We start from the raw sequence: 288,358 nt of genomic DNA, 5'->3' as shown, positions 1-288,358 counted from the left end.
TTTTAGACCTAAATGTGTCTGTACTCTCCTATCACATCTCCATCCTCCTGCCACACTAAGATTGAAATGAATCCCTTCTTCAAAGATCACTTTATAGAAAAAAATCAGGCTGTGTTGCTTCAATTTTTATAAGGTTCACATTATTTGACCCAAATCTAGATGATTCCCTTTAGCCAAAGTAGAACACCTTACCCGTTAGAAACAGAACACATGGCAACCCATCTGACTGCTTCTCAGCTTAACTACGTTTGTGTCGGTGCCTATGAGAATGTGAGTCTTCCAACTCCACATCCTGCCTGCCCACGGGAGCACGACCTTCAATCAGAGCCACTAGAAGACCTTACATTAACTTTTGCAAAAGCCCACAAATCGAGTGTTCAGAAACAATCGTTCAGATATGTTTTCTTCTACAACAGGAAACGTATTATGTTCCAGCCTTTGTTTAACAGCTACAGCAAATTATGAAGGATTCTTCTTCTCAGTTTCATTAAGGAAAACGTTCATGGGAACAGTTAAATGTGGCAGAATTCTTAATGCAAGCGAATTCAGAGAATCTTACTCTTCGTGTACACATAATTTAGGACAAATCAGTTAGACTTTAGGCTTGCTATAACCACTGAATATATATTCATGCCAAATTTGAAGAAAAATCCTGAAGGACCAATCAGTTCCCTATTGCCAGTCAATATTCAGCTGTCAGAGTGACACAGCTTTGATATCATTTCATGTTCTCCGCATGTAACTGTTTACTGGTTCCCACACTGTCCTAGCTCATTCCACTCTTCCCCACCACAAACTCCTTTGTTCACTGTACTGTGAGCTCATGCTATAGGTATGCCACAGCAGAACAGGTTTGTCAGGACAAGTATTGCCTAGTAACTGGTTTTATTTACCCTGCTTCTTAGGACTAAAGGTTCTTCAGTGTAATGATTTATCCTTTTTAGAGAGGAACAACATTTTCTTCTAAGACTGATGTCAAAATGTTTGTGATTTTGCCATGAGACTACTCTTCTGAAAAAAAAAATTCCTTTCAGTCAACTTGAAACTTTCTGTGTATTTGAGTCACTTTCAGTTGTTTCTTTTTGGTGATGAAAATATTGTACAGTCTTGATATTAGTAACAGTGCCAAATGTGGGTGTTTCCCTTTCCCCAGACTCATCCCCCCCTCAGAGTCTATTGCTCAGTGATTAGCGCAGCAAAGCCCCAGGTCAGATCTCCTCTTTGCCATATGCCATTCAGCATAGGCCAGTCTCTGGGCACTGGAGCACTGTTGTGAGCTACTCTTGCTTTTCACTGAAGCTACTATTTTTGTCTAAAGTCATTTACATTCACCGGACAAAAGACTAAATTACAGCAGTCCCCCTCTCTGGTCACTGCCTGCCACCATCTGACATTTGCTGACGATACTAAGCTGGGAGGAGAGGCTGACATGCCAGAAGGCTGTGCTGCCATTCAATGAGACCTGGACAGGCTGGAGAGCTGGGCAGAGAGGAACCCAATGAGGATCAATAAGGGCAAGTGTAGGGTCCTGCACTTGGGAAGGAATAATCCCACACACCAGTACAGGCTGGGGGTCGACCTGCTGGAGAGCAGCTCTGTGGAGAAGGACCTGGGAGTTGTGGTAGACAAGTTGACCACGAGCCAGCAATGTGCCCTTGTGGCCAAGAAGGCCAATGGCATCCTGGGGTGCATTGAGAAGAGTGCAGCCAGCAGGTCGAGGGAGGTTCTCCTCCCCCTCTACTCTGCCTTGGTGAGGCCACATCTGGAGTGCTGTGTTCAGTTCTGGGCCCCCCAATTCAAGAGGGACAAGGAACTACTGGAGAGGGTCCAGTGGAGGGCTGCTAAGATGATTAGGGGACTGGAGCATCTCTCTTATGAGGAAAGGCTGAGGGACCTGGGGCTCTTTAGCCTGAAGAAGAGAAGACTGAGAGGGGACCTTATCAATGCTTATAAATATCTAAAGGGCAGGTGTCAAGAGGATAGGGCCAGGCTCTTTTCAGTGGCACCCAGTGACAGGACAAGAGGCAAGGGGCACAAACTGAAGCACAGGAAGTTCTGTCTCAACATGAGGAAAAACTTCTGTACTCTGAAGGTGGCAGAGCCCTGGAACAGGGTGCCCAGGGAGGTTGTGGAGTCTCCTTCCCTGGAGGTACTCAAAACCTGTCTGGAGGTGACCCTGTGCAACCTGCTGTAGGTGAACCTGCTTTAGCAGGGGGGTTGGACTAGATGGTCTCCAGAGGTCCCTTCCAACCCCCACCATTCTGTGATTCTGTGATCTTCTTGTCTTCTGGTGTTTAGAGCACTTCAGCATTTCACAGGAAATGTGTCAGTAATAAAATACTTTTTTATTTAAGCTCAGAGAAAAATAGGCTGAAATTAACACAAAAGTTCTTTATTTCAGTTTCATCTCTCCTAACAGAAAACGTCAGTGATTCACACAGCTCTGAGAGGGCCTTACATTTATGTACAAGAGAGGATTTTCTCAGCTTCTGGACTACACTAGAGAAGCTGCTAGCCCAGTGGTGTGATAGGGGATTTGTCCTATCACCCCAGGCAGCAGATTTATAGCACCCCAGGAAACAAATGTGGTTTCTGTCTTAGTTCTATGCGTGAATTATGAGCACCTTTTCTTCTACCCTTGTAGACAGGCAGCTTGTACTTGCATTTTCTTTACCTCAGAGGGGAGCTCGGTGCGATAGAGAGCACCAGTATCTGCCAGTAGTGGCTTTCTTCACTCTGCTAGCAGCTGGACTTCTCCAGCATTAAGGAGCCAAATCATCACTAAGGATAACTAGCGGACAAGCAATGTGATGATGTGGTATGCTTTATTAACTGGATTCATGTTTTATTAAGAGGGATGATCGCAGTAGAATGAAACTGGAAAAAGACTGTTCTTTAACAGCCTGCTCCAGCAGTTCAGTCACTCCTTGCTGAAGCATGTTGTGACTCTCTTATACAGTACATACCACTGAATTCAGCACACTGAATCCTTGACTAGCTTGATCCTTGACTAGCAAAAGAGTGTGAAAACGGACATAGCATACTCTGGAATGAAGCTGGAATGACATAATTGCACTCACATACAGTATTATCATGGTAAATACAATCACTTAAAGTCAGAAAACTGAACATTATGACACCCTTCTGTACATCTATGCCAACGAAACCTGTAATTAAATTATCAGGTATGTTAAGGGCTTTGAGTTAAAACATGAACATAAACCATGGTGGCTAAAACTCAGACTGTCCATACATTTGCTTTGGAAGCAAGGCTGTGAATGCCTCAGTGACACAGCTGTGCTGCTCTGCCATGGCTCCCCCAGGCCCATGCCCCTAAAAACCTGCAGGGGAAAAATTGAGTTATAAGAGCAGTGCATGTTCTGTTCAGCAGAGAGTCTTCCTTTTCTCTCTAGCCCAGCAAGCCCCCAGGCATGACAGACTTCTAAAAATGGAGAATGAGTGATTCATAAAAATGGAAAACCGAAGTAGGCCAGTAAATAAAACTGTTCAGCTACCCAGCCACAGTTTCCTATCACCACTGAAGAGATGTGTGTTCTTTGGCAAACACTTTCTAACCTTTAAACAAATATTTGGCTTGAAGGTTGGGAAAATACTGTTTTATAGCAAATACATGCCCATTCCCTATCACAAATGCAACTGTACCTGCCAGATATTGCCATAAATTAGCTTGTATTACGAAACCTACTGTATCTGGCAAACCGAGCACATTTGATCAAAATGGAGCCCAGTCTGCCATATATATATATATTAAATGGCTTTTCTATTATAGATGGAGGTACTCAGTCATTTGGAATTTGAGGGGACAAATGATTAAGTAATTGGATGGAGTTAGCCAAGCATACCAAATTGGTCAATGAGGTTCCTTGACCTCTTTTTCTGTAACGATGCTTAAATATATGCTGTCTTAGTGTAATGCAATAAAACATTTGTTTGGAATACCCCCTTCAAAAGCTTGTCTGCATTACATTCTTTCAGACAGTATCCATTACTAATTGCCATTGCTATTGATTTAGATCACCTTTTTCCTACACATCACTGGTTTACAGCAAAATAATACATTTTAAAGATACATTGATACTCATGAAAGGTGCTGAAGTGGCGGCGTAGGGACATGACAATTCTGCCTTTGCCTGTCCTTCTATCAATTAACTTCCGGATATACTGCACTGATTTTCTTCAGTTGCTCATTTCAATCCCCTCCCCTAATTTAATTGTGCTGTAGCCCTGTTCGGTGCTACAATTTATACGTATGAAGAAGGCACTCTGGAATCTTTTACCTTGCAACATTTTAGGAGTTCAGTTCGGGCAGGAAAAGTTTCTCTTCCTACCAAAACACCCAAGTGCCCAGGTGGCCCCTCCCCAGTTGTATGATCAGATGTACGTGAAGTGCACACACATGCACATGACAGACGCACATTCGTAGGCCTGAACGCGTGTGCACTCCTGGGATGGCATCAACAGCCTGCTTGCTCGGCCTGACTCATATGTACCTACCACGTCCCCCAGGTGCACTGTTTGACCAGGCATTCAAGCAGCTGCATTTTGCATGCATGAACACATTTACATTTTGATCAGGAAACAAGAGGGGGGCAGTTAAACCCCAGGAACAACTCAGCTGTAGCTGGCAGTGGGGAATGGGCCAGAACTGGATGAGCCGTTCTGCCAGGCCAGATTCGTCCCACAGCCTAGTGTAGCTGTTGTATAAAAGGAAATGTGACGCATCGTTTTAAGTTTCTAGCATGAAAAATTGTTTCGTGCCTTTCATTTTTCTACTTTTTCCTCATGTTAGTCCTTACAGCTTTGAAGGGTACCTTACAGCTTAAAATAGGTTGCTGGACTTGATTTACTCTGTCCGAACTCACTGGCTCAGCCCCACTAAGTTTCTAATCTACAAGCTCCTACTTTTTCTCTATGACTGTACAAGTTGCCACCAGCTGAGACCTGAAAAGGAGGTGGCAGAGCCCCGCAGAATGTGACCAGGGAGTCTCCTCTCTCTCCTCTACCAGAAGCTGCCTTTAGTAGCTTTAAAGGACACTTTGGGAAGCTATAGTTTTCACTGCTCCTTTTCACAATGTGAGGAACTTCTTTGAAGGTTAACTGTGTGATTGCTGGCCAGAGTTTGAGACGGATGAAGAAAGAACCGTTTGAAGTGAAACTTGGGAAGGTGACTGGTTCAGACCACACAGGGCTGGCTGGACAGCGCGTTTGTACTCATTGTGGACGCTGCTCTGAACACTAGCTGGGCACTTCATACCATTAAACAGCAAGTACCTCCAGGAGCACAGCACAGGACCAAAGCCTCATTTAGCTTGGATGGGATTTCTTGAGGTCACCTGGTTCAAACAGGCCCCATTTTGAAGTCATGTCCCAGTGGACCCGAGGGAGGACATTAATGCCTGCCATCAGGGTTCCTCCTTGAACGCATCACATCCCCGAACCGAAATTCACCTTCCTGCTTTGCACTCCTGCACCTCTGGCATTACCGACTGCCGCTTTGCCCAGCACCTTTAGAAATGTGAAAGTAAACCAAAACAAAACCCAAACTAGTGGAAGGAATTGCTGTTTTGGGGGTTTCTCACTGGGCGGGGGGGGTGGGTGGGGGGTGGGGTGGAGCAGCGAGGCAAGGACATCTCTAGACATTTTGGTGTGAAAAGGGAAAACAGGCACAAACGGGAGCACAGGAAGTTCTGCCTGAACGTGAGGAAAAACTTCTTTACCCTGAGGGTGGCAGAGCCCTGGAACAGGCTGCCCAGAGAGGCTGTGCAGCCTCCTTTCCTGGAGATATTCAAAACCCGCCTGGCTGCAGTCCTGTGCGATCTGCTGTAGGTGATCCTGCTCTGGCAGGGGGGTTGGACTAGATGATCTCCAGGGGTCCCTTCCAACCCCGACCGTTCTGTGATTCTGTGAAGGGGAAGAAATCTCCGCGCGGTGCCCGTCCGCACGGCACCCCGCCGCAGAGGGGAGGAGTTGGGGGGGCCTCCCAGTCGGCTTCCCTGGGGCCCCTCGCCCTCCCACTCGGTGACGAGAAACAGCAAAAGGGAAACAGAAAGAGAGAACCCGCCGTTTTAACCGGCGGCAGAGGCGTGAGGTGGGCGAGGCGGCGGGGCCGGGCCGGGCCGGGCGGGCGGTTGGTGGCAGCAGGCCGCCCCTCAGCCGCGGTACCTGCGCCGCGCGGCCACGTGAGCGCCACATCAGCGCCGCTCCGCGCCTTCAAAGTCAGCGGCCACAGCGAGGGCAGGCGGCGGCCGCACCGGCCGCGCTTTCCCGCCCCCCAACCCCTCGGCGGCGCGGCCCGGCCCGGCCTGGGGCGCAGGCGGCCCCGGCTCGGGAAGATGCTGCAGTCGCTGGCGGGTAGTTCCTGCGTGCGGCTGGTGGAGCAGCACCGCTCCGCTTGGTGCTTCGCCTTGCTGGTGCTGGGTTACCTGCTGTACCTGGTGTTCGGCGCCGTGGTTTTCTCCTCGGTGGAGCTGCCCTACGAGGACCTGCTGCGCCAGGAGCTGGGCAAGCTGAAGCAGCGTTTCCTGGAGGAGCACGCCTGCCTCTCGGAGCAGCAGTTGGAGCAATTCCTGATGCGGGTGCTGGAGGCCAGCAACTACGGCGTCTCAGTGCTCAGCAACGCCTCGGGGAACTGGAACTGGGACTTCACCTCCTCCCTCTTCTTCGCCAGCACCGTCCTCTCCACTACGGGTAAGGGGACGGAGGGCTACACGGCGCCGGAGGCCTTCCGGGGAGGCCTGGACCACCCCCCACCCCCTCAGGGCCGCCTTCCCCCAAAGCGTGGGGACAGGGCCGGGGCCCGCCGCCCCCCTCACGCCCAGGGCCGAGGGGATGGTGCCGGGCCGGCGGCCTCGCACTATCACCGCGGCCCTGGGCGTGAGGGGGGCGGTTGGAGTAATCGTTCCTTCCCAAACTCTCTTGTGCGAGAGGAATATTTTACGGAGGATGCGTCACCCATGTCTTAAACCCACTCTATTTAGCGCGAAGAAACAGATCGCCAACTCTTCCCCCCAACCCCCCCTCCTGCCGCCTTGAAAATTTTGTTGCTTTCGAAAATCCGGCCAGGTGCCCATCTCTTTCCTTGAACTCATAAATGCTTTACATGCCTTAAGCTCTTGGTCTGCTTTGCATTTCTTCCAGTTTGATTTGGGGGTGTGGTGGGTGGAGTGTGGAGTGTGGAACTGCTGACCTGGGTGTAATAATGAAGTTAAATTTGTTTCATATTTTACCATCAATCTCCGTTTAATATTTGCTTGTAAAAGACTAAAAGATAATGCTTATTTGCTTTCAAATAGAAGTCTTCATTGGTATTTTGAAAAGTTCGAGGACGCATTCCTTTGGCCATAGTTTTTATAAGCATGTATTTTTACAGCAGTCGCCTTTCACATAAGGTTGTAGCGGACAGCTTCCTCGTAAAGGATGAGTGCAGGCATTTCTGCTGGGAAGCTGGGCTGTGGTGATTTGAATGTGCCTCACTGAAATCAACAACAAAGCCTTCTCGAATAAGATAAGCTTTAAAAGAATCACCCTAAAATTAGTCCAGCCAAAGGGCTTTGAGTCTTGGCAGTACATTGATACTGCTATAAAAGATGCAGTGGTTTGTTTGTTTGTTTGTTTGTTTTTCTCTGTCCCCAAGTGAGCACTCTTTCTATTATGGGAAATATAATCAGCTGATATCAATAATGCCATTTAATAATTTACTTACTTGATCTTATTTTGCTGCTTCCTGACTGATTTCAAACAGGCAATGATTGTCCTAAAAATAGTTGTCATTGAGTATACAGATCAGGTTGTCCGCTTGTTATAAAGAGGTTGGCTTTTTAAAAAGATACAGTAGGGTTACGTGGATCCCCCTCCTTCATCTCCTGATCTTAGTAACTATAGTTAGAGTTTGTAAAAAGAGAGAAAGTGACAGGCTTGTGACAATTAAATGCTTTCAGTGAATAAACTTCTAAGTATTCAATGTATAGTAATACTATTGGCAAGAAAGGCATGGAATTGTGATAATACTTCAACACTGAATTTTTTTTTTTTTCTTTCAGTAAAACCATAAAGCACTTTAAACTTAAGGTGCTGAATTGACCTTATGATGTCTGTTTCCGTTCCTAATCAATTACACTGTCTGGTACTATAAAAGGTAAATTATTTTGTCCAAGAGCTATTTTTGAATTAAACTTATTTTTTCTATAAAATAACCCACCATTTCAAAATAAAGGGTATAAAAAAAAAAGGGTCCTGCTTTTCTCTGTGTTCCTAAACAGTGTAGTGTATGTCACTTCTCTCTTTTTTTTTTTTTTTTTTTTTATCATACAAAAATTAATCCACAGTCCCTCTGGTTTGTAATTTTTAAATCTGGCAATATTGATTTCAGATATGAATCAATCAAAAAATGTTCACAATCAGGACAGTGGGGTTGGGACTGAGTTGGTAATGCTAAGACACAGCTACGGGATGTTTGGACTCGGTAGTACAATTTAGGCAGAGGTACCTCTTTCCCACTGCACATCTGCTTAAGGGTGAGGCATAACCTGGCCCTGCATGTTTAGCTTATTTGGTTAGGGAAGCTCTACAAGGAAAGTGTTGAAAACACAAGGTACCATTGTCCAAATGGAAAACCGTTTAGAAAATTCCACTTAAATGGCATATGCTTAGAAATGCATGCATTATCATTATTTCTGCGAATTTCAGAAACTGAAGTTCATCTAGTCATCATTGATGTAATAGACCAGGCATCAAATGGTGGTACTTCCTTCTATGTTCAATAGCCCTTTGCACCTCTTTTAACAAAATCCATCTGTTTCTTGTTTTATGCAGTGGCTTTTAGCTTTACTTCCTATTTAATATAAATTAGAACTTGTAGAAGTAGACAAGTATAAATCCAGACCAATATAGTATCCTACACTTGCTCAAATTCTTCCCAGACTGCACAAATTTCTGATGAGGTGCATTTCCTTACCCACCCCACCCCCAATTTACTGTGCACCTGTGCAAGAAATATTTCAAGTCTTTTGAAATGATCATTAAAATTAAAGACAAGCAAGAAGCAGAATCACAGAACGTTAGAGGTTGGAAGGGACCTCGAAATATCATCTAGTCCAACCCCCCTGCCAGAGCAGGGCCACCTAGAGTAGGTCACACAGCACATCCAGGCGGGTTTTGAATGTCTCCAGAGAACGAGACTCCACAACCTCTCTGGGCAGCCTGTTCCAGGGCTCTGTCACCCTCACAGTGAAAAAATTTTTCCTTATGTTCATGTGGAACCTCCTGTGCTCCAGCTTGAACCCGTTGCCCCTATCATTGGCCATCACTGAGAAGAGCCCGGCTCCATCCTCCTGGCACTCGCCCTTTATGTATTTATAGACATTGATGAGGTCACCCTCAGCCTCCTCTTCTCCAAGCTAAAGAGACCCAGCTCCATCAGCCTTTCATCATGAGGGAGATGTTCCACCCCCTTAATCATCTTTGTGGCTCTGCGCTGGACTCTTTCAAGCAGTTCCCTGCCTGGTCTTCTCAAACAGCTGTTCGGAACTGTTTGAGGATTCAAACTGCTGTAATATTACAAACTGTACACCTGAAATGCCCTCTCTTTGCTGGGTATGGTAAGGACAAATGCAGAAAAGATAATCCTGGTACCGATGGTACCAACTAGGGGTTGCTTCTGTGCATAAGTGAAATAGCAGGGAGCACTGGGATGTTCCTTAATGTTCAGCTGACTGTGTCATTCATCATGTAAATAAATGCACACCTACCCCTTGTACAGAGGACAAGGCTTATTTCACAGCCTTTTAGTTTTCTATATAAAGCATGTAGGGAGAGTGTTTAATTTTAGCATCCCCAACTCCACTTCTTGTTCCTTCCCATCCTTATGATATTTTTTGCCTTCTTACTCACTAGAGAAAATTCTTGAAGAAAATGGTAAAGCCAGTTAAGAATTTGGAAAAAATCTTAAATGGAGGGAGTTTGCAAAATACACACAGTAAGGCAAATTGTTAATTGAAAGCAATTTATATTGCTGCACACATGGACTGTCACAGGACTGTCACAAGCTGCCTGAAGGACGGGCAAACAAAGGGCAGTGAAATGGACTGGGGGTGAGGCTTCAGCAGATTATAGCAGTGACTGGTAGCAGGTTTCTCTTCTGACAACTTTATTCCTCCCTGTGCAACTTAAGCAGTCATGCAGACTGCCATATGAGCAGTGTGCAAGAGGAAGCAATTTTGTCATTAATCATTGACAACATAAACACTACGAAAATACAATTGTCTGCATTTAAATAGCATCTGTCTTGGAAACTCTCTGTAATTATGACCTTGTGCACATCTATGGTCATCACTTGTCTTGGTGCTAGATGTCATGAATGGTGTTGCTGAAGCAGTTGTTTCTGGTTGGCTTTGTTGTGGGAGCATCTGTACAAATATGTGTTTTATTTCTAACAATAACAATGAAGTAATTTTTTTGCTCTCGCTCTCTCAGGTAGTGTGTTTTCACTGTTCTTGGCATGCTGTTAGGCTTTAAGTATGGAATACTGCACTACATGAATTGTAAGCACAGTGGAGTAAAAAAAAAGAAATTTATATTGGTCGTGTTGCAAGATAGGAAGAGTAAAGTGGCTTCTGTTGAAGGAAAACAGATAGGGAAGGAAAGGAGATGCCAATTTAGGAGCTTAGGGCCTGTAATTCTTCATGTTTGTTTTTGGAAAGAGTTTTCTCAGTGTAAGGATATCCCATGGCATTTTATTCAAAAGGACCATAAGTCTTATTCTGACCGTCCAGCTTTGAGTATTTTTGCCTCCATCACAAACATGGCAGTGGATTTCATTTAACTTTTGGATACCAGAGGGATGCTGAGAAAGAGCTTCTTTAGGTCCTTCTCTGTTGTGACAGAATTGGCAAGATACACATTACAAAGAAGCTGGGATAGCCTTGTCCTGATCTAGGGATTTGCAGAGGAAGGGTGGGGAGAAGTTGCATGTTCTATGATGACAATGCACGTTTTTCATTCTTTGGTTAAGGTCAGGCTGGACTCTCATCTGAGCCACAGGAGTCAAAACAGTGAGAGAAAGGGGGAGAGGGCTGTTAATATTCAACCACTTCTGAAGCCAGTGATGTGGTTGTCTGCAAGGTGGTTAGTGCATGTTAGCACCTTCTCCAGAAGTTAGCCTGTACTGGTTTCAACGTTGTGCAAGGAATGGCACCCATGGCCTGTAATGTACTGAATTCAGGTTTCCACTTGCTATATTCTGAAGAGAGTAAGGAACATCTGTGCGGTAGTTGTAGCTAAATGCTGACAGTGGCTGTTACGTTGAAACTGCTCGTTGAAGGAGTAGTAAAGAAACAACACGACTTTCAGGAAAAGTTTTGCATTCAAGTTAAATAGCTTATGTGAGTCTTACTGGCGAGCGATATGAGGAGTTAATATTAATGCATATATCATCTGATTTGTAAGGGTCTTCTCTGTTAGGTCTGATTCTCATAAGCATTGCTACTGACGATTGGCAAGAGAAACTAAACTATGCCTTTATTTATGTAAGGTAACAGGCTGGGGGACTGTGCTGGAGTCAGTGGAGGTACAGCAAAAGAAGGTGCAGTCTGTATGAAGAGACCAGGGAGAGAGAAACCTGTCAGTCTCCATCATTTTCTCCCCATTCTTCTGTCAAGAGTGGTCTTTCTTGCTTTTCTTCCCCCTTGGGGAACACACACCGCATCTAGTGCATATTTAGTGTGCAGTACAGATCTTAACAAATCCATGGAAAATTGGAGCACGTGGTGAAAGTGTCTTTGTAACGCTTTGCTGTAAGATTCCTGTGGTCTTACAATAGAGTCCTCAAGTGGAAGAAGCTACTTGGGTCTTTCATACCTTATAGAAGAATGTGAATTTAACTTAATTAGAAAAAAGATGCTTCACAGAGGCTTTAGGGAAAGCAGATTTTTTTTTTTTTTTGGTCTCGTACTTGAATTTAATGTAAAATGCATGTTTTATTTTGCTGGCCTCAGAATATGTGGCCTGTGTCCCTGAGGATGCCTATATTAGCTCGTTAATATACACTGAATAAATACATTTCATAATTCATACCAAATGTATGTCTAGAGACCCATCATAAGATTCTCTTTTGCCTCTTGTATGAAAACATACAAACTTTGTGATGGTTTAAACTCAGATCAGACTCACTATTAGTCACCTCTGATGCCAGCAGAACTGGAGTTTGCTACTGCTCAGACTGTAGGACTCAGATCATTTAAATAGGTGTGATAAATTGCAGCTGTTCACCAGGGTGGGGACGCCAAACTTTGTGAAGGAACTTTGTTTCTCTTTTAAGAGTTGTCTGTTACTTAGCAATGACACCTTCAGGAAGAGGTAATTTGGTGGGGATGATCTAGCAGACAAAGCGAGATTGTGCTGTGCTCTGCAACAGAGTGGTTTTTATACTGGAGTGCTTCTAAGAAAAGCAAAGGAAATTAAGTAGGTTGAGAAAGATGCCAGAGGAGAAGGATTGCATTCAATAGGCCAACTCTTTGGGCACTGACTTAGGATGTGAGAAACCACATTCTTTTCCCTCCTTTGCCTGGAGGGATTTGAAACTGTGCCCCAGCAGAGTGGTTGAATGCTACAGGGTGTTCTGGGACAGGGTAGTCGTAGCTACTGTCCCCGAGGCTGTCCTCTTCCAGATAGATCAGTAGACTGTCCCTGAATCAGGAGTCCCACCTCTCAAATTAAGTAGTATAAACACAAAGTGAAAGAGTCATTCTGTCTGCCTGTGTGTCTGCTTTCCTCTCGGGGAAAATCCCTGTGTTTTGTACGCTGTAGAGCAGCTCCAGACTTGCTGCTGTCATATTCTAGTCTGGCCCCAGGGTTAAGATGCTGTCTTCTGGGACGTGGGAGGTTTCAACGGAGTTCTGCTTAATGCCATTCTCAGGACAAGGATTTGAAATAAGGTTTTCTATCTGTCCTTAGGAAGAGGAGATAAAAAGACTACCATCTAGGGAAGCTATAAGAGGAGGTAAGATGAATATGTATAGACGAACACTGAGAAAGTAAATTGGACACTTCTTGTCTCCCTGTCTTACAACACAAAAACATGGGAACATTCAATGAAATAAAAAAAAAAAAATCACACTTAAAGCCGGAGAAGAAGGGACATAAAGTTTAAAAAAAAAAAACCAAAAAAAACCCCCAAAGAACACAAAAAAAACAAGTGAACCCACAAAAAAAAAACATAAGCCAGAAATCTCTTGTATGAATATCTCCAAAATACCTGTATTTGTCAAAATTAATGATAATAAACTTTTTGGGAAGGATATTAGGCTCTGTGCTTCAGGACACAAGCCACTTTAGTTACCAGGGATGACAGTTCCAGCTGACAGACCGGTCACATTATCTTGTGTGTCCAGGACAAAGAGACAAAGTTCTTGTTTTCTCTACTGAAGTAAGCAGTAGCGGAGGGGAAATCCGGGTCTGTCCTGTCCGGTGTTCCAGGCAGGGTGGCAGTTCCTGGTTTCTTACGTGAGTAGAGCAATCGGCTGTGCCAAACTCCTGCTTGTGATTTCTGAAACAAAGGGTGGCGAGAGTAGCCCTAATCCAATGTTTGTGCTTTACAGGCCAATGAGTAGGAAAAACTATCTCCTGGCAGAAATTGGAGAAGCCGTGGAGTAGCATGACTGTATTGTTGTTTGGAGCAGTGCTGGCTCCTGATGGATGGAGTGTCTCATACAAGCTCTGTCCTCACTGTTCCACCTGCCTTGCTAAATTCCCAGTGATGAGGAGCCAGCCCAGCAGCTTTCCACAGGTGAAGGACTGCAACTGCTCTTCTGTAGTCCTTCTGTGTTAGGTAGGGACATTCCTCCTCTACTAAAATAAAGAAAATCACAAAACAAGTCCATTGAACTCAGTAAGATACACGGAGCATAACTGGGATCAGGACTGAGTTACTGATGTTTTGCTCTGGGCTTATTAATTGACTAGTTTTTTGTAAATGTTACCTTTGCTGTTTCTCTGGTTTCTTTTCCAAATTTAGCTATGTTAAAATTACTTGCTGTTTGTCATAGATGGAATACATGGCCTCCTGTTGCTCTGTTATTATTTCTAATTATTACTTTCTTTGGCTTTATTTTGTTCTGTGATACTTATATCTTTATTGAAAGGAAGAGGGTAATCTCCCAAAAAATTGCCTTTCATTATTAAGTTTCTATTTGTAATCCTTTTGCAAAGCTGGAATTTTTATTAGCATTCTACTGACATCTCCAGATCAAATCCTAAGCTAAAAGTTATGCAAACTTTCAGAGCAGAGCTTCTAAACCTGAACAATCAAATCCTGCAGTTCCTGACCATTGCTGAGTAGGATTTTCAGTTTTATGTGAATGTAATTTAAAATAAGTCACCTTTCAAATCCATAGTTTCTCCTGTTTCCGTTTATTTGTTGGCTGGTTTTTGTTCTTTCTTTATTTCACTTTGGCCCACTGCATGATCATTTTAGTAACCCATGGGTTTTTTGGACAGAAGAACATCATAATCTATGGAGAAATGTCTACTTTATCTGCTGCTCCACATTAATTATAAAGTAGGCCACAAGCTGCTAAACCATATGAAGACCAGGATATTTCTTGGCATGTGCAGAAGTGGAATTTTAGCAATTTGAGAAAAAATAGGATACCTGTGAGAGTTTTGATGCCTTCAGGATTAAAGAATAGCAATATAAAGTTTCTTGGGAATTAGCTACCTAAATTTCTGTCTCTCTGGATCTGCCCTCAGCTGCTTGAAACTTACGATATCTGTACAAAATTCAACTGAAGTCCTAAAGTAGTTACTGATAGTGACCCAGAAGACCCCAGGAGAAATGTGTCAGTTTGCTTTTTCACTTAAGAACCTAGCTGAAACCTTAAACAGATTGTCTCTTATGAGGACAAGACAGTGATGTGGTCCTGGTTAAGACCAGGACTGAAAGGAATGAATGGAGAAAAGCTTTCCATGTGTCTGTGCTTCAGAAAAATATTGGAGTGGCTTTTGCAAGAACATATGGATTTTCTCTCCCCTGGAAAGAAAGAGATAAACATTCATCTCTGAAAACGGAGTACGAAAACTTCATTGCAGGAAAAGCGCAGATGAATCGAAGTGGTACACCAGCTGTCACCAGACCCCAAACATGTACTAACTGATGCTTCCTAGGTATTACCACCGTCTGTATCTAAACTGACTCTGTGCCAGTAACTTAAGCAGCTTTGGAAGGTATTACGGCATCTTTGAGGAACAGGGGGAATGCAGATGCAGAAGCAAGATCGCTTAGGTGAGTATTCTGTGGCAGCAGCTGAAGGAGGAGGTTGGGCTGGAAAACAGGTTTTGCCAGCAGAACAAGCGAACCCAGTAGTCTTCTGAGTATTGCTCCACTTGGGTGCAAGAAAGTAAGGCTGTGCTCTCTGACAGTCGCATACTATTTACTAGTAGAAACTATAACAACAGTTTTCAGTCTTTCTCCTGAAAATTGTGAGTCCAGACTGTTGTTATGCTAACAGGAGTATAGGCTTTTTGCATCTTTTTACTGTCCTCTACTACAAAGTGAAAACTTCTGGAGTAACCAGCACTTCTATACAGAATATTTTCAAGCATAATTTAAGACCATTGTAAATGCAGCTTTTGAGAGAACTGGTGCCATGAGACAGCGTTTTGTCATCTCTTTTGCTCCTTGTGCATTTCATGTTCCATACTCTGAATGTATTTTCTGAAGATGTTAAAAATAATTCCAGAAGCTAAAATGAAAAGGTTAAAATGTACCTCTGAGTTTCATCCTGCATGTAGTATCTGAGTACCTCCTTCTGTGTCTTTCAGTTATTTAAAGACTATTTAAATCAAATCAGCTAAATAACCTTACATTCTTTAACAGTAGCCACTTCGCAAATGGTTACTAGGAGTAGAAACAGGAGTTGGTTTAAGGGGGGGAGGAGGGAGACCAACCAACCGGAGTTAGATATTGAAATGATAGCGTTAAGGCATGCATTGTACCATTCTTTACTCTTTTTTTTTTTTTTTTTTTTTTTTTTTTTTAATAAGCAAATGCTTAATTCTAATGATAGATGAATCTACCTTCAGAATTCTGGCTTTTGCAAAGGAAAATTTATTTCAGGCAGCACTTAGATTTTGGGACATAGTTTCTTTGTGGTACCGGCTGTATGATATTGCTAGTTGTAGTATGCTGAAATGACAGTAAAAGGAATACTTTTTCCAACTTTACTGAAAGTATTTTGTTTAGAGGTTAAATATTCTGCATTCAGTGTTAACAGTAAAGGCGCTTCATTTAGGTGTAGTGACTATATGCCATTAAAAGAGCAGGTAAGTTACACATTTGCTTCAGCATGTTTCCTGCAATGTTGGTAAAAGCTGTGTTCCAGGTTTTTCATATAGAAATATACAGTGACACTAAAAGTATGAACACGTGGTCTGTTGAGGAAGGAAAAATAGTCTGCCTTACAGAGAATTATATAACTTCAAAGCCTGCTGGGAATTCTGTCACAAGTGCACATCTGCTTTTACATCTTTTTTTTTTTCTGTAGTAATGTGCCTAAAGGTGATACAAGAGTATCCTGAAGCTAAGCTAAACACAGAGTAGCAATGAAAAGGTCTCCTGCATCAAGGAAAAACCAGACAGCCAGCTCAAGGATTGTAACATTTACTATTGTTTTAGAAAGTTCTTCTTCCTTTTTGTTACACATGAGGGTTAAATACATACCAAAACTATAATTATTTCAAAATGTGAGAAGATTTCTCAGCATTAAGAGGCCAAAGTGATCCTTCAGAAGACCTCAAATGATGGCAGTGCTGACTGGCATGGGGCTTACATGTGTTTTTGTTTTAAAGCCTGTACTGAATTGTCTCATATGTGACACTTGGGTCTTTTACCTTCTTTGTTATTTTAAACCTACATGCCACACTATGAACACATATTTGGCTTGGTTGAGCTTTTAAAATGTGATTGGCAGGCTTAGACATTGCAACATGCAGTAGTAGTGCCAAAGTCCAGAGGTAAGCTAGAATAGGTATCCTCCTTTGTTTACAATATAATTTGAAAAGGGGTTTGTTACTTCAGAGTCACCAAGCGCAAAGGCAAGACAAAGATTCTGATTTAATTTCCTCCCCAATAGGCTGGCATTGTACTATACATGGCTTTAAGAAAGCTGTAGTGAAAAAAACCCTTGTGTTCAGAAAGTAGCAATGTGTTCAGAGGTCTGCTAAAAAATTAAGTAGCTTGGATGTTTAACTCTTGGGAACTTCATTGTACAATCCTGTATATCTCACTTCATAAAGGGGAAAAGAGCTCTAAAAATTTCTTGTTATATTTAAGATTAATGTGAGAAGGCCATGAAATCTCTACTCTGTATATTATTTAAGTAGCTATTTACCCAGCTGTATACTGTACAAGAATGGCACAGACCTTTCCCTTTGAAGCCTACAGCCTAAAGGAAATGAGAAAAGCCTTAAAGCAAACCAGAGAACTTCCGTGTCTTGTAGATTTTTGGAAGCTCTAGGCTGTATGACTTACTAATGGGCAATTAAATTTTAAACACTTCGCAGCATGTCTTGTTACATATTTTCATGGCTATATTTTTATTTAGTATTGGAATACTGATTCAGCAGTATAGCAAAAATGACTAAGGCTCAAAAACATATAGTTGTGTTACTGTTTGGAAGTCCTAGATACTGTGAACTGTAAGAGTGATGCCCAGAAATGAAAGCAAAATGCTGTAAATCATTTGAATGGTTAATAGTTAGCAATTAAGCTCTCTTATGTGAGGGTAAGAAGTTGTTTAATTTACCTATGTGCATTTGCACATCCGTTGAGAAAGTAAGGTCCCCAACCTGACGTCTGGTCCACTGCTGTAACTCCAGTTGGGCAAACAAAGAACTGTGAATGCTGCATGATGTTACATTGCGTGAATCAACAATTCATGTTGATAAGAAAAAAGTAAATCTAAGGGCAAACTCCTGCCTTTGTTCATTGAGTTGTGCATTTACGTTCATCTATAGTGCAAAGATAAATCTTTATCTTTCAGCCATATCTTTTGTACTAAGTTATACCTTTTGCAGCTATTTGTACTAAGTGAAGCCAGCTGAATATTCAAGTCATGCTTTCTGGAGGTAATTGCCACCTGACAGAATTTTGTATGCTACTTCGAGGAAAATGTCATTTACACAAGAAGTTATTATTAGCCATGAATCTCAACCAAAGCAAAAGATAGAAACTCTCAACATCTCAGAACAGAAGTTTGAGTTCCAGGTTTTAGCCTTGCATTATACCACATCCCTAGATGCTGTGAGGGAGATGGCAATAATCTTTCACATTTCTGAGGCATCTTTTATCAGTAGATCCTGAAGCATGCCCATACCAGGAACTGCTTTACTGATTAGAGCACTTTTATTATGGTCTGCATCTTGTGAGATTAGAGTGACATTTCCGTATGTATTTTGCAAAAGCGTGAACTAAGACAAAGAGGAAAAGCAGTCGTGAAAGGTCATGTAAGAGCCATTAGTATGGTTGAGAATAGGAGCCTGTGAATTCTGTCTTGCAGTTCTCTGCTCCTGGGCTGTGTTCCCATACAGTAAGCTGATTTCCCATGCTGTGGATGCACTTCAGCATGCACTTTCTTGCATTGGATATATTTTTTTCTTTAGTAATAGTTTTTATGCTCAGTAATATTAGAGGAAATTGCAGCTACTTGAATAGGGACTTACAGAAGCCATATCAAAGTGTGCAATACACATTTCTGTATCTTTTTTTCAGCGGAGACTCCAGAAATTTCCTTCTAGGAAATTGTTCAGTGGTGTACTATGTGTAGAACACGAGCTAAACATCAGTTAATACAGCTCACAGTTACTGTAACTGGCTTACAAATTCCAATCCTTGACAATTTCCAGAAACTGGATGTGTTCATAGGGCCAGACACTTGCAAGAAATTCCTGTCTTGAAAAGATGTGTTAACTGTAAATCTGCACATTGCTGCCCAGGCTCTTCAATGCTAGGTCTTTATTTTGGAATTGCCAAACATTCTACATTCCCCCTCCCTTTATATTGAGGTCTGAGACCTGCCACTTAGAGCATCCCACTTTCCTTAGAGAGTCACAGGTTGGATCTATCTAGCCTTTTTCACGTTGGCCGTGGTTTGCAAATGCAAGCACTGGCAGGAGGGTACTGAGCATGAGAAACCTTAGTATGACTCCGTCTTCAGCCTGGATGATTGCTAAGTGTTTCTGATATGCGTGCTACCTTAACATAGTGGGATTTAAGGAAATAGGACTCAAACTCATTGATCAGTGTTGACGGTGTTTGACTGATGTGTCTTGACATGGTGGGTCTACAATTGTGATTGGACAGTTGGAGCATTTTTGGTGAATTGTCCTATGATTTAATGCTGCCTACTTTTGTTATATATATGCAGGGCTCTCTTATTATGTTCCCAAGAGGTTACAATGATGTATTTTTTCCCTAGGAAAATCATCCTATAGTTGCAAGAATTTCTGGACACATCGTATATCCCCCCAAGAGACGTTTCTCTAACAAACTAAAGAGAGGTTCATTGTTTTAAAATCAATTGTCATTAATCTAAACAGACAATATAGTGTTTCAAAACCACCGAGCATTTAGGTTGCTCTGTCTGTATCTTTACATTGCTGGCTAAATGTGTTGTATCTGTAGTTTGCCTTTCTAAATGATACATCGCTTTATTTCTAGATAAGGAAAACCATCTACATTTCATCCTCTTATGAAGATAAACAGCATGTGCAATGACAATGCTGTTCTTTTATTTTCCTTCCTCTTTGTTTATTGGTGGGACATACAGTTGTGATTATCCTGGGTATCCCAATTCCAGTGTAACTAATCAAATATATGGTTCCCACAATTAGTGTTTGCTGTGCAGGGTGCCCTAAACATGTGAATGATGCAATAGGACTAGTGTATCTATAAAATTTGCTTATGGTTCAGTAAGCTAGTTCTCACAACAGTTGAAGTATTTCTCTATTGGGCCTCACAAATTAATGTTCTATTTTGAGCATGAAACTGTGAGTATATTCAGCTACGCTATATTCAGATGGCAGAGTACCATCAAGCATCATATTTAGGACTGTGATTTAGAGTTTAGAGTAAGCCATCTTATCTGAAAAAGTATCTCACTTTGGCCCTTGTGTAAATATTGTCTCTTAATTTCTCTTAATTGTTATATTTAAGTTAGAAATGAATATTCCAGGTGGAATATGCCACGTGTGAAAATGAAGACTGATGCACTTCAGTTCTGTGTGGTTTTGTTAGTTGCTTTAGTGGTTTTTACTATTTGTGTTAAATTGATTTGCTCGTATTTTGCTTTATGTGCTGTAGAATTCTTCATGTTTCTGAGAAATAGCTGTTAAAACAGAAGACAGAAATAGTATTTATTTGTATGCGAATACATTATGATGTCTGATTGATTTACATATGTGTCCTGGTTTCAGCTGGGATAGAGTCAATTTTCTTCCTAGTAGCTGGTACAGTGCTGTGTTTTGGATTCAGGGTGAGTATAACGCTGATAACCCAGGGATGGTTTAGTTACTGCTGAGCAGCGCTGACACGGCGTCAAGGCCTTTTCTGCTCCTCACACCGCCCCACCAGTGAGTGGGCTGGGGGCGCACAAGGAGCTGAGAGGGGATGCAGCCAGGACAGGTGACCCGAACTGACCAATGGGACATTGCATACAATATGATGTCATGGTCAGCATATAAATCTGAGAGAAGAAGGAGGAGTGAAGGCGTTTGCCTTCCCAAGTCACACTTGTGTGTGGCGGAGCCCTGCTGTCCTGGCGATGGCTGAGCTCCTGCCTGCCCGTGGGAAGTGGTGAATGAATTCCTTGGTTTGCTTTGCTTGTGCACATGACCTGCTTTACTTATTAAACCGTCTTTATCTCAACCCACGAGTTTTCTCACTTTTATTCTTCTGATTCTCTCCCCCATCCCCCTGGAGGGGGAGAGAGTCAGTGGCTGTGTGGGGCTGAGTTGCCGGCTGGGGTTAAACCACAACAGTATGAAATATTGAAGTATCTTACAAAGATAGGTGAGGACTATGTGTCTTCCTCTGCCAAACAACAGAGCTAATGCTAGTAATTTCCCTGACTTCCACATGCTAAATCAATAACAAGATTAGAAGTATAAATTCCTATTCCCTTGCTGTATCTAATAGATAACACTTTCTTCCATGGGAGGTTGCATTTTAATGCAAAGATGCTGCTTACAAATTTGATTTTAACTCCATAGCATGAAATGGCCTAATTTTTTAATGTTGTGTGATAATTCCTTACTGCCTACAAGACCAGTTTCGTTCACTGTTTTCATGCTCTGTTCCTTCTGATGGTGCAATAAAGCAATTTTTGTTTCAGAAGTGGAGGTGGGGAGCATACTAATTTGGTTTTTCATTCCCAGATGGTAGGAAGAACAACTGTGGCTCCTTTCAGTGCAAGAAATGATAACTTAGCAAGACCAGATAGGTATTCTTCACTAACTGGATATGTGATTAAAGCACTGCAGAAAGTGGCACTACATTGAAAGCTTTTGACACATCCCAAGGTGCATGTGGGATGGTAACAGGTGTAAATTATCAATTTTTAGCAACCTCTTCCCAGTAAACTGCACCAGGCTTCAAGTGGAATACTGTGCTGCGCAGGTGCTGAGCTCAGCAGCGGCAGCTGGCACATCCCTGTGGTACACTGTGCATAAACAAGGTCTTTCAAGTGGTGGAAGGCTGAAGTAATTGATAGAACTTTAAAACCTGTTACAGGAAAATTAGAGGGGGTGGGAAAATAGAAAGTTGCAGCATGAAATTAAACCATGGTTCAAGACCTTTTCCTGAAAGAAAAAAACCTCATCTTCTACCAGTCTCTTCAGAAAGTGTGTATCTTCTCAGCTTCACTGCCAGTTAGGTGCTAAATGTGTCGTAGCCACTAAAATGAGGTTTTCCATAGATGCAGACTGCCGTATCTAAAGACAAAATCTGGAAGTATTACCATTGTGTGAGACATATCACCTTTATGCTGCAGTCAAGGTGAAAGTCTCATCATACTTAGAAGACCTTTAGAGGTCCATTCCAACCCAATACATTCTCTGGTTCTGTGTACAAGCTACTGGCTAAATCTAGTCGATAAGGTCATTTTCTTTTTCCTGGTCTCTGCCAAAACATTGTGTGTAAAGTTTTTTTTCCTACTTTTAATATTTCAGGATGTGAATCCCAGGAAGAACTGCAGAAAGCCTTGTACCCCTTTCAATATCTTGTAGTTGGTGTTGACGTGCTTAAGAAAGCTTTTAATGAACGTGTTTCTTTGCTTGCATGTTAATCTTGGTGATCGGTGGCTTTAAAAATCCATTATTGTGAGAATGCTGCTGCCCAGGTGTTGCTGAATGTAACAGTGCAAAAACCCTTAACAAAAGACCAGCACAAAACTTTGTCTTGTTTTCTAACGTTTCTGAGGACTAACAATAAAGCTTTCATAATAAAGCTCATTCGTATTTATCTTTTATCAGATTTAAGATTCTGAGACTTACAGAGTTTGTTCTATCATGAAACATTCATAATAAAGTAGTCTGTTGGTGGGGCCCCTACTTTGATATGGATTTTTTGACCATCTGTTGCCTAGCAGGCAAGTAAACCAATAAAAGAGTAATTGGTATTTTCCTGGCTGAATTCTCAGAGGAGCCCTCGGGAAGTCTCACCTTGCTTTTGACCTGTTGGTTGGGTTTTATTCAGCAGACTCTTGTAATTTCTTTTTTTTTCTCCATTAAAAAATGAATCTGAGACAACAGGGAAAATAACTGGTGAAACAAGATACAGGTTTCTTTACTTATGCTATATCTTTACTAGAGGCAGATCTAAAGATGTGATGTTTGTTTTTTGCATGGGTATTTCTAGAAATGTGCTGTTATTGAAAGGTTTGTGGGAAGAAAAATATCCCAACACCAGACAGATCCTGGTTTGATTGCGCTTTAACTCTTATAGGGTTGTAAATCCAGGATAACACCAAGAGGATCCAATTTCTAATATAAAGACTTAAGGTTAAAAAAAAAAAAAAGTGCTGTTAATGTTGAAAAACAGCAACAAAAACCTAAACAGCAAACCCAGAAATACATGCATGTCTCTTGACTATCATCTGTGTTAAAAGTAAAGCCCGAATGCTTTGCCACAGAGGCTTATCAGACCTCTGCTTGCTGAATGTACTCAGATATTTAGTCTTTGCTCTTGCCTTGAGAACTGTGTGAAGCACATGGAAGACATGAAGTGTTTAATGATACATCACTTCAAAAAACATGACTGAAGTTGTCTGGGCTCTGTGGGAGCACTGGTCCAGCCCACACGAACCTCATGTCAGGCTGAAGGTTTTAACATGTCACAACAAAAAGGAGTTTCTCAATGGACAGTTCGGTAGGAGCTGTGTAGCTTACAGCTAAGGTTTGAAAAATCTGTTCTTGCAGGGTAAGCGGGAAGGCTTTGCCAGCTGAGTGTCTGGAGAACCCAAGCTTTTCCCACAGAGGGCATGTCCTTTCTAGAAGCATGTTTACTAGCCATGGAATGGAGTGTGTGCCTCGTGGAATCCTGCCACCCTTGTCTCACGTATGATAGGTCCCTTTTTGGTGGCAAGCAGTGTATGCTTCCGTCTAGACTCTGATGGAAGGGTCTAACCTTGGGTTGATAATGTCTGCTTTACTCATATGTAGTGTATCCAGGCAGGATTAGAAAGATCCGGTGTTGGGCGTTGGCATGAACGAGTGCTATCATTTTCCACTTAAAGTTATTATCTTTTGACTTGTATATCTCTCTCTTTCTCAACTTTTGTTGAGAAGAGGCAGTATTGCACCAAACACTCACTAATCATTATCTTGGATGTGGGAGGTACATAATAATTTCTGTACTTACTCTTTTTTCTGCATTTGGTTCCTGTGCAGTGGATTCCATCTACCGTTGTGCTGCTCTAGTACAACACGCCCTTCTATTCTGCAGTGTCTGTACTGAGCACTACTTTATTACCATCTCCACCCCCCGCCCCCCTAGATCTTAACTGCTGGTATGGGAGTGACTTCATCATTAGCATCACTGCTATACAGTTGTAATGGTTTTCACTTGCTTCATTAAATAGCAACTATGGATAAATACTGTCTAAAACAGCAGTCACTGTAAATGCTCAAAATGTTGCTGCTTGCTAGCCATTCAGTATGCCCACCAGACTGTAGTGTTTGCATCTGGCGTGCATTGCCTTGCATGGTGGTGTGAGAGAGACATGGACAAAGTTTCTAATGAAAGGAAGCATAGAATATCTGGGTCAGAATTAGAAAGTATTAGCATTTGTCTGTTTTGGCCTAGAGTTATATCTAGTTTCCCTTCACTTTGTGGAGCATCCTTGTATGTTCAAGTGACCCGCGGCTCAGGTAGCCTCACAGACTGTTAATTGTCATCATTCATCTTGCGGAGTCGTGATGGCAATTCAGAAACTATAAGCGAAAGTCTTTCCTACAAAAAACCTGGAGCCCTTCAGAAGTGGAAACACTTCACATATGGGGAACTGTGCTTTTAAGGCACTCTGGCATGGCCTAGCTGAACACAAGTGCAGAAGCTGATGCTAAAAAAGTGCTGTTAATTCCAGTTTCAAACTCTGAAGGCAGCTGAAGTCTGCTAGATTTCTTGGCTCTGCAGTAGTGTTTTGGTTCAGATCAAGAGTGCACTGCTGAAACAAATATCCAGATCATTCCCTCTTCCCACTTTTGATTCACATTTGTGGAGCAGTTTTGGAGTGTGCAGACTGGACTTCTCTTCAATTGAACCTGGAACAGGCACTCTTGGAGAGCAGTGAAGCGCACCTCAGCGATTACTGGGCATCCAGTCTTTTTAGAGTAGAGAAAATCTGAAGTAAAACCTGGCTTCCCTAAATAAAATGATGAATTTAGGTCCGTGCTACTAAGTAGCCTACTCTACAGCTCCACATTTACTGTGCTGTAATACTAATGTAAACGAGGTGACTATGCAATTCTTTCCCCCCCCCCATTTATTTTTTCTGTTGCTCTACTTACATAGCAATAGTCAAAATAATGGTTCTAGGCAGGAGCTGGAAGATACTTGCTCATTTAATTAATGACCAAATGATGCTTTTTTTCATTGCTTTCAGATGAGATTTTTAGAATAATATCTCAGCTCCTGTTGCAACCAAACTATTTTCGTATTTTAAAGGACTAGTTTTGCTGACAAGCCTAACAATACAAAAATATTTTCTTCATCATGACATCTTGTAATTTCTCCTACTGCCTCTGTGGGACTTGAAGAGTGTCAAAAATAATCACATTTTTAAAGTGGAAAATTACCACCTATAAATATATAATTTCCAGGAGTCCCCCTGCACTGACTGCAGCTTTTCTCTTGCTGATTGAAATAACAACAGGGTACTTGTACTCCTTTTTGTTTTGTCACTTGAATTTAATTGAAAAATGTTTTTAGCTTGTGTTTTTTATATTAGTGTTTGTGGATCACGAGAGCAGGTGAAGCAAAGCTATTTTTCATTAGTCTTCAAGAATGTGGGTTTTTCCTAGTCTATATTTTAATCTCTACATGAGAGAAAATATTTATACTAATTAATATGAAAGTATGTCAGAATTTGAAGAAATAAATAAAAGTTTATTTGTGCTTTATTGTCACTTGACCTGAATATTTGAGGTGACAACAGTTACTTCTGTGGCGTAATTGTTACAGAAAAAAATGGAGTTGGAAAGACAAGCTCAGGCTGCCATATCAATGTTCCCACCTCCTATATCTCCTATATCTCACATTTATATATAAGGGTGCACAGCAACCTTAATACAGTACAGGGTACAGAACAGATAATTCTCCAGCATCAGCAGCTGCGTTGGAACAAAGGCAACAACCATCTTAACGCATTTCCTAGCTGGAAACAAAAAGCATAGTCATTGGAGATCATAGAAATGGGTTAATGGTAAACATGAATAATGTAAGGATTTTCGTGCCATGATTTTGGAATTATAAAATCTTTTGTTGGAACTTGGGAGTTCCCAGGACTGCTAAGCTGCGGAAGGGGACAGCATATATCACTCTAGAAAATTGTAAGTGGATTTACAGTAGCAAAAAAAGATGCAGGAGTTGTTGTTACAAACAAATGTTTTCTATAGTTGAGAAAATAAATAGACACGATGTATGGTTTTATTCTGGTCCCAATTGTTAACCTCATCTGAAAAGACTTAGTGCACTTCCAATTTTCCTTGCGTAATTAATGGCCAAAGGAGAGCCAGCAACGTGCCCCAGCAGCAAAGAGGGCTAATGGTATCCTGGGCTGCATTAGGAGTGTTGCCAGCAGGTCGAGGGAGGTGATCCTTCACCTCTACTCAGCACTGGGAAGGCCACACCTGGAGTGCTGGGTCCAGTTCTGGACTCCCCAGTACAAAGAAGATATGGAGCTACTGGAGAGAGTCCGGTGAAGGGCCACTAAGATGATGAAGGGACTGGAGCATCTCTCCTATGAGGCATGGCAGAGATTGAAACTGTTCAGCCTGGAGAAGAGAAGGCTCAGGGAGGAGCTCATCGATGTATATAAATAGCTGAAAGGATAGGTTAAGTAATGACAATGCAGGTGGCAAGGAAATTTTTTTTATGCTGTTTTGGTAGCACAGTAAGTATACGATAACCAAAGAGAATATGAACAGTAGTGGTATTTATGGTGGGATATATGAAATGCTTTCATACAAGTTTTAGTTTCATTTTAAATATTTATTTATGTATTAAGTTCTAAATGCTTATTACATTTATTTTAAAATAATATTATATATACAAATTATTTGTTAAGTACTGAATTTTTAATGTATTTTTATATGGGTAATTATTTATTTTATTTCTATAGAAGTGATTTTCCACCAGAAGTGCCACCCTGTGCATACGTCCAGGTCCATAAGAGCTTTTGCTGGCTCTTCATGTGGGACTCCCAGAAAAGGCATGGAGATGGGATTGGTCTTACTGCAGGAAAGAGGATAACTTTTCAGAGGGCTAAGAACATACTCAGTAGGAAATTGGAATCATTACTCATTCTGGTCCCAGTGTGAGATGTTTGTTGTTTTTTTTTTTTTTTTTGATTAACAGTCACTTGCTTTCTGAATGTGGATGTGTTACATGTTGATATGTAGCTATATCCACTGTTATACTGGTTATTTAGGCTGACCCAGATCATATTAGTCAGAACAGGAACTGAGTATCTATATTTTGCCAGCTCTGGTACAAATCCGTGGGCAGTTTAAACAATACAAATGTAAGATCATAAAGCAAGCTGTTTATCTAAATGTATTTCAATAAATAGTGTGGAAGTATCCCTTGTCCTCATACAAACTTTTTCCCCAGTTTCATTCATCAGTGTCCTCTTTTCCCAACATCTGTGGATGCAGTTTTTAGCTTTGTTTCTTCAGGCAGGTCAGTATTGCTTCCCGTGCAGGAATGAATGTGGCAGACTTTATATGCTTTGCAAGATACAAATGTTCTGACGTACAGCTGTTTGGTAGAAATTGGTTTTGAAACTGGCTTTGAACATAGAAGCCAATATATCCGTGCCATTGTCTTGTTTCCTGGGTTCAGGTGTTGCTGACAGCGAGCCAAATGACTCATACAACCTTATTACTAAACTGACTATGTTCAAAGCCATTTCCGCCTTTCTTGGTGCAGCAGGTGACATTTGTGAGTTGATTGTATGAACCTGGTCCTTTCCAAGGCAACTCCAAATGTAGATAGCAGGACATTGATTCTGAGGAATCAGCAGGCTTTGGGTTTGATAACTAATGGCAGCAAAGGACAGTCTCAGAAGGAATTGAAACCGTGTACCATTAGTAGATACATGCAAATCAGTGTATTGGAATCTCTTTTTTTTTAAGAAGTCCTTTGACAGTAGAAATTGGCAAAACAAAACAATTGTATTCTGAGAAGCGATTAGGTGAGAAATCATTATGGAGAAGATCTAATCCTCATGGTTAATTTAATTGTTTAAATATGTTTTTACCACTTTTATTCTAGTGAGGTTTGAGGGATATATTATTATTGAAGGGAGCTGGAAGAGCACCATACTAAATCACCTCAGCTGGAAGTTTCAATCACTCTTACTGGTGCTGTGTGAGGATGAACCTAATGAACACTTTTGTTAGTGGCAAAACTGGTTTCAGAGGTTTGTGCCACACCCTTCATCACCTCCCTAATTATGCCGATGTAACTCTGAGGGCTCCACTGTAAGCTTCTATTAGTGAAATGAGCTAGGTTTCAAACAAATCTCCTCACTTTCCCCTTTTTTTTTTTTTTTTTTTAACCCAGATAATTTCATCGATTCAGTTTACAGCACCTCTTCCTCCTCCAATGCACACAAACCCAGTTCCGTTAGCTCAGCTGAGGAGGTAGCAAAATATAACATCCAAGTGGATTGCCTCTGCTTAAAAATGCCTATTGTAGTGGAATTTTTCCTCTTCTCTACCGTATAGAATAGCTTATCTCAGTCTGGCTGGAAATCAAAGTTCTCAGGTTTAACAAAACTGTGTTGGTGAACTTCTAATTTTTACCCCTTTTTAACATATAACTCTGTTTTAATGTCTTGTTTTAATGGTATTGCTGTGTCTCAAACCTCTGACTGAGTTCTGAAAAGTCTTTTCTAGCAGCACAGTGCTACTGTTTTGCACATTTTAAGCTGTGGACCACTTTTCATGTCCATTTACAGTCCTTTACATTCTTTTTTCTATCTGTATTGCAGGGTCGAAAGGCTTATGTGCAAAGATGTGCTAAAAGGCTGGTTAACTATTTGCCTATCAGCCATCTTTAAAGCTGGTCCTTCCCAGTGCACACCCTGTAGAAGCAGAAAAAGCAAAATACATTTTCTGAAAGAATTTGATTCTGAGCAGATGCTGTGGCACGTGTGCATATGCTGCATAATATAGCATACCTTTTTCTCATTTCTTTTAGTCTGTATGGTAGCCCAGTCAGCTGCTGTACTTTACATAAACCTCCTAATCAGCTACTTCAGTCATAATGTTGTTGGTTTGAGCTCTGTTGGGCAAGTTTCTGGTCACTTTGGCTGCTGCTGTTCTCTTCCTTGCAATCGAAAAAGTACTTGAGACTTCCTTGTGATCTGTCTTACCACATGGATCTACTGTCGCCTGACATTTCCTTTTTATCTTAGAAGATGCTAGACCAGTTATGAAGAAGTATGTATTTCACTGTTAAACACAGTGGAAAATGTCAAAGGTTTATAAAAATAACAGTGTAGAAATTATGTATATACTATCATTTGCCTTCATCATCATCATATTTCAGTGAGTCATGTTGCGCATGGGATGAATGAAAGATTTTTGCATAACTTTAATATATGGTATATGATTCACTTCATCTGGTGGGGCACTTTGAGATTACGACCAGACTTAAAGGGCTGCCTTCTCCTCAGGGACACTGACTAAAACCAGCAAAGGGAGGAGCATGCTTGTGGTGGAGTGCTGCCACATTCGGGCTGGGTGTTATGACTCTGCCATCTGCATGGGTGTGTGAGGGAGGACACTGGGTGTGCTGAAGATAACCCCTTCCCCACCCTGAGAAGTTGAGTGGTGCTGCGTAGGGCTGGTGGTGTTGCAACGGGTCACCTGGGGCTAGGGGGACCTGAGGGAGCAGTGGCTTGCCAAAACCTGTGGTAGAAAAGGGAGAAGAGCACTTGGCAGAGGAAAACAAACAACACAAAACCATTGACTGTTTAAGTCATGAAGGGAGAGGAGTGAGCTTTAATGCTGTGGATGGTGGTCCCCGTTCATGGGACCAGCCCATGAGAGCAATCACGGACAGCTGATGCCTTGGGAGTGTAACACAGGGCAAGAGAAAGAGCCAGTGCTGCAGCCTGCATATCCACCTTCCAGGCTTTGTCACCATAGCCTGGGAGATGCTGTCTGGGTGAAACTTTCCGAGGGCTGTGGCACCTGTGTTTGCCTGTTGCTTGGCTCACCTCATGTCGGATCCATTTACAACATTCAAACATCCGCCCTTTGGAGCAGCCTCTGGGGAATTCTGTGTGGAAGTCCAGGCTGGGTTATCACAACACAGAATTGCAGTATCTGCACTCTGGCACTAAATGCTTGATTCAGGGTCCCGAAAGACCTGTAAGGAGGCCACTGTTTCTTAACAGAGAGGAGACGAATTAATGAGCTATAGGAGGGATTGAACCATGAAGAGACAAAGGAGTGATGATACAGAACTGCTTAGGTTGGTCAAAGCAGTATCCGAGAAGGATGAAAGGAGGAAACACCCAGTGCCAACAAACACCAAGCAAGCACAGTGTGGAAGAGCAGTGTGAAATGCTTGCACACAATGCTGAGTTTGTCATAGGCTGTTATGAGTTGGACATTGTTGTAAGCTACCTAGAGACTCTGGAAAACAAAGTGTGGTGGTGTATAAAAATGGAGGGAGAAAATATATCTTACCTGGAATACAATGATCAATTCTGCATATTTACAAAGTGATCTAACAGGAACAATTAGATACGGGTAAGACAGAAGAGAAAATAAATAAAGAAGAGCTTGCTCAAGAGGGATACAAACTGCTGAAAAGTATAGAAAAGTCATGACCAAGACTTTTAGAAAGATATACAAGCAAAAGAGTAACTTGAAAGACAGTAAATGGAAGAGTAAATATTTTATTGAACATGTGTACCTCAACAGCACCAAGATCATATAAAAAGATTTAAGCATTTTAATTGATTTTTTAAAATAAGCAGTTTTGCAGACTATGAAGACATTCAAAATTACACCAGGTCAGATAAAGATCTGTATTTATGTAAACTTATAACAGTAGAAGTCCTCCAAGTTATAAGAGAGTGAATGTCTTTTAAGGGAAAAATCCCCGTATGTGAACAGAACTGAAACACAAATGTCTACATTTCGTGGGGTTTTGCTCTTTGTATGATCAATCAAATATGGTCTTATCTCAAGACACCAAGCTAGATGGAGCATTGATTTTATTTAATTTGGCAAATCCTACTGGTCTTGCATACGTTTTTTTTCTGTGAGCTTTTTTGAAAGAACCTCTAAGCTATGTATAGACTAAGAAGGGGTTATATGTGAGTAATATCCTTTATCTCTGGTGTCACTTTCCTTCTGAATTTGGGAAGGTTATCTGAGGGGTTGGTTTTTCAAAGGTCAGTGCTTTCAAACAGGTGATTCTTATCTGATATTTGCATTATACATGTGAAAATACAGCATTCAGTATATCTTGTCTGTCTTCATAATCAGTAGTGCAGTCATCAGATACGCTACATGGGCAATTTAATTCTAGTCACCCATAGCAAGTTTCCGTGATATAATAAAGAAATGTCTTGATAAGTAGTCCCCTTTTTGTGAGCATCCTTTTCTTCTAACAAAAATATTATCTTAGGATTGCAATTGTAATGCTTCTGAGTAGTGGTAGTTTCCACTGGAAAAGGCAAATCAGCATACGTTTTATTATCTATTATTTATGTAGAGCTAGCATGTGCTAGGCACTTTGTGGAGGAATTATAGAACGGAATTTCCCTGAAGAGGTTACATACAAAGAAACTATAAACAGGTGCAGGAGCAGAGATGGGAGGCAATAGAGTGCAAATGTCTGAAAGCAGACGTGGAGTATTTCATGCCTCAAATTTGTAATTTCCTCTCTTTTAATGTATGGCTCTATTGTTTTTTTTTAAATACTATTTTCCAGTGATGACTAAGATTATAGGCAATGTAAAATATGGATCTTTTTCCTCCCCACTTGCCATAGCCTCATAAATTGTGACTGTTTTAGCTCAAGCTTTTCAATATAACCATTCCCAAGCAGTGACGCTGTATCCTGAGTAGCAAGCAAACACTGATTGCTCATCCGTTGCTTTTGGAAGATGTCATCCTCGTACTGCTGCTGGTTGAGTGGAGCATGTATTCTTTCCTCAGTCTGAAACTGTTGATGTTCCTTAGTATGATAGTTCCTGTAATCGTTAGCAGCCGAGAGGCAGATACACAGTCCCCTCAGCTATCCCTTAAGGGATGTGACAATCTCACCAGAATGGCAGAGCAGACCTCAGAAGGTAGCATCTGCTTCAGGCACCTGAACTCATTCTGTGAAGTGGGAAAATTTCTGTAAGGGTTAACCAGGCAGACTAGCCTGAACACCCAGTTTAATAGAACCTTGTTGAAAACTTTTCTGTAGTAAAGTCTTTCTCATTCTATACCTTCCTCTGAGTCTGGGTGCATACTGTGTAGCACCTGGAAGGATAATGCCAGTCCTTCAGAAGGAATTAGGAGAAGTATTGGAGAAGTAATAAAACTCCTCCTCATGAAGAAATTAGCTGATTGCTGCCTGGGTCAGTGCAGAGGCTGGAATTAAATCACTATCAACAACCTGCTCTGTGCGTAATGAACCAACAAATGGATATATATTTTTTGGTATGCAGGATACAGATGTTTGGATTCAAGTTAATCAAAGCTTGGATTAATAGTACAGTGCAAACATGTTAAATTTATGAACGTAGAGCTTGCAGTGGACTTCCTAGGTCTGCAAGCTCAATTTCTGCTTGTCATGTATAGCCTCACAATACTGCACCATCCATCAAGTTACCAGGCTTCATCAGGCTCCATTTTAAACATAGCTGGGTTCTTTCCTCTGTACGGAAAGTGGATAATTGCTCCAAAACTCTTCTTTGGAGCTTAAAAACATTTTTCTAATTTCTAGACTGAATTTATTCATGCAACATCAAAGCTATTTGTATGGCAATATTATTCTTCATCTAAAGCATTTGTTTTCCCTTGGTAATACTTGTACGCTGATGCATTAACAGGGAGCTATCACTTTGCAGCCTTCATTCAGCGGTGCCAAGGAAGCCAACCACTTTTATCATCCTCTCATAAAATAATCTCTGTTCCCCTGATGGTTTCAGTAACCTTTCTCTGCTCTTCTTCCGGTGTGAATTCATTCTTTAAGGGTGGGTGTACAGAATAGGGTAAAGTAGTCCAGAGGAGGTCTGATCTGTGTTTGATATCTGACAGACTGCTATCGGTCAAATAGCACCCCTCTAGTTCTGCTTTACTGAAGACACCTTGATGTGATAGAGCATTGCAGTTGCCTTTTTTGTGTTTGTGTCACATGGGTCAGTTTTAGGTACTCTGTGATCTACTCAAAACACACAACTTTCTTGTCTTCCAAACTTGGAGTTGATTGTCAGTCACAAAATGCTTTTGGGAAAACTAAGCAACTGGGGCTGGTCCTCATATGGCTGTGAGACAGGGAAAGATAGAAAACAGAGCAGAAGAAATGCTTAGTTCTTAAAGTAGGGGTGTGTCTCGAGGGTTGTTCCTTGGAGGCCTGTATTAGGGCTTGTGCTGTTCAACATATTTGCAAATGACCTGGAAGAGGGAGGTAACAAAGTTTGCTAAAGACACAAAATTATGTAAGGCAGTAAGGATGATGGAAGAACCGCAGGACAACTGGGCAATAAAATGGCACTTGAAAATGAGTGCAGAAAAAATGTTAAGTCATACACACAGCAAAACTAGTCATAGTTTCACATATGAAGTGATAGAACCTGCATTAGTGGATCCCTGGATACCTCTGAGGGGCAAGATCCTGGGGTTCTGATAGACAGGTCCAAAAAAGTATCAGCTCAGTGGTAGTCAGAAATGCCAGTCAAATGTCCAACATTATTAGGGATGGAGTAGAACACAAGGTGAGAAGCCTTCTCTGCAACTTCATAAATCTGATTCAGCTGTGTCTGGTGTGCTCTGTGCTGTTCTGGTTCTCTTTTCTGAAAGTGGATAAAGCAAACAGAAGGTGAGCAAGAAAAAAAGCCACTAATTAATACAATTTTCTGGGGTTCAAAAGACTGAGCTTGGGTAAATTATTCATAATGTCATTAAAATTCGAATACAAATGAAGTTTGCTGTCAGGGTAGCTAACACAGAGAAACTACACCTCATGTGTTTCTTCTTTCAGACTTTGTACATTGTAATGATAAGACGTTTTGCCGGCCTTTCACTGTCTGGAAGTGTCTCTATGCATCTTAAATAAAAAGAACATTTCCTTTTCTTACTCCACTGGAAAACTTAAAAGAGCAATGCTTCTACTATTACATTCATTAATGTTGAGGGAAAATCTCTCATGTTCATGTAATACCTGAAGGAGCTTGCAGAGCCGCTGGTTTCACAGGGGAGCAGGTAGAGGGGGTTCCCAGGAGCCCTTGGGGAAGGCCTGCCTGGTCCAGCACTGCACTGGGCAGGCCGGGCAAGTGCAGAGTGAGTCCAGTTCAGAGATCAGAAGCAGCATAACCCTGTACATACTGAGCTCTGCCTGTGCTTCTCAAGATAGCTCGTTGCAGCAGCTCTGGAAAATGCCTCGTTGTACAGCACTAACGTAACCCGAATGAGCTGGCAGATTTGGGGCTGCAGAATTACTAGAGCCTGTCTGCACTTGCTTGGTTTGATATCAGTGTAAAGACTGCCCAAACTAGATTTCAGGAGATTTCCTCTTGCTTGCTGCAGTGAAGACAGAATACTCATTTTTTGGTTGGCAAACAGAAGAAAGCATTCCTGGTTTATACTGGATTTACTGTTCGGTGCCTACGATTTACGGTTAGAACCAGGCTGTCTGAGAGAATGTTGTTTGGCAGCGTAGCTGCTTGCACTGGGTACAAGTGTAATTGCACACACTTGTAGAATTGAGATTGCTGGCCATGATCATCCTGTACACCAGCAGATACATTCCTGCACTCTGAAGAGATCACTTGTCCTGGTTTGGCTGGGATAGAATCACAGCCCAGCCGTGCTGGGCAGGCCGTTAGCAGTTTCAAGCCAGGCAAGGCAGCTGACCTGAGTGAGCTACAGGTGTAGCCCATACCATAACGTCATGCTCATCATTATAAAGGGGGAAGGTTGGCTGAGGAGGAAGAGCTTCTGTGGGGTTCTTGTTTGGGTTCTCCTTGCTCCTGAGGACTGCTCTCCTGTCAATTGTGATGACTGGATATTCATTTGCCCAAGTATGACTCTATATCTCTGTTGGTATTGGTGTTATCTCATTAAAATCTGCTGTTACTTTCACCCACGGGTCTGCTCTCCTTTTTCCTGATTCCTCTTCCTGGTTGGTGGGGGGTTGTCATGTGATAGAACAACTGTTATAGTTTAGCCCTGAGTACAGGCTAAATGTAGACAATACTTCTAGTACATAAATGACTAGGCAAAAATCCAGCTACAGTGGTTAGATCCCAGGAGTTTTGCTGTGAAAATGTTTGTTCTGCTTTTAGATATCTTTGAATTACCATCTAAACATCTTGAGGAAGCACAGAAGTGTAGTGTGGAATGCTGATTATAATACTTCTATGTAATTTAACTGATTTTCACAAAAGGCCTTAAAGTGTTTTACTACAAAGTAGATCTAGGAATTTTTTTCTGAAGTATGGATTATTCCATTTGACAAGGTGGGTGAAAGGAGTAACGTTACTTTATAAAACTAAACAAAAAGGTCAGCAGGAAAACCCAGAATAAACCACAGTTTTCCTGGCATAGGTTCCCACTCATGACTAGGCATGACTTTCTTTTCAAAAATAAACATTTATAGAATTATATTCACAGTTTTGAAATATATAAAAAAAATGGCTTATTGCTAGTACTTAGACTTTGTTTGCCTGCTTACAACAGACCTTTGAACAGCATTTGTTAAGAATAACGGAATTCAGAATTAGCAATAGTGAAGTGACTATCTCCCGCAGTATAGCCAATATCAAATTGGTACACGAGCTACTTTACCTCAACCTGTACCTCCTTTTCTTTGTTCCAGGTTATGGACACACAGTGCCTTTATCTGATGGAGGAAAGGCCTTCTGTATCATCTACTCTGTCATCGGGATCCCATTTACACTGCTCTTCCTGACAGCAGTGGTACAGCGCATCATTGTGTATGTCACCAGGCGGCCCGTACTGTATTTCCACATTCGCTGGGGCTTCTCCAAGCAGGTTGTTGCAATCATCCACGCTATAGTCCTTGGGTTCATCACTGTCTCATGCTTCTTCTTAATCCCAGCAGCAATATTTTCCATTCTGGAAGATGACTGGAATTTTTTGGAGTCATTTTACTTTTGTTTCATTTCCCTGAGCACCATTGGCCTCGGAGACTATGTGCCAGGAGAAGGCTACAATCAAAAATTCAGAGAGCTCTATAAAATTGGAATTACATGTAAGTATCAAAGTTACCAGCTAAATAAAAGGCATTTTGTATATATGAAAAAAAAAAAAATTAGACTTTCCCTCTCCATTTTGTGGATGGTCACTGTTTTGTGAGCTGTCAGCTAGCAAACTGGGCATCATAGGTAGCTGTGCAAAGAGGAAACCTTTAAATAAGGTCAGCTTTCTTAGTTAAGAAAGAAAAAGCTAAAACCAGAAACCATTGTGCTAAACCATAGCTACTCAATCTCTTACTAATAGTAGAAAAAAATGCTCACATTACTGTAAGAAAATGGTTGTGAGCATGTTGGGATAGGATTTCAGTGCATCACAGAGCCAGGAAGATGATCTTTGTAACATAAGGTCATCTCAAGGTGAGACAACAGGTGGCCACAGACAAATCAAGGAGCAATGGGAAGTGAGGTAGAACACCAAAGTTTCTGACTCGAGTTGTAACAGAAGGCAGCTGAAGCTGGCACTGGGACACACCAGCTGTCAAAGAGAGACAAGGAGACCAAGATGGTAACAAAGCAAGACTATGAGTGTTAAATTTAAATTGTTAATTATGTTTGACACAGAAGAGAGGCACACTGATCAGTGATTTGATCAAAGTAGAGCTAAGAAAATCATCTTGTGTTGGCATTCTGAATGAATGTTTGCTGAGGGCAACATTCTCTAGTGACAGTGTTTTGAAACATCACAATTTCTGGTATGGCTTCAGTCTGTGCAGTCCTGGGTCATCAGACACACCTGTTAAAAGATCTGAATGGACAAAACAAACCTTTCCTGCCAGGTCCATTTCTTAGGCTGGTATGCATTTGTCTGTGCTCCTGTGCATGATCCAGCAATCTTAATGCAGGCAAAGTCTCTGTTAACTTGGTTTTGTGTCTTACCTAAAGAAAGATTGGGTCTTGAAATTTCATGCCTTGAACTAGCCAACAGAAAACTTTATTTTATTTTGCTGCGAGGCCTGTTGTCATTGTAGGAGATTTCCCCCCTCAACCCATTGTGTTTATCTTACCAGCAGTAGCTTTTAATTATTACCCTGCTGATCTGCAGAGTTGATTTGGGGATGCTAAATGATGGCGTAAATGGAGAAAGTCACGCGTAGTAAAGGCCTTGTAAAAATTCTAGCTGTTCTGGACACTCAAATTCAGAAGAAAACATTATGGCTCAGATTATCCTTTTTCAAACTTTAAAACACTTAAGAAATAAATTTACAGGAAATACTGAAAGGAAAATGTAACTTTTAGGCAAAGTTATGACCTTAGAGTATCCAATTTGAACAGTTTTTAAGGTAATGACTTTTAAATTATTCCTTTTTTTTTTCTTTCATGTGAACAATACAAGGAACCAAACAGGATGTATAAAATGTATTCGCTTGCTGAACTTAAATTTTTTTCAAGAAAAGTTTTGGAGTTCTACACCAAAAAATGGTTAATGGGTGCTACAGATTTTTCAAGAATTTTTAGGAGAACACAAGTCTTATTTTAAATCAAGTAATCAGCTGGACTGAGTTTCAGAGATAATTACAAAATTCTCAGTGCAGATTTATAGATGCCTTTTAATTGGCATAGCTTTGTCACTTCTTCCTTGCGTTAATGCATTGCTCCCATTTGATGTCATGAGAGAAAGCTTAAAAACAATTTGTAAATTTTAGCCGTAGTGCTGATTTAGATCAGTACCTGGTACCGTAATATTGATTTAATGGTGCACCTGGAAGGAAAAGGAGAGTGTTATTGCCAGTGAATAATCTATTAACTACAGGTGAAATACTTATGCTTTTAGGTAACAAAGCAGTGACCATATGTAGATTATAATAAATAATCTGTGTTGATCTTTCAGCACATTTAATGTTCAGCCTTTGGATGAGCATGTCGTATTAATAATTATATGCTTAGCTTCTGCTTGATTTACTCATTGAAACGTTAAAATATTGAAGTAGTCATGCTCCTCATTAAACTGAAATGATCAGTAACAGGGATCTAATGAAACATTGAGATTAAGGAATGCTCATTTTAACACCTTTCCTCAAATTGTAGATGTGTATGTTTTGGAGAGGAAAAAAACCCCAAAACAGCGCAGTGAGGTGTTAAGCATATAAAGTTCTGTTTCTGAGAGTCTCAATCTGAGAGCATTATTATTACTATTAAAAATCAGTGCACCACCAATGTCATCAGTAATGTCATTTAAGTAACACTTCCAAGTTTCGATAATTTATGTATGTTAGTAAAACATTGCAGATAATTTTCAAGGTGCCATCAGATAGAGCAGCTTTGTCAGGTTTTTAAAATACCAGTAGTAATTTTACAGTAACTTTTCATTTTGATTTTCTTGGTTTTGTACATATTTCTAGTTGCTTTATTTTTCCAGACATTTCAGGGTGTTGGATATCTTCATATAATATTAAAGCAAAGCAATTCAAAAGTTTTCATGAAATAGAAGTGATTTGTCCTGCTAAACTGGTACAAACAACAAATAACTGTAATTAGCTGCCATATTTTTACTTCTATTTGTAACATGTAGGAGTCTTTTGAAGAGCACTTAATCATGCAGGTTGTAAGTGAAGGAGCATGCATGTGGTAAATTTTAGTATTTTGTTTCATTTAATGCCTTTATGTATTTTTCTCTTGAACGGTTGTAAGAGAATTAAAGCCATAGCATTAATTTTTTTTTTTAATTGTGTGGTGTCTTGTTGATTGCAGAATGAAAAAGGGACAATAGGATTTGACAGTCCAAAGTGGGTTATAGAGCTCTGAAACAAAGTCACAAAGAAAACTAACGTACTATTGGGGAATGACAGGGGTGGGAAGAGTTACAGTTCCAGCCCCACTTAATTTGTTAATGATTAAAACTTTTTTTTTTTTTTATGTACACAGGTTATCTGTTGCTGGGCCTTATCGCAATGTTGGTGGTTCTTGAGACTTTCTGTGAACTCCATGAGCTCAAAAAGTTTAGGAAGTTGTTTTATGTGAAGAAGGACAGGGAAGAGGATCAAGTGCATATAATGGAACATGACCAGCTCTCCTTCTCTTCCATCTCAGACCAAGCAGCCTCCATGAAGGACGATCAGAAGGCAAACGAGCCTTTTGTGACTTCCCAGTCCCCAACTTCCAATGACAGCTCTCTAAACAATTAACGCAGGGGTATCCATACCGGTTTTTTGGTGCATTTATGCTACTTACCATAAGAAATAGAAAGCCTCATATTTTTTTTCTGAAAATATAAAAGCTGGAAGACTGAGAATTTAACAAGGATTTATCACTTGTGATGTAGAAAAGACTTCTGGGAAAAATGTGGGAATCACCCTGGGAATAGGGAAAAAATGTAGGGTGTGGCTGGGAACATTAGGCCATTTTACCTGAGGGATAAGGAGTTAGGTGTACCACTTTCAGAGGTGCCAGAGAAAAAGGCTTGCACAAGCAACTTCATCCATCTTTAGGAGAGTAGGCCTTCACTGACATCCAACTCCTCTAGTTGCATGCCCCATCTTGCCACTAGGTGACATAGCAAATTTTGGGATGTGCACTTTTGATTGTCAGAAGTGTAGTCACAGATTTAGTCCAAACACAACAAATATCTTAACCTGGAAAACATTTCCAGAGCAATATCTATAGATCTGCTGGAGAGAGAGAGAGTATCTAGATCATCTGTCTATTACCCAGTAACTTGCAGGTGCAAATGATAATTCTAGGAATGAGAAACAAGACTTCAGTCCCTCCTTTGCCCATGCCATTTACATTCAAATTTTCTACTTCCTTAAAAGGTCCCCTAATCGCAAGAAAATTATTGTCCTGAAGAGAGTGTGCCTTGAGTCTTCCATGCTGTTTGTCTTTGTATGAAATACTTTTGTAAACCCTGAGAGACAGCAAGACCAGTTCAAAGTGCTGGGTGAGATGGGGTTGTAGGGAAGGGAAACAGCTGCATTTCAGTCCTCTGTGAAATGGGCAGGAGTGGGTTTTTAGCTATGTGGAATGGAATGAAAAAGAGTCAGCATATGCCACAATTGGCATAGTCATGTGTGTATGCCATTCTTCTAGTAGATGGTTGAAATTTGTTCAGCAGAAGAAGGACTCAGTGCTGTTTCTTCCATGGTCCAACCCAATGGCTGCTCTCTGCTGAGCTGATAGGTAAATGGAGGAACAGAAATAGTGTCGCCTTTGAATGTTGCCCGTTTTTCTTCTTTTGCTTTTCTAATTAGTACTCAGAGCACTTTGGAGGAGAAGGGAATGTTTCAGGGCAAAACAATTTTTCAGTTTTTCATATGGCAGGAAAAAAGGGAGAATGTCACATTTGGTTCAGATGGAACTAAATTTTTTTCCCCTTGGGAAAAGTCACTAAAAAGTCAAGATCTTGCTCAGCTTCTGCAGCTAGAACCTCTTCGGCTGTAACAGGAAGGCGTTTTAGTCCAGCTACCAGTCACTGTGCTGAATGTAGTAGACCTCAGAGTGAATTTCAGTGGGCAGGAGATAAGACTTAAGTGTTTGTAGTACTCTTTTCTTCTGGCCTTAAGAATCTGCGATACAGGAATCTTGATAATGCTTTGCAACGAACAAAAGATCTGGAGCACAAATAGCCATATTAGGACAGCCTCCCACATAACAACAGAGTAGAGGAGAGCCTTTTCCCTGCAGCGCAAGCATGCCAGATTGCCTGTAATTTGGCTTTTAGTGTTTAGAGCTGAACAATATTTTACTGTAAAAGAAAAAAAATGCGGTGTGTCTAGATTTAGCGCACATGGGAAAAATACTTGAAAGTAAATAGCCCAAAATATACTGTGTTTGAGCTTAATTATAGCTAGCATCAAACAGGTTTTATATCTTTACTGGAAAAACTTACTTTATGGTTAAATCAGCTGAAAGTCTTCAATTAACATTTATATTTATAGAAAACCAAAGCTAAAGGTTTTGGTTGGTTTGGGTTTTATAGATTAGGTGAGAGCATACTGTGTTTGCATGTTCCCAGGAAAGTGGCTATTTTTATACTGCTTAAGTTAACACAGTTCTATTTATAATGAATGTTAGCCAATATATATGTACATATATACATAAATATATTTATATACTGTACATATATCATAAATCACCAGAGTTTAACAGACTTAGGAATTGCATTTTAGATTATTTTTTTTCCTCTAGGCTTCTCTTTATACAATCAATAATTGAAAACTATGGCATTAAAATGACACTGACATAAAATTAAGAGTACTGTACTACAAGAAACATTTATACTGTTTTTTTTTTCCAGTGGAATTTTATTGATTGCATTCAGTACCTTAAAATTCAAGATTGCTTTTGATTTCAGTGTAACATTAAGCTCTGAAGGATATGCACAGATGCTAAATGATATACAAAGTTAATTTTGCGGCGTGTACACAATTGCAAAATGTAGACACGTGAAGTGAAAGCACAGAATTCAAAGCAGAAGTGATAAACTAAGCAGTATACTGTCATGTAGGTGAGTATTTGTTATTTTAAACCTGAATAAAAAGTCTGGGTTTTGCCTGCCTGCACTATGAAGTGAGGAGTATTTTCTTTAGTGGTGGGTATGTGTGGATATACTGTCCAAAAATCCTGTCTGTGTTTGTCAAGATTGTGCATCCTTTAGTTAGCCTTCCTCAACTCAAGGAGGGACCATTAATGCCAGTGTGTTACCTAACCTTGATATTAATTGTAGCTTAGCTTTGTGTTGATTATTCCTATAGAAAAAAGGCATTCCAAAGTGTGTTTGGTTTTGTTTCAGATGCTGACTGATTATAGCAAATAAAAAATAGTGACATAACATTTATCTTGTCTTTATAACCTAACTACTCCAATATTTGAGGAAATCTGAAAAACTGTCATTTCAGGTTATCAGTACCACTGATGAAAATAATGACCTTCATTTCCTACAGCTTTTACATCTTCATGTGAAGACAACACGCAAGATCAGAATAGTTAAAACTGGAATCCAGATTAGAAGGAGAAAGATTATTGCGCAAGAACCTTAGTATAAAATGCATACCTCTCCTAGAGACAAGCTGTGAAGCGGGCGCGTGTAAACCCAAACAGCAAGCATGGGTCATAAAGCAATGGTGCTGAAATAAAAATTGCAAGATGGAGTTAGAAATATGAATGAATGAATTGTGCACAGAAGAGAATTGCCTGGGTCCTATATTCGCTCTCGTATTTTCAATTGATCCAGGCATATATCCCATTAATAGCTTTATTCCTATGCTACAGCTGACATTTGCCATGTTCTCTTTGTCTTTCAGTCATTAAATATAAATGTCGTTTATTATTATTTCAAGGGAAAGAACTGGCGGGCCAATCATTTGACTTGCTGAAGGCTGAAATGAGTGATTTTTCTAAGAAGGTAACTTCAGAGACTTGAGGGGTTTGCAGCTTTAATGCCAGCGCTACAAAAGTTACCTTGTTGGGTGTTTTATGTCAGAGTAGTTGCATAAGAGCGGGAGTTCTGGATTACGGTAAAAATCTATCTAGCCCAGTATTTTGTCTTTGGCTATGGCCAAGGGCAGACACGTGTGAACTTGCGTAAGGAGAGGGCAAGTGTATAGCAACAGGTCCTCAGAATATTCTCCTAGCTCCCAGTAGCATGCAGCTCTGGATCTATGATAGTGTCTAGGAGGTATGGAAAGTCAGTGTAGGTACAATGCATAGAAGACATGCTACGCCAATGTGAGTGCTTTCTGTTTTGGTCAGTAAGAGCCTGTTCTGCACAGGATCAAATGAAGATTACCTGTTACTTTTCCACAAAGCAGTTTCAAGTTAAGTGCTTTGCAGCAGCCAGGTGGGGTAGCACTAACGCTGTGACTTCATGGGATGGTCTCTTGGAAAAGGGAAGGAAGGCAGTGGAAGGCCGTTTATGCGCTGTTACTTGGACATTGTCGTCTTCTGGGTAGATAGGAACGTACACAGAACCTGATGGCTGATGCTAAATCTTGCAACTCCACATTAGCATTGGCTTTGTAAATAGTGGTCAGAAATGCACTGAAATGAACCATAAGTTGCTAAAAAATTACTGCCCTAATGTTATTCCATTATTATTCATTCTTCTAGATTCTGCTTTCTACTGAAGCAAAATAAAGTTACTGTAACTGGAGACAGTGTTAGTCCAGGTGTGCACTAGTACAAAAGAGTGCAATTTCTCTTCTCTGCACTAGTAACTGTCATTATTAAAGTGTGTATCAAGAAACTACCAGATAGTAAAAAAAAAAACCACCCAAACCCCTGCGTATCTTCACGTTGCTTGTTTCAAACAGAAACAGTTCATTTCTGAAATCACGGTGACTGGCTCTGCAAATTCACATGCTCGCTAAGGCATGTTAGGTACTTGATGTGTGTCATTTTTAATGCTTACAGTATTAGTCTCATCACTTCCTAAGTTATTGTTCTACTTGCTTTTTATCATGGATTTCCTTTTCCAATTATCTTCACGTTGCCACTGAGTGCTGTGATGCAGTTATTTTGCTGGTGATGATGCACGTTTGTCAGAGCCATTGCCGTAGCTGACAACGAGATTACCTCACAAGTGGCAGTTGGGGCCAAGTGTTGGATTTAGATAATAAGGAGGGACAGTGTGTCTGGGAGCAGGTGCATGGGCTGACAGCCAATGTCAGGACAAAGTCACCCTGGCAGACTGCTAAGTGACCACATAGTTTTCACTAGGCTTCATCGCCTGTCACCGGGAGTAAAAGGAAAATGCTTCCAGAGGAAGGAAGGACATTGCTAAAAGTCATCTGAAATGAAGTTCAATGGAATTAGCTTTTTCACAATTTGTCTGTGGTCTGCAGCTCTCTGTTACTTCAGTTGCATAGCATATATATACAGATCAGGAAAACAGTTTGGTGTTTCCCCAGTGTAGCTGGTCCCTGTGCTCCCTGAAGCAATTTATGCTTGTTATCATAACAAGTTTTCTTTCATTAAGTTCACTGAGTGTTCAGACCCATGAGCAGGAGTGTAAGTCAGCATCACTGCTGAAACTTTCCAGGGGCAGGTGCAGCTCAGGACACTGCCTGACCCTCGGGCTGCTTCTCTTTTTAGAGTCCAGGCTGTCTGGGAAGAGAAAAGTGAACCCTCTACCTGAAAAAGTGAGAAACCCAGTCTCCTGGGAGGCTGAAAGTTCCCCAAACCTGTTTTGTGCTAATCCCAGAGGTCTCGTAATCTTGAGTTTATAGTATCTGCAAGTATCCAGAGTAGCACATAGAACTGCAACTCAGTTTCTCTATGCCTAATTTTTTGAGACAGGTCAACCCACTCAACCTTTTGAATTTGTTTTCCCCATTTAAGAATGTGACTCACAATATTCACTGACCATCCCTAAGCGCTTGCTGGTACCTACCTGGGCCACTTCAGCAGGTGGCGAGGTGAGATTAAGAGAACCAGAACGTGTACCATCTGCCCTAAGGAGGAGCCGTGACAGGTGAGGGAACAAGTAGTCACTGGGAAAGCCCCATCCCTGCTCATGAGTATACAGTAACTTCAGCTGCAGCCACCACTAAGTGTACCAGTTTATTTCTAAAACTAGTTCTAACATCTGGCATATAAGGACTGTACGATTCATCTGGTTGTGCTCCACAAGTCAGCCAAAGTTCATGCTGCTAGTAACGTAGTGACTATAAAAACTAATAGCTCAACTAGAAGAATTAAATTATTTTGGTTTTAAGTGCACCGTTGCTCTGCTTCTGGGCATTATTTAGACTCTGATTTTATTCTGGCCTGCAATGCCACGTTATCCTACAACTGTAAAGCTTCTGTCTCAGCCATGCATGGGCAAAAACTAATTAGCATGCTTGCATAAAGGCGAACTGTAGTATCAGTTTAAATGAGAATTAGCAAATGCTAATGCTGCATTCCTGGGCTGGTTTCCTGATTATAGGCAAAGATCTGTTAAATTTGTTTAGTGATTGGCAGCTGTGATCTGAGGCATGCCTTTTGAACAGAGATGTAAAAAATATTGATGTCCAGTAATAAACCACAATATCACCTTTGGGATTAAGTCCCCCAAATGCTTAGTTAGCTGCTTTTGCAGATTAATCCTATTTGCATGGGGTAATTTGGTCTTGTTTCAAATTTAGTATGCAAAAATGAAAATCCACACTCCATTTAACCCAAATTCCTACTGCATGTTCAGAGAAAAGAAAAAAATCAACATGAAAGAAGATGATGATCTTATTTCATACCTCACCTCCCAGGGAGCTTGACCTAGTACTGCTGAACAATGCTCAGAGCTGAGAAAATCCCCTGGCTGTGCAGGCCCTCGCAGAGCATGGAGGCAGGCAGTCTTTGCCCCAGGAGGGCTTGCAAGCAACATCCCTGGCCTCAAGATGACGGGGCTGCCCGGGGGAGCGTAGAGGGGAGAGCAGCCTCCCTGGGATGCAAGGGGACAGACCACAGCTACTCTGAGGTCAAAGGTAAATAGCAAAGACAGCCAGTAAAGGAAGGGACATGGTGGGACTTGGAGGGGGCAGGGGGAGGCAGCCTGCTTCAGCTTCTCGGGAAGGACCTGGCCTGCTGCAGTGTGATGAAAGGAGTGAAATACTTTGATATGAGGATTATCAAAGGAGAGTGGTGGTGGTGCTTTTTGAAGTTACTTAACTTTTAATCTTCCACACTGAGTTGTGGGGGGCTTTGAGGTGTACTGCAAAGAAATACAGAGAAGTAGGAACTAGCGAATCTGTAAAAATTAGGAGATGTTGAGGGAAAAGATGCATTTCTGTCTTCTAAAGGCAAAAACGACCCTTGTGATGCTTTTCCCTGACACTTGCAGGACCCAAGATGCGTTGGCAGTGGCTGTATTAGAACAGATTAGATTTCCAAGTCTGCCGAACACTCTGTCCCAGCTCTCATCCCCTGTCCCAGATGCTAATTACCTTCTCTGTTAAAAATTTCCTGTTTCCTTTGTCTGGCTGCACAATTTCTAATTAATTGTTCCAAAAGCAGCATTTCTATAGAGTTTTGTTATGTTTTTGCCTGCTAGGTGACAGGCCATGTTATATTAGCTATCGGCTTGTCCCAAGAAGCTGAGCATCCCTCAGTGTCCTCTTTAATAGGTGAAGCAGGCTGAGCTCCCCTGGGTGCCGAATGCAAGCATCTTGTCGAAAGCTCAGCTCCTTCCTGGTTCAGTTTTTCAACTTACATTTTTCAGCACAGCGCTGAAACCAGGGTGCCACACTCCTGCCAGTGCCCAGGGTGGTACCTCTGCAGAGGGACTGGGCTGTGGCCATGGAGCAGAAAGGGGAGATGGCATTAGCCACCATGCCCCTACCACCATGCTTTCCATCTCCCTGGGGACCCCCAGGTTTCCCTTCATCCCTCTCTTCCCCCAGCCCTGTGGTTGCTGCAGCACGGGAGGTACTTGTCCTGCTAACCCTGGGGGAGATGCATGGGAACAGGGGAGAGGCTGTGGCAGCACCAAGTCGTCTCTGCCTCAGGTGGTCCGAGGCATCTGAAACAGAGACATAGATTTTAAACACAATCTGCTGCACCCTGTGAGAGCCAGGAGCTTTGTAGCGCCCCTCCAGCCCATCTGCCCAGCCTGCTGGGCAGGAGCTGTTTGTGTCTAGTGTTGACTCTCAGGATCCGAGAGGTTGTCAGATCTCAGAGAAACATGGGCTGACCTGCCAGAAGGGACAATTGCACATTTCCTTCGGGCAATCTCAGAGCGCTAATTTTAAGCAACTGGGGTAACTCATCAATCCACCTGCCCTCTTGGCAGTGCCTTGGGCATCAACAAGGTGCTGAGCACACATCTGAGCGTATAAATGCACCCTTGGTCAGGAGTGAAGCGCCTTGCAGGGAGGGTGTTGCAGAGAGAGGGGAGATGTATTTTTGTTAATTTCAGGGTACGGCTCCAAAGAAAAAAATAGTCTATTATGTTCACTGGAGCTGCTCTGGGGCTGTACTGTCCCCCTGTGATAGACGGTGTCCCTGTGATGTGCACTGGGGACAATTGTGCTGCAGCACCCTTAGTGAGGTCTGGCTTTGATTAAAATGCAGCTCAGGCTGCAATTCCCTTTTAGAGATGAGGCAAGAGACCTAGCTCTAGGATACTGAGGTGGGTGAGGCAATGTCCTGAGTCAGGCACCGAGGATCCACCTCTAAACAATCCAAAAACCTGTGAGTATCTGCCGAGTTACTGATAATTTTGATGGTGCGAGTATTGCTATCTCATCTTCTCACAAAGGAGGCTAATAAAGTCTACTCTTTTTTTTTCTTTGCATGTTATGCATTGAAAAAAACTAATCTCAAAATGTCAATAGTTTTTCCAAAGGTTTGAGTCCTGAATGCCCTTAAATGTGAGTTTGACTAAACAGAATAATGTATTGATCTGTACACAGACAGGAGACTGACACTGAATGCTTGAACAAAAATAGATCCACTGGGCAAATAGTTACCCGGGACTTTCTTCCCCAGCTGCAAAATGTAAACCTGGATGAAATACCCAGAGCTGATAGCTCGAGCAGAGAAGCAGGAATAAATGGAAAGCAGAGAACCCCAGTTCAGCAAGACCCAGGAAGGTCATTTTGCTGCATCTCGAGAAACAAGAGGATGTGTATGCACCAAACTGACTGAGCAGGGTAGCTAACACAACAATTTGCTTCTGCTATTTTTCTAACTTTTTATCCCTGTTACAATTTGCAGTCATCCTGTAATCCAGAGGGTACCACCCTTCTTGAATGCACTCCAAGCTTATTTTTATATGATATTTAGAGGCATTGCATCAGAATTACCGCTCCAATTTCAGCAAGTAGTTTTTCACCTCTCTCAAAAGGAACCAAGTTTATCCTGTTTATTCATTTTACAAACCCTGCTGCTCATAGATCATGGCTCTATCATGCTCTAGAAATGCAGCCATGTTCTGTCCCCTTCGTGTTTGTCCTACTATTTTACCAGAGATGAAAGTATTGACATGCCCAGTTTATCTGAGAATCAGAAGTGTATAAGAAACCTGGGACTTCTCTCTCAATCCCAAGAGCCCCCATTCAGCTCCTTAATGACAAACTGGTCTCTGAAGGACTATGAGGAAGCAAGAACAGGCAGTGAGCTGGGATATGAATTTCTGTTCCACTCTTGCTTAGATTCAATTCATATTCTCACCCCCACACAGCAGCCATAGTACAAATGCCCATGGAAGCTTAGCAATTTTAACGTGCATTTGGCCTATTTTACATCCAAACTTTAATGCTGCACATAAGCCATAGCATTAATGGCTCTTCTTCTATATGATACTGTTTAATCTGAAACATGGCTAAATGGATTACGGGAAAATATTTGTGACAGACTGGGAGGTGCTGGGTGAATATTTATCATCTAGAGGGACAAACTTAAAACAAATAGAGAGACTTAGGCTTCATATCAGCTGTAGGCATGTATTAAAGCCACAGCAGAGCTGTGTATGTTTTTAACAGGCTTAAGTCATACTCAGTTATCAGTCCTCTGAGAGATGCTGCTGTCAAGTGGTTTAGTCTAAACACATCCAGCGTGTTTAATGGCTGGGCAAGACTGATTCTGAATGAGGTTTTGGGTAAACGGTACTCCTGCTGAGGAGAAAAAGACTTAATGCCCATTTATGTTGGGGATTAGCAACTGGGAAATATTCCTGGGTTGAAATATATACTTTAAATAACCACTTCTTTGGTTATGTTTAAATGGGTTGTTACCTCTTGGGGTATTTATATGCAATGTTTTCTATTTGTTGTCACTTAATAGGATTTGGTTCTCCTGTTCTAATAAAACAAGAAAGCCTAGACAAGAATTCAGCTCAGGAAGAATACAGGCTGAAAGCCCCACTTTACAAATACTTGTAGTTTCTGTAGGTAAATTTCCCCCAAAATCAGAAGGTCTCTCCCACACCAGATGTACTGATGTGTGGAAATGTTTGCAGGACTGGACCTAGTCCAGGTCAGAGGAAAAAAGTCCATCAGTTGCAATGACTCCTCAATTACAGATGGCAATGGCTTTCTTCATCATATTCTTTTCTTCAGTTTCATGCTCTGTCAGCTGCCAAACATGAGCATCTTCTTCCATTGTATCTAATGCAACTTGAAATTTCATGGAACATGGCAAGCAAAGTTGTCTCAGCTGACTCCGGTGTCGGAGGTGGGGGGGCAACATGACACAAACTGGTGGAGTGCCTAAAAGTGGTCTCTGTGCCACTGAGGCATCCACGCACCTGGACCAACACCCTGTTGCTGCCTGCAACCAACACCTGTAGTGTCCTAAAGAAGAGTAAAAATCAAAATCAAAATCAAAATGCACAGTACCAAGCAAGAAAGAGAAAACCTGTCCTGAAGGCTGGGGATGACCAGGAAACCAGCCTAGCATGGAACTGAATCGCTAAATCTAGTGTCACAAAGACACGTGACTAAGTCTCAACAGCAAAAGAAAGACTAAGGAAAATGTGGACCCCCTGCTGAATGAGGTGGGTGCCATGGTTTTGGAGGATACGGAGGAGGCAGAGTTACTGAATGCCTTCTTTGCCTCAGTCTTTACTGCTAAGGCTGGCTCTCAGGAATCCCAGACCCTGGTGGAAAGGGAAGAAGTCTGGAGAAAGGAAGACTGCCCCTTGGTCTAGGAGGATTGGTTTAGGGGTCTTTTAGGCAAACTAGACACTCACAAATCTATGGCCTCTGATGAGATGGACCTGCAAATGCTGAGGGAGCTGGCAGATGCTATTGCTAAGCTGTTTTCCATCATCTTTGAAAGGTTGTGGAGGATAGGAGAGGTGCCTGAGGACTGGACAAAGCTAATGTCACTCCAATCTTTAAAAGGGGTAAGAAGGAGAACCTGGGAAACTACAGACCAGTGAGCTTTACTTCCATCCCTAGAAAGATGATGGAAGTGCTCATTCTGGATGGCATCTTTAAGTATGTGGAAGAAAAGAAGATTATCAGGAGTAGTCAGCATGGATTCACCAAGAGGAAATCATGCTTGACCAACCTTCTATGATGGCATGACAGGTCGGATGGATGAGGTGAGAGCAGCGGATGTTTTCTACCTCGACTTCAGCAAGACTTTTGACACTGTCTCTTGTCACATAGGTAAGCTTAGGAAGTGTGGGATAGGTGAGTGGATAGCGAGGTGGATTGACAACTGGCTGAAGGACAGAGCTCAGAGGTTGAGGTTTGTGATCAGTAGCACAGAGTCCAGCTGGAGGCCTGTAGCTAGTGGTGTTCCCCAGGGGTCAGTACAATGACCTGGATGAAGGGACAGAGTGCACCCTCAGCAAGTTTGCTGACTATATGAAGCTGGGAGAAGTGGCTGACATGCCAGAAGGCTGTGCTACCATTCAGTGAGAACCGGACAGGCTGGAGAGCTGGGCAGGGAGGAGCCTAATGAGGATCAATAAGGGCAAGTGTAGGGTCCTGCACTTGGGAAGGAATAATCCCACACACCAGTACAGTCTGGGGGTCGACCTGCTGGAGAGCAGCTCTGCGGAGAAGGACCTGGGAGTTGTGGTAGACAAGTTGACCATGAGCCAGCAATGTGCCCTTGTGGCCAAGAAGGCCAATGGCATCCTGGGGTGCATTGAGAAGAGTGTGGCCAGTAGGTCGAGGGAGGTTAACCTCTTCCTCTACTCAGCTCTGGTGAGACCTCATCTGGAGTACTGTGTCTGGATCTGGGCCCCCCAGTTCAAGAGGGACAAGGAACTAACGAAGAAAGTCTAGTGGAGGGCTACAAATATGATTAGGGGACTGGAGCATCTCCCCTGTGAGGAGAGGCTGAGAGACCTGGGACTCTTTAGCCTGGAGAAGAGAAGACTGAGAGGGGACCTTATCAATGCTTATAAATATCTAAAGGGCGGGTGTCAAGAGGATGAGGCCAGGCTCTTTTCAGTGGCACCCAGTGACAGGACAAGAGGCAAGGGGCACAAACTGGAACACAGGAAGTTCTGCCTCAACATGAGGAAAAACTTCTGTACTCTGAGGGTGGCAGAGCACTGGAACATGCTGCCCAGGGAAGCTGTGGAGTCTCCTTCCCTGGAGATATTCAAAACCTGTCTGGAGGTGACCCTGTGCAACCCACTCTAGGTGATCCTGCTTTAGCAGGGGCATTGGACTAGATGATCTCCAGAGGTCCCTTCCAACCCCAACCATTCTGTGATTCTGTGATTACTTTCAACTGAAACTCTGAATAACACTAAAGAAATTGAAACCCCATATCTTACACCATCATTTCCAAAATGGAGGACCATCCCTGTGTTCACACAGTCTCTTCTGTAACCTAATCTGACACTACCTTGTAACAGTCAGATACTTTCTCCCAGCAATCCTGTTCAAAGGCTGCTCCAGCACTTTATTTCTTAAAATTAAATGTCGTCTTCTCCTCTTCTTCTTTCCAACCCAATTTCTTTCAGGGTCAGTGTACACCTGGTTGATCTTTTATCTGAACAGAAAGAATTCCTCTCCCTTCTTGTATTTGTTGCTCAAATGTAATCCAACCCTCTCTCAGCCTTCTGTAAACACAGCTACACAAGACAGGCTATTTAATCTACCCTTATGAAACAGAGAGAATCACCTCTTGTTTCTCGGTAGCCCCTTTCCCATTTGTCTCTTTGAAAGGCAGGTGATGAGAAGTGCACACTGACAGCTCAATGAGGCTGTTGCAGTGCCTTAGACATGGCCAGGGCCTTGGCCTTCCCTGCCACTGTGGAAAACATCTCACCTGACACTTCCTAGATCTGCTGTCACATCCTCCCTGGCTGTCGAGTGCAGGAGGCTAAGCAGCAGCATATTGCTTTGCAGCATACCCAGATCACCCTCCTCCCCAGCATCCCTTGATAACATCTCAGCATGTGGCAACAGACCTTCTTCTTTGACCCCAGATAGATTATGCTACACTTTTTGTTCCATCACATTTCATACTTTTACTAGCCCCAGGGCAACCTCTGGCTATTTGTGGTTTGAGATACCTCTATGTACTAGTAACAACCCTACCAATTAATCTTCTTGTACTGTCCTCTTCACCCAAGTCCCTATGCTGTTTATAATTCTTGCAGTACATCCCAGCTTTACAAACAAATTCTTGTGAGTCACTGTACTGAATTATTCTGTAGAGATGAGGCCAACCAATCTATGCTATTGACTGAAATAACCTTTTTCGCAACACTCTCCATCTGTATGCATTTGTGCATAATAACCAGCTATTTCTATGATCATATTTTATAATTCTTTTCAGTGAATATGATGGGTTTTCTTATCTGCTGAATTTTACCCCTGCTCATTGATGAAATGTAACAAAGGAGACAAAAATACTTGCCATAGGTGCTTGAAAGAAAAAGGAATGCCTTGATGGATACAGAAACACTGGTTTTACGTGTCATGAAATACAGGATCTGACATGGTTTAACCTATTGGGTGTTTCTTCTTGTTATTCTCCCCTTTCTTCTGGTAAGAGTTGGCCAGACAGAGCCTGGACATGCTGCTTCCCAGGCAAACACTGCCTTTTGTTCATACAACTTCCAACAGGTCCCCAAATCCAAATGCCAGCGCTCCAGAGTTAAAGGAGATCCCCCTGCATAAGAGCAGTATGGATCAGTGGGTCTCACCTTCCCTTGCCTGTGAGAAGGGACTCTGCCCTGGGCCCCGGCTGGCCAGTGGCCCCCTGCCTTTCCATTACTTGGCAGGCAGGGTTGCAGATGGTCCAGAAATCAAACCTCCTTCCACGCCCACCCATCTCCCTGCCATGGTCCTTAATAAAAGCGCTTATGCCAGTTTTCTCAGAAAGGTCAAACATATGCTGGCTAACAGCTAACACGGACTCTTTTTCTCCCAGGAGTTTAAAGTTGCCGTGTGCCAGCTTTCCAGGTCTGCCAGCTCACCGCAGAATTTGCTTCCCGCAGAAGGCGGCTGCAGCTCCCTGTTCGTGCCGCTTTAATATTTCCTCCTCGGGGTGGGGGTTTATTTGTTTGTTTGTTTGTTTGTTTAATCATCTCCTGCTCTGTTTTGCCGAGCTCTTTCTCAGTGCTTCACACTCCCCCACTCTGTTCCAGTGCCTGCTGTTATTCTTGGCATCCAAATCAATGCTAACTGGTATATAATCAGCCTGTGTTTTACCGACCAACATTTGTTCCACTGTCAGCTTTCATTTCAGCTTCTGCTCTGATGCCAGTTACTGTTCTGCTCTCTGGAGCTCTGGTTGCTTGGCTGGGTCTGTACACCACTCTTTGGGCCACTTCTAATTATTTCCACATCTGTATCAGTGCGGCATGTTGCCCAGTGTCACATCCTCGCTTCTTACTAATCCATATACTTGGTCCGTTTCTACTCTGTATCTACGTGTCCTGGCTTTTACCTACCCTCTTGTTTTCACAGGTTCACGTGATTGTAATTCTGTCCACAATATTTCTTCATTTTAAGCCTAATACGATAAATTATTAAATAAATGGCTCCTGACAGGCACACTCATACATTATAAGATGCCAATTCGAGTGTTTTGGCATCGAGCTACTTCCTTACATTCTGCCTGTGATAATCAAAATGCTAAAAACCTATTTCACTCAATCCCCACTTTTCCAAATTTGTATTTTATTGATCACTAGAAGCATGTGCTGTGCTGAACAAATAGAAATGCAGCTTCCTAGGTTTTTATCCACATGTCCATGCTATGGTGGGACTAGATTGTGTAGATTAGACTTGATTTTTGTGAATAAGAGGCCACAATTAAAATAATCTTAAAGAAAAGCGGATTTCTGTGTCACAGTTCCTCCTCTCCCATTCAGAGCTCTGTCACTCACCTTTATAGACCATCTGGCTGTTTTCTAAAGAAGCACCTTCATACAAAAGCCACCTTTGAAAATGGCCCTCAGCCCCCACAGACAGCTCCAGGAGGTGCAGGAGCTTTCTGCTCTCCCAGGCTGCAATTGTGATGAGTGAGTGGCTGCTGCTGCTGGCTGGCCATAACACAGCAACCACCTGGGGCCCACCCTGTCACAGATGGGGACAGCAGGTGAAAGCCCTGGAGATCTAAGAATATTCAGTTGCTGAGGGGCTAGGAAGGCTTGTACAGACATCTTACAAACAAGTTAAATATCTAAAAAGGATCCTCAGTCCCTTCATGCCACCCACCACAAGAGTTCTTAAAATTTTATCCTAAATGCCACTCCCTTTGGTGTTTCTCCCAACTCCCCCGACCATAGCCGAGCTCTGTGACAGTGTACACTGATAGGTGTACTCATGTACACTGACAGGCATATTCACTCCTTCTTGCAGAGCAGGGTGCAACTGTGAAATACTGTATTTCTTTCGTATGAAGTATAGCCTGGAGACTGCAAACTCCATGCACAAATCTGTTCTGCCTAGATAGATAGCAGTTACTAACAAAAACTGTGTCAAGCAGTGTGGAAAGGGCCATGGTCTTTGGGTTGGCAGGGAGGGGCGTAGAGGTCATGATGTTAGATCTGTTGTTAATGAGGTAGGAGAAGTGAAGTAATGCAGACAGAGCAGGTGGGTTCATGTATTACCTGTTCTAATCTCTAGGAATCCTTCTTCTCCCATGTCACATAGTTGACACATTCCAGGCAAACTGGAGGACATGGCGTTTCATCATCAGCACACGAGAAACATCTGCTGGAAAGACCTGAGCAGCCAGGAAGGACACTCACACCAGAGAACCAGAATAGGACTTTCTTTTTTAAAAAAGTTTCCCCAATTTAAGAAGCAATGAGCTAAAACACTAATAATCAAAGAAGAATCACAATTCTTTCCTTTTAATTTTGTGAATAAGAAGAGATATAAGAGTGAACAGAGGATAAAATAGTCTAAAAGATATAAGATGAGGCAGTTTATTTTAAAATAATTAAAGATGACAGCCTGGATCCCAAGATAAGGAAAACGAGGATACAAAAGGAATCATCAGCTCTGTAAGAATCTGCCAGCTCTTTTGTGTAGCCTGATGTGTTTTCAAAACTAGACAGTATTGTCTGTGGGGGAAATACCAATGGAAAGTAAACAGAGTTGTAGGGTTTTTTTCAACAGATAAAGCAGATATTACCTTAAAAGAGGAGTTTATTATTCCTTAATGGACCAAATCCTGCCTCCAAATCACACTCAATTCTAGCTTTAAGATGTTGTCATTTTCTTTTGGCTAAACATGTTCGCTAACTTCAGTGGATTAAATGTGAGTGAACAGGCACATAGTGATCTGCTGAGCTCCTTAGAGAAAAAAGTGTATCCTCTGGGGTTTGGGCAGCTCTCCCTTTAGCCAAGCCCAGGCAGCTGGAGTAAGTAATGGTAATCAGTGTCTGGGTGGTGAGAGGCCTGTGGTTTGAAGGGCAAGAGCTTCTCCTCTGAGAAGGGTCAAGTTAGCTAAAAAGGAATCTACCAAAAATCTAAGCAAGGTGCACAGGAAAAACATCTGGTGAAACAAGTCCTGGCAGCTTTAGCTGTTGAGTGAGGACTTGCAGCAGTGAGTGATGGTGGCTTTTATTGGTGCTGCTGGAGGCAGCAGGTCTTAGCAGCCTCGCAGGCAGCCTATCTAGTTCAGTGCATCCATATATGTACAATCGCTCCGGCCTCACTCCTGGAGAAAGGTAAGACCCAAGCATGCATCTCCTGCTTGCTGCATCTTTCCCCAGCCCAGGGCTAGGGCTGTGGAACATCCTGGCCTGATCTGGGGGTGCAGCCACTGGTGGGGGGGATGTAACTGTTGCTTGGGGTGGGTGCAGCTGTAATGGACTGAGAGTGATGCTGGGGAGTGAGAAACTGAGACTAGGGAGAAATCAGAGGGCTGTGCTGGGAGCAAGTGTAAGCCAGTAGATCAATTTTCATTTTAGACTCTCACAAGTGCTGTTTGGAGACCTAGTGAAAAAGGCTGAACTGCCCTGGGACTAAAGCACGAATTTCCTATCTGAGGGGAAATAACAAGGCAAGGATAAAACTCTTGTTATGAGAATAGCCAAATATATTCCTTTGATCTAGCTGGGTTTAAACCTCATCCATATATTTATTAGCCTCCTCTTATCTAAGCCATATGCCTTCTTGCAGCTGCGTTTCCCTTATCACACAGCAGTGGAAATGGTTAATGGCTAAAAAGCATGTCACTCTTTCATATGCTTCATAAAATCCCAGCTGTCACCCATATCACTGTCATAAGTCTGTAACTGCTGTAAGTCCTGCTTACTTTCCACTTAGTTGCCCACTTTTTTCTCCTCCCAGTCTTTCCTTCACCCTTGTCCACGCTCTTCTCTGATCACCTCCTGCTACACTATTCCCTTCTGGGGATGCCTGGGCTCTTCTTTCCTCTCTCCCTGCTCAGTTCACCAAGTGAATGTCTCTTGACTTTCTGCCCAAGCGTAGCAACTTGAAATGTTGATTTACTTTGTAACATGTTTGGGCACAGGTGTTGCATGAAGTGTTGGCAGAGCAGGGGTGAGGTCCTGCAGGAGAACCCAGTGGAGCAGGGGCCTTCAAACGCTGAGCATGCGGCTGAGGGAGGCAGGAGAGGAGAAGGATGGGACACCAAGAGAAGAAAGACTGCAGACAGAGACCACGTGCCGAAAGGGGCCACAAAGGAGAAGTAAGATGCATGGAGAAAGGGCATTGATTTGACCTTTTGTAACTGACACGGAGAGAAGGACTCATCCCCTACAATTTACTGTTGCCAGAGACAGCTTCTAGAAGAAAAGTCCATAAATTATGTTGCTCTTCTTAGTAGGAAGATGCAGTCTTGAGGGGGATATCTTGCAAAACTTATATTCAAAGCCTCTGTGAGAGGGAGCTCGCTGGCAATGAAACACTGGCATCAGGCAAGCAGCTGCCTCTGCGCGCTGAGCTCCCACCCGAATTGCTGCTTTGAGACTGCCAGCTTGCAGGAACTGTCAAAGACTGTCCTCATTTTAGAATTACTTTGCATAACCGCTTAGTAAATGTTGTGTATTTGCTCCTGCAAGCCACCAATAGAACCATAAATAAACAGCTTTGCTCGCATGTGTAGGCCATAACTAATGAGCACCCAGTCACTGCGGTCCTTCCCCGTGTGACATATTGCAAACACTACTTGACTTTCCTTCACCCATGGCATTAGCTGCACTAGCTTGTTTGTGCAAAAGCTGACACACTTCATTTTGCTGTGCAGATGAATCCTTTAATTTATACCCCCTATTTTCTGATGTAAGACTTAGAAAAGCACTTAACACTCAAACACACCACTTTTAAATCGTTAAGAACTGGACTTCAAAGTTAAAGGTCATGCCTAGATGATGTGGCACTGGGCTATGAGAGGGATGGCGCTCACTGGCATAATGCAAATACTGCAATCCTTTGTGGCTTTCCCAGCACTACAAATTAGCTTAGAATATCTGAACTAGTTCAATTGTCACCATGTCCCCAGCACATCTGTTGTTATAGAACTATATTATTATCACATTTGTATAATGTAAGTGCTCTAAAAGGAGAAATCCTACATGTCTGAAGCTGACTGTGCAATGAATGGATGGTCTGACATTTCAATTTGTCTTGATCCTCTACCGGTAATAAGGGAGAGAAAGTGAAAGTCTCCCAACACCAGACATTATAATGTGAGTGTGCAGGAAAGTGCAGAAGTGACAATTCTCTTGTCACAAAATAACAGAAATACCATACCTTGTGGTTAGACAAGACAATGAAGGTAAGAAAATGCTGAATAGCTGCATTAATCAAGTTCCTACTTTGTTCAATGTACAAATGGGTCCTGCAGAAAAAAGCAAACCAAGAAGCAAAACAAAAAGCAGACAGAATCCTGTAATCCAATACATTGTTTGAACAAATTACCTCAGTTGCAGTGTCTCCTAGCATCCAAATAGTTCAACCAATATTACAAGACCATTAACGTCATAGGGTGTGTTTTATTACACTCATAATCCAAGAAAAGAGAAAGAGAAAAGAGATTTGTCACAGATGTGTTCAGTAGAAATTCTCAACCAAGGTAAATGGCTGACATGCCAGGAGATGGCCCGTCTTAAATTTATAGCACTTCCCCTAGGACTTTAGGACCAAATAGTGTCTGCACCACCAATGCCGTGCAGTATGCTACATATTTGGCGTAATGGTTAAAAGAAAGGCTTTAAATAAAAGTGATATAGCTAAACAGCATTTTGGAAACTGCTTTCAGTGTGGGAAAGCATATTATTTGAGTGACAGCACCTGATCGACAGAAGGGGCAGGGGAAGAGGCAAGGAAGAGCTGGATGTGGGTCTAGTCTATCTATTCATCACTTGCCTCCTCTGTACAGTCAGCATCACACAAGGCAGAGTCTCTCATACAATGGGTCATCATCTGCTGCCTACAGTCTGGGAGGAATTGATAACAGATTTGGGTTCTTCCTTGTGGTCTGGTGACTGGAAAAAAAAAAAAAAAAAAAAAAAAGTACTTGAATCTGAAAGGAAAAGTTTGGGTTTGTGGGTTCTTGACAAGACTGTTTGGTACGAAAAGTAATCCTGTTGTGAGGGGGAGCTCTTAATCGCCCTCTTTATTGAGTGTTAGCACATATTAGGACAATTATAAATTTGATCTTTTAAAATTATTTTAAGGGTTTGTTTTAGAAATATACTTTTAAAAAGTAACCATTTCTGAAACAAAATCATGTTCTTAATCCCATTTATATTTTTCTTTAATGTGTTCAAAACTAGCCACTTAGTTTGACCAAAATTCATAGATGAAGTTCTCCTGGAGCTTTTTTGAACACTGGGTGGGATATGGGAGATATCAAATAGCAGTTGCAGCTCCCGTTCCTATGGTATTAGCCCAACTGACTTAAAAAATGAGTATGAATGCCTCTTCCCTGGATACAGAGACTTCTTTTTCCATCTTTGCAATAGGAGAAGGGAAGCACATTAATCAGGCACAGCCACATTCTTGAGGGAGGGTGGTGTCACCATGGTACCCGTGGTTCAGCGATGGGACTTGCTGCCAGGGAGTCTGCAACCATGCCCAAATCAGGGGAAGGACCTAGATAAGCAGCTCCTTCATATGCAGAAAGGATCTGCATTATTGTGGGTAATTTCAAGAGTAAAGACACACAGGGCTATCCCTGCCAATAGGGGCAAAATACCTGTCAAATCTCTAAATACGATTTTTCCAAACAAGGTATTGCCACTGGCTCAGGATTATTCTGTGTCTGCTAGATAGAATTATCTCTACAATTTTTTCTAGTTTAATGATTAATTTCTACAGCTACCCATGAGCAAGGCATGATCACAGTACAGCTTCATGGAGGAAAACAATGTGGTTCTGGAACAAATAAGAAAAGCTGAGGGATAATGCTCATAGGGAAACGTGCTTCAGGGAAACTGAATGGGAAAGGGTTATGTCACAAAATATCTATGTTGATAAAGATTTATTAAATCTTTTTTTTTGCTATCTAAAAAGTGTCATTATTTCAGATTGATTTTACGGCTACGAGTACATATTTAACATCTATTAATATACCTATTAACACACATATTAACATACGTCTTTTACATATGTGTATGAATATATATGTCATTGCTATTTTTTACTTCCTTTTCAAAGATATTTGCATAATGGAAGCATGAATAGAAGGAGTATTTAGTCAAGTCATTGAACTGACAGGTGCAGGTATGGACCTGTCTCATGTTCTGTAATTTAAAAACAACAACAGTCTATGGCCAATCAATACTAAAGACAAAGTGAGGGACTGAAATCTGATTAATTAATGGATTTGTATTTTGTCTCCTGAGCAAAAGAGAATTACGCAGTATGCTGCTCTGATGTGCACTATTCAGGTATCTATTTGTGACAATAAAGAATCTGCCTGGCACTGTGTCAAAGGATATATAAGCAGGGCAATATCACATGAGCAGAAAGAGCACGTTATTTCTGTACAGGGTGATAATACCACCACTATAGGAATATAACGACCTGTTCTAGGGCTAGTACTCTTTCTTAGAATGCTTTGTAAAAAAGGATTCAAGAAAGATTTAAAAATGGGAGGAAAATGATATTGAATTTAATCTATTCGCTTGCTGCAGTAGAAGGTTAAGAGGTGACTTGATCATTGTGCGCGTGTATGTCAATGAGATAGGGATGTTTAGGGACAAAAACACACAAAAAAGAAATCTTCAGTGCTTTAATGATAACCTATCACATCTCTGTATTCCCTGGTCAGTTTGAATTCAGAGAACTTCTGCTACTTAGCCGGTAATCTACCAATACAGATGTGAACCAATTCTGAAATCCTCTTCTTGTCTTACGATTGTTCAAAGAAATATTAAGCTGTTAAACTAAAGACATCATGAATTAGGTAAACAGAAGCATCCAAGTATAAAAATGATTTATCTGTCCAGTTTAGAGCAGAGTCTCCAAAGACCATGCTTTAACTCTCGGTCTTGTTCAAACATCATAAATCAGGTTCAGTTCTGGACAAAGCCAAGCTGTCATCCTCCTGGCTGAAGTGTTTCCCTGTACTTTTAAAAGCTCTGTTTCAATGATTTACGAGAACTATTTGAGGCAGGGGGAAATGCTGCTATAGAAAATGTGCAAGTAAATTTGTAAGCTCCATCAACAAGTAGGTTTTTCAGAAATCTCTTTGAGTCATTAAGAGCTCCTGTTTAAAGTCTGTTTTGGAGTTGTGTAGGAAAATGAACAACATACAGATCAAAGTCTGAATTTTTTATTCTGCTCTTCTATGGTGAACTATTCAGTCTTGTTCTCAGTAGAATCAATGTTTGCAGTGTGGAACAAAGAAAAAAATTAGGGTACAGTAACAAAAGCATAAAAATTGCAAACATCCTTTTTAAGCACTCTGGTACTATTTTCTGCCTAATTCTTTAAATAAGCTTTTACAGGAAGGAATTAGTAGTGTTCAGAGCTACACTCTTTACTGTGCTGTGTGAAGCATCATACTGGTAAATGAAGGATTATTTCCCACGATAGTAGGGAAAGACAAGCAGATTGATCTGTGAGCAAACTGGGTAACAAGCAGCAGCTTTGGCTGAGCCCTGGTTGTCCTGGAAGCAGCAGGAACCACAACGACATGGGGAAAGCAAGGAGGAGGGAAGGCATTGTAGGAAATGTCAAATACTGAAACCATGACAGAGTAAGACAGGTAACTCAGCAGTGCTCTGAAAGAAGAGCGAAGGCCTGTGAGTCAGAGGCCTCAAATTTTTGTTTACTTTAAACACATACTTGTCCAGGGCTGGGCTCACTCCGCAGAGCGGGTCTGCAGAGACAGCTTGGAGGAGCAGGGGACAGCTAGGTCCTCATAAAATACTATCACCAGAGCAGTAATTAGCAGGAATTTGCAAGTGAAAGACTTTTATGAAGAGAAGGGGAGAAACTTGAAAGCAGTCATTAACTCAGGAGGAAATGGTTATTAAAGATTGGTCTGTGTGCCCAGGCATGCAGACTGGGGGCTGAAGAGAAGTCCCTAGAGACATGCTGGCAGATTCTGTAACATCTGGATGAAGAAGTAATGCAAGTGTGTCCCCTGACTGATGTCTGCTTTGTCTGGAAATGGTATTACTTCTATACAGTTAATTCTCCCTGACACCAGCAGCTTCTCTACACACTGTTCAACACATTCACTCTCTTTTCTGTCATCTTGGTGCAAAAATTCAAGTAACTTTAAAACCTATACCAGCTAATACAGCTCTACAAAATTTTCCCCAAATTGTACCAGTATAGATCCTACACACAACACATACTACATCTTAGTCAGATGCACGGAAAATAAATCCAAGCAACTGAAATGATTGCTGTAGGTTGTTTTCATTAAAGGTAAACTGTACATCTCTGATGTGGCTGGGTCTGTCAGAAAGTTCTGTTTTCTGCTATATACAAAATACAGCCTCTTTGAATATACATTTTAAGGCTCATTTTTAGGTGTTTTAGGCTCAAAGTTACACTTTTAGCCAGTCTACATTATTTGTGGCTGGGATCATTTCTCTACATACATAAATGTTTGCTGAAAGAATAGAGCAGATTATCAGCCTTATCTCATGTGAAAATGCTAGCTATTCGTTACACATTTTCAGTCTGATACATATGATACAATGTTAATTAAGCCCCTGCTACCTGTGCTTCTGTGAAAAGTGGGTCCCTGACGTTTCTTGCTGTCTTTCATTTGCAATTATGTGACCTCAAAAGGAATTGGCTTTTTCTCTTTCTTTTATATCATACAATTTATATTCTTACATTGCACAATGGTTATCTGCAGAATTGACATGATTGCTCTGAAAATTGCATCAAGCATGAAAGCTACAATTGATTTAAAAATGGTAACTATTCTCGGTTCCTGTGATCTCAGAGCAGGCTTGAATACACTAAACTTTTTTCTAAATTTACTGGGCATCTCTGTAGAAGTATTTCATTCACGGGATGTTATAGTTTTCATTTCCAAATTTTAATGGGTCTGTGACCTCCCATCATATCAGCTTGCAACTAATGGGAGTCGCTTTGAGAGAGTAATGGCTTCCTAAGTGAACCTGTGTGCTAAGATTTTCATGCAGCTTGTGAAGATGGCTCTGAGTTGCATTAACACCCACAGTGCACAAATAAATACTGTTCAGGTAGAGCACAAATTGGCTCTAACCCCCATCAGAGGCAGTCGCAGTTGCCTACCATATTTCAGATCTTCAGTCTCCTTTGTCCTATTCCTGACTCTAGCCTCAGCAGCTATAAACACCTGGGAGAGAGAAAAATTTATTAATCTAATCCCACCTGGATATGTGAGTCTTGAACAGTTTTGCAGAAGAACTCAGGCCACACACAAAGTAACTCAACAGGGCTGTTGTGACATCTTGTAGGAAAACCTTACCAGCTGAGTGAAATCCACCTGCCAGAAAGCCCTGTGGAGGCTTTTCATCGCATTATATCTTACACTTCAGGACCCCAGACAGGGAACCAGGGAGCAGTTAAAAACCTAGTGACTGGACTCACTTCTCAGTCAACACATCCACTGATACACTTAATCAAAACCTCCTGGCAAGCCCAGCTTTGCTGTATTTTTCCCCTTATCAATGCATGGCAAAATGACATCTCTATACTTTAGCATTGCCTCAGGCTTTGTGTGTCTCTGGTAAATGTTATGCTGCAGTTGTTGCCTGAGCTGCAAATACAGTGTGGTTGTGCTACAACTGAGATATTTCTCCCCCAGTGAGCTGCACTGACATTTTGATGCAATGGTCAAATGTGCAGTGTCATGGTTGCTGCTTTGTATGTCTTCTGGAATGGTTATTTTTTTTGGTCAGCACTTTCATGAGGGACAAAATTGCTTTCTCATACTGCTTGCAGAGCTTGTCATGGCACTGTTGCAGTAGCCATCTACATTTTCTTTTTGCAGTGGCTATGATCCTTTGCTTACCAGCCCAGATTAGCTACAAACTGCTAGCAATGGGCATTTCATGTTTCGTAGGTCAAACTACAGGTGTGCTTGTAATGTAATGGATGCATCTGGAAAGATTTTATAACCCCCTTTGGGTCATAATTAAACCTGCACTGTACAGTCCTGTATGTAAATTTGCTGCAGTAGGGCCAAACATTGTATTGATGGGACCATGTGACAACAGGTTCCTCCCTTCCTGCAATGGAGGTAACATGGGAGGTTGCCCCATAGAAATGTGGTGTGGTCCAGACAGGTGGGTGGTACTAGGACATCCAGAGAAGCAAAACCGTTGCTGCAATGAGAACTTTTGTACAGGTAGGCACTATGGGACACGGTGACAGCATTTGGTTGAGGAAACTTGGCTTAATCTCTGTTTACCTTTCAGAAACTCAACTAGGGAAAAAGACATAATTCAATGTGGAAGGACTCTTCTGGCACCTGGGTGAAAAGAGCTTCTTATGCCCCACAGGCTGTCTTATCTCCTCCTACCAGATGTAGTGCTCTGAGCACACCAGCTCTGGTCTCAGCTTTGTGTGCCTGACAACACGCTCTGACCAGCATTTTCAATCCCATTTGCTACTTTAAAAATGTCAGAGAGGCAGCAGTGGGCATAGTCTCGAGTGGTTGGTAGGTTCAAAGAAAACACTAAAAAAATTATCATCTTAGGATCTATAGAAGAAGGGAAAAATATTTTGGAATAAAACTCACATTAGAGTACACTTCGTACAACTACATATATTTTAAGAGGCTGAAAAAGCTTTGCTGTTGCTCTTTGTCTGGTTACGCTGCACCTCTTTTCTCTTAGGATTATCATACATCATACAAACATGCACTGAACAAACAACCAAGGCACTGCATGAGCTTGAAGAGGTAAAAACTTACATAGCACATTAATTACTACAAGCATTAATTGTTTGCAACACACAGGACCTGGTTGTCTGATGAATCTATATCCTCCAAAACAAAAGCTTACTGAAAGTTAGATAAATGTCTGTAAAGATTTCTATTACTATTACACATATAATACTCTGCAAGGATAAAAAATATTTTAAAAATTGTTTATCAAATGAAAGCATTTGCAATTGAGAATAACTTTAAAATCAAAATAGAATTTCTAGCTTTTTTGAACATACTGAAGTGAAACCAATGACGTAGCTTAGATTTCTGCTCTTCCCATGAACAAATAGTACTGATACATCTTTCACAAGTCATAGACTGTAATGTGTGTGGGTTTTAAAGTGCTGTCTATTTGCTAGTGCATGGTTAAACAGCATATACTTTGGACAGCTAACTTAATTTCAACAGCAGTGAATTAGCAAAGTTAGTCTGGCCTGAAACTCTACAGTGATTTGAAACAGATAGGATTGTTCTGCTACAAAAAAACTCACTTTCTTTCCTAAATTTATTGTGATTATTACAAAAAGAATATTGCTAGTATTGTCGACTGGAGTCTTAAATATTCTTGTTGCTTGTATTTAACAGTTCATTTTTTATTTATATGAATTCTGTTGTCTGAATTAAAGAAGAATGACAATGTTCACATTAAGTACTTGGCTCCAAAGAAATAAATAAGGAGCTGTGAGCTCTAATCTCTCTGCTTAACCAGATTTTTAGTCAGCTTTCATATCTTCTTCTGTTTTCTTGTCCTTAAAATAAGATCATTGCCTCCCATTGGCTTGAAAGACTCACTGGTCTTGGAAATATGAAGGACTGCATTCAGAAAAGCTGGAGAATGCACAGTCTCAAAAAGGCTTATGAGAAAGCGACACTAGAAAAAGCTATGTATGAAGGCATAATCTTTCCTTTCTGATTCAGGTTAAGGCTAATCAAGAAGATTTAAGTGTAATTTGTCTTTATCTAGATAGCAGTCTGACTTACAGTTTATACAAACTCTCATTACCCACCCTCTGCAATGTGAGTTAAAGCCCACTGAAGTCAGCAGAGGTTGGAGTAGAGCTTGTATGGATAAGAGGATTGTGGAAGAAAAAGTAGCGTCTGGCATGAGCTTGCCAGGGGAGCAGTACAGATCCTGTAGCTCGAAAATCTTTGTGCAATTTGTTATTGCACAGTCCCCATATCTTCCCCCAAAGTATGATTTAAAGTATTATTTAAAAATAGACTATATTAAGGCATCCACAGGTAACACGACAGTATTAAAATTTCACAGTCTGTCACAATGCCAAGGCTTCCTAGACGTTGCTGTTTGGCTTGTAAATGTAACACTACCTGAATGCGTTTCTCTAGCAGCATAGAGGCTACTGATGCTTGAAAACAGCTGAAGAAAATGAACTAAAGGCTACTTTAAGGGTAGTTTTCATTCTGCTGCTGGTCCCAGGCTAGATTAGAAAGTGTTATCTGGGCAAAACAAAATAGCCAGTAGCTATAGCAGCTGCTCCATACTGCTCACATCAGTGCCTTCGAAGTGGAAATTCAGATATTTGTGGCATTAGAGAGCTCTAACCCATAAGCTCTGTGGTCTTCATGTTCATAATATTAGCCCAATGAAACATGTGGAAGGGCAATCCTGAATCTAGAGGGACCTCTGCACATTATTACACACAGAGTTTTTCTGGTTTTAAGGAGTGCCTAGGTCAGTATGACTAGCCTGGCTCTTCGAGAGCACTCGGTGCTGTGGGTGCTAACACCCTTTGCAGTTCAGCACTTGGACAAATCGATCCCCAGGTCACATCAAGAGCAGCTTATTAGTGTGCGCAAAGAGTTATGGTGGGTGACTTGTGGCATTTCACAGAGTCATCTGTGGCTGAGGCAGCGACAGAAAAATTGTATTCTGGGTAGCATTAATCTGCCTTAACCATGAGCTCGTCATTTCTGACTCATACACTGTGTGCTTTCCAGTCCTACAACATGCACAGGAGTTGGTTTTAGTCATTTTCTTTGCACAGCCTTGATTCTGTCTGTGAGCAGATCTATCCTGGGAGCTGAAGGAGGAAGGTCCTGTGCAGAGCGCTGCTTATGAACAGGCCACAGCCCACAATAAAGTGTGTATATAAGCACACCACAGTAAAGCTGCAAGGGCAGTATTAATTCTCCCACTTGTTGATTTCCAAACGCTTTTCTTTCCAACCCTATATTCTTACATACTGTCTGGTGTATAATCATTTTAAGTACAATGTCTCACCTTCCCATACTAAAGAGTCACTGCCACATAAGTTGTCCAAAAATTAATTAAATTGTGCTTAATCAAAAAATGAAACCTGCACTGTCTAGGATATGCCAGTCAACTGCTTAATCTTTTCTATTTCTTGCTTGGAGGATTTGCTGTGTCTCCAAATTCCTGGTGCTGCTTCAAAGAGTACCATGAAGAAAGGCAATAAAATGCATCCAGGTATAATATTCTGTGCTATAGGCAGATGATTACCATTATACTTTAAAATATCTTTTTGTCTTTATACAGAACACATTACACACAAAATTAAGTATTATTTTTATATGATGAAGCTCAATGAAAACATGTGATGCAAGTATGGGCTTATACAGGCATGAAATAACTGAATGAGTCACACCAGACTCCTTTTGATAATATGACATTTTTATTTTTTTTTCACTTCAGACTGTCACAGCTCTTTAACTGCGTCCTCCCTCAGATAATGCTATTTGACAAAGGGTTCTTTTCATTAAAAGCCTTGTGACAAGGAAAAGTTATATTAAAATGACACTGGTAACAGAAAGGCAGCATGGTCCTTTATTTTGCATGTGATGCTGGCAGTTTGAAACCCTTGAGCTGGTCATTTACTTTGGAACTGGTTTGTTTCACGGCTTAAAAATCCTGGGGTTTTGCTTTCTAATGCCTTAAAACGGACAGGATAGCTTAGCTTACTGCTCCCTCAGAGGCTGGTGATAATTCAATTGGATAGAGTCAGACTCAAAGCCAGATCCCAACAGATTTCAGGAGAAAGCAGGTTGGGATGTTCACCATTTGGAGAGCAGCTGGGACACCCTTCCAAGGCATTTGCTTGACCAACACTCAGCTAGGATAGTCTTGAGGGAAAAAAAAAACCCATAACTTTTCACAAAGTTGCAATTGGACCTGTAGAAGAGAAGTGCCAAAATGCAGGACTTTCCTGGCTGAAGCAACCAGCATTTGGTCTAAGCAGAAGTGGGGACTCTGCATAAAAAGATTCTTACAGCCCACATCAATTCTGACTCATCCCATAGAAATGTGTAGAGATATTTTAACAGGTATTATGAGCACGTTTTGGTTTGCACACCTAATCACGACCCATCCATTTGGAGACCACTTGTTTTGTTTCAGGTGGTAAGGAGAACTTGATAGATAAGGTAGAAAACGTGTATATTGAACAGCAAATGCTTAAATACTCTTATGAATGCTAGTAAAAGGAAGTAACAGTCTTCAAATAAAAATAGACTATTTTCTCAGGAAGAAATCTGATCTCTGCCTATCTCCCAGGATTTCAATGATGCTTAATGTTTCTATCCATATCAATTTGAACACCATATTATGCATGGCCATTATGAAGTTGTCCCTCCACTTCTCTAAATTATTTTTATTATCCAAAGTAAAATACAGCTATGGCAATGTTTCTCACATATAGAAAAATAACACACACATTGTGTACCACCTTTCTTTTAGGAGATGAGAAAATTTTAAGTGTATTCCTGTTCACTAAAAATTGCTGAGAAGAAATACAATTCTTTAGTCTATTTTAAGGATTCTGACACAAAAGATGCTGAAGCTGGAAAATCCAAAGCCTTGGGACATGCTGCTCAAACTGTTTGAAAAACAGTTTTCAGTCCCCATACCAGTTTTCAACTGGTCTTCAGTCTTCATAAGTTTTCAGCTGTTAGGTACCTGGGTTCAAATACCAAAAGTGTGGATCTGAAAAGGAAGAAACCAGTTTATTAGATTGTAATCTTGCACATTGTCAGCTTAGAAACAACTAGCACATATAGGATTTGGCATATTTGGAAGTAATAATTGATATCATGGCAGAAATTCTGTTTTCTGTGAGGTGACATAAACGTGATTGACAGTCTGTGAGCATTATCCTGAAAACTCTACAGAGAAAAATACTTAAATCTAGGACAAATAGTTCCAAGTTCTCTTACATGGAGTTGTTCCCAAGATTGTATGGCTGCAAAATCTCCCCTGCAAAGATATTTGGCTCCATGTGCAGAGCCATGACACTGACATCTGTCATATCCCCAGGTGCTCCAATATGGAGGACTGGGGTTTTTTTCACTTTCCCAGGTTACTCACTTCTGAACACTCATTGTGACAGTTTTTGCTTGCCCAGATTGACGCTATTGTCAGAGCGTAAGTGAAATCTCACGGTTTGAGGCTGGGCCGGCCACTAACAAATGACAGACGCTCTCTATTAGCCCCTCTTCCCTCCCAAAAGGGAAAAGGAGAGAGAACAAGGGAGAGAGACTTTACGGTTTGGAAAAGAAAACCAAAACAGCTTTAATGAAATAATAACAATAAAAGAAAAGATAATAATAAGAATAAGGAAATAATTAAATATATACAGTATGTACAAAACCAATACTGAACCCAGCTCCCCCCACCCTGATGATGATACATCACTGCTGACACTGCAGGGCTGGCACTGGGGCAGTCCCAGGCTGGACTTGGCAGCAGGCAGGGATGGCATGTAGGAGCTGGACTCAGGCACTGGATTCAGGGATGCACGGATTGGGATCGACAACAGAAGAACAGACAGAGTCCTCAGATGTCGGCCATTGAAGGAGAGAGAGGGACTCTCGTGATCTCTCATCTTTATACTGAATATGACGTATAGGGGATGGAATACTCTGTTGGTCAGATTTGGGTCACCTGTCCAGTTTTCTCCTCCCTGCAGGTGTGACCCTTTTCACTCCCGGCACCCCAACATGAGGTACAAGATTTAGCAGTGACCTTGGTCACTATAAGAACAAGTATAAGCAAGGGCCTCTCTGCACACCGTTCCTTGGTACAAACTATAAACATCAGGCCTTATCACTGTCTGGAAAAACATGCTGCTGTTTCAGAAAATGCCATTAGTTAAAGGAGACTTAACTGAAAAGTTAAAGCACTAAAACAGAGTTAGTTCTGATTTAACTCAAACCAGGACATACTTACAGAGTACAAAATGCAGAAAATCATAGAGCGTATTGCACTTGTAGCTGCTGCTTTCACACAGTTCAGGATCTCTCCGTGTTCAGGCATTATTGCTTGCTGTCTGTGTTCAGAAACTACACCTTTCCAACTGCTTTGTATTTCTTTGCAAGTTTAATACACTTGATTAGTAACAGGGAAAAGCAGGTCTGTGTTACTATTCAATTAGGTCATTTAGTAATGCTTATTACTAGATTTTATGCAACAGTTTGACCATATATTTTTCAAGTTGGTAAAAATATGTATGTTTATCTATGTATCTGTTTATGTATACCAACCAACAGCTATGTGATACTGAAAACTGGAGACCAAGAAGAGCTCAACAGCATTTTAGGGGTATCTAGTATCTTAGAGGATTCTGCATCTTACTGGCAGACCTCCTAAACCCACCTGGTGAGCCACCTCAGCCTTTGCTTTATCTGTTTCAGATCCCCGCAGGAGCAGAAGAATTCATGACAGCCCCAGGGCCATACGGAGAGCAGGCATGAGGTCCCATGGCACCACACAGCACATCTGCCAGAGCTCCACTGCTCATCTTGCAGCCTGCTGGGTGTTACCTCCTCCCAGGTAACGAGAAGAATTATGTTTTCTCTAGTGACTTCTGCATCCTCTGTAATGTCTCTATGTGTCTCTCCTTGCCTCATGCTAGCTGTCAAGCTTCTGTCCCCTGTGTCTAGCATTGCACTAAATGAGCATGTGTAACAAGAAGTCTTGGCCTCATCTTACAGCTTTGAGATGTGTGGGAACACTGCTGCAGAAAGAAGCAGAGAAGGCAGAAAATAAAACCCTCTGATCACAGAAGGAAGCTCTGGAGATCATCTAGTCCAGCCACCCTGCTCAGTCAGGGTCTATTAGAGCACGTTGGCCAGGACCACATCCAGATTTGGTACAGTGTTTAAAATAAAGGCCAGAATACTCTCCAACATCTTTTAGAATAGGGGTGGGGTTTTTTTCCTTTTTAGGTTTCATGGCTAAAATGCTTCAAAATGCTGCAGGTTTTAGGGAGCCTATCCTACTAGCATTCACAGGGCCAGCCCAGAGGGCCCCAGGAGTGTACCAGACCTTGCCCTGCAAGGACACAGGGTGTCGCATAGATCAAACTCATACATTCTGGGTAGGTAAACCACACTGACCCTTGATGTTCATAGTCAAATTACTGGAGGCATAAAACTCACCTAAAAGTAGGATAGTTTAGTGCACCATCTGCCCTAAAGATCTCTTCAGACAGGGAGAAAAGGCACGGTGCTTGTATTTAGAAAAATAAATCTTTATTATTTTAAAATATTATAAAATAAATGGAAAGAATTAACCCTCTGATCCACAAAGTAATTTCAGCACAATGTAGAGACTGACTCTGAAATACTGTGATCCTTCTGAAACTGTGGAGGACCCCTTGCGAACCGCCACTGTGAAGGAACTGCATTGTGTGACTTACAGAAGTCAGGGAAATGCAAAAGAATGTCAAAGTGTTTCTGGAAATGCAAGCAGTTTGTATGTCACGTTGACATAAAAGTACATGCTCCTAAACATCTGTATGAATACACCTACAAACAAGAAAAGTGTTTGTCAAAACCTGCATCCTATGAAAGAGATACTGTATGGTATTCTGGAATGTATAGAATGGTTTAATTATGAATTAAAGTGATTGCTTTTTAGAAAAAACACCTTTTCTGTTTTCCTTGTCATGAGATGTTGCCATACTCTACCAAACGAAAAAGACCAGTCCTTCCACCCATTCTTATAGGCATATTTCACAGATATTCCTCCCATGCTTAGTTATTTTGGGGTGGGGAGAGCTGGTTTGGGGTGTGTGTTTGCATTACAGAATTGTAAAAATGGTCTATTTTAATAATATTTAATGTTAGTCAAAATGTTCTTTAATTTTGATTGTTCTTTATGAGGGAAACAACAATCTTCTTTCTGTGGAGCAGAAAGATGCTTTGAATTCCAAATATTGTAAGACTCCATAGAATTAATCCAGGAGATAAACTAACAAATTCTTCTGAAGACATTATTGTTACTATAGAAACATACCTAAATCCAGAACTTCATTTTGAGGTAAAAAGGGAGAATTTGCTTCATTAATCATTTTTACTCTCCTGTCATAGTTGGTCCATGGGGACCCTGGGAAACACAGTGCAGAGAGTCATGGAGGTATAAAAGTGTCTCCTGCCCTCTCCAGAAAACATAGACCAACAGCGATGCAAGCTGTTCTTCAGAGCTGGGGTTGAGGGGACCTTCCCTTCAGCCATCAGGTTGTGTGTTACAGAATTTGAAGCCAAAAACAGTCTTACTCAGCTCCCACTAAAAGCCAGCTACAACTGCTTTAAGATTGAAAATGTCAGCCTGAATCCCCTGTGAACCTGCAACGCTGTCACAGCCCTGTCACAGTCCAAAAGAGGCATTTTTTTTGTATTTAATGTTTCTTTATGCAGTTTTTTTCATTAACTGGTGGATTGCCCTGCTATAGAACATCACTGGGGCAGGTACTGTCATATGAATTTTAAAAGTGGGTGGACAATATTGTTACTAAAGTTTTATCTGATATAGGAACACAGGCTAAGTCCCAGCTTCAAAGAGTATGGGTTCTTTCTTCTGCCACTCCACCACTTTTAATAGCATTGCACATATGCTTCCACCTTGTCTGTTGTCATTTTCCCAAGAGCCATCAAAGGCAGTCCTCTGCACAGGCAAAACACCTCCAGGAGCCAGAACTGGTTTGTTATTTTCTTTAGGTACTATTTTAATGACTTTGTTACAAAACAACAGGTTGTTGGCCAAACAGAACACAGAAAGGCAGATCAAGAATGTGCCCAGGACGGTGCAGGGACCTGTAGTATTTTTGCTTCTGTCTCTCCACAGCAGCTTCCAGAAGAAGGTTCATGCAAGATGAACACCGATAATGTTGGCACCTGTGGCATCCCAGCTGGGAGCAAAGGCTTGTTTGCTGAGGTGACAGATGTGCTCTCTGGCAAGTGCATTCACTTGGCTGGAGTTTGCTGGATTTCGAAGTCACGAAGGAGTTAGGAGCACCCAAAAATGTGCCTGCTGAACTCCCCATTAAACTCTTTATATGCTCCCTGCAGAGTAACACAGAAAATCTTGTGTGAAGGCAGGAAAGGTCCTTGAGGTACAACTCCCTGAGGCTGAGTTGGAAAGGAGAAGCCACTTGCAACACCATTTCTAACCTGGGAATCTCCCAGCTTTTCCAAGCACCCAGGCCTATCACCCAGCCACATTCCCACACTCCTGACTTCGTTTCAAAGATAGAAACACACTAGCATGTGTGCTGGAAGATATCTGCACTGCACTCCATCCAGCCGCATCCTCAGCGTGGCTGTGCAGGAGGCCAGGGCTCCACATGGACCTGCTCAGTGGAGGCACATCACCACCCCTGGCGTCATCTGCACAATGATGGACACTGCGCTGTTCCAGAGAGAGCAAACTGAGCTGCTGACTACTCTTCACACATCAAGAAGAAGGTAAAATTACGTAAAATTACGCAAAAGCTGACATGATTTCAACCACAGTTAAGGTCTCTTGGAAAAATCTTTACAGGGTTTAATAAAGATTAAACCAGTAGACTGCTTGAGAAACTACTGTCATAACTACAGAAGTTAACAAATACCTTCTCTACTGAGATATTTCAAGAACACCAATTTAAAAATATAGTTGGAAGGATGATTTAAGTTCCCCATGGATATTCAGTAGACTTTCTAAGGAGATCTCTCAGGGAGAAAACCCATTAACTTTTTTATCAGACTCTCTAGGAATGTCCCATGAATTGATTAACATCTAAACCAGAAAGTACATGACTTTGCCTCTGTTTCCTCTGAAAAGGAGCTTATTTCTAGCCCTCCCCTGACTCTTAGTCCTAAAATCTCTTTCGAAACTTAACGGGGCTTTGTAGAAAAGATATTAAAAATTAGGTTTCTGCTAAAGTCATTATTAATAATCAAGTAACCAGGCTCACATACTTGCCTCATTTTTTTGTGTTTATATATGTTCTAATTTTAAGATAATAATTTTTATTAATGGCACAGAGGTCTATTGATTTTTATATGAATAAAAAAAAAGGAAGTGCTACCAAGTTGTAACATCTGAAATAATGAAGATGAAAACTGAAAAAATGAACACATTAATTTTCTTCATGGGTGGTTTATTGAAAATTACATTTCATGCAAAGTTAAAACATGAGCCTTCTCATTTGAATTTTTTTATATTTCTGGATTACAGAGGCCATTAATACTGACTTTTTGTTTATTTGTTTCCATGCAGACAGCTATGTTGCTCTCAGGCTCCTTGTTGGCAAAATAATTAAACTACCTCTTAAAGCCTTTCACTGTGAGGAATTTCCTCCAGCCCTTGAGTCAATTCACAGCAGTTCTTTGCACTCATTTGATTTTGCAACATTTGTTAAAAAAATAGTACTGGAGGTGACTGTATTGCTATATCAGCCTCACCAGCCCCCAGAGAAGTTTTGCCTTCTGCGGGCTTTACCTCAGCAGTCAGACCAGCCCCCTTTGCAATACAATTCTAACAGCTCAAGTTTGGCACATAGTAACCCATGTGGAGGTACAAGTGCCCTTTTCTATCCCCTGTACCAGGCTGGAAAGGGTTAAAAGGAGCTCACTTCCTCTTCTTGCCCAAATTGCCGATTAGGCACAGCTGCTCTAAAAGGGAGCCCTCCAGGCTCACTGAGGCCCAAGTGAGCAGTAGGTGAAGGTGCTGGAGGTTGCTTTGGAGAGCTAGAAGTGAGGGAAGCTGCTTGAAGAGCGCTGAGGGAAGGCTGTTGGACGTGGAAGGTAGGAAATCAGTCTTGGAGAAGGGTGAAAATTGAGAAGGGTTCATATGAGATCTGTGTGTAGGAAGTGAACAAAACAAAACCCATTGCAGGCTCTTATGAGAGGGGCAAGTGATCTTATTTTAAGGAAAACTGGTCTTTCTCACCCATGTTCTCTCATGCGTGTACGTATTGCTTGTGTTTTCACACCCATGTACTGTAAGCAGAGAAAGGGCTGCATAAGTAATGAGTGGCTAGGAGTAAAGGTGTGCAACATAGAGGAAAGGGATGTAGGCCATCCAGACTTTTGTCTTTCTTGTCTCCCACCTATGCTTGGGAGATCAATTGTCCTGGGCCACAGCGAAGTATTTTTTTTGTTCTTGGTGTTGTAAGGATGCTAATGTGTATGTCTGAAATTGTAAGCTGGGACTTACAAAATCATCTCCCCATGTGCCTCATACCAACAAAGAAGAGGTCCAGAGCTTCAGTCAAGTGTCATGGAGATGGAAGAGTAAAATGATAGCAGCTCTTGAAACTGCTGTTCTCTAGCAGCAGTTTGCTTGCCTAAACATCCTGCATTTAGGATCTTTGAGGTGTAGTGAGAAAGATCTTGATCCATGTCAAGGTTTTTGGGATGGAGTTGTGGGGCTCACAGGAGCTGCAGGGCTCTCCTAGGGCTGCCAAATCCAAGAGTTGAGGGCTGCAGCTTCTAGAGGTCCAGCTGCTGGTGTGAAATTCCCACGCACTTTTGCTCTGATATCTGCCAGTGACTTGTGCTAATTTGTAGCCTCTTATTTAGGGCTGGGTGGTGGGATGATGTGTGTCTGTGCCCCAGGCAACCCTGGGGGAGACTGAGCCCTGAAGAGCCCTTGTTTGGGGCTTCTGCCAGTGGCTATGGGAAAAGTGAGATGTCTGTGCCTTACTAGGCAGCACAGCGTTGGAGGCTCTTGGAGAAGGATCAGTGTGACACACGTGGGAGGTTGCAGCTCTGAGCCCTTCCTCAGAAGCAGTGTGATCAGCAGAATTGTGTCTCAGAAAGCTGCAAGTTGCTAACCTAGTGACAATTGGTGAGTATAGAACAATTAATTATTGGCATGGGTCCTTCAGCCTAACCTTGCATACGATCTCTTCCTCTGGCTTCATCTAGTAGTCCAGAGCAACTTCCTACACCATGTCCTCCCAAAACTTATTTGGCACATGGTAGTTCTGTGTGTGAGGGGCTGTGGTTTCCTTGCCCTAGTTTGCTTGTTTAAAACATACAAAATAAACTTCGCTTCTTGGGTTTTTTGATATTAAGAACACAATGGTGAAAGGCTGGATGTGAAAAGAAATGACTTCCAGTGATTATCAGTTGGAGCTAATGCTTTGTGATGAATCCCTGTTTCCTATGCAATCATATTGCAAGGTTCCTGCACTAATTGTAATCACAATTTAAAGATATTCAATTGTCAAATAATCAGAATAAACAATTTCTCAAACAGCCTTTAAAAGAAATACTACTTTATTTATTTTATAGTTTTTCTTTTCATAATATTTTAAAAAAATCATTGAATGAAGTCTTGTTTTCACCAGGGAGACTGGTTTTTGTTGGAGAGACAATTGTGCTGGAAACATTAGGCTGTGAAATTTGTAGAAAGGGTTTGCACAGATCCCAGAGACCTAAACTCATCTGTTGGGTCATGGCTTATGTTGTGTAAAGCGTTATGGTTTGCTTTTTTCCTTTGTCTTTCATAAAGCTCTAATAATGGTCCAGTTTACAAAGAATTGTACAGATCTAAGAATAAAGACATAATTGATTCTCTCATACGGAGAGGCAAACTGTATAAAGATAACTGACAACCTTCTAACTTCCCTACTTCTGAGTATTGTACAATTTGATTCAAGCAAAGTGTCTTCTCATTGGCTAGCCTGGAGAATGCCAACCACTTTTAAGTTTGTTAGTACTTTATCATTTTATGATAGTTAGTCACACCAGAGATAAAAAAAGGATATGTGTCTGCTGGTGAAGAATGTGTCTATAAACTCAGATAAAGAGAAAATAAGCCGAAAACTGACAGAACTGGAAAGGGAAGAACTAAGTTGTACCTGACTGGACTGTGTAAGACCCAGCGGTTCAGACCCCTCTTTTAGCGGTTACACCTCCCTTGCATAGCAGGAAGCAATGGAGAGAAATTTTGAAATAATGTGAATAAAAGAATTGGTCTGATGAGGTTCAAGGGAGACAACTGCATATACTGGGGCAGTAAGGATTAAATATTCTTGCCTGAGTGAATGTTTAGGGGGAAACAAAGATCATGCCTGAGACAGGTGCTGCTCGTGATGGGATGTGGGTAGGATACACGGTTAATCGTATGTTGAAGCTGAGGGTGTATCCAAGGCTTTGCCTGCATTCTATATGTATGGCCTCCACGGTCTCTTGCTGCTGTTAAACTGTTTCGCTAGTCAGGCATTTTTTTGAATAGTCTGTCAGACCACAGGCAGTACATTCTTATTTTGAAATTTAGACTAGAAGGGCCATGAAGTTCTAGCCACTACGTTGCACAGTCTGTAGACCCAAAATGCCTGCAGATGAGAATTCTGGATGTGCAGAGTACCTTGGCCAGTCCCTGCTGTTCTGGGGCAAAACGAAGACAAAGCCATCCTTGGTATTGCACCCAACTGACTTTTAGCTGTCCACACCTCCCCCCCCCCCCATTTAGCGAGGTGCATACAAAACATTATTTACAAGGGGTGCACAAACCTATTAGAAGCTGTTGTCAGTGTAAGTAAATGGGCATGCACTCCCTCTCCTACCCAAAGAGGTAATAAAGAACTACATACAGGGTACATGACAGAGATTTGTATTAAGATTTGCCTTTAAGATTTGTGTCAAATGTTTCAGCAATGGTTTTAAGCTTGATTTAATTCCCTAAATGTGATAGCAACTAAAAGCCATTGAGTTTTTCTAAAAAAACTCCTTTAATGCACAGTATAAAATACAGTAAAGATTGAACTACGTGGGTATGCGATTACGCTTGCAAAAATGAATTGCAACGAGCTTTTCAATTTATAGGCAGGAAATTAAGATCTGCAATTACGTGACAAAAAAATCAGAGCAGTGAAACTGGAATTTAGTTCTTTCTTTTTCTAGGCCTGCTGCCAGCAAACCTGACCTTGGCCCATTCTCCCATCCATGTAGCTCTAAAAAGATTTCTGGTGAGAATCCAGTGAGAAACTGGTGATTTGGAGACTTCTGAAAAGTGCATCATAGGCCAGAGCATGCAGTGGTATCTGGCTTTAGCACTGGTGAGCAAGAGGGCAATGTCCCGTGATACCTCAGCTCCTTTGCTCAAATGTAAGGTCTTTTAGGACATAAACATGTATTTTAACCACAGTAAAGCATCCCTAACACAGACAGACTATTTTAAGCTAGTTTTGGAATCTGCCCTGTTCTGAGGTGTGACCATGCCATATGATATACCTGTAGGGGGTGGGGGAAAGGACAAACTCCACAATCCTCCCTGTCCCACACCAGCCAAGGCTTCAAATTGCAAGCCCTAGAGGGTGAATATACTGAACCTCTTATGCTGCTTAATTATGAAAGTGTAGTTTACAAAACAGAGTACTGACACTAAAAGGACATAATAATACCAGTTTTATATAACCCTTTTTGATTAAATAATTTATAGAAAGTAAGGCTAAAAGAGAACCAAATTGATCCATGATGATTATTTTGGATAAAACATTTTAACAAGGATTCTATCTACAGTATTAATGTGCTCTTCATAACAGTGATACTCTCTATAGTTTCCTTTAAAGAATAACAGTTAGCTTTCTGTTTCTACAGAATATACTCTAGATTTATTGCATCTGTATGAGCACTTACTATCAAAGGGTATGATCTTCAGAGTAGGAAGAGTTGTGCCTGAATACTCGCAGTAGGAATTCTGCTTCAGCTGAAGTAACCTGCGGTTACCTTTGCGGTCATCTAACTGCAGACAGAGACTGGAAGACGGAGGGAACAAATGGAACAAGGTCTTTCCTCGTGAGAGTTGAGAGGGGCTGGAGCTCCAGCCTGCACGGGGCTGGAAAGGGGCTGCTGAAGGGAAGAGCTGGGCTGCCAGAGGAGAACTGTTCCCTGAAAATATCTGTATCTGGGCTATGACTGGGGATTTTATGGCAAAGGTCTGTTAGGCATACACTGAGAAATACTGATAATGAATCTAGGACAGGGTTTTCTCATGACAAGTAGAGAAACTCAGTTAATTGCTAGCAAAACCACAACCCCTAGGTCTTCATTTTAAAGCAGCTCTTATGAAGAGATACTTTTACTGACCTCTCGCCTCAGAAGCTGATGCACTTCAGGCACACTTCTAGCTTTCTGGAAGATGTTTTATGTGACCACTGAATATTAACTGGTTTGTACTACAGAACTGCAGTACTTAATGTTTAAGTGGATCAATGCCGATTCATGTTTTCAGTTACATAATTTTTATATGAAATTTCTTTGTTCTTGTGTAATTGTTTTCAGTAATATGAGAATAGAGGGTATTTGCGGTCCAAACAGTTAATCTTCATTAAGCTGGAAGGAAATGTCACTTATCACATACATAATGCATAACTGAGCTATAAAAGCTTTTGCATCTGTGATCTCTAACAGGTATGTTCTGTCTCACACTACTGCTAGTGTTATGGTTTACCTGGTTTAACAGGAGGAATTTATTAACAATTTCTTAATTGTCTCAACAATAAATATAAATATTCTATTTTTTTTCTCTCTGTGTTCATAGAACCTATAACTAGTTGCTACTGGAATGCAACTATTCCTGGTGTTAACAAGAAGTAGGATATGTATGTTCGTAGTACAGAATATTGAAAATTGAAGTATAGACGTTTCACGTGGAAAACAGAAATTGCATAATCTGTGTTAGTAAACAGGGACCTTCCAGAGGTCTTGAACTGTATTGCAAATAAGAATAGACTGCAGGTCTCCTCTTGCTCACTCCAAAGTCCTGCTTGTTTCCTCTTTGCATACAAGGATTTGATATTCATAGAGGAAAATTGGGACTGAGAGAGAGATGTATATCTCACCAACGTTGCCAGGTAATTGTTGGAGGTCTTACTCCTATCTGGAGTGAGAAGGAGTAACATAAACCTGTTAATAAGGCTTGCTTTGGCATGTGATCTGTGTGCCCAATGCTGACTGCAGATGCTCTGGCTTTCTATTGTCACTGTTGAGGGAACCATTTGAGCCCTAACCCATTCTATTTCAAACCTCCTGTTTGGGTAAGCTGCATTTGATCTTTAGTTTGGTTGGAAACTAAGAATTTTTGCTGTGTCTTACATGCTACAGTATGAAGTCAGTGAATACTGATCCGATGGAACCTCTCTAAGCAGTCTGCTTTTATTTTCCCATGCACACTGTTTTCTCATATTGCCCTCTCTTCCTGTGCTTCAAGAAAAGGAGGAGGTAAAATTGCCACATCTCCTTGATGTTGCTTTAACTTTTTTTTCCTCACTCCTGAAGACAGGTAATCTATAGAAAAGTATTCTGAAAGCTCTGTGAAGCCTGTTGAATGAGTTAGAGCTGAATTATCTTCTCAATGATCCTGGAGGATACACCTGACTCCAAATCTCAGCAATTCCATCTATCTGTCACTGGGTATGCTTACTGGGGGCTGCAACACCCACAGCCAGCTCAGGACTCCAGATAGCATCTGAAGCATGATGATGGAGTACTGAGCTCTTCCCTATGTCCCTTTCTGAATGATGAACTGCAGTAGGTGACTAGTGCTGAATACAGCAGTTCATCTTCTAAAGTAGTCCTAAACAGGCAGTAGTAGATGTACACACGAAAAAGCAGCTGACTATATTTTCTGAACTTCCTATCTTGAGAAAAGATATTTCAGATATCTATAAATACATTATTTCCAAAAGATTCAGGCAAACACCCCTTGTTTAGGTCTTAAGTGGTTTTTGGAAAAACTCTATTATTTACAACAAGCTCAAATATTAACTCTTCCATAAGTGCAGTACCTGCCTAAATTCTCCTCCATATTTGTGCATCTTCTATTTAATATAAAGAGTAGACAAAAACTTTAATACTAGAATACAGTTTGATTCTACTGTACTCTAGCAGGGCTTTTTAATTAAAATTAACAACTAAGCAACTCGGAATTAGTAAAACAAAGTTTAAATTTTTTGAATTTATTTTTAATCTAATGTGCTTTGAAAATCAAAACTTGGATGCAATCTTTCCAGCTCCAGAGTGATGATATTTGAGCTTCCAGTTCAGGCCAGGAGAGGGAAAAGCTATGTGGTGCTGTCAGGAAAAAAATTCTATATAGGTTTCATTTTGTCCATGAGAACAATATTTCTTTTTAATGTCTCTGATGTGTATCGATATTTATAAATGCCAACTATAAAAAAAACCTTAGATTATATTTTGAAATGTGTAAACAGTCAAGCAAATGATTTCAGAGGTGTTAATTGCACCATTCATCTCAATAGGATTTTGGTGCCAAAGCTGAACAGCGATGGCCTTTTTAATTTTCTCACAGCTGATCAAAGCATGCAAGAAGAGAGAAATTCTGTTAATATTTTTAAGATCTCAATAAAATCTCACTTAGCTTGGACAAGTGGATGGTATTTTGGAAAATATTGCAAAGGCAGATCTGCTTTCCCTGCTGTTTGAACACGTTTTCTCCCTATTAATGAAAAGAGTATGCATGCGACAATGTCAGCCTTGATGTTATATCAAGTAAAACAATTCCTAGCATTCAAGTAGCTCAATACTCTTCAATACTGAAACTCTTTTCTGTTGATGGTCGAGTGGACAAGCATGGTGGGTTGACCTTTGCTGCACACCAGATGCCCCTCCAAAGCTGCTCTATTGCTCCTCCTCCTCGGGGGGGGGGGGGGGGGGGGGGGGGGCGGGGGGCGGGAAATATAATGAAAAGCTCATGGAGCCTTGTTCAGAGGACTGGAAGATCACTTGCCACTTACTGTTATGAGCAAAACAGACTTGACTTGGGGAAATTAGTTTAATTTATTACCAATCAAAAGAGAATAGGGCAGTGAGAAAATAAAAACTACATCTGGGAACACCTTTCCCCCTCCCTCCCTTCTTCTTGGGCTCAACTTCACACCAAATTTTCTCCCCTGCAGTGGCACAGGGGGATGGGGGTGGGGGTTGCAGTCGGTTTATCACTCATCGTTTCTGCTGCTCCTTCTTCCTCAGGGGGACGGCTCCTCACAGTCTTCCCCTTCTCCAGTGTGGGGTCCCTCCCATGGCAGACAGTTCTCCATGAACTTCAATGTGAGACCTTCCCATGGGCTACACTTCTTCATGAACTGCTTCAGCGTGAGTCCCTTTCATGGGGTTCAGTCCTTCAGGAACCAACTGCTCCAGCATAGGTCCCCTGCAGGATCACAAGTCCTGCCAGCAAACTTGCTCTAGTGTGGGCGCCTTCCTCCACATGTTCTGCCAGGATCCTATTCCAGTTCAGGTTTCCCAGCCTCCTTTGGGCATCCACATGCTCTGGTGTAGGGTCCTCCAGGGACTGTAGGTGCATAACCTGTCTCACCATGGTATTCACCATGGGCTGCAGGAGAATCTCTGCTCCAGTGTCTGGAGCACCTCCTCACCCTCCTTCACTGACCTTGGTGTCTGCAGCATTGTTTCTCTCATGTATTCTCACTCCTCTCTTCAGCTGCACTTGCTGTTATGCACCAGTTTTTTCCTTTTCTTAAATAAGTTATTACAGAGGCACTACCACCATTGCTGATAGGCTCAGCCTTTGCCAGTGGTGGGTCTGTCTTGGAGGCAGCTGGCATTAGCCCTGTAGGACATGGGGGAAGCTTACAGCAGCTTCTCGCAGAAGCCACACCTGTATCCCCCCAGGCTACAACAACCCAGCTATGCAAACCCAATACAACAACCACACAGTTCTATTTATCTCAAAGGCAGAGTTTGATTAAATTGTAAGTTGCTTTGAAATTAGATGCCTGGCTTCTTCAGCTTGCATTCTAACAGGACACAGAAAATCAGATGAGTTGCCTGATATATTTAATTTTTTTAGTGGAAGCAGCGTGTGCAGCTTTGTAAGCGCAGAACATGCAGATACTGAGAGGAGATTACCTGGAGTGCACCATGTGAATGTACTGAGAGCTGGGAGGAATCTCTGTGCTTGCACCTTCTATATACTAAGGGAGAGCAGTTCACAGCAGTGATGTGTTTTTCCTACTCGGTCGTGTGCTGAAGACTTATCCTTGGTTCTAGTTTCACTGAGCCAGTAAGTAAAAGCTGAGAGAGAGATCAGACTTGGGTCCTTCAAAAGTCACTGGAAGGGTTTGTGCAAGCACTTCTCACAAGACTGTTCTGTGCTTTGAGTGAGGGTACACAAACTTCAGAGAAAGCAATCATGACAGAACAAGATTTTCACCTCAAATTAATGTCTTCACTACTAAGCATGGTGCTGCTTTTATTTCTTAAGCCAATTGTAAAACCTCCTAAATACAATGCTACAAGTGCATGAACTCAGAATTGTATAGTTAAGTGTGCAAAGATAATTCTTATCTTTTTAATGTTCATTTTCATGTAAAATCCTTTGGTACTTGTTTACTACAGGTTCAGGAACTTTATCCTTTAATGTATTTAAAGACATCTGGAATTTATTTTTAATACAATGTTATTCAACTGAGTGATCCTTAAACATTGCTTCATGGTGCTGGAAACTTAAGATCAGTTGTTGATTGAAGTGCTTAAAGCAGGATTGCAAGTGCTGGGGGAAATAATACTACAGTGTTTTTTATGTCTGCCTGTAGTAGGCCCCAAGATAAAAGTGCAAGTTCACTGGCCACAGAAAATGGATTACCACTCACATAGACTTTAGCTCTAAAATCTGATCAAGGATCAGTTCTGAAGCTCTAATTGAGTTTTGTGATAAAGATGATGATTGAAGTCTTGAATGTGCAAGAAAAACAGACACTGAACTGCAATATTCTAGTAACAGCCTTTATTGAGCTGGTGCATGTTCCTCGATCTCAGCTGTGCAACTCTGCCTCTAGCTCACATCAAAGTCTCCTTGAAATCCAGAAGAAATATTGCTCCTCCAAGGGGGGCAGTAATTACATTTTCAGAACCTGGGTAGCAGACTATAGCCCCTCCAGAAAATGCAGGTCTGGCTATTGATTTTAACATGTCAGGACTGAGATGATGTTGTGATAAAAGCAGTGGAAGTGGGAGATCTCTTTTTACATTCAGTGTCTGCTGGAGGAAGTTCAGTTTCATTTTTTTTTTCCTAGGACAGTGCTGTAGCTGTATCTGAGATGCTTAGGAAGAGCAAAGCTCATCCAAGCAAGCTTGTTAGGTTCCTTTATTCAGGAACAGCCAGTAAGTCATTGGGGGAATGAAGTGAAAGCAGGAGAACACATAATCCTGAAACTCTAGACTGTCTCATTAGTGATTAGGCTACTCTCCAGTGCATGGACAGATGGACACCCTGTGTCCTGTTCTTTTTAAGTGTGAAATATTGAAAAAGTCCTGGGGAACACTACAGACAGGGTCATGAGAAAAGGGGCTAAATATAGCTCACTGCTATGATACATAAACGTGAAGCACTGATTTGGTGCATGTTTTAAAAGCACTGTCTTCACATCAGAATGGAGGCATGAGGTTTTCTGCTCTATCACACTTTTTTTGTTGCTTTGGATATGGAGTGCTAACATAAAACTGCCTCTTCCACAAGTACTCAAGAAACTGACGATCTAATTGTTTACACCATCATGTCCACAAGAAAGCTCTGGTTGGCTTTTTCCTAGCAGTTCTGGAGGTACTAGATGAACATCAGCAGCAGCACGATAAAAGACACATGACAGTCCCAGCCAGCCTGGGAATCACAGGGTTTTGTCTGTCTCCTGCCATATTTGCCTGCCTTTCTTAGGCCATTTACCTGTCATCTTTGTTCTGGTTCTTTGTTTTTATGCTTGGAATTTACCTTTATTTGTCTTCTCTGAACTGTTTAGCACTCAGATGATAATGCTTGTAATGAACTCTCTGCAATTAGTAATCAACAGGCCCCAAAGTACAGAGTTCATATTCCATGAAGTAAAAAAGTGCGTGGACCCAGATCAATAAACTTCACTTCAGTATTTGCAAGGACAAGAGCATTTCTGTTTCTGTATTTCTCCTTCCTTTTGCTGTAATAGTGGTATAGATATTACCCTCTATAATATGAGCCAAATCATCTAATTAACCTGGCACATAGTCTCCCCCTAGTTGCAGTGCCTTCATTCTGCACTACTTCTCTTCTTGCTATGGCACTGTGTTTAACTTTCATGTTCATGAAATCAAAGGCCAGCATGCACCACTATTTCCTCTCAAAGTTTGCAAGTCATGTGGGATAGGATGCAACCTTGAAAAATCTCTAATGAAAGCAGGTGATGTCCATGTGATTAAAGTCACAAACAACTGTCATACTGGTGGGTTACACTACCACACTGTGCAGGTCATTTGGCTAAAGGATTTTGCTGTTTCAGGAGATTATTCTCATCAAAGGTTGCATGCTGGGATGCACAAGTACACTCTTTTGTCATTTTGCTCCAAAGATCTTGCTCTGAGGCTCATGATTCCTACAAGTTTTCACAGTACTAGAGGTAGAAATTGCTCAATTAGTGAGCTCAGATTTTACTTTGGTGTAAGCATGGACCGCTGGCTTTTATGGTTGATGGAGTTATTTGATCTAAATCTTTGTATTTGGTCTAGTAGCCTCTGTCATGTTCTAGTTTACTCTAAAATGAAGGCTCAGGCTTTTTTAGCTGTAAATAGAGATTAGTGCCCACAAGCAGCCCCTTGACATACCAGCTAGGATATTAGTATGCAGTTTTTTTCACTGCAGAGTTGTGTTGCAGAGTTTCATGTGTGTGCACATGAGAAAAATCAATGCAGTCATTATAATCTGCAAAGCAGTGGAAAACTATAGATGCATGAACAACGGAAACCAAAGTTGGTATTCTTCTAATAGACATGTAGCTGATGGAGGGAAGAGGTTTGTGTTAGTGTGGTATTGTTCATTTTCATTCTAATGCTGAAATTTGTAGATACGGTTAAGCTAATATAATAACATTCTAAATGAATGAATAGAGTTCATTATACGGACAAGAAGAAATATATTTGCACAGAACCATAGTAATCTATCACGTCTTGAAGCTTGTACAAACAAGAAATTGTTAGGAGGAAGGAAAAAGAGGATGAATAGTAGTGCCACCAGGGAAACAGCTGAAAGTGCTAGTAGTTTAGTGTGGCCAAATGTGGCGGCAGCAGAACATTCTGCATGGAGCTTTGTGCTAAATTCACCTGTTCAAAGCCTTGCTTTTGCACCACCTGGAGGCTGTAGGCTTTTCTGAAATGAACCTCTCTAAACTAAGAGAAATATGTTTTTTTTTCACTTATGTCTACTGAGACAGCCTAGAGACTTGCTGCTATTTAGCACCAAAACTCATTCCACTGGGATCCTTTTTTTTGCTGCCTGTAGCCATTGTCGCTAGAAACGACGCTTTACAGAAACTCAGCACAACATTGCCAATGTTACTATGTTAAGCGAGTCCTAAATTAAGGTCCTCTTCTATTTCTCCTCTGTTCTTCCTGACAGCAAATTCTTGTGCTATTGTTTGAATGTCTGAATGTTTGAACTATTCTTATCTCCAAGCCTTTGACATTAGGTGAGCTCACCTGAGGAGACTATTACTTATGGATTTTTGGGTGGGGTTTTTTGGTTTGGAGAAGTTACACAAGATGATCTTCACTATAAGTGTACAGGATTAGTGTCAGCTCTAGTGAAAGGTGTGTGTTTGAAGCTTCACTATCATTCATTGGGTGTCATGGATTAGGTGCCAGAACTAGGAATTGGGCTTTCATTTCTGTTTCCACCACAAAGGTTTGGTGATAACTAAATCCCTCTCTCATGCTGTACTGTGACCATCTAAAAGATAGAGTTGAAGCTCCCTACAGTACAGAGAACTGCTGTTTCCGTAGAAGTGATTCATGGCTAGAAACTATTGTAGAAGTACCAGTGACATGCAAGTTGCTGACAATTCCCACCACCTTCTGAGATGAAGCATCCAGTGTCATACATCAGGGATCTCTTATTATTTGTCTTCAAATAGAATAGAAATTTAGGAATCATTTTAGCTCACCTTTAAACACATATTCCAAACAACTCTCTTTTGCAGCTTTAATCAGGTCCTTAATTACCCATGTATATTGCCTGTCAGTCTAGAACTAAGCGACCAATATGAAAGGAGATTATTTCGCTTCACAGTGAGGGAGCTGCCCCTGGGATGGATTTATGACTTTAATGAGCCTCATGAGGTGTCATCTTGTTGCAGATAAGCTAGGACTGTTAATTCATGTGGATAATGCTTGTAATTGCCTAGAAATTATTTAAACACAGTTTAAACATCTGGTTTCTTCAGAAAAAGGAAGCTTTTCTCATATTACTTTTCAGCCACCACCTTCCACCATTACCATGTTTAGAAAAGGAAAATCTAACACAAGTGTTTATGCACAAATAACTCTCAACTTTTGAACTGAGCTCATTACATTTGCATCTAATGATGGTCCACAGAGTTGGGGTGGCAGAGGGGAAGGCAGGAGAAGGCAATGATTTCTGGAAGCTTCTCTATATCTTGAAAATTAGAGCAGGAACTGTAAACTAGCCAGAATTAGAAGCTACACAGTGAATTACCACAGCCTGCAAAGTTTCATCTCTTCTCGCAAGACAAGCAGAGCTGGAAGTTACCGATTATTCTATGAAGAATGGAGACTCCCCAGCCTCTAGTTCAGTAAGAACAGGTGTTTCTCCAGGTTCTCTGCTCGTTGATGGAGAGAACAGCCTCAAAATGAAACCCATGTCACCCACCCACAAGTCTGCAGCACTTGTCAGTCTTGTTTCAAACGAAGGTAGCTCAGCATCCGTACTAAATGTTGTTATGGTGACAGTGGAAATCTAACACTGAGCACTGCATCTGTCTGCTTATCTACCACTAACGATCCTGCTGTGTACAACTTCAAAAGGAAAGGAACAAATGGGTTGTTTTTTAAAACCTCCTCGATGATCAAAGAGGAGAGAGACTACAAAACTGTCCTTCTACTAAAAATTTAATGCTTGAGTTTGATCCGAGGTAGAGGAAGGGAGGGTATATAAGTCTCTTTACACACCTCTACAGCTACATCCTTTGCTTATTTAGGGCCTCGTCATGTTCCTACAGAAGATGGCAAAAATGCCCTAGCCCCATGTGAACAGTCTCCAGTTAGGCCCACAGCTGGTACAGCAGCTTGGAGAATGAGCTGATCAATGCCATGGTCTGGAGCTAAGTGTGTGTGTGTGCAGACACACACACCTTGTTGGAAGGGCACTAAAAGAGGGTGAGAACACATATATGCTGGCACTAGGCAGTTTCATACCCCAGAATTGCACAGTTCACTCTTGTAGGAGTAAGTCAACAAGGAGAGAAGGGATGGAAAGAGTTAACAGGATTCAGGCAGCTCCTGCCCTGCACCTTGAGCAAGAGTAAAGGAAGATAACAGAGAAGTAAACAGGTGCAGACCGTTAGACACGGGAGGAACGCAAGCCTGCAGGACAGCACCAATGCGGTAGTGGCGTGTGAACAATGCCCATACACCAATCATAGCTTACTTAGTGGTGCGTGTGCTGATAGAGAAAAGCATATATTCATACTGAGACAAACAATAAATGTCTTCGGTTTATCCCTAATCGGAGTCCGTGCCCTTAATCTCCACACACTCTCAGGGATATTTTCCCATCCCTCTCTTCAGCTCTTACTGTCCTCTGCTTAACACTGGAAGCAATTGTGTCTGTGGAAGTAAATACCTTAAAAATCAATAAAATCAGCTGGTGCTTAGGAGAAGTATAGCATGAAGCTGGGGTGTGAACGTCTTTAAACTCAAGTTAAAAATGTTTATGGTGAACACCATAATTGCACATTACCTTTTTATCTCCAGTAAAAAATGGTCACAGCCATATGAGAGGTCTTACTTCCCTCATTTATCACATGCACTTTCTGTAAATCAGTTCAGTTGGTCTCTCACTAACTCTCCACTGTACATGTGCTTGTCGTCTTGGTTTGTGTCAAGCAACACAACAACACAGGTGGCACTAGATGAAAAACCCTGCTGGACCTCAAAGTGATGAGTGGGTGCTCTGCTGTCATCCTGCGTATTCCAGAACAGGGTAACAGAGGGCAGGCTGAACTTTGGAAGGAAATGGCATGCTGATAATCGTTACCACTGGTAGACAACTATAGCCCTTCTTGTCTGATGCTCAGCAATTTAAATTCCATGGTAATCTGAGTTTTTCAGGGGTTTTTTCCTCCCAAAGTTTTCTTTCTTGCTTCTGAGTAGTGGGAGAAGGTTCTATGTTTTTCTTAGTACTTTTTACTATTCCTTTGTGATTTTGCAGATGTTTTGGCATTTTGATGACTGCCTCTTGCCTGTGGTAAAATTGGAGCCAGGGAAGCAGCCATCAGCACTCCCCATCGCACACCCCTTCATTGCAGGCTGCAGGGAAATCTCTTCTGTGCTTCATTTGTATCTCTACAAAATGTCACCGAAGAATCTTTTCAAAAGTTAGTGCTACAAACTGCATGTCTGAAAGGTATAACACAGATAATACTCTCCAGAGCTCTGGGCTGGCTCATACATGACAGAGCTGATGAGCATACATGGGTAAGGCATGAGAATCAGAAATAACTTAATTTTATCAGATGAAATGATAGCTTAACTCTGGAGTGGGCTGAAAAAAGGGTTCATTCTTAACCAGAGAATGAGCATTCAGAAAAAGGAAAACAAGTCATTAACTAAGCTCCAGGATTTCTTTCTTTTCAATCTTGTTTGACAACTAAAATACAATAAAATGGAAAAACACAGAGGCTGCAAATAATGAGGTAGCTACTGACTAATGCAATACAAAACATTAAATGGAAGAATAGGAGCAAATATAGCAACATTTATTTAGAAATCTAATTCTGAATCTGTGTTTTTTCTCGCATGATTTTCGCCTGGCATGTGGAATTGCTGCTGCCAGTAAGCAATGGAGATTGATGCCTCCACCATGGAGAATAGGGATGGATATGGCCAGATTCATCCCTTGACAGATGTATGTCTAGCTACTTACATGCCGATGATGGAGGCTCCAGCAAACATCCTAAGCGAGGCACTTCTACAACAAAATATTGCTCAGTATTTAAATTGTAAGTTTTTTGCTGAGATGTAAGCCTCTTCTGTCCCGGGCAAACAGGAAAATGAATATATTGTCTCTTTCTCATAACAATTGCCTTTAAGGGATTCATATTAGTCTTCCACTACTCCCAGTCTAAAAACTACCGCACAGTGAGACTGTAAGGACTGCATCTTCTTGCTGCATCCAGTCTGTTTATAATCTGACCTCCTAACTTAAAGAAAAGAGATGTTACCCTGTGCAGTTCTATTGCCCACTGAGAATAAAATAGGTGAGAAAGTGAAAACAATTCCCCCTTTTTCTCCATTTGTAAAGCAGTAAGCGTCTCCTAAATGAACCTTTGTTCATGCTGCTGATGCACAAGACTGAAAAATAGCTTTCATCCCTAGGCTGCCTCATGGGGAGCGTGCATGGGGTTTTTTCATAAGCCTTTGCGATGATCTGGTGGTGTGCTGTCATGATAGATGCAGTTTCCCTTAATGCCATGAAGATTTTCTCTTCAGAGCGCAAGTGCACTCTGGAAGAACTGGGAGGCAGTCAGGATTTTTTGCATGTTTACTCCTAGTGCAGATGTTCTTCTTTCTGTTGTTTTTTTGTTTTGCAAGGTCTAGTTACTAAATGTACAATGGTCTAAAAAAGTCACCACTTGGATTTACTAACTGGCAAAATTGTTAAATAAGCACAAATGTTGTTCATGATCTTCATTTAAAGCTCTTGTTTCTGTTAATGGAAATTTTTCATCACTTAATTTGTAGAATTTTTGGGGTTTACTTGTCCTACTATCACAAAATACCTTAATACTAAAATAATATAAGCAGTACTGATCACAGAAGAAACAAGAATATTTAATCTTTAGTGGAAGATATACCAGAGACTAGGATTAGCTTGCTATCCCATGGATTATTACAATGTCAGAGAAATTGCTATTAATAACTTTGCATGTTTGTTGTACATCTCTTCAACTTCATGAGCAGAGCTGAATATTTCTATTGAGGTATTTTCATTTGGCTGTTAAGATTATGCTTAAAAAAGGCTTCTGTACACTACAATATCTCTGCTTGTGTATAATATTAAGGAGTGTTGTACCTGATAAAGCAGAGAACGCCCACAACTACTGGAGGAGAGAGGGAAGGTAGCTCTTTACTCAGCTCTGCAAGGCCAAGGTATTGTTTTATGGACTAATGCAGCACAAAGTAAACTTGAGGGGTGAGGAATGGCATGACCACCTCAGTAACTGCACGGTGCGAGTGGGCTTTTGTCTTGAATGGCATCACAGTAAGTGACAATAGAGCAGGTGGGAGCAAAAGTCACAAAAAAGGCCCTTTTATTTATGACCATAAAAGGAATAAACATAATCTCAGTCCATGATTGGTGCCAAAAGGTAGGCTAAAATCTGTTGAGATAAGGATTTACTTTGTTTTAGTAGAGAAACACCGTATTTAAGGTTACAAGACATTAATTTTAGTAGCAGCTGAGAGCTAAAACTCTTGGTATATATGTGTGTGAGTACTGGAGGATGGCAAACCACTACCCGCACTTCAGTGTTCAGGCAGTAATAATGGCTGTGTTTTATAGGGGCTATTTTAATTCCCTTTCAATGTTTACAAAAAATACATTGAAGGCAATAAAAAAAATCCCATGTGATATACAAAGGGCACAAATTACCTCTTCATTGCCCAGTAAAGCATAAAATGTTGCTTGTTTTCAACTTCTTAATGTGTGAAATCTTAACCGCTTCATCCATATATTGTGTAGCAGGAGAAAAATAAAATAAAAATTAATTATTCTAATTTTTCTTTCTTTAGCTGTCTGATACAATTAAAATTGAGATTTCTGGCAGGCATTAAAAAAAATCCTATTAGGGAAGTTTGCAATATCTTTATTTTTTCTATTTACTACAGATTCTAACTACAGAATACCAAGGCTAGCATTTTTGCTTATCTTTATAGCCAAATACTCAATTAAAAAAACCCACAGCAACCTGAAGACTGTTTCTCTCCCCCAGTCTGTCTCACAGGTCCTCAGTCTCATGCAACACTGTCATTTCCTGAAGTGCCATGAGGTCCTATAGCCGAGGAAACCTTTTTGTAATTTTTGTCTCTGGATTACTACTTCAAGGACAATATTTGTATTTCAAGACAGTCAAGGTAAGTGTCCGTTTCCTAATGAAGCTACCTAAGTATAATGTGATCTCTTCCTTACCTTCATATATGTTTTTTAGTTTGCCTACCATGTACTGCCTCATGTTTATCATGTTGCTAATATGGCTTAATTTGTCTTTGCTGGATTTTCTCACATTCCTGTATTTTCACTTAACAGGAATTTTGCAAGGGCCAGTGAAAGAAAACCTATATATAAAGGAAAACCTTTAGCTCAAAACCAACAAAGAGAGCCTAGGAAAAGGAATATAAAAATGCGCATTAGAAAAAACATCACCAACAAAGGAACACAAGGACCTACCAATTTTTAAGAAGTTTTTATGTGCTTAGCTTAAGAAAATTAGAAGAAATTAAGATACTTGCAATAAAATTTTCTTGCAGTCACTTTTCTTCTGAAAATATGATAGTGATTGATCACAAAAACTATGCTCCTCTTCAAAATGAGGGCCTACCTGTGAATTCAGAAGCTATACATTGGAGGCAATTCCATTAAGTTGGTGAAGTTTCACCAGCATGAAATAAATTAGATTAATTGAGCTTGGTGGATAACTTTGCCTTAAATTTTAATGACTTGAAACCAGTTTGCTTGTGCGCTTCTCTTTTCTGTTGAGAAATGCAACTGCTTGTGTCTACATACAAAACCCCTATTTCCATCTAGACAACCAGTTGTAAAGAATGTTTTAATTACCTGGAATGTTCTCTCTATGTGTCTAAGTAAATAATCTAAACAGTGTTTCCAAAACAGAAGTTTGAGATCTGTTTTATAGGCTGCTGTGTATGAGAATTATAACGCAATTTACTTGACAATATAGTTTTTGTAGTTACATGTGCCATAGATACATGATTTTAAACAGCAATGATATTAATCATGATCTTCACGATGTTTTTACAGGCATGACTATGCACAACTGGTGCTTCTCATACACTTTCTCCATGACTTTCTTAGCTGTAATTGCTTATACAGAATGTGAGGCATTGGTGAAAGTGGTGTGGGGGGTCTGTATCAATTATCATCAATAAAGTTTACCTTTAAACCATTGGGTGATGCTACTGTGCTTTCAGCTACTAAAAAAATGCCAGAGGATGTTAGCACATGCGGCCTTTTCCAAACTAAGCTTTTGTATCTAGCTTCCCAATCAGCATGCACAGCAAAATCGAGCTTGATGCATTGAATTACACAAGGAGAAGACGTATTATTTAACATATTGTTCTGTGCAGTAAGGAGCTCTAGCATCAATGGGCTGAGGGCAGGGCAGGGGGGGTAGTCTGGGCAGTTCAGGACTACAGCTTTTCCAAGGTCATCTTCTCCTGACTCAACCTTTAAGAATATGATTTAAAAGCTTTCTGACTTTCCTCAGCAAGTGCCCTTTGGCAGGATTAAACTGCACTGCTGCCAATCCAGCTCAATACCAAGCATGTTAATGAGGTGTCTTGGCCTTTTTATTAATTCTATAAGCAGGGTAGTCCATTCAGCAGTGACTGAGAAAGTTTAATCAAATAATCTCATTGTTCCAAATTTATCACCACAATAAAAGAATCTACTAAAGAAATACAAGATGGAAGAACTAATTTTTTAATGCTATATCATTTCACCCTAAGAAGCAGTGCAGCCTTGAGGCTCACAGCAGCACTAACATCTGCCCCTATGTGGGTGTAAAGTACATAGGGGTGTTGCTGCCCACAGGAGGGACATGCATAGCACCTCTGCAAATTGTCTGCCCATGGTTCTTATTATTACTCTCGCTAAAAACTTGTACTGTTAACAGATCTTTTTTTTTAATGAAGTCTTTTCGCAGCTGGAAAAGAGCACAGTGACATACTGTCTTTATCTATGATATGATGAAACACATCCATTGTAGGTGACAAAAAGTGAAGAGAGGACACCTTTTAGTATATTGTGGGGAGAAGTGAGATGTCGGGTGGTGTAGCAGAATATTTATAGTAGCCTCCAAAGTTATTTCCAGAAGATCTGGAAAAATAAGTGTGGTTAACTTATGAATAGGGTTCAAAATGTATATATGCAAGTAAGTGGTTATGCCCCACACTACAGAACCATATGGCAAAAGTGTAATGCCCCTTGATGACCTGTGCTCCCAGATCAAAAATTCAGCTGTGGGATTTTTAAGTTTCAGACACATGAGCAGCTTCAAACAGCTGCCATTAATTTTAAACAGTAAAAATTGCCTGTCAAATCAGTCTCAGAGTGTTCCTTTCTCTTCAGAAATCTCTCCTGCTGGGAAAGTTACACAGTCCAAGGCTAGTGACACATTTTCTGCATCAAAAAAATGTCAACTTTAAAAACCGCCTTGAAAATTAGAGCAACAAAAGTTTATCTGAAGTGTAAGAATTATCAAATTTTTCTTGGGCCTAGCACACCTTCCAGCAACTTTAAACATAATATGAATACTGTGCTCTAATTCACTAAAGCAACTGCCTTCCCTGAGCACGAATCTATTAAAAGTTTCCTTTCAAGTTCTCTCCAGAGTCCTTCATTCTCTCCCCTGCATCTTTGTGGTTATTGCCTTTTTTTTTTTTTTTTTCTTTCTCCCCCACCCTGCCCTGTGGGTTTTTATGGACTAGCCAGGGTAGGTAGCTGTTGCCATGCATTTCCCCTCTTATTCCCTGGCTGTTTGGCTCGCCTCTCAGCCAAACTCATGTGAAAAGGACAAACTAGGACCAATACACATACAAATACAGAAAACTTGCAAGACTAGTATCTAGTCTTTCCTTAACCTCTGGTTCGTATCCCACTATTTCTGGTACAAATTACTTGAAATGGCAGAATATGAAGGGATACCAAGGGTATGTAGAACACAGATGGACATTGAGATTCAAGCCTCTGGCATTTCTCAAAACAGGGGCTGTTGAAGAGGTCTGCTGTTCTGTATTTTCTGTCATTGACACCTCCTACAGTCCCTTTGGGGCCTCTTGCTGGAGGAAGGAAATGTTACTATTTTTCTGCTCTGCATTTCATTTTCTGATTTGTATTGGTAAGAGAGGCAATGGCAGGGCTCATACACCACCGTGACATGATGAGATGTCTTAAATGATTTTTTTCTGCACTTCTCATCTAACAATGGATAGCAAAACAAAAAATAGGCCTACTTTAAATTCCAAATATAAGAGGCTTCTATTTTCCACTGTGTCTGGCAAAGAAGAAACTGAACAGTTTATATTCAACCGCTTCAAAGTAGCAGATTAAAATCAGCTTTCTATAAAGCAGCATATCTCCCAGGAACTGGGACGCTGACTCTGTGTGTCCCTTCCTGACTATGACAGGCAGCTACATCATAATTTCCAGAGTTTTCCAGTTGCTTTCAGCAAGCAGACACGTCAGAAATTTTGATACTTGTTTGGTTTTGCCTGTGCATTGCAGGGGTCTCAGCACAATGTGGGAACTTGCATGAAAAATGCGCTGCAACTTGCCTTAAATTCATCTGGCTGCTCTCTCAAGCACAGTCTCTGTCTCTCCACTTGAGAGAGCAAGTGTGAGTCTGTCGAAGGTGGTCAGACTGGTTTTTGCTTGTTATTCAGTCTTGCATTTGGCCATTCTCTGCCTGCTCTATCAGTTTTTCTTGGTTCTCTGGGTTTATTTAAACCATTTGAAGGTGGTACTAAATATTCTGTAACACAAATGCAAGCAAAGATTATCCAGGATAGACTAGAAAGTTTCTAGCTATGAATGGTTTTGGTTCCTGATTCAAAATATTGTGTGTGTGAAATAGATTATGTTCAAAGTTGCACTCCTATTCAGTCTGAATAGCATACTAAATACAGTCCCACTGATTGAGCTGGAGCCGCTTTAGATATACGGTAGTGTTATATTCCTGTGGATGTCAAACCTGACCTCAGCTAGAGAAAATTAATAGTTTTACTGTACAAGCACTTCCATATATTATATAGGACTTTTCTCATGTATACTGTATTTCTGTCTAACACCCAAAAACCTTTGGGGTGGGAACATCTGATTAATGGCTCAGGTACATACCTTCAGTGCTAAGCATAAAAATACTAAGAAGCAGGAACATACATCAGCTACAGAAGATACAGTTAAAGAAGTACTTGCTTAAGGAGGAAGTTGGGTTGTCCTCTAAAGACTCAGTTCCTAGGGGTGATTTTTACGAACTGGAGGGAGGGAACATGTCAGCTTCATGTTGTCATTTCTGCAGCTGTGATTATTTTGTTGACCAACAAAGTATCTTTGCTATCTTATCCTATACTGTCAGTGTATCCACTAAATGTAAAACTCTTACCTTAGGTGGGTGGGAGAAATAGAAAATTCACTTACATTTCTTATGAAATTAGTAGAATTTTGAGAAGTGTAAACTTCCACCCCAGAGAAACTTTTGGCAAGCTAGTATTGATGTGAGGTGAAAATAAATACAATTTAAATTATATTTTCCTCTGATATGGCATCACGTTGTAGACAGCATAATGCTAATATATCTTAATGGCTGTGCCTTTTAAGAGCTACTATCAGTCAAGCATATAATTTCATGTTGTCTGGAAAAAATTAAAATTTGTGTATCTAACAGCACAGAATAAGTCACCACACTCTGGAATAAGTACTAGTTGTTACCTCGCTATAGGGTTCTGCAATTTAAGTAAATACCCTATTTCCGAACTATTCTGCATTTGGATGATTTTTAGGCGTTTCATTAAAGTCATGCACTAGTAAGAGGTTCAGAAAAACTATAAGTGGTTCCAGCCTGATGTTGCATACCATGCTAGGTGGCTCCAACCTAAACTCCGAGTCAAATCCTGCTCCGTTTTGCCCACTATTCCTTGAATAAGTATATACTGTTTAGCAAAAGTTATCTTTTTAAACTTGTTTCTTACTCTTAGTAGCATTGATTGGTGACAGCCAACACAGCTTCACCAAAGGCAAATCCTGCCTGACAAATTTGGTGGCCTTCTATGATGGGGTTACAGCAATGGTGGATAAGGGAAAAGCAATCAACATCATCTACCTGGACTTGTGCAAGGCTTTTGACACTGTCCCACATGACATCCTTGTCTCTTAACTGAAGAGACATGGATTTGATGGATGGACTACTCAGTGGAGCAGGAATTGGTTACATGGTCGCACCCAAGTCATGGCCAACGGCTCAATGTCCGAGTGGAGACCAGTGACAAGTGGTTTTCCTCAAGGATCAGCACTGGGACCAGTGCTGTTTATCATCTTTGTTGGCGACATGGACAGTGGAATTGAGTGCACCCTCAGCAAGTTTGACAATGACACCAAGCTGTGTGTTGCAGTGGACATGCTGGAGGGAAGGGAGGCCATCCAGAGGGACCTTGACAGGCTGGAGAGGTGGGCCCATACAAACCTCATGAAATTTAACAAGGCCAAGTGCAAGGTCCTGCATCTGGGTCAGGCAATCCCAAGCAGATACAGGCTGGGCAGTAAGTGGGTTGAGAGCAGCCCTGCAGAGAAGGATGTGGGGGTGCTGGTAGATGAAAAGCTAGACATGAGCCAGAGATGTGCACTTGCAGCCCAGAAAGCCAACTGCATCCTGGGCTGTATCAAAAGAAGCGTGGCCAGCAGGTTGAGGGAGGTGATTCTGTCCCTCTACTGTGGTGAGACCCCACCTGCAGTGCTGCATCCAGTTCTGGGGTCACCCCCAGCACAAGAAAGACACGGACCTGCTTGAGCAGGTCCAGAGGAGGGCCACAAAGATGATCAGGGGGCTGGAGCACCTCCCCTATGGGGACAGCCTGAGAGAGTTGGGGTTGTTCAGCCTGGAGAAGAGCAAGGCTCCAGGGAGACCTTACAGCGGCCTTCCAGTGCTTAAAGGGAGCCTGCAGGAAATGTGGGGAGGGACTTTTGATCAGGGAGGGTAGTGATAGGATGAGGGGTAACAGTTTCAAACTGAAAGAGGGGAGATTTAGATTAGGTATTAGGAAGAAATTCGTTACTGTGAGGGTGGTGAGACACTGGAAGAGGTCGCCCAGAGAAGCTGTGGCTGCCCCCTCCCTGGAAGTGTTCAAGGCCAGGTTGGGTGGAGCTTTGAGCAACCTGGTCTGGTGGAAGGTGTTCTTGCCCATGGCAGGGGGGTTGGAACTAGATGATCTTTAAGGTCCCTTCGAACCCAAACCATTCTATGATTCTATGATTGCTAGTATACTACAGTATTGTCTCTCCTCGTATTAAAAATCTTAAGTAGCTCCATAAATCTACAAATCCCAAATCATGTCGGATCCCATACTTTATCTATTAACATGTCCCATGCCATATTGTAATGTTTCAGTTTTAGCTACAATGCTTAAACATAATTAAAATAATATACACGAGAATTTTTACTGCATGTCTGCAGCAGCTGTTATTTTTTAAGAAGAAACATCACTTGCAGCAAGGTTTGATAAGATCCTAAGAGCTAGCTATATTAATGTTGCCTCTTACTACAATTTTGAAATGTCATCTTTATGAACATTTCAATGAACTTTAAAATCTTCACTCCTGTGTTTTCCCTCTTGCAAGATGCATGCTCACTTCAAGTTTGTCAGCACTGCCACCCAAGCTGTCCAAAGTCACTTGCCTGCATGACAGGAGAAAGCATTAACACCCATCTGTCATTTCATTTACACCTTGAAATGACAGTAGCTGGGACAGAATAAAACAGCAGAAAAACAGTCTTAACAATCTTTATGGGACAGGGGAATGAGATGGTTCTGGCATATTAAAGTGGAGACTTCCACGGCTCCTCTCTGGGGCTACAGAAAATGGGCAGCTAAACACTTCAGGGACAGAAACAAAATTTCTAGCAGGGCTAATGAAGCCCCTGTTACTGTGTACCAGCCCACGCTGAGAGGTAGTGAGTACTCAGCAGGTGTCGCTACTCAGCTGGTCAACAATGTCGCTTGCTTGGTTGTTGGAACCTTTGCTTGCTCTGGGACTAAAAACTTTATTTCAACTGTTTTCTCAAGCCGATGTGAATTAGTCCTGTACTGAGCTCAGCCAGCCCAGACTTGAATTTGTGGACCTATATTACATTATTTTTAGTACTCTTTGAGAATCTTGTACCTATAATAATGGAGGACTTTGGCACCAGATACATGCAGTATTACAGGCAATTCTCGGATTAAATCCTGTCCTTGTCCATCACTTAAGGCCAGAGAGAGCACGGGCTCTGCATATGGAAAGATGCTGGACTTTGGAGGCTTGACCGAAGACATTAATCCCATTCGTGCCTGTTGTTATCGCTACTCCTGCCCTGAATGCCCTAAAGAGACTTAAATCAAGCCAGTAATCAGTATCTGTAGATCTAGCAAGCGTTGTGTTTTCACCCTCTCATCTTTACCTAAATCATCCTTCTGCATTGGTTTGTGTACCTTGCAAGGTGCTCTGACACTTTCCAGGTAGGCAGTGTCAAACGCCTGCACGGTTCTTCTCTGCTGGCACTGCTGGATCACTCCTGTTCACCTGTATTGGATTTTGGAACTGATATCCTCAGCAACACACATTTTCACTTTCACAGGCTCAAATAAGGGTTGCATAGGAAATGAAATCAATTCAGTGCATTGTTTAGCACGTGTGTATTTAAGATGACAACTAGTTTGGCTTTCATCTGCTGGAGACTTTTTTACTTTCTGACGACGGTGCAGTGATCCTATAACATTACCTTCAGCAACAGCGAAAGATTGCATTCAACCGATACCAGCTCACTTCCACATTCAATACCTTCGTGTTCCAGTGTTCCAGGCAAACTGAGGTTATGCAGTGATGAAATGGAACAGTCCTTTCTCCTTGGATTTCGTTCTTTTTTCCTATGAGAAACATACATATACACAAAAATTTCCTTAACTTCAACTATCTCTGCTTGTAGATGATCAAATTTTGTCTCTTAACAAATTTTCATTTTTTTGGCTGCGAATGAAGTGTTTCTACAAGGCACTCATCTACGCTCACCCCGTGTCCCACCGAGGCCGGCTGCGGCTGCTCCCCTCCCGGCGGGTGCCCCTTCTGCCGGGGTACCCGGCACCCGCCCGTGCCCCGGCTCCTTCGCACCGCTGGGCCGTCGCTGCTTCCTAACGGGTGCCGGTCGAGGAGACACCGAGAAAAACGCTGCAGCCCGTTCCAGAGCCGCGCTCCCTCCGGGCGGCGGCCGCCCCCGCCTCGCACCGCGGCGGCTCGGCTCCCTCAGCGCCGGGGCCGCGCCCCGGCCACCCGACCGGAGCCCCGCCCCACCGGCGGTGCGAGGCGAGCGCGGGAGCGGGCACCGGCCGGGCACCGGCCGTCCCTCGGCCGAGCAGGGAGCCGGCGGCCCCCCCGGGGGGAGGCGAGGCTGCCGCGGCCCCCGCCCCGCCCCGCCCCGCCCCACGGCCGCCCGCCAGGGGGCGAGCGGCACGGGCTGTTGGCGGCCGCGGGGCCACGGGGCTCCCCCTGCTGGCGGCCGGCGGCAACGCGCGGGGCGGTGGGCGCGGAGCGCGCCCTGCCCTGCCCGGCCCCCGCCGCCGGCGCTTCGCAGGCGGCAGCGGCGCTCCGCCCGTCTCCTCGCCTGCCTCTCCCGCCGGGGGCCAGCGCCAGCCCGGGGACCCTCTGCCGCGGGGGCTGCCGCATCCCCGCTCCCTCACTTCCATCCTTCCTTCCTTCCTTCCCGTCTCTTACCCGGCCGGTGAGCGCCGCCGGCTCGCCCCGCCGTGAAGTCTGGGCGCCCCCCAGCCATCGCTGCTGCTCCCCATGGGGATCCGGGAGTTCCCCAACGGCTCCGCGCGGGGCAAAGCCGCCACCCTGTGAGTACCGCTGCGGGGACGGGCCGGGTGGGCTGGGAGGGACGGGTACACCCCACCTCAGCCGGCGGCGCTGCCTGCCCCCGGGGGTCGCTCCGGTGGAAGGCGGTGAGGAAAGTTTGCGGCGCCGCGGGCGCCGGGCCCGCTCACCTGCCGGCGGCGGTCCCGCCGCCCGCCGCCAACTTCGCCTCGGGCCGGCGGGGGGCGGCGGCGCCGGCAGCCACGACTCCCCCCCGCCCCCCGCTGACGCCCCTCTCTCGGCCCCCAGCGGCATGCGGCGCTCCCCCGATGTCAGCCCTCGGCGGCTGTCCGACATCAGCCCGCAGCTGCGGCAGCTGAAGTACCTGGTGGTGGACGAGGCCATCAAAGAGGACTTGAAGTGGTCCCGCTCCGTGGAGGACCTCACCAGCGCTTCCGTGGGGCTCACCTCCATCGAGGAGCGGATCCTCCGCATCACCGGCTACTACGGCTACCAGCCCTGGGCCGCCAGCTACAAACGTGAGTCCCCGACACGGCCCGGCGGGGGTGGGGGGTGGGGGGTTGCGAGGAGGGGGACAAGCACCGGGGCTTGGCGGGGGGGAGAGGCCCGCGGACCAGAGGGGCTAATAAGCGTGTCCGCGGGGGGGCTGATGGCTTTGCCCGTGGGAGAAACTCGCCCCGTGGAAGTGCTCCCGCTCTCTGCAAAGAATTCCCTGCCTGTGTTGCGATAGTCCTTAGGCAGTGGCTGGCTCACAAGGAGCACAGTGCAATGATCACCACGGTTACGTTCTGGTAAGAAAATAGGTCAAATATTTGTCTTGGTGTTGCAGACGCAGTTAGTGATGCTGATTACCATCTTTGTGACAGCTGTGTAAAAGCCCCAGCGCATTCATGCACATACTGTTTTCACAAGTTAAACATTATCAATGTGTCTTTCCGTTGTTTCGGGGGTCTGTCGGATTTTCACAGCACTTGGTCTGAGTGTTAAGCCTTTTCCTATGTGAAGTGGAACTGTTTCTTCCATATGCCTGCACTTGAGAAAGAAACTTCCTCTGATACCAATATGAAGAGGGACGTAGCTGTATTCCTCCACATATGTGGTTTACAAAGGAAGAGGTACCTTGAGTGGTTGTAATATATCAAGTAGTATTTCTGCATGTAGCACCCTGTTTCTTGTCCATCTTTCATCACCACGATGGCAACTGCATGAATTGGCAAGTCTTAAGAATAACTTACCAATTAACTGAAGTCATAAAAATATTTTTGTTGTCTTAATGTTGTTTGTAACATCACAGCGGTTTTTGTTGTAAAAAGGATTCTGCTGTAGCAGAAATCATTGCTTTCCTGGGAAGACTGTCTCTGATAAAGTGATTGTTTTCATTGTACTTTTCTAAGTATTAAGTGTAAACAGTCTCCAATATTTACTCGTGGATTATCTGTTTGGCAGTGTGCTTAATAATGGAAGAGAATGATACAAGAAAATGTGGTACACAGTTCTAGTTCAGTTTTTCTGTGAGGAAGAGCCACTCCTGTTTGCTTGATAATAGGACTTTACTAATAAATATTCTAAGACTCCTTCTGTAAGAGCCTTCTATTTTTCTTGATTGAGATTATGACAGAAATATCTGATATTTGCTACTTTACTCACAGGGAGTATGGGATTTCTCTAAGAGCAATTCCATTGCCTGGATTGGGACTATTCCTCAGAGTAGAGCTTGTTCAGGTCAGTTCACAGGATCAGATCATAGCTGATGCTAGACTGAGTTGGATGTTCATGCTTCTGTCTGACAGAGTGACTAATAGTCAAGCTGAAGTCGTGCTGAGCTGCTATGGCTGAACCCTCTGAAATAACAGAGGTCATGCTGGCTCTTCAATTATAACCTATTTGTTGAAATTTATAACTGTGTCTGGAAAAGTTAATTGCAAGCCAAAGCCTTCTATTGTAGTTATATTTTCTCTGGTAACTTGACCTGAATTACAAAATTACATACTTGAGTTGTAATGGTGGGGGATAAATACACAAAGTGTCTGAGTTTCATAAATGTATGTCTAAAAGTAATAGGTTATGTGAAGTTGTTGCCAATTTAAAATTTGAGTTGCTAGGAATGTGGAAGAACATGCAGAAGAAAAGACCCATCTCTAGCTGGTGTAATATAGCGTGGCTGAAGCAGAGCTGTGTTGATCTGCGTCAGCTGAATGCATATAAATGGGGTAGATCATGGAAAGTGGGAAGTTAGCTTTGTAACAGCCACTTTGAAACCTCTTTGAATACTCCTTCAAGCCAGGCTTCTGCCCAGTTTTGGGATATGGACTTGCCTCCTTGTGACTTTTCATTTAGAAGGCTTAGTTGGCCCACGGACTGTGAACAAACAATTTTTAAGTTCAGATTGCACCCTGGGTACTTTTTGTTATGTTGTGCATGCTTGTAGACATTTAGGTGCCGTTTGCACTATAATTATGGAGTGCATTAATAACGGACCTGCTTTCTGGAAAGTAAGTCCGTAGTCAATCTGGATTTGGTCTATCTCTCTCAGCGACCTTCTTTTTATTGTAACTAAATCACCTGTAGGGCCAGATCTGTTTTTTTCACATTGAACTGTATTCCTCTCATACTTCATTTAGACTGTTTATATATATGCATGTATATGTATGTATGTATATGTATAATTGTTTGAGACATTCAGAAAGCTTTTGCTAGTTTTCCCTCAGAGTTTTGTTTAAAAACTACAAGAGATAATCAGAGATAGTGTTGCCATGACCCCAAAACTTGCTTGGAGACTAGTTTTGTTGCAGTAAAAACCTGACCATTTAAAACACACTGGGATACCTCAAGGTTATGTACCAACTCCAGTATTTAAGATATTTATAAATTAGATGGAAAGAGGGGAGGAAGAAGTGAAAATCTGCTGAAGACACGAACTGATGTGGATTGCACAGAATGAGAAAGGACACATCATTACTCTAGGGAGACATGACCCACCAGGTGAATAGCCCAAATGTCAACAAATGACATTCAGTTATCACAAATAGAAGCCTCGTGTTTCCTGAAAATGCTAAAATTACCTGCAAAATTTCACATCATTACATCAGCTGGTGAGAGGGAATAGTTCGGGACTGTACACAGCTCAGGGAAGACCTCTGCTGTTTGACTGCACTTGCAAACCAGATTTTAGGAACTGGAATAATGTAACATACTTCTGTGTTATGATGCCTTCAGAGAATTTAGTGGTACAGCCAAGGGAAAAACTGTGTAATACTGGTTATCTCCTCTCAAAAAAGATTACAGAAGGCTCTGAGATGAGTAAAGAGAAAAAGTACAGACAATCTAGAAAGAGCCTCAAGAGTTTTGGCTGTTTACCTTAAAGAGGTTGAAACAAAAGTATGGGAAGTACTGACACATACTGCTCAGGCAGATAAAGAGGTGTTATTGTGTCATAAGAGAAAAAAAGGGGGACAGTCAATGAATCTGAAAAGTCATCAATTAAAAACTGTTAGAAAAGACATAATTTTGAAGAAAACATGTAATTTGTTCTTGAGATCAAGAATTCAAGGGTTTGTAATTGACAGCAGTGACAACACTGAATTGTAGTAAGTTGGGAAAAATATTGGAGAGAATATTAAACTTTGTTCAGCATTCACATTAGCTGCTTTTAGGCTGGGAGGGGGATGCTTCTTGAGGGTTTCTTGCACTTTTCTCCATAGCATCTGCCCACCTTCAGAAAGAGGATAGAAGTGTGTCCTGATCCAGTCCAGCAGTTCTTATTTTTCTGAAATTCTCACTATTGATTTTCAGGGTAACTAATTATGTGAATAACTGCTCTCCAGTCTAAATCAAATATTTGTATTTGTCCCATGCGGACTATTTTGCAGCATCTGATTTGATTTCTCAAATGCAAAGGCAGAGGGGAAGAAACACACGTAAGATGCAGTCAGATTGTCAAATCATACTCTGGTGCAGCTATGTCAAAAACAGTGCTCAATATTTGTGTAAACCTAGTTATCAACAAGAGGTATGTTAATTGACTTTAAAATTTTTTTTAATTAACACATAGGGACCGAAGATTTGAATTTAAAAAAAAAAATCACAACACAAAACACCACAAAATTTGTAGATCCCAGTGACAGCCTTTTTGTTGTATGGAGATCAGACCATTGTTAGGGCTATATTAGCAGTGCTGTTCGCTTCCATGAAGGTTAAGTAAATTACTGTGATTTCTGCCTCTAAAAGCCTGTGACTTAAGTTTAATAGCACAGACAAGTTTGGAGGTAAATAGCCGTATTTGAAGTTTCCATTTTGTGCCGTTATCAGTAGGAATTAGATTTCTAAATATTTTTAGAAGTGTAGTCCCTAGGATCTTTACTGTACCTGAGAAATACAGGTGTCAATAAACTCTTGAACTGTCTTGCTCATCTGTATGGAAGACTTGTCTGTTTTAATTATTGTAGCAATTGGCAGGGCTCTTGTTTCCACCTGAAATGTGCACGGCTAGCACCTTTGCCAAACCCTCATTTTTTCCTTTACATTAGCTAGGTCTATTTTGTGGTGATTCAATATCACAATCTGTCATTATGTGATTAGTATTTTAAATATATTCATGTGGGCTTGAGCCAGTTATCCCTATTTTGCAATCTTTACCTCTTCCTACGGATCACGTGCTTCTACTCCTTGTTTGAGGTTAGGCTCTTTCTTCTAAAACAAGGACTTTCAAATATCCTTAGCATGTATTCCTAAATACAGACTTCTTACGGGCAAATCAGGATTGTATGGGTCCCTTGCTTCCTTTAGACGCCCAAGAGACCACCTGACCTTCCACTGTTATTCACTTCCCTTTGTGTGCCAGATACTACTCTATCTGCAGAAAGAATTGACTGCAGTCTGTGGTTCACGGCTTGTGAACATACATTTCTATGACACTTTGACCTTGTGAATAATTCCAGGTTGTTCCAGTGATAACTTAAGTGGCATGTTGTTGTTCAGGTGAAAGAGAAAGATTGTGTCCAGTAACTGAAGTTCTCTGGCTCTGCTACTCCCTGCTACTTTAAATATTGGTTTCCTATTTTTAATGTTTCTTCATAGTTATTTCAACAAACACAAAATAAACAATACAGTTTTAGTGCCCACAATCTCAATGTAGTACTCATCAGCATGTAGCACAGTAGGGCTTGACCTGCACATGGAATTTAAGTGCTACAACCAATATAAGTAACATATTGGAACACATTGACTTACAAATATCCTGAACGTTTTCAGAAAGCATAATAGTCTTAAGTGTGAAAATGCCTCAGTTACTGAACTTTGCTAGCTTTTTGAGATAGTAGTTTAGTGTTGGCTTTAGCTAATTAAAAGTATGAGCATTGTACCCTTATAAATATCTGAGTATCAGTTATACAGCTAAAGACCAGTGTTTACAGCTGATCCCCAGTGTTCCTCCTCGTGACCTGCTTTTCATGTGCCATTGAATGCAGTAACTTTCACACTTGCCAAAAGCAAATCCAGTGGGGATACGAATCAGGATAAAAATATTAATGCTTGAGATTTGTGCAAATACTGTTTTCACGTATTTGCATCTGAGCAAGTGTCCTATTTTTTGAGGTCATACACAGGAATCTCCAGAAGTTCAAAGACAGAATTTGAAGAGTATTGTTTTCTCTGGGGAAAGCCATTTTCAGGCAAACTGTAAGTGATTAATTTAAAACTGATTACTTGCTTTCCAATACTTAAATACTGAATGTAATGCTCTTATAACTGGTGCAAGACTTGGTGGTATCGGTCACGTTGCTGTTCCTGAGGCCAAATAATTACAGGAGAATCTCGCTTTTCAGGTGAAAATATGGCGTAACCTCTAGATGCTTTGCTCTGGGAGACAAATTTGGATAGCTGCCCCAGGGTTGATCTATAGTTCAACCCCACCCTGAAGCTTAGAAGACAAGTAAATATATGTGCTTTATCTCTCTCTTTTTTTTTTTTTTTTTTCAAGCCAGGCTTCTGGTGTCTGAGGCCCTATTCTTTTTTTTTTGATGCTCTTCATTGGCAATACTAACATAACTAATTGTTATGCTTGCAAAAACAGCTGAGAAAACTTAGTGACTCCTACATGAGGTGAAAGAAAGCAATGGTAATGAATTGCATTGCAGATTTAAAAGTACTATAGCATTGTATTTTCAAATGTCAGCTATAGTTGTCTGCTGCAAGCTAAACCTGCATGTGGTTATACACAAACCAGGGATATTACCGATCCACATGACAGCTCACACAAAAGCTCCTCAAGCCATTTCCCCATATGTATAGTACTCACTGTAACTGAGAAGAACTGTCCCCAGAGACAGTCTGAAAATATTTCAGAGACCAAATCATAAGTCTGCAGTGGATGTCGCAGAATATTACAGGAGACATTTCTCATTGGAAAAGGAACCTTTGGCCCCCATGTACTTTAACTCTTTGGGTGGTCTTGCAACTGAGAATGAGTATGGAATAGCACAATTTGGCCACAGGAAACAGGGCAGAGGAGTACAGATGATGAATACTGAGCAGCTGCAAAGATACCACATGAATATTTAAAGAAAAAGGGAGATTAAAATATAGCGAGCCTTTTAGAAGTTTCTTTTTCAAGACAATTCCAATGGAGAAGAGACATGAGGGTTCTTTGGCTTTTGGCAGGTGGTAAGAAAAGTACTTTTTGACCAGTGCTAACCAGGTAACTGGTTCCTGTTACAATATAGAGCTTTATTAATCACAGATTTTAAGTTTTAAAATTTGTAATTTAAACTGGTTTACTACGCATTTTTAATTGTTTAGTGAATATTTAGTAAATGGTAAATGTTTAGTGAACATTTAGTAACTTGTTTACTAAACAATGTTTTATATTTTGTATCTAGTTTTCACAGTGAAGAAACTAAAAATTACCACCTACAAAATGCCCTCCCCTGCTTTTTTATTTGTTTGCTGTTTAAACAAATTAATTGGTTGTTTTCAGTGCACCTTTAATTGCATGTCATCTACAGTATGCCATTTATGGAAAGCAGTCTATGGGACAGCAATTATGGGTCTGTTGGCTTCCAGCATTCATTTTATGCCCTTAACAAATGCTAGCTCGGTAGAATATACTACTGACGTCTCCGTTGTGAAAACCAACAACGAAAGCTAGTTGTATGTCTTTGTAAAGTCAGGGCCAGTGTTAGCAGTTTTGAAGAGTGGTGTTATCTGGCATTTGAGACTCCTTTCTCTGGTGAACGGTATTTTTTTAAATAGAAATGTGAACATGTTCACTAATCAAGTGTGTTGAATCCATTAATAATGGATTGTTGCTAAAACCACAAACTAATGAGGGAGCAAGCTAATTTGTTTTAAAAGAATGTGGAGACTATCAAGAATTATGAACAAATGCTTATTTTTGGAACTACCTTTATTGGAGGCCCTTCCTTCATCAGGGTAAATTCCTGTAATAGTTCTGGGATGTACTGTGTGGTGTATATTTGCAACTTAAATCAATTATCTGTTTAATAAAAGCAATTAATTGCTTAAGATAATGGCATTGGAATCTGGCTGCAAAGTCTGTGCTAGCATACTGTAATATCACATACTATTGTGTAACTGGAGTGTTACTGCAACACAAAGCCACAAAAGGACAAAGGCTCTTGGTCCCAGATGTTTGTCCCTCTTGAAATTGCTTAGTACATCACCAGTGATGCTCATTGGCCTAATAGCTAATTTTGCCAGATTCTAGCTCCTGTCAGGCCTGTCTTCAAGGTGAGTTTTTGTGCCCTAATCTCTTTTTAATGTACTGAGGTGTTTGTGTTTCATATTCCTAGTGTAAATCAGAAGCTGCTGATAATTGCTGCCATTTACATGAGGTCAAATAAGCCTCAGGATAGAGAGAGGGATGGGAAAGTTACATAAAGGCAACTTTATCCCTTTGGCAAAGTGCCCTTCTCTGGAGCACCTGAGGGTGTAGTTCTGTCCCTCTCTCTCTTTTGGAAGCTGAAGCCATAGACTAGTGCTAGTGAATGATGACTACTCCAAGAACAGTAATACAATGACCATTTATGTTTGAAGAAAGAAATCTATCTGCAGATCATGGTTCCTGCCTAGGGAATAGCTAACCTTCATGCAATGTATCTTGTTGTAGAACCTGCTTCCCTGAGCATTTTTGATTCTCTGATTATCTATACTCAGCACATGTTATTTCATTCCTCAGTACATCCATGGAACAAAAAAAAATGCTGTGATTGCATGGAAGGCCATAGAGAAGTATTTGCTTTATGACCCACTCCATGAAACATGATATAGATAGGAGGGATGCAGGGGTGGTATTCCCTGATTTCCTTTTCTTTAAACTTTGGCAAGCTTGTGCTGCAGTCAGCCAGCTCCCCATATAAAAAAGTGAACGTGAGTGGTTTCAGACACCTCTATTTTTCTCTTGAACTTGAGGGCCTCATGGTATTTGTACCAGGTATGCCTTATTTTGCTTCCTGTCATTTTGTTTCCATGAGTATATCTGGCCAGTGTAAGAACTGGTTGTTTGTTTTTTTTTTTTCTGAGAAAAGCTGTTCCAGTAGTGTAGGAATTTAGGTGGCCTAACATTTAGAAAAATAAGGATGACTTCATATAGCCAACAGGATATAGTTTTATGAGGCAAGGATATTTGAATCTTTGAGCTTCTCCAGGACAAGACTCCAGAACTGGCTCCTAGGGAAATAATAAGGCCTTGATCTTGAAGTTAAATATTCTTTTTGCTTTGCCATAATTTGCCCCTGTGCAACAGTTTGTGAAAAGGGGCCTTATATGTCTAAAGGGAGCAAGATATTCAGTTTCAAACAGTGGTGCAAAGTCCTACCAATCCCACTGCAATAGAAATAATAGATGGTAGAGCTGATACCCCCAAAGGGTTTTGTCTTTTTTTTCCTTGACTTTTACCTTGGAAATTCAAGAAATTTGATGTTTTTCCTCACCATCTCTTCTTCATACCAGCTAAGGTACCAAAGTAGCATGAAAGTTGAGTTTGTTGTCCACTGTGCATGCATCCTAGAGGAGGCCAAATCATTTGAGTCTTAAACTTGCTGGCAGCTGTGCTGTTTGTGAGCCTTGTGGCGGTCTGGGGGCTCTACCTCATCCAGTGAAATACTCACTGCTTGCAGTGTTTGCACTGTGAAACAGGAAATACATCTTCATGGCTTTATGATTCTGTTGGCTCTCTTGCTCACTTTACGCAGTGTCTTTTGAAAGCTTTGAGACTGATTTAATGAAATATGCAGCCATTTATACTGGTATTTTTTGGGCAAACTAACGTGGGTAATAGTTTTATGGTAATCATGTTTAATTTTTCAGCTTAGACACTAGCTACTGCTTATGGTTTTGGGTAGCACTTTCTGTGTAACAGAAATTAATAACAGAAAACTTGGTCCTTGTAATTTGCTGAAATTATTTTTTGCTGTGTAGCGTTTAGTTTTGCAGTGTCCCATTGGCCTGTTAACTTCTCGGTTGTGGATCTTTCTTTCTGTCAGCAATAAGACATTTATAATGCAAATAAATACGTTTAGGTTTGATTTTCAGAGGCTAGTTAAAGAGAAAAAAATTACAAAATAATGTAAGAGTAGAAAAAGTTAGGCAAGAAACAAAACCCTAAAAGTCAGTAGAGCCAAGGAAAATGTCTGTAACTGAAGTTGGGAGTTTGGATCACGCTGAAGTTGAGCAAGAGGAGTGAGAAAAGAACACCAAAGGCTTTTTTTTACAGATTGTCTTCCTGACACTTCTACATTATGTGTTGTGACTAAAGGCCTCTGTTGTTCAGGATTTGTATTTCAGCTATTTCTTACATACATTGTAAGTGCATTCTGTGGGCCTGAATTTGGGAGCTCAGGTTTCATGCAAGCCAGAGATTTTGCCCAGATAAGGCGAATTATGGTGCATTCAGGACTTCAAAAACAATTTAAGCCATCTCTATAGTCATGGGAATGACAGGTGGGTCTTGAAAATGAAGGTAAACTCACATTTAATTAGTAGTGTAGGTATATTGTAGGACTTCTGCATCCAGCCACATAAACTTCCCAATATATAGGGAGTAAAGCCCTTTTTCAAAATATTCCCTTTTTCAATCTGGTAAAGTACGAGTTGGAATGAAAATTAGATTAACATGGAGGAATAGAGCTACTGTTCACATGGCTTCAGGGATTTCAGGAGGCTATCTGACTCCTGGATAGTTTCTCCATATATGAGAATATAAGAAGAGTGCACAAAGACATCTTAAATCACTGCATTCCTACAGTTGGATTGTAAGACTTATGATGATCTTCTTAGAACGTGCAGAGTAGAATTTGATTTCTGGTTTCTGCTCATAAAATAACTTCCCACTCTTTGGGAAGTATTATTTAATAAACAGCTTATTTATTTGCTTTTCTTCTTTCAAAGACAGAAAGAAAATATAGTATCCTTTGCTATTTCAGACTTTACACCTTAGTAATGTGTTGTTCAGTATCTGTAGGAAATTCTTTGTCTCTTACAAATAGTGACGTGAAGAGTTAGAGGGCTGTGTATGTGTTCTGACTTCATACAGGGCGAGAAGTAGTTTTGCATTTTGTAGTATTTCTCCAAATGGAAACAAAAATGGGCGGTAAATCATAGAAGCATGAACAAGTGTATTCTTTGTAGAGAAATGCATCGACAAGAAACATGTATTGAGCCTTGTACTGGGAGCAATACTTTGGACCTTCTGTTTCTGGCATGTGCATAGTAGAAGTTGAATCTCACTGGAAATTGTTCTGGCAAGCAATATTAGGTGTTCTGTATTTATTTCTAGAAAACTCAGAAAATGAAAAGATTTTTGCGTGGCATCTGTATAGGAATCTTTGCTATTAATATTACTTTAAAATGACACTCATATACCAGACAGTGTTTTCTTTCTGCATGTCAAATTCTTTTACATCCTACAATAACACTTCTCTAAAAGCACAGTATCTCGTGTCTACATAATAAAAATACATTGGAAGTGGGAATGATATCAGAATTGAAGCACAGATACAGGCTGGGCAATGAGTGGGTTAAGAACAGCCCTGCAGAGAAGGACTTGGGGTTGCTCATAGATGAAAAACTGAATATGAGCCAGCGATGTGCGCTCACAGCCCAGAAAGCCAACCACATCCTGGGCTGCATCAAAAGCAGTGTGGCCAGCAGGTCGAGGGAGGTGATTCTGCCCCTCTACTCTGCTCTGGTGAGACCCCACCTGCAGTGCTGCATCCAGTTCTGGGGCCACCCCCAGCACAAGAAAGACACGGACCTGCTTGAGCAGGTCCAGAGGAGGGCCACAAAGATGATCAGGGGGCTGGAGCACCTCCCTTGTGGGGACAGCCTGAGAGAGTTGGGGTTGTTCAGCCTGGAGAAGAGCAGGCTCCGGGGAGACCTTACAGCGGCCTTCCAGTGCTTAAAGGGAGCCTGCAGGAAACATGGGGAGGGACTCTTGATCAGGGAGGGTAGTAGTAGGATGAGGGGTAACGGTTTCAAACTGAAAGAGGGGAGATTTAGATTAGGTATTAGGAAGAAATTCGTTACTGTGAGGGTGGTGAGACACTGGAAGAGGTCGTCCAGAGAAGCTGTGGCTGCCCCCTCCCTGGCAGTGTTCAAGGCCAGGTTGGATGGGGCTTTGAGCAACCTGGTCTGGTGGAAGGTGTCCCTGCCCATGACGGGGGGGTTGGACTAGATGATCTTAAGGTCCCTTCCAACCCAAACCATTCTGTGATTCTATGAATTTCTAGAGTGTAAACCTAGACTCTCTTATGACTACCTAGGTACATACCATTTCTTGATGAATTTATTGCACAAAGGAAACTGAGAAATACATCTCCAGTGGAGCACTTCTGGCTCAAAATAATATATTATTGAACTCGGCACTTGTAATAATTTTGTAAATATGAGAGAATTAGAAAAGCTGTTGGGATGAATTCCTGACTCCAGCCGAGCCCACGGCACTTTTGTCACTAACTTCAGGCAATCCAGATTTCACCCACCAGGCTTAAGTCTGAGCTTGCCTTTTAAGCAGGCTTCGTGCTTTGTGTGCTGAACATTTGTTCCTAAGGCAACTGCATCCAATTACACCTACCCATATATCGTCTTTATTATATGTTCCTGAGCACTATTGAGAAGCTCTACTTTAAATTATAGAATAATTATTTCTTTTAATAGATGTGCAGTTTTAATTTTCTCTCATCTTGAGCTTAATAGATGTGCAGTTTTAATTTTCTCTCATCTTGAGCTTGGTATTTAGTTAGTACTTAATAGCTTCTCCTAACATGGGTAGAAAGCATCTACAGCAATTGAGAAGAGACCACTCTTTCTTCCCGTTGCCTAGAAAGCTGAGTGCCCAGAGCCCAGGTGCTGAAAGACAAAAGAATGTGTATACAGTCGTTTGTAGTTTTAGGTTAGGAGTTAAGGATTGAGATCTCTAACAGGGCATGCTACAGAAGCACTGGCATAGGAGAAGGTCCTCCAACAGGTCTGTTACCAACAGAAATTTTGTATTTTCCTAAGCCTAAACTCCCTGATTTTTGCTAAAAGCTAAATCATTGTTCCACTTCAGATGAGGATAGAGAATCCGCCTATACTAGTGTGGGGGACACTAGATGGGTCTGACGCAGGAGCCTTTTAAAACAGTAACAGAAAGGCATTCTAGTTCATCATTTGTATAAGCTATAACTTGGAAGCCAGTTAGGCTTTGATAGCCCTGACTCAGTCAGCTGAGGAATAAGAGCATATAAAACCAGACCTCTTTGCAAACATAGACAAAATGCAGTGTGCACTGGGATGGAATTACAGTGTTCCTGGAGAAATTTGAAAAGCTAAAGATAACAAAATGTTGTACGTGCAGCTTAGTTTTTTTGGTTATTGTTAAACTGTCCCACCACAAAGCCATACAAGTGATAGAATGCATCCTGAAGAAACTCCTAGGTAAAATTTAAAATCCATCTAATGAAGCTGGTTGATTGGGTTAGTGCATTAACCTCTTATTTCTTTGTTTTCAAAGACTGAAGTTGTTCAGTCTTCATGTTGGTAAAACTCTGACAGCAATTAAAGGAATTTTGCCTGGCTAAAACGGGCAACTAATGGTGTGAAGGAATACTGTGGTTCTGAAGGGAAGTGAGATTTCTGGTCTAACTGTGTTTGTAATAGGCCTGTGAAAGCTGTGCAGTTTGGCCGGCTTGGACACTCATAAAGCTCCAGAGAGTCACAGGAGTAAATTAGCCGAAGTATTTTTACAAACAGCATGCTATCACAAGGCCAGAGTCTGTTTTCCTATTCTAATGCCTTCTGCACTTTTCAAATGGAAGTGCAGAGTGGGTGGATCTGGTTCCAACTTCCAGCTGAGAGTATTCCTGTTGTAGCTGTGTGTTGATGTAAACGTGTATAGTAAATTCACTTCCAGCTAAGAGCATTCCCCTTGTAAACGTCTAGTGAATTCCTTTGTTTTCTTCACCTGGTTTCCAAGCAGAAGGCAGTTAGACAGCAGGTATTTGTAATCCTCCAATTATTTATAAGAAAATGATCCTTATTTATGCTAGGTGAGGACAGCATGAGAGCAATGAAACTGCCTTTCGATCTGGAGCGGTTCAAAACAGGAAGAGGTAAACCAGTCTCAGATATTGAAACAATTTGGATCTTGAAACACTTTTTTGGATGGAGGATTGTATTAGCCAATTGCATGCTCAGCTGTAGGAATTGTATGGGAGGAATAAGAGAGATCTAGATCAAGGTGAAAATTAGTTAATAGCTTGGATATTAACTGCTCTAGCTGAACTATTGTGCATTGAAGAATAATTGGAAGGTACAAAAACATCAACACATTGTAGAAAGGTTTCTTTCACTTGAGATTTATAGCTCTCAGCTACTACAAGGTTAAACAAGTCGCACTGTAATCTGCTTTGTGCAACAGCAGCTAGTTTTACTAAATGAAAATTGATTATATAAATCTGAGCTCAGTGTTGAAGCTGGAAAATTTCTCTGACAATAACCAACCTTGTAAGTCCTTATCTTTCTTGCTTTTTTGTTAGTTATTTCTAATAGAATGAATTATTCTGTCATTCATAAGGATGCTTTCGTTATTTTTTTTTTGAGTTAAAATTAGAGCAATTCTCAACCATTGCCTACTTTAAATAGTATTTCTCCAATAATTTTGCATTTATAAGCTTTTGGAACTAACTAACGAATGACGTTTAAACCTTATAGTAGTTGCTATAAGCTAATACCCCAAGTCTGTCAGTGTTGAGGAGGCATTTGGACATGCCCTTAGTAATACGCTTTAGCTTTTGATCAGCCCTGAAGTGGTCAGGGAGTTGGACTAGATGATCATTGTAGGTCCTTTCCAACTGAAACTATTCTATTTGATTCTACTATTCATCTCTCTCACAATTTTTATTATGTTAATGTTACATCATTAAAATATTAAGGACATTCTACAGTAACCAAAATCATAACCAAAAATAACCATGAGTGTAAGTAAAGCATCTGCTTTATGTTTGAAAGATAGGTCTTCAGTGTTTTTTATTCAGTTAAATAACAAGGGAGCTATATTTCCTTGGAGCTACTGAGTTCCAGAAAATGTCCCTGCAACTATTTGATACACAAGTTTCAAGCCTGCAAACTTACATATGAGTAACTTAAGCTGTGCAGCAGCTATGTGACTAAAATTATTCTTTTGTATATATTAGCTTTTAGGCTGATAGTTATTTGTATTGCCCCAAATAGCTGGTTTCTGCTCACTATGAATGTTAAATGGTTTTGAAAATACCAATTTAATATTCTTCACAACATAAAATGCAATTTTTGTTTGTCTGTGCTAATTATAGGCATCTAGAAGATTTCATTGTTGCTATTATATAGATACTATAAGTCAATTTGTGTGTGAATAAACCAAATAGTTTTTCTGTGCAAACAAATATTTCCATTCAGTGCAAAATATCTTAATTGTTTTGTCTTTTCCAACATAATCATTGATATGTGTTTTATTTTTTTTTCATCAGTCTGATCTTGTAATTTTTCCAGGATGTAATGTAACCCAAAGTAGTTCACAGGTGCTGAGCAATTAAGTTTGACTCAATGGTCTGTCTATAAGTAAAAATCCTCATGACAGAGTTTTTGTAGTTTATTTAATGCAAATTAAAAACTGTATAAATTAATGTTTTGATGAATGTTTCATATATTTGAGAAAAATATATTTCTCCTGGTAGTATTTCTGAGTGAGGAATTAAACCTTATAGCACCATGTTGTGAAATTAAGTCTTTGATATCTTGTTTGCAAGAAGCACCATTTCCTTAAACATAAAACCCTCTTCAAACCAAGTACATCATTCACTTTATTTAAATATTCTCTGTTGATTTCAGTGGAGTAAAGTATTACTTAAGCAGCACAAGCTTGTAGAATCCAGCTTAAAATAAGTAGCCTGAAAAAGATGAGTAAAGATGAATAAAGACAATTATTGGTTGTAGAGTTTTGGGGAAACAGCGTTACATTTTCAAATATCTTGCTGAAAAAAATAATTCAGATGTCCTGGATCCCAAATGTGGCATGTGACAAGAAAGTGTAGGTACCAAATTTTTTGTGATCAAATTTAACTCTGGGTCAGGTTTTTCAAAAAAGGAAGAATATTGTCACAAGCAAGTCTTAAAGACTTGTAGGCTATAAGAGACTTACCGTCTCTTACATGGAACACAAGTCTTCGTGTTCTTTGTAATCCTTACCTAAGGGACTGTCGTCTCTAAGGAGCCACTGTTAACCACACTTTATTTGCAAGTGATTATCTGTGATTTGACCAAGTGTAATGGGGGGAAATGGTGAGAAATTAATCTTACCTACTGGGAGGTGAGTCTTGTGGGAAGTTGTACTGTTGCTTTCTGTTTTCCAACCACTGCCCTTTTTGTTCAGGTGCTAGATTTATCCACTTTGCATAGGAAGTGAAGAGCAAGGGAGGGTTCTGTGATGATGCAAAAGTTTGGACAAAGATTCCATGAACATAGGACAAAATACTCTATACAACTTTCTTCTTTCTTTTCTCTTCCTGAAAGACAAGCCACTTCATTGATGTGACATACAGTTGTAAGTCTTCTGTGGATACATTAGCCAATTGTAATATATAACTGCAGGCAAATAAGAATCAGTCTTCCTAATTGCTCTGCAGTGTGGCTTGGGTAGCTGTCTAATGGCCTTACTAGTATAGACTTTGGCAAGGAGAGGAAACTGGCAAAGGCAAGAAAAAGAAGGGTACCAAGTTTTATTCTTCGATCAAACACACCAGTTTAGCAGTGTTTCATGTAATAAGTGCGAGCCAGCAGCAGTCTGGAAAGCTAGAAATAATTAAGCTTCAATTACCCAGACTCATTTTCAAGTTCTGCGTGGCTGGGCGGAAGACCGAGATCCCCAAAAATTTTGGTGAGTCTAAGTTCAGTTAACTTCAGTGAGAGTTAGATGCTCAAATATAAGGGTCTGTGCCTTAGATTCATCCTACTGCCTTGGGTTTCTTCAAGGTGTAGCCTGGGATCTGTGACTACCTGCATGTCATTCTTCTCTGAGAGAGACTTTGTTCCATATTTGCTCCCCAGCTTGTAAGTTGTTCTTTCACCCCAGCCCCTCAACTTCTCCTTCATTTCTGTTGTCTCCATCGCATTGACTAGTTTACCTGTCTTCTCTCTCAACTGCTGATGAATTTTTTTTCCTCATCTATTTAGGTTTCTCATCTGTCACTGATAGGTCTCTTTCTTCTGACAGCCAGCTGCACTACTAGCTGCAGTACTAGTCATGGATAGGTAAAGATCAGACCTAAAAGAAAAAGAGACTCAGACTTACAACACCCCGGGCACTGATATGCTAAAAAGAAAAGCTGCGAACATGTTCTGAATTTTCTATAAGAAGCCCAGAGATATAAGGTGGCCAGTGCCAGAAAGGCAGTTCTCGAAGCAGTTTGGGGAAAATGGCAAGGGGGAAGGCTGGGAAATCATGAGTTGTACCAGTTAATTTTAACATTTGAAATGAGCAAAGATAGGTTTGTAAATGACAAAAGGGGATTTCAAGTGGGTATCAAGCTGAAAGTCAGATTTATTTTTATGCTTTACAATAGGATCTGTATGACTTCTGGACACCAATACAAATATTATGGATATAAAGTAGTATCTGTCCTGCAGAGGAATACATTCCACAATCTGTGTGCAGTCAGTCATCTCCAAGAATGAAATGTTAGTAAATTATGTTGAAGCCCTCTGCCTCCTTTAAGCCAGCCTTTTCTGAAGAGCCTAGGCAAGCTGTTTGGCCTTCCCTCAGAGGCCCTGTGGGTGAAATGAGAAATGTCAGTTCAGAAAGCAAATGTCACATAATTCACCTGAGTTCTGGTTTTGATGTGCTGGAGTATCCGTATGCATATATGAGAGGGCAATTAACAAAAAAGATTTTGGCAGTAACAGAAAAACAGGGATAAAAATACGGAAATATAAGGAAAACATTCCGAATCAATTTAGTAAATAAAAAAAATACAAAGCAAAATAAAACACAAAGTAAAAGAGATTGTTATGGAAGTGTGAGTATGTGGGTGAGAATGCCATATGGAGCATTGGATTGCAGGCGGCCAAACTCGCATCTGTTGCGAGTTCTGTGAAAACTTGTACGGAAATAAATAGTATAAGAAAGACATTGAAGAATAGCAAAGGCACAGGAGAGGTCAAGAAAGCTTCAAACAGGTCTGAAGAGCTAGAACTAAGAAGAAAACTAGGCTTCTCTTCTATTGAAAATCTAAGAAGTGTCAGGTTATCTTCATACATTTCTCATACTCTTATTTAAATAGGTTATGAGCTCAAACATTAATACGTGAGCTGACTATACCTCCAGCATGTTTTGCTAAGAGGTGAGTGCTAGCTGGGCTATGTTGCAATTGTATTATTTTTGTTTTGTAGGTAGGCAGAGAGGAGAAAGCAACTTTACCTGAAATAACCAAACCAAAAAATCAGGCAGCCTAGTATCAGTCAGAAATTACCTTTGCCTACAGCCATAGAAATGCAAAAGAAGGATGTCAAGAAGATTCCTTCAAATTAAAAACTTCCTTCTCTCTATACTATATCCTGGGATATGATAGGATGAGAGGGGATGGCCTCAAGTTGCACTGGGGAGATTTAGATTGGATATTAGGAAAAATTTGTTACTGAAAGAGTGGTCAAACATTGGAACAGGCTGCCAAGGGAGATGGAGCCACCATCCCTGGAGGTGTTAAAAAAACGTGTTGATGTGGCACTTCGGGGCATGGGGGTGTTGAGTTGATGGTTGGATTTGATGATTTTAGAGGTCTTCTCCAACCTAATGATTCTATGATTCTGTAATAAAAATAGTGGCCAGATCTTGGTTATGCTTTTTGCTCACCTAATAGTAATGGGTTTTAAATTGTTGTTTGAGTATTTCCCTGACTTGGAGATTATTTGGCCAGCAAACTCGGTTGTTCTTGATAAGGGACAGAGAAGAGACACCTTTTCTATGGAAAGTAGATTTTGAGGGCAAAAAAATGAGATGCAATTGGATGATCTTTGTACAAGCAGCAAGTCCCTACATGTTGTTTTCTACTGACATTGTTTAGACTTGCCCAATCCTGTATCAGCCCAGAATCACAGGAATGGAGAGGATGGAATAACATAATGATGTGGTCTGTACCATCTCCAGATATGCTATGTACTGGAAATTTGGCTGAGAAATGTACCCTTTCCACACCCCTGCCCCTCTTTCCAGGTAAACTGTTCCGGACAAGGTAACACTGGAATCCACACTCCTCTCTCCTTCCTTTGTTTTGTGGCTGAGCCTATACGTGTGCAAAATCACACATATCCAAATCAAGATTGTAACCCTAATGTTACAGTGCTCTGTACTTTTTCATTGTTTTAAATATAAGCGCATGATTCAAACACATGCAAACCAAATACATGTGTGTGCAATGTTAGCCAATGCTGTTGGGATTTACATGTTACCTTGGTGAAAACTGTGTCCCTGAACAGAAAGAGTTAAGTTTTCTCGTAATAAGTACCCTGAGAGAACATTACGTAATGATCTGCACTGACATGTTTGGATGGTTTCTTTACATTGACTGATTGTTCTTACAGCTCATTTCCCCCTCCCTTTCTAATAATTTAATTCATTTGCTCGTATAAAGCCCTATTACTTTTGCACTGAATTTATTGTCTGTATCCCAGCTATGGATTTGTTCATCTAAGGCATTTTACAGAAGTCTTAATTTAGCCTTTTCTACAGTTGCAGCATTGAGTGTTGTAGTTTGACAACCAGTTATTTCAAAGTGCATACAGCACTCCTTGAGTGGTGTTCATAGAGAAATGGAAAAATGAGTAAGAGAATTTGATAGAAAATTCTATGTACTATGCTTTTTACCTGGGCAGAAGAAATAAGGTAAATCTCTCTAGGGAAAAATAGAGGGAAGGCATCAGAAAAGAAATTTGTGCTGTTTTTCTATGATTAAACTTTAGTCTGGTTTAGCTGCTGTGCTAAGAACTCTGTAAGCACCCACAATGTATTAAGATCACTGGCTTGGGTACTCGGCAGAATTCAGAGGGAGATTTTTTTAATGCAGGAATTGGAACATACATTGAAAAATTACTTCAAAATACTGCAGAAGTTTTTGTGACATTTGTGATGCATAGTGTTGAGCAGGTGATGGATGAAAGTGTAATTTGAAATAATGTGATAATACACTTATAATGAGAAAGTTTGAGTTTTTTAAATGACTGCCCAGTAAGATCTGGGGTCCACAAGCAGGATACTGTAGCTAAAAGACACAGCTTCAACTAGTATGTTTGCCAAACCCTGTCAGATGTGCTTATTCTGGGCTGGTACTCCTGCTAATTTAGACTTTCTAAAACTAAGACATAGCTCATTACCACTTGCAGCACTTCTTGCAGTGGTGTTACTTGTGGATGGAAACATAAGAATTGCCATGATTGCTATGGTCCATCTAATTGTTATTCAGCCTTCAAGGGAAGGCAAGGTTAGGCAACTCTGAGAAGGTGTTATAAGAGAACCTCTCCAGAAAGTTTTGGGGTTTTTTGTTTGTTGGTTTGTTTTTTTTTTCTGATCCGTAAGAGTTAGCTGGTAAAAATAGGAGTTAACATATTTAAGTTCTGGTTTTGAATGTTTTGGCAGCTGGTCTCTTATAGGTTCAGATATAGACTTAAAATAATCCAACAGCTTGCCTATGTGTATTTAAACTGCAAGATAAAAAATACTGTGCCAGTTATGATAAATGATATGGAATATTTATCTTTGGCCATGCAAATAACAAGAGACTTTATTGATAAGATTGTCATTTATTTACTTCAGAAGTCTCAAATAACTGAAAAGATAGAACAGGATTAGATGGTAACAGCAAGCTGATCATGACATGATGTTTTGTTAAGCAGTAAGCAAAGCTTAGCTACCAAAGTAACAATGAATAAATATCAGAATGATCTGATGTCACCCCCCATATGCCTTATACCTTAGGAAACAAACTTGTCTGAAAGAGGAACGCAAGCAGGTGATCCAGGTAAAGGAGTTTAACCTAAAGTATTTCTGTATCTTGAAAATTTAAAAAGTAACTATACTGATACCTAGACATCCCATATAGTTTTGATGAAAGACAGGAAGATGAAGAAGGTAATTTATAATTTTCTAAAGTATCAACAGAAGATACAACAGAAGATATAAGACTTACTTTGGTCTTGGTCTGTGTCTCATTAAATTAAAATGTGTGTGTGTGTTTCTGAAGCTGGGAGGCCTGTACAAAAGTATATAGTCCATTGCATGGGTATTCATCCACATTAAGTAAAAAACAAAACAGTCACATACTTAAGCTGTTGAAAAGTGCAGATAGATCTTTGAATGTAAAATGTAAGTAAAAGTTTAGTTATTCTATTTCACAGTGTCAAATTTGACTTTATCTTTAATGCAGTTGAGATTTTCAATTATCTGTAAGTGTGCTTGAGGTCCATTGTCTTATAGGATTGTTCCTAACCAGTTACCCATGGCATTTTAGGGTTTTGAAAAAAAAATGAAACATGGCAGTTGCTTATAAACAAAGTTTCCATGGGTGATTATGAGGTCAAAAGTGAATTGTCTCAGTGTAGTCTTACTGGTATTTTATATATAGGAACCGAATAAATTGTTTAGACAGATTTAATGAGTTTAATAGACTTACAACAAACTTCAAGACTGTTGCAACTGAACAAGGAAATAAATAAGAACTAACTTCTGACAGACTATTAATTGGGACTGACATGAAGCTGTACGCACCTGTCGATACTTGGTGGAATAAAAATATCAATAGAAAATGACATGTAAATAGCAAGTGTGGTTAGTAAAGCAAGGACACTTGTGGTTATAAGGCCTGTAATGTTAGTAGTTCAAAATTCTTCGATGAAGTATTTAATTCCAATAAAATTTGAATGCTTTTTTTTTTTAAAAAAAAGACAAGATCAAAAACAATTAAGAAAGAAATAGGAAGAAAATAACATTACTGTTAACTGGAAACACTGTTTTCCCAACATTAGAGCACGTGCACGGCCCACTTGACAGTGTACTATTTTGAATGACCCAGGCTATGCTAATCGTCTGCATCTTTGTGAGAAGTCTGTAACACAATGTTAACCACGCAACGGTGAGCAGTAAGATGGGTTTTGGCTTGTCCTGAGACACTTGTTCCCAGCCATGCCTTCCTATCCCGATATTTAGCACTGTGCATTGGCCAGGACTTCCTTTGTCTTGGGAATAAAAGTGCCTTGGGATAGTGCAAGGAAATTTAAAGCCTAATAGTATTTTTTTAGACATGTAGATACATTTCCTTGCATGTTAATATTATTATTATTAATTTTTTTACATAAAAATAATCCATCAAAAGTAGGTAATAGTCACTGAATGTGTCATAGTAAAATGGAAAAAAAAAAATGGAAAAAAGTTTCAGTGATTCTAATATATAGGGATTTAGTCCCTATTAAAGACAGAGATAAGTTGACCATAAACTACAAGGAATGTTACCAGATCAGACGTGTGATGGGTATGTGTTGTAAAGATTTCTTAAATCAGGTTAAATGCGAGGTAGTCTAAATAAAAACCTTTACCTCAATAAACTTCCCACTACAGGAAGAGTTGAAGAGTTGTGGATGAAAGGACAAGAAGGGTCTAATTATTTTAGCATCCACGGAGTTCTCCAGCATTTCTCTTATTCAGGGTTTTATTGAGGCAACCTAGAATTGGCATTGGTTTTAAACATATATTTGTGCATTGCTGAATTTTCATTTTAAATGGAAGCATACAGCTTAAACTCTTATTATTGTTATGCTTTCAAATGTATTTGCATCATGTTATACCTAAACCCTTTCTCCCGTGCTAGGTTTTTTCACATAGTGGAAACACCCCTTCAAAATTTCTCTTCCATGCTATCTATAAAAAAAAAACACCACCAAACCTGTAAACTGATAACAAGAATGAGTTATGAATATTGCTCCCAGCTGGGCCAGGAAATATTCTGTGATTTTTGCTAGTGCGTTTCTTCCCCAGTCCTGTTCTGTCTGTCTGCTTGTTATGCCCTCCTTTTATCCTGTTTAGCTTGTATGCTGTTGGGGGAAAGTGCTCTAAATAATAATGCTTTTGCTGTCTATAATCCTGATGATACCAGTTTAGCTGGATTCTGAACATTACCACAATATAAATAAGTTATGCACACTGTTTGTACTGCCAAGGGTCAGTGTGGTTCTTGTCTGACATGGGGAGGCTGCACACCTATAAACCAGTCAAATGACATACGTTGTGACATGGTTGGGAACAAGGGACTGTGTGTGGTGTAATATTTAATGGGCACTAGCTCAGAGTCAAACAAAGCATTTGGGTTCTGATTTTGCTGGAAAAAAGACATCTGTAGTAGTTGCATAAATGTTTCTCTTTTCTTTAACAGAAAAAAGTAATTGAGAGAACTTTCCTGTTTATAACATCTATAAATATGAGACGGGGTGTTTGGATTTGCCATGGAAGTTTGTTAGATCATGACTAGCAGAAGAACACTGTTCTCTTTTCATCTGTGTCCTGCGGGGTAGTTTTGGACCTTTACATGCCAGCTTGGGGGACATGTGATGCTCACATTGTGACGTGAGTGATCTCAGACCAGGGTGCAGCCTGGATCTTTGACCTGCACACTGCTCTGCAACGTGAGTCTTTTACAGATTTTTTTTTTTTTAAATTTTGTTTCACTGATTCCAAAGTGGCTATTGCATTCAGAAAGATTGTATTATGTTAATTACCAAGAAGTATTTGACAAGCCGTGTTCTTTCCCAGGGTGGAAGTGTGAAGTGCAGGAACATAAATCAATAGCGTCAAGCCTTGTGCAGTACAGGCTCTGAGATATGAAGTGACTAGTGATGGGATAAACAAGAGTCTCACATTTTTATAAGCGAACTAAAGCCTTCTTTGCATTCTCCATGAGTGTATGTTCAAGAAGAAGGGAACTACATTCAGTGCTGTCCTTGGCAGTGGTTTTTGTTAACACCTGCTCAGTTGGCCTGTGAACAGGTATGTGCAGGAAACAGCAGCAACACAGGGAGGGAAGTAAACAGCTTGACTGATGGCCTCTTCCATCTCTGGTTACTGATGATGATGTCTCCCTCCTGTATGATTTCTCCCATTATTTAATTCTTTTATCATTGCATGGGGAAGGGACCACACTGCACCAGGAATTAACTTCTGGGAGGATTTCTTTTCTTGGTGTTCTTGCTTCTGCAATGTGATGACATCTCCAAGGAAGGTGTCTCTCTTGTTCTGTATCAGGCATAACTATCCACTATATGATATGGTTGAAACAGATGTTTCTTACTGCATGTTCCAGGATTTTGATCTTTTTAGGGTATGGATATGCCTCCCGAGTCAATTTTTAAAGAGTTTTGCAGTGATGATACTGTGCTTCAGTCTGACTTAACAAGTGAGGGTGGGAGATGCCAGGGGTCTGGACAAAGGAAACTAACTTGTTTGATTAGCAGCCCAGCGTTGCATTTTCCTCCTTTTACAACAACAATGAAATTTACAAAACCCTGAAGCAGTCCTGGCTTTTCCTGTTATTTTTTAGGGGACTTAAGAGGTGTGTGTTACACATCTCTCTTGTGCCTTTGGAAGTTTACTGAATTGCCTCACTTTCTTGAATGAAATCGAATCATGCCTCAACTCCGCCACAGTGGGTTCTTGCCTGAATCTTATGACTGTTAGTGATGGACATGGTAAACTGCAGTAAATGTTCTTTTCTTTATATAGATAAATAAATATATAACTTTCATTATTTAAAGTGCTATGAAAAAATCTCTGAAGTCCCATTATGAAAATTTATGGGACTTCAATTATGCCTAAGTAAATATATTATAATCTATTTGGATGGAAAATTCCAAGTGCGTTTTTAAAACATATCAGTGTAACAGCTTTGTTTACTGCTGAAGTTTTAAGAAATGTCAATCATGAAAGAGGTGGAGGTCCCTGGCTGTTTAACCAGGACTGCATTTTTTTTGAATGGCTGAGCCCACTTTTGGTATTTGTAGTCTTTTCTGGGGGAGTGGAAAGAATTATCTGTTGATTGAATAAATCAAATGAGTAAGCTTAGAAGCTGAAGATCAGATTACAAAAACAAGTTTCTTTTCTGGTCTGTGAATGAAGATGCAGTGTGTGATTTTTTTTTTTTTTTTTTTTTTTTTAAATTTATTTTTTTTAGAGGATATATCCGCTCTAGACTCTCAAACGAGACAGTGACTGGACTCAGACCATTATCATAGTTCAATTTATATCAATAAATTAAGTTCTGTGTAGAGTGAACTAAATTCAAGATACGTTATGACAAACTAGCTTTTTGCCCCAAAGAATCCACTTAACTTAGGGTAGTTTAATTAAAAGTAACAGCAAAATTTTATGCTGGTTCTGCAATGCTTATATAAAATTGCTGATTTTATCCAAACCCACCATGATAAAACCATACTATATAAAAGGTTAATAATTGTTAATGTTAAGCAGCAACTCTATTAATAATTAAGATTCTGAATAAATTACATCACTATTTAAATGACTGTATAGTTTTATATTCTATAACTTGTTGGGGTTTATTTGGTTTTTTTTTAAAAAGTGATTTAAGAAAAACCACTTATGATCAGAACTATAATGCAGCTTTCATCTGAGGAAATACTAATTAGATTAAGATAATACAACATGAGAAAACAGAGCAATGTTAGAAGCCTATAAAGAAATTTGCATAAAGTGTTATTCATTAGATACTCAATGAAGTGATCAGGCAGCAATTTTTGAGCAGCAATGAAAAGATTGATTGGGATTTTTAGTTGTTTCTTTTCTGCATCTTTGTCATAAGACTATGGACCTCACTGACCCAGGATATATGGAAGCCAAAAATGAACAGGACATGTTGGAGACAGAACAAGACATTTATGGAGAATGGCTGTGTTGCTGATGTCAGTCTAGGTGCAGCCTCTAACTTGTTGAGTCCATGGGCGTCTGCTGTCTGAAACATATGTGAGGAGAGTAGTCACACTGTGCTTGCTCATGCTGTCTCCTATACTTTTCCACACGCATTTGTTGTGGCGTGCTGATCATACTGGCTTTTCCCATTGGGACAGATGCCAGCTGTGCCTTAGCAAACAAATCCCCTTCCTCTCCCTCTTTGTGTTTTATTAGTAAAAATGAAAAGATGAAGCTTGAAGATTAATTTAAAAATGTGAAAAGAGGGATCTGGTGAAGGGGGGGAAAGCATGGACAGATATTTGGACAGAGGACCCCCACAGCTCCTTGGAGGTATCTGGTGAACATTGCTGTGTAGTGCTCTGCCCACGGACATGACAAAACCACAGAATTGTAGAATCATTTAGGTTGGAAATGACCTTTAAGATCATTGAGCACTGGGACAGGCTGCCCAGAGAGGTTGTGGAGTCTCCTTCTCTGGAGATATTCAGAACCCACCTGGACATGCTCCTGTGCAACCTGCTCTAAATAAACCTGTTTTATCGGGGAGGTTGGACTAGATGATCTCCAGAGGTCCCTTGCAACCCCTCCCTTTCTCCTTCAGCAGTTCTCCGGCTGTATAGTCCCACAGTGAGATGGGACCTCGGGTGGGGAGGGGATTTATAAAAGCATAAGGGGAAAAGCACAGCCAGTATGTCAAGAGACTGTGGAGGAGCTGGCAGAGAGGCTGCAGCCTGGTGTGTTTGAAGTGCCTGTGCACTGAGGTCTCCCTTTGGGCACTGAAGGGGTTTCTTCTCTGAGCTCCCATCATCTGTGCTGGGAACATGTCGGGGCAACTGCCCCATGGAGGGACTCTTCAGTTCCTGTGCTGCATAGCTGTGGAGTTGGCTCAAGGTATGTGCCAGCCCGCTCCAGTGCCACGTGGGCCGCCTCCCAGCACTGAGACATCAGCTCATGTGTGGGTGGGATGGAAGAAAAAGGAAATGATGTGAGCAGAGCACAACCACGCAGAGGTGTTTCCACAGAGCTGTTTGGAGGGAGTGGGCTGTAGTTCATGAAGCCCACTGTGGAGGAGTGTGGGTGATGTCCAGGCAGACTCACAGGGCAGAGGTAGTTGTTGCTACTAGGGCTAGGTGTGACAATGGTTGAGGAGACTTTGCCTGTTTGCAGGGTTCTTTAGTTGGAGGAAATGGTTTCCAGATCCAGGGCACCACTTGTCTACTGGAGCCAGCAGTGGGAATGCTGCAGGTGGGTTGCCCTGTCAGCCTCTGGACTCACCCCTTGTGGCAGCCTTGATCATTTAAACCATAGTCTTCTTTCTCCTGGTTAAACTGGAGCACAGCATCTCTGATTAAATGAGGAGAAGAATCATTGGAGCAAGTAATATATTGCTGATACAGTTACACATTTAACACTAATTCTACAGAACATCGTCAGGGGCAGTGAAGTAATATGACAGGACTAAACCCATTTAGAAATATGGGCAGAAAAAGAATTGTTGAATTTGGAAAACTGCTAGGATACATCCACACTTGTGAGTTTCACTTGACACAGCTTCAGAAGAGTGATTTTCAACACAGATATTTGGTAGGAAAAGGAAAAGCCTGAGACACAGCAATACTGAGGGTGGTCTGAGAGTAGGAAAAATACTGTAGATGTGAATTTACAATGGAATATACTGATGGGAAAAAATGTGACTGTTCATGCATCATCAGCCCATCCTGAGAAAAAGGCAATTGATGCAATGATGGAATTGAACTTAATTGAACTAGTTTGTTTCTGGACGCTGTTTCTTTGGTATATTGTCAAACTTGAGTGAGCCTAAGGGAAAAAACATATTTGTGTTAGGTGGCTGTAGAGGACCAGCTTGTAAGTGAAGACTAGCAGAAATGAATATTTGCTTAAACATTATTTAGCTTGATTAAGAAATAAAGGAAGAAAGGACAGAAATACCACAGTGATGCTCTCTTACTTTAGCATTCACGTCTCTGGAAGTAGTAAAAGGACTGTCATTCTGCTGTTTTCCACATAGATTACCAGAATCAGTATTGCCTGAGAAAAACACGTTCAAGAGCACATTTGATACGCTTTTCTGCCTGTGAAGTATCACACCTATTGGAAGGAAGTGCTTCAGAAGGTCTTGCTGGAGTTGTACATCTTTGGTCTGCTGGCAGTCACCACATTATTTGTAATGCAGCTACTGAGCCCTGCATTGTGCAGGAAACTACCTTGAAGAGGAGTTGATGTGTACTACCAATGGCATGTTTAAAAAATAGACCCTGCACTATTTGCAGACATATAAATAAGTTGTGCCTTTCTGCAGGGTGTTATAAGTTATTAAAAGGCAGCGTAAGGAGTAGAAGCTAGAAGAGATTTATATCCAGGTGGCATGGGCTGACAAAGCAAATGGATCAAGGACATTGAAAGCCTGAGCAACTAAAGGAAAGAGTGAGCCTCCCTAGACATTTGCTGCAAAGAGCCAAGCTTGCTTTGTTTTCCAGGCCATTTAATTTAATGAATAATGACTTTTTACCCATAATCATGACTGATGGTATACCTCTTTGTCCTGAGGTTGAGACCAGAAGACGTTATTCTTACTGCAATCTTGCAGAGGTTCCTTATTACTTTAGTTCACTTCCTAACTAATAGTCAAGTCACTTTTGCAGTAAATGAGGCCTGTAAATATTGCAGTATAATATGCTAGAGCCTCTGCTGTGCAAAGACCCAGTTTCAGTGCCATGAAAAACATGTAAAAGGAACTGCGGTAGACTTAGAGATGGCATAGCTGACTTTTGTGTTTTGTTTCAGTGACCCTTCTTTCAAGGATTAGGGAAGAAGAGTGCCATAGTATATTCCCTGATTTCTGCCATGTGGGGCAGGAGCTGCATAGCTACCCTTATAAAAACCAGGAGACCTCCCTTCTGCCAATTGTGTCTGAGAGTTGGGCCCCACACATCAGAAGGCCGTTTCCTATCTAGCATGGTGAGACCTTGGAAAAGCACGATGTTGTCATGAGGACCTGAAAAATGTGATCCTGTTCCAGGAGTAGGAGCTCTTCTTTCTGTTGCATTCACCTCTTTCTGCCGCCAGGGGCATGAAAGACAAAAGCTCCAAGGAGTCAGTTTTCATTTGATGTTGCTTGTAATTTAGACCTGCCTCTTTGCCATTTACAAAATGATACAAAAAATTCCCGTGAAAGACAGGAGGAGAGAGGACTGGAGACTTTGAAATACCTTCAGAAGAGAAATCTGGGACATAAATCGTTGTTTCTTCACTGGGCTCAAACAAATCGTTGTCTCTTCTCTGGGCTTCATCCCAAACTGCCCCAACTAGCCTCTTTGTATGCTAGACTCTAGGAACAGTGATTTTCCCTGTGTCCCCTAGAAATATTGATATCTACAGCAGCCTCATCTGTGAATATTGTCCTCTGCTCCACTGGCACCAATCTATCTATCTATCTATCTATCTCCAGTTAACCTAGACTAGTAACTCATAACAGTTAATCTGTATTTAGCTTGACGTCATTGCTTTTATTTGAGATCTAAAGAGCATGTGTGCCTGAATGCTTATATCTTAATTTTCTTTTTTTTCTCACAACTATCAGCATGGGTTGCTTATATCACCATTTGGTGATAACTTTATTGATATTTTACTTTAGAAATTGATACAACAAAGGACAAAGAGAAGGATATTGCTATATTTACTGGACAGTCCAGTTACTCTAAGATATTCAAATTTTCTATGGAAAAGGTCATAACTTCTGAGCTTGTGAGTTTCATCAGAAATCATCACTTAGAAAAATTAAGGATGAAGTCAAAAACATTTGTGGGTTGGGTTTTTTTGAAGCAATCTCTGCTTCTGATAGACTTTCTCCTTTCTGAAGAAGAATATTTAAAATAAAATGCTCAGGTTTTAGCTGAAATGTGTTTCTAATCAATGGCTTCAGTTTTTAACGTAATTTCAAAGCTGAACTTGTAACTATGTTTGAAAATATGAATTTTGTTTTAAAGAAGAATCTGTTCTGGGTGGTTGTCATTAGAGTGAAACACAATAGTGGAAGGTTCTTAATTCAACCAACTGAGATCACTATTTGGAAATAATTTTAAGGAATATTTTGCTTGAATCTTACTCCATTTGTTTCTCTTTATCCTAAGGTCAGCAGCATAAATCTGCCTTTGGTAAGATTTTGGTGTACTAATGTTCAAAACCTAAAGTCTTATATAAATAGCTTTTTTTCTCTTATATGACATGTTTTGAAACATTTGCTTTTTCTTGATTTTTCTGTGGATTGTCTGAATCTGACTTAATCATGCATCAAAGTGGGCTTGTATGAAGAAGGCCTGACATGTTCTACACAATATCACAGGCAAAATATCAAGAAGCTTTGGTGTCCTGCATCATCTTGGAAGACTTAAAAATAAAAGGAAAAATAATGTTTCATACAGTTTCTTGCCTTGATCTAGTTTTGTTCCCATAAATGTCAGTGGTAGAATTCCCATGGCTTGCAGAGCAGCCAACACCAAGAACTTCGAGGGTGCAGAGAGGGATTTTCAAAAGCACTAAACAAGCACAAATTGGTCAGCTAAGTGCTCAGTACCCCTGAGGGAAGTGGTTATGGCTTAAAGGTGTTTTTAAACAAACAAACAAAACAAGTGCTTCCCTATCTTCCATTCACCTTTTCAAGCCAGTGACTGTTGTAACTTTCCTGAGCAGTTGTGTGAGGTTTAGGGCATATCTTAAACATGTTTTGTGCAGAAGTTTTAGATGTTGACACCCATAGCCTCCTACCCTATAGCAGGCTTGGCAAGAGTTAAGTATGTAAGCCCCCTCAGCACAGTCCCATTTGCAGTGCGCTGTCTTTGCTCAAACCCAATGTCACTGGCAGTTTTAGCTCAGATGCTTAAAATCAAAGCTTTGCATGGGAGTGAGTGAGCTGTAAGAGTGCATTTTCTTCTACTGCTGTGTGATAGGGCAGACAGCAGAGTGGGAAAAAGAACTGGAAATAATGAAATCTTGCACCACTGCAGCAAGATTGCTACAAAACATCTGCTAGTACTTTTAGGACAATTTGTGGAGGAGCTGGATTATTTATTGTATTGTAGGTGAGATTATTGATAGTGCATAACACTGCAATTGATCATATAATTGGTGCCATGTAGTGGTGGGAGTACATGTCCACATGGTTATTAATTGGGCTTGTCTGTTTTTTTTTCCAAGAGACGTTGAGATACTAAACAGGATTGAAATTATGGATGCCCTACACTGCCAATACATTTAGTCATGACTGTTACATCAATCATGTACCCTTTATGTTTCTTCATGTCTTGTACATGCTTTCTAGATGGAAATAGAATAACTTAAGCATGCAAAAAAATTTTTTGTTTATATCTAAGGAATGCCATTCTGCGAAGTGCCTTGTGATACAGGCCTGGTCCATGTGAGGATGAAGAATGAGCAATATGTCAGTCCCCTTTCAAACGATGCTCAACCTGTGTTTTTCTCCTACTGTTGTTTCAACTACTGTAATTTCAACCTACTGGCAACTCCAGAGGCTTATACTACAGTGCAAAGCTTAATTATACCCATCTGAAGAAAAGTGCCGATGAATCAGCTCTTCACCAGGCTGAATATTAAAATGGCTCAAAATAAGATATTTGCTGCATTTACAGATGTAAAAGATTCTGTAGTTGCTCAGCAACCAGAGAAGAAAAAGCAAACAGACAACACTGCTCTTCACTAGTGGTGGGGCGCATCAGTGCTTCATCGTCACCATCGGTAGTCTGAAATGGAAGACCACCTCTAGTAATCTAGGCTTCTGCTCAGGTGAACACATCCACCTCCTTCTGGACTTGTTGACCTTCGCAGAAGGCAGGCATCATTAGCTAAAAGATCAATTGGCTGTAGAAGCACTTGCACAAATTGCTAGTTGTGTAGCCAGCTTTTCTAAGGAGAATGCATGGAAGGGGATTGTGTCTGTAGAAGGTTCATTGGACTTTGAGGACTGTCAGTGCCTCTAAGCATTTAACTGGGCTACACCCATGCTTGTTGTTGTCACGTACCCACCTTTCAGGGTTATAATAATGCATCACAAACATCAAACCTTAATCTATCTGGCTGAAGCTCATTTCTTTTTATCCTTCCCCCTATGGACTACAGACCATTATTCCCTTCCCCCTTGCAGGATCTTTCCATCTTTTGGAAGACTGTTAACATCTTCACCTTTGTCTCCTCTCCGTGTTTCTTGCATCTCTTTGACTTCTTTTTGTAGCTCACCTTTGCTAGACTTCTGATCATTCTCATTATTTTCTTCTGGATTCTGTCCAGATGGTCTGCATTGTTGTTGACAGCTACTCCAGCTGTGACCTTACCTGTGCTGAAGATGTGCAGCTCCTTTCCCAGCTGCTGCAGTGCAAAGAGGGACCTGCTGCAGTCTTCTCAGGTTGCAGGTCTGCATGCCCACATGGCACTTGAACCAGCAGTGAAGCACATGCTGGTTGCTGTGCCTAGGCTCACACCTCGTGTAGTGCTCTAGTTGCTGGACAAGGAGGACACTGCAGGTGGGTCACTCCATGTGCCTAGGTGCACCCTCCCAGCCATAGCCTCACTGTAAAGCACTCTGAGCATACCGGTGCTAGATGTACCCAGTATGTCTCCAGGTCTCTATTTCATCACTGTCCTTCTCTTTATACATCCCAGACAACAGCATGATCTCATTGACTTCTGCTCACCTTATGATCCACAGCAGCCCTCATTGCTGTAGAAAAGCTACTTATCCTGTATTAGTGTTACTGGGTTTTCTCAGCAGCACTCAGGACCTTGCACTTAAGCTTGAACAGCATCCAGCCTTCCCATCAGAGGGTTGGTGAGATGGCACAAATGAAGTTGGTGTTTGTACAGCTGTTTCTGCCTTCCCTAGTGTAGAAATTGTATATTGGGTACCAAGTGAACCAGGAACGAGAAGTACATAATCACCCAGGGAAATTTATGCCACTGCGTAAGGAAGGAGAGAGAGTGAACCGTAGCAGGTGCCTAGCGATTCAGAGGAGTAATGCCAGATTCGTTTGCTCTGGCTTTAATCCCAAGGAACAGTTTGAGTACTGAAATGGTGAAAAATAATGGCGATTAAAAAAATTCTCACAATAAAGAAATGAGAATGAAATTTTCAGTGCGTAGGGAAATTCAGTATTGAAAATATGTTTTTTGCCTGCTTGATGGCTAGTGCATCTTGCTGTCGTTTTGTTAGGGTGGTCTGTAATGTGTGTAGAAAGGCTTTGGTCCACTAATGTACTTGTTATCTGATACTCCTATCAATCTTTCCTTCTTTGCTTTTAAAAATATATTAAGTTTATTTTTACTTTTTCCATGGTAGAATAATACAAAAAGCATACCATTGCTTTTTTTCCTTGGGAGAGTTCTTTTGCTGGTAAGGAGAAGAAACATAGAGAGGCAGTATAACTTTCCTAATGTTCTGGCTGGTACTTAACTAACTTCTCAAGTGGGTACTTGTTGCTGGCCCTGCAACGTAGTTATTCTTGTAAGTCTGTGCTTCATAATTGGCCTTTATATTTTCCCAGCGAATTCCTTCCACACACTTTCACAGCCTAGATAAAACTGATTAAAAAAAAAGAGAATCTTGCAGGCTTATTATTTTCTGTGTTTTATAAACTGAAATGTATAATGTCTATATATAAACTTTTCTAATTGTGAAAGCCTCACATTGTATAGAGCTTTCTAAACCTTAACATTGTGTAGAAGGGTTTTTCCGACAAACTTTTGGTTCAAAATGCTTGTCTGAGCTACAAAGTTCCAGGGCTTCATTAGTATCCATATCACAGAAACAGTACAGACAAAGCTGAGAAGTAAATGGTGTGAGCAGTATTTGTAGTCACTATTGCTATGCAGTGTCCTGCACTTCTGCATGTCAGGGAAGCTGATGATTTACAGCTCTCCAGCAAGATCTGCAGATGAGAGCTTTGGGGGTTGTGCTTCCATGTCACTTAAGTGCTTTTGGAAATTTTCATCGACATGTCTGAGTATGAATTCGGGAGCCTCTCAAAGGCCCTTAAACAAATATGTTCCATCTGTATTTCAGAAGTTCACCATAGCTCTGCTAAAAGGCTGAAAACAAAGCTTACTTTGCTTTCTTAAGTCTGTGCTGTTTTGTTGTGATACAGCTAAATCTTGTGAAATTAAAAAATAAAAAACTTAGCTCCTGATGCTGCAGTAATTATGAACATGCTTAATTTTAAGTACAGAAGCAGTTTGTGGAAGACTTTTGGAATAACTGTGTGAGTAACATTTCAGTAGGGCTTGTTCTGCCCATAGGGTTTGTTTTTGTTTTAAATCGAAGTAACATTATCCAGCAATAGCAACATTTAAGAAACACAGCATTTTTGATTTCCTTCATTATAGAAGTTTACCTAGAATTGGAGCAGTACAATTGTTCAGGTAATTTAAGGCTTTGAAAAAAATTAGATTAATTATTTTCTAGAAGTGAAGTAACTTCAAAAAATTGGAACTGACTCTGTGCAATCACTGCTCTTTGTTTTTTTCAGTCATTTCCCTCCTCTGCTGCCTTTGCTTTGTTTGCTGTTCAGTTCCCTGCTAGCCATCTTTTTCCTTGTCCACTCATTCCCCGTTTGCTCTGTTCTTTCTTATCTTCATTTTACTGTTCTGTTGCTGGTTGATGCAGCATTGCCAGCTCCTTCAATTTGCTTAAACAAACTGCACTGCAAAGCAGTACCTATCTGCTGCAGCTTTGATTTGAAAGTATGGGACATGTCGGAGGCCCTGTTGTCCTTCAGCATCGAGGGCTGGCAAATGTTTTAAGGACATGCTGCTCAGCAGCTGTGGCGTGTTATCTCTTATGACTGGTCAGCAGGATTTTCCCTCTAGACTTCAATCTGTAGGCTCATAAACACTTTTATAAAGTGTCTGGCATCTGCTCTCAGGAAAGTGATTCAGGGATAAGCAAAACCTGTGATGGTTAATGAGATTATTCATAGGTGGTTTTTAATAGGTGATCTTGTATGTTGAACAGCAGATGTAATTAACTGTACTTTCACCAACAGTGGAAGTATTCCAGCAGCAGAGATAATCATATCACATCCATGCTAGTGCAGACATACCTGGGGTGCTGCTGCTAATTTTCAGGCAGAGCAGTTTCCCTGGTAATTTTAATAATGTTGCCAGAAAGCTCATGAGGGAATTCAAGGTGAACAAGCAGACCTGCAGAGAGCAGAAGCTGCATTGTCTCCCAGCACAGCCCCTTTGCCTTGGCTCCAAGAGAAATAAGGTGACATAAGTCAGGGAGACCAGATGTTGCTTGGGACCTGCTGCTGCCCTCCAGGCCAGGGTGGTTCTGTGGATGTGTGAGGAAGAGGAAGGCCAGGCAAAGCTGTGGAGCTGGGGAGCTCAGCTTCAAGGGCACAAGGAGCTGTGCAATGTGCTCCTCTCCTGTGTGAGTTGTGGTGCAGTGTCTGCTGTCTTTCTGCCAAGAGGTCAAAGGGTCTCTCCCCAGGAGAAAAGCCATCAGGAGGGACTGTGAAATGAAGTGTAAACATTTTTCTAGTGTCCTGAAGATAGGTATTTATTCAGGTTAGTGCCCTCTTGCTGTGCCTTTGCTTTCAGATTTAATATTAATAATAGCAGTAATATTGAAGCTGTCTACAACAGGGGATGCACACAGCCTTGGTGGCTTAAAACATTTTGATTCAATTAAATTGGTCAGGCATCGCTATTGGCAAAGTAATTCGAGTGGGATTGCCATACGATTTGTCTCCAGCCAGTGTGGCTTGATGATTCCTGCAGACCTGAGCTTTGCTGCAGGAAAACCTGAGCAATGGTCATTTGTCCAGTGTGGATTGGGGGTGCTTTGCAGAGGTAGCCACCTTGCAAGAACTGATGCAAGCAAGTTTTGGTTGGTACAGAAAAGCCATACTCCTTTATATATTTGAATACAAAGGTAATTGTGGACTAGCCCCATATGCATAAAAGCAGCAATCATATAAAATGCAGAATGCAGCTTGAACTAGATTTAAAAGCCAGCAAATCCAGCAAGCCGGAAGAAAAAAACTGGTGGGGTTTTCATGCTCAAAAAGCCAATTAAAGCTTTGCAGAGCTTATAGAAGAGATTTAAGCTTAAAGCCTCCATGAAAGCTTGCAGAACATATGCCAAAGCAGAAAATTAGCAACAGTTTGCCATAGCTAATTCTTTTATCCAGGGTGAACTCTGTCATCTTAAATTGTTACTGTTTATAATCTGAATTGACTACACTCATTGGGAAAGGAAAAGCTGAGGTGGGGTAGATAATGGGGAAATACATAGGAAACTGCATGTGACGAAAGAACAAAAATAAGTAATCCTGATTGTCAGGTAGTGGCATAATGCCAAATTCAAGGACGATACCGAATAATTTTGCTTAAAACCAAATTCTTGTGTTGTAATTTGCCTGCTATGCCCACAAAGGGCTATAAATCTGAAGTCTTGTTAAAGCGTGTTTGTTTAGAAACAGTTTCCGATACCATTTGCAGGGGGAGAAGTCGATTTGTGAGAATTCATAATCCTAGCACTTTGAAGGATCCTTCTTTCTTCCTTGTGTTCTTCAAGGCGAAAATGTTGTGAACCACAAAATACTTAATAACTTTTAAAGGAATAATTTGTTGTTATGCAGGCTGTACCTCTGTAGAATCCACCATTGTGCTGCCACTGACTATATGGAACTGGAAAACGGATACAACCAGATGCTCCAGTAGGATCAGCTTTTCAAATAGATGATCCTAATTATTTTCAACAGTTCATGGGAGCAGTTGCTAATGCAACCAACCAAAGGTGTTTTCATTAGTAGCAGGTGTTGGAGGCATCACCTATGGCCAAAGATACTACCTCTGTTCACTGTGTGCACAGAGCCTAATACAATGTTTCGTTCCTCTTTAGACACAGCAAAAGTATGATTAATATTAATAGCAATAACAATATATGGCTAATAGAAGCATTTTTGCATTTTTGAACAAGTCTATTGGAAAAAAAAGTGTCTCAGGAACATTGTATCTCTGTGTTGCATTGTAAACTTTTCTAAAGAAAAATACTAAGCAACACGACTGGAACAACCCAAGGACAACTGTCCATATGGATTCTGACAACAGATTTGTAATGAGCTGGCTGAAATTGGTCTCATGGTCTTTCTTGTGACTGCTGCTGGATTTGTTAGGATGGATCATTGCTACAGATTCTGTGCTCACCCTCTGAGTAGCTGGAATAATTTATATCAATTTCAGGAAAGGCTGTCTGAAATGTTTTGCATTTGTTCTTAACACTTTTTTTATCAACAATTATTACAGAAACTCAGATGATCAGCCCAGAAGTGTTACTCTATTTTTCCCCGATTCTGCCACTCACTTTTATCTTTTTATTGTTAAAAATTCTTATCTATTCTCAGGAACTAAATGTTTAAAATTGGGTGTGCTGTTAAATGTTTGTTTCTATTTACCAGCTGAATTTCTCTCTTAAAAAATCTGTCAGGAAAAAAAAATCCCCTGATTAATGCTGGTTCTATTAATTTTGATGGGAGATGGACTTAGGAACTTACTTTCTAATTATTTCAATTACTGCTTTTAGGAGGAAAAGGAAAGACTAGGATTCAGAAAATGAGGTAACAGAACTGTGACTGAGATAACACAGTCAAGAATGAGTCTGGGATCTGGAGACAAATATGAATGGCCCAGACTATGGAAAGTCAGACATGAAGGCAGTCCTTGGAAAAAACAGCAGAAAAGTCTGGTTCTGGTAAAATATTCTCCCATTAAGAGCTAGAAATGTGGTCCAAGATTTATGAATCTCAGCATTCCTCAAAGTTAGCAAATAATGGTGAAAACCTATGTATGCCTCATGCTAATTAGCATGTGCTAATCACATATCTGGTGTCAGTTCTTTCACTAGTTAAAGTAACAGAATGATAGTGCATCCAGAAAGATTTCATCTGGCTTGATGAGTAAGGTTTCAGTAGGATGCTGTGAGATAAATTTTTTTCTCACTTTGTTTTCACTTTAAGCGTAGCAAAATACAAAGAAATGCTCATTTAAATTGAAATCACTACGATAGAAGAGTGGAGTAATTTTCAAATGCCAGAATTCAAGTCACCTGTACAACCTGGATGTGACCCAGTATATGTAGGTAGAGTCATCAGGGTCCCTGAATCTAGGCCACTGCAGCCTCAGCTAGCCAGTCAGTAGCTGGTTAGGTCAAAACAGTGCACCTTACATCATCTCCACGTGCTTTTACTCATCACTGGTCATAAAATACTTTTGATCTTCTAATTACCCTCCAATAAACTTTAGACCTATTGAAAAGTACCAAAACATGTGCTAGGAGAACACAACACAAGATAGAAAGTACTGCTCATGTTTTAGGTCCTGCAGTTGCTGAAAATTTGTTAGCTATATTTTCCATAGATGACAACCACAGAGGAGGGAAAAAACAGTCTTGATATTCTGGACCCAGTGTGTGGCATGTGAGAAGACACGTCAGCCAGACACATGAGAGATTCAAATGTTGCTGGGAATGCCCATGCTATACCCAGCTATATATGTATTTCTGTCTATAACCAGTCTCAGAGGAAATGGGAGACTAGCATGTTAGACTTGACAAGAGGAAAACTATCAGCTGACTAGGAGAAACTCAGAGAACTGATGAAGACAACATAAAGATGATGTGAACAAATGGCAGCTATCTACAAAAATGTTGCAGTTCTCCCCTAGCAATCTGAGCAGGGGTCTGTCTGCATCTACCACACAGTTGTGTGCTACATCTGTCTGTTGCAGCAGGACAGGAATAAACTGCAGCCATCATGCCATATGCTCCATGAAGCAAGTACACCAACGTCATTATATTTATTGAAGAGGTGCTAGATTTTCTCACCCCACTCATCTGCCTGCAGGACAGAAAGCTGAGCAGCTCTAGAGCCTGCATGCCTGTGTTCAGAAGAAAGTGGCTCAGGGCATTTATACAGCAGTGGATTCATACCTCTGTCCTAAGGTTTTACTACAACAGTGAGCTCTGGGAGGAGCTGATACTGCAGGCTTCCAGCAGCACCCTTCTGCTGAATATACTTCTCCTGTTTATATGGTACAGATAGAGCTGTTTCTGCAGAGTCATTGTAGCAAAATGGAGTTTTGAGCAGGTAAACTAAATGGAGAATTTGTTTAAAAGGCACATGCTGGGCTGGATATTATAGACAGTGTCCTGACCATCAGATTGGGTGGAAGGATCTAGCAGCAGCTAGAGAAGTGTGGGCCTGACTGCAGCAGCATGAAAGCAGTGAAAAGAAAAAAGCCACATCTCAGCATTCCTTATGTGGCATGCCTTGCAGCTTGCTTACATCCCTGTACTGAGTGCTGTGTTATTTTTATTTTTTTTAATCCATGGTTACATCTTTCTTTATAAATAGACATACAGAAGAACGTGCTTTGTTATTTACGTAGTTTTGTGTGTAAAGCCAATTCACAGCTTTAAGTAATCAAATATGTTCACAATGATATTGGTATCTTGAATATGAACCAAATGTTGATCATTCAGATTTTTAGTTCTCTTTTGGGAGGCAATTTTAGAACTTTCTGTGTTGCTTTGTTGTTTTTTGCACAGTTAAACTAGAGGTTTGCTAAATCTGACTAGTTTTGATATAAGTCGTAGGAAGTGATTTTTGTGGTTAGAGATGATTTTAAATGTAACTTGTTTGTTTAAGACCACAGCTGGAATTCAGAAATCCTTCTGATACTCCATATGACCCTGTCAGGAATAAAAAAGTAATGAGCCTTTGTGTAGAGGTTAAGAAATGTGTGTGAGCAGTCATATTTGCAGTCTTGAAGGTACAGTTCTTCGGAAAACTTTTTAAACTGAGGTTTTTTCCTGCCTTATGATTGTAAAAGTACTAATTATTCTAGAAGTGTAATAGTTGAATAACATTCAGAACAATTTTCCATTTCTGAAGTCTGAGTCTGTCACTGACAAAGTAACTGAATTCACAGTGGCATGTGTTTTGTATTTAAAGAAAACATCGATTCACTTCTTAACTTACCATATGCTGAATGATTACTTTTTCAGGGATGTGGGACAAACATGAGAACAAAAAAATTCCAAGAAACCTGTCCCTCTTGGAACTTACTCATTTCACTTTGCAGATAAATTTCTTAGGTTTTCTCGTCACAGAAGAAATGTCAAAGATAATAAACATTGAGGATGCTTTTTAAGAGGTAAAACTTTAATATCTTGCTGAATAAGAAGAGAATAAATGCTGTGTCTGTGGAGCTTATAGATTATACAGCTATGAGTTATTACAGGGAGAAAAAACTGGGTAGGAGTTGAAAAGCAAAATCCTCTGTGAAAAATGCAAGCCAATAATACAATGAATAAGGTGGAAGTTTTAGTTTATCAGAAGAGATTAAGGAGTATTCTCTTGAGCATATATGCAAATCTGTTGCATTAATCAGAACATGCCTGAAACTTTTATGACCTCTTTAGGCAAGAGAAGTATTGGGGTTTTTTAGATTACAGGTATTTTGATGTTTTATGAGGAAATTATTGCCACCAATTTTCAAAAATACGTGTGAGTGAGTGTAGACGCACTGGTTTACTGTAAATAGCAGAGTTTATGCTCCAGATTCTTGCTTTCTTTTGCCTGGGATTGAGTCAGGAGTAAATCACAACTGAAGAGAGTTTGGTGTTCTCATATTAGCATTCCCTAAATCTCTGTGCGTGTTGCAAAGGCAGTACATTTATGTTCTGTTTGCAGCCATCCTCTGGAAAGGTCCAAGAACAAAAGCAGAGTTTAAATCCACTTTTTGACCATCACAGACAGTACTGTGAAGGAACTGGGGATTGTGGTTCCAGTGTGTAACCTCTGTTTACACAGCACCCCACCCGCACTGGGTCTAACTCTTCTCTTGTGCTCGCTTTCGTAAACGTCCCTGTTTACAAGATTCTCCAACAAAATATTTTTAAAGAGAGACATATATTGTGCATCTCATCTCACCCTCCAGTGAAACTTCTATTTAGTGTAAACATCAGGCAAGTATGACAGCCTTCTTCCTGCAAAGAGGATGATGAATTCTGACTTCAGGGGGAAATAGCTCAGCTACAGTCAATGGCAAAGCTCCAGCTGACTTGAGCGGAACTAGGATTTGGCCCTCAGTGTTCATCTCATCTCAGAGTAGCTAAGGACACAATAAAACCTGGAAATCCATGTGTTTATGCTTTGCATTTCTTCATCAGAGAACTTTCTGTCAGCTCCTTAAAGCTATCTGTGGTTTTTTTCAGCTCAAGAACTTGAATTACTGCCATTTTCATGCTTGGAAAAACCCAAGGCTTTCAGTGTAGTCCTGCACTGAAAAATGAGTATGTGGCTCAGATAGGTACAGCCATGAGTGTTTGGTTTAGAAGTTAGAGCATGTTCTTCATTTTTGCTACTCCTGCCTGCCTTGCAGAGTCTATATATGATAGGGCAGGTATGCATTCTGTCCATCGTCATCAACACATCTTGCCTTTTCCTTTTCTTCTATAAGACTTCCCCCTGAACTCCAGTTGATAGCTCACAAATCCCTTTAAACCGCATCAGGTAACAACAGGGAGGTTGTACAATTCCAGTGTGGCTCAGACTTTGCCAGCAGAACCTTGGAAGGGAGGCAGAAGCCTGGGATGCTCCCTGCCACCACTGTCTTCTTTTCCGGACTGCGAGAGTGCATCTATCTGAGCTAGGATCAGAAGGTGTGTACACACCTTGGACCTCTTATTTCTCTCTCTATGCAACTGTATGTAGGCATCCGTGGCTCAGACCAAACCATGGCATGCATCTAATCAGACTGGAAACAGTTTCAAAGGAGAATCAGAGACTTCAGTTTTATCACAGGAGTTCAGAAACTAGGGCACTAAACATGAGGTATGGAATTAGAGGCCAAATTCTTTTGGTCCAGGTAGAGCTTTGGATGCTAGAAACTTGAAGTTGCTTTTCGTTAGCAAACCAAGTAGCCTTTGTCCCATCTGCACAAGACAGCAACTTGTCAGCTTTAACTTTTAAAATGTATCTTAAACATTTCTGAGATGTTTGTAATTTATTTTCATAGAAAGCTTTGAATAGGAGTTTATACAGGAGTGGATTATGTGACTGACAAGACTGTCATCTTTAAATGCCCTTTAGAAGTGTTCACAAGGAATCAATTTTATTCTGACTATTTGGATATATGGAAGAAATTAAGATTTACTTTTTTTTCCTTCAAAGGGTGTGTTTTGTCACAAGATCAGCAAGACAAATTCTTTGTACAAACCAACTCTAAAATAAATGAAGAACTTCACGTTTATTCCTGCTTTACTTTGGTTCCGTAGCTCTTGACTTGCAATCTAAGAGAATGGTGGATAATGCTTTGCTTTTTGGTGTTTTTCTCAAATTAGCATGCACAATTTGGAAGTACAAGTTTAAAATTTTTTTTTTTAAAATCCAGATACAAAACCCCAAAACTTTGTCCCATCTAGGTGCTGTCCATTTGCCTTTGACTTGTATGAAGTGTTTATAACCTGATTTTTTCCAACTCTCAGAGCATATAAGGAAGCATCATTTAAATTGTTTTGGACATCATTGGGACCTCTGCTGGAAAGAATGAACGGAGCAAATGTCAGTTGGGGAGGAACAATATGGCAGCAAATTATTGTTTTGGATGTTGAAATGTTGCAGATAGGAGAAATAATCCTTTTTTCTAAACTAGGTTTTTTTTGGAGAAGCTTGAGAGGAAGTGACCTTAATGAGACCTTGGCAGTATTTGCCATAACATTGTCCTTACCTGAAATGCTTTCAGCCTTCAGTGGTTTATTTCCAAATCTTCCTGTTTCCTCCTCCTTCAAATTACTCCACTAAACTAGCAGCCATGCTGGGTCTTACTGTCAAAATACTGAAAAAAGGTCATGCTCCTGTATGGTGGATCTCCATGTGTATATACTATGCTTGTTATAGGATGAACTTGTGGGATAGTAAAAGGAGTTGAATGAACCAGGGCATTTTCCTGAGAGGCACAATAGGTGGAAGTATATATGAATGGAAACTTGTGGCTAGAAGTGAACACTAAGGGAAAATGGGAGGAGAAGAGCTAAATGGATGCATTGCAGTGCGACAGAAAAACTTTTGAGTTAAAAAAAATACAGTAAAGAAGTCTTATTTACTTAAATCTCCGTTGGATAGCAGAGGAGGCTGGGAATGGGGTTTTTGGGGGTGGTTTGTTTTTGTTTTCCACAGGTATTCTTCTTTCTACCCTCATACTGTCTTTTCTTGCTTTCAGTCTCTGTGATACCAACAGAGCCTGTCTCCTTGGTGAAAATGCGGCAGGAGCTGAGCCTAGAAAATATATTTGAAATGCAGGCTCCTGGCTCCTCCCAACCATCTAGAGATGATTTCTAGAGAGCTTTGAGAGTAGGAAAAGTAAAATCATTCAGTTCAGTGGAAGCTGTAGAATCAGTGCAGGAATTAAGAGGAAATTAAGAAAGCAGAAAAGTGCAGAAGAAATTATTTTAATGCAGGTCATGACCTGTATCTAGCCATACTTCAGTTTTGGATGATGGTTTGAAATCACCGAGGAAACAGCAGGAAGATGGTCTGGTCTTCCAAGTAAAGTTTGACTTAGCACAGGAAGTGCAGAAGCTTTATGCATTTTTAACCTAAAGATGGTAAGCTTACAGATTAAGGGATGAATCACAACTCTTGGGGGAAGTTCGTGGGTGAGATAGACACATCAAAGTTTATTCACAGAATATGATTAGATCAGTGATTTTAAGCATTATAGTTCAATCAACTGTCATTGGCAGACATCAAGTTGGGTTAGTAATCTTACTTTTGGTGGGTACTCCAGTGGTGAATACCAGTAGGATAGGTGAATACCAGTAGGATAGGTTTACTATCTCTCCTTATCTGTGCATGTTAAATTAAATGAAAGAAGACATCTCTCACTTCAGGCATCTTTCTGTGTTTATGACTGGTGACTGGATATATTTTTAAAAGCATTTTATGATACTCCAACAAAAATCTGGGGGAAAAAAACCCACAAGTTTTTTATGTTATATTTGTGATTAGAATTAGACTGACTTGTGATAACTACCATAATATGATGGCCATTAATTCACTGATGTTTCAGAGAGATCTTCTAATGTACTCTAGGGTGACTTAAAGTAAGTTTGAAAGGGCCAGAAATCTCTGAATTTGTTTTAATGTGTTTCTAGTGAACTCTTCTGGAAAGAAAATCAGCCTTCTTTATGCAGGTAAAGTCTACTTCACTGTTTTGCTTAGCAGGAAAAAAAAGTGTTTATCGATTTATGGGGTTTTGGTGTGTATTTTCATTTTTAGTGTAATAGTTGATTTTAACATTTCACTGAAATTTTAAGCTGTTGGAATGAAATTTTGTTTGAATAACTGAAGAACTCTAGCATGGCTCCAGTCTTTTTGCATGCTACTGTATACAATTGTTCACGTTTCTGATAGGTCCAAGTAAATGAGTTTCTTTCAAGACCTGACAGTGGGAGGTATGTGTAAATGTGATCATAGACGAATGATACATTTATCAAAAACAAACTGTATTTTTCAATAGAAGTCTGGCTTCTTCCTGATAGTGTTTCTAAGGTACCTATATAAAATTTTTGGTCCTCCTCAACCTTTGTAATCATCTTGTGTATATGATGCCTTTTGAGGGCTTTCTTTTGAAAACTGACCTATCAGGATGCATTGTTCAACCGTTTGCCATAACTCTGAAATTATGTCTCTAGAGGCAATACAGAGCGGAATGTTTTAGTCTGTGCAAATCTGTCAAATTTTTTCCGATCCAAATGTATGAACACTGTAGGAAGTCCCAGATGACAGATACATCTACCCAAGTGTGCTGTTTCTCAGAGTCACCATTATCAGGTATTTTGAGAGCAAGGACATGACACACATAAAATAGGGATTTCCTTGCAGGGAATGACTTCCCTCTTCTTGGAGTTCAATTGCTTATGGTCTTGGGGTTTTGCAGTGGAGTACACCAGTGCCTCATGTCACATAAATGGGAGGAGGTGAATAAGCTTGACTGTGTGAAAAGGCAGAAGTGGCTGTGGACAGTAGCTGCTGGGTGAAATGTCATGATAGCAGAACCCCTTTTGAGTGTATGTCAGCCTCACAGACTGTTGAGTGTTGTGGCTCTTCCCTGCTTGGAGACCTCCTGTGCTTGAGGTGGTTCGCAGATGAGGCTCAGCAGCTCTACTAGCACAGGTAATGACAGGGCAAAGACAACTTAAGCACAAACTAACAGGGACCCTATTACTACCTATGCAAAATACTGCAAGCGTACCAATACATTTTACAGTCACAGTTTTCGTTTTCTTTATAGACCTGTCCACACATAAACACAATTACTTTTCTGTAATGATAGGCAGTGACCTACCTACATGACATAGACAGTATTTTTTTACATGTAAGTCTTTGTGGCTGGGTTTTTTTTTCCCCTGTTGCTTGAAATTACTCCTTAGAAACTTCACACTGCCTATTTCTCTTGCTGTTGATTTGTTCCCATGCTTCCAGTGGAGCCAAAACTTCAGCCCATTTTGTAGTTCTTTCCTTCCTAAAGCCATGATATAATAATTGATGCAGCCAACAATGTCCACACAGCTCTGAGAGTATGGTTTAACTTAATGCTTCCTTCTCGGACTGCAAAGATTTTCAGAAATGGAAGTCCACATATTGTAGCTATAACTTAAAGGGTGTCTGTTTGCTTCAGATTTTATTTTACTGTTTCCTGGCAACAGAGTGGTCAATATTTCTTGCCTTCGTATCTCTTTAGTAGGTACTTAGTTTTGGGAATACATTTCAAACCAGGCAGTGATTGTTAAATAGGTCAAATTTAGTGCAAAAAATGCATTCTTTTTAGAACATTATAAATTAATTTGTTCTCTTCCTTGCATAACTTCTCATCTTGAATACTTCTTATGTGCTATAGCTTCCACATCTTTAGCCAAAGGCAAAAGCCTAACTGATGTCTTGAAAATAAATATTTGCTGCTCTCTGTATTGTAGCTGTACAGAGTTAGTTACATCTCATCAGGAAACAAGTCTCTCAAATGCTGGTAGATATTAAATGTAAATGCTGCTGGATATTAAGTGTATACGAAGGGGTAAACCAAAACTCAGCTTCAGGTAAAAGCATAAAAATGTTCGCTATTCCATTGTATAGGATATGTCTGAATCTACAGTACTTGACAAAAGACTCACTTCTTTAAATGCTGACTTGTACCTTCTCTTTTTCTTTTTTTTTTTTTTTTAATGTTCAGTGGTCTTGTTTCTGCCCAGATCTACGGGTAGGTGAAAGCATGTGCATGCAATGTGTGGTATAGTTACCCTCAAGTATGTATTTTGTGTACAAGAAGAGCTATACTAGGTCATATCAAAGGTCCATGTCCTTCAGTATCCTCACTCCATTAATGATTGTAAACAATTTCCTAAGGAGGAGTAAGATCGGGGCAAGGCTGTACTGGCACCTCTTTTGAATACTCTGCTGGCATCCAGTATCTGCATCTCAGTGACTTCCTGGTCAAGGTGATGTTTATTATACCTGATAGCCTTCAGTGGAAGCTTTTCTATGAGCTTGCCCAATTTCCCCTTGAATTCTTGAAAGTTTTGCACATACCACAGTATCCTTTGACAAAGATTTCCACCAGTCTAGTACTAAGTAGTGTGTGACAAACCACTTCCTTTTGTTTGTTGTGAACCTGGTTCCTACTAGCTTTGTTTGACTCCTGCTAGTTCTTGCACAGGAAGAGGCAGTGTACACCAATCCCTGTCCAGTCTTCTCATGACATTTATTATTTGAGTAGGCCCTTTTCACATTCCCCAGTCATTTCTGTTCCTGGCTGAAGAGGTCTAGCTTAGACATTTTCATGTCTAGCTTAGACATATTCCTTCTATAGAAGCCGTTCCGTAGCTCCAATATCCTTTTTGCCCTTCTCTGAACATTTTCCAGCTCTACCGTTTCCTTTCTCAGATGAAGGGATGAAAACTGCATGTAGTATTCAAGGTGCAGCAACCACAAATTTGCATAGTGGCATAGTGGTGTGTTCATCTGTTCCCTTGCTAATAATTCCAAATACTGGATTGCCTTTTCTGCCTGTTGCTGAGCATTGAGCTGTTTTCATGATTTATCATGACCTCGGGAATCTCACTTCTGGCTGATAATGATCAGCACAGAGCCTTCCATTTTATGTGTGAAGCTAGGATTGTGTTTTGACATATGCATCACTTATGTGCATGAATATGCATGAGTCATTGGAAGTAAAGTCCCCTGTAGATATGCTGTGGATTTGTCTAGACTACCGAAGTAAGTCAAGATGAGTTTGGGGTTGGCTAGTACATTTTATCTGTTTTTACCCATCACCTTAGGGTAGTGAAAAATTAATACTTTCAACTAAGTACTTAGGATCCACTGGCGATTCTCCAAAATATGTGCCTCAGCTGGCTAGGAAAAAGATACTAACCTATATCATGAGGAAGAAGACGAAGCTTAGGTCATCACTGGCAGGGAAAACAAGTTAGCTAACACCAACCTATTCTGAGCCGCTTGTCTGTGTCTTGACAGATCCATTGTCTGAATATCTTTTGTAAGTGTCCATTGGTTGCTGTGGATTAGGTATTTCATTGCAATGATTTCAGATTCAATTGAGACAAAGAACTACCTCTTGTTTTTTCCTTTTTTAAGTAAACTTTGACCTTAATTCTCATTTATTCAAAATCCATGTTACACCACTCAGCTAGTGTAATGAAGGCTTAAAATAAGCATAAATGTAATTTGAAGCCCATTTTTTTCTACCATTGTTGTTTAAAATGCCTTTGATGTGAGTGATAATCTGAGTCCTTCTTTTGAACATGAAGAATATTATATTGTCTATGGATGAAAAACAAAAAGCACAAAGTATAATTGTATTCTTAAGCACAATCTGAGGCCATTTCTAAATGAAGTTTGTGTTACCGTAAAAGAAAAGAAGTACTGCTATTCATTTGTCTAATCTATACTCTTTTGTTCAGTTTCTCATTAGAAATTACACAAACTGAGCATCTTCTTCCCCTTTGAACATGTTTTAGCACAGACTGTTTTACTTTCCCACTCTTTGTTTTGATGTCTCTACAGATACAAATGTCTATTACTGTGAAGTACCTGGCCACATCTGCAAGTAATTTTCAAGCTTTTGAACCTTTCCAGATCTTTTCATTTATTAGTTGCATTCAGATTTGCCATACTGATTTTATTTTTGTTATATTGGTGCATGACATCCATTCAAACAAAAAAACACGTTATAGTGTTATTTGATGAACAGCTGGGTTGTCTTTTGTAATGGAGTTTGCCTTAAAACAAAAAAAGGATGAAGAAAATGTATTAACCCTTCCTGCTGAAAAGAAACAAAAGACTGTAGAGTATTATTTGTCTTATGCCCAGATGTCTAGGCACATAAATATGCCCTTGTATCTTTCTCACTTCCTTAGGACTAATCGTCAAAGTAAAGTTACTCGCCTCTACTTCCAGGACAGCTTATATTTTTTTATAGTAAATAGTCCAGCTTTGGGTGGACATTTTTATGTATTTGGAAAGAAGAACAAAAAAGTGAATCTGAATATTCTCTAGAATCCATGTATCTGTCCTCCTATACGAGACCATTGACTTCTCTAGTGAGACCATTGACTTCTCTAGCCTATGCTCCTTTTTCTGTTTTCCAAAACGTGTTAACATTTTACAAGTAGGAATGGAAAATCCTCACCTTGATTCCAGAACTGTCTGTAAGCCAAGGTCAGGGCAGTCTACTGGGCTGCACTGGAAAGCCGTCTCACTCTGGCTGTGCTAAGTGCAGTAACTACTGAGCCACTGGGAGCCACCACCAGCTCCTGCTGTGTCCTCTCCTTGTTTTCAGTTGCTTAACTACCTAATTTCAGGGCCAGTGCTAGTTTGTGTGCCCTGTTCTGTGACTCCTCCCTCTTTCTATGGACATGGGCTGGATTCTACTCTGAAAGCCCAGCATCGTCATATCTAACATCCTTTTGTGAAGCAAACCCTAACTACATTTTAAACTGAATTTAGAGAAATGCAAGTTAAAGACATCTTAAAGCCTCCTTGTAATGTCAGACTTATGTGATTGTGGTTAAGCAATAGTATTTGTGCCAACTTAGAGTATCTCATGAATCATTCAGATAGCTAATAATGGACAATCTGTATTCTGTAGATTGATCACAGATTTATTTTTTTTAATTCTTAGGGATGAGACGTGAACTCTGCTGGTACAGAATGTGTTTCATCCTTGTAGACAATAAAGGAGCTAAAAAAGCTTCAGACAACTCATTAATTCAAATTTCCAGGAATCAAGAATAAGGTGAAGCCTTTTCATTATGCATGAAGAAAACTTAGTAAGCATCCATTTCTCTCTCACTTGCTTGTTTTTTCTGTTGTACTCTTTTTCTTGAGGGAGCCCTGCTACTCTAGGGGTGAAGAGGACGTGTTTATCATTTGAAATAATATGTAATGTGGACTTCCAAATCATAAGCACTGTGTCAGCTGCACAGGCAGCAAAGTGGACAAATGCTTGTTTGCACCAAGGTGTTTCCAGTTCAGGTCAGAATACGATGTGGTCTCTGAAGACACTGAACTAATGGCTGGGTTACGGTATTGCATACCGATGCGAGTTGAGCTTCTCATCTCTAGCATGCTTGTATGTGGTAGGAGGAGGCTTTTGAGGACATCTTCCCCAGGGCAGAGGGCAGCATGGAGCCTTGTTGAAATTTATGGGCCGTATTACAGAGATTCTGGTGATGACATCACTGGCTCAAATTCTAGGCTTCTACCCCTGTCAATTATTTCAGCAGTTCTTTGTGGCCCCTTAGCACCACAAAAAAAAAAGCCCCAAAGGGTCCTTAAGCCACTTAGCCCCCAGTTTCTGGGTTGCATGCTGTCCTGTTTCTCTGGAAGCATAGCACCAAAGGGTACCCTTAGGTAGCTATTTCATAGTGTGAGGCATGCTCAGTTCTGCACTTCAGGGTGTTTCAGTACAGGTGAAAACAATGAAAGTTAAGACACATTTATAAGTAAGTAGCTTTACATATCCTAGGCAGCATAATTTAAAAAACAAATCTGGATAATTTGTATTTAGACAGGTGGTTAGAGTTTAGTCAAAACAGGAGAAGCAGTGTTGTGTGCAGTTATAGACCCCTTAAGTGCCCACCCCAGCCACAGAATTCCCTCCCAAGGAAGTAAAGGCCCTTCCAGATGCTGCCTCAGTTTCTATTCAAAATTCTTTTAGTGTCATTTCCACACAAAATACAAGGTTACATGAGACTAATAACAGCAAGAACCTGTTCCACATATAACTTCATATATGGTGTAACTTTACTTGCTCCTAGCTGATACAGTGAAGTTCTTACTAAGCCTGGGTTTGTTGTTTCCTCCATTTACATCTACAGAACAGTCTGTCTTATACCTCCCTGGGCAGTCATCCTCAGTGAAAGAAGACAGTGAAACATGATTTGCTTCTGACAGTGCCATAAAGCTGTAACAATTGTTCTATACAAACAGCGGCTCTCTGATTTACTTTGTGTTTTAGATTCACAACTCAGGAATCTCTAAAATTTGCTTCCAAATGTTATATATAGATCAATTTACTTTAGATATTTTATGAAAGTACAGCCAAGACTGTATTGTCTGCAGATACCTGTATAATCCTCTCAATTCTGAATGCCTTGAACACTATGAAAACAGAGGTTTCATCCACAATAGTGTCATTTTAGCTACACTCAAAATGACATAATCATATATTACTGAAAGTTTCAATGTCATTTTAGTGTCTTCTATATACGGCTGGATTTTAATCACTAAAAATAATTAAAACCCCCTCACCTTTCATTAGAGTTGCCTTGATAATTATGATTTGTAATAAAGGAGTAACTATCTCTCCTTAACCACATAAGTTAAATCACAGTGCACATCTTACTCCAGTGGGCTCATTCCCTTTTTAGGAGCAAGTCGCTCATGGTTGTTTATGAATCTATTCCTCAGCATGCTTCTAATAGCTAGATAATGCTGGTTTCAGCATCATTTCACAGAGAAACTTCATCACTGGATTATCATCTGTGCGTTTTCCCAGCAATGCTGCAGAAAAGCATAGACAACACTTCCCCTTGTGTGTGATCTTTTAAATTGCAGCAGGTAAGACAACAGCTACATAATGGTTGATGTAGGCCCTGTATATCCTCTTAGTATTGACCTTCATGCTATTGCTGGAATTTTTAGTAAATCTGAAAAGTAGTATGGGGATTAAAAACCCCATAAACTGCAAGTTAGAACTTGCTGGAGTCCACCTCTGTGACATCCATTTTTTCCTTTAGTTGTTATAGTTTCTTGTTAGCAATCAAGAATGTGTCTTCAAGTTTCTGCTGCTGTTTCAGCTTCCAGTGATTGCATAATCTATTGACCTTCCACTTTATCCTCAGTCCTTCGGTTCAGAATGAAACATGACTGGAAATTATAAAAGCAAAAAAAAATTTTGTTTTTCTTTTTTCTCCTCATTTCTGTTGTATCGTTCAAGGTAATTTCCTTGCCCGTTCTGCCAGCTTGCTTTGTGTCAGCAGTGTCTCTGTCTGATGATACACTGATATTGATACTAACCTATTTCTTTTCAGAGGGAGAAGGTAGAAGTTTGTAATTCTCTGCTGATCTAAGTGCCACATTTTATTTTATGTCCTTTTATTATTATGAACACATTAGGGGAAGGGTTTTGGACTTTGTTCTGTGTTTTGGCATTTTAAATGTTGATTTAAACATACTGATGGGGGATACAGCTGGCATTTGGTGAGCCGACTCTTCATGGCATGATTTTTACCAAAAAAATCAACACACTCCTTCCCTTGGGAGGTATCAGTAGCTTTTATGTGTGCAGGAGAAGCGGCCAAATGCCCTCAGCACAAAAGTACCCTTTAATCTCTTACCCAGGAGTGGATTGTTGAGGTCAGGAGAAGTTTGCTTCAGCTATTGCTCACTAAATTTCAACTTCAAGATTACAGAAAGGGAGATCTTCATTAATGGATCGGGTGGGACCATGAGATTTATCCCGTCTCCATTTTGTACCGGAACAAAGTTAATTTGGTCTAAGAATTTTGTATTCAGCCAGACGGCCAAAGCTATTAAATGACATCCATGAAGTAACACTCCTCTATCCGTTCTGCATGACAGTGAGCTTTTAAAAGTCTTTTGACAGGAAAAAAAAATTCCTCTTTTTAACATGAATGACCTTACAGCCATGTAGTGTTCTTGATTTAGGTCAGATTTCAAATCCCTTAAACATAATCTAATGGCTGTTTTATCACCAGTCTCCTGGAGCTGAAGTTAATGATAGTTCAAATCTATGATTGTATGTATGAGCTTACTTAATATATCGATAAGTGATTTACCTGTGAGTGCCATCTGTGTTAGGAGATTCCTATGAGCTGTACCTGAGTATCTCAAAAAGGTTAATAACTGAAGATTGTAGTGCCAAAATGAAGTTCAGAGTGGAGGTGTGGAGGAATAATGAGCCTGTCTCCCCTGCACTCTTTTCCTTGATACATCTGTGACAATGTATAGTAGCTGAGGGTCTATTTCATTAACTTCTGTGTCAAACAATCTCCAAAAGCCTTATTTCATAACACGTTGAAGTAGCAAAGACCATCTCTTGATTAATAATGTTATTCAATAGATATTCATTTCAAGGTTACATTAAAATGAATTTATTATTGAAATTAGTGTTCTGAAATGTGAGTCCAGGACACACAACCTGCAAGTGAGTTGGCTTCATATCAAACAGAATAATTTTTCTAAGCCATATGTATAGTTAAGCTTTCAGCATCCAAACCAATGTATGTACAAGTTAGCCACTTTAAACCTGTTGGAACTGGTTGTGCATAAATCATATGTCTTAGAGTAAGCAGTTGTGTAACTGGGGTTTTAATTTTTATTGGAAAATAAAACTCCAGCAGTTGCAGAAAGTACTCCTCGTTTTGATCATTTGAATTGTTCTTGGGCCATCAGAAAAGTTGTTCTGCCTGAAAATGTAGTATCAGCTTTCAGCTGCTCAAAGCTGTAAGAAAATGCTAAATACTTCATTGTGTTTTAAAACTTTTCTTAAAATATTTTCTTTGCACTTACATACTTTGTTGCCTGTTAATACAAAATATTTGGAAACTAGCTTGAAAATACTGAAAAGTTTTGCTGGATATTATTGAATTGCTAATGATAGTTACTAGTATGTCGATTTATAATTTTACTAGGTTATTAATGTCCTTATTCCAATTTGCATTGCAAGACAACTTTGTATTGGTGAAAGTTAATTTTTGATCTTGCTTTGCCTTAGACTTTACTTCCTGATGTTTATAAAATAACTGGAGGACAGAAAGCAAGGTTTCTACTGAAGTACAGAATATAAGTTAATTTATTTCAAGTGATAGTGATTTTTTTAAAAAAAAAGAAAAGTAATTCGAGTTAGTTTTTTAGAGAATCTGTGTACTTTGTAAGCCCCTCTATAAAAATTGACCTGTTCTAGATGAAATTAAAAAACTGAATGAAACAAGACCTCTCTTGATGAATTTTACTTTCATTTGGCCCTATTTTGGAGAAATTATGTTAGCTTAAAAACTATATTCCTGGCTAAAATATTTTCTTACAGGTAGTGATTTCTTAAATATGCTTAAATCAAAATGAGGCCTAGAAGCAGATGCATAACTTAGCAGTCCCAGTTTGTCATGTTTTTTTTCAATCTGCTAGTGTTACAAGTTCAACTAACAATGAAGGTCACTTGTAATCAAAGGTAATGAAGGAGAAAATAAACTTATCTTTTATTCAGAATATTCTCGCTTTGCGTATATGGTTTATAAGATGGTTACCCCATGCATTCAATAATTTTCCACTCTGATTTATGGGAGATTTTTACAAAAGAAATGGGAAAGAGGGAGAAAATGAGAAAATAAATAATACTATTGCAGATACTATCTGGAGGAATTAGACTTAAATTGTAAGTATTATTTTTTTCCTAAAAATATCAGTAAGATTTAAAATTCACCTTTCCTTTAAAACTGGTCTATATGTAAACATTTTTCTCTGTTCTTTCAAAACAGTGTCCTTTCTTGTATATTGTCCCAGGTTTTAATTCATGAGCTGGCCAGAGTTTGTTCATATATTTTGTAATGAATGTGTATTTTGCAATTTTAGGGCATTGGGAATCTGATCAACCTATAATGTTTCTATGCGTATCCCAACCTTTACCCAGTTGTTAGTTATGAAAATAAGGAAGACATCTTTCTAATGCATAGAACAACTATATGTTGCTTAACCTTGCTGTTTGGGTAGTATTTCACCCAGAGTTTGGGTGAGGAGGAGCTGGCTACATCCTAACCTGAGAGGTACTGAGGTGATACCTCTGGGCTGTGGGTAACAAGCAAAACCAGTAGAAATTATGCTGTACCTTCTGAATGAAAAACTGAAGTAATTTTTTTTTTTTTCTCAGACTGATGATTTAGTAGGTTTGTTAATCTCTGTGAGCTCAAAAATATGGTTTCTTTAATTGCCATGTGGCACAGGAGCATCTGGCCTTTGCAGCAGCGGTAATAGTGGTTTGTGGTGTACAAGTGTGTGGCTGTTGTTCCAGCTTCAGCACTATACTTCTTTGCTCTGAGGATGGGGTGTTTGAGTATGTGTTGGTGCTGTTTTGAAGGGGAGGGCTGAGATAATCTTGATCTGCCCTGCTGTGGATGGAGCATTAGTGACACCTATGGTTTGTCTTATCTAGGCAGTGCCCCTATAAACTCCTGTGGAACTTTCTGAAATGTTCATTGTTTAGGACTAGCTTCCAAAACCCTGATTCTGCCTTTTTCTACCTGTTTTTGGTTTTTAACTGGCCATCCATTACATCAGACTGGGTCATTGGTCAGCAGATGGAAATAAAATTTTTAAATGTGGTCTCTCTTCCAACAACTGCAGTGCTAAAACCAGCCAGAGCTGGGAGGAGGAATATTTCCTTGGTTTAAAATGTTTTTTTTATAAAAAGTCTGGTTTGAAGTTTGAAGTGTTAGAACAAGTCCTTGTCAAAACAGATTAGTGAGTGTGGAACATATGAAGCTGTCAACAGGGCATTAAGATATGAAAATGGCCATGCCAGTTCAGACCAGAGATCTGTCCAGCCCAGTATCTTATCTCAAACAGTGCCAGCAGCAGACTGTGAGGGCAGAGTCACAGACAGGGCAGGCAGCTCCCCAGAGTGTTCTTCCCAGCTCCCACAGGCTCAAGGCCTTTCCGAAACATAGTGTAACCTTGTGTTCGGCTGCGTTTGATAGACACTGTAAATGTGTCACAAAGTCCTGTCTGGGCATCTGCCCTGCAAGAAAGCTTGCATGTGTATTAGGACACAGCTGGTCACTGAACCCAGTCTGCCCTACAAGGAAACTTGCATATATATATGTGGGTTAGGAGACAGCAGGTCACTGAATCTAGTCAATCACTGTGAGGCATGGTCCGTGTGCCCAGGCACTGCTGTGTTTGTTGACACTGGCTTGAAGATTCATCCTTGTGTTGTATTTTCCAAGAGTTTTTTAAAAAAAAATAAATTTCTTTTTCTTATAATGGTATGCATAGATGTCACACCCTTGTCTTCAGGACTTGAATTCTGGACCTTGCATGCTTTATTAGATTCTGGTCACTTCAACTTCAAGTACCTCCAGACAGCTCACCCTCTTTTGTTCACAATATAAAACCCAGCAGTGGGACAATGCGCTGTGGGACACTTCCCCCCCCATAATTTGCTACAGACTTAGCGAAAAGGAAAGCCCTGTGGAAGCTGAGTCATACCAGGAGGAGAGCCAGCTGGCTGGTTGGAAGTGACTGCAGCTTATTGTCTAATACACGTTAGCTAGTGCATCTACACTGACTGCAAAGACAACCTACCTGGGTAGACAAGTTCATAGCTGCCTTTCTCCTTCCCTAGCAGGGAGGATGTGAGAGGGAGAGGATTTGCTTTAGTCTTTTCAATGTAAACAACACCAATATTTTGTCGATTCTGTGAGACACTTGGGAGCTACTGATTTTGCTTTCCTTTTTTCAACTGCATGTCTCATGTCCATTTTCTGCTCCCTGAATTGGTGGGAGAACATATTTTGAGTCTAGTAGGGAACGTGAATAGGAAGATCCCGCCCTGGTTTTCTTCTCCTCCTACCTTCTCTGGTAAACATAAAGGATGCAGCCATCTTTCTACATTGTGTGCACACACAGAAAGCAACTGTACCTTATGTACTTTACACATCTGTGCAAAAGGTGTGTAAGGGGATGGAAAATATGACATGAATGTTACATTCACTTTTCAAGGTGGATATAAACTGCTTTCAGTGGTATAAAGCACAAAGGCATCAAGAGTCAGAACTTAGAAATCTGAAAACTGTAGTGGAAACAATTAGCCAAGTATGCACTTAGATAAAGGTGATTCCAAGTTGAAAGAGGCTCCCTCTCTGGAGTACTGCTGGAGTCAGAAATATCTTTAAAAACAGAAAGTCTTTTCTAAATGTGACCATGCTTCATTCACTTAACTGTTTGTGACATCTCTTTATCTTCAAGGATCCCTCAAATCCTAACCCTGACACTGTGCATTCATTTCTTGTTAGTCAGGGTCTGGCAAAACATTGGTTACCACCATTTCAGAGACCATTCTTCTCACCTTCTTTGGATTGAAAGGTCTGTTATGCTGTGATTTAACGCTCAACCATATCACGCTCATGTTGCACCTATAAACTACATTATTGAAATTTTTTTCCCCAGTATTTTTGGTGCTTATCTCTGCAGCATCTGAAGCATAGCAGCTTTTTACATTGACAGAAAACCTTTAAGGCAGTGTTTCAGACAGGGTCATTCTTGCAGCAATTTTAAAAGAAAAAGAGCAACTCTGGTGGCATGATGAAGGGCATTCAGGAGGAAGAACAGAAGGGAAAAAGAGAAGGGAAGGAAACAGGAAAGCAGTCATTGCTCACATTAGGAAACAAAAAATCAATTGATAGGAGAACTAGCACAAGTAGTAATTCCTCACAGAGATACAGGATTGAATCAGGGAGGACTAGATGTGAAATGGGAATGGTAAATGAATTTTGAAGAAGTGCCCAAAATCATACGTTCAAAAATACTAGGGGGGTTGTTTGGTTTGGGTTTTTTTAAAGAAAAGGCATAATGATAGCTTGTTTTCTTCCTGGTGTTACCCTGATTTGTGGGTTTATTTTATCTGTTTTAAAAGCTATGTCTTATTTATCTATTTCTTTTCATCTGTCTGTAGATGACTGAAATAATGAGGATAAATGTTCCATAATGTGTAATATTTTTTTGTCACATGTATGTGTAATCCTGGATATGAGCAAGAAACAAACTCTTTGGCGGTACGAAATATCCTGCATTGGGCAGCTCCGCGCTAAAGCAGAGAATTGCAGGTTGCGTATGAGCAGGAGGCCAGACAACAGAGATGTGGCCATAAACCTGAGAACGTGCTCTGTGACACCTCCATGCAAGTGTTTTGTATGATATACTCTGGGCTTTTACATCATGTAGTTTGCTAAAACTGTTTGCTAGATGAAAGGTTCCTAGCCGCTTCTGTCAGATAAGGCCAAAAGTATTTTTCAGCTAACCATGAGGGCTATACATTTTCAATCTTTTGTGAAAGCTGGGCTGTATTTGCAAGAGGTACTTGAACCCATTTAGGGCCAGGGAAGCACCGTTGGGATTTGAAAACATTTAAGCAAAGAAAGCATGACCTCCGTTTGAAGCCAAGTCCTTTTGTAAATTGCCCTGCATTTATCTTTGAGTTTTTTTCCATGCGTCAGCTCTTGCTGTAGATCTCATCTTCTGCTCTCCTCAAAAGACCATGAATCTGTAAATCACAGTCCTTTACAAGGTCTTCTTCACTCTCTGAGAGCTTGAGTCTACTGTGGGAGTAGTAAAAACAGCGGGTCTTGTCACTTGCAGGTCCCTATTTGGAAAATTGCAGTGTTACATAGCGTGCAGAGCTATCAATCTTTGTCTGGAACCTCCAATGTCAATAACTCTGAAAACAGAAAAATTATTTTGTTATTTAAGCCTCAGAGTGCTCAAGCAGTGAAAAAATTATAATGTAAAATTTTTCAATATACTAATGTGATCTGCATTTGATGGATATCCAGATGCTGAAGAACATTAGTGGTGATTTTGCACTTCCACACTCATGTCTTATGCATAATCCATCCATATAAGTTCTCTGGAATAAAGGGACTAAAAAGTATAAGAAAGGATGTGGCCAATTAAATTTGAAAAACTTCACACTCTTCAGATTCATGAAACCACTGGAGTGAGACAGAATCATAGAACAGCCCAGATTGGAAGGGACCTCAACAGATCATCTGGTCCAGCCTTTCATGGGAAAGGGAGCCTTGATGAGATTGTCTAGTACCCTGTCCAGTCACAACTTGAAAACCTTCAGTGATGGAGACTCCTCTCACCATGTCCCTGGGGAGGTTGTTCCAGATAGCTGAGTGACATCTTAGAACTGGGTTATGAATAGCCTGAAGAGGAAGCATTCAAGAAGAAATGCTGAGAATTGCCTTAAGGGGGAAGAGCACTATTTCCTTGTTTGGATTCTGTGTTACAATCACCTAAGTGGACCAAATCCCTGCTAAAATGAAGTGTCTTGTTAACTCGTGTTCACTTCTTGAGTACAGAAAGGATATTTTACAGCTTATAAATCGTATGCTAGATTTCAAATCAGGCAATTAATGTGGTAGTGAAAGCTGGTAAAATGCTATCACAGTAGACCAACAGAATAGAAGCCAAATGGCTGCAGGTTTTCATGCAGGAGGTGTAAACTTCAAGGCCGTGCTATACATGTGTTTGCTTTTTAATGCAATAATTTCAATTTCAAGGAGGAAACTAATTGTACATGGTCTTGATTTTAGCAGGATTCCACTGAGAAAACGTGCAGCTGGAGACTTAAAATTAGGCTGGTTTGGCTTGCTAGAATCTGTCTTTTCAGATTATGTGGAGATGCTTCTGAGACGCAAGGAGTCTCGCTAGAGCAACAAACATTAAGAATTACATTCAGTGCTTCAGGCCAGTGAATGGGTGGATTTTACCCTCAGAATTTACTTACTAGTCTGCACTTTTCACACATCACATTCAACTCCCAGGTGGAGCTGGTGCTGAAGAAAATGGCCAGGCTTTTGTAAATTCTTGATCTCCAGCTAAAGAATTGATCTTTGTGAAAGATGGAGATTAGTTTCTCATCATTAGAAAGGAGAATCTATGCTGAATCTGATAATATGAAAGATCTCTTGGGAAAAGAAATTTGTATCTTCTGTTCATAGTCAGAGTTTGGTCATAACATCTGCAAGTTTATCAGCCATATTTCAGAACAGCTTCTCTGGAGGTCGAGTCATGGATATTTTTCTAGAAACCACACCTCACATTATGTCAGTTGGTAAAGAAAAACTTGTATCAGGGCCTTAGTAACCTCATTGATGACCCCGTGTTGTTGAGGCTCACCCAAGAGGAGAAGGCTTAAAAAGATTTATTACCTCTCAGCTTAGCAGATTTCAATGGTCTCAGTGAGGTCAAGGGCCTCTCTAGACAGAGGAGTTCTCTCACTTGAGTACATTTCTTCTTATGCCTGAAGGACTCAATTGTGACATTTGAGACCTAATTTTTCACTGAAACCCAGCTGCTTCATGTGTTGGATTGGGCTTCTTTTAAGAAAATTAATTGCCTTAGGCTGCCTTCCTTAAAATATGACTTCCAGATGCCAGTTTTCCTTAAAGGAAAAAAAAAGGCTGGTATCTAAATTGGCTATGTTTAGCAAACACGTCTCCCCAGAATTCCTGCAAAACCACTTACCGAAGAGCTGCCCAGTTTCAGCCCCAGGCTCATGGGAGATTTGCTTAGCACTTGGACAGAGATATGAGCTGTTTATTAGCTCAGCATAGTTTTTTTTATTGTGAAATAATAAAACCCACACTGTTAATGAATGCAAGTAAAAAACCAATCATATCCATAGTCAAAACAGTGGCGGGACTCTCTTGACAATGGGGCATCTCTATCTATAAAGTTATATATTAAGGAAAAACAGTCGTGGTGGTGAAACAGACTCCCAAGTGCTTCTCGGTATTGGGTGGCTGTTTCTGCACCCAGTCAGCTGCAAACACCAGCCATCCGCCCACTGCTCACATCTTTCAGACAAGCTCATTGTTCTTACCATGCTTGAGAGGTGCAAACTGCCTCATTATTTTCATTCTCATCATCTTTTATGCTTTCTTTTTTTGTCCTGTCTGCAAAACTCATCCGTGGCTTATTTGTGTAGCTACTGCCTGTCTTGCTGACCAACAGTAAGTTACAGTGTGCACGCTGCCAGATTTGTCCATAACCTTCTGTCACTTCTTGCCTCATACCTAGATCTTAATCTGGACTGAACCCAGCAAAGCTTTTGTTCCCAGGGAGTCAAGATAACTGATGACTAGATGCATTACTGATAAGTGGAGTTTCAGGATGACTTTGACTTTTGGATTCTGAGAGCTCTTTTGGGGCTGACTTCAGGAGAGATTTCCAGCAATGTTGTTTGTGGTTGTTCTCGTGACAAGCAGAGGGTGCATTCGCTTTCTTAGTATGATTCATCATTTTTCTGTGTTTCTTCAAACACTTCTAACAAAAATTGTCTCTGTGCTTGTGTTGCAGGAGGAGTATGTGTGAATAAACCTTGCAGCCACTATCAGCCTTGAGACAAATAGGTTGTGTCCAATGCACGGATCAACAACCTTTGATAAAAATAAATGCATAACATGAAACAGCCTGCCATTCTTCTGCCCTTGAGCATTTCAGGTACTTTGGCTTCTCTTAAGAGTATCTTGAGTATCCATCCTTTGAGAAAAGCTGTAAATTGTTCTACTGAGAACAATATTTATGTTCTTTGAATGTTTCCTGGTCTTCAAGTCCTGTCTGTAGACTAAATGGTGTAGAACTGGGTTCTGTAGCAGTGACAGCTCACAAGCAGAACTGTCAGCTTCCACAAGAAAAGCAGCAACACCATTAGAAAATGTGTAAATCTTTGCAAGTGGCATCTGCATCCTGTGATGGTGATGCATAGTGTGAGTAGCCTGTCATCAAGAAAAGAGATTCTTCATGGTTTAGAGATCAGATGAGAGCTTGCTTATCTGTGGCTTACTGAAAAATCGCTGTGAGTTCCCCAGGCTCCTTTAGGAGGTTTCTTAGGAACTTTTACATTTGTGATATGAACAGGTAAAAATACATTTCTCTGTCTCAGAAATAAATTTAGTAATCCTGTACATCTAGTGGACAAATGGACAATGGACAAATGCCTTTGCTGGGACCTTTTAACACCTAGACAGAAACAACAGCGAAAAAACCTGTTCCTAACAGAGCAAAGCCTTAGGGTTTTTAATCTTTGCTGCCTTGCGTTGGGAGGCAAGAAGCTTTTTGTACTGGTGTACACCCTGAATTCCCTGGGTTTGTGCAAGCTGTTGGGGGGCCTCTCAAATACTTTTCTGGGAATCATCCCAGCACCTGTGAAAAAACTATATAAGCTTGGGACTTTGGGCAAACAGATGAGTGTTGACCATCAAGGTCATCCACATACCTTTCTCATACATTCTTTGTGTTTCTACAGAATACCTGTCATCAAGGAAATACTGTGTTCTGTGCTATATAAACACTCATCGATGGGAAGATTTTTATACAAGGCTCTGCTTATCTCTGAGCCTCCCTTGGGATCCAAATTCGCAGAAACCCATCTAGATGGTTTCAAATTGCCTCAGACGTCATCACTATTAGAGGCTTCTTCTGGCAAGCCTGAGTTATTTGCTCTATCAATTGCAAGTGAAAAGGGATTTTTCATCTTCTCAACCGATTTTGCTAATAAGTGTGGCTTGACAGCTCCATTCAGGATGCTGATAGCTTTTATTCCTGGCTTCAGAATACAGTGCCCCAGGGAACAGTCAGTGAACTACAGCAATTACAACTTTTAGCTGTGTTTTCTTCACCCCTTAGTTTCAAGCAGAGGGATTATCTGATGTAAGTCTTACCCTGTCATCAGGTGACATACTTGTTTTCCAGGGTCTCTGGTCACTGCTGTTGGCATACTCACACACACATCAGATTTCCTGGTGTCCGTGAGTTAGATTGTATCTATTCAGCTTTAAACAAATCGTGTATATGTGGCTAGTTTAGTGTAGGCTCTGGAAGCCCTACAGATATGTTTACAGAGTGCTCTAGCTAGACTAATTTACCTAGCCTCTCAGACAGGCTATTTGGTTTAGGTGCCATATTAAAGTGCCAGTGCCATGCCCAGGACCCAGTTTAGGTAATAAAGAATTAGTTCTTATGTCTTCACTAAACTCCCATCACCACACAGAGTGGAAATTCTCTTGACTCTTGTATAGGTTTTCTGAGACAGAACTGTATATTTAGTATTTTTTATTAAGGTGATCTTAGGATTTTTCTTTTTTTCGTGTTGCTTGATGCAGGCATATATCTCCAAGCCAATGAGTGCTTCTGAGTTGAAAGTTTTGTCGTGATGAAGTATCACATGAGTTTCTAAATAATGTGTTTTCTTCATATCTTTCCTTTCCCTCGAGAGTATTAGATGGTTTTGACTTTTGTGTTCCTTCCCGGCAGCGAATGGATTTAGTAATGGCACTTGCATGAGAAGGAAGTTGGTCGGATTTGTTAATAACTGCTTTTTTCTCAGGCCAGCAGGTTATGTGTTATGTTTAATTACCACTGCCCCTGCCTTGCTGGAGATTTTAATTGCAGATACAGACTGGCAGGGTCAATGATTATGAAGCATTTGCCCACTGTAGAGTCCTGCGTTCTCCTTTTAAGCACATGTTCCTAGCCACAACTCATGGGAGGTAATACATCTGATGGACCTGAAAATAAATTATGTTCTCTTGCAAGGATGGCACTTTTATCTTTTATCTGGAGATGAATATTCTGTACTTCCTGAGGACTCCTGAGAAACATTGTCACTATCCAAATTAATAGTAGAGACTTTCCTACTAAGTGCAACTGTTTCACAGGTGAAAAGCATTACTTTCTCTTACAACAGTTCTGTTAATGACATTTGCTCTGGGATTTTCATACTATATTGAATCTCTCAAACCTACCTTTTGATGTCAGCTAATGGTAACAATTTTTCCACCATGAACCAATTCTGAATTGCTTTTCCTGCTGCCTTCACAGAAATCTGTGACACTGAGATCTTTCCTAGAAGTGTGTTTTCAAATTTCTTCCATTTTTCTTTTGCCATTTGACACTTAATGAGGTGACTGGCCCTGGTCTTATGTTTAGGAATATTATATCCAGTCTGAAAATAAAACAGCTTTAATATGTCTTGGTCTTAACATACACTTGATCAGCAAGAGAGCAAAGGAATAAAAGTTTGAGAAAGTGTACTCCATACCTTGAAGCACACAGGGGAAAGTCAGTGTAGGGCAATCCAGTACCATGCAGAGGGCTGCACAGTAGCCATGAATGAGTCTGCTCCAGAGTCAGGACCTCTGAAACAATTTCAGCACAGTGCCAGACTCAGCCTATATGACATCATCGAGGGGTGGACCTGATGATCAGCCTATTGACGCAGTACTCTTTGGTCTCACCAGATGCCTAGCTGTGCAGAAGTCCCTGTCATTTGTGTAGTTACCAGCCCACATGGGTATTCCCAAAACAGTGCTCACTGCTCTGTTGAGATATACCCACCGAGAGCTTTCAGGTTAGTCCTTTGCCACCCATATAGCAAAGCAGTGCATAATTGTTGATCTGTTATCACATGTGATGTCCCGCATTAAGTTCACTGAAGACCTTCCTTTGACTTTCCATGCAGCATTCACAGGGAAGTAGCGCACAAAATCTGCTAGTAGATAACTTGGAAGATGATCCAGGGACAGGTGACAAGAGTACAGGGTTACAATACTTTGAAGACTATGCTGAAATTCGTAGCATTTGTCTCATATCTCTTTGATCTTTAATTTCCGTTTCACTACATAATCTTACAGTAGTGTTCTCAAAATGAGCAGTGTTGCTGATGTATGATGGTGGTATGAGAGATAAGAATTCAGAACAAAGTGTATTATGTCCTATCAAAAGGCACATACATACATACATACTTTAGGCAGCTTGAGTGTTCTCATTTGCATTAAAACTTTTTGTAATTCTGGCAAAGTGAAGAAACATTAGAAGATATTTTTCTATGTAGTTTATACCCAGAGAAATATAAAGGGGTGAAGGGAGCTGGCATGGATGTAATTAAGACTTTCAATGGAGAAATCATTCAAGCTGGTGTGAGCAGAAGGCTTCATAGACCAATGTAGAGCACTAGTACTGACTTAATAGATTCTTCTGTCCTGAAGATAAGTTGGGAGCTCAAGCTATGTGCTCTGAAGAGGTGGGAACAGCAGTGTTGAGGAAAAACTTTCTTCTATTTTCAAGCCTTTTACTTGCATGTTTTCTGTAAGGACTTTGGAAGCTGGTAAGGCAGCTGCAGGGGCTGGAAGGAGGCCACTGCTGCAGACTGGCATGCCAAACTGCTGGGGCGAAGCTGTGAGAGATGGTGGCAGGAAGGACAGAGAAGTAGCAGCAGTAAGGAAGGGATAAGTGGGAGAAGCCACCAAGAAGAGGCTTGAAGACTGTGCTTAAGAGGAAATTACAATAAATCTTTTAGCACATTTATGTTACTCAGTATTGTATTTGTTGCTTTAACATTGGAAGGTGGGTAAACCTGAGACTCAGCAGTCCCAGGAAAAGTAGTTTGATATAGCCCATTGAGATATATGCTGAGATGACCTTACAGCATCCTGGCAATTTCAAGAACTCTTAAAATTGATGGAAATGTTGTTCTTGTTCATTGTTATACTTTTTCACTGTACTAGTGCACTAGGAAATTAACTGAGTGTGACTCAGGATCAAGGATGTTTCTCCATACCTAAAGCTGGCAGCCAGATGAGTCATGTGTAACCTAACACTGACTATGTTGGTTCATGTTTCTATTCCCGGACACCAGCTGGAGGAAAAAGAGACTTTTCCTTTCTTTTGAGGACAACAGCACTGGATACTGGCAAATGTTACTGTGCAATACAGGAACAAAGTATTATGTCCCTCCAAACGTTGAATCCTTTCTTTCATTCTGTTGAATGAACTGGCTGTTGGTGCTGCTATATGACAGCATGCTCACGAAATCCGTGACACTTCTTGCGGTGGGATTATTGCATGTTTTCTGTTAATCATCACCTTCCCAGTCGAAGTAAGTGAAGAAGTGGGCTAGTATGTATATTGTGAGACTTATACACATGATGATTCAGGATTTGCAGTTATTTTCCAGGTAACTTCTAGCTGTTAGACTGAATGAGCTGACTAGGGCGAGAGATGAAAAAATAATAGGAGAGTGAGGAGGAGTGGGATTTGTTAGCGTTGTCTAGAAGTCTGAGACTTAGTGAGAAACCTTGGTATCCTGCCGCTGCCATTTCTTGGTACTTAAAAGCTTGGGTGCTGGGAATGCCAATAATGAGGAGGCCTGTGTGCTGCTTGGAGGATCTCTTTCATTTCCATTTCTGGCTAACTGGTTCTCTGAGGAACATGAAGCTCTACCCTCTTTGTTCTCATGGTGAAAGAAGAGATGTGGATTTTAGTTTCCTTTACTCCTCTCTGTTGGAGGGCAGAAGCCTTTCTAGCCAGCTGTTTCTCCAGGCCCAAATTTTTGGGACAATATATCCAGGCTTCCATTTCACTTCATACTGCCCTAGTAAATTTGGTACCTGTGTGTGCTACTTTCTTGGATGTTCGGTATCTGAATCACTAAGCTTTCTAGAACTGTCAGTCAGAAATCTAATAAGAGGCAGGTCTTGAAAATCAGTAGATACAATAATAAAATAACATTTTATTGATCTTTATTTTTGTCTATTCATTTTGTCATCTTATGGCTGAATCCCAGAGTGCATGTGTGTTGAGTCTACAACCCTTACCCCTAACTAACAGTACTAGGAATGTTTTTAAAGGTATTTCAGATTCTCACAGGTGCACGTCCACAATTGTGGCGGAAGCAGAATAGCAGATACCTTGAGAATCACTATAAAATTCGGAAAAATTACAATGCTATAGATTTCCCTCGGAGTCTGAGCTTAATGAAACTGATACAATTCTTTGCACAAAGATTTCATTGTGTTTATCGTTGCACTGGGATATTTTGTGGCCAAAAGCACCTGCTTCGTTTTTGGTACTGTGTCGCAATACCCGTAGATGCATCTATACTTCCCTCTCCTTTGTAAACTAGCTACTGGCTAGTTCTTTTCTTTTAATTTTGTCTTAATCTGAGATTTCCAAAGGTACACCTCACAGGCCTCTACATATTGTAAGCAAGAACATCCCTGTAGGATGCTGCTCTTGCTGCAATATAAGCGTGCATGACTACTTTCTAACCAGACAAGGCAGTTTAATGCCTTCTCATCGCTGAGACAATATGTTTTTGAGGCTATGACAGCAGAGTGGGAGTCAAGCCTTCCAGATTATAGCAGCCAAGAGCAATTCAAATAGCCATGTGGCTGCTCTGCCTGGGCTCAGAGCCTAGCAAATGGAAGATGGATCAGTCTGTAAACTGTAACCGTGTTGGAGCTTAGCTGAGCTCTTCAGCAGATGCATGGCAGTCTGCACACAGCCTCCAGAGCACAAGCCCTAAGATTCTCCTGCCAGCGCTGTCACTGGTGCTGTTTGGCCTGATCACTGCTGTGACTTTGGTGTCTGAGTGTCCCCACCTGCAAAAGGGAGACTTTCTTGCTTCTTTGTAAAGGGGTAGAAATGTTCACTCTCCTTTCAGATGTGGGAAAACATACATATGTATGCATGCGTACATACATATGTATGCAACATATACATACATATATTTACACGCAAAGTGTCTAGTACTCCAGGATTTATTTTGCCCAAGGATTGAAAATCGTAACTGGGTTTTTTTGTGTTTCTGAAGTAACCATAAATCCTGCCTGATTTTGATCTCTTATTTCTCAGGCCCCAAATCATCATCCGTTTATCTTCAGATTTTAGGCATTGTGTAATGAGGAGTGTTCTGAGTTTCCAGACAGCTTCCATAAATTATTTAGAACCGAACATGTCATGTTAAAAAAGTAAAAGCAAATAAACAGAGCATCTCTGTTGCTGACAGGGCCCTGAAAATTAAAGCAAAGGGGTTTGTGCTCCCTCTTCCGGCCATGGCCCGGCAATGACTGGTCCAAACAGTGTCCCAAAGCTCCGGATAGCAAAATCTTTGGCATGGTTGAATGTTGAGAGGCTCCACATGTCAAAAGACTTGTCATACTTCAGGAATAAGGCTTTTTTTTTGCACCTGCAGTCCGAGGTTAAGGGAGAGAGAAGACAGCAGCTGTCTTGCAAAGAGTTTACTAGCATTTGGATTGATCTGACAAAGGAGTAGTCAGTGTATATAGGTGGTTAGTTCAACACATCCAGGTAGGCAAATATGAATGGAATTCTGCCAGTTGCAACAGGAGTCTGCAGAACACGAGCTCAAAGTAGCTGAAGCCTCTGAATCTTTTATCTTACATCAGGTCTCCTTCCCATCTTTCTTTTTGAACTGTTTTTGGGTGGGTTTTTTGTTTTTGTTTTTGTTTGTTTTTTTTTTAATCTCACAGTTCTTTAAAATAGCTGTGTTGTTTGGTGAAGGAAGGGCTCACACATTTACACTTCAAACACTTGAAGTTCTCTTCAAGTTGCACTCTAGAGTGGAGGGGAACAAGGACTGCCAAGTGCTGTGTGTCATCTCAGCTGCTTGGGCTGGGAGTGCTCCCACCCCTCTGGCAGAGGTGGCAAAGGCCCTCAAGAGCCACACTGGGGCTTTAAGGTGAGTGTGGTTGAACACTGGCACAGGTTGCCCAGAGAGGTTGTGGACCCTCCATCTTTGGAGAGACTCAAAAGACATTTGGATGTCGTCCTGGGCTCTAGGTGACCCTGCTTGAGCAGGGGTTGGACTAAATGATCTCCAGATGTCCCATCCTACCTCAGCCCTTCTGTCAGTCTTTGGTGAACATGACCTTTCACATCTTAGTGACCTAACTCAAGTCCCCCTGTCTGGAAATGGCATCCAACAGATTGTCACCAGAGTGAGGACATTATGTGGGCCCAGAAGTGCTGGGACACAGCAGGTCAGCACTTAGTAGTGTCCAGCAATATTGTTCATGCACCTGGTACCAGCCAAAGTATGGCTGGTGGTGGTGCTGCTCACAATCCTGCATCATGCTGCCATCTCCTGGGATAGCAACTCCATGACTCCTCCTGCCTTAAGCTACCTGGAACCTCCTGTTTGCTCTCCAGTCCTCCTTCACCCTCACTAAATCCCAGCACATCACAGTAAGTGAGATCAGCGATGTCAGTGAGGATGCTAACAGGCCATGGCAGATGTTTCTGTGTGTGCTATTTTGGAACATCAGTGGCAGGGAAGGTGCTCATGAGTTGAGTAAAACAGGAGTTTTAGAAATCTCTGCCTCATGTTGTATGAGTTGTTTTCCAGGACAATGCCTGTGTGACTTCGGTACCCTCGAAGGGATACTCTTGTTAGGTCCCTTCTCTGGAGCAGCCTCACAAAACACTGCAGGAATGAGCACTGCCTGCTGATACTCCTTAGGAAGAATGCGGCAGAGCAGTTAACTGAACCATCTAACTTTCTCCGATCCTAGGTTAGTACCAAGCGGTGCTGCATGTTTGGTATTCATACTACAAGGGATGAAACGGAGCACCATATCCAGCTAAGCCCCTTTGTGCACCCTCAGCTTTCCAAGGCTGTGTAGTGCCTTGTAGATGCATCTCCTACCCATAAGCTCCAGTGTAGATGCACCATTGGTGTCTGTGCTGTCTGTGGAAACCATATGTGGTCAGGAAGTCCATCAGCTGTGGTTGTTAAACTTTTTAAACAATATATCTAAATGTAAATAACATAAATTTATAAATAAATAAATCTCTGCTTTCAGAGTTTGAGAAGAGCATCTAGTTCCTTGTGATATTGATGAAATGACCATAATATGCTCAGCTTCAGTGGAATTCTGTCACTTGTGCTACCAGGTTTTGGGAAAATTTTTAGAGTGTTTTGATAATTATGTTCTACACTTTCCCCACTGGGCTGCCCTGGAATTCTGCAAGTTTTGTTTCCCAGACTAAAAGTGACCTACTTCACTATTGTAATGCATAGAGAGTGACTGCTTGCCTTTTCTCACCAGAGTTTTTGCAGTTAGAAATGAGTTGCTTATAAATTCTAACACTCCTCTTTGTGGAGAGAGATTAAATCTGGATCTATATTTGTGTATAGATCTTTATGACCTATTGTAATCGGATTAATACCATTTGCTTGAAGGTTTCTTTGCAACATCCTTTTCTTGGAAGTTACAAAATCCAGCAAGTTCATCCATTCTCCACGGACATTTCCTGTTTCCCAGTTTATCATGGAGTGTCCTGACTGTCAGGTACTCCTACAGCTTGAGGTGTTTCCCAGCTCTAGAAGAATCTGGCCTCTGAACTGAGGTCCCTGGGATTCCATGAAGTTCCAGGAAGAAGTTAATGCTAAAATGTGTGAGGAGCAGCTTCTCAAATGTTCAAGGAGATGCTCAGTTGTTAAACTATTCTTAGGGTGAATCAGTTTGCAGGGCTGGAAGGCTTCCCTGGCATAAATAAAGGTTGAGGGGTTGTTAGGATCAGGAATTGTATCTGAACACAAGGTGGCACTGCAGGAATTAATTTTATACTATTTAATTAGTTTCCTGAGTTAATGCTCTTTGCAGTGCTCTTAATAGGCACACACAGAGTATTTTTGCGTTCACATCTATGTTTTCAGGAATTAATATGGGCATATTTACTATAAAACTAATAGGAATCAACCACAGCAACACGGCTTAGCTGATCACAGGCTCTGGAATTTTTCCTCTGAAAAATCTGATCTCTCTCTCTCTGCTAACCCCTTTCCCAATCTAAGAGCTCACTCTTTCTTTGATGTTTACAAAAATTTGAAAATGTAGAGGCTGAGGAGCATCCAGGGTGTTGACTAATTTATTGACTTGCTAAGATGGACTTGTTTTCATGTTCTTTATCAATCATCTCCTCTTCCTCTCTGGTTTGCTTTGCCCTACGCATAAAGTGTAAGATCATTAGGCCAGTGGCATTATTTTCATTCTACTTTTAATAGCGCCTCACAGGGCTATCCAGTATGTGAGAGGACTTCTAGCAGCTATTAAAATAGCCTTCAGTTGCAAGTAAAAAAATGTGGGTTTAACTATTGCCAGTCTGAGTAAGTTTATCTCAAGGACAATATGTATGCAAGTCCATGACAGCCAGTTAAAACATTTATAAGCTGAAGACAAATTTACTTTATTGCCAACTCGGGTCTGGTGATTTCACATCTCTTTGGTTAGAAATGTAGTGGAATAAGATGTCCTATTGACTTTGCAGTTGATTTTCTGAAGAGCTTCTCATTCTTTCATTGCTGTGTCATGTGATGCTTGTGAAAACACTTACATCTGGTCATTGTTTTCCTTGTTGGATCACATAAAATGTACCATGCACATGCAGCATTTGGATGTCCAGTATTTTTTTCTCAAGGTTTTAATGCATACTGCTCTGATTTATAGAACTTGGAATCCTATCACCAGCCACAAGCACTCAGGAGCTGTGAATTGCCTTTCACAGTCAAGGCATTATGTCACTAAACACAACATGCTTATTTCTTCTTACAGTCCTGAGCCATAATGTTGTGACTATGTTTTTTGAGCCTGGTTTCTAAGGACATAAAGTTATGCTTAGATGGTGGTTTCAAGCCCTTTTTTCACAGTGTTATGGTCTATAAACATTTTTGTTGAAAAATATTTAAATGCTCATGTGATCAATTTACCCAAGAGCTGGAACTTTAGCAGAAGAAAATACGTGATAAAATAATAACAGTTGGAAGCATGTTTGAGATTTTGTTCACACAACTGCCATAGCGCTAAAGTGTGGAGCTGTGAGTTTATCTTTTTAACAAGATGCTTTAGCTATGAGTGATTGCCTTCAGACAATTAGAGGGTACTTTAATTCTGCATAGGTTTTTAGTCCCACCACTTGATGCACGGCCTGCCAGTCACAGTATCACACAATGCTGATATCAGCCAAATGGCTAAAAGCAATGCCTCTTGTCATGTGGTGCCAGTACCTGCCAGGGAATAACACATTCCAGTTTGTACTGAGAAGGATCAGAGTCCAGCTACTAATCTAAGATAAAGACTTTCCTCTTACTTCTAGTCAGTGGTTCCAAAACACGTCAATGAGTCAATGTCAGATAATTTTATCAGTCAAGTTTTATATGATTCTCAAATGAAAGCTTGCATAAAAATAATGTATGGTACTCCACAAGGAAGTTTGAAGGCTTGATCCAGAAGGCTTGGGGTCATCTGGTCTTCACTACTGTCTTGAAAACATCCCTAGTTTGAACAATGTTTCATAATCTGGAAAGAGAGACATTATATAAGGAGCTGCTGAGAACTCCCACCTCCGTCCTAGTGCACTGCTTAACCAAGCCTCTGCCAGAGCCCAACATATAGATAGTCTCTGAGACTCTCCAAGCCATTTCTCAGCTATGGCTAGTCCCACAACCAAAACTCACAGGTGTCTATCTGTCTCTCCATGTCCATGTGCGAAGCTACCAGCATGCTGAGAATGTCTCACAGCTAGAAAGCAGCAAAGGGACTTGTCTCCAGGACAGATCTCGGGTGCTGGGAAGCTCTGTCTTCACACTAGGCATTTTCCTGACTCAAACTGCCAGAGAAAACTGACCCTCTTGATATGCTCATATTGTGCTGGAAAGAGAGATACCATTTAGATATGCTTGTATTCCTCTTGGCATACAGGAGAAAGCTGTCTTTCCTGTTGAAGCTGTTTCATGTTGTATAAATAACTAGACCATTCAGTCAGGCAGAGAAAAGGACTCTGATTTTCTAGAGTTTTGGGCACTATTTTCAGAAACAGGGTCAAGTCCCTCTTCCAATAAGCACTTTAGTATTTATGTAGAGTGGAGAAACTGAGAGGGGTTTTGCTTTGGACTCAGAGGGCTTGGGAGAACTGAATGTGGATAGCTGCTTTGGAGCAAGGGCTCGAGTGTGATGCTCCATATCTCTGGTGAGTCTTCTGATCCTCAAAGAAACACACATCCTACATCATCTGTTGAGTTCTGCATCTTGTATAGGGACCCACAAAATTCTGGCTCACTGGCAAGGCTGGAGACAGACCCCTTCACAGGACAAAACCTGCTTTGGGATTTTGGCTCATGCTGGATCTCTGAGCAGCTAGTTTGCTTTCAGGTGGCACTAGTGCTCAGCTCAAGAACCTGTGACAGTGAAGCAGAGTTCTGAAGGTGGTAGTGGTACCAAACTCGTGTGTCGGCACCTTCTCTGTTCTTTATATTTTTGTGATCTGGGCCTCAGTGCCTAGGAAATCATTTGTCCAGCAGATACCAGATCGGTGAAGGCTTGGACGAACTCTTACTTTATAAGGAGGATACGGGTTTGGGAGTGATTAATTACTGAATAGTTGGAGGCTTTTTTCTCAAACTACTTTGAAATGTGACAGCAGCAGAACGAAAAATAAATAGAAAACCTGTATTCCTTATTTTTTGTTTATTTTACTATTTCAAAATATGTGAAAATGAAGCCTGGAGAAACCTATGTATATTTATTAAAATATTTAACTAGGAAATCCTTAATGAAATGAATCATCTTGTCTTTTATAGTATCAAGAGTTGAAAGCATCTTTGACAGTACCGTATTGAGAATGGAACAAAAATACCTATTTACTAAGTTATTTTTCTTATTTACCAGACGAATTAGGGAACTATTTTGATTACTTGCTCTTCATACTGTTGGCCACTGCCTAATTTTCCTATTGGTCGTAGTAACCACCGAGTTAAAGGAATATGTCGTACGTGCTAATTGCAGCAATCATCAGTTTGAGACAGTTTTGGAGATGTTGTTCAGTTTACTTTTTGATACCATCTAAAGCAGCTAAGAGTTTCATGTGGCATCCATTTCAATCTGCAGCCTCTGCTTTACAAGGAGACACCTGATAAAAAACAAAACTGGAAAGGTGATATTGGTAAACTTAATTTACAGGGTCTTTTAAAATTACAGGTGAAATGCCAGCAATCAGAACTTCTCAAAAAATGAGAGTGCCTGGAAAACAACAGTAAAAGTTGATCAGTACAAAGGGGTGAATTTCCGTTTTTCCTGCTTCAGGCTAGCAGGTATGTTAGGGGCTGGTCAACAAGAAGAGCATATTATTGTGGCTTAAAGAATCAGCATCAATCAACTGAGCTGCAGTAACTACCATGTGCACAATTGCATGTTAAAGCAATTTCACTGAGGTCCAAGATAATGCATTTTGTCATCCCATTGGAGTGGGTGGTGAATACACACAAGGCCAGGTGTAGTGGCTGGGCTGGTGGGGAGGTACAGTATCTCCATGGGCACAACAGTGTGACATTAGTCTCAAATAACCCTTGTGCTTAGGTGATACCCAAGCCTTGTACCTGTGATTGCACTGGAGTCATTCTTAACCTGGAGCATTCCTTGTTATCAGTAACAGAAAAGTGTTACAATGCAAATTAAAAACATATGAAGTTTGTAATGATAATTCAGTGGACTTCAGCTTTTTTTCATGCAGGTACAGAGCGGTAGCATGGATAGCATGAATGCATTTCACAGGAACGAAGGATTTTAAAAATAAATATTTACAGTTACCTTTTGAAAGCCTTGCAAATGTTCATATTGAGTGGCTGAAGGAGAAGGATTTTATTTTTTCATTATGTAGAACATACTTTGGATCAGACTGATTTATTATATTTTTTTTGTAGATTGAATAAAGTCCACTGATGCCTCTGTTGATTTACAAAAGAAGATGCTGTCAGCTCTTATCTGAAATGCTCAATGATATAAAGGTTTGTTTGTGTTAGTCTATCTACGTGAAAGGAAAATGATCAAATGTAAGCCCACATCTCATTCCTCAATGATAGACTTCCTCTGCTTTGTTCATGGCAAATTAAAAAGCCATTTGAAAGCAGGAAGGTTTGAGCTGATTTGGAAGAAATAGTTCTCCAGCCTATAAATAGTAATTTCAATTGATCTGTACTGGTTGTCTGTTCATCGTACGTTACTTCAAAAGATGAAAACTGAAGTATACTTTAGAAAAAGCTCGTGTATCAAGAAATAAGCCAGTCACTTTTTGATGAGAGGAGACAAAATTCCTCTTGCAGTTAGGAACCTCTGCAGATGTCCTTAGTGATCCTCGTGAGGCACCCCTCTGAAGCCTGTTGTAGTGCCTCTATATAGTACCTGGGCTCCTTTCTGGGGGGCAGATATCAGCCCATATGTCAGCGACTGTGAAGTCCTCCCAACCAAAGGACTTGCAGTTGGACCTATGGCCTGAGTTTTCTCGAGTCCTCCTCTAAACCTGAACATATGCCTCTATACTGTGTTTAACTACAACAGTTGATGCTTTTCAGGATCTAGGCATCAATATTTAAATTGAAGTGTAGCAACTCCATCCCTGTGTTTCAAGCATACTGTTTCCTGCTCTCTTTCTTTTGGGCATTTCTGTATTCTGGTATAGAGATGCCCTGACCCCTCTGGCCAAGGTTTCTGTATCCTAGAAGAATGGAGCCAGGTTTCCTTCTGGTAACATTCTTCCCATAACATTTGGGCACACTGCACCTAAAAAAAGAACAAAGGGAAGGTAGGGAAAGAACTGTGAAATTACAAAATAAATTACTAAAATTAGACCTTTCTTAAAACATGTGGAGCTTTGTCCAGAAAGACTGAGAAGTTCACATCAAAGTAACAGGGTCACTGTTTGCTCCAGAATTTTCCCTTAGAGAGTACTTCTTCTTGTGACAACAGAAGTCAAGACACCTATCTTGGAATGATGTAAATATGCGATATAAGAAGCCCCATTGTCTGGGCAATGCTCTCAGTCATATGGTTTAGTTTTAGGTAGTCCTGTGAGGAGCAGGGAGTTGGAATTAACGATTCTAATGGGTCACTTCCAAACTAAGGTGTTCTATGATTCTACATTTACTAGAAAATTTTACAAATTTACAGCTGGAAAAGAACTGCTAAACAAAGAGAGGAAAGTATTCTCTGTCTCATAAAGCTCTTAGACTGCAAACTGCTGGAAGGCAGAAAGATATAGCAGAGGTATCATATATTCACCCTCTCCTTTACTCCTTCTCAGAGGTCCCGTGCACAAAGTATGTGCCCAAAAATATGTACACATGGACATACACATATGCACAATACATACTAAGCATTTTTGTTTTCTTGTTTCTGTTTTTCGTGTGCAGAGCATGGCCATGGGCCCCCATTTCCCTAAAAATTCCTCTGCCTGACAGCAATGTCCACTCTCTAACCGATCAGGACTTTCTGATCTCACGCGTCAGCTCAGTGAGTCTTGCAGGAGGCTTAGCTCCCGCAGTCCTTACTACTTTGCCATGTGTGGTGCTGTTTCCCACTGGGTACACAGTTGGGAATCTCACTGGTGTGCAGGGAACAGTACTGGAGCCCGAAGTTAGTTGTGTGCATTGAGCCTTTCCAACTCAACCCCAAATCCTGGGGCCCTGCTTCTGGACCTCAGAAAAAAAGAGTATGTTCTTATGGAGCCAGAACTCATTTATTCTCTGTTGCACTGGAAAAAAATCAGATGGAGATTCAAAATACTTCTTTTGAGGTGGTTTGGGTTTTTTTAGTTGCACAAATAGTAATATGTGTAGCAGTTTTTAAACAATGTCTTGCCAAGTGGATTCCTAAAGTCATGGCACGTTCATATTTTGAGTTTGAAGTAGAAAGCCTTTAAATGGGATTTAAAATAAAAACAAATTAGATTCTTACTTTAAATAGTTAAATTATTGCAAAATTTGCTCAAGAGGTTTTATTTCAGTTACAGTAAAAAAAGCCCAATCATTTCTCAGTAATAGCATTGCAGTTGTGATTTCTAATTAGCACTGTCCCTGTGGTGAGTGGTATACAGTGATGCTGTTTCATTCTTCTAACATGAGACAGGTCTTAATACTTTGTACTTCATAATAAAGAAAAGACTATGGGTTGCTTTTCATATTGAAAGAATTATTTTCACTAGAATGACACAAAGGATCACAACCTGCTAATGTATTCCCATAATTTACTGAACTTCTCATTACTGAAGTCTCTGGGTATTTACAATCTTACAGTAAAGAAAAGGGACTGAGCAATCAAGATATTTCTAAAAAGTCTCATAGGAGATTATCTTCCAGGAAGCTGATACAGGGCCATTTTGTGAGCAATTTGACATGAGCAGGCATGGACAGGACTCGCAGTCCTGGAAAACTGGTTCATGTTATTAGGAGCTCTTCTGATTATCATCATTGACACTGTTGACTTCCATCAGGGTTTGTGTAACTTTAAAACCCTTTAAAAAACAAAGAGAGAGCAAATATGAATTTACAGAGGAGAGAGGCTGAAGGCTGTATAGGACACCATTCATGCATTGGGATACAAGAGATAGAGGTACCTTTGTGGCTACACAGACCTGTTTTTTCAAGTGTCCTGGCCTGTAGATTTAAACCATGTCATCCATCTTTGTCCAGTTGTCAAATGTCCCGCAATGGCTAACCCGGTTAAAACAGCCCACAAATGCACTTGAGAAGAGGAAAGGCGCAAAGTCAGCTCTCCCATCTACCTCCAAGTCAATCTCAGCTTAGGCAAATGAAGAAGGTGGTTCTGGGGGCCCGAGCTCACACTTTTTCAGGTGAATTGCTGTCAGGGACTTCCGAAGTTTTGGATTAATAAGTCCTACATGAATTTTTTAACAGCACCAATTTGAAAAACTAAGACCAGCTCCAAAGCAATACAATTTGCAGCCACTGTACCACCCTTTCACTGTACTGAAACAAAATGTTTCAAACCTTATTGGCTCTAGCTGGCATCTTAGAGCTGTATTCAGTCATCTCAACTCCTTATGGACTTTTTGCTCAAAAATTCAGGAAAAGAGTAACAGAACTCCAGCCAAGAACTTGTTACAACCAGCAATGGTGAAAATGAGACCACTTATTGAGGAGTGACAGTACAGGGCTAGGAGTCTACCTTGCCTTATTATCTGTGAGGCTCAGTATCCAAGTTTCATACTGCCTGTCAGTGAAGCTCCTTAGTGCTACAGCACAATGAAGCACAGCATCTGTGGTGCAAAATGGGGTCGGTTCTTGAATGAACTTGGCAAATACTTATTGGTCTTTAAGAGGGGAACAGAACAGAATGAATGAGACAGAGCTGCGTTTTTATCCCTGGGAGAGGAGACCAAGGTAAATGATAAGGAGGAATCTCACAACATAAGCGGGAACTATCTAGAAAACAAGGAAGTATTCAGACCTAACTCCAAGAGCAATAATCACTAGCCCATTTTTGCTGAGATGTCTACTGAATCTGTACATCTTGAATCCACAATCAGTTTTGGGAGGCTTTGAATCACAGAAAGTAATTGGAGCTGCTGTGTTTGGGTAGTCTGTAGGCCTTTACAGCAAATTTATATCATCCATAAAGATGAACAGTATAAAAACTGCTTGCATCTGAAGAGCTATAATGATGTTACAGCTGATTTGGTTTTGAACCAGTCAGGCAGTCTTCAGGTTCTGAGAAGTGAGGAGGATCATCTTCGTATTTCTTTCAGATAGTCACTCACCTCTCAGGAAAACGAGGGTGGAGTTGTTCCAGAAGTAGAGAATAATGCTGCCATTTAGTGCTCTGTCCTAAGGAACTTAGGACATTGCAGACCTCTTCCTTTCCCTTCTAAGGTCTTAGGAAGTTAGTTTTCTACTTTACTAACAAGTTTTTGGTAGTAACTAGCCTTTGACTTTGCTTCTCTGATAGTGTCAGTGTTTATTGCTGCCTGTTCATCAACTTTCTCAACAGCTGGAAGAACACACAGGATACAGGTGGTAATAAGAGTTATGAAGCCGACTTTGTGCATATTTTATGAGCAACAACAGAAACATGGTTTTAAGCAAGGTCTGACAGCTATTTGCTCATGCTGGCAATGTCTTCTTTTTCTAGTTGCCCAAATTGATTCCTGTGGATACAGTTAGAAACATCTTTGTTTTCTTGATATTGATGACCCCATGTTGTGGCTTACATGCAAGAATCTTTCATTATTAAGGAGCTAGATTTTTCAGACTTAGAGTATTTTTGGCATCCCTGTGTTAGAAGATTATATTGTAATCATCCAACTCTTTTTTGCTCCCAAGACATTTGACAACCTGCTTTATTTTCACTTTCAAGTATAAATGTTTTTTCACCATTCACGCAGGTATAAGCACACAAGTTGCTGTGTTTGTGTACTAGTTGTCTAGGCCCAATTGAATTGTAATGAAAGAGGAACATGTACACAGATCCGATTATTCTATCTCAGCTGGCGGGGAGGAATAGCTCTTAAAATGTTCTTGTCATGTAAGTCTATTCAGGCTTTAGAGAGTACTATAAAAGCAATACTACAATGTCTTTGCTGTTATTGACATGGAGCTGAAGATTTGTTTTGAGGAGTTGGCCCATAATAGGCAACCTAGAGGGTAAAATAGTAAAGGAAAGAGAGAAAGGAAGAAGTATTAGAGTGACCAAAAACTCTGTGGCTTCAGCAGCTGGAGTGCAATGTATGCTTTTTTGGTTGATCATTTTAAAGAGCAGAATCCTGTTGGCACTTGTTCCAATATATTTGCTTTAATCCTCAAAATACTGAGTTGAGTGGAGGTGTGGCAGAGTAAAAGAATGTGAATTAGAAACTCTTAAGAAGCTTTTAAAGAGGTTTGCAAGATATATTTGAATTTCCCTACCCTAGAATTCTCTCTTGAGTTTCTTGGATTTGTTTCCTTTCCTTTTGCAGTCTTCCTTAGAAGCTAATCTGTTAATTAGGTAAAATGTTAACCTTTTGAGCACTGTACTGCTCTTGTTCTTATGAGTCATTGCACTTTCCATATCACTTAATTTGTGCTGTTTAAATATTTTTGTTAATATTGATTCCCCCAAATATAGAGCTACTCTCTTCTGCACATCACATCAAATTTAGAAGGCTTGTCTTAGGTCAAACTGTTCTCATTATTCCTTTACTTCTGGCTCCAGTGGAGCTGTCTTTCACAGCTCTTAAAGAGCTCATTCTGTAGAGATCAGGGTATCTGTGGGATAAGCCACCTGGGTGTATTCACAAAGCTGACTCGGGTAGCAGCTATGGTAGCCAAACAATTCCCCTGAGCGCAGGCATCTTGTGCACCCTCTCTGTTCTGTCCTCAGCTGGGTGGGTTTGTGTGTTTGCATGTGCAAAGACAGGTTTTATATCCTGTTGCACACTTAGTGGTGACATTTATGTCATTGACATCCTAAGTACAGTGGGCTACTCAGGGGTTTGCTGGTGGGGCTTCAGCTGTGTCAGAGCACTAGGAGATATGGAAGTGGAGGAAATCTGAAGCATCTCAAAATCCAAGGCAATGTCAGTGCTCTTGTTCCGCAGTCTCCACTGCAGGCATGCGAAGGGCTGCCAGGTGTGCATGAAGTGTTAGGCAGCCGATGAAGCTTCCAGAGCAAGTGGTGTCCTTGAAAAGCACAGCTGGGGGGAAACTTCACTCAAATCAAAGGATGACTGGTGTAAAAATGAAATGACATATGAATGTAGAATAACTCTTTGAAATTTAGATTGTAATTAATTACTTACACAAAACTAATTGCTTTCTAGAAAGCCCTTCCTGTGTAGTTTAAGTTTTAAAAGTTTACCAACAATAGGAGATTATTTCAGTAATACAATTTATGCAATATTTAAAAGTTTCATCTGTTTTTATGAGATAATGAGCAAATACTTTATGTGTTTGAACATTGTACCTTGGACTTTCAAAATTAGTAAGTCTAATAATATGTATTTCAGAAAGGACAGCAGGAATTCATTTGCTTCCCAGAATACATATTAATTTCTGGTGAGTAATACTCACAGAGTGATTAGTCGCATTTTAAACCTCCTACAATTTATCATGATTAAACTCACCGCCAAGTGCCAAACATATTCAGATGTATTCATAGCATAGCAGCTTTTGCTTGACAAAACTATCTGCAAAGCACTGTATACCTCTGATTGACTCTAATCAATTGTTATTAATGAAACTTTCAGATACTTCTTTCCGTGGCTTTGGAAGATGTTTCAGCTCTCCATTGCTTCATTTTATTTGAAGTTTTAAGGACTTTTTAACGATATGAGATACACATACCAATATTACCCTTTAATTGTCCTTTTTAAAATGCATAGCCCTTCTTTCTGTGACCCCATGAGCATAAATTCAGCATAAGTGTTGAGCATAAAGTCTAAGAGAAATGGGAACGCGTGGGAAGTGCAGCCTCTTGTGATTTGTGGGGCATGTTAAAACAATGCCATGAGGAGCCTTTGCAGAACAAGGGCTAGCTGAGGTATAGCAGGGGTCTGGAGAGCAATCTAGTCTTCTGCTACTATGTTTATAGCAGCTGGTCAGCTGAAAACCTGTAATGCAATCATTTCTCATGTCTTGTTGCAAAACCAAAACTTTTTATGCAGCACGCAGAATGTACTTTTATCTTGAGTTAAGATTGTTTTACTAATAGTGAAGTGTTTCCTTTGATTTTGCTATTTTAGCTTTTAAGCTTAGTGGTTTTTTACTGCAGTCATGGTATTTTATGTTTGAGTGATAGGACTGTTTCATCCAAGGTTTGTATCATTTAATTGCTTTCCAATTTCAGCTTAAAATTCTTGTTTTGCAATTGTTTCATTCTCTTTCTCTGAGCTTCAGACTGTCTGCTCCTTCATTCATTTGAGCATTCATACTTCTTGACCTCTTTTTACTATCTGTAGTTCCAGGAAGAAGTTGCCTTATTGCTTTGCTTGTGCTGATCCAAATACAGCTCTGAATTCCAGACTCCAGAACTTTTCATATCAAGCTGTTTTTCAGGTTGACAGCAATGCACTGTATTTTTCCTTACCTACTTAAATTTTTCATATTTAATAAATCATATAGGAATGCTAAAAATAGTTCAGGATGTTAATGGCCATATCTGAAGGCAGAAGGACCACTGGGAGAGAGATTTCACTTTAAGGCCATCCTACTTTCATAAAATGTTAAACACATGGGATAAGATCCAGTCTGCCTACCCAGCTCACGTGTAGGTATTGCAACTCTGCATCTGACTATCTAGCTTGGATCTGAATTTTAGATGTCTAGTGAAGAAAGCCTCCTAAAATAACCATCTGCATTCCCGGTCAAATGAATGGAAATCTCTAAAGTGCTCCAGAGGGGGATCCTGTCTGCTTGAATTCGAGCATCTAAGTAGGTATTTATCCCTCAGCTCAGCAGCTGAACTGAAAAGGTAAACTGTACTTCAGTAATTCAATAGGTAATCTCTCACCATGTGCAAAAATGAAACGAGCAAACAAAGATCTGCATATGCAACAGTCATACCGCTGGCTGGTAGAACAGAAGGTAGGATGTGTTCTGTCCGTAATTCCACCTAGAAACATTACTTGAGGGCATTTTATCCTATACCATTATTGGCATAGACAGTTCAAAAATGGTTGTTTGTGAAAACTCGTTTTGCCTGGAAACCAGATAAACGAGGATAATTTTGTCTTAGAAAACACATTTGCCTCACTTTAAAGGTATCTTTTAAAGATACATATTTTTAAAGTATTATTTATAGCAACTGAATTATGGTTTTTATGCTATTTCAGCAGCAATACCTATGTATGTGACCTTCACCTTAAAGGTGTGGAGGTTTTTTGTAGTGTTCTGAAGGAAACATTGTCAGCAATTGGAACTCCGTTTATACAATAGTTTCTCATTGACAGAAAAAAGATATGAGACTGTTGTTGGTATTATAACCTTGTTAATTTAAAAGTAACTTTTCAGCAATATTTTCTAATTCGAGATATGAGAGTCCATCCTCAACAAGTGACAAGCAAAAAATAGATAAACTTTTAAAATACAAACATGAATCTTAATAGAATGTCACATCTTGGACATATGAGGTAAACCTATTTTTCCAAAGGTGATGGACAACATGGTGCTCTCTTGGGACTGTAAACTGTCTGAACTACTTTGGTAGCTGCCTGGGGAGAGGGCAGGAATTGGTTTCTTTGGCACTGCAGGGCTTTTTTCTGTCTTTTTGTTCACGTCTTGAGTTTGAAATGAGAAAGTACTTGACTGAGTTGCGTATAGCAGAGGTTGATAGGGGCCAGAAATGTGCTGCTGTCTAGTGTGTGTCTAGAAGTGTCCAGAAGCTTTCCAGTTCAGAAACAAGTTAGCAGAAAACATGCTCTCCCAGCCCAGTTTGTTCCTTTCCCTGCTTGCCTCTTCCCTGGGCTGGTGGGGGCATCTGCGTTGGCGAGCAGTGACAAGGCTGAGAAATGCATGGGCATATGGACCACAGTCTTGTAGAGAATACTGTAAGGAATTTATACTGCTTTTACTATTCCTGCTTTGTTGAAAAGCAGAGAATGTCATCCATGTTGCAATTTCATATTGCTTTCAGATAAAAAGTTTTATAATTAACTTTTAATCCACTTACAAGATTAAATCAGCATTTCTTTTACTTCAGTAATTCTATATTTCTTTGTTTTCAGTTTACTGTGTTTGGAGTTTTTTCATGAGTTAAGTATGATTTTGCAATAAGCTTTTTAAGTCTATGGAAATGTGCATCAGATCTATAGCAAGTCAGTTAAGATGATACATATGAAGCGTAAAAGTAAAACTATTGATTTGAAATGTTTATTGGGAAAGAAGATGAGAAGCATTGTGGATATTTATAAATTATAGATGTTTCACATAGCTAAATATTGCCAGTAAGCTTAATGTTTCCTCTTATACATTTCATTTTAGTTTTTATATCTTTAACATGGTAGTCATTGGTATACTCTGTTCTGAGATGAATGTCCATTCAAGTGTAGAAAGCAGCAACTGTTAAAGAGGATTATGGAAGTCAATATTTAAACTGTTACCAGTGTCTAATAAAGCTGATTCTGGGCTATGTTTAGCAGGTATGTCAAGCGTGTTGAAGCAATGGGCTATTTGTCTACAAAATGCTTAAAAGAACAATATTGCTGGCAAATATTATTAGAATAACTAGCCCTACAACAGTCTCTCCTGCTTGAGGAGTGTGTGTGCTTAGATGAAATTAATCAAATTGTGTTAGTATTTTCCTTTTTAATAGGCTTAAAACCAATTCCGTTAGTTCAATAAGCCTCTATCTATCCCTATGTACCTGAAAACTTTGCCATTCGGTTATTATTACTTTAAAAGAGTCTTCAGCTTCTGAATTAGTCAAGGAACGTTCGACAATGTGATTCTTTGTGATTTTTGAAATTATTTTTGTAAAAATATTTTTGAAAGCTTTTGTGTGCCTGATCCAGATAACACATGGAACTAACTGCTGAAAACTGGATTTTAGACCAGGTGTTTATACTTAGTGAAGCACCTGAAGATGCAGAGAGACACCTATTGCTATTAATAGAGTTTTGGGGACCTAAGTCTCTTTGATTTCCCTTAATTTCAGTGGAAATTGGTCATATTGCCAGCTTCTGAACTTCCTAATCTAAACATTCCAGTACTTTCAGGTTTCTGACTTTATATATCTGGCCCTCAAGGTACTTTGTGTTTAGTTAACTAAGCTTTGTAATTTGTACCTTGAACTTAGCCATTCTAAATTCTTTTTGGCAAGATCAGCATTAGGGTTGCAATTACTTGATCTTGCAGCATTTCCCAACGGGAAGGTGAAATACTAAGACACCAATACTAAGATTTTCCTCTGCCTGTCCTTCTTGGTCCCACCTGTTACAGCACTGACTTTTGTTCAACAGGGTTGCTGTGCCCTGAACAATAAGCTCTCAGGTACTGTAAGAGTACTGTAAGAGCGTGTGCTCATACTGAAGTATAAGCAGCTCCTGTCCTTGGGAGGTGGTCTGCACCTTTCGGGGGGGGGGGGGGGGGGGGGGGGTGATTTGTGTTCACAGATTCACTCCTGAAGTGAGAAGAAAAGAAGACAGCATAAGTGGTGGAGAAAATAAGAAAAAACGGTGAAATATATTTTCCTTCTAAAGACCATTTGTATTCTATACAGAGCACGTACTGGCATGCCTCAGCCAGTGTTTACCATGCAGAGGCAATTTTAATAGCCTTCCATCTCTCTTCTTCACTGCAGCTGCAGAGCATGCCTGCTTATACTGTGGCACACTCGTATGCTGAGAAGTAAAACATACTTTTATGTTTTCTACTGTAAAACTGAAATTCATTCAGTGACTCATTTCTGTTGAATTATCGCCAAAACTCTGTCCTGACTACCAGTTTGGAAGCCAAGTCTAATGATGGCTTGATTAGACTTTCCATCTATAGGCTGCTTTCTTTCATTCCTCTGCTGGGTTTTGGTCATTTTCTATTAATAACTTAACAGCAAGCTCCTTTCATCAGTTCAGTGGACGAGAACCCAAGTCATATGTGGTCTCCCCCAATTCCAAACAAAAAAGAAAAGAAAATTACCTTGAATTATTCCTTTCACACAATTCTGTGAAATCAGAAAAAGAACATGGAGTAAGAGACAATTTTAAATAATAGGTTTCAAGGTCCAAAATAGTCGACTAGGAAGTGCTGCTGCAGCTCAGTTCTTGGGTGTGTCTGTAAAATTGGAGTGAATGAAAGATCGGTCAGGGGAGGGAGAATCGTTCCTTCAGCAGACTGCGTTAAAGGGAGGACTCCATAAAAAATACCAAACAGGAAACTTTGGCTGTCACCTTTTAAGATGAAAACCGTAAGTAGTTAAGTGAATAGGATTCTGTCAGCTCAGAAGTACAATAAATAGCAGTACCTAACCTAAACTATTTGTGGCAATAAAATGGTCTTGAAGTAACACGTTTTAAGACTCATGGATAATACTGAAAGTCACTGTGTATCCTTGGAGATCTCTGAGGATACAATGCACCTCAGCTGTTAATCATTGATCAGATTTTTGTCTAAAAGAGACCTGATGCAGCATCAGACCTATTTGCAAAAGTCAAAGACAGTGCATGTGTCACCACCAGCAGATCGCAATTGTAATGCTGAGTTTGAATTATCTGGTTACGGGTTGCTGTCAGGAACTGCAGAAAGAAACGTAACCAGTAGGTTCAGGTTGTGCAACTTCTCAGCACATTTGCTGAGGGGAAGGCTTTCTGTTGTGGTTTAAGCACAGGCCTGGGAGCCAGGAGGTCTGAATCTATTCGTGGCCATGTGCTGTGACCTTGAACAAGCCAGGGTAACCTCTCTGGGCTTCTGCACATCCGGTATTATATCTATGCTTAGATAAAAGCATTGCAAGGTATTACTGTTGTAGTTATTACACATCTCTTCTGAGGGTATCTTTGCTTTCAAGGCAATGGAAATGCTAGGAGGACGAGCAGGAGAAAGTTTGTTTTTATTGCCATGTGGAATCAGTGTTAGTGGAGTCAGTGTTCTTAAACTCTCCAAGTTCTTACGTGTTCAACTTCAATGTTATATTTGTCTTTCCTCCAAGGAATAAGTGTCATCTTGCATGCAGATGGATCAGGACTGCCTTCCCTCCACATCATCCCAAAGCTTAGGGTCTGTGAAGAAATACCACTCCTCCCCCTTTGTGTGGCATTTTTTTGGTCCTCCATCCAGACCCCAGTCAGCCAGGACACATCACCTGAAGGCTCCTGCTTGAGCCTAAGGTGTCCTCAGGGTGTCTCTGCGCAGAAGGGGGATGCGGTGGGGTGGCTTGTAGCCCATTTCTGATCTCAACAGGTTACACAAGCAATGCTGCTTATGGGCTGTGTGGTTTTATACTGGATGTTCCTCATGGACTGGCTACTCCGAGACAGATGTTACACATTCTCACATCCGCTCGTAGGTCCTCATAAAGATGACCAGGAATGCCTAGACTCCTAAGGGACCTTGCTGCAAAGCCCCAGGTCTCAGCAGCCTGCATAGCCCTGGCCAGCTTTGGTGGGGGCTTGGCTGTTCTCCTCATGCAGGGGAACAAACGGCAATAAGCTGGGTCTGCCAGCCTGGTCTGAAATAACAGTGTTTCTATTAGTTTTTACTTGATTTAATGAAAGCGTAACCGTGATGCGGCAGTTGCAAAGGCTGTGACTGTGTGATGGCTGAGCAGTGGATGTCTAGTACATAATACAGTGAACCCTTTGCATGCTCTTCAGCAGTATGTAAGGCTGTAAACTTCGCTGCTGAAAGGGAAGTGCTGGTGAAGCGTTCTCTCTCTTGTTTGTGGACACTAGAGGGCAATATAGTAATATAGTCCCCTAAATCTCAATAGTAGCGCTTGCAGCTCAAAGGTTGTAATAGGGGTTGACGTTTTTAGGTTCTTATCTGAATTGTAAGCCGTCCATCCATTGCTAACCATACAAATCTCTGGTGTTAGCTGCAAAGAACACTCACTCTTGGGTCTGTATTATAAAATACATGACTAAGTAACATTATTGTATCTGGACAAGGCAAAAAGAAGGGATCTCAGATTTGTTGGTTCTTTTCGTGTTGCGGCAGATTCTGGCCCCATCGCCTTCTGTGCTGTACTTTCAGATCAGGCAGTGGAGGAGAATTTGCACAGAGGTGACTGCACCTTTCCCTTCTGGCCACAGAGAAGGTGGAAGCTGGTATTTTGCTTTGTCTATAGCCATGCACTGGATAGTAATAGCTATATAGAAAGCACAAAAAAAAAACAAACTAAAAAACCGAAGTCAGGAAAACTGGATCACTGAAGTCACTGGAAGATAACACTGTTCTTTGTGCAGATCCAGGACTGGCTTTTGTGCAGGAGGTGGTGGGTGGTTTTGGTTTTCTGCTACCCTCTGACAATGGGAAAATAGTAGTTGGAACATGAAAATTAAGAGCTGTTTTCTTTACTGTCTGAGACAGGGAGCTGTGAAATTCTGTCAATATTAATATCACGAGGGGCAGAGCGATGTTTTTATTAGGCTGTTCTGCTACAGTTTTTCTTTTCTGCAGCAGCTCTGACAGAGATAACAGCAGCAGGAGGGAGAAAAATAAAAAGAATTAACCTGAATTTTTGCTGCAGGGTTTTCATCACAGAAAAGTGTGGGAGGCAAAAATAATAGCAGCACACTGCCATCAGGTAGAAAATTAATAATGTAGAAAACTGCGTAAGATCTCAAACATTTGATGTCACATGCTGTATAATGGGGTTTAACTCCTTGGCACTCATAATTTTCAAAGAACAGATGAGAAGAGACCCTTAATGCCTGAAATCATTGCAAACTCTGTTTCTTCAATCTCAAGCAAGTCCTGGAACTGCTATACGAGTTGCAAATTTTGAGTGCATTTAGTTTATGGTTGCATGAAATGCCTGGAATATTGAGATACAGAAAACATTTCACCTCAGAAAGCTTTTTTCTGATTGTCTTGACACCAGCCTCAGTATATTTGCCCCCACCTCACTGTTGTGTCAGATTGATCTTAGCTGGAGTCCTCAATTGTTACTATAATCCAAAGACTAAAACCTGCCCCCTAGCAGTCGTGCCTGCTACTGTCTGCTTTGGGAGATTGACATCTTTGGCAGTTCACAATTCTGTGACCAGTGGGCTGAATGGACTTCTTTTACTTTGAATTTAAAAACAGGTCTCAAGCTCTCTTTCTTTTGCAAGCATTGACAAACTCAGCCTTTGTCTGTACTAAAGAAGGTTTTGCAGATGTGGCTGCAATGGCAGAGTGCAACCCTCCTAAATTTACTTCTTACCAGAAGGGTTTTTTTTGCCTGTACAGCTTAATCCAGAAACAAAGGTAGGTCAGCGAAAGGGTTTCCTGCCAGTATGACAGCTATACTGGGCTGTTTTCTGGAAAAGTTGCATATTTCATGGGCGAGATATTTTTTCACAGTCCTGACTGTTGCCGTTGTTCTCCTGAAGCCTAATGTGTAGGTGAGGTCTCACTGATGCTGGGACAGTACTGAGAGGTAGCAGCCTCTCCACTTTACTGGGGCCTGAAGAGGAGGGGCAGGCAGTGCCTCCCATTCCTTTTGGAAGACAAGGGAAGGAACAAGCTCCAGATTTTTCTGATACCACAGTCTCTACTGTAAGAAACAGGGGACATGTCTATGCGTAAAATGAAGTTCCATGCATATTAGCTCGTTTTTGTCATCTTGCTTCAACTAGCTGTGAGGACACGGATTATTAGCATATAGTAGCAACCAGCCTATGTACCAGGATCCCCAGAGGCCCTGCTCCCATTGCTGGCTCACGCTGAAGCACCCACCGCTGCTGTCCCTTCCCTGCCACGGTCACCTGGGCTGGTGTGGCTGACATATCCCCGGTGCCAGCAAGCCTTCAGCACTCTGCCCAGAGGAAAAACAGCCTTCTGCTCCGCTTGTGCGATACCGCAGTTTGTAACATCTGAGTCTGTGTGTTTTAAAGATTGGAGGGGTCACGCTGTCCTCCTGGATAGCTGATTTTCTCCTTACGTTAGCTTGCATTTCACCTTAGCCAGGCAGGATGGCTCTAGTTTCCTTTTTAATTTCTCACACAGTGGGCCAAATTGTGATAAGATCCTTTGCACCTGCCTTGCCATTAAAGTTGCTAGATATTTACCTACCCCTCAAATTATAGTTTAAGTGTTTTGTTTCATCCTGAGGTTGTTAATAAGTTTCAAGCTGAAGCTTTTTCTCAGATGGCATTGCAAATATTATTTCAATTACACTCTAATGCGTTAGTGGCACTTCCAGTGGAGCAAGATTGCTTGCCAAAAAAAAAAAAAAAAATTTGCAATAACGATACTTAATGGATGTTAGCATATGTGGCTTTGTAATGTCGTATCTGCACGAGTGCCAGTGAAAGCTGAGGTGAACAGCAAAGGTTTCTTCCTACTTTTGACTCTACTGCTATTTGGCAGAGGGGAGCAGACAGCGTAGCACTCAGAAATACCAAACTGATCACCCTTTGTATTGCACAGAAGCAAGGGAATGAGGCTTTCAGCTGGCACGTACACTTGATGCCCATTTTTTAGCTGCTTGAACACATGCAGAAAAAAGCCACAATCACAGAAATTAGTTAGGGATGAAACGTCCTGGAGAGCATTTCCTGAAAACAGTCTCAATGTATTTTCCTTGAACTGTCTGAATAACTTCAGTCCCTCCTCTCTGCGGTGCTTTCGTGAAATCGTGTTCTGCAGTATGGTTTTGCTACTGTGCATTATGTATTACTGATTTAATTCTTACCACAGAAGAAGTGCCAAGGTATTTCCAAAGATGCACAGATATTCACATGAACTTAGACAGGGAAATTGAGGTGACAAACCCGAACTAAGTAACATAATCACCAATAGATTTACGAATGAACTGTGATATGGTAGATTTTGTCCAGGCATGCATGATATTCTGAGAACTTAATGTGCCTGAAGTTTATTCCAGTCAACATCTCAAATTCATTTTCCTCTAAAAAATTGGACTGGGAATAGGATGTATCTGCACTAATATTGAGAGAGTGTTTCACTCAGTGGATCGTTGTTAAAGACCAAAAATTGGAAGTCATATATGCTGAAGTAAAACTGTATATTAGTGGGCCATATGGAAACAGTTGTGAGTTTTGTGAACAACGGATAGGATGCAAATGTCTTTTTTGGTCTCTTTCTCTAGAAAACACAGAAAGAATCCAGCTTCAAATCATACACTTGCTTTGTGTTAGCAATAAACAGACATTTGTTAACAATGATCTGTTTTGATAACTCTGTTCTTTGACATTTCAGGGTTTCTTTCTCTGAAATTTTTCCTCTGTGCTAACCCAGCTGCAGTTAACTCTTCTCATATCACTTATGGAACAGCTAGAAGCTCATCTCTTCAAATTCATTCGTGCTACTTAATATCCATAATATTTAATAATCTCAGTTTTAACATCTGCTACCCCAGGGTGCTTTCCAGCACATTCAGCAGTGCCTCTTTATGGCTTAGGTATAAGGAAATATGGCTTTTCAGCCCTTTGTAGCCTGGGAAGGATTCAAGGAAGAGAGGGTCAAGGTGCAAAATCATTGACTTGAAATTAAGGGACAGAAGTGTGGTAGAAGAGTGGGACAGGAATGAAGGGGAATAATGTTTGTCATAGATTGAGGCAGAAAGGCATCACCCAGCAGATACGTAGCACGGACCATGACCTGCCATGGGACAATCCGGAGGAAAGTTAAGCAGGACCCCCATTTCCACTGCGTGTGGATCAAAAAGCAGGGATGAAAGCCAGAAAGGGTGGGCAAAGAAAAAGAAAGGACATAGGGAACCATAAAGCATAAATCTGCCAATGTGACACTGTTACATGTTATGGACAGCCATGTAGGCTCTTCCTTGTGTCTCTCTTGACTCAGTCTTGTAACTGGAAGGTAAAGCCTGCCAGGCTGACTATAACTGAAGGCAGCAGCTGATGGTAGAACATTGTTCAGGATTTTACAGCCTCCAGTATTAAGTACTTGCCTAGTAGTATTGTAGACAAAATACAGAGGTACATTGGAGAACTTTTTGACACCTTTACCATGCTTACAAGGTGACCGAAGATGGCAGGGCCACCCAAGCACTCTGTGTTTTCGTGCTGAAGATCACACCACCGTGGTAACTTTTAACAATGCTCTGCACTTTTATGAACACTCACCTGATTCACAGTTTCATGAAATAGTTAAGGAATAAGGGGATTTATATTTATTTTTGGTTGAACCGTGAAATCATGAACAGAACAACATTTACTTCCTCTGTTTAAATTTCAGTTGCTTTGTTTGAAACTTAGGCTTAAGGCAGAAGGCTTTGAAGCTTACCTTTGGTTGGTTATTTTAAGCATTTTGTGGGCTGCAGCAGAGTAGGAGGGTATCACTGGCAAATAAGCTTTGTATTTTTGACAGGGAGTCTTGTGACATTTCAGAAAGTTGGATCCTTATGCAGCAGAAAGACTGATATGTGTAGCAGCATTTCTCCTGTGTGAGCTGCTTCATCTGGAAAAAGAAACTCCTTCCTTTGGTAGTAAGGCAACTTTTGCATCATCTTTGCAGGATGAGAGAGACCTACTGGTTCAGATCCTGTAGATGCTGACATCATACAGCATGTCCAAGAGACATACCGTTGATTCTGTCTGAGGATTTGTTGGCTGTCTTTAAAAATCCAGGTCAGTGTAGGTTAATTGCTTAAGGACATTTTAAAGTAAGAGCAGGATTGACACTGCTGGGCAAAGCTTTAACTTAGGATAACTTTTTTTTCAGGGATTCCATGAAATTGAACATGTCAGGACAAATGATTCACTTTCTCAGTGAAAGTTTCCCCTTCCCTCTCCTCTCCAAAATACAGAAAGCCTAAAAGGGAGACACCCTCTATTGGTCTGTCCATGCATCTTCCCCGCATGGCCTGCAGAGGTTTCAGCCCAAAACCATATGAGCCAATGTGAGAGAGAAACTCTGTACTAAGTTCATACTCTGTACATTTACAAGAAAAATATGTTGTTTTCTTTCTGAACTATAAAGTTAATGGGGATCTTATGCAGGAAAGATTTTAACACAATTATCTGTAATACAATTTTCCATATTAAAGCTTTTTTTAAGTGGAACTTACCTGGAAAGGATTGTTGATGATGTGCAAGACAGAAGAGGATCTCAAATGGCCACCTTTCAACTGCGCCAGCTCTGTAGAGCTAAGACAAATAGAACTTTAGATTGGCATTTTGACCTGAAATGAATGAGGAATAGGGCAGGAATGTTTAATAATCACTTTGCTATGCCTCGGTAACACTGGATAAGGAAAGTTAGAGATGCACTTGAATTCTGGACTCTGCGGTATACCAGGGGCTGGAGATGGGGAACAAAACTAAGAACACATTAAACATGGAGAGTTTGAGATATTTGCACCCAAGTGCCACTGAAATTAAAAGTCAAGTGCACTCGTTCCTGAAAGCGGAACTTGGTTTATGAGCACATACATTTTAGGGGCTGACTACAGAATTAAGCAAATGATGACAGATAAGGATACCTCAGTGTATTCAAAATATCACAGATATAACCCAGGGCACTATTTGATAGCTTTTATCCTACAGACTTCATAGCCCAGATGAATCACCTTCGTCTTGAAATCTTTATGATTTTCTTAGGCCTTGAGAAGTATGAATACATTTTTAGCTAGTCATTAGGCAGTTTTGGGGTTTTATTCCTATCCCATGTATTTGTTTCACATTACTTATTTTTCATACCTTATAAAAGCTGTCAAACTTATGAATTGTGCTGCTAAAATTACTTTTGCTTCATATTGCTTCTGAAAATACCTTATTTTAAAAAATAGGAAGAGGGATGTCTTAGTTTAAGGAGTGGAAGGAAAGGCTGCATATTCAATATTACTTTTTTTCAGACCGTTTCCTCACAGTTTTCTTAGTGTAAGCATCCCAGTTCTATAGCTTGCTCAAGCCTGGGTTGTTTGTATCTGTAAGAGAAAGCTTCCTAGAACCGTACTGCAGGTGTGCACCTACTGTCACTCTTAAGAAAATTCTTTATTCGCAAGATCTTTAGGAGAACCTCCTGATGATGTCCGAGACACAACCAAGAGGAGGAGGTGGGGAGGAGAAGGGAGATGTCTTATTCCTGTCTGAAGCGCTCACTGGGTGTAACCCTTTCACTGGATGGTCATTGGATGAAATCCTCTCCCCCATGACTAAAGCATTTCATCTTCACTTCGGTGCAGGCACAAATTTCACCCGAGAGTTTATTTCCACTGATGCTAATTACCTTTGGATCATTCTCACTGCATGAAAAGATTGCCTTGGGAGACAGTAGAGAGGTAATTTCCACTGCTAACAGCTCTTCAGAACAACTAAAACTCAAATCCCACATTACGGTATTTGTAGTTTGATCTTTTGATCTGTTTTTAATACTGTCAACAATGGAAGTTTTTCTACCCTTTGCTGCTATGTAGCCTACTTGCAAACTAATTGATGTACCCTGTAACAACTTGGAATATCAAAACTCCACTTCTGTCCACTCGTGTAAGGATAGATTACTCATTTGTCTTCCAGCCTTACAAGTTTGTCACCTTTTCTGGGTTTCTGGAATATGTGTATCTTGCCATGCAAAGATATTTTTCTTAACTTTGAGGGTCACCCAAGGTGGTAAATGATCTCTTCCTTGCATACCTTTGCCTGTGAGGCAGTAGATAATATACATCAGGGCTGATTTCTCCCTAACTCTTGGCAATAAGTACCTCCAGTGCCTGTGGCTCCCTTTGTAGATGCTAGTCTGCAAACAGGGGGGGTTTCTTCACACCCCTCTTTGTTTGCATTTCTGACTACCCAAGAAGTAGGAAAACCAAGAGTCATTAGATTGTCCCGAATCTGTTTCAAATATTAGCCTAAAATACAATCAGCAAGTTTATTCTAGTGAAAGGTGGTGCTCTGAATAATAGAAAACCAAACCAAAAAGGGAAGCAGAAAACAGCAGCCTGCAGTGTTGAAGTACCCCATCTGCATGGCAGCCGGGGTTCTGAGTGTGGACTTGACAGTGATAGCCAAGGTGTCCTTTTGGCAGCAATCCTCTGCCCATGGACTGGGTCTCCAAAACTACCTAGCAGAATAGGCAACTTAGTTTGCCACTGATTTGCTTTGGGAGCTCTCCTACAGTTTGAGTCTACCCTGTTCCTCTATTTAGGAAGGATTCTCCTCTTCTGATCTGTCATCTCAGTCCTGCCACCCGCTAGCAGGTAAATTTTGTGCTTATGACCAAATGGCTGTGGTGAGAGAGCCTTTTACCCTCTTCTCTGGCACCAAGCTCTGAAATTTAAAATAGCAAATATAGCAAGTGGGACCTTTCTTCCTCCCCACTGATTAATTTCTTAATTAGCACATTCCTTCAAGTTTAAATGGTTACTGCACTTTGTGAAATAATAACTGTGCTAGTCAGTGATGGTAATTACATTTTCAGGACTGTATCATATTTATAAATCACATATCTGAAGTATTTACTATGCATATCCTAACAAACTCTCAGCTTTGTGTTTGTTTTGGGTTATTCAAAGACAGCACATACAATTTACAGTAATAACAGATGATGCTCTTACCAGTAATCTTTATATGCACCATCCTCCCCTCACTTTTGGTCAGGGATTCACTCCCATCACAGCATCATAGCACTTTCTGTGCTGAGTCTCTGCTTATGTGGCTCCACGCTAACAACCATGCTTGACCACAGCAAATGCCAAATACACATAGTAATACTGCAAGCCAAATGTCTTGTTTCAGCTCTAAAAGGCAAAACTGAGAGAGCCAAATCAGAACAGTCTGAACATGGCTCTAACAACCAGCCAAAATGGCTGAATGAGGAGTAAAAGGCCTCATGCTTTGTGTGAAAGTTTAATGGATTTTGGTGACTTATAGTCTGATTCTAGTGCTTTGACAAAGACGTTTTATAAAAGGCAGAGCAGCAGTTTCTATTGCCTTTATGGTAAGGATCAAACCAAAGAGAATTATTTGAGATAGGCCATATCTTAAGTGCAAAATAAGTCACTATAAAGTACATCATTGGTTCTAATAATGATCTTTTTTTTGTTCGTTATTGTGCACCAATTATGTATGAATGCAAGGACATCACGAGGAAGCAAATAAAACTAGATGTTGTATCGCTAGAATTACTTGAATAAATTTTTCAGGAATTTTTCCTCTCTTGCCTTCTCATTGTGCAAAATGACAGTGAGCTTTCTATAAATAGTGTGTCTATGTGAAGATTTTTTTACAATACATTTTAAGATGTCAGATGTACAGGTTTTAAATACGATGTTCTGAATACCTGTACTTTTTCATATAGTTCCCTTATTTTATCTGAAGATCAGATGTTAAGTAGCTGTTCACAGATGACACAAGCCTGGACTTTTTAATCCCTTGCTCTGGTTCTTTCAACCTCCACTGAATGCATTCTGCACTTTTCAGCGCTCCTGACGTTCCAATGCACTGGTGAAAAAATAGTGACTTTATCAAATGCTCCTTGCTCTAAGACATTTTCTCTTCTCCCTCAATGCCACAGATTTCAGTAGGAATAGATGAGCTGAACATTTGGTCAGTTACCCAAAGTCGTCTAAGCCAGGAGTGATATTTCCACAGATATCAGCAGTAGCCTTTCTGTTGGCTACTGTGGAATTTGCATCTCGCCCTGAAGACCAGACTGCAGATACCTTACTCTGGAGGGTCAGTAGACGTAGTTCACACAGTAGGCTCGTGCAGATATGTTCAGGAAAGTCAGGACTTCTCCTCATGCAAGTAACAAACAGCTTCTAAAGGGGAGAATAAAGCCTTTCTGCTCTGCTGGAATTCTTGGAACACATCCACAGAAGCAGCAGAGAGAGAAGCCAGCAAGGTGCCCTCGTGACCAAGAAAGCCAATGGCATCCTGGGGTGTATTAAAAGAGGTGTTGTCAGTAGGTCAAGAGAGGTTCTCCTCTACTCTGCCTTGGTGAGACCGCATCTGGAATATAGTGTCCAGTTCTGGGCCCTTCAGTTCAAGAAGGACAGGGAACTGCTTGAAAGAGTCCAGCGGGGAGCCACAGAGATGATTAAGGGGGTGGAACATCTCCCTTATGATGAAAGGCTGAGGCAGCTGGGTCTCTTTAGCTTAGGGAAGAGACTGAGGGGTGACCTCATCAATGTTTATAAATACATAAAGGGCGAGTGTCAGGAGGATGGAGCTGGGCTCTTCTTGGTGATGGCCAATGATAGGACATGGGGCAACGGGTGCAAGCTGGAGCACAGGAGGTTCCACATGAACATAAGGAAAAACTTTTTCACTGTGAGGGTGACGGAGCACTGGAACAGGCTGCCCAGAGATGCTGTGGAGTCTCCTTCTCTGGAGACATTCAAAACCCGCCTGGATGTGTTTCTGTATGATCTACTCCAGGTGGTCCTGCTCTGGCAGGGGGGTGGGACTAGATGATCTTTCAAGGTCCCTTCCAACCCCTAACATTCTGTGATTCTGTGAAGTCTTCACTCACAAATTCTGCGTAAAATCACTGTCGAATGCTGTAGGAGTCATGAGATCTTCACCTGGGACGGCTGAGCAAGACCTTGTGCTTACAGAGCTTCTAGGTGCCCGAGCACACACATCTCCTCTCCTCACTCCCCTAATGCCTGTGAGAGGCTTGCGCCTGTGCCGCATACCCATGCTTAGCCTGGGGAGCTGGGGGACACCTGTGCTCTGTCACAAACAGGTTTTCTAAAGAAAGTGTAAGGTGCCCATGCACGTTTTTTGTATTTTGTTTCCACATGGTTTTTCACATGTAACAGTTCATCCACAGCAGTGCACGCTTTCCTCACCTGCGGTGGCTTGGAAGTCCAAGCCATGTCTTAGTTTGCAGGCATCCAGAGTCGGACTGTAGTACTGCTTTATTTGAATCTTTTGCTTCTGAGAAAGTAATGTATCTGTCTTACGAGATTTAAAGGGTGGGCAGGCATAAAGTGAATGAAAACAAGCATTGTCTAGCAAAGCAATAGCCTACATTCTTGATCATAAACCTGAAAACATAGTTCTAAATAAGAATATCAAAAAGGAAGACGTGAGATAAAACCAAAGATATGTGTGAAATATCCTTGCTGGCTTCTAAACTTTTCCTGACACATCTCTTAGCTGTTTCAGCCAAGAGCTAATCAACAGATCCAGGATGCTGCATTGTAGACTATGATACATTGTGGGCTCTCCACACACAAGCTCTGTGTTGGAGTTGCTCTAATACTTAAGAGTTGTCAGGATGACAATGTGTATAAATGATATGTCAAAGTAATTCTGGGACCCTCACTTTCTTATTAATCCATTTAGGGAAATGCATTGTGTTTGCAGCCTGGGTTGGCTGCAAATGTGCTTGAGACATTATAATAGATATAATGAATGTACTTGTAATACTGTTCAAACCTGTCTAGGTTGGACTGTGCAAAGCCTCTCTTCATAGGAGAGGTGACTTTTTACAACAGCTGTATCCTCCTGCTAATCACATTGTAGCCTCTGTCTGTCCCAGGAAGAATGATTTGTAATGTGAACATTTCCTCCTTTTCATAGGAAAACACTATTTACATATTATGAAAGTCAATCCCTGTACTGCATTTGGGTCTCACAAATATGCTTCCAAGAAAGCCACATAGCCAGTTCTCTATCTCCCTTAACATTAAAAACATGAAAATGCGACTTAGTATTTTAAGTTCCTTCTTTTTTTCCTCCGACTTTTGTCAGAGTTATTGTCAGGACTAATCACATTAAGTCAGACCACTAAATTTAAAGAAACACTCTTCTCACAGAGTCTTTCTGGGTTCCATGCTGAAGTAGCATAATTCCCCATAACTATAAATCTGTAGTTTATTGCATCAAATTTAGCTGTTGTGACTGGTTTGGTCCAACCTTTCACGGACTGGCTTCATCAGGAATAGGAGAAACATGAGGTGGGGAAAAGTCCAGAATCATAGAGAAGTATCAGAACGAAGAGAGGATGGAAAGACTTGTTTTGGATGGAAGGAGTTGTTTCATTTAGAGAAGAAAATGAAAAAAGAGAGAGCAAGTGAATGCAGGCAAAATAAAAAATGGGTTAGGGACCACGTTTCAGACTTCTTCTGTTTGAATTTTCTCATAAAACAAGAAAAAGGGGAATCATTCTTGATTACTTACCTAGTAAAACAGATAGACAGCAGTTGTGAAAATGAGTGTGGTGTTTTTCACTTAAGAGAAAAACTAACCTGTGGGACTCCTGTCATGAAAAATACACTGAGATCGAAAGTTCAGCAGGACTCAGAAGAGGATGAGACTTTTTGGGTGGAGTTACACTGTACTCCCAACAACGTCAACTTAAAGAATGAGAAAAGCATGCTCTAGGGTTAAATCAAGTAGATGATGTGGAGGGAGGGAGGCTAATCAGCATCAGTAAAGCACTGATGCACATTCTTAGCTTTAAATATCTACTTAAACCCACTCAGCAAATCACTTTGTAAGCAGATACAGAGCTCTGAAAATGTGCTCAAGTCAGTTGAAGCTTCATTATTTGGTGTTTTGATTATGTGTGTGGTCACTTTTCTGTAGGATGAGGCCTGGAATTGAAACATGCTGAGGGGTAATGTCAGCAGCAAGCATACTATCCATGAAATTATAAATCATGCAATACAACAGAAAACCCCCATAACACATATATCTGTCAAAAGATGTAATATTTGAAAGCAATCCTCCCATCGCCATTGCCCTGGCTTCAGCTGATGAAACATCCAGCTTGCCAATATATGTGGCTATCACCAGGGTTCAGGGCACGTTACTGACATGGGAGATAAAAGTGGATGACTTACAATATGTTAATTTATGTGATTATAATATAAATTATTTTGTGCTATGCTCACTTTCCTTTATTCTTGTGGATCTGAGGCTCGATTCAAGTCATTCTTGGGATCCATAGCAAATCCCTAAGGGTCCTTCACATTGAAGTGTAGGCTGATGGGGGAAAGTCTGAAAAGAAAAGTGAAAACACAATAAAATAGGCCCTTGGTGGAGTTTAATATTAAACCATTCTGACACAGTCTTATGTATTATCGACAGCTGTTTTGTCTTTCATATCCAGGTGTATTTTGACTCCTCATTATTCATTTTCACTTTTATTTACGCTTTGGATTCTTATAATCTTAGTGCTGAACAGCAAAAGATTTTCCTGCAAGCCTGGAGGATATTCTCTGTTCCCTTTCATCCATCTGTATTACCTGCAGCAGAAGAAGCAGTGATTCTAACCATGGAATTTCTGTAGTCATTAACATTTAACCAAGCTAAAGAGACCCATTAGCATGGGTCTCTAGCTTGGAGAAGAGGAGACTGATGGCTGACCTTATCAATGTTTATAAATACATAAAGGGAGAGTATCAGGAGGATGGAGCCGGGCTCTTCTCAGTGATGTCCAGTGACAGGACAAGGGGCAACGGGTGCAAGCTGGAGCACAGGAGGTTCCACATGAACATAAGGAAAAACTTTTTCACTGTGAGGGTTTCAGAGCCCTGGAACAGGCTGCCCAGGGAGGTTGTGGAGTCTCCTTCTCTGGAGACATTCAAAACCCGCCTGGACCTGTTCTTGTGTGATCTACTCCAGGTGGTCCTGCTCTGGCAGGGGGGTGGGACTAGATGATCTTTCGAGGTCCCTTCCAACCCCTAACATTCTGTGATTCTGTGATTTTATAAATGATCAGTTTCTTCTTTGAGATGGTCCTATTCCAGCAGCAGATAGTCTTGCATTCCCTGTATTACTGGCAAATTGTTACGTATTTGGCATTTTGCACCCAGTGGAGTTGCAAAGAACCTCCCTTCCCCAATTTGGTGCATTCATGGATACCACTTTTCTGTTAATCTTTTTTTAAATGTAATTTGTTACAAATTCTTGTGTGCAGTATACAAGAGGCAGGAGAATATCAGAATGTTAGTATCTGAGTGACAACAGAAGCAGTAATCTTTTCTGTTTGTTCTTCGGTGCCTTTCACCCCAAAGTTTTCCAAATATTAAAAAAAAAAAAAACCCTCCAAAAACAACCAGATGCCCAAAACTGTCAGCACTGATCAGGCAGTCTTTGGCAGTCATTTTGGGTAGCAATTTCATCATACCAGACACATTGTATTTATTTTGGGTTGGAAATAAAAAAAAAAAAACCAACATAATTTCTCCCTGTGAAACACAGAAGAAACACAGGAAATTAAAACACTTTCCTAAACCTCATGCTGGATGGGGTAGAAAGAATGAAAGACAGACAGGAAAGGCAGAACATAGTGACCCTGGTTGTTGCCAGTATATAGGGACGTCCCGCTAACATTTACAACAAAGTCTTTGGCGACTTTGAGTGACTTCCCCTGAAGCGGAGAAAACAGTTTTGAAACTACAAGCTATCTGGAAGTGAGACCAGGCTGGCTGAACTTGTTATATAGCTCTGCACGCTGAAATGCGGTCATTTTGCTGGTAATGCAATAGGATATGGTATCTCTTCAGGTAAAGACTCTTTTTCTGTAGGAAATAATAAGAAAAACCCACAACACAGTAGTAGGAGGGGTAAAAATTGCTGTGAAATAAAATATACAAGGTGTTTTCACTTTGCATGCAATGATTGAGAAAGGGAGTGATAGGTGGAAATGGCATATCCACACCACAGTTAAAGGCTTTTTCAATTAATGGAAACTGCTAAACGATAATTCTGATGGTATTCAATGGTTAGAGCATGTGATGAGTAGATGACACTACTGTTTAAGGATGAATTGTTTAAGGTTCTCCTTGATTAGCAATAAAACATGACAAAGTAATGTTTGATAAGATATAGGGGAGATAAGGATGTAGTGAGATGAAAACAGGGTTTGGCTCAGTGCTAACCTACTTAAAATAATCAGATAGAATGTCATTATCTCAGTGTTGTCTTCATTGAGAAATAATATCTGTTGGAGCAGTTGTATGGTCCTCTACAAGATAAAGAAGGCTGCTTTTTAAGGAAAAGGTCTTAAACCAATCCTGCTGCTTAGGCATTTAGACAGTTAGCAATAAGACATTAACTGGCAGTTAAATGCGGTGAAGCTTGATGTAGGTGGTATAGATTGACTAAACTGCAAACAGCTTATTTTCTTATCTTTATGTGTATTATGCACTGGCAGAGGAGGAAGAGCAGGGTCAGAACTCTTTAAAATATATAGTATTAACTTAGATGAAATAGTGAGTAGTAGTATTATTATTCCTGTTTTACATGCATTGAAACATAGAAATTAAGGGCCACATTTCATCTAAATGTATTCCTCTAAAAGTTAGGAGTTGTAAATTGAGGTATTTCTCTGTAATGCTTCTGTAGTTAATGGAAAGAGTTTGGCCTAAGGGATCCACATCTGGATCCTGTCCAGACAGCAAAAACATTCTTTCTTTTTTTTTTTTTTTTAACTAATTTTCAAGTAAATCTTTACACTCTTAGAATAATGAAACGGATGCGGGCTATCTGTGAATATCTGTTTGGATGCTGTTTTGGACTGAGCTCTGTTGCATTTATGTCAGCAGAGACAACTTGCACTCCCAGTGTTTGCCTTGTTAGTATTTCATGTCCTCCCTTTCTGTAGCCTTAATTGCACTAATAAGTTCAGTATGTTTCTGCCTGTCTTCTGCCTTTGGATTATTATCTTCAGTTGATGCCTTGTTTTCTTTGTCAGACACAAAAGTATCATTCAAAAAAATGTCTCCCACAGATACGCCTTCTATGACCTTATTTTACACAGTGATTATATGAGTAGCTCTTAAATGTTGAGATGACAAAAACTATTCTGAGTTCCTGGTTAACAAAAGCAAGTGTCTTTCCTCTTGTTTGACTGGCAAGAACTTATCTCAACCTTAGTCATGCAGTGGTCTTAGCTCCTTGTAGATTTAAAGCTGTGTTTCGATTCTTTCATCTATCTCACACAAGCCTTCTAGGCATGATTCTGCATCTCTACTTCCAACCTCCCTTGTTCATCTGAAAAATCTGGAAAAGAGCCCAAGATAACCTTCTTGATGGGAAAAAAAAAAAACAACAAGAAAAAGCTTGTGAATTCCCAACTATAATCTTGTGCCTGGGGAGTATATGTGTTTTTTCAATTAGGGTTTCTAAAGTTTCTTTAAATCACTAACTATGCCCTATATGGTGATTAAAGGCTTCAGCAAATTGGGCCTGAGAGGCCTTGTAACCTTCCAATCTCCTATAAATGCATTTCCTTACTGATTTTCCCATCTTTTCTTTATGTATTTGTGGTGTTGCTGTTTTAACTGTCTCTAGAAAGTCAATCCTGGAGAAGTGCCATTAGTGGGGGAAGGACTGAGCAAACAGCAAGTCTTATGTTTACTTCTGATGAAGTGCTGGCTTGTTCCTAGAGGTGTCTGAAAAAGCCAGAGAGCCTGGACTCAGTCTAAAGCTTTATTTTTTAGGTCTCCATGAGCATTTTGCTCTGGAAATGCTGATATCCAAGACAGGTTTAAATTGACACCAAAAAGTTATTTCTTTTCAGTGTGTTACTACATGAAACGGCTCTAAGTTATTTGCAAAGTGTTTTATACATAGTTAATCAGAAAAAAATTGCTTGGCATTTGTGCTATTTATTTACATTAGGTGGTATGGAACCTAGATTTATGTTTCAATGCTTTGAGGAACTGTGTATTGCACTGCTAAAGGCTTTAGCCTGTTCTGTGAAAGAAAAGCAGTTGAAGAAATATATGCTGCTGCCTGGATTATTACACATACCTGAGTAACAAGGCCCCAGTCGCATTTGCCTCCTGCCTGTAACTGCAATAAAAGGTACTTGTAATTTTAATTACTTAGAGCAAAATTCAAGTGATTTGTTAATATCAACAGAACCCTAGGACAGAATTATAATAATGTTTTATATACACTTGAGGGAATGCTGGTGTGCAGCATATAAATCTCCTTTCCTGCTGCTTCGCAGTTCAGTGGAAATTTAACCTAAGATCCAGACCTGCATCTGCTGGGGGTGGGAGAGGGAAGAGGAGCACAAACAGGCACCCTAGGTGGAAAGTTTCATTGTTCCAGATCTCAGGAGAGTGATTCTGCCATCAGTGGGGAGGCTGGAGCCTGCCAGTTGAGAGGGAGATGGATAGGCCATCTCTCGCTCTCAGGTCCTTTATCCTACCATCATCCAGGCATCTCACCAGTTCCTAGTGAAGATCAGAGTGTTCCTCATCCTACTGTGGGTGACACCAGAAGCTGATGTTCCCCCAGGGTTATGCTAAGCAGTGTTCATACTAAGTCAAAAACTTTTCAGCTTCTCCTACTGCCCTGCCAGCAGAGGCTGGGAGTACATAGGAAGCTGGGAGGCCACACAGCAAGGACAGCTGACCCAAACCAGCCAAAGGAGTTATTCTGCACCATATATAAACACTGCTTGGCAGCAACTGAAACGTCAGTGTGTTATCAACATTACTCTCATCCTAAATCCAAAACTCAGCAGTATACCAGCTACTAGGAAGAAAATTAATTTATTCCAGCCGAAACCAGGACAGGGTACTAGCCAGGGGACCCTCAGATGAAGTGCCAGTCTTCTCCCCACTACTTCTACTACGTATCCATGTGCCATCCATTGAACACTCCTGTGTTCTGACAGGTTTGCTTTGTGTGACAGGAGGGATACAAATCAGCTGGATTCTCCAAAGAATTTGTCCTGGTGGCTGTGGTGAAAGGATCAAACTGCAGCTAAAGAACAAGTTGGAAGTCTCTGCACAAGGATACATGTTAACCCCAAACAACACATTATAGAACAAGGAGCCTCCTTGTAATAGAAATCTCTGCTTTTAGTAGCCTACTTTTTACTCCAGCTGAAAGGAGCAGGGTCTGCTGAATTCCCATGCTCTGTCTGAAACACACATGGACTTCCCTCACAATAGGCAGGTGCTTCTGGTTTTCTGAATTAACGCTATATTCTTCTTATTTCTGATTCCAAGTGTGTTTTGTATTTTTGTTCTGGTGCTTGCCTGAACTATTGTCCATTTGTCTTTGGCTTATCCTGTCTGGTGGTCCTCTCTTTCCTTCTTTATCTTGGATATTTCTGCCTAATGCTTTGCCCTCTTTTAGCTTTCCTATGGATTCATAGTATATCATGACCCTCCCTCCTTCTACTCTATCAGCTAATATTTTTGTCTACTTTTAAAATTTAGTTTCATTTTTAGATGTTTTATTATTACTGTTTTATCAGCAGTGACAGTTCTGGTGTTGAGTGCATTGAGTGCAATGGCAAATTTCCCATTAGTTCAAAAGAAAATCGACTGAGTCATGGAAATGTAAAACCATGTGCATAATCTTACTAGAGATATCCCTGGTACTGTTAATTAATGATCCAGATTCATTCCCCAAAAGCATTAACCAAATCCAGTCTAGAAGTTGAGGGATTAATGATAAGCAGCAGCAGGTCTTTTTATAAAGACCTGTCTTGTTATTGTGTAACATACAGGGTTTATAGCATAGAATGACACATCTTCAGTGCTCACAGCCATTGTCATGTAAGCAGGAAACTTGATGTTTCTACTCCAGCATTTTAAAACATCATCATGCCTATTTTAACAAAATCTGCGCAGGCTTAGCAATTACTGGCTAACAAGAGACAGCAAGAACCCATTATACCTGCTTTCTTCTCATACTGCGAGAGAAAAACAGACAGGATCCACCAATGGCCATTCTAAGGAGGACTGTAGAAATCTCTGCTTTTTGCAACAATATGTAAATTGCAAACTCATAAAAGTTGGCAGGAATCAAGCTGACAAAGGATAAAAGTTGTGTATCATACAGAACCTCCACAAACAGCTCACATACCTTGTGCCCAGGGCTGGGGGAGAAGATATCTGTAGTAAGTTTGTGTGCCATAGCATAGTCCCAGCTAAAAATAGAGAGAAGCACAAGAGTGACTAAGAGAAACCATCACTTTCTCCCTGGTCCTTTCCTGACCTGCTTCAGAGACCCTCAGGGTGTGGTTCCCCTACATCTGCTGAAATCAAAGGCAATCTGTTAGACTTTTTCATCAATACCTGGTCAGTATGTATGAAAAATTTTAGAGCTAAGCTGATATTCACTGAATTTCCAATCTGAAGAATTAAAAAAACCTGCAAGTTTTTTTCTTATTTTAGACTAAATAAATTCATCAAATAGAGAACATAATTTACAATCCTGCCTTGTTTATTCAAAGTATTTCTGTTGGAAAAAAACCTTGCAGTTTTCCTCAGACTCGTTTTTTGAGGGCTACTACAAACATAATGTTGTAGTCTAAGTAAAAGATTGAATTCAGTGCAAGGTATTTGGGGTAGATTATACTCTTTGCTGCCTGTGCATTCATCTGATATGGCTGCAGTGAAATCTATGGAATTATTCTAGTTTTACAGTGCCAAGAATCTTCTGGCTTTATCCATTGTCCTTCATATAAACTACCTCCTTTCCAGAGCAACAGAGCAACCCTCCTAACGTCCCAGCCACAACCTTGAGCTCGTTTCCCATCTTTAACCTGCTCTCTGATCAAAACTCCCATGGCCTTGAAGCAACCCAAGGGACTTAAACTTTCTCTGTGGTGTTTGCCATAAATATGAGGCAATATGCCTTTGCTGCAGGTTTTCATCTGACATTGTATTGCTCAGCAATGCACTTGTGAGGTTAAAAACATTCGCTCTATAAAGATATATAAGATTATGAATCAGTTTATGAACACCTAGAATATTGAGAGCTACTTCTTGGTCTACAAAATGCTGTTTCACTGTCATTTCCAAAACTCAGATTTAACGTATGAGCCAAAGATTTTAATTATTCTTGCACTAGTGCCAAATGGCAGTAATAATACATTCACCCACTGCACTAGTAATAAATTCGTCCTCTTTATTAAATAAAGGTGATAAATTATAAATAGTAAGCCTGTTAGATATACTCCAAGTATTTAATAACAATAATGCTTGGCTGTTCTCAGGGCTTTTCAGCATAGGATCTCAAAAGCACATTAAGGAAGTAGCTAAGTTATGTCCCAGCGTACTCATGAGTAAGTTGTGGCAGAAACTTAACTCACACCCTGTGTCACGGTAATGGCAGAGCCTGAAATTGATTTGGACACTGTTCATAGCACACACCAGTAGGTACTTTCAGATTTTAAGTCAGGCATTCCCGCCCCAGCATTCTCTCCCTTTTCCCAGTATCTGAAGGCAGATACTCTTCTAGGAAGCAGGCTTATATTGCTGTCTCGTAATAAAATAGCTGGGGCCCAACGGTACTAATATCTCACTTAATAGCAGTTGAAAGAAGCAAGAGGAGAAGCCCCAAAAAAAGAGAGAAGTAGCCAGTGGGCTCAAGAAGAAGCAATTAGCCTCTCCAAAAGTGGGAGACTGGAGTGATTAGGATTGCAGGGTAGGGAGGATATAATTGCAAAGCGCTTGGTGCTAAAAGGTTCATCCCATATAATGCCTTTTAAATAAAATCTACACTTGAAGGAGGAACTCAGTGTGCCAAACTGAATGGTCTCTCTGAGGGCAGTCAACACGGCTACTTACTTTAAGCATTTCAGCAAGAGGTCCCAGGAGAATTAACCTGTTGCTGGGATCTCACTCGCTGCTTCCCAAGAATTAACCAGGAAGCTCGCTCTGCCAGGCGTTGCTTGGAGCTCCGGTAAGGAAGCAGGGCAGACTTGGAAAATCTGGGGAGAGGCTGTGCCAGGGGCACTATTTTTCATCCTCATCTTGAATTCTTCTGGACATAGCACCAGTAGTGTGCACAGGCAGAAACTTAAAATCACAGAGCAAAGGGTAGGAGAGCTTGAGAGGAGCGCAGCTTCTGGACAGCTACAGCGAATTTACTTTGAAGCTGTAAACTGCAAGGTCTAAGGCACCTCCAAAAATCCCAGTACTAGCTATTAAGGGTTGTGATGGGCATGAACAATTAAAAAAAAAAGAATCCAAAAGAACCCACAGTCGAGTGGTTTTTTCTGTTTGACTGTGTAACTTTGTAAGTGGATATGGCATTCAGTTCATATTGCAAGATTTTTAGCATTAGCACTGGGAGAAATTTGACAAAGGAAAGAGATGAAAGAGGAAAGGAAAAGACAATGCAAAGAAGAAAAGAATATAAGAAATACTGACATAAAATGTAAGAAGAAAGACAAAATGCAGAGTATACAGAGAAGAATAGGAAAAATGTAATTATTTAAAGTGTTTAAAATTAGTCTGCGTGGTACAAGGACAACACAGGAATTGGTCTGGACCTGCTGGCTCTTACGTGTCTTTGGATTTTAGATAGGCAGCAATTTTCTTCCTGACAAATATCTGGCAAGTTACTTATGTAGGCTGAAACACTCTCCAGTCCACAGGCCTGGGAGTGCTTACATCCTACCTAATCTTTGGTTCAGGCATCTGGCAGTAAAACTTAAATTTGACCGATGTTGTGATTTTCATCCCAGAGCACCGTCCATAAAAAGAGTGACTTGAAATACAAAAAGTATTTGCTTGGAAGTGTCTTTACTGTTATTTTCTGAAAGATCTTTGGATGTCCCTTTTTCATGTAATTTTTTGTTCTTTTCCTTCCTTGAAAGGGCAGTGCAGAGTTCTGCAAATATTCAGGTGAGAAGGAGAAAAAAAATGTGAGTCTGTCTTCAGTTCTGATGGTCTCTGCTTATGTGTTTGAGGCCAGGTGCATATGCTTATTTGCTCAGTCAATTCTGAAAGAACCTTTTCTTTGATGACAAAAGCCTGCTTCACAGATTGAATTTATTTCTTTCTGAGCCAGAGTATGAACAATAGATTTTTTAATCCTGTTTTTAGGTTTTAGATTTTTTAATTCTGTTTTCATATGTTCCAACTTCAGGTTTTTGTCACTTGATTTTTTACAATGCTGGAAGTGTGGGCTGCTGCTAAACATGGTCTCCTGGCCTTTGCATCTCTACTAGAGGAGCCAGGTCCTCCTAAGCTGGGATGTTACAGCAGTAGAGGTTTAACACAGCTTACATGCTGTTTCTGATGGCGGAAAACATGCACAACTACATTTAAATGCACTTCGCATCCAGTGCTTTACAAAGACAACCATCCAGCAGTAGGCTGGTGGTAAAGAATGTAGAGGTGGTGCCCAGTTATTTTTAATACTGTATATATCCTAGATAATGAGAGGGTTAAGAAACAGTTGTTACTGAATTATTGATATTGATGGCATAATGATGTATTTTGTATGATTTGGGGTCATCAAGGTCTCATAGTTAGACAGCATCCCATATGCAAATATGCAAGGAAAAGCAATTGCCTGATAAACCCAGAAGGGTCATTAGAAAAGCTGCCCGGCTGTTAGGATATGAGAACACTACTTTCTCGTCTCCAGCCACAACTGTACAGGGAACTGCTAGCTTTGGGAATCAACATCTGAAATGGCTAAAAAGTGACGAGACAGAAGGAGGGTTGGTGGAGTTGTCAGGAGCAGCTAGCAAAGAGCAGTTTCTACCAGGCAAAACTGTTGAGCCTGCTGGAGTTCCCAGGGGAAGACAAGCTGCAGGAAGACAAATGGGCATATCAAGTGTTTTATTGGTTTATTTCTTTTCAGTTACTCCTGTGTTCCCACCACTAATATAAAAAAATGCTATATATTTAGGTAGTCTGATCACTATATTTCATTATAGGTCACAGCTCCTAACAGCAAACCTTGCATGTGGCTTCACTGAACAATCACAATCGCTACATGATGGGTTGTTTCTCAGCCAGCTGGTCCAAAAAGTGGGCAGTTCCCTTAAACTGCACCTGTAGAGAGGCAAAGGTGTAGAGCTAGTCCACTGGAGGAGCTACGTGGGCATCATGTACTTGTGACAAGAGCCATGTGAATTTGCATTGTATTCGTGGGCCATTCACCTTTAAACACCTGTTCTTAATCTACTGTTGGTCATAGAAGACACAGTAGCCTTCAGAAAATGAATAGTCTGTGTCATATTTCTCCTGCATGTCCATTTTTAAGGAAGTATTGCCCTGGGCTAATACCAGTGCTTATTTCCCTTGTGTTGCCAAAGGCAATGAAGACAGATTGAGTTGCTTTGGGATGCCCTTGACCTCCGGCAGTGTCAGACAGGTTTGAAGCATCTTGACAAACATCTGGTTCCCTTGTAAATGGAAGGCTTCATTCACAAAACTTCACAATCCCATACCTGCCCATAGGCACTGCATTAACTTTTCTTTAAAATTCAAAGTAACATAAAAATTGATAAAATGTTTCCCTTCCAAAGTATGGTTAAGACATCAATGTTTCCTGTCAAAATGGTAAAGCACAAATTTGAAAATTAAAGTTATATAGTCCAGTGTTGAAACTCTGAGACTTAAACTAGCTTTTTTTCTTATGTTTTGTGGAATTCACCAGTATTCTCAGAAAATATTGGAAACAGTTAATATTTTATGAGATTTGGAAATAAAATTCATCAGTGCTGTCTCCTCCAGTAATGCTTACAGCAGTTACAAACAGAAGGTTAAAAAAATGTGAGGAAGATATTCTCACCAGGAATTCGCATCTGTATCTAGGAACTGTTGGGTGTATGGTCATATACACAGTCTGCAGCTTTTATGGACACCTCAGATTTGACTGTTATCTGTGGCACTGTATATCTAATCAAATTTGAAAAGAAGGCATTCAGGTATAGCAGTAAGTCCATTGCATTCTCTGTTCGGTGCATCTGGCAAACACCTCTAGCCAGACAGGTTTTAATCCTTCCTCTTCCCTTCACTGCATTGTTCTGTGAATTCAAGACATGATACTGAAAGTAACTGAACTGTTTTGGAATAAGGGAAGATTGGAGAGACATCGTTCTTACAGCTAGGCTAATATTTCAGAGAAAGACTGTATGCAAATTTGACAAAAATGTGAATTTGTTCTGAGTGGAGGTTGTTGTAGGAGGTGTGCTAACAGAATAGTGGTGGATGGTCACCAGACAGCACATCTAAATGCAGATTTCAGAATGATTGCAGGACAGCAATCACTTCCAAAATAGCTATTATTTGTGTTGGAAATGTGCTTTTGACATCTATGGTTTTTTAAGTTGGAGAATAAAAACAGATTAAAAAGTTATTAAACGGTAGCCAAAAAAAACCTCACACAGCATTCAAGCAGAACAAGCTCCTCACAAACAGACTAATAATTATTTGTGGAGAATATTCCCAAATAACTTCAAGTAAACTAGAGGAAAGGACGATCTGTTCCTGACAGATTGCGGGCAGTGTAGGTTTCATGCATGTATTTGACTCCTGGCAGATTAATTCATTCTGGCGTGAGATGGAGCCTATTAGGAAATTGGCTGCACAAGTAAAAGTCCAGGCTCCATTTCCTTTAGGGTTGCTAAGCACAACAATTATTGCCCTCAGTGGTAAGGCAAGCACTTAAGTTAATAAATGTCCTATTAATGAGTACACTAAACACGAAAATGTCTGAAGTAGAAAAATACCAACTGTGCACATTACCAACTGGGTGTGTGTTTCATGTTGGTTAAACAAACTAGCTAATAGGATAAAAGTCAAAGGTTGTAGCACACTAACTATGAGGATTTAGTTTTGTCTTGAATCTACCTTTCTATGTCAATAAGAAATCTTTCAGAAAAGTGGTGATGATACATGAGCTTAAAAGCAGTATGGTGCTGGGTGTTAGCACACTTGTATGTAGATTTATGTGTAAAAACCACAACCCAACAAGTATAATTTCTTAATCTAAAACAAGAAAGGGTAACTGACTGTAACTAAACCAGTTCCTTCAAACTGGGAAAATTGTGACTATCTCATCCTGGATTTTTAATCCGACCTTGCCCTTTTCACATGAAGCATCTTTCCTCTTGATCGGAAATGAAAGTCTACTTTCTCCAGTTTTCAAGCTTTGAGAGTTTCCTCTCCACATTTGTAAGCTATCTGCAGCCCAGACATCCACCAGCTTCTCCTCCATTGCCTCCTGCATATGGGAGTGATGTTTTAAAGGAAAAAAGCCATAAATTTGACCTGAAATTTTACCCTGAGTGCATCAGTTTTGCATTGCTTATACTGTAAGATGCTTACTGTAAATTAAATTAAATGCAATCCAGCAGCAAATGCGTTAAGTCTTAGGGAGTGGGGAGAGGCTGCAGCGTGATACAAGTTACAGAAAGTAACAAGCCTGCTGCCAAATGCAGCTCTCACTGTAGAGCCCTTGGAATACAGTCCTCAGGCACCCTAGTCTTCATTAAATAAACACAAGTTTTTGTTATTGTGATATGTGGCTGGTATTTTTATGCACAGTGTAAGACAGGGGCCTAGTGTGGATCTCTGGTGTAAGTGTGTGCACCTGTAAGGGCAGCAAGAGAAATCAGAGACTCACAGAGTTAAAGTGCTCTGGGATCAAGGTCGAGCAGAGCTGTATCAGAATGCACCAGCCCCAATTATTTGTACCTCATACAATCATTGGGCAAAAGATTTCCAAAAACCCACAAGTGCTTGGATGTCCTATCCCCAATTTGAAACCGGTCTTAATTGGGTACTAATTGTCCTCGGTGTCTTTGAAGGCTTCTCTAGGGTCACTAAACTGAACACTGAGGAGAGGAGGAGGCTTGAGTGCTGTGGTTGTGCAAGGCATTGTCAGAGGAGGAAGGAGGACAGGAGGTTTGAAGGCTTAGGTACCTCCTGGCTCTCTCACAGCACTAACTGGCAGAGGTGCACCAGTCTCTGCTAAGCAGTTCACTTGGACCACCCTCATCTAGGCAAGTAGAGGTCCAGCCAGCCACAGGAGACAGTTACTGCCATAGAAGTCTCTGACATTTGGAGTACTAGGCTTAAATAAACCATTGCAAGCCTGAAACATGTTAACAACTCTACAAATCTTGCAATATGCAGAGTTAAAATAGCATGCATAAAAAAAAAAAAAGTCTAGTTTTCAATGAGATTCTCTAGGTGAGCAGCACATCCTCCAAGTGAAATAATGTACTTACCATGTCTTTCCTTTAAAAAATAAGAGACCATAAACCTTGCAGAAAGGAAAGAGCATAAGTGCCCAGTGACAAAGACTTTTTAATAAAAATACTTCTAATTCTTATGAATGTCCCATTGGTTACAAGATATAGCTAGTAGAGAACTCGGATTGTCCTGCATTGCACAGCCATTTATCTCTGGGAAAAGTAGGTGAAATTTGGAGATAAAATGCTGATTTAGTAGTTTGCTGCTTATATAGCAGAGGCTCAGATAATCCTGGAAGGTAAGCTCAGAGCAGGAGCCAGCTAGGGTTATCTGAGTTCTGATGTTACTGGTGATCTGCATCTGAAGGAGTCACTTAAATTCTGTGGCTGTATTTTACTCACCAGTGAGCCTGAAGTGTCTTCACAGAAGCAGTGTAAAATGAATTAATATTTTATAACATGCTCTGAAATCCTCAGATAAAAGGCACTGCGAGATTGCAAAATATTTCATGGACAGAACCATCCGAGGTGAGATCTGCCTCTTTTTATGTAACTTCTTTCACAGATCAGAAACTAATTGGACTCTGAGATGAAATAGTGCAGTGAAACAAGGTGGACCAACAGTTCCCAACATGCCTATGGTCTTTAACATCACAGGAAGCTGAATGGATTAGCTAATTCTTCTAAGAAGGCCCAGAAAGCCTTTCATTTTTTTTTTCATTTGACCAATCCAAGCTTTTGTGGTCTTAGCCCTGAACACATGAATTTACTTTGAAAGGAGCCTAATGATTTTTTTTTCTAAAGCTCATCCCAAAGGCTGACACGAAAGAGGCATAAGAAAGGCAAACTGCCCCTGAGTTTCATCAGACTGCAGATCACCAGGTGAGACCTATGCAAACTAACAGTCCGGATCTGACCCACGAAGAAAGCTCGCCTCAAATATAAAGAGCTGTCTGGCCAGCACAAGTAAGGTGGTGTTTTCCCATGGTTTACTAAACCATCTGTCAGGGCTGCTTTTCAATAGCTAGTATTTATATAATTAACAAATACTTTGGAATGGTTGTGGAGTATTGATGGCTGCCTGGTCTTGTTTGCAAAGTACACTCATTTTAATTTGACCAAATCTTAAGAAATGTTGAGTATTTGCGTCTTTGTGTGCTGATGCATCTCGTATCTGAACCTGGTAAAATGTGCTAAGTATTTTCATGTCCACAAAAGAAATCATTAGGAGTAAAGGGTGCTGAGCTCACAGTGCTCAGCATCATGCGAAACCTGGTTCTTTGCTTACAGTGATATAATCTTTTTTACATGTTTCATATTCATGCACTAGGATGTGTTCTTTCCTGGATCCACTTGCATTAAGTCTTGTTAATTAATACCAGTTAGACTTCTGCATACTAGAGAAGGGTGCAGCTACCACACATTATTGGTATGTCATGACTGGAGGTCTTAAAATTATTCCTGAAAAAAAAAAAAAACACCATAAAAAGTTGCTACACACGAGCAGCATCCAGTTGCCAAATACCACATTTTATTTAACTTGCGTGTAGTTATGGAGGGATTTTGTTTCATGCCTCAAAAAGAAGTCGGTAAGCTGTGTTAAGAAAACTGTAGAGTATGCTACTGCAAGTGTTGGAATATTATTGATAAATCAATGGTGTATCCTCATCTTGAATGCTTGTGTCTAATTTTGGTCTCCTTCCTAGAAAGGACACAGCAAGAAGCAGGAAAGGCTGTGGAAAGGATGGTAGAAATTACTGAAGGCGCAGATGAAAATCGACCCAGAATAGTGACTGGACTTGAAGGAGGGTGGAGGAGGGATATAATACAAGCAAATGAAAAAAAAAAAAAATAATGGTTTGGAGAGTGTAGATTATCTTCTCCCGTAAGACGGTGAGAAGGGAACGAAGCAGACCATGAAAAGCCAGGAGCCCTTTCTGTGCGGTGCGGTAGCCCAGCGCCAGCAGAAATCCCCGGGGCCAGGAGCCCGGCTGGCTCCTGGAAGCCCCAGCACAGCAGCGGGGAGCAGCAGCGGTGTCCGCAGCCGCATTACGGTCCGGGCTCCTTGCGTGCTCTGCCGGAGCGCTGCCCGGGAAGGCGCCCGCGGCCCCGGAGCAGGCACCTCGGGGGCTCGGCAGCGCCCCTCACCGCTGCGTCCGGGCGCCGAACCACCACTCCCCCCCCCGCCCCCCCGCTCCTCCTCTCGACCCGGGGGGCGGCCCCGGGAGCCCTGGGGGCGGGTGGGGGGGGGCCGTGCCGGTGACGTCGGGCTTGCAGCAGCCCCGAGCGGCAGCGGGCGGGCAAGCCCCAGCCCCCGCCGCCGCCCGGTGCTGCGGCAGAGGGCGGCGGGCCGGGAGCCGTAGCGGGGGAGCGCCGCCGAGGAGGGCTCCGGCGGCGTCAGGATGTAGGCGAGGGGCGGCGGGGAGCTGCCGCCGGCGACGGGCTCGCCATGAAGAAGCACTCGGCCAGGGTGGCCCCCCTCAGCGCCTGCAACAGCCCCGTCCTCACCCTCACCAAAGTGGAAGGTAAAAGGCTACGTTGGGAGCGGGACGGGGAGAGTGGGGGGGGGGGGGGGGGGGGGAGGGGGGTCGTCACGGGAGATGCTCCGGGGCCACACCGGGTACCGCGACGGGGGATGCTCCGCGGAAACTGGGTACCGTGGCGGGGGATGCTCCGGGGTGATGCCCGGCGGCGGGGGAGCTGCGCGACCCGTGGGCGGGCGGCGGCCCCGCCGTCCGCCCACGGGTCGCGCAGCTCCCCCGCCGCCGGGCAGCGCCGGCGTCCACCCCTGTCCCCTGCCCCGCTGTGCTCCGGCTCTTTCCTCCCCTCGCACTCCAGAAGCAGAGCTCTTCTCCTGGAGCTCCCCTCGGGGCTCGGGAAGAGCCTCCAAGACCCTTGGGACCCCTGGCAGGAGGGAGGGAGGTTGCTGGACAGAGTTGACTTTCGCGATGGGAGGAATGCAGCCCCACGTCCCAACCATCTGTCCTCACCTTTAGTTGGTAATCCAGCTGCATGGTAGTGGTGGGTTTGGGGTTCTGTGGCTGGGAGGGGTGTGAGGAGCCCCACAGCAGTGGCGGGGTTGGCAGACCTTCAGGAACCGCAGGGACCTTTGGAGACTTTTCACAGAACATGGATGGGGACCTTGAAAAGGGCAGTGGTGTGCTCGGGAGGGTTTCCCAGAGAGCTCTGAAGCTCTGGGCATAGGTGGTGGGGAGATCTGGGGTAAGGAGCTGCAGTTGTGGGTAGAAACCTGTAAGCCATGTCCTAAGAGAGGCAGAGCAGGTGAGATGGAGGGTGTGATGTGGAGGCAGGAGAAAGTCAGGAAGAGGGGTTCATCTGAGGGGTAGATATGGAGCTCAGTTCCTGAAGGAAGGACAAAGAGGAAGCCATTGGTGTGGGGGATCCGCTGGGGGATGTGGTAGTTGGTCAAGAGAATGGGGTTGGCTGAGAGGAATGGAGGGAGGAGAGACGGAAAGGGATGAACAAGATGAGGCAAAGAGAAAGAACAACCCAAAAAAAAGGAATGAGCAGTAAGAGGTAAAATATGAATCTGAAACTGCACAGAAAGCTCATACAGAAGAAGAAAGTAATACTGAAAAACTGGGGAATAAAGAAAGGAAAAGAAAAAATGGTAGCAATAGCTCTGTGGAAGAGAAAGTGAGAAAATGCAGAAATGCCCATGAGGAACTAAAGGAACTGAGATCAGCAAGTAAAAGTGGAAAATCAGGAGTACCTGAAGGTTGTTAATTCCGTTCATGGAGAATACAGCTGTTGCATTCCCCCAACATAAAAACCACTTGCTGTAGAGATAGAAGGGATCTCAGTTTCCTGACTGAAAGAGCAGCAGACTTGATCTGTATTACCCTGTAATTAGAATTAAAAAAAAGCCCTTGGAATTAGCCCTGTGCGCAGTAGAATGTTTCTCTCCAGGTTCACATTGGAGGCTCTTATGGGCAGGGAGCACGTCTTCCTTTCTTTTGGTGCACTGCACATGCTTTATGAATCATAAATAATAATAACCCACCAGCTTCCAGCTTTGAAATGTGGGTCATCTCTTTCCTCTTCTACCAGTTCAAATACAGTTTATTACCTACCTTATATAGAAACAGAAGCAGCGCAATCTTTCCCTGTGCCAAAAAATTGAATCCTTTCAAGCATTTCCATGCCTGCTCTGCATACCAGCTCTCAGATACCTTGTTGCTGCCCACCAGGGACTTTGTTGACCTAGTTGGACTTCAGCTTCTTTACTGCAGATTCTTTTTTCCTTTATCATCAGTGGCAAAATCTAAATCACCTTGATGGTGTATGGTAGGGCCCAGAGGTTGTACAGAGGCAGGTGAGAGTTTCCTTTGCTGTTTGCTTTTAATGAAACAGACTGGCTTTGTTTGAGAGCTGCTTTTTCCAAATCAATTGACAACATTTCCTTTCAGACTAATATTGATCAATTTTGCCAGCTGGTGTTTAGAGCCGTATGAAAAAGCCAAGATGAAGGTATAGGCAAAAATAAGTGAGGCAGTGGCCATACTGTGGACTGCTTGCTTCCCTTGGTCTGGCTGCCATACCTCTGGCAAAGATTTGCTTTCCTAAAGTTCTCTGGTAGCCCAGGTCCCTTGCAAAGGCAGAGCCAATGCTGCAAGAGCAAGGCAGCAAAAACTTTTCGCTGCTTCGTAGTTATGATTATTTTCTCTCCTATCAGCCACCATTTCAAGAATCTTTGGCAGAACCACTAGGAATATGTTTCACTCTAGGATGGTTAGCCAAGAGGAGCCTTTCATTGATATACATTGCTGTAAAGCCTTCCAGCATTCCCTCTGTTTCCCTGTCGGTGCAGTAGCTTCTTTGCTTTAAAAGGGAGACAAGGACTTTGTGCGCCTTCAGAAGCGTGACTGCCATTTCGAATTATTTCAGAGATTGAATCATCAGTATGCTCTAAGCCTGCTGTACCAGCACTTTTCAAGACAACTGTATCTACATGCATCACTCAGGCAGGCAGTAACCATACCATGTTTTCTGTGCCTGGTACCACTGCACACACTTCATGTTTTGAGAAATGGAGGCTCGGTGCCTGATTTGTGCTTGTTCATTTTTCTGTTGTTTTTCTCACCAGTTTCCATCCATACCACAGTGGCCATTCCTCTCAGACCAGCCAACTGGCTGGTTTCACCCTATTTGTACATGAAAGCACAGTGTACTTTGAGGACTGACTTCCCTTCCTTGGGAAGGTAAATATTTCCATCCCTGCTCTGCATCTTGGGATCTTTCAGAGATAGGTAGCATAAACTTTCATGACGAGCTGCAGGACAACCACCTTGCTAGAGAAAGCCCATCCTCCACTTAATTAGCCCCTACTTAGAGCTACTTACTCCCAGGCAGTCTGACGATGTAGCATGTTTCCTCTGCGCTGTTCTGTCAGGAAGACTGACTGATGATATTCAAAGTTGCTTATAAGGCAAATGACACCTCTCTGCATAAAATTATTACACATAAATGTCTAAAGTGAGTTGGTGTGGAACCAGATTCTGCCACGTGCTCAGCTGGAGTAGCCTTGTCTGCATCACTGGAGTTGCAGGGAATTTGTACAAGTACAAATGAGAAATTAATTTGGACTTTAATATATTTGCATGCCTGCAGGGAATTCATCACAAGCGTATCAACACTGTAATCCCTTTAATAATAAATCTTTTTCACTTCTTTAGCAAGCAGAAACTGAAGATCCCAAGCACAGCAAAAACTTTCATGAATGGCAGTCTGCTTCCTTAAGAGATGCGATTCTTATTATCCTCATTTTGCAGATGGAGCAGCTGAGAAACTGCAGAATGAAGCAACTTGCCTAAAAACAGACATCACATCTTTTCATAGAGCAGGCAAGTAAAGACCTATGGTAGATAGGAACCGACCTCCCAACTTCCCACACATGTTTTCTGGCCACAGGAGGGCACTGCCGCGAATGGATGCAATAGAGGTGGGAGAAGCTGCCTTTTACTGAAATCAGTGACTTCAGGTTCTTACTAAAACTTCCTTTTTGGGAAATAAGCTCAAATGCTGCAAAAATATATCTCTGGATAAATGCTGTGTAACTACTAGCAGTGTTCTGCTGGTGGCATCTAAAGGTTTTGGTAGTCAGGCAATGCTTGTTTGTACTAGGGCAGATCCTGTGAAAATCTCACCCAGGAGTTAGCATCTGTAGAAGCAAGAATTATGCCCACTCGTCTTTTTTATGTGAAAGCTGTACATTGTAGAAATATGCAGTGCTCGTGCGTTCTAGAAAACAGAAGCAGCTGGAGAACAGAAGAGGCTGGTGGTTTGGTGGCTCAGCCAGGGCTGTGGGTTTGTGTGTGCCTCCCCACTAAGTGGCCATTGCGAGGAATGCATGCTGGCTTCTGCGTGGAGTAATTGCAAAATACTCACTTTTGTTCAGTCTGTCTTTCTGCACAGAAGACAGTCTTCACTGTGAACATTCACTGTTAGGGCAGAGACCATCAAACCCGCCTTGTGCTTGCTCCATAGCTGTGGTAGCAGCTTTTGCTCACTCCTGACGAGAGCTGGGATGGAAGGTAATGGTAACAAGTTTGCGAGCAGCGACAGGAATGAATGGGGGTGTGAATTTGCTGTGTGTCTGCTTCTCCGTGGTACCTGCCGGCGTGCACTCTGTTATTACAGGGTAAAGTCAATGTGACTTACTCCCCTGATGGAAAAGCGGAACCCTCTTCTCTGTTTACTATGGGTACTGACTGTTAAGTGCACATAGGCAGTAATTATGTTCTGGCTTTGCCCCAGAGCAACTTTTGCCCCATTCTCCTGTACCTTGTAGTTTTTTCAGTTAACACAACAGTGTATTTGAGCAGATAACCAAGATCTTGTTCCAAAGGCGTGAGGAGTTTCTTGTTGCATAACACCTGGCTCCCTTCCCAAATGGCACTATGCTTCCTGAGGCTTTAAACAGCCTCAAAATGAGCCACTGTTAGCTGTGCTAGGCTTACTCACTGGGGATTCCCGCCAGCTCATCTCTGATCGTGTCCCACTGGTTATTTCATATACCATCTTGCCTGTGCAAACTCCTAAGCTATAGGTTTGGAGGTGACTCATTACTTCTGCACTGTATGTCCCATCCCCAAATGATACAGAAATAAAATGAGATCATTTTGATGTTACTAAACTAATGCCAGAGCAGGAGCTTTAATGCGGCACAAAGCAGAAAGATAAGTTATTAAAGATTTATCCAAGCTTCCTTATTTTAGTGGCTGAAATGAGCCAATATCTACACACTATGGACAAACAATAGTTTACGGTGACAGAACTTAAGAATAACAGCAACCATTGGATCATCTTCTCAAACTTTCTGTAGATCACGGACCATTACATTTCACCCACTTGTCCCTAAATGAAGCAAGGTGCATTTTCTAGTCATCTTGAATCAATTTAGGCATTTGCTCTCGAAAAAATAAGCAGATTACTAGTCCATCTATTTAATTATCAATTTCTCCCATGAGAAGTTGAAACAAGAACTAGTAAAAAAATAGATATTACGTCACCAGAATGCATCATTCATTGTCTACTTATTTTCATTTTATAATTATTGTAAAAGAAATGTTGTCCCTCTTTCCTAATGGCTGACAACTGTAAACAGTAAGATTTGTAGCATAGAAGCATTTCAGTAAAAGAGCCAGAGTTTAATAGAAGCAATTCAGTATAAGAACCAGAGTTCAGAAAAGACTAGTAGTTCAACATAAATGTTTATGATAGCTCAACATGTATTCCCCAGCAATTTCCCAGTTATAAGCCTCATATAGGGCATTATTTATATTGTAGTTTTCCTAGCACATTATACTCAGCAAAGCACATTCACTTATATACTAAGCGGCTCCCTGCACTTGGCTGAAGTACCATTGCCAGCCTTTAGTCCACAGCCCGGTTAATCTTTGTTAATTATAAACCATGAGATGCCACTGCAGACCTGGATAGCATCCTGCAGAAGCAGGAATTTGGCCAATAAAAGAGTAGATTTACTTTGTAGTCTTCACTGAGTTTTGCTGACAGCCACTGCAGCATAAGATCAAAGGCAACAGGAAACAAGATGTTTTTAGCAGTGCAGAGATGGCTTGCTAAATTTTAGGCAAAGCTGCCCACCAAATGTGTAGGCACCCTGTTTTGGAGAAGCCAGGTACCACCTCCAATGTTAACTGCACAGGTCCAGGAAGTTGGATCCACTCTACCTAGGCATAATGCAGGGGTTGCTAGGCTGGAAATTTTGTGAGTCCTACTCGAGGCATGAATTTCGCCATGGTATTTAGTACCCTTTGGTTATAGAAACGTTTTATGTTGACTCTTCTTGAAGTGATTGGTATACATTTTGCTCAGTATCACAATTTCTGCCCCAAAATCTCCTCAAATACAAAAAAAAAACCCACCAATCCTGTGAGCCCCATAAGCTTTGTAATTCAGTGATGGAGAATACAGAAGTGAGGAAGTGTAATCTAGAAGTGCCTTTTCCACAATCACCTCAAATGCCCTAGTGCAAGTCTCAGCAAGGATAGTGTTGTATTTAGGGGCTGTCTTCTGTAGGTGATTGAAACAAGTGAGGAACAGCAGTTTGCAAAAGGTTTGTAACTGAAAAGAGGAAGGGGCAAGTATCAGAAAGAAAATAAAAACTATAGAAACTAGAATTTTTGCATGTAATGTATTTTTGCTCGGAGTTATACTGAGTGCCTTAGTGCCAATGTGGGTCTAGCCAAACCTAGCTTTGTTGTCAAAGGAGACCCAGCTTTTGCTGAGCTTGCTGATGAGAGGTAAGGAGGCATCCTCTTCTTTCCCCCTGTAGATCCTTGAGCAGCAAATCACATGAGGACTTCTCTGCATATATGTGTGTTATTCGAATCACTGTGAGCATGCTCAAGTCCATGTCAAGTCCACACTAATATCTAGTTATTGGTTGACAGAGAACAGATGCTCCAACTATCTTGTTCTGAACTTAGGACCTAAAAAAAGCATTGTGTTTGAGGTTCAATAGTAGGTTAACTCTGGCTTCTAAAAGAGCAATCAATTGGAGTGAGAATTCAGTATGCAAGAAGCTAATGTGCTATAGCAAAATCATCTATCTAAAACTATGTTTACTTGAAAGCCAAGCAGCTCTGAATTTTGGAAAGCTCCATAAGGGAGAAAGAACATCATCCTGGTTTTGATAAAATGCAGTCAACATAGCCTCCACAGTTAGCATGAATTCACTTGCCTCTTAATGTAAATACCTGTATATACGTACTGGTGTAAATGTGCTATTTATATTACTATAAGTAGTTGAATTCCCTTGTAGATAAAACAATTACTCAAGAAAGATGCGTGGCACTCTAACACCTAGCTAATTAATACAGTATTTTCCTGTAGAGAATCCAGTCTGGTTTTTTCACCAGAACAGACAATCATCTCTCAAACCTTTGTTCAGGGTGAAATTTACACAGTATTTGATCAGAATTTGCCGAGAATACAGTTTTGGTCATAGCTTATTTTTGTTTTAATGGAAGTTCTTCTTCCACAAAGATGCTGGTCTTCTCAAGGTAAATGGTGAAACTCCCAGTGACCTCACCAAGGAACTCACCGTAAGCTTCAGAACAGTTTTTATTCTAGAAGGGAATGCAAAACAATTAAAAAAAAAAAAAACCCAAACAAAAAAACCCCAGCCTTTTTCCATACTATCAAGAGTATGTATCTCCTAATCAGAATTATTCTTTACGTGCTTTTATGGTTGTTAATTTCTAGTGCCACAATGCTGATACTGTAATAAGCACCCAGTATCTTCCATTTTCACTCTGGACTCCAGTCATGCATTCTGATTAATTATAAAAAGGCCAGTATTTAGAGGAAATCCCCACCCCACAAAATTCAAAGTGGAATATCATATTTTAATAAGGCTTATTCGAATGCAGTCCCTTTAATAGAATTTCTAAGCAGTTGCCTCTGAAGATAAATTAAATGCATTAAAGTCCAAATTGCTGCAGTATGGAGTTAATTTTTCGTCTCTCTCTGTATCACTAACAGGGATTAGAATATATATTTTGCAGGAAGCCTTGCTTGGAGTATTTGGCAGAGGAAGAAAGGCATATGTATGCTGAGGAGGAGAATTTAGCATATCTTCAGCAAATACATGCAAATTATTTAATTCCAACTCTTAGTAAGCTTAGGTATAATATATAGCACAGAATAAAACATGAACTAACATGTGATAACCATTAGTGATAGAAAACACTAAATCTCTGAGTAATACTTTAGGATTTCGGAGTACCTATTACAAGAAACTTACACCTATTTGGTACAAATTAAGCTATATGGATGATCTCATGGTATCGGTGATATGGGACAGATTTCCACAGGCAAGAGGACAGGAGAATCATCTTGATTGCCAGTGAGCCAATAGACTTATTTCCTACCCTGCTGAAATTAAGGTGAGATGATCAGGCAAGTTTGAATATCCTGCATAGATTATCGTAACACTTTACTTTGTATGATTAATTTATTTATATTATTAATTCCAATAGCAAAAGAGGGTCTGAACTCAGAATGCATTTGTCTTCCTTTGAATCTGTGTTTGTGAAGTTTTCCCCATTTTCAGATACCTACATCCCTTATTCTGTAGCCTCAAGCAAATTCAGACCTTCTGACCTAATAGGTTAATACCCTGGTTTTGTTCTTTTAAATAACTTATACTGTGGATTTTAAAACTACCTACTGTATTGATTTATTATTTATTCTTAATTTAGTCATGCCATTCTGTGATCAAATTAAGTAAAATTATTTTTATCTGTCACTGTAAAAGCAAAATGTTTAAAGAAAGTGCTTTAAACTTCTAATTTCCCATGTAGTGTCTAAAAATCCATATGTGCAATGACATTTTGACCAAATATTCTTATTTAAAAACTGATTTAATAGAAGTTTATGGGGTTTTGTCATTTTTCCATTACAATGCATTAATTGGTATTCATTTAAAAATATAATACTAGTCTGTTAGACCTTCAACACCGACCATGGTTGGCCGTCTGGGGAAACGTGCGCAAACCCAAAGCCATTGCAACACTAAGTGCTGCACTCCCACTCATCATGGGGACTCACAGCTTTCCTGTAGGAACCCAGAAGCAATTTCCTCAAAAATCACATGCACAGCCACCATATGGGGCCCAACCAAAGGTCTGTCTGGTCCTGTCTCCAGCTCGGTGGAATTGATCGGGAAGGTGTATTTTCTAGCCTGAGATACATCTCTTGCAGTGTGGGTGTGCTGACAACGGCAGTTTCCCCAGATGTAGGAAACAACATTTTTGTTTGTTTTCTGCTTTGTTCCTAGTAATTTTTGGCAACTATTTTGCTTTTGTGGCTGCTCCTGAACACTGAGTTGCCCTTTTTTGTGGAGCAGCCTGTGAAGGGCTCAGGATCCCTGGTGGCAATGGCCAGAGCCCATCACTGACTCTGCGGCATGTGGGTTGTTTACTCCCACCTGCAGCTCTTTGTTGGCACACTTCTCCATCTGCTGGTTTATGACCCAGTCACATAGCCTGTCATCCCTCACAGCTGGCCCTTACCCCTGCTGAGCTGCCTAACTTCATGTCATTAGGAAACTGTCACCTCACCGCTTGCCCCCTTGTTCCGGTTACCTATGGTTATGGTGAAGAGTGCAGGTCCCACAGCAGACCTTTGGAGAGCTTCAGCTACTTCCCCCATTGCTGTATTTAATCCTCACTGGTTTCCTGTCTTGCACTGAGCCTTTTATCTATTCCAGCACCTTCCCTGGCTGCTTGTTTTCTGTAAGGCCCTTTGGAGTGGGATTTTGTCAGAAGCCTCTTAAAAACCTAGAAAGAGAAACTGCATCTCCTTTAGCGATGTGCGTGTTGACCCCCATCAAAAGACACCAGTGAGACTGCAGGATGAATCATCTAGCTTGCCCAGCAGGTAATGCCACGCAGAGTCCTGTGCTTTACGCCATGCTAGGATGCCCGTTCCTCGCTATTGCTCAGTCTCTCTAGCACTTATCACTGTATTTCAGAGTTGAGTTGGCAGCTAAGTGGCTGAACCCTTTCCTTCAAAAAGTGGAGGTGGAGTGTGCGCTCCTCTTCAGTAGCTCGGTGGCTACTTCAAATACAGAATGAAAATATTTCTTGGATATAACTCTTAAAATGAGAGATGGAAACTCCCAAATATGTCTTTGAATCCTGACAGGGTCTGGATGTAAGAGAGACACAAATATGCTTAGGAGTCATGGTGCTTAGGCATGCCTAGGAACAGATTCTTGGCCATATGAGGAGCTCTAGTAGGACTCGGAGGAGGATACAGCTGGTGCAAGCAGCCTTGGCAAAGCTAAAGCTAATTTGGAGAAGGAGGGAATGTCCCTTGATGCAGAAGTTAGGCTGTGTGTGCTTTCGTTACTGTTCTGTGCAGCAGAGATTTAGGCTTTTTGGAAACGTTGATATATGGAGATTACTGGCTTCCAAAATGAAACATTAACAGTTCCTTAAAACCTACTATAGGATGACCTGTGAAATGGGAGGTCATCATTGACAATAGCATGAAAAAGCTACACTAGCTACTAGGTGATCTGCCAGGTGACAGATGAGTCCCTAAGACCTCACTCTGTAACTTGACCAACTGTGAAGAAAATGTCGGAGCAACATATCTGGATAAATATTGACATTTCAGATTTAGACTACTACAGTGGCAATTAGAGACATAAATCACTTTGTGGATTTGGCATTTCACCTTCTCTTCACAGGATGATGCCTCAGCTGTTTTTTAACAGCTTTGCTCAAAAATCCTGGACAGCTAAATAATGCACAGCTAGTGTGGCAGACAGGAATGGGATAAAAAGACTTTGAGGAGTTTGGGAGTGTGCTACTGAGGCAAATAGTATTGTGTGTCCAGAAAGTCGTGTGTGTTCTTAGGTATGTTTGTAACTGGTGTGTTGGAACTAATTGTCTCCCACTGATTTCTCTGTGTAGTACTTATTGAGTGAAGAGCAAGTCATACAGCATTCAAGGTTCTGAGAATATACCTCGTTTAGTATCCAGCTCCGATCCCCCTGCACGTCACAGGTTTGTAGAGCTCTAACCATGCTGAAGCTTAGGCGCTGTGTTGCAGGACTTGCCTCAGCTCCTTCTCCCCTATTCATGATAAGCATATAATAGTTCTGCAAGCTCTACAAATTTGTTCTGTGCAATGCCCAAGCAGCTACAAAACATTGAGAGGCTGGCAGAATGGAAATGCCTTGAGTGGCTCATTTGTTATTGACACAGAGACCTGTGAGGATTCTTCCCTTTTTTTCAGAATTTTTTCCAGAAGCCTGATTTAAAGAGCTGTTTAAGAATATGCTTAGGTTGAAGCACATTCACAGCCTGGGGAAGCTGGTAGAGTTGTGCATTATCATTAGGCACATGTTTCAGTCCCTAATAGGCAGGACCTTAGTCTATGAGGATCACTTGCTCACTCAGAAGGGTTGACAAGGGCACCCAGCACTTTGTAATACTTATTTCACTCATTTGCTGACTAGAAGGCAACAGCTAAAGCAGTTCATTGGTGACAGCTAAATATGTTTGTGTGGTGGGGCCCAGCTCTGAGCCTACCAGTACTATCTGTGATGGCTTTATTCTCTGTTCCTGACAGCAGCGGTGGAGACGTGGGACTCATCTCACCCAGCTTCAGACACCTACACTAGAGACACCTACTTCTGAGCTTGTCACCCCAGACTGTTTAGAGTTGGTGAACAGAAACAAGCACTTGGAAAGGGTGATTCATCTGGCTTGTTTTAACCGTCTACTTTAGGAGGAGATAAATCGTGCTATGGAAATGTCTTTTTTCTGTCTACTAACTATGCAGAAAGTGTAAATGACTGTCTCAGATATATAAGTCTGCACAGCAGATGTCTCAAACTGAGAGGATGAATGCCACCCTTGGTTTTTATCAGTATCACATTGTAGTCCTGCGGTAACCCTTTAACTAGCTAGCTGCACACAGGCATCTTAAGCCTTAAAGTACTTTTGAAGTGGTCTGGACAGGCTATTTAAAGGTGTTACCTCTGCTAGGGTGGATTTTCTCTAACCCAGTGCAAGCAGCTGTAGTTAATAAGAAGAGCACATCATCTAAGGCCTCTACCTTACATGGGGTGTGTAGTGCCTTCCAGTGCCTGTTTTTCTCCATGGCCTTGGCTGGTAAAGTGGAGTGAGTACCTCAGGTTTAGATGTCCCTACCACGTGTATCTGAAGTCAGCTGAGACTGGTCTCACCCATAATGGAGGAAAAAGAAGGGTGGGTTGGGGATCCATGTGGGTCATGGCATTGTCAGTAGCATTGGAGATGGATTTCCTTGCGTTGCTTCTGAATGCCTTGGGAGAGAGGCTGGCTGAAAGGGAGGGAGGAAGAGTGGTTCTAGTTGGAATTTATGAAACAGTAAAATGAATGAACAAAAGGGAGAATGAAAAGACAAATTTAGTAAAAGCAAGATAGGCATTTTTCTTCTATCTCAGCATCTTGATTTACTTTTTGAGGGGGGATACAGTGGCATACAGAGCAGTCCTCTGCAAGGGGTAAAGGAAAAAACCTATTAAAAGTCTGGAGGAGGATGTCCAGAAATAAAATTCTTTAGTGTCCTGCCTCATCTGTTCTGAAAAGCTATTTTGCCATCTTTAAATTCACATGCATTCTGTTGCCAGCTGGCCCTTGAGTAGTGTTAGAAAGAGAGTGAGGAGTGTCTCGTCCATATGTGGGTTTCATGTCACCCCATCTGTGCCCCTGCAATTTGGCTGACTAAAACTGTCCCCTTGGGGACACAGGGACTGGGCAGGGAAAGGTACAGGTCTGGGTGTTACACTGCCAGCTGGCAGGCAAGTCCCCAACACGGTAAATGTGAGGATGGGACCACAAGGGTGTATATCATCTGTAGCGTCCACCATTTCCAAAGACAGTCTGTCTTAGGGCAGATTATGTCCCAGGTATCCTCCAGGACAGTGCCACATCCACTGGAAAAGGTTGTACCTGTTTGACATCTAGCCCTCCAGCAGCACAGGAAATCATGAGGGCACGATGCAGTTTCACTGATGGATAGTAAAAAGAAGTCTCAGCTTGTAACTGCTAATCACTGGGTCAGTGATTTTTACCCCAAAATATGGGACCCAGCATAGAATCCTAGAATGGTTTGGGTTGGAAGGGACCTTAAAGATCATCTAGTTCCAACCCACCTGCCATGGCAGGGACACCTTCCACCAGACCAGGTTGCTCAAGGCTCCATCCAACCTGGCCTCGAACAGTGCCAGGGAGGGAGCAGCCACAGCTTCTCTGGACAACCTGGTCCAGTGTTTCACCACCCTCACAGTAAAGAACTTCTTTACATCTAATCTAAATTTACTCTTTTTCAGTTTAAAGCCATTACCCCTTGCCCTGTCACTACATGCCTTTGTTTCATCTTGAAACCCATCACACCTAGGGTAAGTTTTTACTCCATCCAGCATGTAAAGGCATCCAAAGAATAAGCACCCCTAGAAATGTAAGCCTCAAGCCACAAGATCACTTTAGAAGTGATAACATGCAGTACTGTTTCTGCTGAAAGTTAATGTTTCTGCCGGTGTATTTAACACAAAATTCAATGTACGTGGACAAAGCATTTTGCCTATGGAGCAGAGAAAACATCGGTAAAGTTTAGCTCATAGGAAATGATTGCCATGGAATGGAGTTAAAAGGCAGCGATATTCCTGCAAGCTGTCCAAATGAGCTGCTGACTCATGCATAGTGCAATTGGGAGCAGGGTGGATGGCTTCTGCTCTTGGTGGGGAGAAGATCCTCACCAGTGTCCGATGTGGGGTATTGACCAAACATTGCATTATTTTATGTTGAGTGTCTGGTGCATCAGATGGTATCGTTGTGCTCTTCCCCCTTTTCAGTGATTGCCAAGACTACTGGGCCAGAGGGCCAGACATGTTATCTTGCTGTCTCAGTGATCAATTCTTATTTTAGAAAAAATAACACAGCTTCAGTGTTGTGGTTTAGAGCACCTACTCATCTTGGGATATCATATACCCTAGTGGCTTAAGGAATGTTCCCTTGTGTTAAATATCTTCAGCAGGAGGGGTTTAAATCCTGGTTTCCTGCTTCCTGGGGGAATAACTGCAGAGAAGACTGGGACTGCAGGTATCCTGCTAGCTATCTTCTAGAAGGAGGAACATTTTTGCCTACCTCTCCAAGGAGTTGCAAAGATGCAAACCATGAGTGGAGGAAAACTCTTCTCTGCATTAACACAGTGTCAAAAACCCTTCCCAAGCTCTTGCTTGGTACCCTTGCTGCCTGGATTCATTTTTTCTGTGCCCAGCTCTGCCTGTGGCCCATGGGAAGGATGCTGAGACTCGTTAGGGTATGTAAAGCTTTTGGTGTTACAGTGACAATATCTGGTAGAAAAGCTTGAGAGAAAATGAAAAATTCAGTGATGATTGTGGGACTTGTGTGGTGGACAGCAAAGAGAACGCTGGCAGCTGCCCATTGCATGGTGAAGTTAAAACAAATGAACATACCATTGATCAGTAAACTGAAACCTGACTGGTCTGTGCAGCGAGTGAGACAAGAAGCATTAGTTACAAGCAATCTATTACAAAGAAAATGTATTTAAATTATCTTGAATGTTATAAGGGTTCACGGGCAGCCTTTTCTGAATTCTAGCTTCATCTACCATTTAGCAGGTAGCTTGTAATAACCTTTCCATTACATATTTAATACAAAGCCATGTTAACTTTGGATAATTCATTGGCCTGCTGGTGCATCTCCTGTTATGTGGGAAGCTGCCCACACAATCTTCTATTGAAAACTGAAATAAGTGGAGAGATCAGCAACATCCCCATCTCTCTTAAAGCCACTCAGAACCACTAGATGTTTATACCTTTGCTGCTGTATACTCTTTTTTCAATTTCAAGATATCAAACAGAGGCCACAGTTTTTCCTGTTACAAAATACAGCTTTACTAGGCAAACTAATGCTCCTTTTCACTCAGATCATGCATTTCTTATCTGTAAAAAAAAAAATCATTAAATAGTTCTCTCCATTGGAGCAAACCTTTTCTTTACTAATGTATTCACTCATGTAAATACAAAAGTTGGTTAACCTGAAATAGAAGGCTTTAAGAGATTTTCCATTCCAAATACTGATTCTTACCAGGATAAGAAAGGATTTTTTGTGTCCAGATCTCTCTTACTCTGTCTTGAACATACATAAATGTTTGGCAATAATACAGTCTCTCATTGTCCTGGCTGTACTTATATTTCTCTCTTCACCTTTCAATGGATGCAGTAACCTCTGGACACTTTTGAAGTTGTAGGTTCCTGACTTTCAACATGAATCACTATTTCATCCTCCTTCAGGTGAATGCACCAACTAAACTGAAGTCAGCCTTTAACAGAAATCACCGCCGAGTGTTGCGTGAGGGTGACTGATGGCTGTAGTGGATATTAAACAGGGTGAACTTGAGGAAGGCAGGTGAAAGCCCTAAAGGCAGTGGCCTGCTGCTGAGGTCTGCCAGCACGTTTTGATCTCCATAGGAGCTCAACTACCTAACCTCATTTTACTCATTCATTCACAAGCTGGATCCAGTATTTGCCAATAGCAGTATGATATCAGGGCTCTAACAATTTATGTTAAAGGGTGTAAGGGGCAAGGTGTTTTAGGAGAGAAATTTCCAGCAGCATGCCAGGCTCAGTTATACCAGGGCAAAGTTCCAGTCCAGTCTCATTTGGTGCAGGACATGAGCTAAAAAAAGTTAGGGCTGCCTAGTTTGAGATGCTCTTCAGGGCAGCCTGTGGGTTGGTCTAATTTTTGCCATCTGGCTACAGCCTCAAGAGAGCTGTTTTGCTAGGGATCACTGAAATGCCTGGTGATCTAAGTTCAGTATTAATCCTGCTACTTATGTTGCAGTGATTGTGCTTAACTGCAAGATTAAATACATTGTCCCCCCTCTCTTTTAAGAAACACCGTATTCCATAAGCTGCCTGATTCTGCATTTTCCAAGACAACCATTCCAAGTGTTGTTGTAAGCCCCTTTGCTGCTTTATTAATCTCAATGCCATATTTTTCTTTCATTTACATGTCCTAACAGCATCAGTTTAAGTGATGTGTTAAGCCCTCTTACGTACATCAGAGCAACATGTAATTTTCATTTCCATTTTACTTGGTGGCTTCTAAATCTAGAGGTGATAGTTATTATTTGCATTTTAATTATGCCTCAGTTGAACCAGAGGCTTTGCAATGATCTAAAAACAAAGGACATTTTGTGGCCAGATCTGGTGGGTTCTTTTGCTAGTAAAGCACCATGTAACTTCAGAAGGGCCCAGGATTTGAAAACTAAAATGCAGGGTGGATTTCCTTAGTAAGCCTTGTGTTTTCTTCTCCCCAGGGGATGAGCGCTCCCGGGAGTCTCCAGCCCCGGCCGAAGCACAGATGCAAGCCGGGGCGGAAGGTGGTGGAAGGGTGAACCGCTGTTGCTGGAAATGCTCCGTGACGCAACTCAAGAAGATTTTCTGGGGTGTGGCTGTGGTCCTGGGTGTCTGCTCCTCTTGGTCAGGTTCAACCCAGCTAGCAAAACTGACCTTTAAGAAATTCGATGCACCCTTCACTCTAACGTGGTTTGCAACAAACTGGAACTTTTTATTCTTTCCTTTGTATTATCTTGGACATGTTTTTAAGTCAGCTGAAAAGCAGTCTCCAAAGCAAAGATACAGGTATGGGAGTGTTTGTTTTTTTCTCCTGTGGCTCTTGCTTGCTGCTGTATGTCTAGCAGACATTTTATTCAAATCAGTCAGTTAAATCAAACTTTCATTTGCTTTCCTCTCCAGGTTTGTTAAAGGATGTTCTGAATTCATTGTGTGTCCTGTGCTAGGTGCTATTGTTATTATTCTTAATACAATTTCACTCTAACAGTAGGAAATCAAGGTTTATTTTCAATACATACATGTAATGGAAGTCCATGTTTTCTGCAATCACTCCTCAAGAGTTTTCTATTCAAACCTCTGTGAACATCATTTTTGTATTAGTATCTTCTTCCTCTACCCACAGCTGACTTTTATGGCAATCTCTAAGTAAGCTAAGTAAGCTTTTCTTTTCCAAACTCAGGACTAGTGCAGTGCCTTGAATAGCCAAGTAAAAAGTATTGCAGTATTTTCCTGGCATTATGCCCCTGACATCAAAGGCCAAGCTCTGATCTCAGTTAAACTGGAGCTGTTGTGTTTATTTCCGAGAGGAAGCGCAGTCATAACCAAAGGCAGAACTTTGTCTTCAGCGCACCTTGTCTTAACAGCAAGCCAAATCCACAAAGCCAGAAGCGCTCATGGAAAACCCTGAGTGCCCGTCCTCTGTGAGGGGCTGAGGATGCTCTGGCTCCTTGAAAGACTGTCTCATGGTGAGCACTCCTACATCTCATCTCATTTTGGTCTGAGAAATGTCTGGGACAGATGGGATGACTCAGCCGTCAAGATGTCCTGTGTCAGAGAGCTTCCCTGATACATGGAAGGATGTGAACAACATTTTCCCCTTCTGTTACACAGTGGGGCTCTCAGCCTTTTAATGAAGTAGCTCAGAAAGTAAGCAGTAAGAAGTACACGTTTCTCAGCTTCCAGCTGTGCAGCAGCAAGGTGGAAACTCACTACAGAAAAAATCTAAGAAACCAGAGTACTTGGGAAATGCTGTACCACAGATGACTAGGGTTAAGATTATAAAGGCTGAAATTTTGTTGCTTAAGATTTGTTACAGTTTCTTCATCTTCTAAATCATTCAGGGGCTGCAGATAAAGGAATTTCACTGTTCACTGCAGGTCCTAGAGCAATATCCAGAAGTTTAAAAGGCATTTTCAGAAGATGCCATATTTCCTGCACTTCATTCTTCAGTTTGTGTTTGTTGTTTACTCCACAGCAAATATGGTTGCTTCAGAGAGAAGTATGGAGGTTAAAGAAAGCAACAGTTTAATCTAAAACCAGTAACGAATGCTAGCGCAAAACAACTACCTTTTTGTTTCTTTGGTTTTTAAGTATTTTTCTTTCCAGCTGCTCTCAGATAATGTTTTAAATACTGCTGAATTCTGGCGTGAGCAGCTGTAGTTCACCAGATCCCTGCAGTTAAAACCAGAGCATTATACTCTTTTTGCTACAGTTAATTGTTATGGCTGGTAGTTTTGTCTTCCATTTAATTAAATGAGGGCTGAGTTGAAGAGCAGGTGCAAGCCCCGCAGCCTGTTTGGGATGCAGGGGGACATCATTACAAGTAAGCTTGCAGCAGGCTTAGTAAAGAACGTGCATTTGTGTGTCTGACCAGCAGATTGAATAGGGTTAATTTACAGACTTTTTTCTTGGTGTCAGGGTAGACTTGGGCATTTGGAGATACAGCTTTGGTTCCTAGCTTTGCTGCAGATTTGTTTTGTGGCTTTGAGCTAGTCATTACAGACCTCTGATTTCCTTGTGCTCTCTGTTCATTTGGCTGAGACAGTCCTTTGGGGAGGAGGGAGGACTGTCCCTTATGATGTGTTTACATAATGTCTGCCTCAGCATGTCCACTATCTAAACTGAGACCTTTCAGTGGTGCTGCACTAAGAATTACTGTGAAAAGAATTACTGTTCATCTGTTTGCTCTGTTACGTCTGAGATGTCACATGCATGTATGTAAGAAAACCCAAGCATTGCATTCCAGCATCTTAATTATTCCCCCTTTTTGCATATTTAAATATATGTATATAGAGAGAGAAACACATATACAGAGACTTTGCAGCTCTATATGAAGCATTACCATCTTCAGGAAAGTTTGTATGTCAGGCATAGCTGGGCATGTTAGGGAGCCATTTCATGGACTTCTGAATAGTTAAAATAAGACAATTCAGACATGGAATTAATAAGAAACTTGCATAATCCCTTTCTAGTTCTTTTATCCTTCAGCATCATCTATATTTTATATATTATCTGAGCTGTCTAGCAGGAATTTGCAACAAGATAAATTAAAAGGTGGTGGTGGCTGAAGGTGGAAATAGGACGTCTAAGTGACTTGAGCAGTGAGGTAGTAGAGGAAGGGGTTCTCAGATCCTGCCTACACAGGTTGCTAAAATCCACAGGGACCTAATGCTTTTTGGCAGCAAAGCTCCCCCAGGACACCTGCACAGCTGCCTCCTCCTCAGCAGGGCTGGGCAGCTCGGCCTCCCCTCACCACGGCACAGGCAGTGCCTTCACACCACCCCTTGCTTCCTCGGTGCATGGCTTTGTGGGGCCTGAGCCAGCAGGTGTGCTTTGGAGTACCTCGCTATACAGCTAAAAAGCATGTGAAGAAAAGCAACCATTAGGAAAAATATACAAAAGAGTGATCATAAAACGTAGCAACTGTGACTAGGTGTCTAGCCCCTCCTATACATATTATATGTTTTGTTATGGTTTTAAATTCCTACTGTATTGTACCAGTATCTACATATACTATGTTGTAAATACATGAATTTGTATGTTTTGTAGTCTCACAGAAGAGCATAAATGTTGTGGACACAAACCAGTTTAAAGGTGCACAGACTTTTTTTTCCCATTTTATAGCACATACAATTGTAATAAATTTGCCACCAAAATTTTATAGTAGCACATTAAATTTAAGAGCAGGTTTATTCAGTTTCTTTACAAGATTTTGAGTATTAGGCCATAGTGTAAAGTATTAAGAATTTCTCATTAACCCATATGGCATGGTAAGGAACTTTCTATTTAAGCTGAAGTAGACAATGAGTTGTGTCCACAACATGTGGAGAGAGTCACTCTTCAGAGCAAACCAAAACTCATGCATTCACATCCAAACTGCTGTAGGCTCCCTGTGCATCTCCATCAAATGGATGGCTATGTCCTTTTCAGGAAAGACAGGCCAACAAGGCGAGGAGGTGGAGTTGCTCTTTACGTGAGAGAGCAACTCGAATGTATTGAGTTCTGTCCAGGGGTGATGAGGAGCGAGTTGATTTTGTGGATGAGGATTATGGGGCAGGCTAGCATTTGAGATACTGTTGTGGGTGTCTATTACAGGCCACCTGATCAGGATGAGGAAGTTGATGAGGCCTTCTACAGGCAGCTGACAGCAGCCTCGCAATCACAGGCCCTGGTACTCATCGCAGATCTTAACTGCCCAGATATTTGCTGGAAAGTCTACACAGCTAGCCATTCACGGTCCAGGAGGTTCCTCCAGTGCATTGATGATAATTTCTTGATGCAAATAGTGGATGAGCCAACTAGGAGAGGAGCACTGCTAGATCTTATACTCACTAATAAGCAGGGTCTGGTTGAAGCAGTGAAGGTTGAGGGCAGCCTTGGCTGCAGTGATCATGAGATGGTGGAGTTCAGGACCTTGTGCGGTAGGAACAGAATACCAAGCAGGACTTCAGCAATGCTGACTTTGGCCTTTTCAAGCAATTGTTAGGGGAAATCCTATGGGGACAGGGTACTAGAAGGTAAAGGGGCCCAACATAGTTGGTTTATATTCAAGGACCACTTTTTCCAAGCTCAAGATCGGAGCATCCCAGTGGGTAGGAAATCAAGAAAGGGAGCCAGGAGACCCATATGGTTAAACAGGGAACTGATGGGCAAACTTAAGTGGAAGAAGAGAGTCTATAGATCTTGGAAGGAGGGGATGGTCACTTGGGAGGACTATAAGACTGTTGTCAGAGGATGTAGGGAGGCAATTAGGAAAGCTAAGGCCTCCTTGGAATTAAGCCCTGCAAGGGAGGTCAAGGACAACAGAAAGGGCTCCTTCAAATACATTGCAGACAAAGCTAACACCAGAGGCAATGTAGGCCCGCTGTTGAATGAGGCGGGTGCCCTAGTTACAGAGGATACAAAGAAGGCAGTTACTGAATGCTGCCTTTGCCTCTGTCTGTACTGCTGGAGAGTGCCCCCAGAAGTCCCAGACCCCTGAGGCCCCAGAGGAAGTCAGGATAAGGAGGCGTTTGACTCGGTTGGTGAGGACTGGGTTAGGGATCAATTAAGCAAACTGGACATACATAAATCCATGGGCCCTGACGGGATGCACCCACAGGTGCTGAGGTTGCTGGCGGAAGTCATTGCTAGATCACTCTCCATCATCTTTGGTAAGTTGTGTGGAACAGGTGAGGTGCCTGAGGACTGGAGGAAAGCAAATGTCACTCCAGTCTTCAAAAAGGGCAAGAAGGAGGACCTGGGTAACTACAGACTGGTCAGCCTTGCCTTCATCCCTGGAAAAGTGATGGAACAACTTATCCTTTGTGCTGTCTCTAGGCATATCAAGGATAAGAGGGTCATTAGGAGCAGTCAGTATGGCTTTACCAAGGGGAAATCATGTTTGACCAACCTGACAGTCTTTTTTGAAGACATAACTAGGTGGATAGATGATGGTAGTGCAGTGGATGTGATTTATCTTGATTTCAGTAAAGCATTTGACACTGTCTCCCTCAGCATCCTCGCAGCTAAACTGAGGAAGTGTGGTCTGGATGATTGGGTAGTGAGGTGAATTGTGAATTGGTTGAAGGAAAGAAGTCAGAGAGTTGTGGTCAATGGGACAGAGTCTAGTTGGAGGCCTGTATCTAGTTGAGTCCCTCAGGGGTCAGTACTGGGACCAGTACTATTCAATATATTCATCAATGACCTGGACGAGGGAACAGAGTGCACTGTCAGCAGGTTTGCTGATGACACAAAACTGGGAGGAGTGGCTGACACACCAGAAGGCTGTGCTGCCATTCAGAGGGACCTGGACTCTCCCCCCCCTGAGTGGGGAGAAATTGAATAAAATACAGCAAGGGCAAGTGTAGAGTCTTGCATCTGGGAAAGAACAACCCCATGTACCAGTACAGGTTGGGGACTGAGCTGTTAGACAGTAGTGTAGGGGAAAGGGACCTGGGGGTCCTGGTGGGCAGCAGGATGACCATGAGCCAGCAAGGTGCCCTCGTGGGCAAGAAGGTCAATGGCATCCTGGGATGTATTAGAAGGGGTGTGATCAGTAGATCGAGAGAGGTTCTCCTCCCCCTCTACTCTGCCCTGGTGAGACCACATCTGGAATATTGTGTCCAGTTCTGGGCTCCTCAGTTCAAGAAGGACAGGGAACTGTTTGGGAGAGTCCAGAGCAGAGCCACAAAGGTGTTTCAGGGGGTGGAACATCTCCCTTATGATGAAAGGCTGAGGCAGCTGGGTCTCTTTAGCTTGGAGAAGAGGAGGCTGAGGGGTGACCTCATCAATGTAAAGGGCAAGTGTCAGGAGGATGGAGCCGGGCTCTTCTCAGTGATGACCAATGACAGGACAAGGGGCAACAGGTGCAAGCTGGAGCACAGGAGGTTCCACGTTAACATAAGGAAAAACCTTTTTACTGTGAGGGTGACAGAGCACTGGAACAGGCTGCCCATTGAGGTTGTAGAGTCTCCTTCCCTGGAGACATTCAAAACCCGCCTGGACGTGTTCCTGTGTGATCTACTCTTGGTGGTCCTGCTCTGGCGGCGGGGCTGGACTAGATGATTTTTCGAGGTCCCTTCCAACCCCTAACATTCTGTGATTCTGTGAAATGCCAGAGCTGTGCCCAAGTGTAGACTGCTCATAGAGAACTTGTCCCACTGTCACTACCAAGGGTGCCACACACCCTTGTCACAGGACTGTGTGCATGAGGAGTGACGCAGAGAGCTCTGGCAGGCCGTAGAGCGCTGTTCTTTTACTTCTAGTGCAAGTGCTCACTAGCTTAAAATAAAATTACAGTAACTGAATTATCATTCATTTCAACCATTGTCCAATCCAGAAATAACGCATGTAATGACTTATGCACCTAATGGATCATTTAAGAGTATTTCATTTTGGCTTCGTACTTTTTGTTTCAAAACTGCTTTATAAAATGACACATTTAATCTGATGAGCTGCCCTCCATCATACCTACATTATTAATTTATGAGGTAACATAAATTAAAAGCAATAGAGCTTAAAGCTCCCTGGCTACATGGAAGATTAAATTAAAATCTCTGTAAGATATTGCTTAGCTTCCTGTATCTCTAGGCAGGACAAAACACACCTTTTATAAAGATTTATTCTGTGTATGCCAACTAGGGAGTAACAAAGGGTCGTGTTCACATTTTAGGAGGAGAATACCTCAAAAAGCATGTTTATTTTGATGGTACAGTCTTATCTAACATTTTTTTGAAAAGGAAAGGGCAGGACTTTCCAGAATGGTTTGTGTGATTATTTATTTATTTGTTTATCATTTAGATCTTGATTTTTATTTCATAAAGCATTAGGGCTAAAGAAAACACCAGAAGCTAAAACTAAATCTCTTCTCCAACCTTGAATGCACCTGATGTGTTGGGTGAATGAAAGAATCATTGCATTTGCTGCCACTAATCTTTCAAAGTTTGAAGATTTTTCTTTGAAAAGAAAGAAAAAAGTTGCAGGTAACACCAAAGTATAGTTATTTCTTTGAAAAAGAATGAAAACACTGGGGGCAACAATGGTAGAGGATTTCACTTACTCTGATTTACCAACATATTAACTTCACAAGAGTCACTTTTGATTTATATGCATATGTGCTCAGAATCAAGACTTAGCTCTTCAGTGGCCAGAAATTATCAGTGCCATAGCATCACATGATGTCCAGGAGAATGTGGGCAGGTTTCTAAATGTGTCTCACATGTATTTCTGCTGGCATGGAGAAGACAAGGCACTAGCCCAGCATCCCCAGTAATTCCAGGAGTTGGATCTATCAGTTTGATCCTGACTCTTACAAAAGTGCAACTCACTGCAGCATGGACACTGCCCTCCTCTTCTGCAGCAAGCAGAGAACCTGGCCATGCAGCACTGGTAGCTAACTGCCTGGCCATGATGAAACTCTAAGGGGGAAGAAGGTCAGAACCTGATTTGGCCTGACTGGATGCTTTTTTACTATTGATTTTCAGTATTTTGTATTCATGACCCTCTTTTACCCAGCAGCACTAAAATGTTGCAGTGTGGTTGACTTTTGGCATCCTACTGATTTATATTACTACTTAGGTGGGAGCTTCACCACCAGAGCAGACAGCATTAACAGAGTCATAAATAAGCTACGAAGGCATCAAGACATGATGAATGCAAGTGTTTTTAGCAAATGTCACCCAATGAAGCATGTTTTCTTTCAAAAAACTTCGGTTTATGAACTCTATTTGTCTACTTCAGTACATTAGCCTTAAAATAATACCTATTTACTTCGTGTTCCTCAAAATAAAATCACTTTACAATTAAAGTTCCCATTATCTTATGGGGAAAAAAAAAACAACAACCAAAGAACAAAAAGAACCCTTGAAATTAAAAGATATAGCATCTGATTCTTACCCGAGTTAGAAAGATACAAGCCAGGAGTAATTCCAAATTAAATCAGTTTGATCTCTACAGCAGTCTGTCAGGACTTACCTTTGCACTTGGTGTCAAAGCAATTAATTAAAAGATGCATATCTTATGCAAGAGGTTTTATCATACTCATGGTCATCTATATCTCTCCTGCAGATGTCTGAACTGTTGTTGGTGATATGTATTGCCGGGCCACTGTATCACTTCCCAGACTGTTTTCACTGAATCTGCACTTTTCTTCCAGGAGTTCTAGCAGAAGACAAGGCCAAGTTGCAGTATTAGCAAGTAGCAGTAGTAGTGAAGCCTCCACCTGGAACAGCATGGTGTTTGTGGTAGGGGCAGTGCTGGTTGGCATCTGTCTGATGTCCAACCTGCTGTGTGTGCAGCATCAAGCTCGATCATGGAGCATTCATTTGGGCTTAGCTCAGCTGAAGCCCAAGCGACAGAGCTCAGGGTGATGCTGTTGTTATCTTCTGTTTCTCAAAGTTAAGTAATTACTTCTTTGTGATGAAACCTGTGGTAGCTGCTGTCTCTTTCCTTTTGAAAAGAAAAATGTGTCCCCATGGGGTGTGGGATAGGGGTGCATCACCCCACGGGAGTCCTGGAGGTGGCTTCTTGCTGCTGCCTTGGTGTAATACAGCTCCGATGCATTATTGCCAGATGATCACGTAAGTCATCATTTCAGCTGCTTCCTTGTTTTGTTAGGTGATCAATGTCACGTTTTCTTGCTCTTTGTGGCTCCTGAAACAAAAATTTATCATCCAGCTGTCAAAAGTGTGCTCTACAGGCTGCCTGTTCTTGAGAAAACAGGTAGTCCTCCATCTCCAGATTTTTTCTAGAGTCGCCTCCTGTTCACATAAGTCTTCTCTACACACTGAAGACAGTACCAGGAGTTATATTAGCAAGGAAATTTCCCACAGCTAGCTCCTCAGTGCTGCACTGCATATTCTAGCATTGCTGGCTTGGAGCTGAATGCCCAGTTTCCTCCCAAAATGCACAGGGAGAGCAAACACCTATAGAGGAGACACAAACATGAGGCATGTAAGGTAAACAGCAGGAAAGGCTGAGGAGAAAGTCTGTTGGCCAAACTAGGCGTCAGTGGGAGCCCTTCACCATCCTGGAGTCAAGTGCCTAACCAGACTGGAGGTGGCACTCCTTTTGATGTTTTCCATTGAAAACCTTAAAAAACTACTCCTGGACCTCTGTTCCAGGTGGTAGTTTTTCTGTTCTTCAAATGCATGCTATGGAAGTTTGGTACCTAGATTGGACTGATCATGTGAGTGGCTGGCAGAATGCCCCCAAATTAATGCCTAAGTCCTAACTTCTCTGGAGGTAGCTCTCACAATGCCAAGCCTGCCTGGTGGTCTCGGGAAAATAAGGTGGCATTTATATGCTCACCTCCCTTTCTAAACCTACCCCAGCTTTTACATCTCCTGGAAACACCTTTAAGAAAATTCCTTTAAAATTCTGCTTGACTAGTTTGCTAATTTGTTCTATTCAGGTAGCTAACGCTGCCTTTGAGAGCTTGTGTCTTAGCTTCTGTGAGCACATGGTCGTGGGTCCTTCTTTAGGAAACCAGTTCTAATTTAGCCTCCCAGTTTATACCTGGAAATTGCATTTGTATTTCATAACACCAGATCATGATGTTATGAAAAAAGCTTAACATTCATGGCCCGTGAAAAGCTTTCCCTTAATCTGAAGATCCTTCATCCATTGAGGATCACCTCTTCTGGGCTTTTGGACCTATGTGGAATGCTAATTGAGAATAAAAATTGAGTACTGCCTGATCAGGAGAAATACATGTTCTTTAATCTTGAGCCTGGTTTGCAAAATCATTTCAAGGATGATTGGATTAAGTGGTGTCCTGTGATTTTGTCTTGTTGTTCCATTACTTTTGTCTTCTCTATGTGGCTTGAACAGATGCTCTAAAATAATTACATTATATGCCTCCTATGAGCTAACGGCGCTTGAGGCAAGGACTAGAAAGAGAAGTAATTGTTATTGTTACCTGCAAACAGGACATGTGCTATGTAACAATGTGCTTATGTAATGGCTTTTGCTTGGAAAAAATGTCGTGTCTTGCAGCACTGAACAATCTCCGGTCAGTAGTTAAACTGCATTTTATTAACTGGCTCTTCCTTTGGTTAGTAAAGCAAGCTGACAAGCTTCCATGCTGCTAGGGCTTTTCTCAGGAGACCTCAAGAGCAAATCCAACTGTACTGATCCTACCCATGCTGATCTCTCTGCACTGACTGAGACTGTGGGACCAAAGTAAGTCAGGCTGAAGGGACCTCAGGGGTCATCTCCTCCCTTCCCTGCCTCCAGGCATGACCTGCACACACAAACAGAAAAGTAACTGCATTTTATGGCTGGCAAAGGAAAAAAAGGACCGTGAAGAGTATGTGATAGGGTTTGCTGCATGGGTAAAGAACCAGAAAGCTGAGGTGAGCATGGATATGCTGTTTTTCTAATCATCATAACATGGAAGAAGACAGAGTTCACAGCTGATCTTTTTGCAGAAGGTGTTTTACCTTGGTTGTCATATCAATTACCTTGACACCTAGTGCACAAAGTCATTGAACAAGGACTATCCTAGACAGGTTCTCCCATGTTGTTTACAACAGCAACAAAACTCAAAAAGGTGCAATAAGGCATTCTGCACTTTTTTTTCAGCCCAGATCTGTGTCAAAATATCTTGAAGGCAGCTACCTTTAAAGCTGCTTTAAAAAAGGAAAGTGCCTGTATGGCAACAGACTTTGTAGCTATAATTAACAGTTCTCAATAAAGACGGATGATACAGTGAGAAGTGTTGGAGGCTGTCAGTACTACAGAAGTGGAAAAAACCTTTTTGTCCAGCTGCCTAGTGGTTATGGACTGTGTCCAGATTTCTCAGGATTGTTTGTGTTTGTATGAAAAGGCAGCTTCATATAAATGCACAAGTACCTGGCTGAAGATCCTGTTCAGCCTGGGTCTGTGGGAGCTGGCCATCTTTGCTTGTTAGTTGAATCTATAGCTGGTAAAAAGGGAGAAGTAGCCTAAGGTGAAGGTTTTCAGCAACATGGCTGTATGAACAGGGCGTCGTAAATTGAAAAATCCTGTCAAGCAGCTACGTAATGTTGTCTGTGAACATCCATAGGGTTATTTGGAGGGAAGCAATGGTAAGATATGAGCTGATGGGCAGACAGGTTCATATATGTACTCACACATCCATGTACAACCATTTCTGTGTTTTCCAGTGCTAAAACACCTTTCCAAATGGTAGCTTTCTGCCAGAGAATCTGGTCCAAAATGGAGAAGACAAACAAAATCTGGTTTTGTTACCTTGTTTGCCTGCTTTGGGTGGCGGTTAGTGAAGACCTCTTCAGCCTAGCTGTGGAAAAGAAACAACCCTCCTCTTGGTCTGTTTGTCAGTCCCTGGGATCAGGGCTAAAACTCAGCGAGTTTAAAGGAAAGTCTCATTTACTTTATGGCCTTGTGGTCGTTGCCATATCATTTGAGTCTCTTGTCTTCAGCAAGCCTACACTAACCAAGTTCACTGTGGCCATCTCATCTGTTCCCTGTTCCCTGTATCTCCAACTGAGCGCTTCCCCACGTGGAGCTAGTGTCGGTTGCTCGTGGTTTGTTAATATTTATAGATCGTGTTCCTTCTCTTTGAGGCTGGGGGGCTGTTTACTCATTTACTGAAGGTGCTTATTTCACAAGCACTTAGATACTGCTGCAACTTTTCCTTCGTATCTTTGAAAACCTTCCACTGCTTCAGTGAAATGTTCAGGCTTCCTCAAGCAGAATGGGCCTCTGGAAGCCTTACACAAAGGATGGCATCCCCTGTCTCTTTAGCAGACGCAAATGTTAAACCCCAGAGATATAAAGTCATTGTGAGTGTCCCTTCAGTGATAGAACGTAGTGTAGTACATTGTACATTACAAGTACAAGTAGCCTTCGTGTATTACATTGCTAACACAAGGGTGCCCTTGGATGATATGAACCCAGGCTCATTCACTACAGGAGGACTCTGTTCCTCTATGTCATCTGGCATTTGCCCTTGCATTGCATCTAAAAAATGTTTTGCTTCACCAAAATACTGGGGGGTTTTAACGTAATTCTCTTTGATGTATCTATTATAGAGGCAAACGAAGCCAACTGAAAATTGTATCCTGCCTTTTCTGCATTGAAAATACAGCTTTCTTCACTGGCCTGACTTACGCTTTCAGCTGGAGTACATACAGACTTCCAAGTACAGAAAGATAATTCTTCAGCTATGAAAAGTTCTCCTATTAAATAGCATACTAGAAAATAGAGAGAATTGCACCTCTACTTTCAGTACCTCTTAATAGTAGCTAGAATAAAAATGAAGCTACAGCTCTGTAATACTGTCTGATATTTTCACCATCTAACAAATGATACTTTTGTTAGACCATCTCACCATGATATCCTGAACATCAGGTCATAAAAACATTGAGTAATTCTGGCTGCTGAGGACATGGGAAGGTCTCTAGTCCAACCTGCTCATCACAGAACTACATCATATCTACTTTTTTATTTTGTTAATGGTTAGTGATCTGCAGACACTGAATGAGGCGTATTATCATTTACATTTATGTGTACTTTATTGTATCTTCTAATGCGCTGTCTCTAGATACCCCAAAATTACATGTACCAGAATGCATTGGTATAAGTGGTACCTGTTTGCTGCTGTTTGCCCCTTTGTGCCAAAACCACCTTAGATATTTGTCTGTCGTCAAGCATGAACATGTTGATTCAAACTCTGAGGATTTATTTTTTATTAACCTTGAATTTTTTTTAAATGGTGTTAACCCAATATAAAGTGGTTTTGCTTAACTTCTTTTTAATAATCAAACAAATTTTCACCTAGCATTTTCAGTATTTCATGAAGTTCTCTATATTAAATGTGATGGATCCAGTCAGCACTGGACCCTAGCTGACACAGCTCCACTGAGTCCCCTGACAGTATGCTGATTTCTATCAGAGAAGTGTCTGGCTCGGTGAATATTAAAAATATCAAGTTATTCAGTATTTAGATGTGTTTCATCTTTCCTTCTTTCAGAGGGGAGCTCAGGCTTTGACCAGGCTGAAATTCACACTACTAACCCACATTAGTTTATTTAAAAGTGTCTTTTGATTCTGGAGTACTGAAGTAGAAAAGCTTAATGTTGAAAAATAGTATCCCGGAAGAGGATACAGTGACATACAGCCAAATGATCAGCTGCCTTCCATTAATGTACCTGCAGGCCTGCATTTGCTCATGAAATTTTTAGCAATTAAGGCCAACCCTCGGAAAGTCTTGTGGCATTTAACAAAGAGCTCTATCGATTTCATCTATTTTTCAAACAACTTAAACAGCCGTGCTCTTCTGTAGCTCCAGGTAATTCCCATAATGCCGTTACTTTCTGCCTTACCAAGTTCCACATGGCTTTTTATAGTAGAGTTGGACTCTTGATCATGTAAAAGGGATTACTGTGGGGGGATATGATAAAGGTCAGCTAAATCATGTGGTTTGGAGAAGGTGAGGAAAGAGCTAGGTGGCTTCAAACAGAATGAGTGAGGTGTTTGAAACAAGGGAGGTGGTTTCTATCAGTGTGCAGCTGAGCTGTCAGGAGTCTGAACAAGAAGAGCCCAAAAGAGCAGTTAGTGCATGCTTGGTAATCAGAGATGGTGGGCCAAAGGTGGCCTGTTGTGGGAGCAGATTGCATGTGCTCTGCTGAAGCGTGACACTCACGTGAATGATGGTTCTTGTAGCTCTTCTACGAGCTAAGCTAAATCAGTAAAACCTGTATGCTTTCAATGGACAGCATGCTTACCATAGCATTGCTCATGCATTGAGTCCTGTGGCTGGTTGCAGGTTCTTAGCAGGGGATATTCCAGGGCTTGGTTGGGCTCCAAGTTAATAGAGGTCCAAACAAGTCACTCAGATGTATCCAGGGAAGATTTAAGCATATCAGCAACAGTTATTTCATGTGTTAACAGATTTGTTTCTTAACAAGAATTAATTTACAAATAAAATTTACCAAACTGCTAAAGATTTTTTCCTGGGATCTTTTCAAAAGCAAGCAGTGAATTGGCTTTATTTTTGGGTAAACAAGTCACAATGAGGACATTCCTCTTGAAAATTGTACCATTTATATGTATAGTAAATTATGGACCTTACTTTTGGCTGGCAAGTTGCAAAATGTTGTCCACTGCTTTATATTTCTTGAACTTTGTTTTGTTCTAAGGATTAAAAAAATAAATAACAGCTGGCTTCTCGGATATGTTTGCTGCAAGAAACCAGAGACAAGCAGTTTTGAGAAACTGGAGATAAGTGTGTTTCCTCCATAGCAATTGTGCTAAAAACAAACTGTTCTCTTTGTCAGTGTGGCTTCAGACACTTTCCACTATTATGCTCTCATTAGCCAAAAAGCCTTTGTCTAGTGCAGAACAGTAAATAACTACAGATTTTAGACACATGTAGGAGCATCTTATCAGGGAAATTTGAGAAAGAGATGACAAATAAAGTCTTGGTATCAATCTAATATCATGATCTGAATGTGCGATGGCAAATCATCATTCCTCAAGTAACTCAGCTACTGAAGGATACAGATGGGTTTGCCTTTAGCAGGAAGCTTGGCGTTTGCATGCCTTTGGGCTAACCGCCACGACCACGCGGCTTCTCCTCATGAAGTGTGCTGATGGCACCTACTACATGTTGTGCAGCTGACAGGAAAAAGATGCAATAGTTCATTAGTTTTGTCATTCTGTTTAATTCAGACGTTTTCAAAAGGAATGGCACTGAAAGCTTTGTAGTACTGAAGGTGCATAATAATTGCATCAAAATTGCCCATCTGCAGCTAAAGTGAGATAATTGCCTAGGCGTATTAGCGTTTGCAGAAGACATTTTGAATAATAAATGTTTATAAAGCCCTTCTGTCATCATGTTATCTAGTCCTCACCCCATGAGCCAAACTCTCAATTCATTTACATGCTTTTCAAACCAAAAATATCTCATGTCGGCACAGCTCTGGGGTTGGTGAAGTTGAGAATCTGGACTAGTGTAAGTTACCTGAAATTGGCTCCCAGCTCTCCAGCAACATTTATGAATCAAATTGAAAGAGAGTAATCAGCAAACCCCACTGATTCCTTTCTAGTGTTATTTTCTGTGTCTTTAATAATTAATTTGACCAAATGACTGGAGTTAGGGGTGCTGGTACTGATTTTCAGTGATGCTGAATGGCACTCCTTCCTGAGGCGCAAGGCTTGTTACAGGGTCAGATCTGCAAAAAGGCTGAGACATATGCCTCATGTGGTTTCCAGCAGATGCTTTTACCTCCTCAGGAGCCTCTCTTCTCTCTCAGAGGTAAAGCCTGAGCAGATCATCCTCACAAACAGGCACACCAAGGATATTGCAGGACGGGAAGCAGCAGGTGAGATGCAAGCCCATCTTAATTAAGTTTATCATGGCTGATCTAACCTGCTCCTGCAGATAAGTGCATTAACACAGACTCAGCTCACCCCAGGCTTTGAACACAGTCCCTCCAGGCTTGATAAAATGCAGACAGCCGAAAAACATGTCCTGGTTTAAGTGCATGCTTACCTGGTCAATCCCTCCTCTGCAGGGACGCAGTTTGTAACTGCTCCCATGTTCTGGTGCGCTCACTTTTCCTGGCAATTAAAAATGCAAGCAGCACTGATCAGATAAGATTTGTTGATGGAACTTTATCTTACACTTCTCAAAGAATGAATTAATTGATTTTTCCATTAGACTCGATACAAATCATGCTGATGTCCCCATCATCCTCAGTATGCCTGACTGACTCCTAATAGCTGTCTTACTGTCTTCGCAACACATCTCATGCCTCTGCCATGCTCTCATGCAGTGACTAGAGCTGCTTACTCTAACCCAACACTACGTTTCCAGCTAGATGACAGGATCACCTGCTTTCTGCCACTGTGTGCCACTGGTCTTTCTGTGTGAATGGAGGGACTGCCGTTTCTGTTGTGGGATACCTTCGGCAAAAGAGCCAGCTGTGTCCCCCACGGTCAGCTCACCCTGCAGCTCTTCAGTTCGTAAATCCTTGGCGCTGTAGTGAGATTTCAGCAGGCTGTACTTCTTGGGTAGCCCCAGCATGGGCATGGCAAAACTGACTGGCTCTCCAGCACTGGGAAAGTAGCCAGCTAGGAGATAACTAAGCCAGCGTCCCCAGTCACCCAGAGCCCTGTGCATCTTGGAGGTGCTTTGTACACCTGCATCAGTGAGGTTCTTCAGAACCTTCACTGCACTAACAGTGCTCTGCCGGAGGAGCTGCGCTCTCACTGCTAGCGATCCAGAAGAAAGTAGGGTAGCAAAACAGGAATCCCCTTTGCCAGGCTTCTGAACAAATAGTTTCACCTCAGAGGCTGAAACCACATTGCTGCTCTTGCCACTCTTCCTGGGAAACAATCTGAAAAGAAATTCAGACACGACACTAAAATTAGTAACAATGTGAACTAATGTTAAGTACATTTTTCTCTCTCTCAAGGGCTTAAGCTTATAGAGTAATGTCTCTCTCTCTGTCTCATCATAGAGCATTAAGTTTTGAGAAAGGGCTGAGCCCAGCCACTGAAGCTCTTTATTCTAGTTGTGTAGGTGTGGTACTGACAGAGCCAAATTTAACAGAGTTTCCCCAGTGCACAGTTACAGGAAAACGAGCCAGACACTGGGGGGGGGCGGGGTGGATAGGGATATCGCAGGGCACTGTGACCCTGAATGACTGTGTTACTGAGACCCAGGGAGGTGTCAGGATATTGTGGGTAGCATTTTTGAGGTCCTGCTGCTGGATTCTCTACTCTTATTGAAGACTGTGGTGAAACTGTAATGACTCAGTTGGAAGGAGTGGTGAACCAGCAATGAAGGCTGTTGGAAACGTCTCCTTATGGTTGTGTACATATGTATATGTGTGTATATCGGTATATACGTATGCATGTGTATATATGTGTGTATACATGCACCATTTGAATACACATGCAGAGCCCCCTTACCCTGCAAGATCAAGGGTATCCCAGAGGGGTAACAGGCTGTTTTGCTTTTCACAGTCTTCATACAGTGTTCTGCAGATCAGGAGCTCTCCTGTAAAATACAAACTGTTGAAAAAGACAGGAAAATGAAGCCACAGATTATGAGCTTTCTAGCTCTGGGGTAAATGTGGGGTCATGCCTTTGACTGGGGTGGAAAATCCCCTTGCACATCGTGTATCTTTCCCTGTGGGTCTCAGTGGGAAAGCACAGTCTCCAGGATCAGGCTCCAGCTTGTTTGCTGAGGGAGCTGACACCTGCCTTCTTGCAGCAGGAAGGCTGCCTATTCTCAAGCATCTGTCTGTAAGTGTTGCCTGGTGCTGCTCCTAAAATCCCTTCCCCCCTGACGAACACAGCTGGAGCCCCAGGAGGGGGGATGAGGCACCCCCAGCACTTGCCTGCCCGCGAGCATGGTGGTGCCTGCAGCGCAGGGTGTCCTGGCTGGCTTGTGGCCGGCCCACCACCACCACCCCAGGCTGCCCTCGCCCCAGGCAGTGTGGGGGGATCGGGCTGTGGGACCTCCGCTTAACACCACTTTCCATCCCACTCATGTTCAGTGTAAAATGAATGCCCTCAATAGCCCTCTTCATTCTCCATACACCTAAAAATTTTTAAAAATCCTTAGCTTTTGGTACATGCTCCTTCCTCCACAGCCATATGCAGATACTGTCCCCACTTCCAAAAGGCAAAACTCCCCCTGAGCAAGGCTTTTTGAAACTCTCCTGGGCTGGAATCCCACCATGGCTGATGTCCTATAGAGAGATGCCGTGTTTAACCTTCCTAGCTCTATTTTAAAATCCAAATTTGATCACCCATAATTCCTTTTGAAGTCAGTGGGTGGTGACAGTCTTCAGCCCACTGGAAAAGTCAGTGCATTAGGCACCTGAATATGAATTTATGTTTTTAATTAGGTCTAAATCCTCCTAGGATTTCAGTGTGAAGGTGAAGAAATCCAGTAATTCCTTGCAGCTTGCTCATTTGTGCTGACTATGGATTATTTGTCAAATTCTTTTTATATTATCTTCATGAGAAATTTAATGAATCTCGTCAACACCAAATCATTTGTCTCTGTTGGTTTACTTTCTAGGACGATTTATATATACATTAAATGTGATTGCGAGCCATTTCCTAACACATGTAAACCTTAATTTTCAAAGATCTCTGGGGATGCTCTAAGTTTTAATAGCAACCTCACATAAAACACAATTACCCTATTCTGGCAGTGAACATGTGTAAACAAGGATATGAGGAGTTAGTAAAATAATAGTTAATTTGTTATTTCACCAATTATGATTAGGGAAAACTCTCTTTTAAGAATTCATTGACCATGTACCCTAACTTGGTATATTCATCTATGTTGTTACATGTGCTATTGATCCTGAAGAGAAAAGGTTAAATATATTTTTTGAATGAGCATAGCTATAAAATAAAATTCACATCCAAACCAAAAAATCAAGAATTATTAGACAGATTTTTTTTTCCCACTATGTACCTTCAAGGTATCATTCCATGTTTTCCTCTTGGGCACCTGACATTGTTTGCTCTCTTCTCCCGTATAGTCTTGAAGCTGCTTGCTCAGCCTCTCTCACATGCTGGGAATATTTTGGTTTATGGCTCAGCCCACCTACCAACTATTTCAGCTACTGAGATGCAGTGAGCTAATTGATGCATCCATCATCTTACACATTCTTCAGAATCCATAAGCAATAAGGAGACTTAGCCTTAATCTTCTTCTTTGTCTTATTCTTCCTCCCAGGCTCAGCACTGGCTTAACTCAAGCCCATACACATTTGCCTTGCTGAACTGTTCATTCATGTATTTTTGTTCTCTATTTATTGACTTCTGATACCCTTCCTCTCATAGTGTGCATGGTAAATTAAATCTCTATTGTGTAAGCCTGCGTCTCCTTTGCCTAGCTCACACAGACATGTAAGTGTCATTATTGCTTAATATTTGTATGAAATTAGCATCCAGCAAATCCTAATCTGCACCAGCAGCTTGCACTAGGTGCTTTTGCAACAGGGAAATAAACACAACGCCTGTGTCACAGAGCCTGCTGTCAAGGTTGAGGCACATTATCTGCTAAAATCTGCTGGGTTTCATTTAGCTGGTGATTGCTGACTTCTGCAGCTGCTGTTCAGCGCCCTGTGGAGGAGGGCAGTGGTCCCACAGTACCTGCTGAGGGAAGGTTGGACAGAAGGATGAGGGCATCGGGGGGATGCTTTTCTCACCCGTTCATGGACCTCATCATGAACCTAAGTAATACAGCATGTGATGCAGTGGCACAACTTGGTAGATGAACAAGGAAATAATTACAAATGTCCTTATAGATGAGGATAAACCCAGGATTTTCAAAAGGCTTGATTCCTCTTCTGCCTAAGATCCACTTTCTGCCAACATAACACCTCAATCTCACCCTGTTCCTATCAGAACGTGATTTAAGATGTCCAGATCCTATTAATGACAGTGAAAGAGGAAGCCCTGTGTGAGAACGGGCAAATGACAAGTCTTACTGTGAAGCTCCTCCAGAAAGCTTGCAGCACTGAGCCCAGCATGGCTGAGCTGGCTTAACCAAAAGATGTTTATGAAATCCAAGGTCAAAAGAAATCTGAGAGTCTTAGAGAGATGTAAACCTGCTTTTCCAGATAACGCCAACAAGTTATCTGGTTAAATTAATCTATGTCTGAACTTAAACTGAGGTAAGTGCTTACAGAATATGTAGGCTGTGATACATCCCCAGCAGTAATTCAGTTAAATTTTTCAACACCCCCTGCTATGCATGTGTAAGGATTCACAGGCACACTGAAACAAGCCAACTAACTATACTCCTCTCCTCTGCTTTTAACCACTCTCAGAACAGCACTGTGCCTCCTGCTTGCATGCTTTCTGCTATAAACCCAACCATTTTCATTTCCCAGGCAATCCATTGTACGTGGCTGCAATTGCACTGACCATAACTGCAACCAAAGGGTATCCGATCCAAATTATGTAGCACATTCTGATATTGGCCTCCGGGCCACAGATCTGGGAGACGGCCAGAAAAGCCATTTTACAATTATATAAGTCACGGGCTTTATAAATCCGTTATTAAAACAAAAGAGAGAGCAAGCATGCCCACAAGGCATGCATTAATCATGGCTAGATAAAGTCCACTTCTCTTCTAGGTGGCAAGCTGCAAGGTTCCAGCAGGAGGTGACTCCTGTTGCAAGGACACCCCACGCTCTTTGTCTTAACAGTGCTTTTGCCCTGTAATAGCAGGGAGCAGATATTTTACTGCTGTCTGTGCAGCTGCTCTGGAAGCAGAGTGTGATCCTGGAAGTAAGGATCACAAGGTCATTTTCCAAAATGAAGGAAGGAATAAGCATGTCACAGGAGTAGAAGGTGGAAGACAAATGAACCCGGTAATTTCGTATCTGGCAAATACTTGGCTCTCCTCACTGCAGCTCAGCTTTCAGAACCAGCAAGCAGGAGGGAGGCTCATTGCACAGCCTTTACGGTCTTGCTCAGAAAGTCACAGTCCTACACTCCCTGTAACTCTACCCATTAAGTTGAGGAAGACGCCATAAGCTGCAGCTGTATGTCACAGAGCTATTTCATTTTAGTCAAAAGTGAGTGCTGTTAAAATGGATGTGCTACACGCTTTGCTGATGTAAATTAAAAGGATCTTGATTCCTACAGTCAAAAATAGTCAAAGAACAGAAATTACATTTGTGACTCTAAATCAGGTTATAGTCTGTGAGGGTCTTTCCTGATACTCTTGTTTTATTTTAGAAATCCTCTATCGTAAAAGGATGTTAGTCTGTGCTACAGTCAATTGCATGGTATCTGAGCATCTAAATGTAAGAAAACTCTTTAGCAGGCTCTATTCCAGACACTTTATTAAAGCCATTACCAGAGGCACATCAAAATGTAATAAACAAAGAAGCAGATAATGGTCAGAACATTTCTAGCATGAAATGCACAATCTATTCCAATTAAGGGAAATACAGGTTAAAAGCTGTCATTTTCATTTGGCAGTTTCACAGTCACATTTCTGAGACAAATACAGATACCATGTTCCTGAGTCACCTCAAGTTTACTGTCAGCAGTCGGTCTCTGCCACTTAAACATCAAAGGGCTCTTCTTGCAAGTCTTCCAGGTGCTCTCACTAGACATGTATCTCCACCCTGACTCTTCCTCTGTCTGCTACGCTAGTTCCCAGAAGGTAGTGGTACTTTCTTCTCTCCAGAGATTTAGTCTTAGTCAATCCCAACCACCCCATGGAGCATCATCATCACAGCACCCAGTATGGATGGTTCCTTGTCACAGGAAGAAGCCCCGAATTTAGCAGACTGCGCACACGCAGCACGCTCCCCAGGTCTGGCAAACTCCAAGCTGAGCTGAGCAGATGATTAGGAGCTTATCACAGTGGTTCATATCCTTCTGTCAAAGAAAATAGAGCTGTACTTTGGCTCTGTACTTACACCTAAGCAGTTCAGAGTGCTTTAATTAATGAAATGGTAATTAATTCTCACTGTTCCCGATCTGCAGGGAGCTACACTTGTCTTACAGGCTGAGTGAGGGTATGGCTAATGCATCCAAGCTGCACGAAGCAGCAGGGCAGGAAGAGAAAGTGGCAGGTTGTCCCAGGAGATGGATTTCTTCATGTGTGCCGTGTCCCCAGTGCCTCCACTGCCAGCAGCTGCTGGAGATAGGACAGGGCTTGGCTGGACCCAGGCTGGTAATTTCTGTGTGGTCTAGGTCCATCCCTTCACAAGCACCTCTGAGTGAATGCCTCACTGACGCAGACCAGGCAGAGGGGAAGGCTTACGCTGTGTTATTATTTCAATAATTTTGGTGCTGAAAACATGAGTACGGCATTTGGATCAGCAGATGGGCTTTCCAATTCATTAACTCGAAGAGTTCTGCATCTTGTTCCAAAAAGTTCCTGCATTATTACTGTTGCAGATAAGGGCTCCTTTCTGGTTTCCAGTCTTTCACAATGTAATTTGGTACCTTCAGCAACGACTGGGTTGAAGTCCTAATTTGTGGACACGTAGCCAAGATCAGGATGGCACATTAGATGCTAGCAAGGCACCAGCTCACTCCTCATCAGGGCAGTTTTCAAAGTGCTTCTCTGAACAGAACTGTTTTCTTTGCACTGAGGATCACACAAAGCAGAGCCAAAAGAAACAGTTTATTAGGCAATAAAAATATAAAAGTAAAAGGACAAGTACATAAAAAATGTCAGTAGAAAGGAGAGCAGTGTGTGCTGTAACAGCCTGATCCAAACCACACTGACATTCCCCCCCCACGCACATGGTAATGACAAGACCCTAATGCTTTGTATTTTCCTACTTCTGTGACACCAGACTCTGGCCATACTCCACCATCTCTTATCATGTAAGAGTAAAACCTTAAAAATATGAAATATTTCATATAAATAACATTTCTAAAACACACACATCTGCACTCCGAAGCACAGTATCTGTGGAAGGCCTTGGATTCAGAGCAAATTTCTTCCCGGCTTCTGAAGAACAGCAGCGTATCCCATCCAAACACATAAATAATAATGGCTAGTGTCCCATTCAAATGGGCGCTCACAACTTTCAGCAGTTTTTAGTCACAAGCACTGTTTTGCTCCAGCATCTCAACTTCGAGCCTGGTTTTTAAATTTGGCAAATCTGAAACCTCCTGAAGTTCTGCTTCCTTCAAATTCCTGAGTATCCCTCACCACTCCTTATTTCTGGTCTTTCCAGGGACTTCAGATAGATCTCATTTTCTTATAACCTCTAAGCAGTGTAACCACCTCATTGCCATGATCTCTTTATTTACTTGTAGATTGAATCAATTTCTATCTGATATCTCTCTCTCCCCTTATATTTCTTCTCTGTTCTTTTTAATATCATGCTTGCTTTACTTCATTCTGAATGAAGCAATTGAGGACTGATAATCATAATGTTGTGGTTTAACCAGCGGAAACCAGGACACCCCAATAGGTATTTATGTTCTTATTTTGCCTCTAAGGAGGATGTTGGCTGAAAAGTCCAGAGTAGGACATTGTCAGCAGCTGGAAGAAAAGTCAACACCAAATGTGGCTGCTGTAATAGCTAACAGTGGGGACACAAGGGTTACCCACATATGTGCCACTCCACACTTCCAGTAGAAACTAGGGAGGTAAATAAAGCTACACCATTCTGGAATTCAGATGAGCGTAAGCCTTAGTAGCCTTGGCAGCTGACACCTGTTTTAAAGACCTGATCTGTTCAGTATAACAATACACATAATGGAGTCACTGTGGCTCTTTCAATCTCGGGTATTTGTTCACTATTTCTCCTGCTTCTGGACCCTCAAGTTCACATCAGCATCAGCAGGCAAGGCTCTGCTGAAGTCTGTCATTCCTGACACAGCTGGGGTGCGTCTGCACCTCACGCTGTCTAATGCTTCGTAGCTGTCCTCTGTCAGTGGCCACATCCCAGAGAAGCTGCATATGGGTATGTGGCTGCTAATGGCAGATCTTGGGAGACGCCTTTCTACAACCTGGGCGTACACAGCCCTTTCTCCCATTCAAATGACACAGCTGTCAAGGAGAGAAGGGCCTGTAGCTCCTTTGGAAGCAGAGACTGCTGGCTTCAGCAGAGGAGGAGAGGCAAGGGTTACCAACTTCCGTAGTTCTGAAACCTCAGGGGGTTTCCACCTGAAGTGCCTGGGAAGTTGCAAGGAGCTGGTGGAAGGAGCTGGAAATTTTCTGAGCTGCAAGAGCAGAGACAAAGCAAGTACCTAGAGCTGCTCTTGATAACTCAGCTTCCTCTCTGGAGGAAGGACCCAGCATGAAACTCAGCAGTCCTCCTTGCTTCTTTGGAGGGTATAAAGGAGGAAAGCTCATGGCCTGCAGAATGATGGAGCGTGAAACTGAGATTCAGCTTCTAAACCATGTAAGAGTGAGTGGCCCATCAATCCATAGGCAGAAAAAGAGCTTGAAAGAACTACAAGAATGTAGGCCCCTCAGAGAGCAAGAAGAGTGAAAGAAAAATCTGGCTTGCATCCATCCTCTGGGCCTGCCTCTGGTGCTTAGAAAGAAATAAGTTGATGCTCTGTACTCTATGTCTTGAGACGAATCTTCAGAGAAAGTTTCACTTTTATGTAAGATCCTCATGTAACTACTTTGTAACTCTGAAAATTAGGGAGGAGAAAATTCCTTAGAGGCAAGGCTCCTGAACTGGCATGTGCATGATCTCTCTAGTGGAGTCAGGTTTATGGTTTCTTTTAACATTTCCTCCTATAGGTCTTTTTATGAAGATATCTATAAACTATATTGTAATGCTATGGAGGGAAAACTCCCCTAACTTGAGACACAGTTCTTTCTTGGCTATGAAGCTTGGGTCAGCAGTGCCTTTTATGCAGTCACATTAAAGAGTTGTTAAGGAATAATATAAAGGGTCATTAATAGACTTCCTTTTTCTAGAAGGCATTTTGAAATTTTAAAAGAAATCTTGTTGCACATGGATGAAAGGCAAAATCCAAGAGCATCTACAGATGGGAAATGAAAATAAAACTACCTTTCAACTACAGTATGTTTTTTCCTAGTCTTTTTTAATATTTTCTGCTCATTTTTATCACTTCCATTATTTTCCACTATAGATTTAGTTAATATTAATTTTGAATTAAAAAGGCAAATTTCACTTAAAATGTCCAAATGGAACAATTTCAAAACCTCTTTCAGTATTTTTCGTGAGTTTTCTTAACCTATAACCTTCTTCAGAAGCTTCTGTTTCAGTGAATGAGCATTTTGTCTCATTGCAAATTGAATGAAAATAAAAATTCACAACTTTTTGACCAACATTTGCAGAACACCTCCTCAAAGATCCAAACCACATGAGTTCTTACAGTTCTTCACTGGAGCTGTGTCTACCTAACTCTTCATGAGCACGGTCTCTTGGAGTTTCAGCTGCTATGGCTCCATTTCTATATCCAGTCCTTCTTTAAAAACACAGTGTCAGTATCTTTGCATTTGCATGTTTAGTGCTCAAAAAATTACCCAAAAATTACATATTTCTCTTGCACAACAGGTAATTGATTTCCAAGCCATTCTCAGTTATTGTGTGCCACTTGAGAGACCTAAATGTTCCAGTAGAACAGAGAGAAGCCATTCAATGCGTGTTACATTTTACTGTTTTTACCATTTATACTAAGGTCTTGCACAAAATTAATGGAGCCAGCAACAGCAACATATTGCAGAACATTTTCTGAAGGACTAGCCTATTGGGAGAAAGGTCAAACAAGTAAAGCTGTTTGGAAATATGAATCTCAGAAGTGCTGTACATCGTATTTTATAACACCACCCTTTTGGCACCAAACTCATCATCTGTACTCCTTCACTTCATGTGACGTAAGACTGCCAAGTTTCTCAATCTCTCCCAGGCTGGTTTTCGAAGATCACTACACTCTGAAGGGTGCTGTTAAATCAGGCTCTGGGATGAGGGTAGACACCATCACAGTGTCTTGAGACCTCCTCAGTCCACTTCCATGGGTCATTCAGGACTTGCTTCCCTCCCTGCTGTGCTGCTGTGTGCGGGATTGGGGTGACATTGCTGAAGGAAGAGAGTGAGGGAGTATGGGGCAGAGAGTGCTCTGGTTTTGTGTTAAATGGACATCAGCAGTGCAATTAAATGCTCTGGTTTTGTGTTAAATGGACATCAGCAGTGCAATTAAAAAGGGAAACAAACTTCAAACAGAAAAGAGTCACCTGTTCTTGATAGAAGGTACTCTAAAAATGACCACTAATACAAGTATTTAGGAAAGTTTATTTCCTTTCTATATCCCAGTTTGCTTAATGCATCTAGGGGAAATTTGTGTGTCATAAATGTCAGCTTCTCTGTTATGTCAGCAAGCTCTCAGCTTTCTTTTCTGTATAACTTTCTTTTGTTTCATTGGCTAGCTGCCCAGTTGATGGTGTCTCTTTTGGTATCTCCTGACTCACGTGCCTTCCTGTTCCCAGCTGTCCCAGTATCCTGTCGTAGTGCTGAACAATTAGTACTTAGGCTATCAAGTTGATTTATCTCCCTTGTTTTCTGTATTACAGTATGATGCTGCTATGGAGTGAGGATTTACAGAGCAAATAGTTTATGCCCATGGCCTAAGGCTGGCATCGCCACCAAGAAGGGCCATGGGCTGGCAGGGCTTTGCCCAGCTGGAACCATATCTTGACACAGAGTCTTTCTGACAATCCACAGGCATAAAGGCCCAAAGTAAATGTGCATTTGAGTGTACATATAGATGTGTATTCTAGATACATGTTCCAACATATATATATATATATATATGTGTGTGTGTTTCAGTAATAGCTATCTCAGGGTGTTTGCGTAGCCAGTGTTATCACTGAGACATTTCTCTCCTTCTTGTATTGCCTCTTGTCTTGTTCCTTCCCTTTCCCAAGACACAACAGCACTGTTCCCCCTCCTGTCAGCACTGTGTTTCTAAATCAGCAGAGCCAAAGCCCCCCATTTCCAGAACAAGACAGCAGCTATAAGAAAAGCATTTCATTCTTGCATGCTTTTTGTCTGCCTGTACCAACTGCTACAAAATCCAATTCACAGGTGGACAGCTGGCCAGCTTCTCCTAAAAGTTTCATTCTGACTATTCCAAAAAGTAGTAAGTGGTTCAGGTCACAGCTGAAGAGTACAAGCTGCATATAAATCACATCAGGCCAAGCTTAAGATATCCGCAAGTGATAGCTGCACAGTTTCAGACTCTGCAGGCCTTTCACACCCAGAACATCCACTGACGTCAATGGAAATTTTGAATGATGACGGAGAGCAGTGACGGTGTTGACTTCAGCAGTGAAAGCCTTGAGAGCCTAATGTTTAGGTTTTCTCTGCCTTAGTTTGTATATCCTGTCCCTCACCACACACCAAATGCTGCACAAATGCTTGCCTGCATTTACCTTAACACAGCCCTGGGAAATAACAGCAAGCCTGTACCCTCACATCCCATTGCCAAGCTGAGGGCTTGACAGGCTGGCTGGGTGACTTGGCCACACTCACATGGGAAATTTGTGAAAGAGCATCACCATGGACTTCAAATTCAGGCTTGTGGTGCCCTTTCCAGTGCTTTCCCTGGGACACTTTTCATCTTTTCAGTAACCAAAGTGTTGTAACACTGCTTGAAGTGCCTCTCCACACTGCTGGGACCTGCAGGGAATTGCCTAATCCTCTTGGGTAACATTCAAAACAATGTGGGTTTACGGCTTGGTGTTTTTTTTCCAAAAACTTTTCATTAACTCACCTTTTAAAGGCCAACATTAGCAAATACATTCATGTGACAGCCTGGGCCATGCTGGACACAAGTTAGGTGTGACTTTGGTGCTGGTGCATCTCCCTGGCCGCCCCGGATGCAGCCCCTGCTCCTCAGCGCAGCATCTAGCCCTGCTGTGTGAGGAAAGGAGCCCTGAAGCAGCTCCTCCGATGGCTGGGGTGCCCTTGCCAAAAGCTGGAGTGCCGGCCTCAGGGCACTGGGAGGCTGGGGCAGTGCTGCCCCTGGCCTGGAGCAGGGATGCTCCCTGCCTAAGGCAAAGCTATGCCGCAGAGGCAAGAGGCTTTCCCTGCAGGCTGGGGGTGCCAGCTGGCACCGGGCAGCAGCAGCACAGAGCAGCTGTGGAGCTGAGCCCTGCGGGGTTTTTTAATTTTGGCTGCACATGATAAAAGTGAGGAGCAACAGCCTCCAGGGGAGCGGTCCCTCTGGAGACCCTGGGCCACTTCTACCTGACTGGTGCAGCAGGAGATCCTCAGGAAGGTGTGAGTTCATTAGCGCTCAGCCACCCCAAGCAGTCGGTGCCGTGTTTTTGAAGACAGCAGTCATTAGGTGGGTGGTACAAGCAGTCGCCGTCCTGCTGTGGTCAGGCTTTAAGGGCACCAGTTCACCAGCCAGGCTGCTGGGTGGAAAATACTTGCAAGTGGCAGGGGCACCTCGGCTGTGTACTCCTTGAATTGGGTCTTCACTGTCCTCGTCGCTCCTTGATGAACCCAGGAGGAGGAAAAGGTGATGCTGTGCAGTCTTTAACCAGCAATGGTCATCTTCAAATGGATGGCCAGCCACAATCACAATGCTAATTGGATTTAAAGAATCAACGTGATGCTTGCTTTGGTCAGGAAAGCAGTTTTAAGGGCAAAGTTAGAGAGGCCTGTTAGGAATTCACAGTTTCATTGTTGGGCTTGTTGCTGATTATTTTGTCAGTTTGCTCCATAACTTCTTAGGGATCGTCATTAGCTTCGATACAGCTGGACAACTGCTCTGCACACTCTGCCTTGGCCTGCCTGCACGTGGCTTTACATGGTGCTGTCAGAGCTGACGGTCCTTTCTCTGTACTGCAAGGGCACAACGACAGGTCCTAACATAACCTCCCTCCCTCACAGCCCGCCATGCAAATGGGCCAGTTGCCTCTCGCATGTCCTCCAGCCCTGTACCAAACACAGCAGGAACCATCCCTCTGTATGCTCCCCAGGCACCTGTGACGCTCTCATCCCCCTCAGTGCCCCTTCCAGCTTCAGCCACTGCTCCTGTGGAGGTGAAATGTCTGGTCTGAGTATCTCCCGGCCGCTGCTCTGGTGGGCTCTGATTAAGATTTAAGGACAATCCTGCATGCTAGACCAGACAAGTCAAGGGTTGCATCTCCTCGTGGGCTCAGTTTCCAGCTGCTCCATGAAGCAGTTTTTGAATGTAACTAAAAAGCTCATCTCTCTGTCCAAGTGTGATGTCTGCCTGGTCGGTGGGTGTTTGGAGCTTGCATATAGCAACAGTATTACATGTTATTTGTATAACGCCAGTTTTCTAGAATAGTGTAAAGCAATGCAGGCTCTGGGTATCTCTAAGGTGTAAAGGCAGAAAATGTTGGATAATGCACCATGTGATAACTTCAGCTGTCTGATGGCTGAGTGCATGTTGTCACATTAAAGTCTGCTGCTTGAGAGCAATACTTGCTGCATTTTCCAAAATCGCATGTCCCTTCTGGCCTGATGGAAGACCCACAGATGCCAATCTGCTCCATGCAGCAAGCTAAAAGGGGACATTGGAGGGACAATCTGGTCGCTGTCATAACACACCAGAGTGAGCTCAGCTCAGCTCACTCTGGTGCTCGTGGACAGATGTGACTCTGTGGGAAATCTGTTGCAATGTCAGCTCACACTGCTACAGCCAGTGCTCTCCCTCTAAGGTATCAGCAGCGCAGTGGTGCTGCTGCTCAACTTCTCCTTAACACTCTCCCTCATGTCCCGTCAGGGGTGGCTGGTGGTGCTGCTCCCACAACAAACAAGCTAGATGCAAAATTCTGCAGTATGTTCAGGTGCAAAAAATTAAATGAAATTCATTCATTTGCATGTCAGCAACACGTACAAGAATTTGCTGCAGTCATGTATGTAAAAGCTGTAGAGTGTATCCTAGGGGCTACTGCTCTTCACTGGAAATGGGCAGAGGCAAACTGAAGAGGTTCAGTGCCCCAGGAACAGCAAATTGTGGGATGGAGGACCATCCCACAGGAGAAGCTGCAAACTTTTCCATGTGCTTCTGCAGCCCAAGACTCCCACCCTGGTGTTTTGCTAAAGCAGTTTACAGTCTGTGAATCTTCCCTGTGGTTTGGTCTTGTTCTTTTAATTTTTTTTTTCAATGTGAGTTTAAACAGTCTCTCATTAAGGCTTCTGAGTGTGTGCTAAGACTTGTCTTGGAAATGTGTATTCAGGTGGTTTGTAAGATTTGTATTATTTGTTTCTTTTGGAGCCTTTCTGGTGTATTATGTAAATCCATAGCTAAGCATTTCCTGGGACCATTTATTGTGCAAATGCCTAGTTTGGCACGTGTACAGGGCTGAGCAAAACCAATTGCTTCTGTCTCTCTAGTTCAGAGAAGGAAGATCAGCCTGGAGATTTTTGTTTCATTTAAGAGAAGACAATTTCCTCATTTAATTGCCTATTAGAATGCATTTTCTGCAAATGAGCTGGAAACGTCCAGCATAGATAAAAGTTTAAAGGCAGAACATCAGCCACAAATTTTCTGTAGAAACAAGTAATGGTCAACATCAGATACAGGCATTTAAAAGTGGCAGCTGGATGCTGGACTGACTTCTCTGATAATTTCTTGCATTTAATATCATGCTTACAGAAAAATATGCACGGGATGATGGGCTTTAACAAGCCATTAGACTATTTAGGTGATGTCCCTTTCTGAGAAACTGTTTAATCCCTTGAACAGTTATTTTTCAGTTCATGTAATCAGGTAGGTTTGGTGACAAGCCCCAGGATGTATCTGTTGCTTTAAGCTTCAGTTCAGGTCTTTTTCTATGTACTGACTTTGCACAAATTCAGCTCCATAGCTGAGGAAAGCAGATGTGAGGTACCTGACACCAGAAACTTCTCTAACCTTTCTTAGTTTCAAGGTTTGGTGTTCCCTGTCCAGGTCGTTTCTTGTCTGCCCCCTCCGAGCTTAGGAAGGGGCTGTGGGTTGTGGTTTGCCTCTGTTCAGTCCTGCAGGAAGGAGGTCTGCAAGGAGCTCTCTGGGGGCACAGGCAGTGGGAAGGGGGTGTGATTTTCAGGCTTGCCCCCACACCAAGCCTCCAAACTCCTTCCCGGGGGTTGCTGCCAGCCACACCTGGAAGGTCAGAAGAGGTACAGAGCTCCTTGCAGGCACGATCAGCTGCAGCTCACAGGTCTCAGCAGGGGTGGGACAGGCTGCTGCAGATCATGGCAGGACCTGCCACCCCACAGTCCCTCTGAAGGAAGCCCCCAGTTACTTTGAGGTGGTAGTAGGCAGCGCTGCCCCATCTCCCACCTCTCCTCCATGGTCCAGTGTTCCTGGGTCTTGGGTTACCTCAGACACAAGAGCCCTGAGACATGTCACCATCACTTGAGTTGAATGAAAATGTATTTCTACTTGTGGGAGAATGCCCCACCAGCAGTGTTGCCCCCTTGCAGATGGTCCAATGCCAGCAACAATGGGGCTGTATCCAGCCCTAAACTTCCCATGTGAGCAGCACCCACACCCCATAACTGCTTTCCTCTTCCACCTTCCCACAACCAGGCTTGTGACTAGAGCACAGCCCTGCAGCCCACTCTGCTTTTCAGCTGAGAACCCCCCTCCAGCCTGGGCCCCAGGCACATGGAGGAACAGTGTGGGAAGAGGAATCCCTGCTGGGGCATGCCAGGGAGGAGTGAAATCCTTACTGTGGTGGCTGTGAGGTGATGCACTTGGTGTGGACCTTGGCTCAGAGCTGGGCTAGGAGCAGCACGCTGGCACAGTCCATGAGTGACTTGCCTGTGTATCCTGCCATGTAAGATTTACAGACATGCTTTCAAATTGACCTGATCCTGAAGACAGGAACAGTCAATTAAAGAAACTTTTCCCTGTGAGATCAGCTGCAAAAATCGTGCTTTTATGACAGGTGATCTGCAGAAGAACTCCGCAATCAAAGCTGATTGTGAAGCAGGTATGTTTATTACAGCTCTGCAACGCTGGGTGCAGCAAGGGTCAGGTCCCCTAAGGATGCTTGCACCCCGAGCCGCGGTAATTGCCTCCTATTTAAAGCAACAAAACTTACATATTTACATATTTATCGCTCTGTCCCGCTTCGGACGTAAATTAGATCTCCTCCCCCTTGCGCAGGCGCAGTCTTCCCCTTCAGGCGTCTTTTGGTGGTCTTGGGGAGGAAGTAATAGTTCCTCGATAGTCTTCATCATGAGTGTCCTTTTGAACCCATCCACCAGAGTGCACAGATCAGGCACAGCTGGGCAGCGTCTTCCCCCGCGACCACAGCTTAAGGCAACATCCCCGTCCGTGGTCACGGTCTGTTGCACAAATATAATTCCTCCCCCATCCCCATCTTACCTAAAACAATGAAGCAGGCCTTCAAGTAGTTAAGACCCTACTTGAGCACAATTAAGCAGGCCTTCAAGTGATAAAGACCCTACTTAAGCCCTGCCAAAGGCAGGGGCTTACACTCTTGACAAAGACAAGGCTAGCTAGCTAATATTGCAGAGACTAAAGCATATCACATATTTGAAAAATAATATTTTCAGATATTTTCTACTTTCCCATATCACAGGCTGCACTTGCTACCTTGTCCTTTCTAAAGACAGGATGCTCCAAGCTTGAGCTTTTCTGACAGTAGCCAAGCATTTCTTCAGCTCTTTTCAGGCATAGATCTGGTAAAGGAAAAATGCCTGATCGTGATGAATCACTCACTAAACATCTTAATGGTGCCCCATCACCAGCCATTAACATGGCCAGTATTAGTCAAAGAGACACTTGAAACATGCCAGGCATTTTCCAGGAAAAAAAGGGACATCCTTTGCTTCCGAGTCCAGAAACCAGTGCCGTCACTGGAGATGTTACTTGCAAGGCTGCGGTTTCCCATTAGGCAGGCTATAATGAGGGACCAAAGGGCCAGGCTCTGCAGGCCTAGTTCAGTACTCATCATGGACAGATCGGACTGGATAAGTACAGGCTGTCTCTGAGGAGCGACACAGCCGCCCCCCTGGCCCCATCCTGTGGCTAATGGCCACGGGCTCCATTGTGCTTCACCAGGCAGTGCAGGCAGTGGGGTGGGCAAGGGGCACCAGCACACTTGGGGCAGGTCTTGAACCTCTGCCCCACAGAAGCTGAGGAGGAGCTTGTGCCCTCCCAGCACTGGGAAGCAGCTTTCTTGAGCTGCTCCAGGTGCACAGGAGGAAAGCTGGAGGTAGGGGTATATGGGTTTTGTTGTAGGAGCCTCGGACCAGCAGGGCAATAAAAGCCATGGCAGGAATCCCGGGCACCTCTCTGCAAAGTGCTGAGGCTAGCAGATTTATTCGCAGCATTTTATGATCTGGGACACGCCACAGGAGCCTCCGTACAACTGTTCTGCTGGCATGTGAACCTGCGGTGACTCAGGAAAAAGGCGCTCAGGGGCCGTCTTGATAAGTAACAGGAGTTGGCTATAAAATAAACATGCGGGGAAAGCAAATCCCCAGCCTTGCAAAGGTGCAGCCTATAGGCAGCCCTCATCCTGCCTCTTTCAAGCACCCAGGACTTCGTCTTTCCATGCCCTAGCTTGCACATCTGTAAAATGGGTTTCATGAGCTCACCCTTCGCTTGCACTGCTTTGAAATCCACCCACCTGAGAGGCTGATTTTCTCATGACTGCCCTTCAGGTCAGCACAGGCTCAAGAGGAAGGGAAGTGGAGCTGGAGGAAAGATCCTGTTTTCTGGGAAACACATGATGTGTGTTCCTGGAGAGCATTTTTGAGGAGTATTTTGTGTCTCTTATCTGTACAGCAGTCTTCTACCTACCTCCACTTGTGAGCATAATGCAAGAGGCATGCTGTGGCCCTAAGAGGATGAATTATAAAAAAGTGTTCTAGGATTTTTTTTTTTTCACTGGGACAAATTAAACTTTGTTATAGTTTCCTTCCCACCTATTAAATACCAGGGCACCTTGTCTGTCTTCTTTGCTTTTGCTTACTACAACTGGCTTGTGAGTACCTGCAGAAGACATGGCGTGACATTTTAGGCCATGTGTCTTTGTTTTGTACGTTGAATGGAAGATGTATGATTGTTAATGTGCATCTGCAGATTATTTATCCATGCAGGCCTAATTGGTGCAGGGATTAGCAAAACATGTTTTGCCTGCCAATCTCTAATCAAGAGGCCAGATTCACTGGCGTGGTGGCAGCTTTGCTGTGCTCCAGGGAGATGATGCACGCTCTGCTGAAAATCAGGAGCAATTTAGCCAAATTCAATTTGCAGGTACAGACCTTGCAAGGTCAAAGTAAGAAGCACAGTCTATAAAGAAAAAATATCTCCTGCTAGGAGCAACAGCAGATCCAAATCTGCTTTGGAGGAGAAGGCTCTAGTATAAACACTGAGACAATGAGAAAATTGTAACAAAAGTTAACAGTCTGGAAAGGAGAAGTAACTTGCTTGTGCAAAGTATTCCCTTAGGATGTGTATTCCTCTCAGATATTTTCTACGTTGCTGCATCTTTCCCAAAGATGTAATGGCAGCTTCGATGGTTTATTAACCTTTCTGGCATGGGTTTGTTCTGCAGTGAGTATCAAGAGACCAAACCTCCAGCCTGGGGAAACATGCTGTGTGTGCTTTTTCTGGTTCTCATCTACCTTTCCTCTTCATAGGTGGGATTTTTTTACAAAATGGGTGCAAAAAGCATTCCTTCCAGTCCTGGCAAAATTTTATATATTCACTTCTAGGAGATTCAAAGCAGTGGAGAAACATCCTAACTACCTAGCAATGGTCAAAGACAAAGCAGGCAGTGGAAGGTGAATAGTGTTAAACATGTAATTGTGAGCTGAGTGAGGGGAAAATGGAGCTTTGCTGTCATATTTTATTTGCAGTTTTCATTTGACTGCAACACCTGCTTTCAATATGGTTAACTCTTACTTCACATGCAATTTTGGCACTAACTACTTCTGATTTGCTTCACTGGGAATGCTCGGTTCCAGTGACTAAAGTATTTTGCTAGTTGTCTTGTGCTAGAGACATGCCTAATGGGGCAGAGCTAATTTGCCGTTTGCTGGGTTAATGAAGATACACATTAAAAAGATTATGAGGAAAAACAAGAACAAGTACATGAAAGATTAAGAAACCAGCAAACAATTTAGGGTAAAAATACAAACAGTAACATCTCTGTGCCTTAGGCTTTTCTGTAGTATCTTTCATCCCAGCACAGTGCCATAGCAGCTACGTGCTGTTCCGAAGTGACATTACACATTTCCGTCAAGCCAAGTTGTCAAGGCACCCTGTGACAAGTGGCAGGGGACCAGAATCCCCATTTGGGAGAGGGGATCACTGGTACATGCAGCTCATCCAGTGCTGGTCAGGACTTGCTCAGCCCTGCTTGGGGGCTGTTACTGCAGGGGAATTCGTGCCAGAGCAGCAGCAAGGTGGGTTCAGTTGTGTCGTGTGGTGCCCACTTATACCTACAAGCAGGTTTCTGTCTGTCCCCACCGCTGTCTTCCCGTGCAGAGGATGCCCTGAAAGCCAGGCAGCCGCTTTGGCTCCCAGATGGGCTTTGTGGGCTTTACGCCATCCATCCCAGTTGGCATCCTGAGGAAGAGGAGAGCAACCAGGCCAAGCATGTGCCCCTCTTTCTCACCTGCACCATCCCATTACCCCAACACACAGCAGAGATGCCTGCTGCAGCAGCCCCCTCAGCAACACCCCGCAGTGAGCACATCCACTGTGTAACATATCTCTGGAAACACTTCCCAAGGGCCATGTGTAACCAGGCTGCAGTTCTCTCAGTTCGCATGTAGACTTCCTCCCAGCAGTGTATTCCTGCCTTTTATTTCAGTCATGAGCCTTCAGGTTGTCTGTGAACATGGATATGACACTCCTGAGTGGCAGCAAGCTTTTCTTTATTGCTGCTGCAGCGATTAAGCCAGTACGTTTCCCTTCCAGCATCCTTCTTTTGACATTTCCATTTCAGTCTTGTACAGGCCTTTGCTGTTGCCTTGGCTAATGCTTTTTATTTTTTTTTTTAACCAATTGCTGTGATTACAATGGAGCTCTAGCTTATGATGGCAGAATCATGGAAAATAATGCAGGAAGCCAGATTATCTCAAAAATACAGCATTAACCCTTGCAATGCCAAAGCTTCTTGCTGTCTGCTGGTGCCTTATCTGGAAACAGCCCAGAATTTACTCCTCCGTGGAGAATTACACAGAGCTGAGGAGAGAGCACCTCATCAGAGTGGCTCTGCAAAGTGGCTTCCCTGCCCAGGAGGAGCCATGCTCAGCATGACCCAGGGATGCACAGGGCCAGGGCACACCTGAGCTTTGCATATCAGCATTCCTCCATGGCCTCTCTGGTCATTGTCCATATCTAAAGTCCCACTCCTTCATGGGCAAAGCAGGGTCAGCCCAGCAAACAAAACTGTGCCAGGAAGCGAGCAGTAAGGCAGCTTTCGTACTGAGGTAGTAGGTGTAGGATTTCTGGTAATGTGAGCAGGAGTAGGTTTGGTCAGTCTTTGATGACAATTTCTCTTTTAACACAGCGGGTGGGATTTCTCCTTCCAGATGTGTGCTGGAGGTGCCCGTGTCTGTGCTCCTCACCCTGGCGTCCCTTTTAGAACTGAAAAAGAGCAATAGAAGTAGCTTCTTCCTGGGCTCAGTGCCTCCCAAGGCAGGCAGAAAAGGCAGCTCAGGGATGTGCTTCTCTGGTGTCTCTGAACAGACCTCAGGGTCCTGGCTCAGACATAAAAGTTGCTTGTACGTACCTAACAGTCAGTAGGCAGAAGCTCCCCACTACCACTTTCTGTGCTGGACTCAGCGCTCTACCAGATTATTAGAGCCACATGCACACGCTACCGGAGCATCTTCAGGGCCTCCTCCAGCTGGATGTCTTGGAGATACATGGAAAGTATACGCTCTGTAAGTAAATAAGGTTGCTTGCTCTTAACTGTGCATTTATTTAAGATAGGCCAGGGGCTCTCACTCAATAGGTGTATGGCCCAGGAGATCTTTGAAAGCTGCCCAATGAGTCTAAGGGATGATGAGCAACAGTGCATACTCTGTGAGTGGTGAGAGGGAGCCTGTGGAGGTCTGTGACTGACAGGGGCTGGTGGTGTGCACACCACAATGGCCCTGCTCAGCTCCACTTGTTGGAAAACCCACTCCAGTGACACAGTGCGTGGGCACAGGGCTCGCCATCAGCAGTTACAGGCATTTGTAGTGATGCTGCACTAAGCAAATGACGTACGCCCATACCAGCTACTTGCAAACACTGCAGCTACTTGCAAACACTGCGTAGAGCTAAAAAACACTGCTACCCTCGGGCACAGCCCCTCCTCACAGCTGGCTGCCTGCAGGCTGCCCACACCTGCCATGTGCGGCAGCACTGGGCTGCCCAGCACACAGGGCGAGGGCAAGTACCAGGAGCACAGGAGAGCACCTGTTTACAGGATCCCTGCTCGCTTTCTTTGCAAATCCCGCCTCTGGCATCTCTGCCCAGACTAGCAAACAGCAGGGATTTAGTCCCAGAGATGAACCCAACAATGTCTGCAGCCTCCAGGCATCTGGTTACCCTCCCTCTTCGCTCCAGGTGAGCTAGAGCTAGCTGTGCAGCAGGACTGGCTCACCAAAGACTGGATAAACTGAAGCAGAAAGTGTATTTTATCCTGGAAATTATATAGCTTGGCTGCTGGCCCTGGCAGTCAAAGCCAGAGGAGGCTGGTGGTCTCCCTGATGCATCAGAGCGCTTCCCCACCAGCTCTTCCACCACCACTGCAGACTTGTCCTAGGACTGAATGCTCTCTCCCCACCAGCCTGGAGGCAACCAGCTTGCTCTGTTGTGAGTAGAAGACTGCCTCTGTTTCCTGCCCTTGGCAGGTAGACCTGCGAGAGTCTGTCCAGTAAAACCTCAAGGAACCAACCACAGCTCCCCACCTGTCCCGTGGCTTTGAGAGACGTGGGGTCAGGGCTCATACAAGGGTCCACAGTGCTGAGTTGGGCTCCAAAGGATGCTGAATGCTTACAGACTGCCCTCCGGATAGGGTGGGTTTTGTCTGTCTTAAAAAGTAGAATTTTTGTTAGTGGATGAGATATTGTTAAAATATTCATAGGCAGGCTCTCCTGGCACAGTCAGGCATGCCTGAAGCACCACAGGACACAAGCTCTGTTTTTGCCAAGGAGTATCTATAAAACATCAGGATACTCGTTGGGTACAATGTGCCCTTGTGGGCAAAACTGAATTACTGGACAGCAGAAGCAACTATGTCCAAAATGTTCTGTCAAAATATTTAAAGCTGCAGTTGTATTTCCAGAGTGATTTCGTCCCCCGACTGTTTTGGGATTACAGCGTAGGTTATATCACAGTCCTGTCTTGCTTCCCATAACTATATATCTACCATTATTCGCTGACAACTCTCTTCATCACATGCTTCCTGGGGCTTCACAAACTGTGTTATGGCACCAAGGAAAAATCAGCTTCCCTGATAAGCAGTAGCAAACCTGGGCTGACAATTAATTGTGTGTGGGTTATTGTACGGTATATAGGCATCCTGGCGCACATAACATACCACATTTCCCCTAATGCTCCTCAGACTCCACTGGAGATGCCAGATCCAAGAAAGCCATCTAACCCATCTGCTACCCCCACAAAGAGCCCACGGTTCAGCAGTGCACTTGTTTTGGACAACAGGGCTCGCTGTGCTTGTGGGTGCATGTCTGGTAGCACCCTCCACAGCTCTGGGTGTCCTCAGGGAGAAACAACCCTGTGCTCGATGGGGAAGCCTCTGCCATAATTGGTCTTCTTTGGAAGTAGGAGCCAGCCTACAAGAAGCAATTCACACTTGGTGAAAACAGCTAAAAGGAAGCTTTATTGTGTAGGTCAATGAGACTCCCAAAGGGGGAAACACAACTCAAGGTCCTGATCCGTGCCAGGGCAAGGCTGTCCTTTGGGGCACCACGGCGCAACACTGGGTGCTTCAGGGATGGAGGCGAGTGCCAGGCTGTACTGCCATATGGATCCAGTGATATCTGCTAAAGAAGAATCAGGCCCACAGTACAGTAAAAACACTTTTCTACTATATATCAAATAGATACCTAACTCTGTATATGGGGAACAGATTTTTGGCAGAAGGAACTTTTTTTCGCTAATATAGATCCCAACATAAATTCCATCTTAGTCCTTTGATTTGACTCTGGCCTTCCTGTCCCTCTCATACTAATCTTACTTACTAAATGACATCTTGTAGTTTAGTTTAAACTGTGCCTGCATTTTTTGTCTTCAGAGCATTAGACTGGCTGCCTGTGACACTCTAGCAGTCAAACACTCCATGGTGTCTTGTGAAGCAGGTTCAAGCCTGTAGTGAAGTTTGGAACAGGGTTTTTCAATGACTCTCTGCATCTCCGTGCGCTCCTTGCGTCCCCTGTGGCAAGTGGCTGGAACAGACAGTGCTTCGTGGGGCTGAAGGCCAGACTCGATGTGGGTGTAGTGTTTGTGGAAGGGGAGGATGGATCCAGGCCACATGCTGAGCACAGGCAGCATCTGTCGGTGCTGTGCGTGTCCTGGAACAGGACGGCAGGTGGGAACTCAGGCTGTGGTTTGTGGTGCAGAGGGGCAGCTCTTTTACTGGCACAGAGAGGCAGTTAACAGGTTTGGCAGGGAATAGGCTGCTGCCAGCAGGTAATTTTACAGAGGACAAGGAACACTGATGTGCTGCCTGTGACACTGAGTGACCCAATGCAGAATCAGCAGTTCAGATCTAAGTGTCTGCATTACAGCAACCAAAGCCCAGGGTCATCACATCCAGAGATAGGCAAGTTCTGCACAGCCGTGACTTGGTATGAGAGACTGGTAGGTGACATAACCCAGCAAACTCAAAAAAAATGCATTTCCTCTACCCTGCAGCCTTGTGCCTGCTGCAGCAGAGGGGGGTGTAGGTGTACAGTTAGTGATGGGGGAAATATGAAGAGGCTCAGAGCATGGATGGGTTTCTTTAGGTAATCAGCTGATACAACCTCATCTTCTGAGAAAGGGGATCAAAATCGCACTTCCATCAGACTCCTTACATGCCCAGTCTTAGGAAACAAGCAGCCTGAAATTCAAGACAGCAGTGAAAACCTATTTGGCCTTCATTGTCAAAGGAAGATTTAATTTTGCTGAAATGTTGTCAAAACACCTCCTTAAAGTACTTCAGGGTCTCTGGGATTTTGCAGGTTTGAAAGCAAGCAAAGCCAGCACAGGCCACGGACGGGTCCACTGCTGAGTGCCACCTGCACACTTCAGCAGCCTGCAGACTGACCCTGCGCTGCGGTTCTTCTTTGCCATATTAAATTTCCGTGGAGGCAGCACAGCCACCAGCTCCCAGCTCTGCTGCCCAGCAGAAGCGGGTTGCACTCAGGCTTCTCCTCACAGCGCCTCCCCAGAGGCGACCCCTGCAGCCCCATCCTGGTCCCCACCTGCTGCCTCCCCAGAGCCCTGCCAGCAAGGCCAGGCTGCACCCCTCACCTCCTGTCACCTTTCACCTACCAGCGCCTCAGGGACACAAATAAACCACTCGTGTTTCCTTTTCCTGCAACGGGGCCATACCTCCTCTGGGTGCCTCTCACTTGGGGATTCACAGCATCCCCGGCCCTCACTACACATGCGAGCTCCTGACTGCATCGCTGCCCCAACTGACCCAGCATGTCCCCGGGTGCCACCATGCCATGTCCTGGTCCATGTCCTCACCCCAGCAGGAGCGGGCAGCTGGCAGCCACCTCCTCCTGCTCCTGCCCCTGCTGCTGCTGGGAGGCTTGAGGCAGGTCCCACCCCTTTGGTGGAAAAACCCCAAACCAAAGACTCCTGTGAGGGTCCTTCCAAGCCCTGCATAGCGGATCATGGATGGGCGCTAGGGTCCTGTGGCTGCAGCAGGAGCGGGCAGCAAGGGGCTTTGCTGCCAGCCCCAACCCCAGTGCACCCCGGTGCGTGCAGGGGTGAAAGGAGATGTCCACTGTGAAGGCACTCATGGCAAGAGTGAGATTTCACCTCCTGGCTTCACCTCTCCCCTCGCTCTTTCATTGCTCTCCCTCCTGTGTTTGCAGACCCCATGTGTTTGTACCCTGAGGAGGTGCTGGCTGTTGCAGCAGATGCTGAAACTTGTTTTTCATCACCTCTTTAAGGTGTGTGCCACTCTTTCCCCAAAGGAAAAGAAGAGGAGCAAGAAAAAGAAACCCGTATATTTGCTGCAGACTGTGACTGGCTTGTGTAATAACACTGCCTTTCTCTCCTTGTTTTAGGGAGTGCTGCCGGTTTTTTGGAGACAATGGCTTGACTTTGAAGGTGTTTTTTACCAAGGCAGCACCCTTTGGTGTTCTTTGGACACTCACAAACTACCTTTACTTACATGCAATAAAGAAAATAAACACTACGGATGTCTCCGTGTTGTTCTGCTGCAACAAAGCTTTTGTGTTCTTGCTTTCATGGATCGTTCTGAGGGACAGGTTCATGGGAGTGAGGGTAAGTGACTCCTTATCTCTGTCTCTCTTCTTCCCCCTCACCCTTCTACCTTTCTTTTTCCCCTTCCCTCCCACTGGCCAAGTCGATCAGCACTCCATGCAGACGGCCAAGCGGGCGTAGAAATCCTCTACACAGGGGGTACACATCCTTCCCTGCAGCCTGCCCAGGTGCCTGTGAGCTCCTGGAGCCCTGCTCTCCCCCAGCCTGATGCCTTTGCACATTTTCCTTCAGAAAAGAGGTAACTTCTTCCAGAGCATGGCACAAAGGATAGCTGCTGTCTCCATGTTGCTGTGGACATGCATCAGCCTTTGCCGGCCCCTTCCAAGTGACTGTCCCCAGGCTGTGGCACCAGACCTAGTTGTTTCTAACTGCACATTACTGCAAGCCAGGGCTGCACACAGTGCATACCTGGTCCCAGCCTGTGAATGTATGGGGCCCTTGCCTTTCTTACGTGTGACAGCAGGCTTGCAGGGCAGCATGGTTATCCTTTGCACCCATGTCAGGCAGCAGCAGGAGAGGAGAGAGAGGAGAGGAGAGGCTGCCCCTGCTCGCCCACGGCCGAAGGGTGTGCTTGCGTCACTGGCTGAGGATCGGTGTAACACCAGCACACAGAGATTTGCATCTGGCCAGCAGCTGTGGGCATGGGGCCAGGCAGCATGGCAGGCAGTGGGGCAGCAGGCCCACTCGCCCTGAGCTGCTCTCCGAGCAGCACCCCAGCTGTTTGCTTGCACCCTTAGTCCTACACCCTGCATGAACACCTGTGCCACAGCAGCAACAGAGCTGCATGGGGGGGGATTTTATTGAAAACCCCCGTGGCTCTCTGCTGACCCTGATGCCATTTTGGCTGCCCTCAACATGCAGTGGCCTCTGGCAGCTGAACCGGTCAGAGGGTGCCTGGCATCCACCCTGGGACCCTGTAACTGCAAGGAAAAGGCACCAGTGTGTCCCTCCTGCCTCACTGCACCAGCAGGCACTTACTAGTATTGACAGCAATAATGGCAACGATACCTATTTTCTGCACACCGTTTGAGAAGCGCTCTTCTCACCCAGCTGGGCAATGCTTTTGGTGCTCAGAAGAGGTTGTCAGCCCTCACTGCGTGGATCAATTGAGAGTTAACTTTTCGGGAAGTGCTCTCTGGCAGGAGAGCTTGGCCAGCCTTGTGGTGGTGGCAGCCAAGAGGCTGCTGCTCTGGGAATCGTTGCAAAATGTACCTGCCAAGCCCAGCCTGCCCAGCTGGTGTCTGCGCTTGCCCACCCCCCTGCCCAGGTAGCTGTACCCTGAAAACAAATTAACTGGATTTTCTGAGTTCAAAAGCAAGGCTATCCTGAAATGATCCTGGAAATAGGGAAGTGTTGCTGTCCTCCTGGCTGGATATGCTGGCTGTTTTGATAAAAGTAAAAAAAAAAAAAAAAAAAAGAAAGAGTGTATTTTGTGGTGTTCAGCTGTCTTGTGGCGCTGACAGCTGTAGTGCTGGTGGGATGCCAGGACAGGAGGTGTGCAGAGAGCTGACCGCTGCTCTCCTGCCCGTGCAGCTTGCTCCTTGGTCTGCATGTCCATCTCTCACCACTGGGTGTGGCTGAAAAAAGCCAGCCTGTGTGTAGGGATACACACATGGACACGCACACACCAGAGTGGAGATGCTTCTTGTGCATGGCCACATGTGAAGAGCTGGGGTGGCCCAGGGCTCTCCAGCAGCTTCCTGGCCAGACTGGGTCTTGTTCCATGGCAGGTGACGGGCACTGGGGGACTAATTCTGCTCTGGATCCCCTCCTTCCCAAAGGGGCAGAAGGGGTGGAGGGAACAGGGAAGCAGACCCAAGTGGTGGTCTTGGCCATGTCCATCTGTCCTTTGTTTCTTACCGGCACTGCCTTGGGAAAGGCTGACTCGCCCAAAACCCAGCAACAATAAATCAGACAGGCAGAACAGAAGCCAGGGCGGTGGGGGCCATGGGATGCTCGTGCCACACATCCCAGCCCCTCACAGTGGCATCTGGCACTGACAAGGGGTAGCAGGTTGATGTTGGAGGGCTTTCTGACAAGCCACCTCCATGCCCAAGGAGGAACATGGCCATCTCCCACCCTGATGACAAGCCAGCAAGGGGCCTGAGCACAGGGGGAAGGGGCTTGCAGGAGGACTGAGCTCTTTGCTCTTGGGCAGACGTGGCGTCCTGACATGTAGCAAAAAGTGAGTGAGGAGGCACTTGTCCCTAGGGACTGGCAGGGCAAGGGGAGGAAAGCACAGCAGTCCTGCTTCCCAGCTTTGTGTGGCACTGTGGGAGTGCTGCAGACACTCTCGTCTGTGGAGGGACATAGTGTGAAGTCTCTTGGTGAGCCGCCTTTTCTTCCCTCTTTCATCCCTTTTCTGTATAGCCCATGTGAAAAGCAATCGGCAGTGAGAGTGGTGCTGCCTGGCATGCTGGGGATGGTCTCAGGGTGGACCCCAAAACAAAGCCCTCTTCCTGGGACTGGCAACCAGGAGGAGGTACAGCTGCTGGGGTTTCTCCGGGAGCAACCTAGGGACTGCGAGCCAGCACACAGCACAGCCCCAAAGCTCGTGGTCCTTCGGGGCCACACCATGTCAGAGCTGCTGACCCTTTTAGAAGCACCGTTTGAGAGGGTTATTTGGCAGATGAGGCTGAAATGGGGACAGTGCCTTGACCTGTGGCAAGCAGGAGCCCTCCCACGCTCCCTCTCCATCCCCGCGGCAGTGCATCAGGGTGGATAGTGCTGCAGCAAAGCTCTGATTGCACATTGGGGTGTCCCTGTTCACACCCACTGGAGAAGAGGCCAGGTGAGAAAGGGATCAGCTCAGTGGGGTTTAAGCACATACAAGCATCTTACTTGGCCTTCAGAAGAGCAACTACTGGCTCTACAAGCACTTAAATCACAATTCAGCTGGAATTTAAATGTAAGAGCAAGCTACAAAACCCCATCCTCACCACTCAGGCACTTGTAAGTGCCTGCATCTCCTGTAATGAAGTTGCACTTCTCCCCTTTTCCCTTCACTGTGCCCAGAGCAGTGTGTCCAGCTGAGCTGCGAGCTGTCGTACTGCTTTCAGAGAAGACGCACAGGTAATGAAGCGGTGAGTGCCTGAAGTGTTGTCTCTGCAAGCCCTTCGGTGCTGAGGCATTTGCAAGCGACTGCAGGCCAGCAGCCATGAAGTGGTGCAGTGCAAGCAGCCTGTCACTGCTGCTAACGACGTGCTTGACAGGCAGGCTGAAAGGCTTCCAGAGAAAGCATATGTGACATGCTTGGCATGTCAACAGGTAAGGCCAAGGCTCATCTGACACTCTTGACATGATTGATAGAGGAGGCAAGGATTTCTGGCCCAGCAAAACAGTTTGCAGACTGCATTTATTTGCTTTGATCTTGGCCTTTGGTGTTTTTCTCCATGCTACAGTAAATAAAACAGCTCAGGATCCAAGAGAGATCATCGCTTGCAAATACCTCCTGTGTACGTAATGTATAGACAAGCGCACCTGCCAGTGGGACTTAGAAATAAATATACTATCAGTTCCCAAATCATAGCCTTCCTTTCCTGCCAGGCAGAGGCCCAGCCTCCCGGGAGGTGCTCTGAAGTCAGCCAGCTCCAAACATTGAAAGCAAAACTGGATGCTTTTTATTCTGCAGTTCTTTAATGCACCTTCCAAGTTTCCACCGTAGTGCAGGTGCAGCTGCCAGCAGGGTCTCAGACAGGCTCCCTTTGCTGGTACACATGGAGGTACTCGCTGTTTGCCGCAGCCTGGCGTGTGGCTGTGGTCTCTACCTGGCTCTCCAGTGAAGGCTGGACAAGCCCCGCACATCTCAGATGGGAGACGGCCGCACCTGGAGCAGATGCTACAGGACACGATGGAGCAGCAGCTACAGGAAACAACGCATCTTCCACTCTTTGTCACCTGGTCTGCAGCACAGGTGATGCTGAAGGGCTGGAGTTGCCCTCTTTCAGATAAGCCCAAGCCATATAGCTTGCAGCTCTACAAAAAGCCATACTGAGTCAGGAGCCTGGCTCCAGCAGCTGCCTGTAGTGGACACCTAGAAAAATCTGTCTAAACAGGAAAAGCCTATAATGATATTTCGTTATGAGACTTTCCAGCCTCCAGCAATTTGAAGCTCAAGGACTTCCTGAGATGGAAGCTATGTTCCTATAGTTAATAGTCCTTCACGGATTTTTTTTTCTTGCATGAGTTTATACTTGTGAACTTTTCACATCCACAGTGTGCAACAACAAAGCTTTCCTTGACTGAATTTTATATTGGGTGAAGACAAAGCTCTTTTTCATTGTTCTGCACCTGCCCCATGCTAGTCTCTTCAAGGACCTTTTCTCTTGTGCTTCTGAAGCCACACAGAGTGCCAGAATTTTTATTTGACAAGCACCAGCACGCTGACATGAAAGAATGACTGAGGGCTGCTGAGCTCCTTCAGTCCCGCCTACCTGAAACAGCCCCACGTTGCTGTAGAGCCATGGATCAGGTTTTTTTTTCTCCTTGCCTTACAAAGAAGCCTGTCCAGGACTGTAGGGCCCCGTTACACCACCATCGAGATTCGCTTTAGAAATGATACCCCACAGCTGTGCATGGAGAGATCTGATGCCAATAGAGCCACAAGCCAAGATGCTGTATCTGAACCTCTGCAAGTTTGCAGGACACACACCCAGCCTTTGCAGCTTGCACCAGACTCCACTCTGATCGGGTCATAAATTAGCATCTTCAGAACCTGCTGCCCCTCGGCTGGGCTGTGCAAGGGGCTGAGCAGCTGGGGGAAACCCTGCTCCTCCACAGTCTGCCGAAGCTGTGCTCACACAGCATCTTGAACAGCAGTACAGCAATTTCTAGACTCAAGCCCCATCTTGTTGAGATGTTATTAGCAGCTGTATTTTCCAAGCAGTGTCAGCTTCTGATGACTGGGGCTTCATTCTACCCTTACGCCACCCTTACACTCTGCAGCAACCCCTTTGGAGAAACTGATCCCCTTCTATTTGCAAAAATGAGGCAATTTCTGTTAGGGGAAATTGGAGGTGTTGATGTCAGCGTGCGGGTGGGATCTGCTGGGTGATCGTCTCTGGCAGCTCTGTAAGCACCAGCTGGGCTCAACCCAGTGAAGAGGCTGCTGGTGCTGCCAGATGGGGACCTGCAGCTGGTAAAGGAGTCCTCCAGCTGCAGCTTGCTTATCAGGCAGCAGCAGAGCTTGGCACACAGGCTTTCACCCTGCATCTTCACAGCAGCCCCAGCATCTCTGGCGGTGAATGAGGAATGTGAGAGGTGGCCATTGCTATTGGATGTGTAGGCAGCTGCAGCCTGTGGATGGGGCTTAAAACCCTGGTCTGGCCCCAGGAGAGGGGACAGTTGGTTGGCACTAACCCAGCTATGGGTCAAAATAAACTCATTTATCCCAAGCACCTTAGAAGCATCACCATGACTGTGCAGCCAAAGGGCATGTGGTCTAAGCAGGGCATCACTTGCACCACTGCAGAGCCAGGAAGCATGGAACATGCAGAAAGCCCTGTTCACCCCAGAATTACCACCTGGGGAAGCTTGAGGCATCTGGCAGGACAGTCCCAGAGAAGCCAGGGGTACCTTGCCTACCCTGCTGAATCAGGGGCAGCCTGTCCCCTAGCTTTGTGAATGCTACCTCCCTTCAGACATCCCCCCTCGAGCAGTGCCGTAGGCCGGGCTGGCTGACTAAACCTCCCTTTACATGTGAAATGACACAGCTGAACTGGAAAATAGTTGCATGAGTTTTATTCCTCTGTTTATTTCAAAACCCTTTTTCCTCCAAAACCTCCACAGGACTCAAAGCCTTTCCTGCAAGCACCAGGGAATTATTGCTTGTGTATTATTGTCACGCACAGGCTGCAGGGACCCACGGATGGGGAGGCTCAGTGACAGAGATGAAATCTGCCCTTCAGCTCAGTCTGAGAAGCTGGGCCCTGCGATCTGGCCTGCTGCACATCGCACCAAGGCAGCTGCTCCCACACAGCTCTGCCTGCAGCTTCTCTACAGCCAGGGAACACAGGAGGGGAGGCAGCATCGGCTCCATGGGTATTGACTTGGGCTCACTACTAGTTTTCTACATAAGCAGATGATGCAGAAGTACTGCCCTCTCATTTAAAGCTGCTCACCTGTTTTCCCATGTTAGGGGTTGTCCAGTAACACTTTCTTCCTTTCTTTCTTTGTCTCCAACCAGATCGTGGCTGCTATATTTGCTATTGCAGGGATAGTTATGATGACGTACGCTGATGGGTTTCACAGCCACTCCGTTATTGGGATAGCCCTGGTGGTGGGCTCTGCCTCAATGTCTGCTCTCTACAAGGTAAGCACACCTGGGTCTTCGCCCCTAGAAAGACACTAATCACCCCTGTCACTCTCTTTAACTGCTCCTCTCTTACTTGCAAACCTCCATGCAGTTCAGTGCCATGTGCCCTTCTTTAAGGGGCTTTGCCATACACCCGCTGACCCTGCAACACTGCATTCCAGTATTCACTTGCTTTGCAATCTGCCCTCACTTAGGATAAAAACTCCTGTTTCCTGAGAAGGGTTTTCTCCAGTGCCCACAGGACTTAAATATGTCCCATCTTGAAAAATGAGGCTGCTTTTCCATAGATGCTGGATTTAATCACTTACTCTGGAAGCAGCCTGCAGAGATACAGCTTCTATTTCAAGTCACTTTGTTACCGCCCCTTGCCTCTCCTCCTTCAGTGGCATACGTAGCCTATGTTGGGCTTAAAGTATTGCTTATCACGGAAATAATCACATGCTTAAAATCTAAAGCACATGCCTATGAATCAAAGAATCAAAGTCTCATCCTGACCAGCTGGGCAAGCTACACTGTGCATAAGATGACATGCAGCCTTCTCTGCTGGGCAGAGAGCCATTTCGCTTAGCCTGAGACACATACGTGCATTTGCCTCTGTGCTGCTCATGGTGCTCAGAGTCACAGTCCACTGAGAGAAATAAGCACTTGTAGGGTGCAGTTCACCCACCCTGGCTCAGATGTGTAAACTAGGATGAGGTGTAGATGTGTCCATCTGGTCTAACGAATTGTACCAGTCCTCCAACAGAAGGTGGCCAGGCAAGCCCTGCAGCCTTAACACAAGCAATCCAGGGAGACTCGCCAAACTGAGAAGCATCTGTCTGTGACCCTCAGCGCTGTGCTGCAATGCTTTCTACTCGCTTTTTAGATCAGCCTATGTCTTACATAAGGGAGGTCATGCAATTTCATACAGCTCTTTCTTCTAAAAGAGCATTTCCTTGTGAGACCAGAGATATGGCCCTCCAGACCCGAGGAAACAGCATGGCTCTGGAGTCATCTGCAGGCAGGCAGGGTTATTGAAGGCTAGAGCCTAGCTCTGCCCCCTCTCCCATGGCAGCCCTGCTCCTTGCAGGGACAGGTCTCAGAGCTGCTCCACCAGAGCCTGTGCACAGGGAGGTGACGGTGGCAGTGCCAGCAGGGTGTTACTCTGCAGTGCACCCCGCATGCGAGGACAGATGGAGCTGTGCAGCTTGTTCTGCAACGAATGGCACTCTGCAGCTGCTGCCGCCACTCTGCTTTTGCTTTCTGCAGTCTGGCTCGGTTTCCATGAGTTGCGCATGCCGAAGGCGCAGGCAGATCTGCAGGCAGACAAGCTGCGCCACGTGCAGCAGAGCCACCTCGACCTGCCCTCCTACCCCGGACATGGACACTTCACTCTGCCTGTGCTGGCTGCCCGCCCTGCCAGGGGCAACACACCATCCTCAGGTGGCAAATGAGGAGTAAGTGACTTCTGGGACATTTTTGCTCCATTATGCAGAGCAGCAATGCATCTGCACTGGCCAGTGGTGGCTGCAAGGTGGAGGGAGTGGGCAGCAGTCCCACAAGCATGGCAGCCCCACAAGCATGGCAGCCCTGCAGACTTGCCTATGGGGCGCTGGGTAGGCAAAGGGAAGAGACAACTGACACTGGTGAAGGGGCCTGCCATCCCAGCACAAACCAGTAAGGCAGAGTCCATCAGCAAGGACAGTGGTGCTCACAGGCAGGCCATGGTGCACAGCGGGACAAGTGGGGAGGACAGGTAGGCAGCACAGACTGTGCTTGCTCACCACCGCAGTGCTCCTCAGGTGGCAGCTCAAGCCTGGACCAGCGATGCCTCATACAGGGAGATCACACATGTTGCTTCCTCTCCCCGTCATGCCATGCTCCACCAAGTCTTCTGGTTTTAATGTCGAATTTTCCAGAGGTTTTCCTGAAGGGAGCATGCAGAAAAAAGACCAAAGGATCTAGGCTAGGGTGAGCGACCTTCCCTTTTGTGAGGTACACGGCCAAAGGTGCTGAGTCCCCTTCCTGCATGGGCTCATTTGGCAGCTGCCCCTGCCTGCGTTCCAGGGGGGGTGCCAGGAGGGAGAAGGCTGGGGCACACGAGCTGCTCTCTGCAGCTTCATGAGCAGCCATCTCAAGTGTCCGGCAAGCATCACTGCACAGGTGCTGACTGACGCTGCTCAGCACCCAGCCCCTCGGCCCTAAGCACTGGCCCACAGGCCAGGATGCCAGGAGCCACTGAAGCCAGGACACAGCCCTCCAGAGGAGTGGTGCAAGAGACTTAAACCCATGTGTTTTCCTCTTGTAGGTTTTATTCAAACTTCTTTTGGGCAGTGCTAAATTTGGAGAAGCTGCCTTATTCCTGTCTGTGTTAGCTGTCTTCAATGTCCTCTTCGTTACCTGTATTCCTGTCATCCTGTATTTTACCAAAGTGGAGTACTGGAGCTCTTTTGACATCGTTCCTTGGGGAAACCTCTGCGGATTTTCAATTCTCTTATTGAGTGAGTAGAGGGGGGACTCTCGCACAGCTCGGGGTGGAGGAGGGTGCCAGAAACTGGCCGCTGGTGGAAGCTGCAGACCTCTGACATACTGGAGCTGTTTTGCCTCCTTCTTAACCTAATTATTAGCTTGAGAAATCATGCAGAGGGCCCACTCCTAGGTGGCAATGTAGACCCCGCTTCTGCTGTTATGACCAAGCCAAAATATTGTGGCTGTTGTTAGAAGGTGCTGTGGGACTAAACTGTAAAGCTTGTCCTAACTCCTACTTGTGAACTCTGCTTCACAGAGACAAGCGACACTTGCCCAGGCTGTGACGGGAAGCAGCCCTGCCAGCAGGGCATTACCTTGGGCTCATCAGCACCCCCCGAGAAAGCAGGTTAGGCCAGGCCAGTGAAGGCCAGCTTCTGGCACCTCCGACTTCACTAATAGCTACTTGCTATTCCTAAAGAGCAGGAAACTTTTGAAAATGTAGCATTGCATAGCACTGATGGGAATTTGGTAGGTGGCACTCCCCTCTTCTGCTGCCACTGCTGTGCCACCAAGGGAACCCAGCTTGAGAGGGATGCCAAATCTAAGCTTTAATGATTCATGGTCATCAGAAATGTGATGCTGTTCCTTGTTACGGATGTGTTGACTGTGCTGCCACAGTTGCTCCCCAAACTGGATAACAGCATCACATCTCCTAAAATGTTCCTTTCATTTCTACTGGAAATAGCCCTTCTCCATCCCTGTCTTGAGTCCCAGCTCCTCTTACCCTGAGCAGTCAGAACACTTGACTTTGGAAATGCCTCCAGTTTGCTTATCAGTGGACTCAGTGGAAGGTATCTGTAAGCAAGTAGTGCAGAGCTTGGCAAGCAACTGCTGGGGTGTGCAATGCATACATACTACCAGCACACAGCCAGAGCCCCAGCTCCTGACAAGTTCGGTATTGGTAAGGCTCTCCTGACTTTGCTAATCACCTTAAAACAAGGGTGAATTTGGTCCAAAGCAATTACAATTTGTCATGGGACACTCCATGAACAGTATATGGTATTACAATGGAGTGATATTATAATCATTCAGTCATAATGGTATTATAATGATATTATAATTTCATTGAATGAAATTATATTTAGCAAATTCCTGTCTGGAAGAGGGTTAGAGTTACAGCATCTTCCACCTGCAGCTGGAGGCAGCTTTTCTACCAAAAAAGCATCCAGGCGGAAGCAAATGTTTGGCTGAAATCTCCCAGATGGAAAGCATTTAGTCTTTCAGCAGGGCAAAGTGGCTTGATGTAGAGAGTGGCAATCACTGCACACTACACTGGGAGACTGGTTGTACTCAAAGCTCGCCCTGATCCTGCCAGTGGGCCCCAGTGGGATATAGAGTTCCCCAGAAACAGCGATGTCTCAGCAGACGGACATGCCATGGACAGATGTCTGTCCACAGGTATCTTCCAGGAATAACAACAGAAGTGAATATGCCTTCTACTTGAGCAACATACAGAGGGAGTAATAAAGAATAATGTTTCAAGTGACATTCCCTCTGCCTAGTTTCACTGTAGTAAAAGGTTAGGCCAGGCCAGTCAAGGCCAGCTTCTGGCACCTCCGTTACTGTAGTAAAAGGTGTTTTTCTTTCCTTCTTCAGCATTCAATATTCTACTAAATTTTGGGATTGCTATTACCTACCCCACCTTGATTTCTCTTGGAATTGTACTGAGTGTCCCAGTGAATGCGGGTAAGAATTTCTGCCTTTTGTGTCTTAATGAATACAGTAAATCTGTGGCCTTTCAAATACACAACAGGGATAAAAGCAAACAGCTTTATTAAACATGTTTTGCATCTTCTCTCAAAGACTTACGGAGATGACACTGATTAAAAAGATGTACTTTATGTGTTAAGTATGTATTGTATAATATTACATGAATATTCATAATCTCTAGAATTGTTTTTAAATTACTGTCTAAAGAAGCCTGCGTACTGAAAAACAAAGTAGATTTGCAGTTATCAGTCCCTGGGCTGGGAACAAAACTCATGGGTGAAGCAGAAACCAGTTCTTAATGATTTCTTCAAGGCAGGCTTGACACTAGATTGAAACAAATAAAATTGCTTACATTTTAGAGCAAATAAGTACTGGTAATTCTGCTTGCCTTGGTAAACAACACGGCAGGTAATTATCAGAGCACTGGACATTCCAATTTTGGGCACAGCCTGGTCCATTTCTCTGGCAGTTTTCTGAAATGTAGTGAAAGCCAAGAGACTGCAGAGCCTCAGAGGTCTGGGCAGGGGAGTGCAGAGGCAGCCCTGGCCCAAACCAGAGCCACCTCTCCCAAACCAAGCTCCGAAAACCCAGCGTGCTGAACCAGCGCCACGGCGCAGGCGGAAGCTCCCAGCTCTGTGCTGACTACCCGCACGCAGAGCCAGGCTGCCCGGGCAGACTTTGGCACCGGACAGTGTGATCCCCACCAGGGCCTGTGCACGGCTCCGCGTGCGCAGGGTTTCTTACTCAGTCAGGGCGAGAAGAAAAACTTGCACGAAGGAGCTGCTGTGCCAGGGAAGGGAGATGCCCCTTTCTCTGCGTGCCTGGACCTCAGCAGGAGTTCGTGTGCTGTCGGCGAGCAAGGGAGGAGATGGTGCTGCAGAGAACAACTGCAGCTCCAGGCATCGTGCCCTTTTGCACCCTGAGCCCACAGGCCAGCTCTGCCTGCTCTGAAGGGGGCCGTACCCCACTGTGTGCTAAACCGGCAGGAAGGGTAGTCCCCCTGCCACCATCGCCTCCAGGGCCATGTTCTCCTGCCACAGCCAGCCTTCAGAGCCAGAGAGGCAAGGGGGAGGGAAGGGGATGCTGCCCTAATGCTTTGTCCCATGTAATAACACCCGTTCAATGTCCCACACAGTTGTTGATCACTACACGAGTGAAATTGTCTTCAACAGTGTCCGAGTAATCGCCATCATCATTATTGGCCTGGGCTTCCTCCTGTTGCTCTTGCCAGAGGAATGGGACGTCTGGGTAATAAAGCTCCTCACGCGTCTCAAAGTCCGGAAGAAGGAAGAAATCCCCGAGGGGAATGGAGACATTGCTTCAGGACTGCCTAACAAAAGCCGGAGAACTCGCCCCTCCATGTCGTCCTTTGCTCATTAAATGCTCTTTTTACCAAAACTCTGTGGTTAACCTTACATATGATGATGCAAAGGTCTTTTCCCAAGAAGAAGCACACCTGTCCAACACGGTATACATACCTGTACAGTTTTGATATGATCACCATCTAAGGCATCGAGTCTTGGCATGTCCAGTTTGCTTGTACTTTTTTCACATCAGACCTTTCACTTAAGTAGTACACTGAAAAAAACTGCAAACCAAGAACCTCTCTTCTCTTTTTAAATGAATGTAATATATAGTCAAAATATATTTGCATAGTTATTTTAAAGAATGATTTTCATGAAAAGCAGGGCAGACATTTTGAACGTTAGGTACCGAATGATGCATTGCACACTGTGATTTAAAAGAAACAAATGCTATGCTACATCACATGTTTATTTTTGACCAGAGCTGTATTCTGAAAGTTTTCAAGAAACAAAAAGGGAATCTTTTGGGGGACAGGAAGATGGGAGAGGAGAGCAGAAGGAAGGAGGTTTGGAAATCACCCTAGGTAGATGAGCGCATGCTGCGCTGCAACCAGGAGAAAATTCAAGCGCTAGAAATGCTTGCACTAAAGCACTAGAGAGAAAGCAGTCTCGAGCCCAAATCTCCTTATTCTGCACATGACTGTAGTCCATGTTTAAAATCATGCAAGAGAAATCCAGTGCCTTCTACAGAACTCTTGTCTTTATCCACGCAGAACCAGGTCCCCCCGCGAGGCACTTGCAATGGCAGGGCCCAGGCTTGCAGCCCCGAGGGACCCCAAATTTCCACTGATGCAGGACGTGCCCCCTATACGCGCCGTAGCTTCTGTGGGAACGTGGGGCCCAGGGGACTGCAAGCTTGCGCGCAGGAGACCTGGTTCTCTTCTCACTTGCACAGGTTTTACCCCTGTGCGGAGCTGCGCTTGATTAACACCAGTGGGAGGAAGGGGAAGTCTTGGTCATGTGTGGGACAATCCGACCGAAAATGATCAAAGGGGCTGGCAAGAGCATGGTTGCTGATGTACAGTCTGAGAGCACGGACTAAGGGGGTGAATCGCCAGTTGCTTTTACTCCATAATTGTGAGTGTTAAGAGTTAAAAATGTAAGATATTTACATCAAATGTAACACTTTTTATGAAACTTGTAAGCACCAGGATGTTTACTTATGCGATTTTGGTTCGCCATTAAATTTCTATCTGTGATAGATCACATGCTATGTAAAAAGAGGGGGGGGGGGGGGGGCAGGGAAAGGTTATAGTTTACTATTTTTGAAGTTTACATTGTTGCATACAAAATTAAAAGTGTTCTTTTGAACCGCTGCCATAGCCTAAGGGTCCCTCTTGCCACTGAGGTCCTCTTTGTCTCAGGCAGGAGAGGCAATCACTTCAAAACATTTTAGCAAATCAACTTCAGATTCCATTATCTGTTTGGCAAAGCTAAATAATAAAAGATTTTAAACTCAGCCTCGGTCAATGCTATCTGTTTCCTTCTCTTGACTGCACCTTTATTCCAGTTTTACTGTGGGTAGTATTTGGACACGATCATCAGAGCAACCAATGCTACAACTTGATGCACTGCTTGCCAGTCTGTCCCCGACAGCAAAGTCTGCTCCAGCCTTCCTGGACGAATCCGCCTGGAGGGCTGATGTAAGGCATCAGTCAGGACACACGTGTCCAGCAGCAGCAGACCAAAAGAAAAACTGACCTTCCTTTGAAACCATCGGTGAGCAGCTGTACATGCATATGCTAACAGGTATTCAGGGGCTATGGGTGGGACATGAGTTCGTAGATTAATAGTCAGGCCCTCGTCCAGGCTGCCTGTTTGTTCCCTGCATAGTTCTTCATGACCAAACCGACACTAGAGACTCGCCAACAGAGATAACGCACACAGGCAAAAATCCGAGGCTGTGGGAAGCTGCTCACAACCACTGCCCCATTCAGTGTTACATATCTGAATTTTCAAATCTACGTCTTTGGGAAGCAGAGGAGGGTAAGGCACAGGACAGGAACACAGGTACAACTCTAATGTCTGAAGGGCACACACAGAGGCTTGATCTCAAAGTTCCCAGATTAAAGTTTACTCCATCTTTGGGTGTATCATTTTGTCATCCTCGAAGAACCCCACACCCCTCCCCAAGCCCCCTGCCTCAGGCAAGGCCAGAGAAGACTGTACAAACAGTCCGTCCATAGTCACAATAAGTGGCATCTTCTGTCATTGCCGCACTCCATTTTACCGCGTTTTTGATACAGTCTGGTGGGTATCCAAAAGGCTCTAAATGTCACTCTAAAACCTGCAACTAATGTGTGTTTATTACTAAAACAGCAGCATATTTTTTAACAGTCGGTACAGATTGTGGGGGGAATTCATGCACCAGAACGGACAGCACCATCAGTAAAACTCTGTGGTTTACCAGATGTAGCTGTCACTGCTTCTGTTGGCTCATCCTTCCCGAGAACAGGCTAAACACATGCAAGGGATGGGATTTCAAACAGTGCTTCATTACAATCACTCTCCTGAGTGGGAGCTGGGCAAACTAGATTCACCCAAGTTAAGCAACTCTAAACTGCACAGAGACAAATTAATCAGAGGAACTGACCTGTATTTCTTCAGGCAACACCTTGCCCTAAGGATGAACACCTGACTTGATGGTGAGCTGCTGCTTAGCAAAACCTTCCAGACAGTGAAGCCCAGGATGTGACCAGGAGAACGTCAAGCAAGCAGCATGTCCAAATGTGTACATGTGTGCATCTGTAAGTGCCAAAGCTTCACAGATCTGAAGCTGAGGAACAAAAGGAGTTGTTGGAGTTGTTGGCTTTCACCAGAAGGACAAGGCAGAGAGCAAACCCTTCTGAGAAGGCATTAGGAGTAACCAGGCCACCCTTCAGGTGAAGGCAAGATTGAACCCTCTCGATCTTGGACTTTTGAAGGACTCCCAGGACAAATTCAGTGCCTCGGAGACAACGGCTGAGTTGTGGCAGGCTCCCCTGCCTGCCCTCATAGGCCAAAGCACTGGGTGCCATCTCTGCAGCACCCTGCGAGTCAGACCCACTGCTGACCTGTATGGACCCACACAGCCCTGCAGAGCTGTACCTGCTCTGCAGAAGAGAGCAACACAAGCCTGGAACCAGCACTTTTAGCCCACCTTTGGCCACCTCAAACCTTCTCCTGAGGCAGAACTGCAGGTCCCTGCAGCATCAGGCCTGGCTGCCTGGTGTCTTTGGTCTCCTGCATCATCCTGCATGGCTCCTGCCCTCGCAGAGCATGGACAGCCACCAGTGTGCACCCTTGGTCAAGGGCTGACCTGGATCAGCAGCCTTCCGCCCCAACTTAGCCCTCACAAAGTGTCTTGGCTCCTCCAGCAAAGGAGGAAACCAGTAATGATCCAGTGGGCTTGTTAAAAGAGCAAGTTGAAAAAAAATCTCAGGAAAGTAAATGGCATTACCAGACCCCTTTGCAGCTGTTGGCTCTCACTGCTGCACAATACAGCAGTGAGGAATCTGAGGAAGGAACAGCAGCTTTCTCCCTCCCTTGCACACCTTCCTCCCTGGCTTGTTGTCTGTAGTTGTCTCCTGCTGCTACCTTTATCATCATTTTTTATTGCAGCTCTCCACAGTGACTGCATGAGCCTTTCATCAGCACATGAGTCAGAGCTAGGCTTATTTTAAAAAATTTCTCCTGTTCTTCTGTCTAGGATGGTTGTATTCACATCAGTAGTCTTCAGAAAATAGCTATGAAAGGGAGAAATCCAACCACAATACTCACCAGATGAACAGAAGACACTGAAACCAACATGTAGCCTAATTGTGTTGGGGGTTGAGGGTAGACTAGCAGGACCTGTAGATTACCAAGTTCTGGGGCTGAATTGATGTCTCCTGCAAGCTCAGGGAGAAGTCACTCATCCACAGCTCTCCAGAGTGCTCTGTAACAAAGCTGGTACAATATTTAGTTGGTCAGGGTTAATACAGACAGTATCTTCAACCTATAGGGAAGGTAACATCACCAGGTTGACACCATTTCTGGTCAAAAGCCCTTCTGCTACCGTGCCTGCAAACCCAGTGGGAAGTGAAGGCTTCCCTGTGCAGTGAATAAGGAGGTCTGAATCAACTTGCATAGCTCTGGATCATATTCCAAATACATTCAAAAATCTGCACCACAGAAACAGATGTGAAACACCCCTCCTCTTCACTGAAAAGGAAGTCACAGGTCTCCAGCACTTCAGAAGCTCTAGGAATAGCACCAGTCACCTGCCTGGGCTCTGTGGACTCAGAAAGCAGGCTGGGACTAGGGGGGCCACACAGACCCAGAAAGCAGGCTGGGACTGGGTGTTTCTTCAAGGAATGGGGAAAGAACAAAAGCCAGAAACTATGCAGCTAGTGCGAAGCAGGAGCACAGGAGAGCTGCTGATGGGATCAGGACAGAAATGCCTTTCAGGAAACACTTCTCAGGGGAAGATCCCCACCTGCCCCTCACTGCAACTCCAGTGTGAAGAAATAGGGCCTGGGTACATGATGTACAGTCATAAACTACAGGGAGTTTGGCTCCATGTCCCTGATTTGTACTGCAGAAAGGACAGAGTCCTTCAAGACCTCCAAACCGAAGCTACTCCTTGGCAAAGGCCAAGGCTGAGAAGCTTCTTTCACAGCTCAGTCCTTGTGCAAGCTGTCTTTGCAGAAATTGCCAACAGTAATGGATTTTGATGGATGAGTTTAATTAGCTCATCGTTATTAAAAGAGAAGCAATTAGATTTTCTTCTTTAGTTGGCATGTTCTAGGGCATTTCCATAACAACCTGCACCTTATCTAAAAGTCCTGAACATTAAAAAGCGAAATAAGAAAAAAAGGAGCTGAAAGATCTTGTGAAAGCAAAAAGGAAGTCAAATGAACAGATGCCCATCTGCAACCTAAAAATATACCTCTAAGAGGAAATCACATTCTTAAGGACAGGACCAGTAGCTCAAACTAATGCTTCTGAAAATAATAAGCCTCTCTTCTACCTGAAACTCTGTTAGAGGGATGTTTATATATGCACAAGATCATTCTAAAGAAGGCGGTGATCAGTATTTCTCCGTGCACATTACAGATACACTAGGACGCCACCAACTTACTTCTCAGTAATGAAAAGCGGAACTTCCAGCAAGAGTTACAACTCTGGAAAAGGCTTCAACACAGGAGGTTGTGGCGCTCACATTGGTAGTGTATTTAAGAACCTGTTACATGCAATTTCTCGGCAATGATCCAGAGACATTTCTTTAATCCTACTGCTGAACTAGACGATCTCTTCAGAAGAGAACTCAAAAGAGTTTTCCAGCTCTTCATCTCCAGGTTTCCCTCCAGTCTTAGATTCAGCCCACCTAACACCGCAAGATAGCCATCACTGCATTGATTGGGAACAACAGCAATCAACTTGCAGAGCATCTTTCACATCAACTTTAGTTGAAGACAACTAAAGTAGATGTGCTTTAACAGAGTTATCCACCATAAATCGAGAATCTTTCCAACGAGTGACGACAGTAAATTTAATGCTCCTCACCACATATTTTAGACTTTTTTACC

The 288,358-nt window shown here is 42.1% G+C and overlaps 2 protein-coding genes across 3 annotated transcripts; both read left to right on the top strand.

Moving 5' to 3' along the window:
- The first annotated feature begins 6,353 nt into the window (after nucleotides 1-6,353).
- Nucleotides 6,354-39,364, top strand: KCNK1 (potassium two pore domain channel subfamily K member 1). Its single transcript, XM_009947253.2, has 3 exons — nucleotides 6,354-6,708; nucleotides 35,843-36,238; nucleotides 39,105-39,364. Exons 1-3 carry the CDS (start codon nucleotides 6,354-6,356, stop codon nucleotides 39,362-39,364), a joined length of 1,011 nt encoding a protein of 336 aa, XP_009945555.2.
- Nucleotides 39,365-100,539: 61,175 nt separating this feature from the next.
- On the top strand, nucleotides 100,540-282,825 carry SLC35F3 (solute carrier family 35 member F3). Of its 2 annotated transcripts, XM_086460988.1 has the most exons (8): nucleotides 100,540-100,592; nucleotides 100,858-101,087; nucleotides 229,985-230,309; nucleotides 270,695-270,914; nucleotides 277,099-277,224; nucleotides 279,515-279,707; nucleotides 281,332-281,421; nucleotides 282,581-282,825. In XM_086460988.1, the coding sequence occupies exons 1-8, from the start codon at nucleotides 100,540-100,542 to the stop codon at nucleotides 282,823-282,825; spliced, it is 1,482 nt and encodes a 493-aa protein (XP_086317114.1). The 2 variants fall into 2 exon arrangements, with proteins under 2 accessions (XP_086317114.1, XP_086317115.1); XM_086460989.1 differs by lacking the exons at nucleotides 100,540-100,592; nucleotides 100,858-101,087 and adding an exon at nucleotides 214,041-214,116.
- Nucleotides 282,826-288,358: the final 5,533 nt, after the last annotated feature.

Source organism: Leptosomus discolor, chromosome 2 (genome assembly GCF_034619465.1).
Source record: "Leptosomus discolor isolate bLepDis1 chromosome 2, bLepDis1.hap2, whole genome shotgun sequence".
Lineage (NCBI taxonomy): Eukaryota > Metazoa > Chordata > Aves > Leptosomiformes > Leptosomidae > Leptosomus > Leptosomus discolor.
This window is presented reverse-complemented; position numbering and strand designations above follow the sequence as displayed.

What these genes read in the sequence shown, in the direction of transcription:
- SLC35F3 (XM_086460988.1), top strand. Translation starts at nt 100,540, where the DNA reads ATGGGGATCCGGGAGTTCCCCAACGGCTCCGCGCGGGGCAAAGCCGCC. An exon ending in TCTCCAAAGCAAAGATACAG is followed by an intron (nt 230,310 to 270,694) that starts GTATGGGAGTGT and finishes TCCTTGTTTTAG; the next exon opens with GGAGTGCTGCCGGTTTTTTG. An exon ending in ATTTTCAATTCTCTTATTGA is followed by an intron (nt 279,708 to 281,331) that starts GTGAGTAGAGGG and finishes TTCCTTCTTCAG; the next exon opens with CATTCAATATTCTACTAAAT.
- KCNK1 (XM_009947253.2), top strand. Translation starts at nt 6,354, where the DNA reads ATGCTGCAGTCGCTGGCGGGTAGTTCCTGCGTGCGGCTGGTGGAGCAG. An exon ending in CACCGTCCTCTCCACTACGG is followed by an intron (nt 6,709 to 35,842) that starts GTAAGGGGACGG and finishes TCTTTGTTCCAG; the next exon opens with GTTATGGACACACAGTGCCT. An exon ending in CTATAAAATTGGAATTACAT is followed by an intron (nt 36,239 to 39,104) that starts GTAAGTATCAAA and finishes TTATGTACACAG; the next exon opens with GTTATCTGTTGCTGGGCCTT.